Source organism: Diplotaxodon limnothrissa, linkage group LG15, assembly GCF_057381915.1.
Source record: "Diplotaxodon limnothrissa isolate DT_005_m linkage group LG15, D_limnothrissa_male_GT1.1, whole genome shotgun sequence".
Taxonomy (NCBI): domain Eukaryota; kingdom Metazoa; phylum Chordata; class Actinopteri; order Cichliformes; family Cichlidae; genus Diplotaxodon; species Diplotaxodon limnothrissa.
In genome coordinates, this window is record NC_140610.1 from 11966989 (window position 1) to 12221301 (window position 254313).

Consider the following 254313-nt stretch of genomic DNA (forward strand, 5'->3'; position numbering starts at 1 on the left):
ACCCCAAGATGAATATATAAATAAATTAACCCTCCTTGTCTGCATCACAAGTGAGCACATGTGGGAATCTGCTGTGTTCAGTACAGGACAATGATGTTTGAGGAAATGGAGCCTTGGAGTATAAATAAAAAACTAATAAACAAGGAAAACTACTATATAACTTCATTACTACTATGTAGCTTTGGCAGTTTTCTGCTTCACTGATGAATATATGTATTTATTTTTGTAAAAACTAATCTTTTATTTGCAAGTTGTCAAACATTAAACCTGCTAATAATAACTAGTAGGATCGCCCTTTCACTGTTTGCATTTTTCCTATTTATTCAGTATTGCTTGTTGAGGCAACCATGTGTATTTACTGCCATCTAATGTTGGGATAAAATTGTGATGAAACCAGTTTTCCATGATCTAACTGTATTTCACTGAATATGCAGTGTGCCTGCATGTCGTTGAGATACTCCAACATTTTATTCCTCTTTCTGCTAAACAGAAACCGTTTAATAACCGAAGACAAAAATCCATTTTCGACTTTTATTTTCCATTGCACAGTAATCTCTATCTACAGAATTTCTAAATTTTTGTGGCAGCAGATAAAGTCATAAACATCCATGTGAAAGTTGCATAAAACTGTACAAGAAAATTGGCTACAATGAGAAAAATACTGCAACCCACTGATAACTGTTGAATCGAGGACAGAAGATGGCATATGGCAGATAGACAGGACTCCCTCTTATTGAGTGTGGATCATATCAGGTAGGAATACTGCATACTGTAGTACATGGGCTGAAAAATCAAATTCACTCAAAGATGGGAAAACAAGTATAACATTCAAAGAAATAACAGCTGGATTAAAGGGAAAGACATCAAACGGATATTGGTGGGGGGCTGACTTGTAGCTAAAACAGCTATTTTTCCTGAAGTACTTCGTTTTGTCTCTCTTTTTAAGCTTAGGGGCGAAAGATAGACCAACCAGCCAACATTCACACCACAATGCTTACTGGAAACACAGGAGGCCACACCTGTAGCTGCGCAACCAACGGAGAGGACAAGTGAAGGACTTTTAAATTAAACCAAAATTTAGAGGTCGTCCTCACATATTATCACACATTATCTTACCCTTGTCCTCTTTTTTTTCCTTTTTTACTTAATTGGTGGTTTGAGTTTGTCCACACTTACCTGAACTAGGACATCACCAGCAATGAGTAAACAACCGGAACAAAATATAATAAATCATATCACTTCATTTACATGAACATAACCTTACATACAGACAGAGAAGATGTACAAATACACCCATTCACACAGATGAATACCATAAACATCATTTGAGGTGTGGTGGAATGATAGTGATTTTTATGATCCATCGTGTTATAAATGGCTGAGTTCCTTTGCGACTTTCCATTTCCTGAACCCTGAAAAGTGACAAGGGTGATATATCTAAACTGGATAACACATATTCACATGTACCGTGTGGTTTCCAGACTCGCGGCCAAATGCTATGGGACAACGCAATGGGAAAGGTAAAGCAATTCTTTGGCGTCAGAAAAAAATATGGCCTGTCTCCTCTTTTGTTGCCTGAGCAACTTCAGCATTTACTTTCCACTTAGATTGTCAAACTATTTACTTATATACAAATAAAGGTTAAAAGCCCGGCAGACAGATACATCACATTTGAGTTCGACTGCAAACATGGAAAATAGAAACAGGATAATAATGAAGATAACACCAAACACAGCTGTCTCCTCCACCTCAGTAAGTAAATATTAAAAGGAATCACACGTACAGACAAGTGTGAGCAAAATACAGAAAATTTTTTAAAAAAAATACACGAAAAAAGTTTCAAATATGTCCCTTTGAAAGATTACTCAGCCATTTTCTTGTTTTTATCCCACCTGTATGATTACTGTTAGGATTTATGCTTGCAATGTATGTAATCCAATACTGATACTTGGCTATTTGTGTATTTAACGCTGATTTCATCAAACCACCGAGCTCGTGACATCGGAGACAGAGCGAGCAAGTGGGAGGCAGCTCACATTGCATCTGCTAAGTGATTAAATTACATTTTCAGTAAAGGAATAAATGTGTGTGGCTCATACATTCTCTCTTTTAGAATAATAAAAAAAAAAAAAAGCTGATGTCACCATGTTACTGAGTCCCAAATATGCCTTTTATATCCTTGCCCTCCTTATAGATTCCAGCCCTTTTCATAAGGAGAAATTAATTTCAGTTGTTAGACAAAAGTCACAAAATGTATTTTCTTTTTCAACAAATTAAATATCATCCACTTTCACAACAATAGAAAAATAAGAGTTTTTCCAATAATATTACTACTAACAATAATGATCATAATACAGACGGAGCAAATAACCCAACAAATAACAAATAGAGGAATGGCGAGAAAAGAAATTCACGCACGCACATACGTTCTCACGCACGCACCCACACACACGGTAACGATTTGAAAGTTTGTCAAATACAGAGGTGAGTCTAGAGATTGAGCAAGATGATGAAATATCCAGTGTACTTCCGAATGAGTTATCCCTGCGACCCTCTGCATAGAGGAGACATCGCTATCGCAGCACTTCTTATACCTCTCCAACGGTGCCTCCTTCGGCCCTCGCGCCCCGCTTCCATCTCCCCGATGAGTTATCCCTTTGTTTTGTACTTGTCACTTGGAAGTGGATACAGCATTGCACATTTATTAGATCTATGTATATATAATGATGTATTTACTTTTTTTTTTTGTACATTTTAATAACTTTTTGAAGTCTTTGCTTCTTCATTACACATTTGTCTTTTTTTTTTTTTTAGCCAGTTTGAATATTGGCCACGAGGGTACAGAGTAGAGACAACAGTAAAGAACATTTTGGCAAATGAGAGTGAAGAATCTTCAGGTGCATGGGCCAGTCAGCTACCTCAGAGGAGAGGCTGAACAGAGATAAACAATGAGACAAGAACATAAAAAGAAGACACCATTTATTAAGTTATTCCCTCTGAGGTCGTCTTCCTCTCCTGTCTACCCCTCAGTTCCACCCCAAGACTGAGGTAAGTACAGTGTTTCATCGTTGTGCTAGGGAAGAAAATCCCCAAGTGTCTCAGTGAAGGAGGCTTGGAGGGACGGATGAAGGGACAGACAGATGGGTAGGGGTCACGGTGAGTCCAGATGAGCCAGATGAGGGAGGTCAATCAGACAATGGTGTCCACAGAGCTCTACTCCACCCCTTCCACCAATCAGAACTGGTACCACTTTTTGTCTTTGCACTTCAGCATCATCTGGAAACAAAGAACACGTAGTCATGGGAACATGGTCCAAATGATCGGGCAGTACCACAAAACCATCACGTCTCTCTCTAAAACCACTTCCATTTGCTGTTGATAAAGTTAATTTTATGTAAGAATGTATATGAATTTGCTTTGATTTTGAATTTTGTTTACTTGGTCAGTCAAACACTGTAAAGAACAGGGGCCCTCACATAATTTTAGAAACCGTTTCCATTCTGAAAGAAATCTACAATTTGAGTAAGTTTCTTGGTTACATACTGCCCTCTACTGGTTAAATAGTGTCAGGTATTACATGTAATATTTCACAGTAACTGCTTTGCTGTGTAAAATATTTTATGGAGGGTCAAGACTGGTCACAAGCATTTAATTTCATTGTTTATTGTTTGTTAGTAGCACTAATGTACAGTGAGCATTCATGATGTCACATCGTGGCTCTGTTAATTGTGGGTATGAATTTTCAAGCTCGACGTCCTTCTTGACACTTTTGCTCACCTCGTGGGCGTGTTTGGAAAAAGAGTCTGCACTGGCCATCATGGCGGCCGTCCTCTCCTCCAGTTCACCCAGTTTCTGGCCTCTTTCATCTAGTGCTATCCGGGCACGTGCCAGATCACCAACCACACCAGAGGCAGCTCCCTTCATCCCCTCAATGCCACCTGGGCCAGGGATGTGCTGGGCCAGACTTCGCGATGCCCTTCCAGCTGTTACTTCACCAACTGATCGAAGGAAGAAAAGACAGATAAGCATGAAGTGATGGTACATATAGGACAGAAATATACTGTATGTATATCATCAGATACATATTCGGCATACATAGTTCCTCTCTGTCCAGCGACTGTGCACCGCCACCAAACAGGCCTTTGAAGAACCCTCTGTTGGGGGCCTCCGGTGTCTCCACTGGTGTGAAAAGTTCACCCAGCATCTCCTGAAATATTAACACATTTTATAAATACATATATAAAATGTATAAATATAGATAAAGATATATATATACTAGACATATAGAATAGAATAGAATAGAATTCAACTTTATTGTCATTGCACATGCACAGGTACAGGGCAACGAAATGCAGTTTGCATCCATCCAGAAGTGCTTTAGTGATATAGATATATTACAATATATATTAGCAATAGTATAGATATGTAAGTATATTACAGAAATGGGTCTATTATGGTATGTTATAATGTACACGGTATGAAGTATGTTGTGAATATGCTATAACTATAAGTATGTACAGGCTGTAGTGAGTACAAGCTATGTACAGGCTATGAACAGGATATAAATATGAAAAACTATACAGAATATGAAATAAATAACTTTACAGAAATCTGAGATATACAGCTATACAGAAATGTGAACTATGGAAGTTGTAAACAGTTGTAGAATTAAAGATTATCGAATGTACAGAATGATTATTTACACAGAGCTATACAGTAGTGCAGTTAAGATAAGTGAGGTTGTAGATAGTTTCTACAGAGGCTATATAAAGTGCTAGTGGTTGTGAGTGGTGGTTCAGTCCATGTTATTATTGTGTGTTTGAGGGTACAGTTGTCCATTGTGGGTGTGTGTATGTTCAGTCCATATGTTAACGTGGGTCAGATGTCAGGAGGCAGAGTTCAGGAGTCTGACAGCTGTGGGGAAGAAGCTGTTCCGGTACCTGGTGGTCTTAGTCCAGAGGCTCCTGTAGCGCCTCCCAGAGGGAGGGCTATCCCCCAATAATACAAGTCCCTAGCTTGTGAGACACACTGCAGTAAAATCTGGACACGGTTATAAATAGAATAGTTCTCACCATGGATGACTCAGTTCCCCATAGTTATTTCAGGCCAAGCAACTTATGTGAGACAAGTTTCAAACTACTTAGGCTACTTTGGATTAACTCCATTCCTTGCATTCATTTATTGATGTTTTGTGTTCATTAGCTATGACACAGGCAGTAAGTGAGTGTATGACAATATAAAGGTTTCTCCTGGTCCAGGCTTAGGCGTCAGAGCTTTGTGTGCCCGCTGGATATTCAGAGCAGGGTCTGGTGGGAGAAAGAGCTCAGCTCTCAACAAGTGTTCCACAAACTGCAGCACAGAGTTTCCTTCAGAACCTTCTATTAGGCCTATTGATCCATTGATAATATACATTACTGGACAATATACATTTTTCTAGGGCAGCCAGTTTTGTTACAGTGACTGAATTAATGCATCTTTTGTGGCCATGTTCCAACTTTCCATCTCTTCCAAGTGTTTTGCAGCTTCTTTGAGTCTTGTCTTATAGCTAGCTACCTCACCTATTGTTTCTGTCAGTTTTATATTAATGTCTGGAATTCTACCTTCATTTCTTGTTTAATGTCTTTGTTCAGTGGGACAAAATCAGTTCTGAACTTTGCCTTAAGTGAGTGAATTTCTTTAATGATGTCCTGGAAGCCTGAGTGGAGGTGGCTAGCCCCTTCTCCTTCCACATGCTCACCTTGCATGCTGTTTTCCGGCTGTCTCCTCTAGCCGGCTCCCCTGTCTTCTTGACCTTCTCCCACCGTTCATGACATTTATTCCACAGTTTAATGATTAAAAATACTTCAGCACTTTTATTTGTGAGTTTTTACCAGGAGCTGCAAACTTATGCTGCCATCCTCTCAGCATCCCCCTTGTGAATTTTGATTAGATAGAGGGAGTTTGGCGGGAGTTTTTCAAAATCTCATTCTGGCATGACAATAGGAATATAGGGTTATGGTATTTCAAAATTCTTCCTGTCTGTTACCCATAGAGACAAGGTTAATTTTAATACGTGAATATTTCTTATAGGTATAAACAAACCAAAACAAAATAGCCTAGGTACTTAGTTGGCTAATGTGTGTCTCCAAGCCATGCAGAGATTTTAAACTGTTTTGCAATAGTAACACGTAGTAGTGCTGTATATAGAAGGCTAATTCACCTGTAGGTTTTCACAAGTGTCCTGACTGTAAGTGATCCTCTGGATCTCAGTGGGGGAGCAGAGGTACATGGCCTGACCCAGGTTAGTAAAGCAGAAAGTCCTGGCTATCCGCATGTCTGTCAAAGGTAGGTAGTTCACATCCATGAGCGGTCTCAATCCTGGCACACTGTATGGGAGGCACAGAAACAATATCAATAAAGTTTCTGACCTACTCTGAACTCTAATTATTTAAACTCAACGTCCATTTTGTTAGGTATACTATTTTGTTAAGGCAAATAACTCATCAGCCAAGATGTGCAGCAAATCCATAGACAGTCAGACCTGCTGAAATACAATCTGAGCATCAGAATGGGAAAAAAGGTGTCAGATTGTCTGGTCTGAATATTTCAGAAACTGCTGATCTAGTGAGATTTTGCCGGACAGACGAAACTAGACAATAACCCAAGATCAGCAGTCGTCTGAGTTGACAGGAAGGAAAGAGTAACTTGCAAAAACAAAAAAAAACAAACTCTGGTTATAAACAAGTTATGCAGAGAAAGATCTCTGAATGTACAACACGCTGAACTTGAAGCAGATGGGTTACAGTAGCAGAAGACCACACTGGATGTCAATCCTGTCAGCTGAGAACAAGAAACCAAGGCTATATTTTGTAGCCCAAAACTGAACAATAAAAGACTGGAAATTGTTGCCTGGTCTGACGAGTCATGATTTCTGCTGCGACATTCGGATGGTAGGATCAGGTGTTGGCATAAACAACATGAATGCACGGATCCATCGTGCTTTATATCAATGTTTCAGACTGATGGTGGGGGCGTAATAGTGTGGGGATAATTTTTGGCACACTTTTGACCCCTAAGTACCAACTGAGCATTACTGAAATGCTACAGCCTGCCTGACCATTGCTGCTGACCATGTTCATCTCTTTATGAACACAGTGTAACCATCTTCTGTTGTTTCCTTCCAGCAGAATTACACACCCTGTCACAAAGCTCAAGTCATCAGACTAGTTTCTTGAACATGACAATGAGCGGTGTAATGAGAGATTCACGTCATAAATGTGTAGCCGACAAATCTGGTCAAACTGTGTGATGCCAATTCCAATATGGACCAAAACCAAAAGCTCTTAAGATGGAATGTTTCCAGCATCTTGCTGAATCTAGGACATGAATAATTAAGGAAGTTCTAAAGGCAAACACTTTTCCAAACCAGTAAAAGCAAAGTGTACCTAATAAAATGTCCAGCATTGCCTGGTGTTTGGCACTTTATCCTTGCTTTTAACATAGTCCAGAAAGAGCCTGTATTATGACACAAAGTCTGAATTCTAAAAATGAAGTCCAAAGTGTGAAAAAAAGTGAGAATGTTGAGATTAAAGTTCGAATTCTGAAAATTCAGTCTGGAAAAAAATTTTATTTCTAAAATCAAAGTCCAGATTCTAAGTAAAAAATCTGAACTTAAGATCTGAACTAATTAAAGTCTGTATACTATAAAAAAAACACCTCTGGATTTCGATGAACAGGTGCAAATTATGACCAAATTAAATTATGACCCCAATTTTTGTATGTACCTGTCCTCTTTCTTACCATATGGCAGCTTTCGCTGTACACAGTTTACAGATTTTGTGTGGAAAGTCTTTGCAACAAGCACAAATATGAGCAAAATTATTTGCTCTCCTGCTTCTTTTGTTAAGTCAATTCCAGTTCATGTATATAAATATATAGACATGCCATGCATGATAGAGGGGAGAGCAAACATTCTTAATTCTAACTGCATGTATTGGTTGAAACATTGCCTGACTTTAGATGTAGCCTTACCTGAGGGTCATGATGTGGCCGTTGGCACAGAAACAAGCCACGCACATGCCTTGGTTCATCTGCACCACATCTGCCCGTAAGATGAAGGAGGTCTCTGTGATACTGTGTTTATAGATGCAGGACTGGGAAGGAAGGGCAATGACTTTGGCCTGTTTCTCTGAACACACTACAGCATACTGGCTCTCATTGAGGTCCTGGGAGGTGGAAGGGGACACTGAGACGGGCCGGCGCTTACGGACTTTTTCTCTTTCTTCGCCGTCTGCTGTAACGTTGGGTTCATACCAAGGCTCATATGCAGATGGCAGCTGAGAACCCGTGGAGTCTATAAAGGCCATCCGCAAGATGCTTCCCTTCAGCCGTACCAACATACCTGGTGAACAGGAGGAAAAAAAATCTATTGGAACATTATATTTCCAGAGGACTGCTGCATTTTGGAAATGCTTAGTGTGTTCTGGTGAAAAATGACTCCAAAGTTCAGTGATGGACGCCGAGATAATGCCATTCAAAATAAGTATCAGGCTAGACACTGGCTGCCTCAGATTTTTAAATACAAAAACTAAAGTTTTGACTGAATATATCGATAGGAAATTACAAGTTATCAAGGCCTTCATATCCTTTATATCTTTAAGACACTCCTGCAGTTTAGTAGAGGACAAGTAGAGGACAAAAGAAGAAGAAGAGGCAGGCCTAAAAACTTACACACAGAAGTAGAACAATATATGAAATTCGTTTCTTTGAGAAACAGGAAAAATCTAAAATATACACATGATAAACAGTATAATCCAATGATCTGCATATGATCACACCGTATATTTAAAACAACTATTTTAAGAACTTTTGGAATTAGTCATAAGGTCAGTAATTAGTAAATAAATGACTAAAGTGCCTACTTTAAAGTAATGGTTTGATTAAAGCCACCTTAAAAGCCTCTGGTATGTAGCCTATTAGCAGAGATAAATTGGTCATACTGTATTTATGTGTACCATTTTTGGTCCATTTTCACTTAAACATTTAAAAATCATTGTGTACTGTTTTTCCTTAAAATTTACAGAGTGGGTTGCCAAGTTTGGTCTTTATTGCCGTTAAAAAAAACAAAAAAAACCTCTCACACTCTAATTTCCCTCCCTCCCTCCCATCTGAGATTGCTTTACCCACCGGCAGGTGAAAGGATAACTGGCTGCAGTTGCCGTTGCTCTCCAGCAGGTGGCAATGTGAGAGCCAGAACCAGGACAGTTCCCAGGGAGGTGCCCACATACAGGCAGGGTGTCAAAATGCTGTCCCCCTTCCGAGCGAAAGTCTCACAGAAGTGGAATGAGCTGATGGCCTCTCGTGCTTCCTTATCGATGCTGGTGACACTGGACGAGCGTGAGCGGCTGAAAGAGTTGTCCCGGTGGTCTAATGGGTTGGCACCCCGCGGCGGGCATACAGACAGGAGGACAGTAAGGAGAAAAAACAGAGAGGTAAAGCACCTGCAAAAAAGTATTATTGCAAGACAGACAATGGAGAAGTTGGCACAAAATATGCTAAAAAAAATAAATAAATAATGAAAAAAATAGAAACATAACAATCACTAGCTTCTTACTGCCTTAAAAGAAAGAGTTTGGAAGTTAAATGCAAATGGATTTACACTTTTCAAAGCAAATTCAAGGCATACCAGTAATAGCATTTTTATTTGTTTATAAATGATTGATTTTAGTACTGATAATGTAGATACTGGAAATTGAGAGAAAGAAAGTCGACTCGCACTTTTAACAGCTAGTGGCAAAATAAAAGTAAATAGTTAGTGGTCTTGTCTTTCTAGGAAAAACAGATCTCATAAGTTGAATTGCCTTTTTTAACAGAGCAGCATCATTTAAGACCTATTTGTTGATGATTTAACATCACTGCAGTTCCCTTACATTATACAAGAGCCATCAATTTAACACAATTTTATTACTATAAAATAAACCAGCTGTTTGGCACATTACGAAAGTTAAATGTGCATAACACTGAGATCATTAAACAAGCATACAGGTGAATATCTTATTTTAAACCCATGAAACCTAACAATATTCCATGTTTGGGAAGAAGGTTGTACAGAAAAAAAGTTGTATTGATATTATTTTATTTTATTTTTTTTGAAGGACCAATCAGACAGAGAAAAGAAAGCCATGAAAAACACACAAGAGAAAAGAAAAGCTGCAAAAGTTACACAAAGCTTTAGAGTGAGATGGGGTGTAAAAAGTTTAGCTTAGCACCACTGACCTCTGCTTTAACCCCCACCATGGTCAAAAGAAGTGTGAGCAAGGGTTCATTTCCAACAATTTGATTGAGTTCAATCATTTTAATTCAGTTCAGATCAGTGCTACTTTTGATGCATGCAAACTAAAGAGAACAGTTGCACAGCTTGCCAATTTTGAGACTAATAACCAGAAAAAAAACTGGACTAATGTAAAGTGATGGAGTCCAGTCAGAGCGAGAAAAGTATATTGCATTTCATACAAATTGTTTGGAGACACGAAGTCAAGGCTTACCCAAGTCTGGCTTTAGCTCAGTAGGCAAGCTTAATTTCCGTGACATCTTTGCTGGAAAAAAGAGAACATCCCTCTTTACAAACACATGTCTAAGCTAACACACGATGCCATGCAAAGCTAGTTAATCTAGCATTGGACTAGGACTGTGCACACACCTGAAATACACCAAAATGGCAGAAGACTGTTGAACAAGTGCCAAGGGATTGTTTTATAGAATAGGAGAGCCAAAATGCTTTAGACAGGAGGAGACACTGCATAAGGATTAAGAGACGACCCTCTGTATCACAGAGGCATGCTGTTACAGACTAAACAAAAGAGGTGACGTCTGTTTGCACAATGCCCTGAAAGACAGGACAGGTAAGACACACGTCAAAACTGCACGGCCATTCAGGACCTTCATGCCAAAGGAGCATGCAGCAAGAAGAAGGAAGTAACAAGAAACAAAAAATGAACCAGAGATGGAAGAAAACATAGTGAAAAGGATGGTTAAACCTGCTGCTGGTTATATACTTTCAGTACTAGTTTGTAAAGCATTCCATCTTTCAGAAGAGTGAATATAAATAGCAGTGAATGAAAGTCCTAAATATTATTTTCTCTGTCTGTAGGAAAAAGAAGAAGGACGATAAAATGAGACATTCAGGTAATAGAGTTATGACTGTCTTGCAATTTAAACTGCCAGAAACAATACATAAAGAAATCCATACAAGTTCCTTTAAAAAAAACTGCAACATTCGTAATACCTTCAAGTATTTGAGTTGAATTTGATTATTTTGGCTTTTTATCATTAGCGTTTTATTTTTTAAGCTAAGTGGAGAACATAAAATCTTGCTGTTGCCCGTCTACGGTACTTATGAAGGTGTAGACCAACTTTTAGAGCCCAAAACGTGCATATGCTATCCATACATGCATGATTTATCCAGATGATTTGATTTCTGTTCTCTAGTATGCTGGAAATTGGGGGAATTTTATTGACTTTATCAAGATTTTTTTAAGCTAAACTAAAATACTGAACTCACATATGTGGGTTTTGGGGATATTGTAAAAATATTGCACTGTGAATAATCAGGTGTTAAAAGGACTCAGGAGGACAACATCAGTTTCCGGACCAGGCTAAGCAAAGACAAATAATCCAGCACAAACAAAGCAGCCACAACATTAAAACTATTTACGAGACGTTGTTAACAACAATTATCTTGTACTCTGAAAAGCTGGCTCTCAACAGTCACGTGAACGTTACTTTGGCATGGTTCACCCACCTTCACATTGCTAGAGACCAAGTATATCGGACATGACGACAGCAATCCCCAAACTTTGCCTCCTGATGTTCACGTGGACGTTACTTTGGCATGTTTCACCCACCCTACACTTTGCTGGAAATCAAGCGTATTGGACATGGCAACAGCGATCCTGAAAGGCAGAGGCCTCCCCAGAAGTGCAGAAAGTGATCAGCAATAGCTCAAGCAGCATGTCAATGAGCCCAAGATGTTGAACTCCCAATACGCATGGGATGTGCCTTAGTAAGCCTGATCAACAGAGGGCTCCACTGTCAAAATGTGAGACACTAAAGAGTCAGGGCTGCTATGTCATCACAATGACCAAAAGAAATTTGTGCAGGTGGTTTTAATGCTGTCGCTGATTGGTGTGGATATTGTACTTACTCACTGTCACTTGTATGAGATACCGAATCCTTCCTTTGCTAATCCTCTTTTTTGACTTGCTCACTTAGTTTAAATGTACTTTTACAAAGTTTTATCAACACACACTGAAGTTGGACAAAGACAAAATCAGACAGACGAATTGCTCTCTGTTCAATGGTATCATCAAACTTCGTACAATTAGTTGGGACAAGTATCAGATGCAGGCACATTTACAATATGACACTCGTGCTACATACATGTAGCATGCAATATGTACAGTATATTTGACAAGTAAGGTGTCTCAAGAAAACTGCAGTCCCACCGTCCTTCCAGGTAAGCTTTTGCTTCACAAGCTCTGAATCCTTAGAATATAGTTTTCGTATATTACTCTTCTGTGCTCAAATATCAAATATGAGCATCTTGTCATTTCAAATGAAGAATACTCATTTATGTTAAAATACAAAGTGGCTTCAAAGATAGTTGAATAGAAGCTAACCCAGGAGTATAGAGGAACGTCAGCTCTCTGTTCCCTACTTTAGTTCTTCCCACTGTGGTGAGTATGGACAAAGGAAGACAGAGACACTTTCTCCACAAAAAGAAAAAAAGGGAAACAAAACAGGGGCACCAAATCTAGACCACGTTTTTTCCTGCCTAAACAGCCTCTGATAGACATTTTTGCCCAATCTTACCTCCTCTACCACCTCCATTGTAGAATTGGTGTAGATTGCTGTTTGACATCAAGACTTTTGAGGGTGTTGGGGAGGAGGGAGGAGTAAAATAGAGTAAATGCGCAGTTAGAAAAACACCCATTTTTACCCCATTACCCCAGTGCGTGTGTGTATTAGCACAAAAACTGAGTAAATATTTATTTGGTCAACTATTTCTTTGTTGTAACAATGCTTCTTGGCAAAAAATCTTGGAGAGGCAGTTTTTTTACCCTTAAGTGATGCCACATTTGTAAGGAAAATGCATTTGGAAATCCCCCATTATATGGATGTTGGCCCTCAATTTGGAGATTGAACTAAGGCTCACTTAAAATGGTTTTATGGAACACCAGCTTAAAGTTGCCCTGTGGCTCTATCCAGATCAGTCAAATGTGGCACAACCCATACTCTGCTGCTCAACCCACAAATGCATTTTCCTTACAAATGTGGCACCAATTAAGGGGAAATAAACAGGCTTTCCAAGATTTACTGCCAAGCATAGTTAAAACAAAGAAATAATCAACCAAACACAGATGTGCTTACTTGTTCTGAGCAGAAATTGGCTTGTAATGTCAATGGCACCTTTCTTTTTGAAGGAACACTGATTTCACTAAGACATCCTGTCTTCTGATGTAAATTATTCTCGTACAATGTAAAGAACTGGGAAATAAATCAAGCCAGGCCATCCACATTTACACTGTATTTAAGTCTAAAACAAGCCATCCTACAAACGTTACATTATTCCTCTGCAGAATTCATACCACAAATACTCAAAGAGAGACAGAGAGAGGAAATAAACAAAAATCTAAAACAAACTGGCTCACACTTAAAACCTAGATTACAAAGAGAGTTTTGTAGGAAAGCACTCTTTTTCTCTCCCTGTCCCATGAGTATAGCAAAGCAGACAGATGTATCACATCACAGTCTGGTGGCACCAGACACAGAGACTGGGACAGCCATCATACCTGGAAACAGCAGCAAGCAGACTCTGTGATTTGTTTTCTGTCTGACCTTTTTAAAAAGCTCCTTATTTTCATCGTGGTAATGCCAAGTTACCCATAATGAGATAAACCTAGGCTGTTCTCTCTTCAAGCGCCTTCAGATGAAATACTAATGACGCAGATTAAGATGGAAGCAAGTAAAAGAGCAACGGGGAATCTTGTTCCTGCATATCACAAAGCAGTAGATCATCAAAAGGCTGAATATTTAAAATCAGAGGTGGGATAGTGCAGCATAAAGTGGATTGTGTTTTTGTTCTAGTACATTCTATTGAGTTTGCTGTCTAAATGTCATATACACACAAAAACTGCTTAATTTGGCAATACATTTAGACGAATCTGCTTCAATACACTGCATCCGGACACAGGGAGATGTTGAAAGACGCACCCTTATCGAAATCCAAGTTAAAAATAATCAAGAATCTTGGCATGCAATATATTTGTGAGTATCAAAAAGCATGGAATTTCAGTGCTACGGAATATGTGAAGCCCCTTTTCCTACTAATATTCATGTAAATGAATAGGTTTCTCTACCAGAATGCAGAGTTTGGTTTTCCCATAATTTCGAGCAGCCTCAGTGAATTACCATCAGTCCCCGGATGCATTTACAGCCTATGTAACCCAGTTTTTCAGAATACAGAGTGAGATTATAAATGACGTATTCCCCTTTTTTCAACTCTGCAAAGTGGTAAAAAAAAAAAGAAAAAAGCATGGACATATGGCAAAACTATTATAAATCCATAAATGTGCAATATTTAACTGAAACAGTGCATTTTTAAAGAAAGAGGTTGAATGAAGCCAAACACGTGAATGACTCAAAAAAGAAGAAACTTCTAGAGTTCAAGTTTGATGAGCAACAACTTCATTACAACATTAATAACCGTAAAGGCTATTTTGAAACATTAATCTTCCTCCCAGCACACGTAAGTGGTTTTCTAGGTATATTTCTGACTGCTTTACTGTTTGGTTGTTATTTCTGCTATATTCGCCACTCCTCTCTTTCAATGACAAGCTGAAAGATATGTTACCTGAAGTAGGCGACTTGCAGCGGTCCTCCGATGTAGCCGAGCCTTCATTGATGTCACAAAGACCTGTATGAGAGATGACATAATCAAAACAAAAATCAGGTGGATTTTCAAAAAAAAAAAAATATTGGCTGTTCGCTCTGCGTATGCATAAAAAATATGTTTCTTTAACTTTATATTTTAGTGTCGCCTTGGCTAGGATCTATGTGCAGTCTCATCCGCCATCTGTCAGAGACTATCAAGGTCTCTAGTTTTCTTTATCCAGTTTTAAATGCTACTTCCTCCCTTTCCCGCATGCATGTTTGAGTATAAGTGTGTTTATTTGTGTGTGACATTGTTCTGTGAGGCAGAAAGCCAAGCAGACAGAAGTCCCTATTGGCAGAGCAACACAGCTGGATGCCTGATTACTGCTCACACTTGCCAACCACTGACAAGTGCCAGCCCACTGCTCACCAGTTAGTGACACCAGATGCTCTGCGAGTATTTAATGTGAGCCTTTTTGTGAACATTCGGATGTTTACACATACAGTACTTTGAGTCTTTACTTGCATGTGTGGTTGCTTTGCATACAGCATAAAAATCTCTCAACCCACGTGGACACACTTTGCTAAATTCATTAATCAAACTTTTGCTCAAGTATGGACAGGAAACTGTCGTGACGTTGCGGCAGTATCAAAACATGCACTGCTGTTTTCTGACACGTGGTGGCAGTGTGTCCTTACTGGAAAGGATACCGTTCGCTGTCCGTGGTAGACAATAGTAAAAAGGAAGGGATGCGTGGAAAAGGGATGGGCTGCGAGAGAGTGGGTATGTGAATGAGAGGCAAAGAGAAAGAGAGAGGCGGATAAACAAAGAGAGAAAGTCAATCGAAGCACAAAGAGAGAGCGAGTATTTGGTCGTCATCGCTCAATCATGCGTCAGCATTGTAGACTAAGCAAGAAAGAGAGCATCATTGTGCATTCAAAGCGTGTCGTCACTTTATTCATTCTCATATTTGCATCAGTTTACAGTTTAGAACGGGAACTAAAGAACTGTGGGGTGAGCTGTTCTGGCAAAAAAAAAAAAAAAAAAAAGCTGTCATGCTCAGAAAAATGAATAAAATGTTTTTCTTTCTGGCTTCAATCTTCTCTCTTTTTATTACCTCCAGAAGGCTGTCGCGTCTTTCTTGGCGACCGGGGCTGTCTCTGGTAGGGGTCATTAGAGCCATAAAGCTCGACCGTCCCCAAGTTGAGGACTACTGTCTTCTGGATGTAGTCCACCACTGCCAGACCGTTACTGTTGCCAAATACCACTCTGGGGATTGGCAACAAAGTAAAGAAGAAGTGGGAAGAAAAGGAGGGGTGAAAGTTTTTAAAACAAGAATAACGGAAAGTTACAGTTAGGAGATTTGATTTTGTTTTGGAATACGTAAACATTGTAGTTGAAGCCCAAAATCAGGTGGAATCTCTTAAATTCCCGTAGCTGCTGAACTGTGTCGACAGGACTTGAGCAGTAACTTCTTGAACAGCACCGGTATCTGTGACGATTTTGCCTGCAATTTGATTTGCGCTAACTTTGCTAATGTTGCTTTTTACCTTCAGATTAAGCGTCTTAACATAAATAGCATAAATCCCAGCAAAGTCCCAGAAAATGCTTCTAGTTTCAGTTAAGGCTTGCGTGTACTTACAGGCCGTAGGAGGAATTGACGGCCAGACTTGTGATCTGCTGAGGAGGCTCTCCACTCACCCACACTAACTGGACCACCAAATCTACCTGGTAACCTGGAGACTGCTTCAATGGAGTACTGCGCACTCTGTGGATGAAAGGAGGCCATAGACAAAAAAAAAGGTTTCATAAAAAGAATGACGAGGGGCGCAGCTGCGGTTGTGAAGCTGTTGTGTATTGAGTGGCTGCAGGGGAATGTTGGGGAGGCTGTGGCTGAGAATGCTTCGAGTGTGCTTGAGGCAAAAGGCAAGACTCTTGTGTGCATGAGTATGTGTGCAAGTGCTCCTGCAGCTTATGAGCGTTTATGCGAGTGCTTCTCTCTCCCTCTCCTTAAAGTTATATATGTGTGTATGTGTTTCATACTTGAGGCAGGGTATGTTGCCTCCATCAGAGTTGTTGCTGCTGGTGGAAGGGTGTGAAGGTGGGCCGCTTGTCTGAGGAGAGGCACCGGGCGTCGGGAGCGCCGATGTCTGTTCACCCCCGCCATCTGGAGACTCTATGTCATTCAGCTCGTACTGCATTCGCACCTCTAGCAACTGGATGAGAGGACATACACACAGGTGCACATATTAACATGCACATTATAAACGAGGAACATCATGAAACTTCCTCTTCTACATTATTGTAAATAATAATTCCTCAGGACATGATGACTGTGTCGCTAAATGGCTTTCATATGCGATCGCAGAGTCACTTTGATGATAAGGAGGTGTTTGATGTTTGTGTGGGAAGATTGAGAGTCTTAGAGGTCCTCCAATACTGCGATGTTTCATTCCTTCTGAGTCCTCCTTCAGGCTACCCCTTTGCAACCCGCGCCTTCGCAGAGACACGCGTGTACGATTCACACACACCGATACACACGCAAACTCATCAGCTCCTCTCTTTTGCATTCTGTCAGTCTCATTAGCCCCACTGACATGTGGGAGTGAAGAGTGATCAGTGCCCTTGTTCAGAGACTACCTTCATTTCTGCAAGGTTATTTAGAGGTGTTTGACCTTGTTCTAACACGGGCTGTTTCGCCTAATTACTGCTCGCCATTGCTGCATGTAGCGTTCTGATCCACATTACAGCATGTGGCGTTTAGGACTAAGGGCTCTAACATTTCTCTTCTGCGTGCATCAATGCTTACTGTCATTTACCCACAGAAAACTGCAAAGCTTTCAAACATGAACGTAGCTGATTTTTAATCTCTTCCAACAGCTACTAAGAGGCTCCTAAGCAAGGCACTTGAAGTCTATAAATTCATAATTGCTTCTCGCTGTTTGTTTGAAAGAACAAAACATTTGGGCATTTAGGACAAACAGTGCTGAACACAAAAAGGGCATCAGCTAAACGCGCCACAGTGCCACCCACATGCTTTGATTGACAAGTGAACACTGCGAAGTCTGCTGCAACAACACCTCAGCAATGACTGTTCACAAGAAATATGTTGCCAGGACTAGAAAGATAATCTCATGCTAGACACTATTTTATTGCTTTGCTACCACAACCAACAGCAAAGCATATATGCACAGTTTCACGCTAATACAGAAGCTGTGAGCATACGCGGAGATAATAACGGCATTTCTCTTTATTTCATTAAGCACCCGCTCGCATCACACCACCATTAGCATTTACATCGCTATCAAAGCAGGTCGTAATGATGGTCTAGCTTTGCTTGTTCACTGCCCTGTCTGTTGGCATGGTAACCATACTGCCTTTGACTAGGCAGATCTTTGAGTTCATGTGGTTGTGCATATGCCTCAACATCTGATGCTTAATTTATAATACCGCAGTTGTGTCCGTTTGCTTACGGAGAGGGGTTTTGGAGCGACGAAAACCAACCACTGCCAGACGAATGTGGATGACACTGTGCATCGGTCAAATGCAGATTGGTTGACGAGTGGGCTGATGTCATGCCAGAAAGTGATTGCCTTCATTTGCAGTGTTGTAAATGACTTTTGGCCGATAATTTGTCAGACATATTATGAACGATGAAATCATTTTGAGCCAGAAAGAACATTTCTGTCAAGCTGTAAAGACACACTTATATATCCTTTATTTATCCAGGTAAGAATAATCCTAGATATTAAAAATGTCCTTTTTAACCAAAATCTGGAGAAAAAGGCAACAGAAACTACAACAAATATGTCATGAAAGTTCTATAAAGATACACTAAGTGGTCAAAAAGGACAAGATAGATTATAATGTAAAAAACTGAGTAGGTACAATAACGCAGAGTTATAAAAATAATCGCAAAACAGGTAATTTCTTAATTTTATCTCCAGTGCTTTGTAAATCCTGTTGACTACGGCCTATTTACCAATTTTAAGAAATAATATGAAACATAAAAAACATCTACAATCACTTTTTTGCAGATAATCTTGTTTTTGACATAAGAACAGGGAAGGGAGTGTGAAAAGTACAAACAGTGGCTGCAGTGGACACTTCATTGTTTTTAACACTGTTTCACTTCAGCTCTTTGTATCTCATAACTTAGTTCTCCTCCGAGGCAAACCGATGGACCAAAAACAAAACAAATAGTAGCCCACAGCTCTACAACATATTTCTGACAATGCACCCAGTGAACAACAGGCATTTATTGCAGGCAGGCATTAGGAAGCCACGTATTACAAAAGATGATTAAGAAAAACATGAAATTCCTGGAAGTTGAGGCTAAAGGTAAAACTGAAGACTGATACCCACCTGAACCACCTCAGTAGTTACTTCCAGCTTACTGAAGCGGTAGATGATAACATTGGCTGACACACCGGCCACACACAGCATCCGGCTCTCAGGGCACCAGGCCATGATCTGAATGGCAAAGGGGTCTTCATCTGACACCTCAGTGCTGCCCTTGTCCTCCTTAGACCTGTTCCTGTCAAATATCTTGGCTGTTTTGAGTTTATAGAGCACCTGGAGCATTACTAGAAAGAAAGGAGGAAAGAAATAACATCAGGAGGAGCAGCTATATTGAAGCCTATGCTAAAGGAGACGCTCTTACAGGCTTAAATGAATGAGTAAAAAACAAAGTGTCATTTAAATTTTCAAAGTCATTCTGTTTTCTTTCTTTCTTGACTTCCCTCCTTTTTCTTCCAAGTTAAATTGAAACTCAAAGTGTCCTTTGACTTTTTCTGTTTAAAAGCTAATAAAATAGTCAATAAAATAAACTATATTTGTAATTTATGAGCTTAACCTACTTGCAGAGGCATCCCAGAACTTCACAGTTCCATCAGCGTGCCTGGAAATGCATGGGAGTGACACGAGACACAAATGAAGGACCATGTCAGTTATAACTTTTGACTTTTTATGTGAGCAAACAACACCAGCCAATTTGTAACATTTGCAGGGAAAGAAAACAATATCAGCCCTGGTAACAAAAATGTGTCAGAATTTGCCATAGTAAAGCTTTTACAATCAAATCTCATGAGAAGTGAGAAAATCAAAATACACTTAGAGGGTAAAATGACTGAAAGGGAAGTTATTTATCCCTTAAAAAATCCTTTACATCAGCCACACGTCTCTTCTTTGAAACCAACAAGCTGATTCCCAAAGAGCTATTACCCGAAAACTTGGTGTGCGGTGTGTTCTTGAAAAATCTGAGGAAACTGGACAAGTGGAGTGAAGTGGAGTGCAAATGAAGAAGTGACAAGCCTATGTCATGGTTTGATCCACCATGCAATACAGTACCATCTCCAAAGCATCAATAGATTGATGTGAAGGTCAAAGTGATAATGATGCTATATAGAGCTATTTAAAACATGTTTGTTGCTGCCATTATTTTGTATTGATAACATATAGGTATTCTTTGGGACTCTGACATCTTCTTAAAGATCAAATAAGTCAAAACGTTTATAAAATGTCTTCTACTGTTAAAAGGATGCTGACATTTCTTCTTCTTCTGTTTGTATAGTGAACATTTAGATAATGATACTGGTATCTGGGTATTCTTTCAAGTTGTTCCCAAAACGCATTATATTTTTAAAGAAGGTATTGTCAACATAAAGAGAATGAGCTATTTCTAGTTAGTTAGAAATATACTGTAATAAGCTCTCATTACTAAAGTAGTAACATTTAGAATCCCCATATGTCATTTCATATATGCCTATATGCTGTCAATACAAACAAAAAAAATAGTTCTATATTGCATTTTTATCACTCTGACCTTCAGACCAATCTTTTGACCTTCAAGGAGAGGCAAAACGTAGCATAATTTAAATCTTCATACAGCAGTTTCTATTTGTTAATAATACACACTACACTTGTTCACATGACCCCACTCTACACCCCTACAAAGCTATTCAAAACTTCTCAAGCTATCATATTTAGAGACAGAACGATACGCATGCATGTAAACACTACCAAAAACATTTTGGCAGAGGTAATTAGAGACAACTCAAGCCTTCTGCGCAGCGCTGTCATTTGTGATTTTTTTTCATAACTATAACAGTAAGAAATAAATATATAGCCAGAAGTATTCGGGCATCTGAACAGCTCCAAAGCAATATCAACATAATTCAGATCACAAGACGTCCTAATGATATAACGAGGAGATATATTCTAGACATACACGGGTTCCCAACTCACTAACAAACATTAGAAGAAGAAAACCTTCAATAATCCATTAATATCCAAGCACTTCTAGACAAACATAAAGGCGTAACATCAATATGTGTTATAAAAGAATGCTTTCGTATTGATAATTGACAGATTTTCTATTTGGTGTCACAAAAAAATGCATGTCATTTGGCTGTGTTTCTTCTTTGTTTTGTTGGCAATTCAGCTAAGTGGAGAGGGAGAGAAATACTGTGCAGGCTGTGGCACTCTTCGAAGGAAAAAAACCTGGGCAGAATAATAATGTGGCACATGGGGGAGAAGAGACAAGGAGGAAGGAGAGGAGCAAGGGCCTCCTACTGCCTAACCCATACCTCAATGTCACTCCTTTCCTGCATGTGTTCTGTAAAAAACACCCACCCCCCACCCCTGGCCCCCTTTGTTGACAGCTTTGAGAGGGATAATAAGCATCAAATGGGAGCAAAGTGCACATGATGGGAATATATAAAAACTTGGTGACCTGACAGTGCAGGAGAGGGGAAAGCAATTGTGCAGGATAATAAAGATAACACTAATGAAATTAGTGTCTTACCCAGTGATGATGATCTCTGGGTAGCTCTGTATGCCTTGACCCCAGTTTCCACCACTAATGGGCCATTCCTGGACAGACAGCAGACAACACACGCGTTACCTTAGTAAATGAGATCGTACAGGAATCACTATGTCAGTAAACAAGGTGTCAATGAACACACTGATTGTGCAAATAGATGACATGATAAACCAGCGCAAGTGTGAGTGCACGCAGGAAAACAAGCGCGAGTCCTTGGTGTACGTCTCTCAGCGTGTCTTGCGATTATGGTGTGCGTCTCCATGTGTGTTAGCGGGGGTTTGGCTATGAACACGTTGACACATACAAAGGTCAACGGGATGACTCACGGTGATCTTTATGTGAGAATACCCTCCCGCAGCTCAGTAAGGCTTGTGCTTAACAGGAAAAAAAAAAAGGAAGAAGCTAGGCTGCCAGTTTGGGTCAGTGCATGCTGACATTTCAGACAGAAAGCCAGAACAAGGCAACAGAGAAAAGAACATAAGCATACATAATGGCTGAAAAAGCAGGGGGTCTGTCTTAAATGATACAGAGATGTGAGAAGAGAATGAGAGGAGAGAGGAGGTGTACTGAGGACGGGAGTATCATTAGGTAATACGGCACTATTATATAGTCCATTTGGCTTCATGGAAACATTAAAAAATGTGTTTCCGAGGACTAAGACAAATTCACCTATTATGTAGAGCGAGGTATTAATCTACCCTTCATCCTGTGACCTTCTTGTTCTTTATGTATGTAGGCGCATTGTGGGAATTTCTGTTTCTTCGTTCATCACATCAAAAATCTGTGATGATTATTTCATGAGTTACTGCAATTCATTTTATATCAAAATATTTCAAAACGTGCCTCATTCAATAATGTGGAGCAGCATTTAGTTGTTTGTAGTCTCAGACTTCTAATTACAGTTCAGTAACTTCCTAATAATTTGTGTTTTCTGTGACGTTTCCCCAAAATACTCATTTGACACCAGTAACAGCTGTGATAGCAGCTCTCTGAGACACAGTCATGCTTTGATTTCATTTCTAACAACAGCATGCTATGCTGACAAAGCGGCAATATAAATATAGGGCTGTTTAGCATGTGGTGTCTACCCGAGGCCTGTACTCAGAAGCTGGATTTCAAACATAACCTGCTCTGGACCTTGCTGCGAAAATATTGAGGTGTCTAGTTGATCACTGAAAGCTTTTTGTGTTTCCCAAATGACCACTGATAATATAGATTTTTAGACGCAACTTTATTCCTTGTTTTTCTGCTACGAGCAATTTAAAACCCGTTATTGTTATATAAGTTTTAATACAGCAACATAAAAAAGGGCATGTGAGTCTAGTGCTTTCCGAGCTTATATAATTATATATGCAACTAAGCGTAGTTACTGGTTTGATATTGTTTTTGATATATATTTTTTTCTTTTATTGCTCTCAAACCTTTTTTACTGCCTGGTTTGCAGCTGAGGGACCTGCTAAAATTGTCTTACACACCATAGGTAGGCCTTTATTTATTCATTATTGTGCAATAAGAGCAACATATCTATGAATTTACAGTGTTTTTTCCCCCTATCATTACTTTCTTGCTTTAAAAACATTTTAAGTAGCACCTTTTTCATCTTACTTACCACTCGCACACATGCAGCACTTTTTATGACGACACTTACTTTACAGCAGTTTCCTTCTCACGCAGACTCACATACCACCTTGACTAAAGCAGCTGTATTTCATTTCATTTTAAGTATATGCTTCTTTCTTTTTATTTGTTTTATTACATCTAAAATATCGCAAAAAGCAACGAATAATGCCTCGATCTAAATAACCTCAAGAACAGATCAAAAAACAAAGTCACTGACGTCTATCAGTCTGGAAAAGGTTACAAAGATATTTCTAAAGCTTTGGGACTCCAGTAAAAAAAACGAGCTGTGAGAGCCATTATCCACAAATAAAGAAAACTTGGAACAGTGGTGAACCTTCCTAGGAGTGGCCAACTCATCCAGGAGGTCACAAAAGAACCCAGAACAACATCTAAAGAACTGCAGGCCTCAGCTAAGGTCAGAGTTCATGATTCAGCAATTAAAAAGATTTGGCAAAATAATGGTATCCATGAGAGAGACCCAAGGAGAAAATCTGTACTGACCAAAAAGAACTCAAAAGCTTGTCTCGCATCTTGATAATCTCCAAGATTTTAGGGGAAAATATTCTGTGGATTTATTAGGTTTAGGGGTAGTTACTTTTTCACACAAGGCCAGGTTTGGTTTAAAAAAAAAAACCCAGATTTTTTTATTTACTGAGGTTATCTTTGTCTAGTATTACATATTAATATTTGCTGAAACATTTAAGTGTAACAAAAACACAAACATATATGGTGGATGCACTACTTTTAGTCTCCTCAGAATAAATGAATATTTTCAACCATGTAAAACTGCAAATCTGAAAAAAAAAAAAGAGGCTTTGCCCTTTGAGTCTATGTCTTAATCCAAAGTCTCTTCTTCACCCACGATATGTTATACAAGTGATTTTCTATTAAGATGTCAGAGGAAGAAGGACACATAATGGCATCTAATGATAAAACGTGCAGTACCTTTTTGCTGTAGCCCTGTCGTTTCTGCCGTGAGCCAACAGAGTAAAGTGCAGGTATGAGGTCCACAGAGCAGTCGGCAAAGTACTCGCAGCAGGTCACAGGAGACTCGTGGATAGTCAGAGGATAGGGGTTCTCGAATATTGGATAACTGTTAAATACAGCCCGCACATACTCAAGTGACAAGTCAGTCTAAATAAAAATAATATGTCTGCCGGTGTCAGTTGCACTGGTCAAACACAGTGTTGCATACCTGCAATTCAACAAATGTTGGACATTGACTAAAAATGTTGAGTAAAGAAAGGAATAATAAACAACAGTGACAAGCTGTACTACTGGGCCAAGTAGCAGTTTACCCCATGGTTAAGAAACAAAAGTCAAGATAATGAACCATTTTTTGAACCTACCCATTTTGTGCAAGGTCGATCACAACTAAATCCTTTTCTAGAAGGACGACCACAGCATAGGGTTCCTGAAAATCTGCAAACCGCACAAAGATTCATAACATCACACTTTTATCAGTCTTGTAATTCCATGAGAAAAGAGCTCCCCTAAAATATGCAAACCACATGGGAAGAATTTCCCACTCTTTATACAGCAAATTATATCTATGCCCTTAAGATGTGAGGGCAGGAACGCTCAACGCTAGAATTTTATTATACTATGTAATTTATAACTGTAGGGGATATTGCTCAAGTTGAATATTTGTATCAGTCTGATTTGAGAGTAAAATGTCATATTCCATTTTAAGATTAGTGCCTCATAATAGATTTTAACTGTGGTAATGAATAAATTCATTTTATTTTACTTGCCACTGCATATTCTGCAGAGGCTCAGTATATATTGTAACCTGCAGTGCAAAAATTACTTCAGTTTCATACATTTGCAATAATCAACGTGTCAAGTGGAGCGTTTCCCAAATCTGGTTGTTATTAACAGCCCCTTGACAAAAGCAGACTGGAGTTATAAAGACCCACTTAATTTGTGGGAGAGGGCAAACATGCAAAACCTCCTCTGGAGCTTGCTGCCCTAAAGGTTTGTCCAGACCCGGCTGTCACAGAACACAAGGGTTGTTTCCTATCATATCGTCCACGATAATGTAAAGTAAAAATTCTAACGTGCCATAAAATGTCATATGCGATATAAAATGTTTATGTTTCCTAGTGTGTGCCACCATGAGACAAGCCCAGGCATGTCTGAGAACAAAAACTGTGTCTTAACCCTCGATGACAAGCTTCAATAAAACACCATTTCTCTTATATCGTCAGAAATATCATCATTGCAGATTTTCTTGACATATTGTTAAATTACTTTAAGTCCAAAGACATGCAGTTAGTGGGGATAGGTTATTTGGAAACTCTAAATTGCCCATAGGTTTGAATGTGAGTGTGAATGGTTGTCTGCGTCTATGGGCTAGCCCTGCTACAGACTGCAGACGTGTCCAGGGTGTACCCTGCCTCTCGCCCTAAGACAGCTGAGATAGGCTCTGGACCTTCCTATCAACGCATCTGTTGACCACTTACTCCCTATAAATGGGGACATGGCAAACCAAAACAACATCATTTCCCCTCACTGAAGTATAAAGCATTTAGGCATTTTCTTTCATTTGTCTCCTATATGTCTGTACTTTAAGTACACCTTAAAAAATTCTTCAATTTCCAACACTACCGTTTGTCAGTGTTTGGATTTTTATCATTTCCTTGTCTGTCTTAAGAAATCCTAGTTTGTCTGTTTAGTTTATCATTCATCCAAAATATTCAACTTTGTATTGACAAATATAGTTTATAAATGATATTTAGGGATACCGTCTCATCTGCTTGTGCCAGGATTATTAGACTATGTGGACAAACATTCATTGTGGAATCCAAAGACCCAGTAATGTCCAGTACCAGATGATTTCAGTGAGCAGTGACATCAGATTGTCAGTGACATAATGAAGTCGCCATTCTTACATAATTCACTAATCCGTCCTGTAGCTGTATACGTGCCAGATAACACAGCAGCAGAGATTGCATCCTGGATCACATACATACAGGCCATACTGGTAAGCTCCAGCTGTTGGCTCCTCAATACCATAAATAAAATAATAATTAAATTTAGATTGAAGGGCATTGTGCACAGCGGGATGAAATGAAAATGTAATAGCCTATGTGTCAGATAATAAAACTGAAAAGTAGCATCCTTTCCCTTGGGAAATTTCTGATTTATTACAGAAACACACTCACACACACAGACAGGCTGTCCAACATAATTAAGAACCAGAAAGTTGTGTGCATATTTCCGCAGGTGTTAGTGCAAAAGAAGAGTAAATTAACAATGTCCACAATTCTCAGACGTTCTCATTCAGACCAAAGTATGCACACTTACCATTAGGATATGGTGTCTCACATAGCGTGAGGAAGTCTACTATAGGATAGTCCATCTCCAGCACAGCAGTACTCTTCCCATGCATCACTGTTAGACAAGGCCTCCGGCCCACCGTGTCGTAGGACAGACCACCAGAAAAGATTATGAAGGGGTCTCTGGAATGAGTTGCATTCATGCAATTATTTACTTAAATGGGTTTTTAAAATATTAGGCATTTTATATGGTGGGGCTTTATTTAATAATGTGCGTTCACACTCTTAATATTTTATTTAGCCAGCAGGAAATTGTTGTGGCATTAAGAGCCTTGGCACAACTTAAAGCATGAGTCAATCTGACTACAAATGAAAAAAATCAGTACAGTGAGCTTAATTTTTCAGGAACTGTTGCATGGATATTAATGTATGTATACCATGGTATACTGTAAGTAAGATGTCATCATGCATACAAAATAACATCAGGGTTGGAGTTAAAACAAAAGACTTGGATTTAAAGAGGACTGGGCTTGTCTTGTCTTGTCTTTAGTATCCACAACTCTGAGTTTATGCTTTATATAACAAAATAGCTGATTAAGAAAAGCTGATACTACAAAATATATAGTTTTAAATGATTGGCTTAAGTTACAAACATGAGGAGTATCTGTATGTAAGTAAAATGCAACTTGAGCTGCTTTGTGGGGACTTTTGTCATGGCTCTGCCTCCATTAAACACATGCATGTCTATAAATATGCTCAAGTGAACGTGCATGGGCACAAGTGTATAACAGTATATGTGTACGCGTGTGAGACTGAGGGACCATACCCAATTCTAGTTGTTTTGTACTCCACTTTAAGAATGGGCTTACAAGACTCTGGCTTCTTCCCGTCCTTGGGCTGTTTTCCTAAAATAGAACAAACAGAAGTTACTTTGGTTTGCAGTTCACTCCTTCTTCACCCAGTCTCTTCTGTCATCTTGGGGTTTTTTCCCCCCAGAAGCAGCATTGTAAAATGCTGTGCTGAAGAGTATGCAGCAAAATAACAGAAACCTATTCATCAGAGAGAAGAAAGACAAATTCAAGGACGGGGACATGCAAAGAAAGGTGTAAAGATCCTGGATGATTTACAGAATCCATCTTTTCAAACCTCAAGGGGTGTCAGTGTGGAATAAAATTACACATCCATCACATGCATGCCTATGTGTGCGCATTTCTGTATCACAAAGTACAGTGAGCAGTTGAATTTATATGAAAAGTCTTACTGAAGAGCGGATGTGACCCCAAATGCAGGTTATGCAAGGCAGGTCTGTATAATAAAGAACACTTTTTAATAACTACCATTTAATAATGGATATCTAAAAAGACAATTAAAAGAGGACTTATAAGCCTTACTTAAACATGTCAAAGGAATTTGCATAATTGCCCATTAAATACCAAACTAATTATGCACGCAGCAGTGGGAGAAACAACTAATTAAAAAGCCCATGCGGTGAAATCTTTTCTGCAACCCCCGACACATAAAATCAGCTTGAAAAACTGATTCAAAGTTGTTGTAATTTTTGATTTAATTTCTTTTCTTGTTCCCTTTTTCTGACTCTCTTGCTTTCTCTGCCCAGTTGCCGTCGCCTATTTTTCTTCCAGGTGCTTCATCTGTGTGAACTAAGTGGGGTGAGTCAGTGTGTTGGGGGACAGAAGAGTATGGATTAAATGCATCTTCAAAAGAGCAGACTTGCTTTCTGCAGGAAGTAAACAGAGGACGCACATGCACACACAAAGTAAGGAAAACAGAGGCAGGAAATAATTGAACCGACAATAATCCTCTGCCTGAAATGAGGAAACAATGATTGAGCCATGTGTAGGCAGACACTTGAGAGATGGCTACAGCGAGAGTGGCTACAGAGGGAACAACATAATCAACACTACAAGACCGTCAAGTCATCAGACCATGGGCAATCAGTGTTTTTATGTAACAATTAAAAAATAAAGTTACAATCACACTCTATATGGATGTTTGTTCCAAAGCTATATTCGAACAGGTGGCACCCAACTTTTTTGTTTAGATCCTCTAAAGCAAAGTCTACCTGCAACCCATCCACCCATATTTTAATTCTCCAGCCTAATAAACATCTCACACCCTTTAGATTTATCTCAACACTCTCCATGGAGGTCTTGATCCCTTCACCGAAAGTTTCTTCACTGTCCTCAGTCAACTAGCTTGTGAGACAATATAAATTAACTCCATATGCACTGCATGTCAAATTTCAATAATGGTGATTGTTATACAGAAACGATGTGCGTCAAAGATTATAGAAATGTTGAATCTTGAGAGGAAAAATCAGTTAGAGTTCAACTATAGTTGATTAATGACTTATGAAGTGTAAGGGCTATTAACTTCTTATTAGTGATTGTGATTGACAACAACTGGCAGTTTCTCTTTCGATGTATAAAAATAATTGTTTTGATCTCAGAACAATGAGAAAGTCCTAAATGGTGGTCGTTTTGAGCTATTTCTAAGTAACTTAAGACACCAAGATCACTTCAAACAGTTATCTAGTTTACATCAATTTAACGTGATATATCATTTGCCACGGTCTGGAAGTAGACCCAAACTGTCATCCTCAGATCAGAGAAAACTTATTAGGACAACACAGGAACCACCAAGGCTCAAGCCTGCCATGAACTACAAACAGGTGGAACATCAATATAACTGCCCATAGTGAAATGAATTTTACATCACCATGGACTGAGAGGGTGCCAACCAAAAAAGAAGCCCCTACTCCACTGACACCTTTAAGCTTGACTGAAGGTTTCGGCTGCCCACAGAGATAACCCAAATGCCTTGTGAGGTAAAGTTTTATGGTCATATGTGACAAAGATTGAGCTATTTGGTCATAATGACAAAGGTGTGTTTAGAAGAGTAAAGGTAAAGCTTATAAAGCTAACATTATACCAACTGACAAGGTGGTAGCATTGAGCTCTGCAGCTGTTTCGCTACCAGTGGTACTGGTATATTGCACAAAGTGGATGAAATAATGAAGAAAAACTCCAAATTCCCCAGGAAACCAGCCAATTCAAATGAATTGTATCAATGAGCGGTGAAATATCCAGCAAGAATTATGCCAAAAGCTTTTTAATACCTACCAAAGGCATCTAGAAACTAGCTAAGGGACATTTAACCTATCAGTGAGTGCATGGTGTATGTAAATATTTGAGGCAGCACGTATACCTTTGACCCTGTCTGGATTAAAGGAAAGACAAAATAAAGTCAAACTTCTTCACCCAGTTCTAGTCATTAAAAATGTAGGAACCCTTGAAAAAGACCAGTTCAAGGAAATCATTACAAGCCAAAAAATTACTGTGACATTGTATGTATAAAGTGTGTGTGTGTGTGTTTTTTTACTTCCTTACCGTGTGGTGTGATTGTCTGTATGGGCTTGCCCTGGCCTCTGACGTTCCATATGGTCAGAGTTCCATCTGAGTGACTGCAGATGAACTGCTTGCCCTCGTGATGCCAGGCAACTGAGTGGATAGCCTAAGAAATGACAGGCAGGAAGGCAGGGGTTGGGGGCAGTGGTTTATTCGAATGAAACCTTATGTGCCAGCATGCAACTTGCACACTACAAGTTTGTTGCATTACCACAGCCATATGGTACATGACTTTCATACGTGGCTTAAATGGCCGCGACTTTGCACACTTGCGCAGATGGTTGAAGTGAGATAAAAGAGCTCCCTGGCTTTAGAAAATTTCCTGTGGCACAAATGCATATATTAAAAGCTTTCATAGGAACCATTTGTTGAATGTGAAATAAAGAAAAAAGAAACCCCAGCTAGATGGTTCCATTAGCAATATTATTAACTTAGGAGTCATATTTCATAAAGATACAGCATTACTCTGACAAATGTGTCCATAATATTCAATATAATTGAAAAACCGCTAATACTTCAATCAAGACCATATGGTTTAGCATGAATTACTGTGGAAATAAGAAAAAAAGTATTTCGCTTTGACTCTAGTCCATCATTGAGAGCTAGAGGAACAATAGAAGCTTTTTAAAAGGTTAAAAAAACTACTAAAAGGAAATACAGTTAATCACAAGCTTAATATCAACTACAACAGTTACAGAAAAGGTTGCAAAAGAGGAAGTTTAAGAGGTGACCTTTAGTTAGGGCTTCAAAACCGAGAAGAGGGCACAAGTGAAGAAAATAAAGACCAAATGGAGATACAGATCTGTGATTCACAGACAAGCTAACAGATAAAGAGAATAATGGGGAAAGACAGACAAGATTGAGAGAGCTGGTGCCCTCTCTGTCCTCTCATCTTTCCCATCATCTGAACAGTCCTGCTGCTGTTGTAAGCCTGGCTTGGGATGATTTATGTACTAGCAACAAAACACAAACACATCAAAACCAAAGTGTATCTGCAAAGGCCAAGCTTGCCCTTTTGTCGTCGTATTCAATGCTGATAATTAAAACCAGCAAACATTTTGACATCAAACCATATGTTGGCTGCACGATGTGTGAAGCCGACAGCCATCCACATCAGCCCTTTAATATTTAGGGCATTTTGTCTGAAAATCCCCTCGTTGTCACTGGTCCCACTCGCCTTGTGTCCTCGGCGCTGCTGCTTGTCTCACATTGCTCATCTGAAATGAATGACTGCCTCTCTGTCAGAGCTGATGTGAGTGCATGGTCAGGTTAAGTCAATCTCTTCCAATTGCAGCTGCCATTTATTTAGGTGTATATCAATTTTGCCTTGAGTGTGTCATTAATCATAAGCAGTGCTATATGTCAGGCTCACCAAATCTGCTGAGTTTTAAGAAAAAAGCTGCATGAAAGGGAATAGCATCAGTCAGCGCTCTTATGGCACGCTCTGAGCGGTGTACCTGTTTTGTGTGCTCCAAAGTGAACAGTATCATACTTTTGCTTCCTAGTTAAGTGTGTGGTGTGCTGCACAGACTCTCCTGGCACGTTTTATGAAATCATAAAGACTGAATCACCTTTATGATCACACTGCTTGGTTTTAACAAACTAAAGACCAATCAGAGACTGAGATCAGTCTGCTATAAAGCGTAAAATAAACCCCCCCCCCCCATGTGCTCTTGGTTCTGAGGTTTTCTCATGGAGATTTCGTCTTCCTGAGGATTGTTAGAAATAAATAGACATGATGACTAACGGCTTCTGTGTCTCTTTAAACTGGGGCGGCGGTGTGGAGAACATGGTGGGGATGGTTGGATGCAGCAGCCCAGAAGGAGAGACAGTTTGACAGCACTTTTTTTTCACTATACACCAGTGATTCACTGGTGTATAGTGGCAGGTGGTGTGGATGTAGTTATTTGCAGGTGTCTCGAATACAGTGCGAACACATCTCTAATTTTGTCAAATGTTTAGCATCCCACACTGTGGAAATGAAATCAATGTTCCAAGTTTTACTTTCAGTTATAAGTGCAGACTGTTCTCCTGGGGATCTAAATTCTGTTGTCAACACTAAAAGTATACTTATGGATAGATGATATCTAATAATGGATACTGGTATAAACTGTCTATGATTTTCCCTCAATGCAGTCCAGTCCACTTTTGAATATTCCTCCCTGGAAAATTCACCCATTCTGTGTTACCCTGACACTAACAGACTTCTAGAAATCTATCAGTGCATTGTTCATCACGCCAGTCCCAAGAGGCAACAATGCCCTGTGCTTAATTGGAAATGAGCAGGATAATTGAAACACATGGCACTCATCAAATCAAACAATACCAATTAAAAAGGCTAATTTCATGATTTATCACATCAGGTCAGTTTTTCACAGATTGGTCTTTGGGGGCTGAGAGGATCCTGTCTACATTCATCACAGTTACACAAGACCTCCTCACACAGACACACAAATACACACTCGCGACAAAGACGCTAACAAGCATAGAAAACAGGAGAAAACAAACACATTAGTTTTGTGTCACAGTATGACCCGAAACAGCCCTGAAATATCATTGGCTAACCCTAAATGACACTTTACCTTAGAGTAGGGCTGTGCGATATGAACAAAATCTCATATCCCAATATAAGAATTCTATCATCCTGATAACGATATAAATCACAAAAATGTAACATTTTCTGTAAATTCTGTGAATCTCGGGCAGCTCGACTTGCGGGAAGTGTTTCCAGCTGCGCGTCATGTAGCTGGAGTCGAGTGTTTTAACAGATGCATGAAACGATACATTTTTAGACATAAGTTGTAAAGGCCGCCGTTTTCTTTGTGAGTATTTATTACACGGCGTGCTGCGGGGAAAAGCCTGGGCCCTGTGCTTCGTACGTCGCTTACTACATCCAAGATCAAATGAAACATCCAAGACCAAACCATCGCGCTAACCGTGAGCGCGCTAATCCGGTTCCCCGAACACACCTGCTGTTGACGATTAGTACAGCTGGACGCAGTAATGTGACATCACTGGGTGTCGTAAAAGGGGCTACGCATCGATAGTAGAAACATTGATCGGCAACCCTCTGATTGGTCGGCGAAAATGTCGACGGAGCGCGCTCGGCTCGGTATTTTTCGGCAGCAGAGCAAGAACTCTTGAGTGAGGGATTTCAGGAGTTTCAGAGTTTAATCAGAACGCAAGGGAACACTGCAAAGGCTGCAAAAGCAAGGAGCGAGGGCTGGCAGGAAGTTGCTGACAAATTAAACTCGTAAGTAATTTAATAATAACAATAATAATGGAGTGGATTGATATAGCGCTTTTCAAGGCACCCAAAGCGCTTTACAATGCCACTATTCAGTCACTCTCACATTCACACACTGGTGGAGGCAGCTACAGTTGTAGCCACAGCTGCCCTGGGGCAGACTGACAGAAGCCAGGCTGCCATATCGCGCCATCGGCCCCTCTGGCCAACACCAGTAGGCGGTAGGGTAGATTTATTATATTACACTATATTATCCAATATTATATTACATTATATTATAATGTGTTATATTTTATCCTCTTTCACATTAGAGCCACGACAGGACCCACTAGAACATGGGAACAGGTAAAAGTGAAATATAAGAATATTCTACAGAATGGTAATATTTATCACTTATATTGCTTTTAGTCTCTTGGAAAGAGACCCTGGAATAATCTGTTTGTTTATAACAGCAACCAAGAAAAGGGCAGAGCAACAAAAGACAGGTGGTGGTCCTGCACCCCCTCGTCAACAAGTTGGTTAAGTAAATAATACCCTCACGGGAAAATCGATATCTCTCTATGAGCACACTGTCGCGCTGAGCTAAAGGATCCTGTCTGTCCCGCAATATACGCTGAATTCTGAGGACTCTCCTTATCAATCTTGCACCTTCTGCAATGGGTGGCTCGCGTATACGGACAGGACATGGCTGCGACAGACTTCCCAAATCCACCTTCGCTTTTATAGCCGTGGTCTCTCATCTTGATTACACGAAGTAATTTACAATTGCTACTCTGAAATATGAATTACATCTGTAATAATCACATACATGTAATAGAATGTTAATAGTACATTTCCCTTTTTTAGGAAATGACCTGTGTGAAATCAATAAATGGATCAGGTGCTGCATTGTCTTTAGTTACATTGATGTTATTTATTTATGGTGAAACAGTGGTGGAATATCGCTGTTGCTTTCGTATGAATGACGCGGGCATACCTGCGTGGCCGCGATCTAATCCTGTTTACATAAAGTAAACCTGCTCCCCAGCAGGTTTACGCTTACGGCTCTGTTGCTATGACAGCAAGTCCCGGATGGGCTTCGGGGAACCGAACGATCCAGGATCACGCGAAATCGTCAACAATCTCATCCAGCTAACTCACTTAGCGCGGTACGAAGAACAGGCCCCTGTTCTAACATTTGAGTCTAAGATTTATTTTTTTTAGCACCTGGCGGCTCTTTTTTACTTCTCATCCGTAAATAAGCTGCTCTTTCACGTGGTTCAGTTTATTTTGAAAAGTCTCAACAGGCTCTTGAGCTTTATTGTGAAAGGTTTATGTGGAACATAAACAAGCGGACACGTGATGGTGTTGTTACCGTCGTTGTTGCTAACCACAACACATAAAAACAGGCGCTTGTCCGTCCATAGTGTGGTTATATTAAATATAAGAGAAAGAGAGAACTTTAGGAAATTAATATAGCCACTACAGTGACCATCAAAACAATGAAAAAATATTGCTGTAAATAGTTCATTTTGCGACACCACGAAACAAACGATAGCATAAAATGAAACAATAGACGTTTTTATGTCGTCATCCGATATATATCGTTATATCGAACAGCCCTACCTTAGAGCAAGACTTTACACAGAGTACTCAACATACTGCTGTACCTGTTTTTGTACACATAAAAACACATACACACACACAAGCAGTCACATACACACAGCAAAAGTAATGCGAGTCAAGCAACACAACCAGCTTAATCTGAACAAACAAGGCATTTGGAGGCAAAACGTCAGCAGTGATTTGCAATGAGCAATCCATTTTTATTCAGTTATTTTAAATCCACATTTTCTGCTTTTGTGTTGCAAGATGCTCGTTACATAAGTCTTGAAAGAAACAAGCCCCAGTGAGCCTCTTATTTACACATTTAGATTTGTCTCTGTATTATGAAGATGATTCACCATCACTGTTTCTGACTGAATAAACAACTTTGGAAGCACAATATACTGTCAATCTCTACATAACCAGCATAATCAGACACTCCGAGTATGATGGCAAGGTGGCAGTGTGTAAATACCAGTCTGAACGAAAAGCTTTTTTTCTGTTCAGAGAATCAACAGGTTGAATTTCTTATTCTGCAAAACTCAAACTGGATCTTCTTGAGATCTTTTATAAGTTTTTAAAGAATTCTAAAAAGAGTAAACAGTCAGTATCCAACATGAAAGCGTGGATCCATCCTGCTTTGTATCAAAGGGTCAGGCTGCTGGTTGGGGTGTAATGGCTTAACTGCCACAGCCTGCCTGAATTTTGTTGCTGGCATGTCCTTTTCTTTATGACAACAGTGCACAAACAGTTAAGGCAGTTCTGAAGGCGAAAGGGGGACCAACCCAATATTTGCAAGGTGTACCTAAGGTGAGTGGTGGCCAGTTGATAACATGCTAATGTTGAAAATAAACTCCAAGTGGAGCCTCACAGAGCTGTTGGCATGGCTGTGCGGTTTACTTGTAAACAGGGTGTTGTGGTTTTTTTGTTTTAAATGAGTAAAAATGACCAAATCAGTGAGATATGTTACATGTTCTTATGTGGGGTTTTTTAATAGTCTGAGCAATTGATGACTATTCTACAGAGAGAAAGACTCATCCAAATGGTTGGGATACCACCCTGAAACCTCACAGCTGGGATGATTATGTGACTCACGTGTTATAAACAGCAGCTCGTAAACATCTCTAAAACAACTTCAGGGTGGGAATAAGCATTAGAAAACCAAATTCACCAGCAAACCAAATGCATGGGAAGTCTTGTTACGACATTACACTTATGCATTTGCATCCACTTTATCCTGATGGATGGACTCCCTAAGAGACTGACCATCATGTAAAGAGTGATACTCTCACCACTAATGGGTATTATGCAAGCCTTGCCAAATCACCCATGAGCTCTGTACAGTTAAGTTGTCTGTCTGAAATCTCAACAGGTCTTAGGGGGAAAGAAAACACTTCCTAATGAAGCCACACTTGTGTCAGATAGTTTGCAGATCATTTTGTAGCATTTGTTTTTAATCTTAAGGGATAAGCAGATGGGAGGGATTCACTGCGAGAGGACGCATTAAATTAAGATAGCGGAGCTGCCCATCACAGAGAATGCTGCAGGAAATGTGTGGAAGTCTTATCTGCCAGGTGGATTTTTTTTTTTCTTGTCGAGAATCTCACCCATCCGGTTAGAACAGTGCCGGTCTGATTCAACAGTATTAAAAATACTGGCAGGCTGTTTACAAAATGAATGTTGGAATAAAATATGTTAACAATGCAAATTTGTCCACAACTGGAGCAGGTTATTGTTATGTTTTATTTAAATTCTAATAATTAATGCTTCGTGGTTGAGGGGAATATGTTTTCCAATTTTATTGTTATTGTTGCCCTTTATTAGTAGCTGCGAGAATTATGACCTGCTCCTGCACAAATCCCTGCAAATATTTTGTCCCCCAAGTTTTTCTCTTGTGTTTGTGGACTTTTCTTCAGATCGTGGCGTAGGTGCTAAGTTTGGGTGCGCTTTGTGTTTGCGCGTCCTGGTTATCGTAGTCGCAGTCAAAGTAACCAATTTCTTATTTGTCCATTTGTGAAAAGAAATAGAAAGGAAAAGAGGAATGGGGAGAACAAAAGGAAGGGTAATAGGGAAAATAGAGTGCCTTATCTGTGCAGCTTTGGCTGGACATCTGTGACAAAAGCCTGAACAGGTCGTGCCTTTGCAGCTATAGAGACTGACTGCCAGATGCACTCCGAAGTTGAAATCAATAAAAATAAACTGCAAGCTGCAAAAGTAATGTTTTTTTTCCAGGGATACTAAAGATGTTTACTTGAATTCTACGCTAAATTCTTGTGAATAATAGCAGGTGCTGTGCTCCCTACTATATAACACTGTATGGCATCTATACACCAAAATACTACTAATTTTTTTTACTGTAAATGCACATGTATGCGTGCAGAAAGGAATGTTCATCTTTCTTAAAAGCTCCTTTCCTTCATTCCTTTCTGCACACAGTGGAAGAAGGCTGTCTAAATTAGTGCAATTAAACAATAGGCTTACTGAAGGGGAAAAAAGGATTACAAATTCCATCCATGCATTCAGTGTGCGCCACCAGGACACAAACACAGAGGGCGGAGGGAAGAACTAACTCAGATTTGGCTGCAATATTAACCATTCATCAGGTTTTGAGTCAGATGGAGAAGAGCGAGGCAGGGTCACAGTGACAGATGCTCTCTGGCTAGCACTCACTGGAAACCCATACTGCTGATCCACAGCTAATAATAGACAATCCACTGAAAGACACAGAGTTGAAGGCGTGCTCTCTCAGCTCTTTAGGAGCTTGTAAAAACAAGTTTTATTGCCTTTGTTTGCCTGAACTCTGCTGGAAAGTGTCAAAGTTTTTTCTTTGCGGTACAGGATAAGTTTGCTAATTTGCTAACTGTTCTTCAGTTTGTCAGCATCTGTAATTTCCAAATGCTGCCTTCATATATATTTTTTTAACAGAAAGAATTTCATTTCCTCTACTTGCACAAATTATACAAAAACGCTTGCAAGACATGTTAAAAAATGTGGCAGGAAAACAGGAAGTGGCATTGCTCATTATCTCGATCTTTTGAAATCAAAGACCACAGACTGCCTTTCAGCTGTTTAAACATTCGCAAATTTCCATCAAGAGTAAAATACGCTTTAAGATGTCTGTGCATTTTCTAAAGTCTGAATCCATCACCGCGCGGTCTGCTGGCTTACTCTGCTGTTGAAAAGGAGAAGACGAAAAGCTTCCTTGTTCATTTCAGTCGACAACTTTGATACTTGGCAGGAAGCTTCTAGGCAAATAGGGTTTGAATGAAAGCACGCTGGAGGAAAAAAAAGCACGCGCGGCAGGAAGACTATAGCTTGGAGAGGATGTGAGAGCTGGAAAAGAGTTACTTCACAGTATTGTTTGAAGAAGCTATGTGGAGTTTGCATAGAGTCATGATGCCAGTAAATCACAGCCAGCGAATATAACATCGCCTGCAAATCCATGCATTATCAGTGGCTTACAATTAATGTTAATAGTTTCATTTATATTGAGGTTAACAAATGGATGCTAATTCTATTTATGCTTATTATTAAGGTTACAGTGGGTGGCATTTTAAAGCATATTATAAGAAATATGCTTTAAAATATAGACAGAAAATAAAAAGAAATTAACTGCAGTGAAGTCCATTTTAAAGATACCTGACCCTGGAAAACATTTAGATTTAGTAGCCAGGGGAGTAACTTCACCACATATCAAATGAGATGAAAGAACAGTTGCATGTTGCAGGCCCTTTTTTTAAGTCAGCCAGTGAAAAATTACATTGAAGCAAGACATAACACCCCGCCCACCCTCTAGCTCAATACCCTGTCCCTCAGTTCCCACCCAATCTAACCCCCCCAGTCCCTGGGGAGGTGTATCTGCGAGGGTTTGGAGAGAGGAGATGAGCTCCTCTGGGAGATTCAATACTAGGATCTGTAATGCCCAGGAGCAGTGGGAGGATATTAGCTTATCTGAGAAAAGGATGTAGGGAGAGCAAAGGCAGAGAGGCAGACAGAGTAAGAAGGAGAGCTTCATACATACTGAACATACAAAATCTCCACCTCTTTTTTTTTTGTATTTGTATCTTACAGAGTGCCAACAAGGTGAGCATCTACGTGAGTGATACGATAATCTCATTATCTTAAACAGACTAGCCCTTTGTAAGGCCGCAGACACAGCTGCATGGCCGTGTACATGCTGAGTCAGCATGTGTGTCTATGTGTGTTCTTACAGCCATTCAGCTGGCTTAAGCCTCAGTAACAAAGTTATGAATGAGAGGTCCTATTCATAGAGATGTTTCGCTCCTACCAGGAAGTCTAAATCATGGACTGTAGGAGTTCAGACTATAATCAGATTGAAGGGGAACAGCTAGGTTTGATGTAAAAAGGCAGATATTTCTTTTACCGACTAATAGCATTAAATTAGTCAAATTTAACTCATACATTAGTAGAATTTGTGGTTTTTTTTTAATTGCAAATCAATAAATTAATAGAGTTTAGAAAGCAGAGTAAGTGATACAGTGCATGGCTAATATCAGCGTTATTAGTCATGTACTGCTTATAAGATGAAAGCAGTGAACATGAGTCTAAATCTTAGTTTAAAACAAGATTTCATTACAATGTGTCATGGTCCTGGGTCTCTTGACCCAGCGTTTTAAGTTTGAGTTTATTTTGTTCATTAGGTTATCTAAGTTCATTTGGTTATTAGACTCCTTGTGTTTTCTTCCCCTGTATTTAAGCTTCCCCTCACCCTTCGTGTTTCATGCTGCGTGTCTTATGTTATCAAGTTTGTATTATTATGCCTAAGTGTTTCTAGTTATTATTTTCCCCTCGTGTTTCCAACCATGTTAAATCTCCCCTGCTCTTCATGCGTTTCATGTCTGTGTCTTACGTTGTCAAGTTCGGGTTGTCATGTCTATGTCTCATTATGTTTCCTGTTTTATTGTGAAGAGGTCTGGTGTTCTGTGTTCATCATGTTCAGTTTTACTCTCCCACTGTGACGTCATTATGTTCATGTGTGCCAGCTGTTTCCTCATGTGTCTCCACTTCCCCTAATCACCTCCTGTGTATTTAAGTCCTCTGTTTTCAGTGTGTGATTGTCAGGTCGTCTGTTGTCCACGCCATGTTTCCTATGCCATGCTTCCAAGTTTCTTGTCTAGGTTTTTCTTATTGTTTGTTTAGATTTCCCAGTTTAGGTTTGTGTTAATTTTGCTTCAGTTTGCCTTGCCCTTTGTTTGTACCTTTTTTTCCAGCCATATTAAACGGCTCGCTTTTTGTTAACATTCAAGTTTTGTTCCCTGTTCCTTGGAGTCTGCATTTTGGGTCCTTTTTCAATTCATACAGTCTGCCCTCGCCAGACTGTGTCAGAACGACCTGACCAGAATGGACCCAGCAGACATCTTTGAGGATTTTTGGGAGTTCAGCACTCGTGTGACCATTCTCCATGGACAGTGGAAAATCTATTCTGCGTGCAGACAGGAGAGTGAGAAGGAGTCAGTTAGAGTTCAGCTGTACCGGATTCTGTCTGCATACCCGGCTTACATGGAGGGATTGTCGGAGGATTTGCACGGCTTCATCCGCACCGTGTTGCCAAAGCAGCCCCCCAGCATGCAGACTGAATTACTCCAGCCCCTCTGTGACGCAGCCCTCCCTATGCCAGCTATAGGAGCTAAAGTTGGCGTGTTGAGTCTCCCGCCTGTCTCCATGTCCATGTCGCCACTGCAGCAGACAAGTGCTGCGTTTTCCTCACCTCAACCGGTGGCTGCTTCCAGCGCTACATTCATCTCAGCCGTAGCGGCGCTGGTCTCCACGACCATGGCTTCCAGGAGGAGGCGGCGTCCAGGTCGTCACCACGGCTCACAGCAACATGAGGTGGGTGATTGTATTCTGAATCCACGCGTTTTTTCTAAGGACAATATTGGAACAAACACTGCCTTAAAGGTTCATGGGCATGTTTATGAAATGACTAAGACTGAAAAATCACCAGCCAAGTCTTCCACGGAATATCTTATCCCTCTGCACAATTACCTAGCATCCCAGTGTATTGATCATGCTATGAACTTTGCTTCCAAGAAGCCAAATTATAAGACTGTTTGCACTGGAAGTGCTAGCCATGAGGCTCAGCTAAGCTACTGTGGGACCGAGATCCAGGCCAGGTTGGAGCCAGGGGCTAAGTTGGAGTTTGTGCAGCCTTTTCCTGTGTCTGCTGGAGGGCCCGAGGAGCCCGTCCAGCACCATGCCGCGTCGGCTGGGGGGCCCGAGGAGCCCGTCCAGCCTCACGCCTCGTCAGCTGGAGGGCCCGAGGAGCCCGTCCAGCCTCACGCCTCGTCAGCTGGCGGGCCCGAGGAGCCCGTCCAGCCTCACGCTTTGTCAGCTGGCGGGCCCGAGGAGCCCGTCCAGCCTCACGCTTCGTCAGCTGGAGGGCCCGAGGAGCCCGTCCAGCCTCACGCCTCGTCAGCTGGCGGGCCCGAGGAGCCCGTCCAGCCTCATGCTTCGTCAGCTGGAGGGCCCGAGGAGCCCATTCAGCCTCATGCTTCGTCAGCTGGAGGGCCTGAGGAGCCCGTCTGGCCACCTTCTGCTTCACCACCTGTGGCTGCAGCGCCACCTCCTGCGGCTCCCGTGCCGCCGCCTGCAGGACCACCACCTGCTGCGCTACTGCTTGCTGCTTCTACGCCTCAGCCTGAGGACGACGCCTCACCTGGTTCTGCCACACCTCAGTCTGAGAACTCATACGAACTCATTTCACCCACTATAGACTGTGTGTTGCTGCAACTTGAAAAGCAACCTGCCTCGTCAGCTGGAGGGCCCGAGGAGCCCGTCCAGCCTCATGCCTCGTCAGCTGGAGGGTCCGAGGGGACCGTTCAGCCGCCACCTGCGGCCGCCTCGTCGTCACCTGGTCCAGCTTCGTCAGAGTCTTCAGCCTCGTCTGGTCCAGCTTCGTCAGAGTCTTCAGCCTCGTCTGGTCCAGCTTCGTCAGAGTCTTCAGCCTTGCCTGGTCCGGCCTCTGCTGCGTCTGGCCCTGCCTCGCCTGGTCCTGTTGTGCCAGCTGGAGGTTCAGCCAAGCGCGCCCAGCATCCTTCCACGCCATCGCCTGCAGCGCCGCCACCTGCGGCTTCCACGCCGTCGCCTGCAGCGCCATTATCTGTGCCTGCCACGCCTCAGCCTTGTCTCCTTCCACCTGCCAAGCCACGTCCAGGTCCAGCACGGCTGTTTCCGGAGCCTGTCAGGACAGCCTGTCGACGGAAACCAACCAAACCATCCAAGGATTATCGTCCACGCCGTCGACCACCCGCCAAGCCGCCCGACAGGTCTCGTCCACGTCACCGCCGGCCGCGAGCCAAGCCACCCGAGTGTCGCCAGCCATGCTTGCTTCTCCACTGCCGCCTTCCACATGGCCGGCCCCCTGAACCCTTGAACTATGGACTACTGTGCCATCGGCCTCCAGGTCGGCCACCTGAACTACTGTGCCATGAACTCCTTTTCTGCCGAGATCATGGTCGCCCTCCTGAAACAGGGTCTCGGACTCTTAAGCCCTTGTGTTTGGACTGAGTGCTTCAGATTCTTTGTTTTTGTGGTTTTGTTTCAGGCCCTCCGTCCTGGACCCCCGCCGCCCGCCCTGGGTGGGTTGTTTTGGTTTTGTTTCATGTTTGTTTTCTTGTTGCTGCATTTCTTTGTTCATGGTTTTGGGCGTCTGGAATCCGCCCTTGAAGGGGGGGCTCTGTCATGGTCCTGGGTCTCTTGACCCAGCGTTTTAAGTTTGAGTTTATTTTGTTCATTAGGTTATCTAAGTTCATTTGGTTATTAGACTCCTTGTGTTTTCTTCCCCTGTATTTAAGCTTCCCCTCACCCTTCGTGTTTCATGCTGCGTGTCTTATGTTATCAAGTTTGTATTATTATGCCTAAGTGTTTCTAGTTATTATTTTCCCCTCGTGTTTCCAACCATGTTAAATCTCCCCTGCTCTTCATGCGTTTCATGTCTGTGTCTTACGTTGTCAAGTTCGGGTTGTCATGTCTATGTCTCATTATGTTTCCTGTTTTATTGTGAAGAGGTCTGGTGTTCTGTGTTCATCATGTTCAGTTTTACTCTCCCACTGTGACGTCATTATGTTCATGTGTGCCAGCTGTTTCCTCATGTGTCTCCACTTCCCCTAATCACCTCCTGTGTATTTAAGTCCTCTGTTTTCAGTGTGTGATTGTCAGGTCGTCTGTTGTCCACGCCATGTTTCCTATGCCATGCTTCCAAGTTTCTTGTCTAGGTTTTTCTTATTGTTTGTTTAGATTTCCCAGTTTAGGTTTGTGTTAATTTTGCTTCAGTTTGCCTTGCCCTTTGTTTGTACCTTTTTTTCCAGCCATATTAAACGGCTCGCTTTTTGTTAACATTCAAGTTTTGTTCCCTGTTCCTTGGAGTCTGCATTTTGGGTCCTTTTTCAATTCATACAGTCTGCCCTCGCCAGACTGTGACACAATGCTGTTTAACTTGCAAGACCCAATCTCAGTCAGATAAATGCTAGGTCCAGAGAGAGTCGAAGCAGCTCTGACACCATCTCTATTTAACTGTCATGTTTTCTGTTATTTACAGAAATACACTGTTACCTTATAAAGCCAAATAATCCATTATTTAAAAAAAAGTGTATCTGTTTTTATACAAGAAAACCACTGTGCTGCTTTACAATCAGACATGAGCACATGGCACTCTACTGTGTGAATCATAACCGTGGTAAAATATGTATTTAACAAAGTCTTCTTCTTTGTAAATGACACAACACATCTTCTGCAGTGCTACCCAGAAATGCTTTTAAAGCTTTTAGAAACTACTAAAGTTTTACATACTTAAAATTCCTAAATATCAGCCCGTGCCAGCACTTCATTTGTAATTTTACACCCTCTCATACTGTTTGGGTGAAATTTGGCCCGTTTTGATATTTGACAACAGCAAAAAATATCCTAAATTGACCCAGAATACAAATGAAAAGTGAAAATATTTTAACATTTTGTACTGTTACCTTGTACATTTAGGCTGTTCTGGGTCAAACTGAACCTGTATCTATTTTAAATGGATTTTAGAGCCACCAGTGTGAGTAATACCAAGGGAAATGGTGGTTTTAGGAAATCTTGAAATTGTATTTTCTTACGGGACAGTGGTGACAGAATCTAAGGGGGATTTTGACACTGTAACAAGAACTGTCTGTGTTAGCCTGAGCTCCTGCTGAGACGGGCACCTGCTGGTCTTTGAAGGATAATGGGCAAACCTTGAAACAGCGAAACAGAACAGAATACGGTGTACATAAGGGGTCAGGCAGAGGTTAGAGAATTTCTTGAGAGATGGTTCCTGGACACTTGAGATCTATAACAGAGTGTTGCAGTGGTTATCACTCTCACCTCACAGCAAGAAGGTTCAGTTTGAAGTTAGAGCTGGGCGATATGAGATTTTTTCATATCACGATATGTTTTTTTCATTTCAGGCGATAACGATATCTATCACGATATAAGCCAAATAACTATATTTGTAAGATTTAAATGTGCCGTTGCTCACAAGTAAAATGTGAAATAATCAGCAGCTTGTTTTTATTTAAATATTTATTTCCCATAATAAGTTCAACAGGGTAGATGTACTTAAGGAACATGAGACTTTTTCAGATAAATAAAGGCAAATATTGCAAACTACACAAAAGGCAGCCGCTAAAGCGTTTAAGTTTCAAAATAGAACAAACAAAACAGACTAAATTGTCAATTCCACTTAGAAACAAAATATTAATTCTAAAAATAAATCTTAGTTTGTTTTACAGAAGAACAGACAAAACTGACTAACTTTTGTCAATATCAAACTGAGAACTAAAAGGAAATTCTCAATCTCTCCTTGTTGTATAGCTGAGCTTTTCAAACAGTTTTAACAGTTACTTTAGTCTGACAAAAGCCGAATGACGAATTAGCGCTTCCAGTCAGAGACTGAGGCTACGTCCACACGTACACGGGTATTTTTGAAAACGGAGATTTTCCGTTTCCGTTTTAAAAAATAATCCCGTCCACACATAAAGGCAGAAATGAAGGAAAACACTGCTATGAACATGCCAAAGCAGCAGGTGGCGCTAGATTCCTAACCGTACCGAAATGTTGGCCAATCAGAAGTCTAGAAGCCTCGGTGGGGAAAAAGTAAACAAAGCTGGGGCATAGAAGCAGAACCGAGTCGTATGTGTGGACGGACAGTAACTGTGTGTATATGTAAGCATTTAAACACTGCAGAGAGTAGAATTAACAGTAACAGTATTGTAGAAATTCATTTCACCGAAACAATAATGTGGCGCACAGTGTGACGCATGCACCAGTTTATTGTATTTCCAGACTTGCTTTCGGCACAATTTACAGTGCACGCTACTCTGTTTTTTGTCAGACTTGAAATAGCCGAAATACCTTCACACTACGGAACTTCTATGGCTCTTCCGTTTGACAATCTCTCCGCCATTGGAACCATCATCTGTTTTCTCTTCGGTCACGCTCGGTTGATTTTTCTAGTCGGCACACTCATTTCCTCCATTACGCGCCGGCTCCATTACCCGCTGGCTGCTTCCCAAACAAACACACGTGCGGCTTGGCACTTGTGCTGTACGTAACAAGTCACGCGACGTGACGCTGCGGCTGTGATTGGTTTGGCTCTGCGCTACTTAATTTGGATTGGCTGACTTTTTTTTTTTTTTGAGGACAAGAGCGGCAAGGTCTATCGCGATAGCTTGATTTCTCTATCGAGTAAAAGTTATATCGCGATACATATCGTTATCGTTCTATCGCCCAGCTCTACTTGAAGTATATGGACTAAAGTGCTGCATGGATGCATATCTCAGGTGGTTAGTAAAACTATAAAAGCTCTACGTGAATGTGAGTACATTACATTTGCATCTAGGAGCTCCCACAACGTAACAAAATAATCTGAGATTAAAACAGAAATCAAAAGAGGGACTGGGTGTTTTGTTTATGATACAGCAGTGAGAACAGAGTTTAACATTTACAGAGGTTACACGTGTTTTCCATGATTTATGTAAAGCAGGACATAGTACTGCATAAGAGTAGATATTTTCTCAAAAAACAGTAGTAATTAAGGTTTAATTATCCATTAATTGTCCATTTTTAAGTCTAAATTTCCAAATAAACCTGTAGATCAAAACTTGATTTAGACACTTATAATGAGAGAATTCTTGGCCTGTGTCAAAATGGACCCAGACCATGCTGTGAAGACATAAAATATGAACAGTGTGTGAGGGATAAAGAGGAAATATTTTGTCTTTAGCTTGACAACACAAATCTAGTTAGTGATGGCTTATTTAAAAGTTATTCTCTTATTAAGCAAATTCTGGCTTCATCCTACTATGAAGTCAAACCTGACAGCCCCCCTTTCTTATTGAGGTGAAGCAGAGACTAGAAAGTTTTATCTTTCTTATTTTATCACCCTGCCAGCACTCTTTTTGTCCTCCATTGTGTGGTTTAAAGCACAGACAAGAGAAAGGAAACACAGCTGTAGTAAAGTATTTCAAACTCAGGTAGACACACACACACACAGACCAATACACACATTCACAAAAATGTATGCAATTCAGTTCAGAATATGTGATTTCACTTCCAGTCCTCGTATTACATTTTCTTAAAATGGAAGTCAAATGAATGCTGGAAATCTATTAGAGAAGAAAAGAAATCTGGGATATTTGCCTACCTCATCATATGTGTAGCGATAGTCTGCCTTCTTTGATTTGAGATCCCACAGGACCACGATCCCAGACTCAAATCCAATTATAAGCTGGAGAGGAAGAGCGACAGGCAGTCAGTGAGATAGGTAGGAGAGATGACAGACAGGGGGATAGAAAAGACCCCATGATGGGCAGAAAGAGAAGTAATACGTTTGACATTCAAGCACAGCGTGAAAGGAAGTCAGGTGTAAGAAGACTACAGCGGCTTAGGAAAAAAAACCTGCCCACCCTACTTCACAAAAAATGATATCAGATAATACAAAAAGAGCTGTAGAAAAAGAACATGATGCTTTAAAAAAAATCTGAGCTTATTCACAGAAAAATACTTCCCGCACTCAGTCTCAAAAATCATCAAAAATCATCTGCATTTGTGTCAAATTCCTCTCATCAATTAAAATAACCAAAACAAATATATACAGTAGTTGTCCTCCAGCACCTCATGGGTGCTGTCTTGTCAACTTATATCCTTATATACTTATCACACGCTGTTTAAAAGGCATGCTGATACATATCTGAAGAGTGGTCAAAGTGGTCAGCACAACCTGCATTCAAATTAAACTATACTCTAAATGGGGCTACACTAAAAAACTAAGTAATGCTTTCTCTTGACTCACCCCTTGTTTCTTCATATTTTGCATCCGAGGTGCCAGACTTCCTGTAAATTATTTTTAAAAGTGGGCTTAAGCTGTAATTTTCCTGGCTTTCTGAAGCTCTTTCAAAGTTTTTCATTGTGCACTGACTGCTTTTTCACTCATTGGCTTTCAATGAGGCATTCTTAAGGATAGGAAACAGGAAGAAAGGGCCGAGATGTGCCAGTTTACACAAGAACTGGCCTGAAAATTAGAGGCAATAGGTCTTATGGTGAGATCAATACCAATTTAAAAACTCTGGTGCAAATTATCATCAGTACGCTGAAAAGTACCCTCAGATGTTGATCCACCATGCAATATCATCTGGAAAGTGTCTGATTGGCAAATTTCAACATGGCAATGATCCCAAACGCACTGCCAATGTAGTAAAAACATACCTGGACAGATTAAATCCAGGTGGAATCAACCACGGAACATTATCAGTCATGGCCTCAACAAAGTCTGGACCTGGACATTGTTAAAGTACTGTGGGATCATGTTAACGGAGTCCTTTAGGAAGCCTGGAGAACTATTCCTAAAAGTTACTCAAATAAATTACAAGAAGTGTTGCCTAATAGAGTTCAGGTAGTGTTAAAGAATAAAGGTAGTCACATTAAATATTGACTTTCAAGCTTGTTAAAATTTTATAATCTGTTTGCTTTATATACTTTATATACTGTGCAATCCCTGTATGTTTCCATGTTTTAATAACTCGCTGCACATTTATCCAATTTCTTAGAAAAATATAAAGAATTGTGGGGTAATTCAAGACTTTTGCACAGACTTTTGACCAATGTAAGCTTTGCAAGATATTGCGATTGGGTGCAGAAAGCCGCTGATTCTTACCTTTCCTTCATCCATGGGGTTATCACTTATGTGAACAACTGGTCCAGGATGAGCCTTAGAGGACCTTGTAAGAAAGATCAAAAAGACAGACAGTTTTTTTTCCCCTTTAAGCCAGGATGGAGAAGACAGGCATCATGTAAGATTTACTAATATGACATGGTCATAGCCCTCATCTTAACCCCTAGTGAGGGTTAAGATGAAGACCGAGTGTCTTTGGACTTGTCGAAGAGGTCTGCTGGGAGGACAGAGCTGTCAATCATTCCAAGGCTCTAAAAGGCCGTACAAAGAAATAAGCTTCCTGAAGGTTGTGATGGATGACTCTGTCAGGCCAGGAAGTCCCCAGTGGCTATGTGTATGTGCATCCACGTGCTGATATGTGTGTCCATTTGCATGTCAGTGGAGATGATAGAGCAAAAAGTGCTCGACAGCCTCTCCTCTCCCCCTGCTGTCTGTGCTTTACCCTCCAGACAGTCTTATGTCAAAACTCCTCTTTCTGTGAGCCACATGGGAGCCAAATGTACCTAACCTGCCCTGCCTTAAAGAGATGATGTGGACAGAGGATTGCCAGGCAAGGTCACTGCTGAAAAAAGTGGTGACTCTTGGAGCCTGAAACATATCCCCAGCACCGTGAAGCAAGGGCAGGGATGCCTGACAAAGAGAAGGAGAGGAAGGAGCTGCAGCCAAATGTAAGTAATGCAAAAATGAGGCAAGGCTAAGTCGTTGTTTTGACCTATGCCTTTGCATATTTGTGACAGCGGAGGACACGCTGATGACAATATCAAAAATGTAAAAAAGATGTACATATTTCACTGGAAACATATTTTGGATGGAAATCAATTAGCAAGGGATGAATGTTAACTCTGCTCATTCGATTTAGCTTAGCATATTTCCATGAATCTATGAATATAACCAAAGGGCAATAGAAGGGAAGAAGAATAGACAACAATGTGTGTGTGTGTGTGTGTGTGTGTGTGTGTGTGTGTGTGTGTGTGTGTGTGTGTGTGTGTGTGTGTGTGTTAGAAGGTAGCAGTTAGTGGGCAGGCAAGCAGTCATTCAGTCATCTCTATATTTAGCCCGTTAGTGCTGGAGCCTTATTACCTAAGCTCTGCTGCAGCCAGAGTTGTTGATTTATCTAATCCCCCCTTCACTGCCTGTGTCTCAGCGAACAGCAGTCCACACCCGCGCACACATTTGTGTGTCAGTGCAATTAAGACACATCTTAACATCTACCCCATCTGTAAACAATCCCCCTCAATGCCACAGCAAAATAGTACTCTGTTGCCAAACTACAAACTGCAAGTTCCCCTCCGTCCCACATGGTTTACTTGGGGTTTTAGGGTTTTTATATATAATGTTCTCTGTGCTTCCCTTGAGACTTCACAGCAAATCTATTTTGTTAAAACCTGTTGTCGTACAGTAAATAAACCAGAAGTGAACATATTTACAAAGTTCACAAAAAACCCCAACACATTCAGGTTTGGAGATAAAGGAATCACCATAGCAACAGAGGCAGGATGGGCAGAGCGCGAGCAGGCTCCCAAAAATCATCCACAAGCAAACACACACATGCACACACACACACACACACACACAGATACACGGAATGGTGAGATGCTATACTGTGCATGTATGCCACTGTATTTGTCTCAATATATGCTTGTGTGCGCAGAGTATGCTTGTATTCTCATAGTATGTTCGCATTTATCACATTCTTGTCTTTCAAAAACTAAGTGAAGGTTTTATATGTCACACAGACAGACACGCACACACACACACACACACGCAGAACCAACAGCAAGAGTAAAACTAAATACCCCGTGGCAAATATAATGCTTGTTCAGAACGTCATAAAATCTTGCAATCCCCCCCACCCCGATACCTTCAGCCAGTCATCTGTTATAAAGCCTTACTGCACCAAATCCTTCTCTGTATATCAAACATTCTCCCTACCCAGCAATGCCTTTAGCGCATTAAAGAAAATGGCCTATTACAATACATATGTTGCATGCATGCGCATGTGCACTGTAAAGCAATTGTCTTTGCGTGTATAATGAACACAGGAGTGAGGGGGTATTTAAGCACTTGTAAAGGTAACACCTCATTGAATTTAAAAGCATCTCCTCGGCGCTGACACACCCACATTTCCTCATTCACACGCAGAGAATATAGCAGTAACTGAACTCATAGGACGGTATAATTTCAGATATTATGCATTTAGAAATGAAAGCACAAAAAAATCATCGAGCATACCTATTCAACAGCTTAACTCCAACACTGACACATGCCCACACAGTGAAGTCCTGAACATCTGGTGTCATCATGGGTGACAATCTCTCAGGCTGCAGAGGCGCAGTCAGCATGGCAGTGCCTCTGCGGCAACATGGCTTGAATAGCCTATTCGCAGCCTGCTGATTTCTTATGTGGCCTGATGTGACCTCAACAGACCACGCGTGTTGTATGTGTGTATGTGTGTGTCTACTATAGCGTCATTTTGTGTGATTCTTTATGTAAGCATTCATGACAGCTACATATTTTTCCAGCATAGGATCACGTTCCAGACATCAGTCCTGGCTTAGCTATACTAATTCTGCATAGAGAGCTGCTTCCTCATCAAAACTGTAGCCTCCTGAAAGAGACCAAAATCAGCAGAGGCAGCCATGAAATGGTAATTGTTATATTATTGGAACAGATTTACTTTTTTTGGAGACGTGCTCTCATTCATCTTCTTGCCACAGGTTAGAAAATAGGTGACACATCTCGGATCCGTTTCTTAAAAATGAAGCTACCACTAGACATCGATTGGCTTAGCTGAGCACAGCTACACAATATCTGCCAGAACTCGCTCATAATCCCAACATCCGATGGCATAAACCCCTATAAAAAGGTAACATGTTTTTTTTTTAGAGAAAGAATAAATTAAATTTTAATTAGTGACATTTAGCGTTACTGCTAGGCTTGGTTTAAGACAGGGTAGCTGTTTTCTGCTGCTTTCTGTCTCTATGTTAAGCAAGCATTTTCAGTCATATTTAATGTACAGAAATAGTCTTCACCTTCTTCATCTTTCCTAATGTCTTCACCCTCTAGCAGGCCACAAGGCCACGAGTTCCCTCCATTTAAGTTGTCCCCTGAGCTTGCCCTCAGGTGTAGCTCTGACACAACAGTTCTCTTCCAGATAATTCAGGGTCTGCCTGGTTTGTTTTGGGGGGGTTTTCCCCTGGTGAAGTCCAATTAATGACCCAACCATTTAAAACATTCCAGTTTTACTTTACTGCAACGAGAGTCTTCCACTCTAACTTTCCGAAAAACACCAAATACAGGTATTTAAAAAAAAAATCTTGATGTTTTACGACCAAAAATCTATTTCTTTGGTATTGAAAAAAGATTAGAACAAGAACCAGACTATAAATATGTGTAGGAACCAAACAAAATTAACCTGTGAAGTGACTTATTTCTACCCTTAATTAAACAGAATATCAAAAGGATATGTATAACAACAAAAGATCACTGTACCGGGTCTACAAGCGGTAGCACAGCATTCCTGAAGTCCCAGTACATGGCTAGGGGGATACTCCCAGCCATAAATCTTCTCTAATCTATTTTAGTACCAGCTGAGGATTTCACACATGCATATAAACAAAGTGTGCAGGAAGTATTCATGTAAGAAATTTTTTTTTAAGATTCAACCAAGTATTTATACTAGCTGCAGGGTTCGAGTGGGGGAGCAGGAGGAAATGAAAGTGGACAGAACAGGAGATGCCTCGGGTCAACATGTTCACGTGAACTATGTGTCATAGTAAGCTCTTAACATTTGCTCCAGTCCCACTTCTCCTTGTCTCTCTGCACCCAGTGACTGTTTAGCTGATTTAACACACACCAGCGCACACATAGTCACTGCTAGATACATACAAAACAGCTTCAAACTGTATATTCAAGTTAGATGAAAGGATACGTTGAACACTTAAACATTCAATAACTGCATACCCTCCTACACAACTAGACAAGAAAAAGGAGCTGTGTTAATATCAGAACAGTTAACAGCCACTGAAAAGGATATAATAACTCAATCTGAAATCATGGAGAGATGTATTACAAGTACGGGGTACTTAAAGAATATGCCTTTTTTCAGAAATTGTTAACTTGGTTATTTATTTATTTTTCTTGTCTTTTTCATAATTCACTTTTTGGGGGAGGGAATGTAATGCCACTGGGAACGCAGCAGTGGAGTGATGAGAATGTAGGGGATCCTAATGGAGTTAAGTCTTTGATAGGGATGCTTAGTAGAGCACAGTGGTACACATTTTGCATGTATAAAGTTTGTGTATGCTAATTTATGATTAATATACTGCAGTCAAGTATATCATATATGAAGGATTAGCCTAATTCTATTTAACCTCCTAAGATCCTGACTCTTTAATAGCATGCATTTTTAATTTCTCTTTGCTATTTGGGCTGATCAGGACCTGATGAATGCGAAAACAAAGAATTACATGATTTTTGATTTTTTACCTCATTTTTGTTTCTGAGAAAAAATGAGATCTGTATATGAGGACATTTGCTTTAAATTTCGATAGAACAGTGGCAGTATAACGTCCTCGTAAGTGGATATCAGGCCGTTGTAGAGCAAAATTTAGCATTTTGGTCTAGACAACCCAAAATGTGATGTCGACATATGTGGACGCCAGGTCCTAGGAGGTTAATTTGCTTTCTAGTAATGTTGTAAGAAGAGCTTTAACCAATACAGAATTATTTAAGACCAATACTAATACTGATATTCCAATACACTGGCTATTTTCTTTCCTTTCAGACACACCCAAAAAAAAGATTTCCCTGATATTTATTATATTTGCTTGTTTAAGCTCTTCTCGGATCAGCTGGATATTGTGTTTTTGGGGCATTCAAAAACACGTGTGTGGCTAACAAGGAAGTTGGAGAGTGCCTTCCAATGACTAAGGCTACGTCCACACGTACACAGGTATTTTTGAAAACGGAGATTTTCCGTTTTAGTTTTTAAAAAAAAATCCCGTCCACACGTAAAAGCCAAAATGAAGGAAAACGCTGCAAGGAACATACCAAAGCAGCAGATAGCGATATATTCCTAACCGTGTAGAAATGTTGGCCAATCAGAAGTCTAGAAGCCTGGGTGGGAAAGAGTAAACAAAGATGGTGCATAGAAGCAGAACTGAGTCTTATGTGTGGAGAAAATCTCCACCCTGGCAGGAGTTTTTAAAACACAGTTTACGTGTGTACGAAAGCTGCAAACGCACAGAAAAATCTGCGTTTTCAAATATAACCGGGTACGTGTGGATGTAGCCCTAAGTCTGTAACGTCAACAATCATAACATGATTAAAGGGTTTTCTTGTAGTTTTCTTTAGTTTTCATTTAAAAGGCTCTTATAAATGCTAATACCAAGAAAAATGGCTGACATCGGCTGACAATATCGGCCCGCACATAAATCGGTCAAGTTCTAACAGTAAGTTTGTTGTGTTGTTATTTAAAGTATATAATATACCAACTCATTTAGAATCAGAATCCTTTTGTTGTCATTAAACATCAGATGTTCAACGATATTAAAGGCAGTTTCCTGGTAGCAGCATTTAGACTAAATAAAAAAGTAATAAAAGCTAGCAATAAAACACACCTAATAATGTCAGCTGTACAAACTAATGTGCAAGTTTGCTCTGAAGTATTGCACTTTTCTTGGGGTGTGGTGATGTGTATGAGATATCATGTCTATTGAGATATCTAAATTATTTCTATGATTGTTTTAAAAAAGAAAAAACGTGCATGTTAACAAACTCAGATTCATATGTTGACGTAGCAGCCTTCATGCCTGTAGCACTCAGTCAACAACAGGGCTGTGCAGACGGCGTAGGATGTTAGTTGGTCTAATAGTCCAGTACAATTTCTAACACAGTAGCTTGGGAACAGAGGTGTGAGTCATCCAAATACTCGGAGCACTCGGCCTGGGGCTACTGGCACAGCAACTGCACAATTTGTCTCCAAATAGCAGGGCCCAAAGGATGATGACCCCTGTACACACTGCATCTTATCCTCATTAGAGCAGTCACAGCTGCACTGAGGTGTACTAGGCAGGGCTTGAAATACAATGTTTAGGTTATATTTTCCATAATACAGCATGCAGATAACAGCAAGAACATTTTGGATATTTATGTCTAATGGAGATTTGTTTCATCAGAAAGCTGCCCAAGGTGACACCTTCCTTTTTTCACTCTTAAAAAAAGGCAAATTTTAGAATTTCATACTTGACACCAGCAGGTGTTGTTTGATAAACGAGACAAACAATTAATCACTTTGCTGATTGGATATCTATCACACAACCAGTCACTGCAGATGTAAGTGGAGTGACTGTGATTTTGACAGAGCACTATCTTGGTCTGATGAGAACAACAGAAGACGCTTTTGTATCTGGAAAGTGACGCTACTAACGCCACAGCTGGCTGAGGCTCAAGAGACAACAAGAGAATCACCTCACACCTCTCTGATCTTCATCAAAGCAAACAACCACCACACACTCATACATTTAAACAGATATGCAAACTGAATGCATCCGCATCAAGTCTGAGAACTGATTCCTGACGATGCTGACATCTTATGCCGTCGATCGAGGCTTGAACCGGAGATATGTCCTCCGACTCACACCGCAGCTTGGGACAAAAACAGCAATACGTGAAATAATATTTTGCAACTTTATTTTCTACAAACCTGAATGACTTAATGTCGTGTGAGATGATGCCTGATAGGGAACAAGATTCATCTTCAGCTCGAGGTAATGAAATGAAAGGTGAAAGCAGATATACTGTAGAGATTTAGATGTGAATGTGATCTTGAGAAAAAGTGGAAATCTGAGGAAGGTATGGAAGCCACACAGGTCAATACATATCAAGAATGTTTAAAGAGATCTAGCATGAGCAAAAAGACAAGTATGGCACGCTTTTGTAATAATATTTGGTTTTAATACTAGAAATCCGGTCGTTAAGTGATGACGTGACGAATCCTACTTCCGGGCCTAAAGTAGTCTGCGTTTAATATGGCTTTTGTGTTGTTAACATGTTTAATGTTATGTATTTTCTTCTATTTAATCTCAAAAAACTCCTAAAACAGTCAGTGATCACTGTTGACCTCCCTCGGCTTTTATTACCACTAATCATTTATTTAAGCTCAGTTTTTAAAACCTTAGGATGTAACTACAGCCCAGCCCATGCAGCAGTATATGAATGACTAATCTCGTATTGTGGATGGATTATCTCAGTTGTTCTCCTGGCTGAAGTTTGGTCCTTTTACAGCATCCTGCCATGCGATTACATTTGTTCCTGACCACCGAGAACACTCACGTTAACTTTTATCGAGTGGAAAAAAAGTTAGCTTGTTTATATTATGCTAACATAGCTGTGTCGCTAGCGGTCACGTAGCACATCATTATATACCAGCTAGCCAAACTTCAGTAACCCTACAAACGTCACTTCTGTTTAGTTTTCTGTCTTCATTTATGCTGGAAGTGATAACAGAGCTGTACGTTTTAATTTGTTTCCAAAACCCCGCAGTCAGGACATGCTATATTGTATTTAGATAGAAGCTAGCGAGCTAACTTCCTGCTAACTTCTAACTCCGTTAAATGTCATAAATTCCGTTTTCATGGATGTGTGGATGTTAAACTCAATTGTTACACCTGGTAGAGCAGAACGCTGATCATTTTATTAAAGATGAAAGACTTTAGACAGTTTTTCAACTCTCAGTAATGCCATAGTGATCGTTTGATATATGGACCTGCAGCGGAGTTTAGGCCCAGACACGGCTAGGGTTGCCAACCGTCCCTTAAAAAACGGAATCGTCCCGTATTTCGAAACAAAAGTACACGTCCCGTATTGAGCTAATAAGGGACGCACTTTGTCCCGTAATACAGTGAGAATCAAAAGTAGTCTATAAATGTTAATGGAATTAACGCGTTGTTTGAAAACATAATTCCCAGCCCCTCTCCTGATTTGTGACCAATGAGCTGACAGCACACTTATGACAATTCGAGTATGACAATTCAGATTACCGCTCATCTCATTGGTCGAGGAAAGGTCGCTTACGGAGAAAATACCGGAAGACAACAGATGACCACAACAAGAAGCATGGCCAACAGGGAAACAAACGCCGACACTGCGGTGCAAGTCTCGGACGACAGTACACCTAAAGCTGGGCAGACACTGTGCGATTTTTTCAGTCGCGTTATTCAGCTCCTGCTCAAACTGCACAATTGACTCGCAGGGGTTAAAAGTTGGTAGGTCACGATGCAGGTCTCACACTATACGGCCCGATGCTCTGATGCGACCTGAGTGCTCACACTGTGCCTCCATAAAATGAAGGTTATAACAGAAAATCTGTCGCGCTCTCTCTCTCCGTCTTTCACTCACACAGACACACCACCACCACCATCAACTTTGCTAAATTGCTAATGAAAAACATTGATCAGGCAGCTGTGATTGAGCAGCAATGTAAATCCAACTATTTTCATGGTTGTTGTGGTCGTGATAATTTTGTGAGGCCACATCGAAAAGGCTCGGATGAGCTTTCCAAAGTTCTACAAGTTGTGCCTCCATCGCTTGTGTCCAGATCACACGCTGCACAGCCGTGCTGCTCCGTCTTTTTCGCTGACATTTGTGTTTGCGCGTGCGCAGTGTGACAAACTGCGGTGACACCCTCACGACCAAGCGATTGATGATCGGGAGCTGGTCGTGAGGTGTTAATCGCGTCTCGTTACCCCACGTATACTACACGATACACGACGCACGATGAAGGCCAAAATCGGGCCGATCGCCAAAACGGTCGCACGACTCAAAAATCGGCTCAAAATGGGCCAAAAATCGCAAAGTGTAAGCCCAGCATTACACTCACACAGACACACACACCACCACCATCAACTTTGCTAAATTGCTAATGAAAAACATTGATCAGGCAGCTGTGATTGAGCAGCAGTGTAAATCCCACTATTTTCACGGTTGTTGTGGTCGTGATAATTTTGTGATGCCACATCGAAAAGGCTCGGATGAGCTTTGAAAAGTTCTACAAGTTGTGCCTCCATCGCTTGTGTCCAGATCACACGCTGCACAGCCGTGCTGCTCCATCTTTTACACCAACGTTTACGTGTTTGCGCGCGAGCAGTGTGAGCGGCTGTGATGAGACCCTCACGAGCGATTGATGATCGGGAGCTGGTCGTGAGGTGTTAATCGCTTCTCGTTACCCCACGTATACTACACGATGCACGATGAAGATCACTCAAAAATCGGCTCAAAATGGGCCTAAAACCGCACAGTGTAAGCCCAGCATTAGAGCAGCAATGTTTGTTCCCCTCAGAGAAAGGGAAGAATGGGAAAAGGAAAACACCTGGCTGGAAAAAGTTAATATGGGCATGTGCAGTGAATATCAGCGCTATGTGGCCAGAAGTGTGATAATATAATTTATTTTGTGTAATAAACAACTGCAAGGATAGATGATTACAAATAGATGACTAATACATAAAAGTAATACATAGATGAATAATGATGATGAGTTAAGATGCGTAATCATGGGAACAAGCGGGTTTACAAACAGGAGCAGCTGATTAGCATTAGAAAAGCTGAAATAATACCTCAACTGAAGCCAATTGTACTAAATGCACTAAATGTGCACTGTTACAAGAATGTTTTTCTTTCTATTGTTTTCTATTATTTTAAGTTAAGCAGGACAGAGTTCTTTTAAAGAAAGATTTACTTATATTCTCAAAAGTTAAGCATGACAGGCTTCTGTTTAAGAAGGAGACCTGTTTTATTGTGTTAATGTTGTCATTTTGAGCTAAAAATAAATGGCTAAATGATCATTTGTTTCACATGTGTTCATATCACAAAGAATAAACATCTACTTAAATCAAATTCAAGTCAAATGGTTAAAAAAATAATTTCACACACAAAAAAAGAGCTAGAAAATTCACCACACTGGGAAGGGTGAAGACAACTGGGTCGCCCGGCCCTGGCCACGAGGTGTCCCTTATTTATTTTTCAGGGAGTTGGCAACCCTAGACACGGCTAGTGACGTCAGACTTAACGACCGGATGGAAGGACTAGATTTTTATTATTTCCAACATGGACGTTTTTGCAATTTGTGATATCAAAATGGGAAATTGAGTAATTTTTGAGATTACTACTTTGAAGAAGGTAGAAGAGTAGGGTGAGCTTTTACTTTAAACTTTCACAATTTCACATTTTCTGGAGAATATCACAAATATTTTGAAACTCAACAAACAAAAGTGTAACTTTTGGTGAAGCAGCCATATTTAAATCAGCTAAAACGTCACATTTCAAATCAGATATTGTTCCTACGGTAGTTGTTATGGCGAGTGCACTGGTAGCATACCACAAGCTGTGTGTGAGAGTCTTAATGAATTTGGGAGTAAAAGAGAAAGCGCTATTTCCATGAAGTCAATGTTAACATGTACATATGCAGTATTAACTCAACTGGCTGTACATGCAGCTGATGCCCAATAAACTGCTATTTAAATATTCTTCCAGAGATGAATACATTTCTCATAGTGCAAAAGTCTTTACTCTTTCATTTCCCACCAGACAAACATTGAAATAGAAGTCACTGAAACAATTTATGGGTGGCAGGGGATGCCAAGGGAAGGTGAACAGACATTATGAAGGTGAAGGGGAACAGCGTGGAAGGTTTTGTTTGTCCTTTAGTCAAAAGGCACCCCGGTATCTACCTCACCATCATCCATATCTACTCTCCATCACACATTATTACTCCTTGCTTTCCCCCTTTGCCCTTTTTTCTTTAATTGGAAAACTTTTTCATCTGCCTCTCTGACTTATCCGTGCAACTTTATTCTTCTGGGCGATCATTCCCTGCCCTCTCTTACCTGCATTTATCCTTCTGTCCTACTCCATTCCTATATCACTCTTCATCTCTACATGTCCTTTCCCTCAGGCAAAAGCCCTGTGTCATCCTTTCCACTCTTCTCCCCTCCCCTTCTTTCTCTCCCTCTCTCTCTCTCCCAACGCTCACTCTCGCCTTTTCCTCCCTGCAGCCCTGTCGACGAGACGAGACGTCTGTGTGTACCATACACTGATCTCGGCAGACACCTGTTCCACCCCCTCTCTCCCTCCTACTCTTTTCACTCCGTCTCCACACACACACACACACGCAGACACACATGCACAGTTGGAGATGAGGGGAAAGCATGAAGCAAAATGCTCCAGTGAATAATTTAAGTCTATACAGCAGGGAACCAAAATGGAGCCTGTCAAGCTGACAGATCCATTCAAACAGCAAAGAGACAGGTCCCTTACTAGCTTGAATCTGATACTGGGAGTGGAAATGATACAGTGACTAATGATTCTTTCTTATCTCCTTACATTTGGAATACAATAACCTTTTGACCGGTAAAACGTCAAACGGCGTTCTTCTGTTTTCAAGGTGAGTCACAAGACCCCAAGGTCCTCATTGGAGTGTCGCTGATATGAGTTCAACTCTAACAAAATCTATATATTGATCCACTTATCGGTGATTCTCTTTGGATAAGATACCCCGCCATGTGAGACAAAACCTATGAAGGTTTTTAAGTATAAGACAAAAGCAAAGCTTTCAGGACACAATCTGGAAGAGAGCATCAGAGGGTAAAAAAAAAAAATCACGAGGGCCACTCACAGTTCAATGGCTTTGTTCCACATGATGACGTAGCCTGAGAGCATAAAGGACTCCACGTTGACAATGTGGATGTTCCCTCGTTCTGTGCCGATGTACAACCATTTACTCTGGAAGGGCAGGTGGCAGAAAGTTATTCTGTGGACAGAAGGAGAGGAGTGTTAGAAACAGAGGAAAGGGAGGAAAAGAAAATGTGGACAAAACCTCAGAGGAAGACAGAAAGCCAAAAGTAAGAAGCTTCTTGAAAATCACTCAGTCTTATTCTAACACGACAAATTATGCAAAACTATGAGAGGATTATTTACCACTCCACCAGGTCGAAGCAGTCAAGATGAGAGTGGCAAACCACAGATTTCTGAGTCATTCAATCAGACCCTTTTCCTCTACACCCACAAGATACATGAGGGCAAAGAGGCAGCCATCATTTTCTTCGGTTTTTTTTTCATTATCACCCACATCTCCTCCTTTTATCCATCAATCAGACTCAAGTTTAATGAGAGGTTATAAACCCTTCCCTCCTTATCCATTCATCTTCTCATCCCTTTTTCATCATTTTGTTCTTTCATCCATTCTCCAATTCAACTTTCAATCCATCTGAGGAATAGTAATGTACAACCTTGCTAATCCGGCTTGCTAATATTTCAAGGTTATTCGGCTCCTCCAGCGATCCTTTTGATTCTGCACGGTGGTTTGAGCCACACCTGTGGTGCTGAGAAGCTTGTATCTATAGGACAAAGCCCATAAGTTTCATCAGCTGAGAAAGCCATCCATGCAGGAGGAGAAATAAAGCTGCACTTCTTGTTCAGTATTTCTAACAATGGTACAGCGACGTACTTCCTCCTCAGCGCTGACGGGTTTGCTCAAGTTTAACAGCAAAGTCACTTGGCACAATTGCTGGCAATTTGCTGCTATCAAAGACAGATTAAGTGGAGGCAGTGTGTCAACAAAATGCTTTGAGATAAAACAGAATATAGTTTACATTTATCTTGGTACCTTGGCAGGGATGAATTAAAAAAAACTGAACTTAAAATCAGGCTCTGTACTATATCATGAAGGATTAAATTAACCATACGCAACTAGGGCTGCCACGATTAGCCGACCAGTCACAATTATGTCGACTATCAAAATCGTCGACGGCGTTTAAAGCCTTGTAAAATCCTGAAAGACGCAGGAATACGTAGTAGGATTTAAGTGTGTAATAACGGACTGAAACAGAAGATGCATGTACAAGGATGCCAGCTGCTGTTAAACCCCGACGAAGAAGAAAAGTTATATCGTAGCTGTGTTCAGGGGCCGCATCCTTCGGAGGCCGCATTTGAAGGCCGATTACGTTACAGCGACGTGACGAAGGCTTTCCAAATTCGAAGCCTTCTGCAAATGCAGCCGACAAATGCGTCCTACTTTTCCCCAGATTTGAAGGATGGGTCGGGCGTATCCTTTGTGGCCCAACCTATCCCAGAATTCATAGCTCAGCCAATTCGAGTTTCAAACAATGGTGAATGTAGCTGTGTAAACTTCAAATATCTGCTCGGTTTATCAAGACATCACATATTTGCAAAAGTGCTTCGACGTTTTCAGAGACATCTGTTACCCACCAGCTCGATAGCTAGCCGGGGTTCAAGGCTCACTAGAGCCCGTGAGAACACCGGACTCCCGGCAAATTGTTTTCAAACCCACCGCGGTCTTTCGCTACTCAGGTTAAACATGATATATAAGTCACTTAGATAACTTAAAACTTTTACTGTTTGGCTTTTTTCAGTGTTTTATTTGTTCCTGAGTAAATCGGTTTGGCTGATATTAAAGTTACAGTTTTCACACAGCTGAATAAATGTCAAACAGAAAACTGATTATCAGAAGCGTGAGATGGTCGAGAATTTACTCCAGTGTCCTGTCATATTTTAGATAGCAAGAAGTTTATTAAACTTCACCGAGACAATCTGCAAATTTTATTAAAAGTTTAATAAACTATCATCTTGTCTTTATTTTTAGTTAGCACATACCGTAAATACTTAAAGCTGTAAGCTAATGATAGTTATATAAGTGCAGATGCATGCTGATGCAATAAGCTGTACGTTTTACGTCCAATGGATGCATGATCTGATTAGTCGACTAATCGCAAAAATAATCGGTGACTAGTCGACAATCAAAATAATCGTGTGCGGCAGCCCTATACGCAATATTAAAACAATTCCTTATAATTAGAAAAATATGCAATCCCATTTTCTGCATGATTCAATGATGATTCAATTGAGCATAACTAATGTGCAAAAGCATTTTAGAGATTAGGGATGGGTATCGTTTAGGTTTTATCCGATATCGGTGCCAAACCGGTACTTTTGAAACGGTGCCCGTGCTTAAACGGTGCTCAAACTGGTGCTTAAAGAATGGAGAACACAAAATTGGTCCAAAAACCTCTCATGTTCAGCTGTTTTTTTGTAAAAAGATAACAATGTTAGCCTTTTTTATGGCATCACTCTTGGCTGGAAGCAGTGCTTAATCAATGGAAAAAACACAAACTTTGTCCAAAAACCTCTCATGTTTAACTGTTCCCCACTTTTTCTTTGGTCATTTTAGCCTTTTTGGCCAGGGTGAAGGGAGTATCTGCCATCAAACAAGAAGACAGCCGCATGTAGCTATGATGATGTTTGCTAGTTCACCTTACATGCATTAATTTGATAATGCGGTTAGCCTACTCAGCGTAAATTACACACGAACAACATTAAGCTACTCACTCAGAGAAGAACAGCTGCTGCTGCTGCCGTCATCATCCGTCATCATTTCTGCTACACTGGCAGGGCTAGGGGCCAGGACTCTCCTCTTCGGGTTTTTGGGGGATGTTGCTAACTCCGGGTCCGATAACAGGCACCACACCCGCAGTAGATGCGCTCGGTGTGAGGTCTCGCAGCAAGCTATCAAATACGGCGCATTTCTCAGCTTTTAAAAAAAACGCTATGCGTCGCCAGGTGTTTCATGGGATTCGAGGTGTTACCTCCTTTGACAGTATCACAGTATCAGCTTAAAGCACTTGTTGCAGGCTGCTGAGTTTGCATATTTTGCTGTGAAGTACAGCCAGACTTTGACCGCTTCGCCTTGGGCATTTTTAATCTGTAGCTCTGCTCTAAAAGAACGTACGTACCTGGACCCGCCTGCTATCCTCGGAAACGTAAAATGATTGGCTAGAATCTAAAGTGTATGACATCTCAGGAAAAAAAGCACCGAAATAAAGCACCGAAATGTGCGCTGCTTTTCGGTCTGGTTACTACCGTTTATGTCAGAACCGGTACCCATCCCTATTAGAGATACAACTAAATAATAGAAACTGTGATCTTGGTTATACATATGCAAAAAAAAATACCCTGTTGAAGCATGACGGGTAACTCGATCTCTAGTTATCAGGATTTGTGTCTCCATGTGCAGCATACGGATGTTGCCAGTGAACATTAGTAATTGCATCTCCTCCAAAACTTACTTCGCAAAGCTGTTCGGTAGCTTAAAGCATTTTAAAACTTTTCATTCACTCTGGGAGTCGATCTCACACTGTTGCTCCGGGGCTGTACTGAGATCAGCAGCAGCTCTTACTATAACACATGCTCTTCCCCTCTCTGCCTCCATGCTCTGCTTTAACAAATAAATATATTCATACTTTTGGAGAGGCAGCAGGCTGCATCACATACCAAGCCTCCAAAATAACACATGCAAAGAGACATAAAACAACATTTAACTCATATTTTGTATGACCACGTTTATTCTTCAACAGAGGCTGAACCTTCTTGAGCGATTTGTCTTGTGATTTCTTTAAGTAGTCTTCAGGAATAGTTCTCTAGGCTTCTTAAAGGACATTTAAAACTCTTTTTGGATGTTGACTGCTTTTTGTTTTGCTCTTAATGTTCCCAATGTGTTTGGGATCACTGTCATGCTGACAAATGAAACTGTTGCCAATCCAGTGATTTCCACATGGTATTGCATGGTGAATCAAAATCTGATGGTACTTTTTGGTGTTCTTTATTTCATCATATTTTGTGAAGACCCCCACCACCACTGGCTGAAATTCACCCTAAACCATGACAGAGCCTCCACCATGTTATACAGATGGCTGTGGACATACATTCTTGTACCTCTTTCTTTCCCTAACCCTAACTTAACGGCTACCCTGAGGTACCCCTGAGCAAGGTACCGTCCCTACACACTGCTCCCCGGGCGCCTGCTTAGTGGGCTGCCCACTGCTTCACTGAGTGAATGGGTCAAATGCAGAGAAAAACAAGTAATTTCCCCATGGGGATCAATAAAGTATCCATTATTATTATTATTATTATTATTATTATTATTATACTGTTGATGATTTGAACCACAACTTTCATAGATTTATCAATCCATAAGACCTGTTGCCACTGATTTTCAGTCCAGTTCTTGTGTAATTTGGCATTTTGCCACCTTTTCCCCTTCTTAACAGTCACCTGAGATCATTTTTCACGAGCTTTCGGCAAAGTGTAGATAAATCAACCTGCAAAGACCTGAAACAGATCCTGTGTCAGAACCCAAGGACATGATTTTCAGATGCCGTTCATCTGCCTTGCCACTTCTTCCAAAGAAATGTTCGCAAATTCTTTAGAGACACATGCATCATGCCTAGATACACCAGGTTTCCAGCCAATAGCTCTTTGGGAATCACTTTTTTGGTGCAAAAATGATATTTTATGCTTGTCAAAATGTGTTATGTTTAGCATTTTTTGTAAATTCAGCTAAAGAAATGGAACAACTTTGTGGTTTTGCAACAAAATGCTAGTAACATTGTGTCTACAATTAAAAATTGGTTATCTGTTATGTGTAGACGTAACAGTGGTTCATCCCTTGGGCTAGATGGCTCTTTTGCGCTTGAATGGTTCATAACTCAAAGGTTCACAAAGATAAGGACATTTTAAAAACTGAAGAATGAATGGTTCCCCAGAAGCAAAGTGTAGAGGAGTGAGGTGTGGATCAAGGCCTTTGGACAGTCTTGTACTATTATAAAGTGGAAGAGCTTAGCTTTCATCATACTAGGTTCATGACAAAATCAAAATCAAGTTTTAGCATATTGTAGAAAGTACTTTGCAGTGACTGACCTTTTGAAATCTTCAAAAAATAAATGTAACCCAGATTTTTCACGTCCATGTGTAAGATGCATCTACGCAAAGCAGGGACATGATAAGGCTTAAAGGTTATTTGATTTTGTGTGTTTACCAATCTCAACAGTTTCCATATATCTCTTTCTTCAAGAATAGTGTTATATACACACTTCAAAATCTCTTAGGGAAAAAACGAACCAGATACCAGAAACCATAGTTGAAACCACTAAAAACGTGATTTTTAGTGGCTAACTCGCATGTGGACAGATTATCAGAGAGATGCACATGTTTGTACAGATGCACTTAACCAGAGGAAATGTAACAGCAACACGGATATTCATGATAACTTGTGGGATCCTTTTATCTAGCAGACGGTCCACTGCACAAGCAGATGTGCCTCGTCTATGCATATGAGGGCTTGCATGTAAATAAAATAAATAAATTCAAATTTTATTTGTCACGTACACAGTCATACACAGTACGATATGTAGTGAAATGCTTGGACAACTGCTCGTGACCTAAAGAGAACAAAAAAGGAAAAGGCTATGAATAAGATAGGAAATAAATATGAAAAATTAAAAAGGGTAAATTTAACTAGGAAGGAATAAAATATAAATTAAGGTTAAAAATGAAATAACTGTACAACACAAATTAGAATGAAGGGTAAATTTAACTGGGAAGAATAAGATAAAGATAAATATATAAATTAAAGTTGAAAATAAAATAACTGTACAACAAAATACACAATACACAATATAGAACTATATAAGAATGTATGAAGAAATCTAAATATAAATAAATATATACACAATAACAGCAGCTGTACAAGTATTAACCGGAAATGAAGAATATAGTGACCAGTGTTGTGCAAAACCAAAGTCCAGAAAGTCCAGTGTGTGTGTAAGAACCATATGTGTGGGTCAGTACTGTGTGGTGGTGTGATTGAGAGACCGTATCGCCTGCGGGAAGAAGCTCCTCCTCAGTCTCTCTGTGTTGGTCTTCAGGGAGCGGAATCGCTTTCCTGACCTCAGCAGAGAGAACAGTCTGTTGTTGGGATGGCTGAGGTCCTTCACGATCTTCCTGGCCTTGGTCCAGCACCGCCTGCTGTAGATTGAGTGCAGGTCAGGGAGCTCGGAGCGGATGGTGCGCTCAGCTGACCGCACAACCCTCTGTAGAGCTCGTCTGTCCTGCATGGTGCTGTTCCCGAACCAGGTTAAGATGTTTCCCGCCAGGATGCTCTCTATGGTGCACGAGTAAAAGTTCCTGAGCACCTTGGAGGGCAGTTGGAAGTCTCTCAAGCGTCTGAGGTGGTAGAGACGCTGTCGGGCCTTTTTCACCACGGTGTTGATGTGACAGGACCATGACAGGTCCTGCGTGATGTGAACTCCGAGGTATTTGAAGCTGTCCACTCTCTCCACTGGGCACTCGTTGATGACGGGGGTCTGGTAGTTCCTCTCCTGCTTAGTGCTGAAGTCCACTATCAGCTCCTTTGTCTTACTGACGTTTAGAAGGAGGTTGTTCCTCTGGCACCAGTTCTCCAGATTCCTAATCTCCTTCAGGTAGGCCGTCTCGTTGTTATCAGAGATCAGGCCCATGCGTCGATTTCATGAGCGATGGTTTTGTAAAATGCAAACATATTGTAGTTGTTACTGCATTTATGCTCACTGTCTGTCTGTATATGTGAGTGCAAATGGGTGTGTGTGTGGTTATTACGTGCTCCCCAGCTGTTGATATGAATTAATGTAATTGCACATGTATTGTGTGCAAATGTATGTTGTGTATAAATAGGTTTGATCCATGAGCATATACAAGTCAACTGCCAGAATATAAGGGCCAACTGTGAAGCATAATTATACAAATTATCCTTGCAGTTTGTTAGTGTGTTACTGTGTATGTGTGTGTCCATTTCTCTGTGCGTGTGTGCAAACACGCACTCAGTTGTTTGTGCAGTTGTCATTACGTGTGTGTCACTGTGTTCACACTTGTTGTGCATGCACGCGTCTCCTGGTGAAACCTCCAGCTTCAAGTGGTCACCACACAGCTGCTGGTTGCAGGCTCGGAGCCAAGCACACTGCCTTAGAAATGACAGACACCTGCTGCACAACACAACTCTGACACTAACTGCAATGTGAGCTAGACGTATGACAGTACGGTTCGCTGTGAATTAATTGTGAAGAGGGGACACTCCAGAAAGTCATCTTTTATAAAGCATGGTTTTATGTGGCATTCCTATCAGTGAGGATCATCCAGTAATCTGCTCGCGCCTGTAATTAGAAATCACCAGTTACAATACTTTGATCTACGCTGCCTTGATCTTGTGACACTTTCCTTTTTTCTGAACAACAAATTTGTTTCCAGTGAAGCTGTCCTGTGTGGTTTTATATTAATTCACATTCCTGTTTGCAAATACACTCACTGGCCACTTCACTGGTTACACTTTTTCAACTGCTCCTTAATGCAAATACCTTATCAGCCAATCACATGGCAGCGATTCAAAACATTTACAAATGCAGACAAGTCAACCTGCTGAATTTTTCCCTGCATAAACATCTATAAGGTTTACAGAGAATGATAAAAGGAAGAAAAAGAAAATATGCAGTGAGCAGCAGTTTTGTGGGTGAAAATTCTTTGTTGACACCAGAGGTCCAAAGACACTGTTTCAGGCTGATAGGAGGCCAACAGTAATTCAAATAACCACTTGTTACAGCCAGTGTATACAGAAGGGCACATAATACATATAATCGAAACTGCAGCAGATGGGCTACAACAGCAGAAGACCACACTAGGTGCTGGATTAGTCCACAATTCACCTGCACTAATCAAAATCTGATAACAGAAGACTAGAAAAACGTTGCCTGGTCTGACAGGTGTCAAATTCTGTTGCAACATTCAAATGGGAGGGTTAGAATTTGGTGTAATCAACAGGAAAGCATGAATCCATCCTGCTTTATATCAACGAGTCAGGCTGCTATTGGTGTTATGGTGTGTGGGGGAAATTTTAGTACCTTCGTGCCAACTGAGCATCATTTAAACACCACAGCCTACTTGAGTATTATCCATCTTCTGATGGATGCTTCCAGCAGGATACTGCACCATGTCACAAAGCTCAAATCATCTCAAAGTGGTTTCTTGAACATAACAATTAGTTGACTATACACAAATGGTATCCACAGTCAGATCTCGATCCAAAAGAGCACTTTAGGGATTTGATGGAACAGGAGATTTGCATCATGGATGTGAAGCTTTGCAGCAACTGTGTAATGCTATCATTTCAATATAGAGCAAAATCTCTGAGGAATGTTTCTAGCGCATTGTTGAATCAATGCCATGAAGAATTAAGGCCATTCTGAAGGCAGAAGAAGGTCCAACACGAGCAAGCTGCAACTAATGAAGGGGTGAGTGTATATTAACAGGGGTGATCATGAACATAAATGTATATTGTTTATAAATATGTTTGATCTGTAAACAATGGGAGGAGAGGATGAAGACAAAGTTAATCATTGTTTCATTTTACTCACTGTGTTTCTTGCCAATATTCTCTTTCAAAAGCTATTCAAAGTCTGAAATTTTACAATAGTTTGGATTTCTTTGGTATTATTTGGATTAAATTGGATTATTTGGATTAGAGTGATTCAGACACAGACAGCGAACAAAAAGAAATCTCCATAAAAATGACATCACCATTGTCAAGCAGTTACAGCAGCCAAAAAAAGTCGTGTAAGAGTTGAACAGTCTTTAAACATAGCAAATTATCCATGAGAATGAAAGCTTCTAATACCCCAAAGCGGTTAGGGGATTTTAATCTAAGGTGCCAATGCTCAAAGACATGCACGTACTTTTTCACCTTTGCATGTTTCAATGCATGTGTGCAAGGTTAGAAGCTGGGGAGAAAGTTGTGGAGTGAATCAAATCGAAATCATCAGCCCTGCAGCAGCTTTAATCAGCCAAATATCTCTGAGCAAAGTCTGCTGAACTGAATAATTCATTTTTCAAGCATTTTTAAGACATTTGATTGATGCACTCCCAATGTCAGCAAACTCCTAAGTACAAAAAAAATCTGTGATAGCAGGCTGTGACTTTAGGCTTATTATTAAGTCACCTTGATTGACTGTCAGACAGCTTCACTGAAGTATAAGAGGAATACAATGAGGTAGTATTTATAAAACAGACTTTCCTTAATCTTACCACAGAGAACATAAAATATTAGGTGTCACTTTTTTGCAAGCACACACTCCCACCTCTCCCACCATTATCTCGTATCATATCACCCTATTTTGACGATAACATCCACATCTGCAATGCATTCCTGTGAGGCCAGGAGGTGACGAGAGCATCCTACGCCAGAATGACTCGGCAGGATTTCTTTTTCCCCCCACACTCCTTCCCACAGACTGACTCACTGCTCTCTGGCTGAGGCCCAGTGTGTCTCAGCTCATCCTCTCTTCCTTTCTCTCATCTCCCTGTTGCCTAATGTGTATGGATACTGATGCTCGAGGGGCTTTCTGCAACACTGCTCTCAATCATCAACTCAAATTCTGATCAGGGCTCAATTAGGGAGGAATGAAAGATCTGTTTAGAGCACTTGAACGGGCCTAAAGATGATAGGAAGTGGGCTGTGGTGGCTCAACAGTGATATTTCTATCATGGAAGAGCCCACACTCTGACCCCAGGTATCAAGCAACTTGGCATACACGGAGAAACAAAATTTCCCAGCATGCCTACTAACCAAACTACATTTTTTGGCCATTAATCACCAAATATAGTTCGCTTTCTTTAGCTTCTCCACATTTTACAGCCTTATCAATAGTAAAAGTGAAGTTACCGTTTTAAAGATAGCAGTCATCAGAGGTGTGGACTCGAGTCACATGACTTGGACTCGAGTCAGACTCGAGTCATTAATTTTATGACTTTAGACTTGACTTGAAAAAATGTTCTAAGACTTGTGACTTGACTTGGACTTTTACACCAATGACCTGGGACTTGAATTGGACTTGAACCGGTTTACTTGAAAAGACTTGATATTTCACCCCAAATATAAAATTTAACACGCATATTATATAGAGATTGAAAATGTGACGTCATTCACGGGTAGAACCGCAAAGGATTCTGGGAACTCGTGGCAAGAAGTACTAGCGCACGCAGGCTTTCAATTAAAATCAGTTACACAGCGATAAAAAGAAACACAAAAATGTCAAGAAGCTGTTGTATTATTAACTGCAATAGCCGGTCGCATGACAGCCACGGGAAGCCGACGGGTAAAGAGATCGGTTGTTATCGGATTACGACGTTTAAGAGAAATTGTTCAGCCATGTTTCCGAAGTGACAAACAGGCGACGGATGGCCTGGATTGCAGCCATTCAAAGATCAAATATAACGTCCCAGAACACTCCAGCTCACAGGTTAGTCTGCTCCAAGCATTTCCACAAAGGTCAGTCTGCTGTTGTAGTTAATGCGTCATTTTCATAACATAATTGGTGATATAGGTTACAAGCAAGTCTGGCGCTGAACAGAAATTGTCGTGCTATGCTCCTTTGTTTATTGTGCATAAATAGTGAATTGTCCTGACACAATATTGCGTTTCGCTTCTGTTATTATGGTACATTGACAAAAACATATACTTTTATTCACAGGATAAAACAGGTTTTTTGTATCACTAATTGCCCAGTACGATTACAGCATACAGTATTATTGTCACTGCTACATTTCTGTGATGCGTACCAGAAATTATTTCCACTACTAATTAATTACCGTTGAGCTCAAAGGTCCTATTAATAAACGGTTAAGGAATGTGTATTTATGAAGACGATTTGTGAGACTGGTAAACTTATGATACGTACGATGGTCTTTACTTTCTACACGGTGCATTTCAAGGTCCTGTACCCATCCGTCGGTAAACTGTACCTGGGCTTGTTGCAGTGACCGGAAGTTACTAAACTTCATGAGTGTGTGCACTCACTCCAAGAACCGTATGCTTATAAATATGCTTATAAATATGCTACGATGAGATAGCTGACTTCATCTAACTAGCAAATGTTTTCCAGGCTACGTTGGTGATGCAGTTTTTTTTTAATGTGTATGATATTTTTGTCATGCGATTTTAAAGCCGGTCCTACAACCGCATCCAAGAATAACATGCAGCTTATCTCAGAACTGTCGGTGAAAATTATTCTTGGAGCTAGGTTTAATTGAGCTGCATTCTAAAGAGGTGCAATTTCACAATTTGTGTATATTTTCTAAGTTCACTATTTTGTCATGTGTTGAGAAAAACACAGATTTAAAAATTACATGGTCTAATATTTACATTTAGCATAACTGCAACATGCTTTTTTTCGTTTTTTTTAATGACTCGAAAGGACTTGAAATTCAAAATTTCAGACTTGTGACTTGACTCGGACTTTTACACCAGTGACTTGAGACTCGACTCTGACTTGCCTGACATTACTTGAGACTTGACTTGAGACTTGAGGATAAAGACTTGAGACTTACTTGAGACTTGCAAAACAATGACTTGGTCCCACCTCTGGCAGTCATAAAGACTGATCTGCTGGCGAGAAAGCTGTCGAAAGCGAGTGCCGTCCAAAACCAAAACATCCATTAAAGGAATAGTGCAACATTTTGGGCGACACGTTTGCAGTAATTGCTTTCTTACTGAGAGATACTGCAGCTGGCTAAATCAATAGCACCCTCATGTCTGTGCATTAAATACAGAGCCTGAGCCAAGAGGCATTTAGCTTAGCAGGAAGAAACAGCAAGCCCAGCTCTCTCCAAAGTTAAATAATCTGTCTACTGGCACCTCTATCCCTCTCATTAATTAACGCGCTTTATCGTGTTTCGATAATCACGGAAAGAAAGAAACAATTTGTGGCTTTGTGGTAAACGCTGGAACTTTCCAGACGTGTCACAGATTTGTCATCACCAAGAGATTAAGCAATAACCACTGACTGCAGTGAAGCGCAGAGCCAAAGGAATTTTGTTCATTACGCCAAGTTAAGTCCATCTACAACCACAAGCTGTCATAATATTTGTTTTGAATGTTGTCTTAACTTTACTATGACTTAACATTATTATTATAATTTTTATTACTATAGTGGAGTATTTTTCACCCTGTTAAGAAGCTGCTGTCACAGTTCTGGATGGGTGAGTCAGTGCTTTTCTTGATGGAGTTCACAGCTGCTCTGTCCTCTGGCAAGTTCAATTCAAGCTTTGAACAAAGTGTCAGAGAGGGCAAGAAGGAAAAAAAGATGGGATTGGATTGCAGTGGGTGACCGACATCTTGGCCTTACAAATAATTGAAAGTTTTCTGGCTTTACTAGAACACTCACTCTTAACTTCAGATGACACTTCAAGGTGTGATATCTATTGGGAAACATGACCTCATGGTATTTCTTTCTTTTGACAGCTACAGAAAGTATGATCGGGGTGCACACTTAAAAAAACGCACACACACAAACATAAACAAAGCAAGGATTACAGATATCTGTAGCTTCTTTTTAACGGTGTGACAGAAAAGCTGAGTGTGCATGAGGTCCTACAAAATCTAAGTAATTCCAAAGATCAGTTGTTTTAATAAAAATACCTATGGGAGGTATCAGCATATAATAGTAAGCTGATTTCTAATACTGTTAAAGTTTAAACCCATTAGCTTCTACACACCTATCATTGTATGTTTAGTCCAAAGAAGTCATCCAAAAAGCCTTATCAACTTCACCTTATCTGGTATTTTATATGTAAGACCAAATCAACTGATGCACATTTCTATCCGATTGTTCAGTCAGACGTCACTAGCCGTGTCTGGGTTTAAACTCCGCTGCAGGTCCATATATCAAACTATCACTATGGCATTACTGAGAGTTGAAAAACTGTCTAAAGTCTTTCATCTTTAATAAAATAATCAGCGTTCTGCTCTACCAGGTGTAACAATTGAGTTTAACATCCAGGCATCCATGAAAACGGAATTTATGACATTTAACAGAGTTAGAAGTTAGCAGGGAGTTAGCTCGCTAGCTTCTATCTAAATACAATATAGCATGTCCTGACTGCGGGGTTTTGGAAACAAATTAAAACGTACAGCTCTGTTATCACTTCCAGCATAAATGAAGACGGAAAACTAAACAGCAGTGACGTTTGTAAGGTTACTGAAGTTGGGCTAGCTGGTATATAATTATGTGCTACGTGACCGCTAGCGACACAGCTATGTTAGCATAATATAAACAAGCTAACTTTTTTTCCACTCGATAAAAGTTAACGTGAGTGTTCTCGGTGGTCAGGAACAAATGTAATTGCATGGCAGGATGCTGTAAAAGGACCAAACTTCAGCCAGGAGAACAACTGAGATAATCCATCCACAATACGAGGTTAGTCATTCATATACTGCTGCATGGGCTGGGCTGTAGTTACATCCTAAGGTTTTAAAAACTGAGCTGAACTGAATAAATGATTAGTGGTAATAAAAGCTGAGGGAGGTCAACAGGGATCACTGACTGTTTTAGGAGTTTTTTGAGATCAAATAGAAGAAAATACATAACATTAAACATGTTAACAACACAAAAGCCATATTAAACGCAGACTACTTTAGACCCGGAAGTAGGATTCGTCGCGTCATCACTGAACAACCGGATAGGCCTGTAATGTACACAGCTACACTAAGGTTTCTATAGTATTACCACTTGTCTATAGAGAAGCACCAATTTTTATCTACAGTATAAGTTGGATGAGTATAGCCCAGCTAAAGACAGCTGACTCAATTTGTTTCAGTTTTATTTATATAGCGCCAAATCACAATAACAGTGAAGTAACGTCAAGACCCCACAATAGTATGAGAAAACCCCGACATTCAGATAACCCCCAATGAGCAAGGTGACAGTGGGAAGCGAAAATTTACTTTTAACAGGAAGAAACCTCCAGCAGAACCAGGGTCAATCCCTCACTGCAAAATAGTTGGGGGTGAGGATACTGTCTGCTGTGTCAGATGACACAGTGGACTTTAACACCTACAACCAACCATTTTCTTCTGTTCATTTAATTCAGAATCAAGGTGCAGTTGAAGCCTATCCTAGCGGTTGACAGGCGATGTACATCCTGAGCAGGTCAGCAGTCTGCCGCAGGGTTTTACCATCATTAACACCTCAGCTAAGTTGTATGTCTTTAGAAAGTAAAAAAAATCTATTCATACCTGAGAAAAAATGCAAACTCATATTGTGGATACACAGGGCAAATAAAAAGTTAATTCAAACCTCAAGCAAGATTGTGCCTGTGAAGGGCAGAAGAGATAGTCAGTCTGATTTTCCCAATGAGTCTGACTGGAAAGACTTCTTCATGAAGCTCAGTTATCTGAATTTTCTCCAACTTGTTACATGTTGTGTATTGATTTCAACTGAATGGGGCTGAGAACATGAATGAATTAAATGGATGCTCCATTCTCCTGCTCCTACCTTATAACCTTCTTTGGTAATCTCTAGCTTTCTTTTCTTATTCTATTTCCATCTCAAATTCGTTAACTGTTCTAAGCTTCTTCCTAAGATTTTTTCAGTTGCTTCCATTGCATTAGTTTAACGGTCTTCTCTTATTTTCCCATTTCAAACGTGTCAAGTGACTTTGCAGCTTCTTATTCCCGTCTTGACGTCTCTTAGCAGTAACTCTGCTCTTCTTTGATGCTGTGTCTTGAGGTCATTCGGCTGGGCGGCAATGTTTACTAAATGTCAGAGGCAGTCAAGCGCCTCCACAAGAACACAATCCGCCCTAAAAGGTGCTGCTGGCCACCTGTCCATCACATCATCGCCATCTCAGATCATTTGTTCTGAGGTTTAACCCTTTCACCGCTTTCCACAGTGACAGATCGTGGGCCAGTGATATGATTGGCTCTGATGGGTGTACACTAACTTCCTGGAGGTGAGGTGATTCTGTACTTGTGTCTCAGAACTTAAACTGCATAAAAAAAAAATGCAGTATTCAGACAGTATGACTTAGAATTTTGCCAGTATGTGCACCATTCCCTCTGTCCTTTAGATGCAACCCTGAGAAGATGTCTATCCTGGCACCTTAATTATCATAACACAATACAATTATAGGCAAAAAACAGTGTTGATTCTTCAGAAATTTACATCACAATCTAATGTTAGGAAGTGGTATACTAGCGAGCAATAATATGGTCCACATATCCATATGTGGATTTGGGACCTGAAGAAGACTGAGTTTTGGACCCAGATTACTCGTTGAGGCTCCTGACTACGGTAGCTGTAATGCTCAGACAATCCATTAAGCGGTGCAGCTTCGTCGCTTACCAAAGTCGTACTAAAGCATTTTTGATTTTTGAGCACCGTGTAGCACATAAAATCAGTTCGAGGTCAGTAAGCACAACCAGAATTCAAACATAAGGCGCCCTGGATTATAAGGGGAACTGTGGATTTTTGAGAAAATTTGTATTTTAAGTGCGCCTTATAGTGTGGAAAATACGGTAATAACTTAAAGTCGATTGAAACATGCAAAGTGGCCGAACAAATATGTATAGACTGCTTTTCTTCTTCAGGGTAACAATAGGGTAGATTTGTCCAGTGGAGAAAAGGTTTACATCACCATACCTGATCAACTACTTGAAAAAAAAAATCACTCACATTACTTCTGTTTTTATTCATGACATGTTTGTGTCTCTGCGTGGTGTAAACTGGTATAAACCTTCAGGTGTTTGGGTAGGTTTCACACCTGTGCCCCAGTGATGGGAAAAACCTCAAAGGCAAAGCAAGTGACCCAAATACCAAGTGTTTAGTTGGAGACCAGCAGAGAGAGAAATCGAGAGTATCAGACTCTCTGTCACTTCCAGTGCTCTGTGCACAGTTTTGCAAGCGCACAGACAAATGTGCCAAATGAAATACCATCTGTTTGCACACTGTATGACTGCAAAAACTAACAGCTGAAACAGGCGGCAAACTGACACTAACCCTACTCAGAAAATCACGGTTCATGTTGCACCAGACCAGGTGTGGGGTCTAACTGAGCATGCAGAGAAACAACTGAGAGAAAAACTGGAAAGCAAGTGGACTCAATTAAGTATGCGGTGTTTCTGACCAGCTGCAGCTTTTATGCGCGACCCACTTACCTCTCTCTGTTGAACTTGAGGGAGTGGAGGATGGCTGGTCTCTTCTGTCTCAGGTTCCATAGGTGGACGCTGTCATCTGCCAAAGCGCTCACCAGCGCCCCCTGTCATAACAGAGGCATTGAGTTTCCTTTTTTGAAGGTGACAAAAGAAAAGCATTCACACAAACATGGTAGTGTCATTAACTACATACTACTGAAGCTTCCATGAACACGTCTGCACATTTTGTCTGCGAGCATGACATGTATTAGTCAGACTGCATTCCCTAGAAACTCAGGGAACTGAGTTTAAATCAGGCAGCTTTCTCCCAGGTAACGATGATGATTCATAAGATGTATATAAGTGTATGTCTGTGTGTGTGTGTGGGAGGCACAAAAAAATCATCTCGATCTCCCTAAGGGTTCGTTTGAGCTGCTGAGTCACAGCCACACAGATGCTAACACACACAAGCACACATACCGGAAACACTAAGTATGAAATACTGCACTGGTCGTAAGTGATAAAAGTCTGAAAAGATAGTCAAAAATGTTTGTGTCTGGCCTGTACAGTACTGTGCAAAAGTCTTGAGCTGCTCCTTCATTTCTTTATATTTTGCTTCCAAGGAGCCAGCCTTTCAGTCCAGGCTGGCTGACAACTCTGAAAAAAAAAAAAAACTCATAATTTCTAATTTCTTTAGCTTATTCTTTAAAAAATAGCTAGGATAGCACAGTTAGTCAGGCATAAATAGTATTTTTTAATCAAAGAACCGTTGACATATCTCAGCATGCTGTGCAATGATTTGAGAAAACTGAACAACAACAAGAAAAGTGCCGTAAAATTTTGAACCATCGTGCAAAATATGATCTCAAACACACTGTCAATGCAGTAAAAATGTACCTTTATAGAAAAGACATCAGAGACCAGACATCAACATTGTTGAAGCACTGTACAATGATTTTAACTGAGCTACTTTTGCACAGTATTGTAGCTTAAAATTATATAAGAGGTTTTCTGGTGCAGAATAATGTTTGGGTAAGTTGTGCTGTGACTGTGTTATTACAAGGAACAAGCCAAAAAACAGTTAAACTGCCACAAGATGTAAAACAACTTCATGTTATATTGTTTTTTAAATCAATTCGGCACAATAAACTTTCAACGCATCAGTATAGTTCAAACACAAGCAGCCATATTGTTCTAAACTGGAAAAAGCTCAATATTACCTGATAAGATCAATGACGAAACAAAGAAGGTTGGAGAAAATCGTGACATGGCTGTTGATTGCTAAATTTCAAGACTAAACAGCAGTTGTTTGAAATAGCAAAATCAGCCTAGTAGCTGCAATCAGTCATCAAGCGTGTATTAGAAGTAACCACAAGTAAAAATGGGAGTCATTTCTCTGTTTTTGTAACCTACCTCATTGATGAGAAACTGTAGCTGGATGACAGCCGCTCCACTCTCATGCTGACAGTAACACTCCACACCAGGACGCCCGAACCTGAAAGGCTCTCAGTCAAGGAACGTACAGTTCCAGCAAAGAGATCATCAAAGCAATAGCGCATGTTTCTGTTTGTGCAGAGAAAGCTGGTGTGTTCTGTGTCTGCATGAGAGAAGAAAAAAAAAATGGCAAAAAAGAACAAGTGCCTCAGCATTTGAAAGCTCGAGGGTCACGACACCTGATTTAAATGTCATGACATGTGTTCCTGGGTAATTGTTAGGAAGGAAAAGGAAACATCCACAGTGACGTAAATTTTATGGTCTGGTAACAGAGATTCAGCCCATTCCTCCCCTCCAACAAAACTCTTTACAGTGCAAGACTTCCTCCTTACACACATTTCATTTAAAATATTAGCTCATTATGTACCCTACAGATAAAAATCACAGGGATCAGTTTCACTAAGGAGCATTTAATTTTAACCGTACGCTCTCAGTATGTATGCACTGCAAATGTAACTCAGGAAACAGTAAGCCACTTACAGTAGATGACTGCAGTTCTGTAGAAATAGCAATAAATATACAGAATCAACACAAAACAGAGCTACAGTAAGGAACAGACACAGACAGATTGACAGCGAGAAAATGGAAATGTGGGGTCATGAATTCAAGTATAGAGAATATGAATCAGCAGAGAGGAGGTGGATATTATGTGACCAGCTGAGCAAATAAGAGCAGGAAGAAGAAAAAAAAAGAAGAAGAAGAGAAAGGGCACATTTGGATATACTGTACACTGACAATTCTAACAACAGATGCAGAGAGAGAAAATAGACACAACGATGGAAGTTTTTTCCTTTCTTTAAAATAAATAAATAAATAAAGGGGGAAAAGGAAGGAAAGAGCACAAGTCTAGCAAAGAATAGCAAGTTTCCTTTCTCGAGGAGAGTGAGTGGGTGAGCTTACTGATTATTTTTATTCTTCCCATGAGTATCAGCACTAAGGCAGGGGGTGTCAATTTTCATATGGGGGCACATGAAGACACCGCACTCTGGGGATGACACTATCGCTCATCATTAATATGCGAGGGGAGGGGGTTGTGTGTTTTGGCATGTGGCCAGCTACAGTAAATTTCCTGAAGAGCTCGATATTTCTCTTGAATCTACATAGACACAAGAAGCAGGATGATTCAAAGGCAGAGAGAGAAATGTTGGTTCAACAGTGGTAGCGGCAGCAACAACAAACAAGAAGAAGCTTATCTCACCTGAATGCAAACACCAATAATCAAGTCCCACTCAACACAGTGCGCCATGTGCCATAAGCCCTAAACATAGGTATATCTTATCAAAGTATTTTACAGGTGATCATAACACCTACGAAGCCTTTAACGCAGCTAGCATTCACCCAGCTATGTTAGGCTTTTCGTTTCCTCCACATTTATTCTTCTTTTGGCCTCAATACACAGGAAGGTATATATAAATACACGCACTACAGTATATATTTATCTGAACTCTATTCGTATTTTTGGTCATTTAGTCCTTTGTATTTAGTCATCTGTAGCTATGTTGACAACAAGGTGTTGTCTGATAGCATGGACAAGGCTATGCCTAAACCAGCTCGAGTCAGTATGTTTTATATTGATCTTATTATTATGTGTAAATCACAAGGTTCGCTCATAGCAAAGAATCCACAGAGAACTGTTGCATCATTAACCATGGAGCTCTCATTAGGCAGCAGCAGGTAGCCAGTTTTAGCTTTTAGCAACTCAATAACCGGATATTTTCATCAAGAGCTGGTTGAATCTGTATGGGACTGTGAAGAATTTCCACTCATTTGAATCCCTGTTTTACCCTGAACAGGATTATGTCTAAGGTAATGAAAGCCCTAGGACCCCTTGACAGTTTTTCTAAATATTCTAATTTAATTCAGCGTTTATTTTGGTTGCTCATGTTGAATGGTTTTGCACACTGTCCTACTATGGACCCAGTGACACCTCTTTTTCAGTAATGTTTTTGTTGTAAAGCACTTTGTGATATTTATCTTGGACGGTGCTACAGAAAGAAAAAATATTGGGGCAAAGTCTCAACAAATACCTGACAGGGAATTTACCTGGTAAAACAGGTTGTTATAGAACAGAGTTTTAATTGCTGAAAGGGGGTTTTGTTTGGTTTTTATTTCAAATCCAGTTGTAACCTCAATATCTGTACTGAATAATTTTACTTTTACATCTAGAATTTCTTTTATACCTGGTGTTGTTACTCAACATAATCTGTAATTTAAAAACTGCATTCTTCTTCTTGAGTTTGCCAAATTGGTTTCATATGAAAAAATGACATACCAGCAGCTAGCTCTCTGTTTCTTAAGGAGTAGCAAAGTGACTGAAGACTACACACACGTAAGCTAACCTATTTATTTAGAAATACAATGTGATACAATGTTTACAATGTGGTTTATCATTTGCAGTGTTGGGAGCAACACATTCCATTTAATCACATTACATTTCTCAGTGATGTAGCAGCATACCATGCCACAGTGATTACATTACATTTACAATTATGCTATCACTTGCGTTACAAAGGTTCAAACAAACAATCTTTTTCTTCTTTTTGTGCAATTGTGCTGCAATCGGCTGATTTTACAAAATAGTGGGGCAATCTACCGCTTTTCAGAAGTGGACACATGTGCACTGGGTTTATTTTTATTGCACAAAAAGACAAGACCACATGGCACAAACTGCCCCCAAGCCAGAAATAACTACATTGCACTGCTAGCACAACATTAGCTCTTTGTAAGCATCTGCACAAAAAGCCATAAGCTAGCCAAGAACCCAAAATGATGTTAAAGCTGGGTGCCAACCCCAGCCCAGGACCTAGAGCCTGAACTTCAACAGGTAGTAAAGGCAGTGATGAGCAGTCAGGCTTGTAGCACTGTAGCGTCCATTTTGACATTTACATGTTTTTACAGTAAAATGCTGTGAAATGGCACATTGCATAAAACTTTTGTGGTTTTATGGAGAAATGTGGTGCATGTCTACCACTGTGATGGCATTTGTGTGTGGTTACAAAAATGTTCATGAGAAATTTTTAAAAACCACAGACAGGACATAAAGAAGAAGTTTAGTGACTGCAAAACTCCTCAGACAGTATTGAGTTTGGGGCTACAAATGAAGAAATAAAAAAGAGAATAATGAATATAACAGAGGGCCAGAGAGCTCATCAGCATGCACCAAACCTTTTACACCCAGTGGATGAGAGTCTCAGTGCTCTCTCCACTTGACCTGTGGTGTGCCTTCTTTCCTCTAGCATACCGCTACTAGCTAACCTGTCACAGGGTAATGTAAGCCAAATGTGCAAGTAAGGGGGGAGAGAATGATTATAAATATATGAATGTTGTGTTCATATTACATAAGTGTTTTTTTCATTACACATCACCCAACTTTTTTTGGAACTGAGGCAGTACTTTGCACGGCTAATGTAGCTAATGTCACCATTAGTTTTGATCGTGTGTACAGAGTTTAGTCCAACTTGTTTTAAAGGGAAAATAATTTAGAAATTGTGCCTCAACTTTGAGAATTTCGATACGAATACGATTGCGTTGTATGGCATAGCAACTGCAGTCTCTCTACTTCTAGGTCTGATTCTGATCTAGAACATTCAAAAATACAATAAATAGTACAGTCTACAATAAACAGCACAGTTGAAATAAAAGGGGCTTATACTATGAAGTAGTGCAGGAATTTATATATCTACAACAGTGATAAAAACCAAGAAAAGTAAAAAGGAAGTTAGTTAAAAGTAGTAAAAGTAAGACTGAAGACTGACATTGTGGAAGACAGAAGTGCAAATTGCATTAATAAATATTAGATCAGAGCAGACTAGGCTTAGAAAAGGCTTGACAGGACAAGGGCAAAGACAGAATATTTCAGACAGAGAAAAAAAGATGTGCCGCTCAGTTTTTTTTATATTTAAGCATGTAAAACAATTCTAGCAGACCTCTAAAATAAAAAAAAGAAAATGATATTATTGGCCTGTAAATGATAACAAGGATTTTTTGTTTCAACAAAACTCAAAGTAAACGGCAATACAATTGTTCTTAACCATCAGGTCACAAAGTGGAGCTAAATCAGCCTGCATGACATCACCTTATGAAATCACTCTGGGTTTTTTTCAGAGGGGGGGGTTTAAAGAACCATTTTTGGATAATTAGTGCGAAAGTGGCCCTTGTACACATTTTGTCTTTCATCTCTTTGCAGAAAGCTGCCGAGCAAACAAGCAGAAGGGCCGGCTTGCTGTTAGTTAAGATGGTTTGGACCCAGAGACAGTGCAGACCATCTAAGTCAAAGTGGCTTAATTGAAAACTCTGTCTGAATGTTGCCTGGCAACCAAATCTTCCTCTCTGTAAAAGAGAGGAAAGGATTTAAGGTTGTGCTTTTTAAACTGCTCTTATTGCTTTCTCTCTGAAGGAAGGCAGCCATCCCACATGTACGATATCATGAAGCGAACACACAAACACGCACACACACACACAGCCTGGGGATGTGATCAGGAAAACATCCTGCCGCAAAATATGTTGAAAACACTGGCTTTTTAAAAATTGTTTCAGTGAGTGTCGCTCACTTTTGGTCATACCCTCAACAAGAGGGTATGACCAAAAGAAACTGGTCATAGACTGAATTTCCTCATGTGTAGTTCAGTTTGAGTTTACCTCTGCTCTGTGTTTCTCAATTGGCATGCACCAATTCCCTCGGCATCCAATCAAGAGTAACCAAAACTGTCAAAAGTGCCCTGTTTCCTCTTTTTATGTGTTATATTGTTGTTGTGTCTCTTCAGGCAAATAGAGGAACTGCAGGACAAAAATCAACATTTTCTTTTTACCATTTGCTGACATTTCAAAGAACTAATGATTAATTAAGGAACAACAAGAGTCAATAAATCACTAAACAGGCCAACAAGCAATTCATTAAACAAAAGCAGCTATATAAAAATGTTTTGTACAGGTTATTATTGAATGCCCTTTCTGCTGATCTCAATATCTGATTAAATCTTTATCCAGTAAAAGAAAGCTTCTACTTGTGTTTTTGTAAACCTCTGGGCCGAGTAAATGTTTTCTTATGCTTTGTCAAAATGACTTTCCTATAAAAATACAAATTCCCTCTGGCAGTGTGTTTGTGCTGCAATTTCATGGCAGGGTGGGAAAAAAACAACAACACAGCTTTCAATTCCTGTGAATTGTTTTCACATCACTGACTTTTAACGTGTTATAACAACACTGACCGAATATTTTAGCAGATGAAGAATGAGGAAGACAAATTAGAGACAAAGACAAAGTTTCTATAATGACCATGCTTTTCTGTATCGCTTGATGTACAACCACGATTCCAAAAAAGTGCAAACACTGTAAAAAGAAAATAAAAGCAATAGAACATAGAAAACGCATCAAGTGCTTGAGCTGATGTGAAGATGGCACAGGTTCACCAATTGGGGGAAAGAACTGCATCTACAAACTGTGAAACGATTTCTGAACAATGTTCCTCAACATAAAATTGCGAAGACTTTGAATATGACTGTGCCTTCCACAAATGCAGGTTAACATTTATCATCCAAAGAAGAAACCATATGTGAATATGATTTAGAAATAGTGGCATCTTCTGCTGGCTGAAGTTCATTAACATGGACTAGCCCAGGACTGTTGAGCAGCTAGAGTCCTGTATCAGACAGCGAGGGAGCAACGTTACCGTCCCAAAAGTCCAGCAGCTGATCTCCACAATCCCTGCCCATTTATGGACTGTTGTTAAAAGAAAAGCTACACAGTGGCAAATAAAAAGTCCGGGACAAGTCAGTTGTATTTTTTTCATTAAACAAACATGCTTCAAGCTGTCTCAGCTCGATGCACATGGGACAGGCTCAGTAGGAGCCGTGTCGCAGTTGTCGACAAGAGCGGTCCTCATTCATTTTTACTCGAGCGAGCTCTATCTCAGTTTACGTCCCACCCACTGCACCGACTCTAAAAGTGGACCTCAGGCAGCGATAGCAGCGAGACAAGTCAGGAAGACAGAGAGCAAAAGCAGAAAGTGGGTCAGCGTCCCGTCTTGTTAAGCCTAATGAAAGTTTCCTGAGCTATTCTCGAAGTCAAAGATGACTGACAATTCGCTTTTTTATTGCTCTTCTTATATTTATCTTTGTCAAAGCCACAGGCAATTTTTCTGACAAATAAAGGTGAGTCAGTGGGAATTTGGTAAAGGAAAAACGGTCATAAGGAGGACTGGCTGTGGGAAACAGACTATGGTATGGAGCTCAGCTTATCTTGATAAGTGGAACTGAACAGGGATGAGCCTGTGTGTCATACAAGACAGTAATCTTTGTTAGCCTTTCTGCTCACATCAAACATGAACTCACTGTGCATGGTATGTTTTTGAGAGGAATAGCAAGCCACATCAAGGGGGTGCAGCTTCTGACGAGAACAGAATAAAGAGGGTGGACAAAGAGAGAGCGAGAGACTATAACATGAATCGGAGTGATGCAAAATAATGAAAAGGCATGATAAAGAAATGAATTTGCAAAACGTGAAACATTAAGAAAAGTGACCATATCAGAGGAGTATACAGTGAAAGCGAAAGATGGGGGGGGGGAAAAAAGGTGATTAATGGAGGATACAGAGGAAAAGGAATGAGGGAGAGGCAGTGAAAGAAAGCACCAGAAAGAGCAAGCCTGGGAGCACTGAGTTGCTGTGACGTTGGGCCTGAAGTGACGTCAAAGCTAGCCACTCGTACATCACCCTGCCAAAGAAGAGGCGGGGCCACGGGGCACAGCACTGCTCTGCACTGGACCCAGTGACAGGGATGAGGTGATGGAAGTTGGGAGGCAGAAAATGCAAGGAACAGAGTGAAGGCGAAGCGAAAACAGTGGGGGGAAAAAAATGAAAGACAAACAGAAATAAAAGAATAAGAAGGATAGATGCAGGGGAAATAATACCATAGCAACAGCAAACCAAAGAAACAAACTGAAACAGACAAAAATGTTGCAGAGAAACCCGCCCTGCGGACAAAGGACTCGGCTGCCTCTCCTCACATCATCGGCTCTCATTTAAAGGCAAAATCCTACTGATCGTACATAACGTCGCAGCAGACCTTCACCTCAGTCTGCTAGGTCCCGTGTCACTTATCTCTTGCCCTTCCTCTGGCTGCCCACTGTTGTTAACATCCAATTTAAAAGCTGCTAAAGGAAGCTGTATCTCCTTTTTCTCCATCATGAACAAGCCCTGCGCTGCTATTACCAGACACCTTTGTTAAGTCAACCCATATTGCTTCATGCTGATTTGGCACATCTACAGATATCCTCATGCATTTTTGATAAAGATTATGATTGCATTTAATGGGCACTAAATGCATTTCAATGTATGACTTAATCAATTAATTCTTTTGGTATATTCTAGAGTCCACAGTATATCTCTCAGGGTTAACACATTTTCATGTGCCTTTATAGCACTGTAACACATTCTGTGTGTTCACAAGGAGCCTGCTTTATAGTGTTGACATGGTTTTATTAATTTAGGTTTAAAAAAAAAAAAAAACATGCAATGGGTAGAGAGAGCAGGGCTGGATTTTATTTATTTGCGGAGCAGCACAATGCTCAGTAGAACTTAATAGCATCTCAGCTGTAGCGCACACTGCAAGCTACAACAAGCTTCTGGGCACAGGTCTTCACACTGAGCTTTAGAGGTAGAATATTTTAGTACCAAAGAGCCCCCAATGACTTATTTGTGTTCATTTGTTTTCCTTCCGCCTTCCTCTGACACGGCAATCAGGCACAGGACACACCAGTGACAGAGAAAGTGCAAAGATGCTCCAGAAATCACTCTTTTTCCCGACTTTCAGTGTCACGCATGCAAAACAGACAGTTTTGATAGTTAGATAGTTATACCGAAACACAAAAAGCACAAATGCAAAAATCGTATGCAAGCAGCATGCATGTAAAAAATAAATAAATATGCAGAGTTGAGAAAACTGGTGATTTATTTGTTTAACACGCTCCTTGTATAAATAATCCCCCCTGACACATTTGATTTATTATGTAGTCAAACAATTAAACTGTGTTGAGCCACAGTATTTTCCGCTGCCTCAGCTCCCACACACACACGTGCATATATATAACACCCCCTATGTCTATAGATGACATTCCTGTCAATGGCTATTTGCTGAAGAGCACAGCAACATGGCAGTAATCGCCCTCCAGGTTAAAAAAAGAGGCCCGTTTTAGGAATTTAAAGATAGGTAGCTTATTAGGAGCAGTAAGCTGCAGAATGAGTGGTGCACTGGCAGGTCCATTGTGTTTAGAAAAATCATAATTTACCAAGAGTTGCAAAACAATGGGCAAAGAAGAATTACCAGCATTCCAGAAAAGATCACTCTTGACTTGTTCTTTTTTTTAGGACTTGTGTATTGTGTGTTGCACTGAATTAATCTGGCCACCATGCTACTATGCTCATGTGAGCCTTTGGTCTCCTTGAGTGACTTATGAATGCAATGCAATGATGCAGAGGCAAAAATGTTTGTGGCCAATTGTACCAGAATCTCTGTTCCGTTAAGAAATATTAGTCTGGGTCTGAGCCAGTAGGCGATGCAGCCACAGTTATGATTCACAGTAAAAATGCTGTAGGGATAATAGGGATTGTTGGGCTCTGGAGTATGGCCAGTATTAGGGTGTTAATAACCAAGAGTCTCATCTATACCAAGACAAGTCAGCGGTTAGCTACTGTGCATCCACTCAAGAGAAGCAAGAGAAAGAGAGTGAAGAAGAAGAGAAGGAATGAAATTAATCCACTGGCTGTAGAGATTGAAGGTGGGAAAGCGTAAGGGAGGGTGGGAGCGGAGAATCGGCAAGGCCAGAAAGGAAGCAGAGAGCGAAGGGGGTAAACTATGAGAGAATAAACGTTGAGTCAGCGGAACAGGTTGTGGCCGATTGCTGCTGCAAGAACATGCAAAGCAAAAGGGAGAAAACGAGAGATGTGAATGAAGGAGGAAGAGGTGAGATCGAAAGAGACAGGAGAGGAGAAGGGAAATAAAAGAGTGCGACAGAAGAAAGAGGTAAGTGGATGAACAGGAATAGAAATACAGGGATATTTAGTTGTATGACAAGATCAGCTTTTCCTATTCCCTGAGCATTTTGGAAAGAAAGGAAAGATTTTTTAGGTATGCTACTGCAACCGCCAAAAAATTCAAATTCAAATTCAAATTTTTATTTGTCACGTACACAGTCATACACAGTACGATATGTAGTGAAATGCTTGGACAACTGCTCGTGACCTAAAGAGAACAAAAAAGGAAAGGCTATGAATAAGATAGGAAATAAATATGAAAAATTAAAAAGGGTAAATTTAACTAGGAAGGAATAAAATATAAATTAAGGTTAAAAATGAAATAACTGTACAACACAAATTAGAATGAAGGGTAAATTTAACTGGGAAGAATAAGATAAAGATAAATATATAAATTAAAGTTGAAAATAAAATAACTGTACAACAAAATACACAATACACAATATAGAACTATATAAGAATGTATGAAGAAATCTAAATATAAATAAATATATACACAATAACAGCAGCTGTACAAGTATTAACCGGAAATGAAGAATATAGTGACCAGTGTTGTGCAAAAACAAAGTCCAGAAAGTCCAGTGTGTGTGTAAGAACCATATGTGTGGGTCAGTACTGTGTGGTGGTGTGATTGAGAGACCGTATCGCCTGCGGGAAGAAGCTCCTCCTCAGTCTCTCTGTGTTGGTCTTCAGGGAGCGGAATCGCTTTCCTGACCTCAACAGAGAGAACAGTCTGTTGTTGGGATGGCTGAGGTCCTTCACGATCTTCCTGGCCTTGGTCCAGCACCGCCTGCTGTAGATTGAGTGCAGGTCAGGGAGCTCGGAGCGGATGGTGCGCTCAGCTGACCGCACAACCCTCTGTAGAGCTCGTCTGTCCTGCATGGTGCTGTTCCCGAACCAGGTTAAGATGTTTCCCGCCAGGATGCTCTCTATGGTGCACGAGTAAAAGTTCCTGAGCACCTTGGAGGGCAGTTGGAAGTCTCTCAAGCGTCTGAGGTGGTAGAGACGCTGTCGGGCCTTTTTCACCACGGTGTTGATGTGACAGGACCATGACAGGTCCTGCGTGATGTGAACTCCGAGGTATTTGAAGTCTAAAAGTCTCATTTAGATGACTCTGACAGCCTGCAGCTTAACAGAAGTCATGAGTTCTGCTGTTGTGATTGCAATGCAAAGCCAGTTAAAGGATTACGCTCCAACAGGCAATGGAGCTCAACACAACAGGGAGTGTGTGTGGATATTGGCACTGATTCCTTCTGATTTGGAGCCCCTTAGTGCTAAATTGATTACATTTAACTAGATCTGGTTTTTAATTTGATTCATTTACATTTTTGGTGTTTTCAGTTATGCCACACAAAGTGGGATAACGCAGTTTTACCATGCATGAACTGTCAGAACCAGATGTTTCTGAATATTCGCTTTAAGGACAAATATGCCAGAAACTGAAGGGCTGAGGACTCGTCCACCTGCAATGTCTGTGCTGCCTATATAACGGTGGGGTTTAAAATGTAATAGTAATGCCAGCGAGTAACATCAGAATAGAAAGAGTCATATTTTCAGTGTATTTAATAGCAATCAGACAATCCCACATAGTAGATTATCCTAATTTTCCATATGATCGGATTTCACAGGAAATCCAATCGCATCATAAAGTAAATAACACCATTGTATAACCCTTCCAGCGCAACATGAACCGTGTGATTAGTTGTAACAACATCAAAATGCATTTTTAAGGTCACAGACGTTTGTAATCAGAAAACAGGATGGCGGACTGACATCCCGAAAGAACCATCAAAGTCGTCAAGCAAGCACCTTCACAGCTAATGTCATGTGACCACGTGGGGAGCTTGATCATTCGTGATTATAGCCCAAAGGATGGTCCCATCTTTCGGCCAGATTGCGCACTGCTAGCAACAAGCAGTGGACAAGAAAAATTAAGTTTAGTGTACAATTTAAATCAGATGGAGATCACCAAGAATTCACAGGCCTCCTATGAGATCCCTCCCTGAGCCTGGTTCTGCCGGAGGTTTCTTCCTGTTAAAAGGGAGTTTTTCCTTCCCACTGTCGCCAAATTGCTTGCTCATAGGGGTCATACGATTGTTGTTTTTTTCCTCTGTATCTATTATTGTACAATCTACTGTGCAATATAAAGCGCCTTGGGGCGACTGCTGTTGTGATTTGGCGCTATATAAATAAAACTGAATTGAATTGAATATGAGATGTATTATTTACTATATGACATTCTGGAACTTACGATAACCACACTGTAATGCCTCGATTTCCAAGAAAAGGACATTTTGCATATTCCACATCATTTAGCTCTAAATGAACCATTTACAAATATTCAGTGGGTACACAAGGCTAGTATTTCATGCAAATACATGTTCACTCAAAAAGGTGCTGAGACTGAAAAGATTTGTATTTTTAAAATAAAAATTGTAATAATTAAAAATGTATTATTTTTGTTTAGACCTAAAGAAATGCAGCCAGATTGCTGTGCAGAATAAAGAGGTTCCTGCAAAAAGAACCTTTTAGATTCTTGTTCAGTTCTGGTTCACGTTCTGTAAAATATTTAAGAGAGATCATTGGCTTTGGCAGAGGATTGTGCTCTTCAGATGCCCTTCTTATTTCATATGTGACAAGAGAAATATTTGATAAAAATTAAAAATGAATCACACAACCCCCTTATCGCCAAAGGGATACTTGCAATTCCTTTGCACACAGAGCTTATTTCTATTTCTTCTGCCACACATTTGGTATACCGTGGTCAATGAATTGCACAAAATGAGCATTATCAATATGAAAACTGTGTTCAATTCATAAGCTCATATCAGATAGGCCACCCAATTGGGTATTGAATTCAGGAAGGGCTGTGGAGAGGAAGAATAAAAAATCTCCTTAACATCTGGGCAATTTTACCCAGTAAACATAAGGTTTCACAATAAAACACGACTGTTATTGAATATAGTGAATGAAGAGAGTGAGGAGGCATCTAAAAGGCAGATCCAGTTGAAATGCTTAAAGTGTGTGAATAAGATACACGTGTAATAATTTTCTCTCTGTCACACAACTGAGAGATTGAAGACTGGGGAAAAAAGACAGCGGGGAAATAAAAGTGGCTTTTAAAGACAAAACCTCGAGTGGAGATTGAGAAAGGCACCGGGGAGAATTATTGAAGGAAAAAACATGGCTGGAACGTATAAAGATAGAAAGGAAGGAGAAAGAGAGGGAAAGGGAGAAGAGGAGGAAGACACAAACATCTGCAGGACTAACTCGGTGACTGGTTTTTCCTGCTGTCTATGAATAATGGATGTGGCGAAAAGGAGCCAGTATATGCATTTAGATAGCCTCATGTATTATCCTTTCAGAGTAGTTGGGAAGAAAATGTTTTATTAGAATTTAAATCAATGCCAAATTAACCTTAAACACATTCACGTGGCAACATCGGGATACAAGTTTCAACAGCAATAAAATGCACCTGGAGACCTCGTTTATTCTGCTCTGAACGGGACTGCGTGGAGGGGAAAGTGTGCTGTTTTCTGCTGTATTAACTCGAATAAAAACTAGCCACTAATTTCAAGCCAGGTTTGGGTGTGGGTGGTTGTCACGAACAAATACAGATAAGCTAAGGAAGAAATATAATATATAATGCAAGCCCTTTTACAAAATACAGTATTTCTGTCCACTGAAATTTTTAAAAAAATGCTTACGTTTCTTACTTCCACCCAATGTTTTTTCTTAGCTGCTTTTCGAGCTATGGTATGTGAAGTTCCTTGGACGTTTCAAAACTAATGTGTTCAAAGATGGTGCTTAGTTTTCAACTAATCACAGATAGCTAGGAGACACTGGAGAGCTTAGTACTCGAGAGTTAAGGTGAGAGGCAAGACAGCTTGTCGCAGTGAGAGTCTCACATCCACAACTACAGTTAATTTAGATTTTTGTGTAACAACCACATTTTTGGACTGTGGGAAAAAATCACTGCAACTGCACCAAACACAGCACGCCCCTGCAATAACCTTACAGGGCAAATGATGCCTCTGATATCATCCTGCTTCAAATAAAGGTCTGTTACATGCTGCGGTTGAGGCATGCACTCCCCCCAGCACTGATATCAAGAAAATCTTTCAAAGGTAGGATCATGGGAGATTAGTAAAGATTGGCCACTAATGTGTTTCTGTGTGCCAACCGATGCAGAGCCAGATTGTGCTCTCAAGGTCATGGACCTGTGAGCTGCAAGTAAAGCAAAAATCACTGTATTGCTAGACACGCAGCAGTATCTGATTGATAATATATACACATATACATGCACACCTCAGCAATTATATATGTAAAGAATTGATCATTAAAAAGAAAAATATGAAGAAGAAATGATGTTATCATCATCGGTTTGATGACTGAAATGACGAGAATGGAATCCATAGATTTACTCGGGCTGATGAATCGAGGTATTCGTACCACACTCCCTGCTGGCAATAATTCTGTTGTGTCTGGTTTAGGACTAATTAGGCATCGTTGGTACACTGTATGGTTGTCAGTTTGCCCGTAGCACAGCGGAGAAGGGCATCTTGCCAAGTGTCACGCAGCATATAAAATATTAATCTGAGTGCTGTCCTTTGCTCTTTGATTAATGCGAGACAGAAGGCCAAGTATTCGCAGCACTTAACCGGAGTCTACCGGTGAACTTGCACGCATGCACGCATACACTGAGGCAGCAGGGTGCCACAGCCGGTAATGAAGGTGTCCTTCAACTTGAGGACAAAGGTTTAAGGTTTCCGATGTGAGCAGCCACCTGCCCTGCTGAAGTATCGTTGAGCAAAAAGCTGAATTCTTCACTTCTCTGCGGTACTATTCAGCAAAGACCTGGCTCCCTCCCCACAAAGACAAAGACATGCAAAGGAGGTGAAATGGTGATTGTAGTTTGGATCTAGGTGTGAACGTGAGTACGATTGTCTATGTCTGTGTTAGCCCTGGCAATCTGACCAAGCGTCCCCTGCTTCTCGCCCTGTTTCAGCTAGGACACCGCTTAAGGAGACTGCTGTTGTGATCTCAGAAAGGCAACCCACTCTCTCTCTCTCTGGGTGTCCATGCTGCCTCGGTAGTGCCGGGGATGTGCTGGTTTTGTTTCCGGGTCTTCCGGTGGTGCATTCTTTTTAACCATTTGTTATTTACTTCATTTCTGATTAGTCATTCAAGGCATTTTCTAAGGAAACAAAATGTATTTCCAAGGTTGGTCCACCACATTTGGTATAGCAACTAATATAATAGAGAGGTTCACTGGTATCATGATGATTTCTGGGCACCTTTATCAATGTCAATAAGATCAACTATATTTGTATAAAATTTAAAAAATCAATAAAGTTTCAATTTAAGTTTCAATTTAAGATTTAATTCACACTGCTAGCTGACCAAAACAGCCTAAATACCATCGTTCCCTCGAAGCTGGACAGGAAACTGCAGGATCTAGGACTGAGCAGCTCCCTCTGCAGCTGGATCCTTAGCTTCCTGTCTGACAGACGCCAGGTGGTCAGACTGGGCAGCATCACCTCATCCCCCATCACACTGAACACTGGTGCTCCACAGGGGTGTGTACTGAGCCCTCTCCTGTACTCACTCTACACCTACGACTGCACAGCCACTAACAGCTCCAACATCATTGTGAAGTTTGCGGACGACACTACAGTGGTGGGTCTTATCACCAACGGTGATGAGACGGCTTACAGGGAGGAGGTCAGCGCCCTGACCCACTGGTGTCAAGACAACCATCTCACCCTCAACGTCGCAAAGACAAAGGAGTTGATAGTGGACTTCCGGAGGTGCAGAGAAGTACACACCCCCATCACCATCAACGGCGCTGCTGTGGAGAGAGTGAGCAGCTTCCGGTTCCTTGGCGTACACCTGGCTGAGGATCTTACGTGGTCAGTACACACAAACAAAACAGTGAAGAAGGCGCAGCAGCGCCTCTTCTTTCTCAGGAGACTGAAAAGATTCGGCATGAGCCCCCGCATCCTCAGGACCTTCTATCACTGTGCCATTGAGAGCATCCTCACTGGATGCATCACCACCTGGTATGGCAACAGCACCGCCTACAACTGCAAAGCTCTCCAGCGAGTAGTGCGGTGCTCTGAACGGATAATTGGAGGTGAGCTTCCCTCCCTCCAAGACATCTACAGGAAGCGGTGCCTGAGGAAAGCGGGGAGGATCATCAAGGACTCCAGTCACCCCAGCCATAAACTGTTCAGACTGCTTCCATCAGGAAGGAGGTTCTGCAGCATCCGGTCCCGTACCAGCAGACTGAGAGACAGCTTTTTCCATCAGGCCATCAGACTGCTGAACACGTCATAGACACCTCAGCTTACCTACTGGAACTTCAACATTATGCACTCCACACTGTATATAAATGCCACTTGTTTTGCACATATTCAACTCTGTATATTTTATATATTTTATTATTATTATTATTTTATTTTTTTACTATTTAATTTGTAAAAATGTGTATATACACACACACACACACACACACACACACACACACACACAGGAAAATATTTAGTATACACATCCAGAAATGCATACACTATTATATATTGTACATATATTTATTAGTTTCAGGTTGGCCATTCTTGTATTTTGCTCGTTTGTGTTGTTGTGTTTGCACATCTCTGATTTGATTTGATTTGATTTAAACGCTTTAAAATCCCTGACCAGGCAAAGCTGTTATAAAATGCACTGATGGATGGATGAGTGTACATTTTAATACCTGTAAGTGCAGCTGTGGATTAATTCAGGAGATGCATTCAATTGGATTAAGCAATTCGGGGCACCGAAAAGGAAGATATTCTCACTGAATGACCGGATTAAAAAGAGAAGAATGCATATTCACACAGGCAAATGCGCCATGCACTTAATTAAACAGCAGCGCTTTGATGACTCACATGTCCATCTGTGCAATATAAAAATATGTGCCTCCGACTGCAGCACAAACACTACAGTACATGTTTGTATGCCATCTCCTTCATGCAGCGCAGTTATAGTCTCCCTGAGCTTCTTCCAGGGATTATAACAGGCAGGTTAGGGGGAAAAAAACGGAGAGAGTCAGGCGAACACAGTCACATCACACAGCACATACAGGCTTTCAGGGATGGATTTGAAGTGAGTGCATGGTACAACAAAGACAGCAGCATAAGTCGACAGAATCGTTGCTGTTTATGAATGTGCGCGTGTCGGTGGGTGTTTATAGACATGTGCCGCGCTTTGTGGAGGGCGCCCAGGCCGTGACATTTCCCGTTTTGCCACTGAGTTTTGGGCAAAGTGTATACAGCGTGGGAAAGACAGGAAAAAGAGCAACAGAGTGAGAGCACAAAAAAAGAAAGCACGTCTTCCTCGCTCTGCTGCTAATCCCCTCTGTCGCCTCTCCGCCTCTCTTGCTCGTACCATTGCTGTCATTTTTATCTCTATCGCCTTTCCGTCTGATGTGTCTTTCAACTTACTCCCCCCCTCTCTGCTATTCCAATACTCCTCCAAGTTGCCCATAGCCCAACTAAAACATGCATTTGCACACACACAAGCTGTGATGTGTAGTGTTTTGAAACTAGGACAATGGATGTCTGTGTGAATGTGTAATGCATGCGTGTCTGTTTGCACATATTTTACCAGAGCGTCTGTCTCTCTCTCTTATGCAGTTTTTCAAACTCGAAGTATGGCTGTAGATGCACCAACCAGGCAAAGCATGTTACAAATAAATAAACAACCTTTTATGAAGTCTAGTATAATCCGTTATTTGAACAGATTTTTGTTCTTCGGGTTCCTCATCTTACTATTTATGTTTGAAACTAAATTAATCTCAAGTAGGTGCTTTTTTAGACTTTGAGTCAAGATTGGGTTTCAACACACACACACACACACACACACACACGTTGCATTGTATACAATAGGCATCGGTACAAAATACTGCAAGTGCAAGAATACTACCATCATCGCCTGCTTGTGGTTTCTCCCTGCATTTAGTAACATCTTTACAAAGCCAAACGCTGCTGTTTGGATCAAGGTCAAATAACTGACTCAGCTAGTCAAGGATTCCCTGCTTATTCACCTTGAAAAGCTCTTTGGTTGCTTTGGCCTTATGATTAGGATCTTGAATAAAATGCTGTCCAAAGAGTTCTGGTGCAACTAAATGAATCCTTGCAAGCAGAATTCTCCTGCACCTCAGAGTTCATTGTCTTTTTCTTCAATAAAGGCATCATTACATTTTTATTAAGTTTTTTGAGCTGTTCCTTTTGTTTTTCCATTATACTGACAGATTTACACTCGATCTTATATTCTTCTGGTTTTGGTGATCCTTAGTTTTTAAGGATCATTTGTGTCTAGCTGCTTTGTATATTAACATGGCCGTAGGTTTCTATTGGCATTTATTATACTCTATTTGTAGTTAGTTTATATTCTAGTTAATCTTTTAGGTGATATGTAGTTATTGTTTGTGGTCCCTGTCTGTCTACACTCTCTGTGCCTTGTCTCTGTAGTTGTCTGGTTTTCCTGTTGTGTAAAGTGAGTCTTGTTCTCTTTTAGTAACGTCTCTGCGTTTACTTCTTCCCTGCGTCAGGTTTGTATGTCTTAAGTCTAGGTCACCGTCTCACCGTTTCCTGTTTTACTTTGATAGTCCCTTGTCTTACGTGTGTTATGTTCAGTTTTGCTTCCCTAGGTTCAGTAATTGGATTCAGCTTCCTGGGTGTTTTGTATTTTTTTTTTGTTTGTGAGTATTAGGAACAAAGCTACCCTTTATGTTTATGTTTAGTCATGTCTGAACAGTGCAGATTTAATACTAAACTGGAGTAAATCTTCTTTATTCAGAATAGCTGGTGGAAAATATAAGACACAAGGGGAAAAAATGGTGGTTTGAATGTTTGTGAGAAAGTTAATGTACAGACAATATAAAGTCAAACTAAATATATGAGTCGAGGCATCATCGTACGTCTAAGTAGTGTTTGACTGTGATTTCAGCACAGTCCAGGTGTGGTACCGGCATTTCATGAAACAAGATCTCAGGTCTCATTTTGTGTGTATTCTAACGGTTCTAGCGAACATTAAAATAAAATGATTTAAAAAAAAAGGGAAATTCTTTGTAAAATATCCGGTTGCAGGTTGTTTGTTTCCACTTTTATTTTGGATCGTCATTTTAAAGGCTTGCCAAATCCTCAAATTAATTTTGGAAGAAGCGCAGGCATGATGAAAGCATTATTGGAGAGACCTCTGGGAATCTGAGCCCAATAGAGCTTATTCAAAAATGATTCAGGGACTCTGTCTGAAGCCCAGAGCTGCTGCATCACATTAGTCCCACTGTTAGCTGGTACACAAGCAGAAATGCAGACACTCATATACTAACTCACACATGCTATATGCTGATAGACCCTTACACACACACACTGAACCAGCAGTTCTCCTTATAATGGCAGTAAAGACACCTCATGCATGCAGAATGCACCAGCTGTACACACACCCATGAACTCTCATAAAGGACAGCCATTTACATACATTAAATGCATATACTTAAAGAGCACAGTCTAATACAATGGCCTCAGCCATTAAAAATGCATTATACTGCAGCAACAGTTTCTAAAAATGACCACCTGGGCAAGCTGCTGCAACAAGGATCAGCCTGAGAGTGAGATGAAACCTAACAATACTCTTCTTTAAAGGATTCAGTTTTGTTTGCATTTAAACCGGTGATGCAACCGTCAGTGAAGTAGTTAACTGCATTCATTATCTGTCTGGATGCTAATATTTTGAGGTCTGCCTCAAAGGTTAATGCACTCACCATTGTTACCCCCCGCCTCATCGTGTTATTGGCAATCATCAACGCCCACTTTTAATGTGAAAGCAAAAGCACTGCCAAGCGCCAGACAGGAGGAGAAATAAGACCAATAGACCCCAGTCGAGGCTTAATGGGGGCCTAGCGGCGTGGCTTACTGAGACCTCTCCTACCGCTTGTTCATCGCTCACACCTCCTGGTCGCCTGAGAGACGGAGGGGGCTTCTGGCTTATCAAACAAATTAGCTGCTTCATCACAGGGATGAAAGTGGCGATACACAAGCTGTGAAGCTGTCCTTTTCTTTCACGGGCAGTCCTTGCTCGAATACAGTCAAACAGAGAAACGATGCTCTGTTTGACGGAGGCCGGCGGATCTACAGTGCACTGTGTGGTGAGTAAGAAGCAATGGGTCTCCCAGCCCTCTAGGGGTCTGACACTTCAACCTGCTGTCACAGCAGACAAATGGCCAAAGTGCGGTGGCTTCTGCTTGGACAGAGGTCTGATTACAGTTAGATCAGAAGCCAATTTTTTGCCCTTCCAATCTCTGCAAACCCCACCCACACAGCACCACAGTTCTGAGTCACAGAGCTGAATGGCTGCAACCACTATGGCTAGCGTCCATATGCATACACTCCTACAGTACACTTTATCTCCCTCTAATTTCTCATCCTCCTCTTCACTTTTCTAAACTTAGATGCAACTTCGTCAGTCTGCAGTGAGATCATCCCTCTGCTCTTCCTGTTGATTGTCATCTTGTCTCCTATAGCTGTAGGGCTTGCAGCCTGCTTGTGCTGCAATGAATGACAATCCAAGGACACATCTGCACCACTTTTAGGTATTTATGTCTTGACAGCTTTGCGTCATGTTGATGTTATCCCAGAAGTCTCCATGCTTGTGAAAAACAAAAAGAATCCCAGTATACGTCCCCTCATATGGAGTCTGCCAACTCCCAGCTGGATGATGCTACAGCAGACAGACACATAGACATATAGCTCTTTGTCTCTGGACAAACACGTCTAGAATTTTGTCCTTATTTTCCCCCGTCAGCCCTCCTCCACATACATCCCCTCGGGTCCTGAGATGTGCATCTCAACATCCTTGCCCAACCACCCCCCACCATTTCCACATTTTATAGGACAATATCTTCCACGCTGTGCACATATCAGACAAAAGTGCAGCCCGATGGCCAGTCACGTGCCACAGAGAGACAAACATCTTGGTCGTTAGCATACTCTTATGGACTTAAATATAGGCCTGTCACACTTAGCAACAGGCTGAGAGCTGAGTGGGGAGGGGGGCCTGTGCACATGCCAGCCATGTGGCAGAGCATTAAAGCCTGAGTCATCGCGTCATGTGACATGCGTGTCTTGCCTGCAGGCACTCGGCAGGACTGCATACTAAAGAGCAGCCTAGAGAAGCAACAGGGGGATAAATACCATTGCAGCTACCAGCGGAGGAAGGCGAACGTCGGGATTTGCGGAGCTCTTATTGACAGACAAAGACTGTGCCAAGTCCAGGCTCGCAGTCTCAGTCGGCTAAAGTTTAGGACATTGGCTTTACTCAAGCAAACTCCATTACAAAATGCCATTTATTTAGGCTGGCAGCAGTGAGGCTTAAGTCACTGATCGGACATTTAGAGCCTTTTCTCTCGAGCTGGGGAAAATTTCAAACATTTGTTTGCAATGTCACTGTCAGCATAAGGAAGAGACACAGAAGCCATCCAGTGCTCTCAGTCGAGGGAGGTGAAATAAATCAATGTCCCAGTGCATGAATCTGTGATCAAACTAAGTTTGGCCAGTTCGTATGGAATAGATTATAATGTAAATGTAGGGCAAGTACAGAAAAATAAAACACAGAGCTCACTTCAGCAGGGCATGGGGACCGACAATAATATCTTCCTCCCAAATAAGAAAGCTAGACTCAGGGGTAAAAGGTGGATTTAAATTCAGGGTGGGGCTTTTGAAATGTTAGCAACAGCAATGACAGGCACTCCAAGCACTGTGAAAGGCCTATACCAGTCAAATTACCTAAAAGTGAGAGGCCACATATATCACAGCCTCCTACACTCAACTGCAATTTCCACTGTTGCAAAAGCAGCCGTGGAAATCAGAAAGATTTGAAATTCATATTGTTTAAATTGAGAGTAAATAGGATTTGTTTGTCTACTTGGATGCTTTCAGACAGACTGAAGACCTTGGTGACACATAACTGAAGTCAGCGGCAACAGCAAGCTGTAAGAGTGCACTTTCTGCTTTTATAAATGTACATGGTTATGTTTTAACTTTTCCATCGCTGCCCCCTTTGTGACCATGGAAACCACAGAAGCTGCAGGACAATACAGGGACTCATTTTGCAGATGGGCTAATGAAGCCTTTTCTCATATAAAAGTAAAACATCTGAGGGTTTTTTTTTTTAAATTTATTTCCTTTTTTCCCCCTTTTTTGTAGATGCTATTACACTCTGTCCTATCAGGAGATATTAACAACATTAAGTCTTACCAAAGCAAAGCATTTTGTACATGATTCAGCAAAAAAAAAAAGGAAGTAAAACACAACCTGTTTGTTTGTTCTAACATCATCTTTCCCCAGACACTGCCCACCAGCTACACTTTATTTTATGTCAAATACTTTCTCTTTGACAAATAATGCACAGTGACAGCCATACAAGTGCTGCTATTTTGTTATTGTGGCACAGCTGCCCCTAGTGTGTTTCTTTACTAAGTTTCTAACATGTTACATATACACAAAACATACAATTTCAATTTATGTGTGTAAGGCCAGTGCAGGAGCAGAGCTCTTAAAAAAAAGAACATCTGAGAGGTCGTTCCAGCGTGGTGAGAAATTTTTCTGTTGGACATAGCCATGAGCAGCTTCAGATGACTGTGCAAAGTATTATCTTAAGGTAAGTGTCATACACACTTTGTTCAGCTGGTGTACACTGCTTAACACTGACTGTGCAACGCGGAGCATGTGCTACAAGTAGGACCAGATTTATCCTGCTCGAAGGTTTTTGCGGCAGTTAAACGACAAACATCTTAGTTGCAGTTAGTTATATCTTCCATAATATGCTTATGAGCAACATAACCCACATGTCCACACTGGCAGTCTAGGTTTGTTAGCTAGAGCTGACAGAGACGCTAATATTCTACAGCTGGAGCTGATTTAGTTGACTATGTAGAAATTAGCCTTTAGCAAAGAAGATAAAAAGCATGACATAGAAGACTCAGACTCAAATTGCATAATCGTACGTCTTGGACCTAAGCTGTGAAGCAATAAAACTATAGGAAACTTTGTGTGTCTGTCACAACAGATGGTTCATTTGTGTGAACGTTAAGGCCTTGCTGAGGTTAACTACACATAAATATAGAAAAGGCAAGGCAAGGACACCTACCTACTGTACGCATGCAGCTCCGTCTCTGTCTACAAGAGTCTTTATCACACACATACACCCACATCTCAGCGCATAAAAACGCAGTGACAGGCAATTCCTCAAGTTCTGGCGCCTTGGGAACCTTTCTGTCTTTCCTCCTTTGCACACTCGCAAAAGGTTCAAATCTGGTTTTAGCCCTCAGGTTTTGGCTGATTTGCAGCTTTACATGTTTTATGTATTCATGCTTACAGAATCATCAGCTGGCCTCACATTATCTGCAAGTGCCCTTTTGATATCAGGATTTATTTTTAGTCAGTGACTCGAGCTGCCCGTTCTCTGAGGCAGCAAGGCAACCTCAAACCATAACTTTCCCAACACCATGATTTGCACTTAAAAACTGCCTTCAGTCCATGCCAAACATTTCTACCGTTTATGTCGCCAATTCTGTATCTATCTTTGACGTGTCACTCCAAAACACTTTATTCCAAAAGACCTGATTAATCATTTTCATTGGCAAACTGTAGTTTTGTTCTTTCTGGACAACAAAAACTCTTCTTGCCACGCTTCCCATTCAGATCAAATGTGTGATATTTCCTGATTTTTTGAACAACAACAGTTGCAAGAGTTACTTTAAGATCCTCTGACTACATGTTAGGTTGTTTTAGACTTCTTTTAAAGCAAGTGACGTGCTATTAGAATGACTTTGCTGGAACAGTCGGTCCTGGACACATCGGTAGTGATTTGAAATCTATACCACTTGTTTGAGTGATTTTCCTTACAGGGGAACGATTACTCTCAAGTCATTTGGAAACCTTTTCAAAAATCTTTTCCCTGGCTCACAGCCATCCAGAAGCCTTTTTGTCAGGGCCTTGGAGAGCTCTTGAAGACGTGAGGGTAAAAGAAAGCAAAGCAAACACCCTAGAAGGAAAAGGTTTAAACAAGACTGGGGTTACCTGCCACTCCTAATGGAGATTTTAATCCCTGATATCTAATCTGGAATTTGTGATTCTAATTTTATGATTTTGAAGAGGTGATAAATGTAGCTATGTACTACAAAATGTCATTATGTTTACTTTACCTGTAGGCTGTATTTTAAAGATCAATTTTTTTAAACGTGTGAAAGACACTGGTAATTTTCATGTAATTTAATTAGATTTACATAATAAAACATCATTAACTAACAATCTATCTGTTTCTGGAGCTTGGCATAATGGCCTTTTTACATTTTGCTTTTAATTAATTGGTCATAACCGTTGTGTTGGGGAAACAAAGCACATGTGGCGAACATTAACATGCGCGTCACCTCTCGCAAGATAAGCTCCTGGATGTCTGGGTAAAGCGATTGGAAGAGGAGAGTGTTCCGAAGCCAAATCATAAGGAAACATATGAAACATTAATGCGGAGGCAGCAGCGGCCCTTGAGACAGAGTGGAAGACTGCCTACAGTGGTTGAGAAGAAATAATTGGATGCAGAGAATAAGTAGCAAAATCAGGAGCTTAGATAAAATAAAATACATTTTAAAAGCACAATGCATAACAGAAGAAAATGTAGAAAAGAGTGAGACAAATACTTCACAGTCATTTCAGAGTCGTGGCCCTACGGAGACCCGGAGGTCACGTCAAAGGCAGGGGGAAAAGCAAGATGACAAAATCTTTGTGCTTCACAGCGTTCTGTAAGCCAGTCCCCCTACAAGCACCACAGGGACTGTGCCAACCTGACAGCATAAGTTTGACTCACCCCCACCACAGTTCCACACATTAACAACAATGTCAAGCAAAACCACCGAGTCTCAACCGCTCACGTCATATTGAAACAAGCACCTGAACAAACACTCGGGTTTTTTTTTGCTTATTTTTAGCTCATCAAATGAAGCGTTTTTATCCACTCAAGGAGAAGCCTTTAATTCAGTCCAGTCATTTTGACAGCAAAGCATGTGCGGGACAGTTATGCAGTTACGATTTCTTGCACAAGCTGCTTCTTGCTTTGTGTTATCAGTTCTTTACCGTAGAGAGCAGGCCACAAAGCCATGCTCAGGACACATGTTCACCCTCCCAGACGTGAGGATAAACATGTGTTTACAGACCAGAACAATCCCCTGGCACACACTGTGTGTACTGACGGTAATCGAAGGACATAGCATTCTCATTCAACCTCAAAAATGCCTTTAAATGAATCCCATACTGCGTGTTCTCTGTTGACGTCATGTATGATTTGTTAGATGACAGTGATATTTCAGCGAGACGCCGGATTTCCAGCATGTATGATGAAGTGATATTTATATCCCTTGACAGGGGAGCGCTATCAGCACGCGCCAAAACCTTCTCTTGGAAAGTTGCAAACAACAGCTTGTACTTAACCTACCAAATAATCGGCTATTTATAGGCAAAGGGCAATCTGGAGCTTTTTTTTTTTAGCTTTGAAAGGAAAGAAACGAACGGTTTACATGATTTCTGAAGCACCAGCATTTAGTCCTCTGGGAGTCAACCAAAGTGCTACGATAATGAAAGCGACAGACTCACAAATGAAATCAATAGGAAGCATAGGGTTACCACAAGTATCATCACTTAATCGGAAGCCATTCACAATGACACCAAACAATCTATTAGAGTGTGCAGGGTATTTACCTTTAATGCTTGACTCTTGATGACAAGGGACCTGCTGTTGTACAGCAACCGGACAGTGGTCAAAGCTCTTGGTTGCAAGGATGCCGTTACATTAAGAGAAGAATATTGACCAGGACTTACACGAGTGCAAATCAATACAATAGGAACATGATCCTCACAAGTGGCCCAGCCAATGCTGAAAATGCAGCTGTGCGAAATAGATCCTGCCGTAAATCACAACATTCCGACAGAGCTGCGGGCTCTGACTGTCACTCACTCGCTAGGCCGAACAGCACAGCGGCGAGTATGTTATCAAGAGTGGCGTGGTTAAAATGATTATCAAAGATTATCAGTATGTTACAAAATGGGTGATATTTTCACAGTTTTGGCCACTGCTTTGGTTATAATAGAACTACAATCACTGAGAATATTGCTAAGACATGGGATGAAAGCAACAATGAAGTTAAATGAAGCGATAAATGAGCAGCAAATTGATTAGACAGCTAAAAAGGGAAAGTGTGAGGGCCTGAAATGCCTTTCTTAATATCTCACTGAACATGGAAACTGTAACTGTTGGTAAATACCGACATGCTTCCACGCCCTTAAAATTCCTACATACATCTCTAATTTATACAGCAACTCATATGGACTGGTACTTATATAGTTCTTTTCTACTCCAACAGTCCATCGACTGAGCACTCAAAGCACTTTTTAGGAAAACCCATATTCGTCCATCCTCAATTAGATGTCTGTGAAGGTTCTCAGTCATTCAGGTCATCGTAGTCTAAGGAGCTTGGAAAGAAAAGCGTCTTTAAGTTGCTTGAAGACGTTTCGACTCTCATCCAAGAAGCTTCTTCAGTTCTAAAGTCAAATGGTGGGGAGTCCCAGATTTAAGCCCTGTGGGAGGGACCAAACAGCCACTTCATAAACGCACGGCACAACATAGAAGAGCCACCTCCACGGGACAAGACTCGGCTGTCTATCTGCATCTAAAGGACAAAGGTCACTCTTTTGAGGATACCAGTGTTCACATTTCGGACAGATAAGACAGATGGTTTGAAAGAGAAGTGAAAGAGTCCATCTATGTCCACTGTGAACGGCCATTTTTGCACAGAGGCGGTGGCTTACGACACCAACTGTCTGCCATCAATAATCCAGTTTTTGGTTTCCCTTCCCAGACGCCTTAACACCCACTCACATCCTGGGCCATTGACTTCAGGAAATCACATGATAGGGTGGGGCTAGGTTTAACAATGAGCTCACCCGAAACCTCGGCTGATTGTGACCTACACCCGTTGTCACACCTTGGCTCGTGTGATTAGGTAGAGGATCAATAGGGGATCCATTGTACCTCTTGGGGGGACACTCCCACAGGGCTTAAATCTGAGACACCATTTGACCTTAGAACTGAAGAAGCTTCTCGGATGAGAGGTGAAACATCTTCAAGCAACTTAAAGAAGTCCAGACGCTTTTCTTTCCAAGCTCCTTAGACCACATCAATTAAAGTTTTGCAGGCAGGATTAAAAATGTCAATCCAAACTTCCTACTGCGTTTGCTCCACTGTCCTGGAAAATGTTAGCTAACCTTATACGGTAACTAAGGTTCCTTCAGGCTAACATAGGGATTTGCTTAGTACCACTAAGCTCACCTTAGTATGACTTTCTACCCATGTTAAAGTGGTCCGAGAGAAAATCAATCTTTTCATGGTTACTTACAGTTAATAATTACAGCTAACACAGACAGTGTAGCTTCACCTGTCCACAAGCAGTCAGAATAAAGCCGGTCAACATCCAGTACAATAGGTACACTCTCCGAGTGCGTGTGTTCAAATATAAACCTATTTATTCTCTCCAGCCCACGTGACACTGTGTATTTTCATTGAGCCACTCAAGCGTTGTCTCCCGTCTGTTGGGAATAATTAGTGCACAGGTTGGTGACCTCTCAGGCATTGCTACTCTGCATCAAACAGTCAGTACATGTGCATTACTTATAGCTTGGTTTCTTTTCATGCAGTGTACAGACAAAAGAATGAAAAAGTGCACATGCATTAACAACCAGCAGATGTAAAATGTGCCTTTGGTCAAAAGCTTCTAGACAGCACTTATTAAGCAGTCCTTCAAGTTCCCACCTTAAATGTGATGAGTCATGGTAAGTAGGAAGGCCTGTGTGTCTGGATGAACTTTACTTTTAGATGTGCACTTTTCCATTAGTTAACTGGTCAAACGGTTTAAACCATCAAAGCCACATGCCTCTCTTTAATGCGCAGACATACACACACTCATCATCCCTGACAAGGCAGGAGTTAACAGAGCAGAGAGACAAGGAGCAAGAGGAGTAAGAGCTGGAGATAAATGTACACTAAATTATTGAGGAGAAGCAACATGGCAGCACAACTTTAATCACCCTAAACCCGGATCCCATTTGGTGCCTGTCAAGGCTAAAGGACTTAAGCAGAACACGCTGTCAGGATATTGGACAGGGGGAAGCAGCAAAAACACTGTTGCGGTACTGATGCAGCAAAATTTGTTTTCCATTTCTAAGAACCGATAGAACAGAGGACGCTGAGTGCTTTGGGAGGGCATGAAAGATTCAAACCTGGTACATAAGGGGTCTTTGATTAACAGCACTTCAATACAGCGCACAGCCACAAACACATGCCCTCTTTGTTCCGGTAATAGTGTAAAGTTGATGTGCACAGAACTGACATGAAAGCCACATCTTGGAAGTTCCCTTGTGACCTTACCACGGGCTAAACTTTCAAGACTTTTTTTTTTTGACTATATCACACGGTTATATCGACTGGCAGTTTTAAGACTTAATTTCAACAGATTTTCTCTTCTTTCTCTCCCCCAGTCCTTGTTCTACTTGTGTGAAAAGTAAAATGAGGTCCGCTGGGATGAGATACTAATCCCTCTTTATATTCTGTGATACCAAACCACAATCCTTCATCCCCCATATGCTACTGCCAGCTCTCCAGCTAGCCACTGAGAAGGAAACAAACTATACACTTGTAAATTTAGTAACCTTTCCACCAGAGCAGATTATATGAAATGTGAAGAAATACGTACACTGATGTTTAAGTCACCAATATATAAAATATGCATTTCCCTTCTACACTCAGTTGCTTGCAATTAAGAACCTAAATCACACCACAAAAAAGCAAAGAAAAGAAAGTTTTAACAAAACAGATAAAAGACCAAACAACTGAATAAATGGTCTGTGACCTGAAAACAAGCTTTAGCTTTCCCTCCATCTCTAAAGATAGTGCAGCTATGCAGAGAAAAGTAGCCAGAGGATCACTGTAATTATTTGTTAAAGTCGAACTGTACTATGAAAGCAATAATAATAATAACCCAGAACTTATATCACTGGAATCCTCCAAGAGAGTCTCACATATATTGAAATACACGGAAATATTAATAACGTTTCATCGCGAGTTTAATCAAAATAAGAACTTCCCTCGCATACATATGATGAAGCGCTGTAGAGATTGTGAGCTACAACTGAACACTTCCTTTGGTGCATATTATACCAATTAAATTCACGCTTGTATTGCTAAGTAAAAACAATCTGTGTCATTAAGATCACGTCTCAGCAAGATTTTCAAGTGACTGTGGGCAAACGTTGAAGGGTAGCACACTCACTCATTGAATCAGAATCTGCATGCGTGCATGCATGCACGTGCCGTTTCTGCATCCACCAGAGTCTGCTCGCATATACAAATGTTTGCCCTTTTGTGCACGTCACACATTATTTGCATCCGCATCCATTAACATCTGTACAAATCATCTATCATCGTGCGTGTGCATATGTGCAGAGGCACAACTGCATGTTACCTCAGCCACCTCCGGACAGCTATTCTGAAATAATAATTCTGGGGATGAGCGCACGCGCTTCTGTGTGTGTGCCTGTGTGCCTCCATTTGGACGTGTGAGGCCTATGATGTCCTGCGTTTGTCGATGAGATAATCTGGCGGAGCATGGACTGACAATTTGATCTATTGATCTGCGTCTTGCTGGCTCACAGGGAGTCTCTGAGTTATAGCGCTGCCATTTCTCCTGGCCACCATTAGTAAAGAGCGATCTCTCTGGGGAGGTGATGCTGCCACAGTGTTAAACACATTTGCTGCAGACCACCCAGAAATTGAAATACATACAGATGACTCTGGTTCCAGTGTTATCACATTCCAAAACTGTAAATGTTTTCTGTCAGCCGGACACTCAGTTTCTATATACTGTTGCTTTGATGCGCAAAAACAATGTCTGATTAAAATCGTGTTCAGTATTACACGTTCTTGCTGACACAGCATAGAAAATATCTGACCAAAAATGAGCAAAAGATTTTCACAGTTGTTGACAGTTTGACACATTTTAGATTGTACTTGATTACTCCAATATACTGAAGTTGGAGATCCTAAACTACGGGTAACTGATCCATGTGTTGATGTCACTTGTCCCATGCTTATCATACGCCTGCAATCTCATATATCGACTACTTCTCTCACCCCAACCAGTCGGAGCAGATGGCCCCGCCCCTCCCTGAGCCTGGTTCTGCTGGAGGTTTCTTCCTGTTAAAAGGGAGTTTTTCCTTCCCACTGTCGCCAAAGTGCTTGCTCATAGGAGGTCATATGATTGTTGTGTTTTTTCTCTGTATGTATTTTTGTAGGGTCTACATTACAATATAAAGCACCTTGAGGCGACTGTTGTTGTGATTTGGCGCTATATAAATAAAATTGAATTGGAACTGAATTATTATGCAGGATATAGCACTTTTTAATGTAAAGACTTTAATGGGTTAAGCACTGCGTTTGAATCCGCTCCAAAGCCCTACCCCTGGTCCTTCTCCCAGTTTTCCTGTCTACAACTGGTCTATTACAATAAAGGCTAACAGCTTCTAAGAGAAGTATAGCAGGTATTAACTGCACGCTTGGTTAGTGTTAGTTTTGTCTTTGGTATGCCAAAGTATCCTGATGATAGTGAACAAGTTACTGAAGCCCAAGTTGCTCCTGAGTGTGAATGTTATACGGAGAGCACTTAGACATATAAAAAAGTGCTTGTGCGAATGTGTGTGTGGATGGCTGAATGAGACATGCTGTATAAAGTGCTTTGAGTATTCAAGTAGAGCAGAAAAGCGCTATACAAGACTCGTATGATGGAGCTCGGCTGGCACATGCGGTTTAATTAAGGCAAAAACTAGCATTACTCTCAGTACTGACACTACTATTATTTAACACAATCCTCTTTTTACTTTTACCCTTCATGTTGATCCACAGCATCACATTAAAAAGAGGTGTGGAGGAAGAAGCAAGAGCATCATTGCAGAATGGTTTCAAGTAGGGCTGCTCAATTAATCGAATTTTAATCACGATTACGATCTGGGCTTTCAACGATCATTAAAAATGACTGAGCCGATTATTAGCCCCTCCCTCATGCTTTACTCTCGCGCTGCTCCGTGTGGTAAGTCAAGCGCACCGCTCTCCATTTCGAACACGCGTCACAACAATTAAGAGGACCCGAGGGAAGCTCGGAAAGCTAAGCAGAAGTTATTTGGAGAGGAGAGTGACTGCCGTTGGTTGAAAAGAGGTTAAAAAAAAAAAACTTCAGTGGTGTGGAAACATTATGGGTTGGCGGAGTTAGACGTGGATCAAGTAGACAGTGTGTAAACTTTGCTACGATGTAGTAGCTGCACCACAGAGCAACACTGCAAAGTTGACTAAACATAGATGTTTACATTTTTCATTTATTTCTTATATTGCAAACATTTGCACTGTTATCAGTATTTGCACACTATTTTATATTATTTTTTAAAGTCATTATTCAATACATTGTTATTGTTAACCCTTTAAAGCCGGTCAGAGCAGCACACTCCGTTTTGCGTAACTATTTTTAAATCCCTGTAGAACCTGAACCGCTAAGCTAGCGCAATAATTTGTTTTGCATATGAAACCGGAGGAGTTGTACTTACATCTTATGCCAATCGGCTTGTCCTCGGTCACGGTTTCCTTCCACATAAAGCTTTGCAAAAATTGCATAAAAAGCGCTTGCAGGAACAAAAACATAATATTCCAGAAACACGCTTTGCCGATCCATCAGCTGTTCCTAACACTTCCCACTTTGAAAAAGACGTCAACTCGAACTATCGCATTTCCTGCCCGAAACCGGAAGTGATGTCATTTTTGCGGAAAATGTAGTTTTTTACTTGTAGGCCTTAAGTAAAAAACTATACTATACTATACTTATACTAGTGTTTTTATAAGTCATGTTTGACTCTATACTTTTCTGAATAGTTGCTGGGATGCTTAGAACTCGAATTGCACAGCTGGAAATAGTTTATTTTGATGCACGTGCTGTTTTCTTTGCAAATTTGCATCATAGGATTGTTTTTTTTGTTTTTCCTGCAGTATATAAAAATTGCTGTATCTCCAAAATAAAACTATGAAGACACTCAAAATAAATTTCCTGTTGTTGTAAACTATTTTTTGCAACTTTTTTGTATTTAAAGTTTTGAGGGATAAACCTCTTAAATTTCTCCAAGTAGAAATATATGTAAACAAAACAAAAACGATTTTCAATTTTTTTGTAGTTTATTGCACTTGTTTGCAATTAATGTAGTTACTATGGACTTAATGCATACATATTATTAAAATATGGGCTATAACAGTTGTATTGATGTATAGCAACTTGAAATGCTCCCACAAATGGCACTACAGCATGTACAAAAAAAATAATATAAGCTCTGGCGGACTTGGTTCTATGGTAGGTCTTAAAGGGTTAAATAAATATCGTCAAATAATCGTGATCTCAATTTCAGTGAAAATAATCGTGATTATCATTTTTGCCATAATCGAGCAGCCCTAGTTTCAAGCTAAATGCTCGTTTTATCTTTTAACCTTTTCATTTTTATGAATGCTGGAAGCCAAGATTGCAACAGTGTTTTTTTTAGTCCGGTGAAAAGCTAATCTTCTCATCTTTTTGTCTTATGTTGATGGCCTTGTGGTTAACCTCCTGGTAAACACTAAAAGGGCCTCTGCAGTGTTCATTGAAAAGTAGCGTCATCAGAAAGTATTTGGCCAAGAAATAAAGGGCATAGGAAACAAGGGAAGCTTTCTTTTTTTTTTTGCTCCTCCACCTTCATCAGAAACACTGTCTCATCACTAAAACCACTAAAAAAACTGCTTTATTAATTCAGCATTTTGCAATCTTGCTTATTTTTGAAAATACACAGCTAATCCAAAGGATAGCTAATGTGGGGTGACTGCTTGCACAGCAAATTCCGTTGTTTTTTTTAAATGCTTATGACTTCTTTTTGCTGTTGATACTGTGCAGAAAACAATTGAGTGTGTGTCTCTGTGTGTGCACTTGGGCATATCTGTCTCACTGCATTACCACACACAGATCAATAAGGATTCTATTCTTGGCCATTAGATCTTGAAAAAAAGGGATAGCCTGCCTCTCTCACTCTTCCCTAGCTATTCCCCCTCTCTCTCTGCTCTTCCTGGTTTATTGGCCTGTTCTTTCCACGGGCTCACCAGCCAAGCTCTTTCTCTATTTCCCGTCTTTCCCTCCTCCAGATAACACCAAAGGGACATTGTCATCTTCCCAAGTGGACGCTGAAGCCAGAGGCAGAGTGAGTGGTGAGCAGCCAATACGAGGCAGTTTTGGGGGACCACAGAAATGATTGGCTTTATGTCTACAGGGATGAGACATATCCTCAGAGAACACAAACACCGACATGTATCGCACATGTGTACACATCAGTGCACGCCTCCCGTTTGTGCTGTAATTTTCAGTGCTTTGCCACGTTGCCAGGCTGAGGCCCTTGATCTTCCTGTAATCCTTCATGGAAGAGGGGTGCAGCCAAATGTCCTGGCAGGCCAACCAGGCAAACAAACACACATATACACACACTCACACAGACGTCGATATCCATGAGAAGCCTCTCATGGCCCGCCAGGGCTTAGATGTGACCATGTGTATCAGCACAGGGAATCCCTGGATGCCTTTCCAAAACCTGCAACCAGCCAAAACTTCAACGAAATCACAACCTGCCACAAGACCCACATCCGGCAGCTCAGCACTGCACAATTTATGAATCGCGAAAGCTCGAACTACCCCGCCTGCATCTGCGCCACAGTGGTGTCGCTGTCATCAGATAAAGAGACAGGGCTGACTAAACAGTAAAATAACGGGGGAGGAGAACCAACACCAAGGAGCAGATAGATGACTTCTAATTCACCTTCCACTGACTCTGATAAGACTCTATCTGATCCACATCACTCAAACACAAAAGAGATCCCTCAGTTCATTCAGTTTCAAAGTGACCAATTACAGCCAGCAGGAAACATCTGACAAGATCATTCGACCAAAGTCGGTATAGTCTGAGTATAGGCTGACTCGCTATAAACTTCTTCTTCCTACTTTGGAAGTAATGGGTAATGTACCAGAAAGCAAGACACAAGCCCTATTGAGCTTATCCCCCTTAACATAGTTCACCTACCAAAGCAGGAATTTCTACTTGTATCTACTAATACAAGTGATCGAATCTGCTCTAGTCCAGTTAAGGTTTATTTTGAATCTGTAAAGCTTTAGGAACATACAGTTATCGCTTTAAAATGTGGTGTGCCTACCATCTCACTCAGTCTGTCTTAAAACATTTAAAAGGTACACAGGCTGCCCATCTTTTAAAAAAAAAAATCTGGCAAACACGGTTCAGTAGACTCTCATGCTCATCATCATCCTCCCTTTTTTCCAGTGCAAGGTGAACGAGACTGAGTCACAACCATACCTGCCAGCAGGTGGGAAAGAAGGACAGCCAGGCGGACCGCTCTTAATCACACCGTAATGAGCTGGCAAAGGTTGTCGGACAGGCAGGAGAACACACAGAGGACCTGTAAAAGCGGCCTCACACAGGCAAGTTCGCGGGCGTTCTCTGAAGTTATATGACTCCCCGTGGTGCCATTTCATCGCAAGCTGTTGTCCCTGTTTGTGTTAACGTCCTCATATTGCAAGAAAGCCGATGCGAGCTAACACACGTGCCGAACGGCAACACGTATTTCAATATGTGGGGTCTGTGCGGGCTTTGCTTTGATTTAGCATTCGGCACAAGGGTGCAAGAATGTAGCACGGTCAAGGTCTAAAAAACAGCTAAACTGTGAAATTCAGTGAAGGTAAATGTGGTCTATATTTTATGCATTGTCTCGCCTTGGGATAATATCTGGACTTTAAGTTGAAGAGAAATCAAACACTGAAGCTCGCAAACCCAAGAAACCCACCTTTCCAAAATCCCTCTAAGATACTGAAAACCAGCCAACATACAGGAGCGTCTGACAACAGCAGCTGAGGGGACTGTTCACTTACCTGCTGCTGCCTCACAGGGATGCACCTACCCAAAGGAGCTGCCACGGGCCACAGCAGCTCATAGAGGCTCAGCGGCAAGTAAAAGGATACAATCTGAGAGCTCCACTCTGGGTGCCAACGGCCAATATCTTCTGCACAGGGTCAAAAGCCATGGACGACGGCTGATAGGGGAAGCCATGACGGACAGTCTGGTGCGATACGTAGAAAAATGAAGAAGAAGAAAGAAGGGAAAGAAAAAGAAAATGTGTTAGAGAATATCAATTTGCATTTCACAGCAGGGGTGTTGTTTTGTCAGTGGATGCCACACACCTGACTTTGATAAACAAATAGCCCAGACGGATGCGAAGAGTGTTATGAAAGAAATATAAAAACTGAAATTGTGCAGACAAGGGAATATTAAAAAAAAAAAAAAAAAGATAGAACAAATGCTCTTTCTGTGCACAGATATCCTTTTCTTAATGATAGGTATGATATTTGGACTCGCTTTTTTGGTTCCGTTTATAATCACTGGCCTAATTTGAGATTTCATCTCTCTCTCATTTCCCTCTTTTTATGTTCTTTTCCTTCTCTCGCTGCCTCCCACGTGCAGTCGTGATAACACTTAAAGTCTGGAAATAAAATACATGGAGAAAAAAAAACATTGATAAGGAGGAATCAGGTTATGATTAGCTTTTGTTTCTTCTTTACGGTATGCGACGCATTATAAGGTGTTCCTGGTTCACTCTGTGCATTTCTGTGAGGGTAGTTTTATGGCATCAGTCAGCCGGCGGTGGGCTGTTGGATTTGTTTGCTTAGTGACAGAAGGCTAAAGTACATTACATAAGAAGCACTCGGTGCAGCAGAGACACCTGCCTTCCTCGTAGAGAGACATTACAGAGAGATCCTGTCCAGACAGACAGCAAAGGTGCAAGAGTGAGCCTGAAGTCTTGTTCAAAGGCACTTCAATCAGACGTCTTGCTGTTGACAGACATATTTAGGCTGCCGTGGCTATAAAACCTGCAGTCTTTAAGCTGGTCTGTCTAGTCACCAAACCCCAACGTCCCCAAAGCCCTCGGGTATGTTGACATGATTCTAGATTATTTTCCCGTGTTTACTTCACGCGCTCTCAACGTAACACTTCTTACTGATGTTAATCTCCCTGGATTTGCACCTCTGTTATGTGACTACTAAAATACACGAGGACAAAAAGTCTTTTAACACACAAGAAAAGACTTCATCGTGCAAATATGCTAAAGCAAATCAATGGCAGTGTCATGTTTTTCCAGCAACCAGACATAACGAAGGATATCACACATAGATGATTTCAAATATATCAAAAACATTAGGTGGAATAAGCAAAAAAGCTTCACAAGCACACAATTTAAATATGTTGGGAAATCAATGAGAAGCACACAGTGGGGTCTATTAAAAGGGCAATTAGAAAAGCTGCTGAGGAAACTCTGAATTGACTTAACAGTAGCATGCACGTCATGTAAACTGGACGGGTATTATCCCAATTATCCCATCTACTACTGTGGTCAATACAGACAGAGGAGGGAGAGCCTTTTTTAATCTCCCAAGCAGGCCTGTACTCACTTCAGGCGCCATCAGTCCCCAATGATCTGGGGATAAAGTGGTCTGTGTTTAGGTGTGGATGAGGGAGACCGAACGGAGGGGGGGTGCAGGGATGTGTGAAAGAGAAAAGACGAGGGAGAAGAAGGGAATGGAGAGACACTGCGTGGAAAAGACAACACGCACAGTGCCACACGTTCGCTTACACACGCACATCAATCACAAACCAATGTTTTACTAATCCAAACCAACAGATTATGCAAGAGGGGATCAGTTCAGCCCAACCCCTCGATATGACAGTTCATGCCATGCGCACATGCAGAAAAGTCCGGGATTTTCACAGAGTACACTGGCGCAACCCTAACCCTACCATACCCCGTGTTGCTCGATGATTTTAAAAAAGCTCGAAGTACATTACTTAACAAAAACATAAACAATCGAATAGAAACTTGCAGCTGGTCGGTGCAGCGCACTCGCCAAACAGCATGCGCATCGTAGCTGCCTATGTTGCACTGTTTATGCGCATAGGATGTGATCTTTCTGAAATGGACAGGCTGCTCGCCAAATGTTCATTAAATCTTTAATGAGCACGTGCTTGTTGTAGTTTAGAAGAAGACTGCAGTGTAAAACGCTTTGCGGCTAATAAATAATTCCGTGGAGCTCCACTTGCACCATCCGTGTTCTGAGATGGGATAAGTGCAAAACATTGCCTGCAATAAATATCATTAGCGCTAAAAGCCAATACGCAAACAGCTGTATGATTGGAAAAAAAAGAAGAAAAATCTCCAGTCTCGCCCACCTTGCAGAGCTGGAAATGCTCGGACTGGAGGGTCTCCTGGATGAGATGGTTCTCTTGTGGCCCCACTTGGACAGACGGCGTGGAGGAGGACACCTCTTTTAAACCGTCCAGCACCTTCCTGATGTTGAACTTCTTCATTTTCAGACTGCAGAACACAGAATTGAAATCACCCGCAATAATAATGATTTTAAAAAAAGATAAAGGGAATGGCCACTTTATTTCTCTCACACACACGCGTGCGCTCTGTTCCCCCCTGTGGCTCTTACATTTTAGTGCTTATTATTTATCGCAGTCTCCATGCTGGAAAGCTCAACGCGCGCACCGCACAGGTCAGGTCGCCGCTTGAGGTGTTTCTGGAGAGGGGGCGGTGGGGGTGCTGGTGCGTCGGTGTAATTTGCTCCTTGGAGTCCGTGCTGTGCCCCACTGCGTCTCCGTTCTTCCTCTCGGCGTCCCTCCCCTCCCCTCTCGACTGTGTGCGCCGCTCAGCCAAGGCGGAAACGCAGCGCGGCGGCGGTGGTGGTGATGCTGCTGCTGCTGCTGCTGACGTTCTTGCGCATGTCTGACAGAACAGGCTTCAACACAAATCCCGCCACCTTGCCAACCCCCTCTCTCTCTCTCTCTCTCTCTCTCTCTCGCTCTCTCCCTCTTGTTTCATCGGCCCCAGCGACAACGCCCCCTCCCTCCCCTCCCTGTCACGCACGTATAGTAGGTTTTGCTCCACTGCACCTGGTGATGCTGGTGAGCCTGGGATGCAGCAGCGTTGAGAGAGTCTGTGTGGAGACAGACGAGCAAACAAACCGGGGCTCAGTGCCATTATTTCCAATACACCCTTGCCTTAACCTCTCCGCCTCTTTTTATGTGCTTGCGTGGAAGATTCGCCATATTAAGGGTCACGCACAACAGATGATGGATGTGGAAATCAGTTGTTTTTTTTAAGCGAAAGAAATGGTTGTGCCAGGCTCAGCAATAAAAGACAGTCACAACAATATTAGAGCTGCATTTTGAACAGTTTTTGGAGGGCTTGGAGAAAAATGATAACATGAAGGACAAAATCATCCACTTTCAATCTATATTTAATTTTTTAGGATTTCTTTTTCCTGCTTTTTAAAGACGTTATTGCGCTCCCTGTGCTGTTTGATTTCATTATTTATTTATTTTTTGGCGAATGCTGCAAGGAGCGTTTGCAGAGAGGGAGCCACGTTAAGTAGCCCAACAGCTGAGCAAGCAAATGCGTCTATCAGTATCCATAGCAATGACTGTGTCCATCCTAGTGGAAGTTTACGCGCTCAACCGAGTTCCACGGCTACAACGCAAGAGCAAGACTTCATAGTCCAAAGCTGATGAAAAGGAAGGAGTTTGGAAATGTCTGGAACCGTATGGCATGTATGTCTCTCAACACAATAGATCTAATCTTTATCATTCTGTTTAAGATTAGATGTTGAACACATACAAATGTTTAATCCTACTTATTTTAAAGGAATTAACACTCTAATGTGTGTTTGCTGTCTTTATAGATTTGAGACTAACATTCACATGAGTCAGCAACAAAAGAGGGGCTCTGACTTTAGCTGTTCCACATACTTTTTCTGAAAGAACTTTCATATTTGCCATCTAGTGGATATATTGAGGGATAGCATGCCAGACGGTTGAAAGCTTTGAACTATGGAGGGTGTATGTCCCACCACCAAAGCATGGAGATCCTCCAAAGATTTAAGATATGCAGAGTCCGTGACATATGATTGTTAATACCTTGTGTGTATCAGACTTAGAATAGACTGGTGAGTATTGAAGAGCTGGACTCTGACCCTTCAAATCTACCAGTACAAGGGCACCAAAGATTTGAGATGTGTGCAAACAGTATTTAGATAGTCAATCCAATTCAGTTTTATTTCAATAGCACCAAATCAAAACATAAGTCACCTCAAAGTGCTTTATGTTGTAAGATAAAGACCCTACAGTAATACAGAGAAAACAGCAACAATCAAGTGCCCCCCCTTTGAGCAAGCAGTTGGTGACGGTGGGAAGGGAAAACTCCCTTTTAACAGGAAGAAACTTCTAGCAGAACAAAGCAAAGGGAAGGGCAGCTATCTGTTGTGACCAGCTGGGGGTGAAGGGAGGAAGACAGGATAAAAAAATACTGTTTTTATACACTTCTGTAAACCTTTTTCACCTCACACCTAGATTAGCCAAGGCTTGATTCATGAGCTCACAGTTGCCCTTAAAGAGTAATAACATATAAAATATGTCTCCACATAAACACAGTCACTTCACAGAGTCCCGTGATCATACCTATTCGGTACCTTGCGCAGTCTGTAGTCTACCAGGAGCAGCTGCTATCGAGATCTAACGCTCACACAACTTTAGCACCAGGTACAATTCTCCTGAGCACTGAAGTGAGTTGAGTGCAGCACCCTGGTACAGCTGTGTATGTAAGGTCACAGATGAAGCACGAGCCTTGACAAGCTCATGCTTGAGTGACACAAATGTTGCCACCTGTTTGGGTTGTTTGCTAACACTCTCATCTTAGACAGGTGCCCTCGAGCAGCATGTGTGCAGCAGTGGAAGTAATAGCTGTGTGTCTGCGCTCGCTAGCACCTGATGCCATTTCTGTCCTAAAGTGGAGAAAGTGAGGGGGGGGGGGGATGCATTTCTGCGACTCCTGCAACAGCATATTGTAATCAAAGCTGATATAATGAGCTGGTCTATATGTGCTTTTACGTAAGCAGTCCTTTGAGTGAGCTTGGTTTGATGTAAAGGATGCATCGAGGAAATGAAGGCGCTGCTGAACAAAACGAATCAAAAACATCTGAAGAGGACCAAAGGGAGAGGGAGCAAATTATGAAATCAGCAATCATATCAAGTTGGCTCGAGAACAATTGTTGCCACGCTGATTTGCATAATGAACTGAAATTGACCGTGCAGACCTTCCAACCCCAACCGATATCTCCTGATCCAGAATACATTATGCCGCCAAACAAAGAGGTCCTTATTAGGTGATGCTTGCATGCGTGTGAGTGTGTGTTGTTGGGCTCACATGGTGACACTGACATCAGTGATTTAATTTGGCACCATTGTGTTGTAGCCTGGCCATTCATCTGGCTACGCCATGTGTGTTTGTGTGCGTGTTGTATTTAAAGTGCTTTGTGCTCTTTGTTAAGGTTACCGAGGCAGCGCAGTGTGCGAGGACTTTTTAGGAGTCAAAATGTAAATAAAGCAGGATTCACGGGATTTATAATCCCATGTAACATTTAAGATATACAGTAATAGTTGCTAATATGGTTTTTCTTGATGATTTCTTTTGATTTCTGCAAAGTCTGAAACAGGTTTTCCTACTATGTCCATTCTTTTGGGCCATTAAGGACTTCTTACCTTAAGAACTTCCTGTAAGACCGGAGGTGAATAGGGTACACAGTCATTAATTTGCAGGAAAAGAATGTTTCAAAGTTTATTTAACCTCCTAGGATCTGGCGTCCACATATGTGGACATCACATTTTGGGTTATTTAGACCAAAATACTCAATTTTGCTCTCCTAGGACCTGACATCCACTTACGAGGACGTTGTACTGCTACTGTTCTATCAAAATTTTAAACAAATATCCTCATATGTGGCTCTTATTTTTTTTAAAAACCAAAATAAGGTAAAAAAAAAATAAAAATCTGGTAATTCTTTGTTTTTACATTCATCAGGCCCCAATATGCCCAAATATCAAAGAGAAATAAAAAATGCATGCCGTGGAAGAGTTCGGGTCTTAGGAGGTTAATGTAAATTAAAAAGAATTAAAAAATAAGTGTACATGTCACATTTTTGTTTTAGACATGCATGTACCAGCCAATCATGGTTCTCTACTAGGCACTTGCCACTACTTGTTATCAATGTATTGAAATGTCCCCATATTTGAAATATTTTCTCCTAGAACTGTATCATGAAGAAACATAGAGGCGGAGGCACTGGATCTGTCAGCTTAAGTCAAGAAACTCACCCCAGTTTCTGGACAAACATGCATTAGTGGGGAACGTGATGACATCCATACAACGGGCATACTTTTTATGGCCGTTTCATGTATTTGGCTGCACGTACACTGATTAAGCCTAAATTTGTATCTATGCGCTCTTCATGAACGATACCCAGGAAGAGAACTGCACGTGGGCCAATTACAGCAGAGCACAGCTTCTTGCTTCAGTGGTCCCTCCATTATCTGCGAAAAACCATCTAATGCTGCTGACCCAGCTATATATATGCAAACTGAGCTGTTATACACACACAGACTCTGAGCCTATTCGCTGCTCATTCCAGATCAGAGATGATCAGCACTGATATCTATTTTCAGCAGTTCTGAAGAAACAAATCTTAGACTCAAAATACATATTTTATGCCTCTAATTTACACATACCCAGTTGTAAAACATGTTGCTGGACAGCAGATTACAAAGAAAATTGGAAAAAAATCCACCTCAGCATGCAAATTTGCATATATTACACAGATGTTTGGATAAAGATGATAAATACGCATTTTTATCCTACATACATACATCTATCTGCATAATGCTGCTGCGATCCTGTAAAAAAAGGCTTAACCATTCTGATTATGTATCAATATGTGTACTTTATCCTCAAATAATACACATATGCCCTAAAAGTAAGTCTCTTTACACATAGAATACCTCAAGTGGATTTCAGCCCCTTATAATTGTACTGACCTAACAGGGATGCACCTTGTCACATGAGCAAGGATGAGCCTTCCCTAGCACCACAATATGCCGTTTCAGAGCTCAGCATCACAGTAAGCCCTATATGACCCTTATACCAACAAAGTCCCTGTGCTGTCTGGCAAAAGTGAAAAACCCAGAGGGAGGCAGGGGACAATATCAGGTTGCAGAGAGTTGAGGTGTCTGCCTGTCATGCAGAAGGACTGGAGGGACAGCACCCTCTGCCCTCACTGACAGCTGTAGTTAATCAAGCGAATCATAGCACACCTGAGTTTAATGCTTATGACCCAAACCCTCCCTGCAGCATTCAACCACTGTTTCCTTATACAAGCACTCTGACAAATGACAAGACGTACAACATCATTACACAAAGCCTTTACGTAACTCACACACACATAACGCTGGGAGCTTGTGACTGAAAGGAACCAGCAGACAAAGCTCACAACAGTTTTTGGCAATGAGAATGCCAAACTCACCGCTCAGTAGTCAGGAAAGCTAAGAGGGAAGCTATCTAGCTAACAAAGCCACGCGTGATACACACATACACTAGAGCAGTCCCAGAAGGATTGACTTTAATGAGCAAATGCCCTTGAGAAAACATTTGATTGTTTCTGCCTGGCTAAATGGGAGGATGTTTCAGCGACAAATGTTCAGCGCACAAACGCACGTGTTGGCGCATTACATGAGGAAGGTAACAAAATGTACACACTTCATTCCAACCAATAACACTTATAAATAGGGATGAGAGGATAAAAGACGGGAGATGGGAGGTGGAGAGATTGAAAACACTATAAAGCCTCCATCATGTTCATAGTTCTTGTGATCAAAAGCAAGAGAAGAGAAGTCTCCTGCAGGCGAACACAACAAGACGTGTTTTACAGTTTTCTCTTCAAGGTCATGAGATTATGTGTCTTCAATGAGTCAGACATGTCTCATACTGCTGATTGTGGTTTGTGTGATTGTACGTGTGCGCGCGCAGTCATGTTTGTGCTAACAGCTCAGAGGATAGACGTAACACATTAGCCTGTCTCCACTCGGGGCAGCACAGCTGGTATCAACTCCGATAATCAGGCAAAGTGATAGGTTGACCGTTAACACACACACACGCACACAGGCACAGGGTATGGCATACACTGGGTGTTGCCAGTGTTACCAGTGCAGTGACACAGAATATCTGAGAGAATAGATTTTTGAGTAACCGCAGTTGGCCCAATTCGGCCAAAATTGAGTTTACTTGAGCCAGTCGTCTGGAGGTTGAAGAGACACGAGAGGTGAACAGCTCTTTATCCTCACATCCATGTCCCTGACTCACTGAGTCGGTGTGTGTGACCAACTACTAATGCTGGTCACAGTCCAGTGAAGTCAGTCAACAGAAGGCAAACATGACTTTACAGCTATTACATCAGACAAGGACTTGAATGTAGCCATTGCTACCATCTTCCCTTACATATACCCTATGTAGAGATAAATATAAGGGGGGGGGGGGGGAAGAGGCGCCAAGAGTTTGTGTGCCTCTCTGTTTGAGAGGGAGAGAGACAGAAGTCTTCTGTCCTGTTATCTGAGATAGCAATAATCAATGTGAAGCACAGGCAGGTTATCGATGACTCCCTTGCACAGCTGGCCCCAATTGGTCCAGCTCTAATCAATTCACACTTTATCATTTACACTTTATCATGACCGTGGCTGTGTCGCTGAGGTGCTGTGTCCTCTTTATCCACACATTAATAAAGAGAGTGTATGTCAGGAGGGAATTATAACTTGATGTGTTCAAATAAATTAAAAAAATCCAACGCTCAGAAGAGCTAATAAGTGCCAAAAGCGGATTCTGAAGAAAGTTACATTTCCTTTCCTTGAGGAGTACAGTTGTGTGGCGGTGAGCCGTCTTAACGGGGGGAGTCCTCTCATCTTGTAGCCTCCGATGGTAAATTAAGCTGCGCAATTATCCACCGTGATTGGCAAAGGGTATTGCATAATCCAATAAAGTGGGATGAAACTCAGACTCCTGTTTTATTGGCAACCTGACACCTCTCGGCTTTACTGTGTAAACTGCGTGCGCCTTGCTGAATTAATGAAAACTTCTCAGACACGAGGCAATTAGGTGGCGATTCAAGCAGTCACTGCTATGCTATTTAAGGAAATTGTGTGTATCCTTTCATCACACTGTCTATAGATTATGTCTCATCAACACTTTAACTAAGGCAGCGCTTTGAAATGTCGAACATGATCAGTGCTGCACTACGCAGATGTGTAGCTCCAGACCATGCGTGTATGTGGCACGCAAACAAAGAACCGCATCTTGGCCGAATGTTTGAAATAAACGCTAGGTAAACAGATCAGCTGCACTCTCACAATCACACCGACCTCTCTATAATAACTATAGACATGTACAACTTTGAAACACAACAGTGCCCAAAGGAGTTCCCACATATCAGCAGTAGTTAGTATAACTGTCAGGAAATATAGTTGGGACCTAAATCGCAGAGGGCAGCTAAGATACCAAAGCAAACCTTGACGAAAAGTAGGTGTGGACATTCGCATGTACACCTACACACCTAATCCTTTCATTCGCTCTACTGTAACCTGTCAACACAAGCCATTGCTTTGAATGGTGACTAGTCTATCTCTGCTGTCACTGTCAAATCTTCAAGTATACACAGATGGACCACGGACAGTTTATCCAATCTGCCTCAACCTGCAGTTCCACAGCCTTGATTAAATATTGACTTGGTGTGACCTCCAAAAAACAATAGACTAATCTTTACAAAGTATTAACTGGGAGTGCAGGGAGGACCTTCCAGACATTGATAAGTGAGGACCACAGGGAAATAACGAGGATACAATTAGAAAGCTAATCTGTGTCATTTACAATAGAACACATTATTACCTAGGATTTCCCTCCACAGGTCTCTTGTCACCTAAATCTGATGACGGCTACTGTTTTTCTCCAGTGATGATGACCTTGTGTCCCCTACACCTAAAAAAGAATATTGAAGTGAAGTGTTGCAGTTTCTTTTTTTTTTCTAAGAAATTCTAGCAACCAGTTATTTGATTTTCACATTCTCCCTTGGCAGAAAAGAAAGACATCATTGTTGGCGAGTTGGCCACAGAAGAGTGAAAAGAGAGTGAAGCCAAAGCAAGGTGAGAAGAATGAGGCTGCAAACAGGTCAGCAGTCTGTGGTTCCATCCAGCCTCCAGCACTGGCTATAGATTGTGAACAGTGTGTGTGTGGAGTGCAGGTTGTATTCCTGCTGTGGGGACCTAAATCTGTTTACACACTCACATTATAGATGTATATCCCCAATGGAGTCCAAAACAGCAAATTCTGTTAATATAAATTGTCAAATTTTTATGTTATTTAAGGTTTAAAAAGGTGGACGTTATTGATGATCTTGGAGTAAGTGAAAAGTAAATGACTGTAATGATCTAATGTCAAGGATTCAGAGCTACCCTTGTGTGTGCATTAGCGAGAATTACAAGGGGGGAGTGAGGCTACTGCAGTAATACATTGGCACTAATCTGTGAGCCCTAACCTTTTGCCCTTCAGTGATATCTTTCTGTCAACATAAGGCTTGGCCCGATGCTCTTTGTCATCTGAAATGTGGCTTAGCCATAACAGCACAAGCTTCTCCTTGTGAAGCCTTGCTCCTCTGACTTTTATCAGCAAGGCAGGCTCTGAGTGTGAAACTCTAGAGATGTTCAATCCCACAGGAGGAGGGCAACAACAACTAAACAATGCTCCAGCAAGTTGGGTCAATAAGCTAAAAGGACCCTGTGTGCACCCCTGTGTAAGCTGGAAGTGTATATTTGTGTCTGGGTACCTTTACTCCTCCCAACACATTTTCTCGTTGTGAACAAAAAGCTCAATCTTTGTCTTGTATCGCCATAAAGCTTTTCCCCAGAAGGCACTTGGCTTGTCCATGTGGGTAGCTCTAGCTTTCAGTTGAGCTTGAAGGTGCTGATTTTGGAGCAGGGTCTTCTTTATTGTTCTGCAGCCTCTGGTCAATGGTGATCTAAAAGTCTCTACACTGTGGACAGTGATGCTCGTAGAAATGCCTTCATAAGACCTTCCCAACTTGTGTAAATCTTTAATTCTCCCCTATAACTTCTCCTCTCAAACAAATCCTTTTTATTCTGGCAAAGAGAAACTACCAGTCGTAGTAAATCACCTATCTCCCCCCACCACACTCCCTGCTGGTGGTTGATGCCCTCAGCTGCCAGTGCATTGGTGTTCTGGGCTGGACGCTCAGGTATGCACCGGCTCATTCTCAGTGGCTGCTTGGCAGATCCAGGCGCCCGTGGCTCAGTCGGGCCCCTTCCGGGTGTTGGGGGCCCTCGGGCCTCTGGGCCCAGGGCTTGGACCACTCTGGCGCGGGTGGCTGCCAGCGGAGCCTGCAGGCTCGTCACTGCAGCCCCCTCTGGCTTCTGCACTGTGGCTCCTGGGTGATCCCACATCTGGGGCTCTCTTCAGCTCGTTCCAGGAGGGTGGCACGGTTGCCCCTCCAATGGTTCTCCTTGGGCTCTTGTGATCTGGGGGCCTCTGGATGTCTGGGGCCTGGATCTCCTCCATGCATGCTTCATGCCCTGGGGGCGGGGCTATGTCTTCTCTCACTGTCCCTCTTCCCCTCTGTTTTTCTTTTCCTCCCTTTCCTATCCCCCAGTTATGTCTGTCCTGTCAGTAATAAATAAAATAAAATAAAATAACAAAGGTCAATAAAATGGACCAATACGGCAAAGCCGTGATGATCCACGGTGTAAGCGCCAGACGTCTGCTTTATATTTTTATTTACGATTGAGTTCATGTTTGTTTTATTATTCATAGATTCATTACATAAGTCATCTTTTTAGGATTAATAAATGTGAAAATATATGTGTTTACATAAAGTAATTGTAAGTCACTGTTTGGGATTGGAACCTAAAAGGGGGTACCTCTCACTTTAAGTATGTAAGTGCAATAGTAGCATGAAACCCTGTGTGAGAGGGAAGGGGAGGAGCATGGACAGAGAGGTTAGGAGTCTCACGGTTTTCTGACCGTGTGCACAGCTAGTTCTGGATAACTGCTATTTTTTGGAACTTTCATGCTTTTTTTTTAGGAAGGAGTTCATTGTTACATCCTCAGTTTGTAATAAATAAACAGACTTCAAATCATAATGCAACTGGAAGCATTTCTTTTGGAAACCAGGAACACGCGTCAGCCATAGACTCTCCTTTTTTGAACTTGGTTTATTGGAAATTACCCTACATTTAGTCAGAAAACCCTCTTGCTCCTTTTTTGGGAAAAGGAATACTGAAAAGGATCATGTTTAGCAACGCCGTGCACTGTGGATTGAAGGTATAGCCTACTTGGAGGAAGAATCACGGTAAGCAGTGAAAACAAGCTTTGCTACTGTGGAAATTTGTCATAATGCATGAGAGTGATGAAGAACTAGTGTGTGGAAAAAGAGAACCAAAAATGACAGAAAAGGCTGTCGAGGAAAAGCTGCACAGGTTGACCCAGTCTAGAAAGGCTAAGCTAGGCCACCTAACTAGCCAAGCTAATCAGCTCGAACGGCTAATGGAAGATGATGCTAACGTGAATGCTGTTAAGCAGAAATTGCGTTTAGACTACCAAGATTCATTTGGAGAACTGTGTAAGATAAATGATAGTTTGAGAGTATTAATGCATGAGGAAGAATTTGAAAAGGACCAAAGTTCTTGGTATGAACCTAATGCTAGTCGTATTCGTGGATTTATGCAACATGTGGAAACGTGGGTTAAAGCAGCTGAGGAGCGCACAGAACAAGCTAGACAGTGTGATGCAGACATCCAGCCTTCCGACAGTGTTTCTGTGATGTCCGCTGCATTAAGCAGTAAAAGCAGGAGGCGCAGGTCAGCCGTTGGGAGCCAAGTGTCCACTGCTTCCTCAGTACGCCTCAAAGCTGAAATGGAGAGAGCCACATTGCTTGCACAAGCAACTGCTCTCAAACAAAAACAAGAGCTTGAACGACAGGAAACTGAGTTGAAAGCAAAAAGAGAGCAGCTAGATCTGCAAACTGCTATTGCTGCCTCTGATGCTAAATTAAAGGTATTAGAGAATTTTGAAAATGAGCGCTCGTCACATGTGAGTCCTGCATACCCAACGACTATTGATTCTGGATTCATACCATTACCTGTAAGTCAAACTCCAGTCACCAACACAGAAAATGGATATGGGGAATTCATGCCTTTACAAAATCACCCTATTGGTACGCAGCAGTCTAGAGTGGATTTTGTAGCAGATGAGCAAGCAGTTGAAACACTCTGTACTGTTATGACACGTCAGAATAATATAACGGAGCTGATGGTGAAACAACAAAAAATGATGACATTGCCACCTTTAGACATCCCTACCTTCAGTGGTGATCCTCTAGATTACAATACATTTGTAAGTGCCTTTGAGCACGGAGTAGAGTCTCGCACTGAAAGTCCTAAGGATCGCCTCTACTTCTTAGAGCAGTTCACTAATGGACAGCCGAAAGAGCTAATAAAGAGCTGCCTTCATATGAAGCCAGATGTAGGCTATCACAAGGCTAAACAGCTCCTTAAAGAGCATTTTGGAAATGACTACAAAGTTGCTGTAGCCTACATGAACAAGGTCTCAAACTGGGCACCTATCAAGCCAGAAGATGCAGAAGCTTTAAATGCGTTTTCACTCTTTCTGACAGCTTGCTGTAACACCATGGCTGAAGTGAGTTACATGGAGGAACTTGATAACGTCGCAAGCTTGAAAGCCATTGTAGCAAAACTTCCATACAAGTTACGTGAAAGGTGGAGATCTGTTGTGTGTGGTATGCAAGAGCGAGGCGACAGAAGAGTCAAGTTCAAGGATTTGGTGGAGTTTATTAATAAACAAGCCAAAATTGCACTTCACCCTGTTTTTGGTGACATAAAGGATAGCACCACTGCTAAACCATTCACCATTAAACAAAACAGTAACAAGGATCAGAAAAGGGTTGTAATGAAGAAGTCATTCACCACCAGTGCCATACCATTGGACATTCAGGAGAAAGACACAAAGCCAATGGAAAACACAAATTATGTGAAACCCACTCCACAGGCATGTCTGTTCTGTAACGGTGGGCACATCATAGACCTGTGTGGTAAGTTTAAGGGCAAGCCACACAACGAAAAGTTGGAATTTTTGAAAGGCAAAGGACTGTGTTTTAGCTGTTTGAAGCAAGGTCACATGAGCAAACTTTGTAAGAGAAAGGTGAGCTGTGAGGTATGTTCTCTTGCTCATCATACATTGTTGCATATCAAGAAAAGGGACACAGACGCTGACACAGAGAAGAAAACTAAGAACAGTGAAAGTCAAACAATCTTAAGTGCCTTTGTCTGTGCAGAGTCTGAGGATTGTGGGCCAACTGGGGCCGGGGAAGATGACTGCACACTTGCAATAGTTCCTGTACAGGTCAAGGCCAAAAAGGGAAGTGTAGTAGTGCAGACTTACGCCTTCTTGGACCCAGGAAGCTCTGCCACATTCTGTACAGAGACATTAATGGACAAATTGAAGATCACTGGAAGGAAAACTGACATACTACTGAAAGCTATGAATGAAGAGAAACCTGTCTGTACTCATGTAGTGTCAGGCTTGGAGGTCAGTAGTTTATCTGGTGACGACTTTATTGATCTGCCAGATGTCTTCACACAAAGGACAATACCTGTAGGAAAAGAAAACATACCCCTACAGAAAGATCTCGAAAAGTGGCCTTACCTTAAAGAAGTAAAACTGCCTCGAATTGAGACTGACATTGGATTGCTTATCGGAGCAAATGTACCTAAAGCAATGGAGCCATGGGAGGTTGTAAGCAGTGTAGGTAATGGACCGTATGCTGTAAGAACCAAGCTAGGTTGGACTGTGAATGGACCTTTGAGAGAAACTGGCTGTCATGCAGACAAGAGAAACCCAGCCAAGGCTAATGCAAACCGCATATCAGTGAGCCGTTTAGAGAACCTGTGGCTTCAACAGTTCATGGTGGATTTTCCAGAGGGAAGAAAACATGATGAAGTGGAAATGTCAAGAGAGGACCATCAGTTTATGGACATGGCCATGGAATCTGCAAAACTGATGGATGGCCACTATACAATATGTCTACCTCTGAAGAACAGATTGGTCAACATGCCAAATAATCGCTCAGTCGCTGAACAACGAGCACGTAACTTGAGGCTTAAATTTCTCAGGAATGACTGCTTCCGACAAGAGTACACAGACTTCATGGAAGACCTTCTTAAAAAGGGCTATGCAGTACAACTGTCAAATGATGAACTGGCGCACAAAGAAGGAAAAGTGTGGTATATACCCCATTACGCCGTGTACCACCCTGTGAAGCAGAAATTAAGAGTCGTGTTCGACTGTGCAGCATCCTATCAGGGCACATCCCTGAATGATCAACTTCTTCAGGGTCCAGATTTGACCAGCAGTCTCATTGGTGTTGTAATACGATTTAGACAGGAACCTGTTGCAATTATGGCAGACGTTGAAGCAATGTTTCACCAGGTGAAGGTGCCCAACGGTGACTCTGACTTACTTAGGTTCCTCTGGTGGACAGGTGGCGACTGCAATCAAGCTTTGACTGAGCACAAGATGACTGTGCATTTGTTTGGGGCCACATCCTCACCCAGTTGTGCCAATTTCGCTTTGAGGAAGTGTGCTGAAGACCAGAGTAGGCAGTTCAGAGCTGAAGTTGTTCAAACAGTATTGCAGAACTTTTACGTTGATGACTGTCTCAAGTCTGTCGCTACGGAGGAGGCAGCTATATCAATGTGTCAAGATCTAATGAAAATCTGTGCCAACGGAGGCTTCCGTCTCAACAAATGGGTGAGCAACCGAAGGAAGGTGCTTGACTCCATCCCAAAGTCTGAACTGGCAGCAGAAATGAAAAGCCTGGACCTGGATCATGGCAAACTTCCACTTGAGAGGGCCCTTGGTCTCAATTGGTGTGTTGAGTCAGACACATTCAGATTTAAGATCAACATCAAGGATCGCCCATTCACAAGAAGAGGACTTCTTTCTGTCATTGGATCAGTGTATGACCCATTAGGCATTTTGGCGCCAGCAGTCTTGCCAGCAAAGATTATCCTGCAGGAATTGTGCAGATTGAAGATCGGGTGGGATGACGACTTACCTGAGCACATAAAGAGGCGGTGGACTGACTGGTTAACCAGCCTTCCTGCTTTGGAACACTTCTCAGTTGCAAGATGTTTCAAGCCCAAAGATTTTGGAAATGATGTATTTGCACAACTACATCACTTTGCAGACGCAAGTGAGGATGCATATGGCTCAGTCAGCTACCTACTCATGCGTAACACGAGCAATGAGACACAATGTGCATTTATGATGGGCAAGTCCAGAGTGGCGCCTCTCAGGCCTCCTACCATACCCCGCCTGGAATTGACTGCTGCTACAGTAGCCATTAGGATGGATAGTGTCCTGAGAAGAGAGCTACAACTGAACCTTGCAGAATCAGTTTTTTGGACAGACAGTACGGTGGTGCTCCAGTATCTCCGGAATGAGACCACGCGTTTTCGTACGTTTGTGGCAAACAGAGTTGCAGCTATTCTGAAAGGCTCTGATGTGGAACAGTGGAAACACATCAGCACAGACAAGAATCCTGCTGACTGCGCCTCAAGAGGGCAAAGAGTAGATGAATTTATGAAGAACAGAACGTGGGTGTCTGGGCCAGATTTTCTTCGCAGTCCAGTAGAGTTTTGGCCTAACACTCCACTGAATTGTTCGGAGATCGCTTCTGGTGATCCTGAGATCAAGAGAGCCACAGTAAACAAAATAGAGGTGGAAGAAAATGTTGCTCCATTCAAGAGACTGATAAATTACTTCTCATCATGGACAAAGTTGAAAAGAGCGGTGGCGTGGTTCCTGAAACTTAAAGCCTTACTTTGGAGTCTCTGTCAAAAACGTAAAGAGCTATGCGTAACCAGTGTGGAGAATAGCTTTGACAATGATCGACAGCTGAGGCAAAGTCAGATTGACAGTTTCAGGACAAGCTTTAAGCCTACACAAATTTCAGTGGAAGACCTGAATCAAGCAGAGCTCGATATAATCAGATTTTGCCAAAAGGAGAAATTCTCGGAAGAGGTTTCGGCTCTTCACAAGGGACAAAGTGTGAAGCGCAATAGCCACTTATACAAACTGAACCCTGTACTACAGGAAGATCTGTTGAGAGTTGGTGGAAGATTGAGCTGGGCAGCTATGCCGGAAATCGCTAAGCAGCCTATTATCCTGTCTAGAGACTTTCACATTTCTGACTTAGTCCTCCAACAGATACATGAAGAAACTGGGCATGGAGGGCGCAATCACATGCTCTCTGAATTGCGACAGAAGTTTTGGATCCCAAGTGCCAACACAGCCATTAGAAAGATCATCGCAAAGTGTGTGACATGTCGTCGCTTGCATGGGAGAATTGGGAAACAACTGATGGCTGATCTTCCACAAGAGCGAGTGTTGCCAGATGATCCACCCTTCACACTGGCGTGCACAGATAGAGACGAGGTGGTGCTGAAGCACTTGCCCTTTTGCCCTCAGTCCAAAAAAGTGCCCTTTTGAAAGACGTGATTTTTTTTTTTTTAAAGCTGCGCGATTTAAAAAGGTGTGAAAATAATGGCTTGATTTGTGCCCCTTCTTCAAAGACACCCGAACCCTGTCGCTTTTTCACTGTCACCGTGTCACGTGAACACGCTTGCAGTTCATTTGTTGTGAGGCGTGTAGCAGCGGCATGACACAGGACTACTTGGAGTAGGCATAGTAGGCTGACTATAGCGACTGGGAGCCACGGCGGACAACACGGCAGCTCTTTCCCTTCCCAACCAGTCAGGTAACCCATGAATCGAGTGAAATTATTCTGTTTGCCCTCTAAGACCAACCTGCAATTGTTTTGTTGTGAAGTAGCCTGTCAGAAACTGCACATGACAAACTTTGCCAGCTTACCCCTCCATCCATCCATATGGATAAACAAAAAAACGACACATTTAAAATGTAACCTAAACCATTTAGGCAACCCCACTCTCCATCAATTCCGACCTTTTTGCATACACTATTGAAAATATCACGTTATGCTATAGGCTAAGGCTACATGCCGTTAGGCAGAGGGCTCTTTTGAGCCCATTTTTCGTTACAAATTTTAGGATGATCTCACGGAAATCTGTGAATAAATACAAAGTTTTCAAACTGAAGTCAGTGACGGGAAGACATCACACTTTTTAGAGATGGAACTGCAGAAAAACCTAAAACCTTGACATGATTATGAATAATAGAATTATGGACGTTTCTCCGTTTTTGTGGATTAGCCTTTCCATAACTAACGTCAACTACTGTCCTACTTTGGTAAGATTGAAATTAATGTCTTTGACTGTCTTTAGTAGGTGTCTCCTGTGAGAAAGTTAGAACACCGTCCAACTGTCTAAAGATGCAGTCTTTAGCCTAACTGGTTGTTACTGACTCAGCGATGCTCGCAGACATTTACGCACTGTGTTGTGACCTGATTGTGACAGAACAGTGACGTTGTTATTGGTAGTTTGAAGGGTACGGTGTTGGGGGTGGTGCATGTTAAAAGTTTTGAGAAGCACTGGTTAGACATGTTAATTTTTTTTTGGTGTAACATATTGGCAACATTAACACATTAATTTGCTAAAGGAAAAATAGGCAGTTCCCAATTGCCTGTGAAAACGACCATTCTGCCCTGTTCTTGTAATGACCACAGTCAGTCTTATTCGTTCTCATACATTTTGGTCTATTTATTTACTAATTTCAGCAAGCATAATGCCTAGGAAAGAGAGGCTGAGAAAGGAGAAAATAAAAGTCAAATTGCATTTAACCTGTGCGATTTTTTTATTATACAAAGAAAAGGTTTTCCACATATGCAAAAAGTGCCCTTTTTTCCCCCTGGAGCACTTGCCCCCCAAAATGTCTGTGCACGCCACTGACCCTTCACCAGGGTTGGTGTAGACTACTTCGGCCCATTCGAAGTAAGACGTGGAAGAACCATCTTAAAAAGATACGGTGTTATATTCACTTGTTTAGCGGTTCGTGCAGTACACATAGAGCTGGCCTCATCATTAGACACAGATTCATGCATAAATGCAATCCGGCGCTTCATAGCACGGAGAGGACAAGTGAAGGCGATTCGCTCAGATAATGGGACAAATTTTGTTGCTGCCAATCGTGAGCTGAAGGAAGCAATCGCTGACTGGAACACTTCACCGTTTCAGCATCTATTTCAACAGCATGGAATTAAGTGGACATTTAACCCTCCCACTGCTTCACATCATGGCGGAGCATGGGAGAGGTTGATAAGATCAATACGAAAAGTGCTGAATTCTACTGTGAGAGAACAAGTTCTGGAAGAAGAATGCCTTCATACAGTCTTATGCGAGGCAGAGTCGATCATCAACAGCCGACCAATCACCAGGGCATCAAGCGACCCAAATGATTTGGAGGCTCTGACACCTAATCATCTTTTGTTGTTGAAAACAAAACCTTCATTGCCTCCAGGATTGTTTGACCCGAATGACCTCTACTCACGACGTAGATGGAAACAGGTGCAATATATGTCCAATCTATTTTGGAAGAGATGGACTAAAGAATACCTACCTCAACTTCAGGAACGTCAGCGGTGGGCCACAGCATCAAGAAACTTTGCAGAAGGAGATGTCGTTCTTCTTGTGGACGACTGTGCACCACGAAACTCATGGATTATGGGAAAGATCATCAAAACAGTTCCAGACAAGAAGGGTCTCGTTCGCCGAGTACGGATAAAGACAAAGACTAATGTTTTGGACAGACCCATCACCAAGATTTGTCTGCTTGTGGAATCTGAATGGGCTAGTGGTAAAGACTAAGCCCCTACGATGAGCCATGTGCTAGCAACCTCTGGCTCTTTCCTTCTTTCTCTCTTTCCTTCTTTTCTTTCTTATTCTTTTTCATCTGTTCTTTTGAAAATGGACAGAATCCAGCCCTAATATACTTTGCAAAGCTGATTGGCAAAGTATTGGACAATTCATTTGTCTATAAATAATATTTTGTCATGTGTTTAAACATTGGATATGTCTAAACGTGGTTCATATTAAGTTTGTAAAGTTAAAAAATGTGGTAATTGTTCTAAGGCAATACATTATTAGAACAATTAGGGGCCGGTAATGTAAGCGCCAGACGTCTGCTTTATATTTTTATTTACGATTGAGTTCATGTTTGTTTTATTATTCATAGATTCATTACATAAGTCATCTTTTTAGGATTAATAAATGTGAAAATATATGTGTTTACATAAAGTAATTGTAAGTCACTGTTTGGGATTGGAACCTAAAAGGGGGTACCTCTCACTTTAAGTATGTAAGTGCAATAGTAGCATGAAACCCTGTGTGAGAGGGAAGGGGAGGAGCATGGACAGAGAGGTTAGGAGTCTCACGGTTTTCTGACCGTGTGCACAGCTAGTTCTGGATAACTGCTATTTTTTGGAACTTTCATGCTTTTTTTTTAGGAAGGAGTTCATTGTTACATCCTCAGTTTGTAATAAATAAACAGACTTCAAATCATAATGCAACTGAAAGCATTTCTTTTGGAAACCAGGAACACGCGTCAGCCATAGACTCTCCTTTTTTGAACTTGGTTTATTGGAAATTACCCTACACACGGTAAAGTAAATCTGTTGGGTATCTTACTTGGCCTTCAGACAAAAATTCTGATTGCTGAAGAACCAAACGGGACAGGCAAAAAACAAACAAACAAACAAAAAAACAAAGCAATAGACCACGTAGAACCTTCAGTGCCACTTATTATTATGACATTCATACCCATGATGAGTCTACATTAACTTTAGGTAGGCCATATTTTGTCATTTGAAGACTGTGAATTGGATTTACTGCTCTACAAGATGTTGATAAAAACAGATTAGTAGTTTTTCCATTGTGGGCTATGGTCACTAGAAATAATAAGTTTGGTAAAGATTTTTCTTCTAAAGGAAAAAAAAGAGAGAGCGAGAGGGCAACCAAGTAAAGACAGGATATCCTGCAAGTGCAAAATGCCCTTTTTGTCATTCATAAAACAACAGCAAAGAAATTGATTAAGGTATTCTTGAATTATTACCTCTGAAATGTAAAGTGAATTAAAATACCATCACCTCCACATCACTCGGGAATGTGTATTTAGTTCATTTCAACACCGCTCAATATGGGTCCATTTAAGAATCAAATATTTTCTTATTACTTGTGGAAGTCACACACCCATTCTCTCTCTCCCTCTCTCTCTCTCTCTCTCTCACACACACACACACACACACACACACACACACACACACACAGACTCATATACAGTGGCCAGTGGCTGTCTGTCCCCTTGGTTTCAAGGTTACTTTAGAGTTCCCCTGTTGCTCACAACACATTTGCATCAAACCACCAGCTGCCAATTAACAAACCACCTCTCTGTTAATACACACACGTCACTGTCAATTAGAGTCATGGCTGATCTCTCTAACAACAGAATAATACAACACACATACACTGACAGACAACCACTGTATCACAAGCACCCTGCAGGGAGAGCGAGGTCGGCTTTAGATGTATGGAAACTGTCCCACACGCCATCAGACTGTTTAACTCCTCTCTGGAGGGGAGAGGGAGGGGAAACAGGAGGACAAAGGAGGGGGGAACAACTAAGCTGTAGTGCCTCTTCACCTCACTGTGCAATACCTTTTGTGCAATACTTTTGTAAATAGTCAACGGTGCAATAGACTCAATACTTGAAATGTGCAATTCACTTGTATTTTTATTTTTATTCCTATTTATTCTATTTATCCCCTTCGTATATTTTATTTATATTGTCTCTGTATTTATATATATGTGTGTGTGTATAACTCTGTAACTTCTGTCGGTGCTGTGCTTTTTTGGAAATCGAATTTCCCAGAGGAACCCACCCGAGGGATTAATAAAGTTCTATCTAATTCTAATCTAAAAATAACAGCTAATGCTTTAGAAGGGAAAAAATGAATCGGGCAAGTGAGAATGGTGCAACAGTGCAAGAGGAAATGTTCTGTTCCAGTATTGAGGCTTTCAGGATTAGCTTTGTCATGCTGTTGCGAGAGTAGAAACAGTCATTGGTTAAATGAACCCTGACAGAGTGAACAGACACACAAAACACGGCATGAGTTGTACACATAAAATAGCATGGCAATAACACTGTGCTCAAGGCATATTTGTGGAATATTAGATAGATTTGTAGTCTGTATGCATGTTTGACTACACACACAAATGAATTCAACTAAAGTGTTATGCGTATGCTGAATGTGCCTAATTTAGCTCCATAACAGGGACTCATTTTTTGCAAAGAGGAATTTTATGCTATAGGTTTTCAGCAGCAAAGTACAAAAGCCTCAGAAGAGGAGCAAATTGCTGCAGGACACACATACTACACAAGCAGGCACATATAATTCTTCTCCTCCTGCTATCTGGTCCACAAACATGCACGCAGTCTAGAATGTGCACATATACACGCGTAGCATAATGATAATTTCCTCCATGCAGCAGCTAAAAAATTGAACTATTTATTATTGTCAATCTTGAGACAGCACAGTGCAGGCATGGTAATGAGAATTTATTAATGTCCACTAGATGGCACCCTCTTCCTTTTCATTTCCAATTTAACTTCTCATTTTTCAGCTGATCAGCCGACTCTGAGGTACACAGAACTACATGCATGCTAAATACTAAACTAAGATAAAGGGCACTTTACCATATTAGATATATTTGACCACAGAAAAGCAAAACAAAACACCAGCAGCATTCTGAGTCTGTGCATTCACTTAGCTTTGATGTTAATCAATCGTTGCCATGTGGCAGTAAAGATCTGCCACCTACCTGTGTTACATTTTGTTATGTGCTTGGCTTTGTCTTGCACAATGTGACTGTATCAGCAAGAATATATCAATCAAGCGATCAATCAGTACCACTCAGCTTGTGGGAGGTTGACTGTACCCACTATGCATCGAGTCGTACGGTCAATATAGTGACCTTCAAGAAAACTAAAGATTGGGGGAATATAATCAAAGATATTGGGCACCAGAAGGTCCCAGCCATACATTGCAAGTGAGACTGGCTTCTCCGTGAAGCCAAAGGAGGCAAAAGGAAGATCCTTGCAAGCTTGTTTGTTTGACATATTATGTTTGACATATTAAGTGGTTAAATAGTTTTTTATTTAAATTCAAAATTAAGTTAAATACAGAAACTATCACTCAAAAAGAATCCTCAATGTGACCTTCAAGTTTTTCTAATTTTTAATTTATACGATATCAATACGATACTCCCGGATAGACTAATAGTTAAACTGCAGGAAATCGGACTTCCTTCTTACCACCTGCCGCCTGGATCAGTGACTTCCTCTCAGACCGTGTACAAAGAGTTAGAGTGGGGCCTCATCTTAGCTCAGCCCTCAGCCTTAACACCAGCTCTCCACAAGGCTGTGTACTGAGTCCCCTACTGTACACACTGTACACACATGACTGTGTTAGAACCCACCCAGACAACGCAGTCATTAAGTTTGCAGATGATACCACTGTATCATCTCTGGGGGCTCATCTCTGGGGGAGATGGGACGGCGTACAGAGCTGAAGTTCACAGGCTGTCAGATTGGTGTGTGGACAACAACCTGGACCTCAATACCACCAAGACAAAATAACTGGTAGTCGACTTCAGAAGGAGGAAGTCCGAGCTGTAGCCTGTCAGCATCAACGGGGAGTGTGTGGAAAGGGTGTCCAGTTTCAAGTTTCTGGGTGTGCACATAGACACAGACCTCCAATGGAGCTCTAAAATCTCTGCGGTTTTAAAAAAAGGCCCAACAGCGTCTCCACTTTCTGAGAATCCTCAGAAAAATGGACCTGAAGGACCTGTACAGCACTCGCTGTCTCAAGAGGGCACGCAGCATCCTACAGGACTGTACACACCCAGGACACCAGGTGTTTAAGCTGCTGCCGTCTGGCAGGAGGTTCAGGCTGCTGAGGTCCCAGACAAACAGACTCAAGGACAGCTTTTACAAGCCTTATTCTTCATTTTTTATTACTAAGTTAAGTTACTGTGTTGTGTTGTTTGTGTTGCATTGTGATGTGTCGTATCGTGTCGTTGTATGTATGACTGTGCAATGACAATAAAGAGTTATCTTATCTTAACTTAAACTAAAAACTAGCTTTGCCATTAAAAAAAAATCCTTCAGACCTCCAATTCAGTTTTAAGGTTAGCTCAGCAATATTTTTACAGTTTCAGCAAGAGAATTTGAAACGTGTTTTATTCTTGTGTAGAGCAAAGAGAAAACATGGACAGTGAACATTCACTTTAGATTCAAATGAATAAAAACTACAAATCCTGCTTTCATAGCTATTAATGAACAGTATAGGTAAAGAACACATTAAATATCTCATGGGATATGATCTAAATATTATAATTGTGTGAACATCTTTGTTAAACTACTATCAAACTAGAACATTTAATAAACACTATAGTTAGAGCAACTAGTTGTTTCAAAGTTAAAGGTGTAGTGAAAAGGCGAACGCACTGAATCGTGAACAAATAAACTTCCCATCTGATGTTGTTTCGTAAGGCGCACGTAAACAATGCTGGGACACAATGACGATAATTCAGTGTGACTACTTCTGAGATGTCTACTGAGGAGAATTGAGACTGGATGTTGGTGCTAAAGACTATCATTTCTTCTTGCCAGCTTTCTTGTCTTGCTTGTTGGGTGGCTGTGCGGAAGCAGAGGTGAAGGCTGCTTGTTTTTCCAGAGCTGCGGACTGGGCCTCCTCCAGAGCCTCCTTCTCTTCTTGTTCCTTTTTGATGCTTGCGCGATGACGGCTATTAAATGCTTCGCACGTATTGTGAAAGTTCTTACAGCGCTGCTCAAAGGCTGCCTGGAGACAAGAGAAATGGCAGCGAGAAAGTAGTTAAAGAATTAGAGGGAAAGGCAGCTGACTCCTTTTAACTTTGATAGCCACAGTGGCTCATTTCTTTCTGTTTCATTACATTCTTCTCCCTCTCTGTCCCTTACCTGCATGTTTTGAGACATCTCCAGCTGACATTTCATTAGCTCCTTCCTTTTGAACGCCTCCTGTTTTCTGCACTCCAACACATGCTCTCGGACCAACCGGTAAGTCTGGATCTTTTCAGTGCGCTCCCTCTGCTGGGCCTCTTCTATGTATGAGTCCATCACCACTGGAGAATCCTTTTGGTGTCTACATGTATGCACAAGAACTAAATGTATACGGTGTGCACAGCATTTTTCTGTCACATGAATGTATACCCATCTAATGAGAATGAATAGAAATCTGAAGATATGTTCAAGTACTTTGTACTATAGCACAGTGTCATTACATGCACTGTAGCTACTGTGTCAGGATCAGGTGTTAAACAAATTTTTGGAGAGGGAAACTGAGGATATAGACACGCCTGTGTGTACACAAGTGTGAATCTTGATGTGCCTGACACCCTTTAATAAACTTAACACATCTCTTTCTCTGCTCATATTGCAGGCCAGTGTCGACAGCCACCATTAGCTGGACACACGTGTTGGCACGCACATGCGCACGCTCACAGCAGGAGAGGATGGAGAGGTGATGGGAGAGGGGCACATCTCATTGGAGTAACGAGCTCATAGTGTCCCTGAAATAGCTCTCTAATTAAAAGACCCAAATATCATCTCATTTATCCTGGAGAGGGATGGACAGAGGGAGAGATGGAGGGAGGGAACAAGAGATGGTGTCAGGGAGAGTAATGGGAAACCCAGGGGGGACTGTGGAGGGAGATTCTTCCCTTTAAAACTCTTACTCTGACAATACAGTCACACACAGGACATAGACCAATTTGGAAAGCCATTGGCTAGTCTGTTGGCTTAACCTTTGGTGCTCAACGTGGAATTTGGGGGGGATTATGGTGAAACTGTTTCCTAACTATACTCGATCAGTTTACACTGTACAGTATATCTATATGCAACCAAGGTTAAGTGAAATGTGATTGGTCAATTGCTAAGCGACTTATACGAAAACCAAAAAGCCCTTTCCCTATTGATGCTCAAAATTAAGTGCAAATAGTTGTTTACGATGGGTACACATAGATGGGCAGAAAACTCATAGTTGCTTGTAATCCTAGATGTGCATTGATATCAAAGATATTTAAAAATTAATCTCTTGGTAATCGTCATGAATTGCAGGTTAAAGGACCCAAATGTATACTCTGGAGGCAGAGGGATAAAACAGAAGGTAAGCCTTTGTTTCACAGTTCAAACTAACAATGAAAACTAGAAACCCAAACTCTAAATTAGCCCAGCAGATCACAGAAAGAAAACACACGGGGAAGTTAACACGAAGACAGAATTATTTATACACATGGGGAGAGCAGGCAAGGAAAGACAGCTGAGGAAAGCTAGACACAGTTGTACACAATCAAGACAATGAGGTTGGGGGAAAAGTAAAACGGGAAATAACTAAGAGTCACTAATCACAAACAGACTCCATAAACAGTAACTAGAACTCAAATGCAACAAGAACAAGGCACAAAAAGCACAAATCAACCAAACATAAAACCCCTGAAGATGACGAAGAACTCGAAATTCTAAGTTAAGGACACAGGGAAGGTTAAATAACACAGAATATAAGGAGGAAAAATATGCTAACTAGCCTTTAAAGGAAACCAGAGTAACATTAAAGTAGAAATCAGAACCAAAGATTAACCCACACAATAATGCCAGCCTCAAAATATAGAAATCAGAACCTAAAATATAAACAACAACAAAAATGTAGCTGCAGTAAAAACTCTCGGTGACTGTTACTGTCAGTCCTTCAGTAACTGATGTCAGTAGTGGAGCTGCTGTATTGTCATTCTGAGGGCTGAGGCACATTTAGCTGTGCTGTTAGAAACTGAAGTCAGCTATATAAGAGGAGGAATGGCAGGCTCACAAATGTTACATTTGTGTATATTTTTAATGCATGAATAGCCTGTAAATCCAAATGTTTAGAGATTTCAAAACAATAAACTACTTACTGTTTTTGCTGTGTCATGTACTAATCACCCTGATGTTCAGAGTACCCACTCAAATCAAGTTACTATCAAACACTAGAATATGAATGATTAAGTGCAAAGCTATCAATTCATCCATATTCCTAACTATTTATCCTATTTAGGGCTGCGGGTTAGAATTTAGAATCACCAGTTAACCTGAGATGCATGTCTTTGGTCTATGGGGGGAAGTCCAAGTACCCAGAATAAACCCAGACAGAGAAGGGAGAGTTTAAAAGGATAAAGAAGAAATAAACAGCAAAATAATATAATGCTTATTATGTAAATAATTTCATTACATTCTTAAAAATGAAAGGTACAGCTTAAAAAACATTATGCCAGTAGCCGTACTAAATAGCATCCACCTTATCTCCATAAATTACACACACTGCTGTAGCTTGAAGTCCTTGCATTGCCCTTTCAGGCCCTGTTAAGTATACAATGTAACACTGCTGTTCACACTGGACCAATGAGAGCAAAGGTCATAAAGACAGGAAATTACTAATAATGTTCTGCAGATATTGTATGAACCAATCTGTTCCTGAGAACAAGAACACCGACATATTCACCAACCTTCCAGCTCTTAATTCAGGTCCACAAATCTACATTAGGTAACTAGACTGCATCCTGCATATTAGCCACAGGACCTCAACAGGGGGAGGAAAATGCAAGCATCTGTTTTAAAATACAATGAGATGATGTAACTTTCTTTGTTGGCTGTGTGTCATTTCCCATCTATATCGTCTAAGCTTGCATGCTGGGACAAGCTGAACAATCAAATAGATAGTGAAAGAGTGAAAAGGGACAGAGACGGAAAAGTATAGCAATGGAGAACCTGGTAAAGTGACTGTAGTCCATGTGAGGAAAGGAGCAGGGGGTGTCAGTCAACTTCTGATTGGATGCACTCTGAGAGATGTCTTGACCAGGTCTTGAAGCATCTATAGAAGTACCAATAGGACAAGCTCACATTACCATAAACCATATGAGTTCACATAAATATGTTTCCATTTTTAAAGATTCATACCATTGTTTTCCTCTGTAGCAGCATCACCACACTCTTTTTGCTGCACTTGTTTAAGAAAATGGAGACGAGACTGAAAAGCCTAAAAGCAAGACATAGTAAATCATTCTGTCTGAAGCGTATGTTTCAGTGTAGCCCACTTAAATAAATACATAAAAATAAATAAATTAGAGTACATTATATATTCTAAAAGAAGACAGAATATATTAAATTAAAAGGGTTACCTTGGCAGAGCGTCCCGGCTCGGCCATTTCCCATGCTTTTTTAATGGTTTTAATCTGGTCTATTCTTTCTGTGTCTCTCTTAACGTCGATGCCTTTTGCTTTGCTGTTGTCCGTGACAACACGTAGCATCCAGTTTGGTTTAGTTAGGTCAAGGCTCTGCACAGACATTTGCACACAGAGTGCAAAGAACCCACAGAAAAAAAATAACACATGCTGAGACACACAAACACTAGAGCGGAAGGTCGGTTTGCTAAAGTGCGCATGTCTACTTCAAACTTAGTTTTTTTGCCTTTGTTTTACACAACAGATAACTTTTAGTTTATTTGGAGATCGCTTAGTGTCTTTTCTCCATTAAAGTTGCACTTACCATCAAATTTTAAATGAAAAACGAAGGAGGTCAGTATTAGAAAAACGTTTAAATGTCACCGTGCTTAATGTGTGAATTTAATGTGTGGCACAGCTTTGATCAAAATGCTGCTATTATGTGGATCATAGGTTTATTGAGTGGTTCTGACTGATGAACCAAGTTCTTATCTGAGACTATTATTCACACTCACCATGCAGATTATGTTATCATGAATGGTGAATGTGTTTCAGACATCCTGTATACAGGCAGGCCAGAGATTTGGTTCACCCTGATATGCATTGCCTAGCATTTCATAGCTGGATGAACATCTTTGGAGAGACGTGAACTACACTGTCAAAACAAATGCCTCCATCCTGTACTCCTCAAGCTACAACAAGACCTCTGTGACATATCTTAGCACCTTCTCTTAACTTAAAAGTCGCTGTGAAAAATACATTTAGGTAAACATGGCCTTCAATCTGAGTGGGTGACTGTATAAACATGGGTATATACATGTGAATGCATGCATATACCTTTCTATAAGCGCTTTTATATTTCTACTCCTTATGTGCAGTTGACAGACTTGCAGAGTTGCGGTGTTTTGTCTTTCCTGTACCATACTGTTGTAATACATTACCGTTTCATTAGCGACAGCTGGCTTCCCCTTGTCTCCTTTGGTTTTGCGCTGGGTTTTGGTTGCATCAGACTTGAGGCCATCACGATTTGGTGTGCTAGTGGTAGATGAACGCTTTACATCCTCAAGCTTATTTACTGCATTATGAAGCAGAGATTAAGAACATTAACATTTTCTGTTGTCTTCAGAAAACCTGCTGTGCATTTAGCTTCATAAATACTTTAACTACGGTGTTCACTTTACATTAGATCTAGATTTAAGTTATTTAATGTCCTTATTGGGAAATGCTAAAATTTTAGATTTTTAAAAAAAAATTCTAATGTGAAATGTTAGAATGCTTCAGTTTTGAATGCATGCCATGTCTATAGACATTCAACAGTATCAGATATTCACATTCTACTTAAACAATTAAAGATGGGGACTGCCACACAAACAGCAAAGGTGCTGTGCGGCTGAATGTATGCTAGATGGCACTGTTGCACTTTAAAAACTGAGTCAGATTCAATCCCCAGCTTAGATGAAGTATTAACTATGAGTCTCACTTCTCTGATATAAAGGCGTAATAATCCATCATTTAGCTGACACCCTGCCATTCTGCCTGAAGAGCTTTGGTGAATACTCAATGACTTACTCCTATCTCAAGACATAAAAAAAAAAAAAATCAATGCTAAAACTGGATGTAAATATCAATCTGTGCTGTTGGAATTTATCCCAAAAGGATCCTGAAAACTGATTTAAGTTGGACATGCTTGAAGAAATTGTAAGAAAAGACTGTTGTGTGTTCTCATGGTAACGGTGCAAAGAACTGAGGCTGACTCCTCCAACAGTAGGACTTTAGGCAAATATGTGAAAATGTGCATGCATTCAAAAACATAAGCAGTGCAGTTTTTGTGTTAACTACAGATTGTTAAACAGCTTGTTAAAGAGGTTTTGAGGCTTGGCGTGCCATGTAGTGCGTGCGTATCCATGTAGCATGCAGGGAGCATGATCAAGGGCAGAGGCTCACCACAGTTAAACTGGATGAAATTAATTCACTTTCCTGCTGAGATATTTCCCAGGACACCAGGGGGCAAGAGCCTGCTTCATTTGACATCTCACTGACCCATTTTCATAAGCTTAGGGAAAACATAGACGGTTTTGTATGGACACTGGCATATAGATAGATATGTGGGCTAATGTGAGCATAAACTGGCAAAAAAAATCTTAACATGCAGGAAAAACGACATTTAAAAAGACAGAAAAACACTGTCTATTTATGGCAGTCTCAAATGACAGTGTTCATTTTACACACTGACACGCACACACACCCAAACACACATGTCACCTGTAGATTTCATATCATGCAAATGGAATAACTGAATGGTTAAGTACGGGGAACCTTGGCATCAGCTCTGGTGAAAACACAACAGAAATTCAGTGATAGCAAGCTTGCTTTCCTCTCCAGGCATTCATGCACGCTCTCCCCATGCAGCAACCCGTTCAAATCAGCATCGACAGATGCTGCGATTATTTTATCCCCTTCAATTTTTTATTTTTTTTTAAGAAGCTTCAACCAATTTCAAAGACGTGATTTTTCAATTGATCCAATTTGTATAGCATGATTAAAGGCAGAGAACCAAGAGCTGGTGGCAGAGGACGGGATTACTGCCACAGCCAGCGACCACTGGGCACAAGAAATCACACTCTATGATCTGCAAAAGCAGCTGCATTCATTTGGCTTTCATTACAGTTGTGATTACAGGCCCATGGCAAGTGGAAGCAAAGAATAAACTGTGCCTGCCTTGGCCCCTGACACTGCCTACTGAGTATCACTCACATTTCAGACTGAACACAAAATAAACTGTGCGAAAACAAACATTAAGGGCTTAGTAGAAAATCCATTCAGAACCAAGTGCTTAAATGCTGACAAAGTTTTGATAGAATAATAAAAATGAACTGCTTTATGGCCCATTACAGTCCTATCTGTGAGAAGATTCATGGCACTATAGTGAACAATCCAATCATATGTGTATGTTTTCCAGGAAAAAGATGCAAACAGGGTTTCTTTCCTGGCTGCCCCCTTGGAAACTGATGTGGTAATAGTAAATGCCTTGAGTATGTACCTCTTGTCTCATTGTTCTCCAAGTCTTTGACTGAACAAGCAAAAGCCAACTGGGATTCACTCAGATTCCAAGTCTTATAAAGCACCTCTGCCTGCACCACGTACTTGTGAACCTGTGAAACATGGATGAACAATGTAAAACACCTGCATCAGAGTACAATATAACGCATTACACACATACAAAAAAAGGCATATACGACATGATTTATGCAGGAATCAAAACTATGAACTAAAGCCAACACAACCTGACAATATACTATAAACATCTGCATCAGTGTTCATGACACAGGGAGACAAAAAAGACCTAGAACCCACTTTGCTGCTGTGGTAAACAATTAAAGTGCATGTTCACCACAAAAACTAAGTGAAGGCAGAGGGCTGGTTAGCCAAGGTTATCTCACGTAACACCCACGTCCATCACACTGAACAGAAAGGACAGAATTCAGACAAAATTCCAAGAAGTAAATCAAGCGTATAAAGAAACAGAAAAAGCACTACAAAAAATAAAAGTGGCATATATTTAATTTTTTTCCCATTCGCTTACATATATCTTTGAGTCCCCCCCCAACTCACCCTACACAAGTCTTTACAATTATTCCACCATTACGATGCATCATTGTGTGTGTTGTGAGTCCCTGTGGCAAACAACGCCACTCTATTCACTCACCCTCTGCTTTAAGTCTTTATCTGCTCTAAGCTCTAATCAATAGCTGCTATCAGTGTCATCCGACATTATCTGTCTTAGTGCTACTGACTCACTGTGTTCCCAAAAAAAGATTTAAAAACACACATGGCGTATCCGAAGCGAACGTCTTAACAGGTCTGTAAAAATACATGTTTTTGTAGCCTTAATTCACTGCTTTAACTGCGGCATTAACTGTGTGTATTTGTAAAAATTTGCTGTGTGTATTTGTGAGTATTTGCTGAGGAAAAGCAACTATTATTCACCAGATGCATCACTGTAAAAAAAATCACCACAGAAAAGAATGAATAATAATAATAATAATGAATGACAATAACTATTTTTCATTTTCCACTGTATGCCTGTGCATGTGAATATGTGATGATACACACCTACAGAGCATAACATATGCTTTTGCAACCCTTAAACTAAGACAACAGGTGTGTTAGATGGGGGGTCTTCAGACATTACAGTGAGTCATAAATCATGCACAAATCATGGCTCCCTGACAAGCACTGATAAGTCAGACAGTAAAAAAACAACACCCCTCCAGTTTCTGCTACTCTCCTCTTCTTGTCAAATTGTGTCTCTGAGAATGTGAGTGTGGGTGAGACTAAATTTGCGTGTGTGTGTGTGTGTGTGTGTGTGTGTGTGTGTGTGTGTGTGTGCTTACAGGCGTAATCTGGCAGAAAAAAATGATATCAACAGGCAGCAAGCACGTGGGTGAGAGAGACAGAGAGGGAAAGTGAGATGCCCATGAAAGTGAGAATAGTTAAGTGTTTGAGCAATAGCAGATACCACGCAGACAGTTGTCAGTGATACCATAGTCTCTGTGGGAGGCTGGTACTGGTCAGATGAGGAGATAGATTTTTTAACTGCGCTGTCTTCCCCTTCATTTTGCTGGAAAGTGTTCTCCGAAGGAGACTGCTCCTGTTTATTTTCTTCGGTGTCTGTAACAGAAAGAGAAATCTATTAATGCTGATAAAAGACAAGAATAATAAATATACTAGGAAACATTTTATAAACACTCTAGCATCTGGTCCAAATAAGTGCAAAATTCTAAAGCTCTTCTCCTATTATTTTAACATTTAAAATTAACTCTGAATAACAGGTAGAGTTCCAGCACATTAAGAACGCTTGCTCGTGCTTTCCGAAGTGGTTCAAGGGCGGTTTTGTGTACAATTTGGTTTTAAAATGAGCATACAACAGCAGAGCTTTCTCTCAGCATATGAGAGAACAAAAAGTGCCACATTTAAAATGTTTTCTGCAAAACGAAAATCATACTCAAAAGGTCGGGAGGAACATGGAACTCTTTTAAGAAGGATTTTGTAGAAATTGCTGGCCAGCTGTGGATTGTTGGACAGCTAGAAGATGAAAAGAAAAACGAAATAAAAGAGTAGGAGGAAAGATAATCCTCTTTTTTTTTTTAAGTGCAGCATATGTTTAAAACCCCCCAAACCCTAATATTAGCAGTGTTGACTGCTGAATCCGTTTTAACATTAGTAGCATACCACCTTCCTCATAAATTTGACGTGTCTTGTGTGTGATTGTCTTACACTACACTACAAATGTTACTGTAAGCAGAATAAAGATTCAGGTTTGCTGTTGGCAGACTGCAGTAGCTCTCACCAATTAAAACTGCAAGGTGGAATTTCAAGAACTACTGAACAACTACGGTCACAAAAATTTACTGAAAGAAACAGTAAAACTGTGAGACAGTTAAATTGGTTTCATATGTCGAGTGTTAAATTATGAAACACAGATCATCACAAGCTTTGGTTACTGCACCCAATGACACCTCACCTTTGTTCACCAGGAAGAAAAAAACAGGAATCACCACATGGCCCTTCCCGGTTTTGCCAGCTACTTGTTTCTCATGGTCCAGAATGGATAGACGTATCAATACATCTGGGTGGGAAGTCTGAAGCTGAACGGTTGCTACAGTGTCTGTTGTTACATGTACTCTGTAACTATAAAACATTTCACATTATAGCATTAAATTCTCAGAGCATCCCTGCTTTTTCCATTTTATTAACATTAAAAAACAACACTGTATGCCATATAATTCTCTTACCAACAAATGAGATTTTTGTTATTTGGAATGTAATAATCCCGTAATTCCTCTACTGAGAATTCACTAACTGGGGTGTCGCGGGACAGCTTTGGAAGTGGTTCCTTTGAGCCGATCAAGCACATCCTCCACTTTGCACCAGAAGGGGGTAATTCAGGTGTGATAGCTTCCGCTACAAAGGTATAACCAAGCTGGGTCAGGGGATAGAAAGTTCATCATAAAATTATAATTTTATTTTAGAAGGGAGGTATATTGGAAAGAAAATATCAATACCAAATACTATAATAAAGAGTTTTAAAAGGATTTTTCTATATATAATACTAGAAAAGTTCAAAAAAAGCACCACGCAAAAAATTCATGTTATATCCACACACCTTATTGGGTTGATAGACATGGGGTGCTACTCTGTTGAAGACCGTGTTTACCTCCTCTCCTGTGTCATTATTTATGACGTGCAGGAGACAATTAGGGATTGGAGAGTAGACCTTTGGTATCACCAGCACCTCCTCAGAAACCAGGAAAATCTCTCTGTGAACCAGTAAAAAGATCAAGCCGATAATATATCAATATATATAATATATCTAGCACGGCTAGGTAGCAAGGTTATAAGAGGACATCATGCATTTCCACCAGGGTTTTCCAAGACAGCCTAGGAATTCTCTTTCACTGAGTTTATAATGTTCTCTGACCTAAAGACCAAGACCCATGAGTTGGCTGTGTCTGGAAGAGAGACAGTGTAATCAGCAAAGGCGATTTTAGTCGATTCATCTCGTAGACATGGGTAGAGGTCCGCTTTCCTCTTAGAATTGTTGATGATATGCCTGTGCAAGAAACAGAAAGTTCAGAGCACATTTAGAAATTTCAGCTTAAGCAAAAACTATGTCATGAATACAGTTTTAATTTAAGTAGTTAATTTAAGTATTCATTACAAAGTCCCAGAAAACAATCTATGCCTCTTTCATAAGAAAGAACCAGGATGTACTTTGCTTTTCAGTGTGATCTTTGACTTAAGTGATTATTTATGTCAGCTAAGAAAACCACCTCTTCATCCGCCGTACACACATTGACCGAGCTTTTATTGCTCATGCACACACACATGCATCCCCAGGCAGCAGGTCATTCGGCAGACGCTGGTAGCTGATTGGAACGGGGAGAGTATAAACAGCAGATGGTACCACTGGGAAAAGATGGAACACAATGTGGAAAATGCTCCCTGCATGTCCCCCACAGGCTGCCACAACCAGGAGAGGGAGCAGATTCTGGACATGCAGTGCAACAGAGAGGCTAAACGCATGCCATGCAATATACACAGCATTGGCACTGGAACGCATTTGCAGCGCTTTCATATACTTTCAAATATTTGTGTTGACAAAAAAACCCACTACGATTGCTAGACTCACCATGTAAGCGCACACAGTCAGTACATTTTTATTACTTAGTCACCTCTGTCATACACTTTGATAGACCTCAGTTGTTCATTTACCTCAGCAAGAAAGCTGCATGTTTGTGTGCATCACATTCAATTGTCGACCACACGGATGAAAGGATCCTGGACGCATTGAGGTTCTCCTTCGTTCCTGAACGACATGAGCACACGCACAGAAAAGTAGCCTCCATTAAAGATGAAAGAAAAACCCATGTTGCTGTCAAACGCATGAAAAAATCATTGAAGTTGACCTAGTTCAGAGTGGGAAGCAGATATTGCAAAGTGCATTTTTACTTCATCCAGCGATAGGCTGATAGGAGAAGATTATTCTCACCTTGACACTTAATTTTCACACTCATCTCACCTGAGAGGTAAGCCCTCTGACAGAACGCAATTTTTGACAAGAAATCCTGCATACTTGCAAGTATGCATGTATTAGTAAATGTGTGCGTGTGCACAGAAATGCTCAGAAGAGATTGTTTAATGCTGTATTTTTTTTTCACATATTCACATGTGGCAAAAGGTATCCCCAGTTTTTCCCGCCACACATCCTTGCCCTCAGCTCTCTTTTCTAAGTGGCACTTCAAACTGACCAGCATAATGTAAGACTGGCAAATGAGATTTACAAATGGAGCTAACAGAGTGGAAGAAAATAAAGCAAAAGCAGTGCGCATAAATACCGGGGAACTACTGAGGTGCTTGAAGGGGACCATGTCATTAACAAGTACTATCCTGGGCAATGTGGACATTGTGGCATGTTTTGAGTGAATGGTTTTTTAAAGTGCTGTTAGACAGTCAGTATCACTCTGAGTGGAACTCTAAAGGCTGCACTTTGTGCTTTGATTTGAAAGAACTTAACTATGTTAGGCCAATTTCATAAAAAAGTCAAGCTGTTCAGTGTGTGCATGTACATGTGCTCATACTAATGTCACACGACCACCAGCATAATAATTTCGAGATGCCGGCAGACTGACTCTAATGATGTGGGTATTTTAGATGTCTGAGATGCTCAAGCTACATTTTCAAGCCATGGGAAATTAGGCACTCTCTCATTTCTGGTGTATTACAGTGCTGCTTTAGGCAAACCCCACACTAATGAAACTGTCCATACCCCCATATGTACAAGTTACTCAGAGGGGTCACAGTGTCATGTGTTGTTGCCTGGAGAAGGCACAGCAATAAACAGAGGATGGCTGTGCAGTACATCGCCTTCAGCGATTCCTTGGGAATCAACAAACAGTGATGGACCTTCACATTAAGACGATTACTGTTACATTATCTCTAAAAACACATCCAAATATTTTCACTAAAACTGAGGGAAATTTCTAATTTACCAGAAAACTGTTCAAAAGCAACACTGATACTAAAACAGTATATTATTCCAAAGCCAGACTGGAATAGCTGCACAACACTGTCTCTATGTAATCTCTCATTTTTCCTAGAAAGTGTCCACTGCTTCCCCGTCTTCTCTTCCCTATCTTTCTGTTGATGTCACTAATGAACATCAGTCAGTGATGCAGGAACGCTGTTTGCACATGTATATGATGCGCATGTTTCCTCTCGTCTGTGTATCCCCGATGTGGTTAGCCTCCATCGGTCAGGATTTATTAGTAAGAGTGGCAGTCTCATCAATACATATTTGCGTTGCTGCTCAGGAGCTCGATGTACGCCAGCAGGCTAAATTATACAGTGAATGCAGAACTAACAGGTGTTTTGTGTGTGAGGGGTTTTTTGGATAATAAATCTAGGAATGAAAAACAGGCCATCCTGTGTTTTTGTGGGTCTTTTTGCACATTTTCTATTTTTACTTAAATTGCTGTAGTTGCTGTGTCTCTCTTCTCCTTCACAGAGCACAGAAAATAAAGTATTCACTGGCGCTGTCTACTCAAAAGCCAGTATTTTTTATTATTGATTTGAAAGATGAGCTTTGAATCACACCACTTTCCTTGAAATATTATATTCTCTGTGTGTGCGCGTGTACATTCAGTTGTTTACCAGGTTTTGAGGCATCAAGGATCTCGCGCACTAAGTGCCCTCTGAATCCAGCCTGCAGAACGGTCACTGCCTTGACCTCTCTGTCTGTTGGCTCCCTGTCTCTCCACATTTCTGGGGGCTCCAAATCTGCATTTACTTAACAAACAGAATGAGGGCATAAAACAGCAAATTGTGGGTGAATATGAATTAATGAAAAGAGCGACACTGCATGTAAACAAAGACACATTTATTAATATTCTTTTGATTTAATGTGTAGTTGCAATCTTATGATATTTCTAATGTGAACAATTACTTAGGATGAGTCAGTGCCCTAAAGTGTTTAAAGCTACTGAGTTTAGTACACATATATAAATATATATATATATATGTATATATATTTAGTATATATATTTAGGTATACAGACTTTTATAAGCTTAGCACAACTGATTACATCTATGAGCTTCTAATGTTATGTATATAACATGATAGCATACAATATCTCCAAACAAATAAGTGGCACCTACATATAGGGGGGTATTCTTCAGGGAACAGTGAAGGGTCAGCAGTGAGAGCTTGTACAGCAAACTGCTCGTCTGCTTTCAGCTTCCTCCCCAGAGCCTCACGCAGCATGTGGTAAACTGCCAAGTTAAACACCTACAAACACCAGAACACATGCAGTCATGGTAAAAAGAAAACACACCTTCTGTCAATTCTAAGGTTTTACATACCAGGACATAACAAGCAAGCAAGCCTGAGCAGGTCTTAAAATCACCTAAATACAACCTGAGATGAACACCAATATATGGCATATTACAATGTGTCATTACAATGTGTCATTTATTTAAAATATAGGAGTGTGTGAAAAACCAAGTACACCTTTACTGCTTCCATTTGAATTAGGAGGGTAGGTAGCAGCCAGGACCTGCTAATCAAATAGACTTAATTAATTGATCATCAGCAAATGTGACCATTTGGGTGTGTGTAACACAAGGCCAAGGAGGAAAGACAGCAGCAATGACCAAATTAAAGAGGATGTACGGTCATTTTGTTGTGGTTGCACATTTTGCAAAATTGTAACTATGTGAATCCATAGCTCCTATGACCAATAGCCTTTCATGTGTAGGAGGGTTGTTAGACCCCACATCAGTCATTACCACTACCTAAATTCTTTAAATGAAAACCTTTTCTTCCATTGGTATCTTTGTAAGGCTTGTGAAAAATGCATTCGGTTCCAAGTAAAAGACACCACAGTCGCATAAATATGGACTCCATTGAGGCAATTCAGAAATTCTGACCAGTCAGAAATGATTATTCCTCAGAGCTATTGTAAATCAATGTCAATTAAGCAACACTAATTTTCTATAACAGCCAAACATATTTGTTCAATAATAAATTAAGTTTCTGGTCATTCAAAGTCATAAATCAATGTAATTTATCTAATCTAAATTAAAGACATGGCCTAACAACTGTAAAACGAATTTTTCAACATATAGATTTAGCAGCTGTCAACTGTCAATGACTTGCCAAAGGTATAAAGGATGCTGAGCTATGCACTCTACATAGAATCTGTGTGTACCTATGAGCAAACTACCTTGCAGTGCTCCCATTTTTCCTGGGTGGTGCTGATGTTTCTGGGACAGTGAGTTTCTTCCAGACCCTTTCTTAGTGCTGGCTGCTGCTGCTTATCACTAAAAGAAGCCACCAATCTGGACAGGGCCCTAAAGATGGAAGAGGCCTGCTCAGTGAAATGGGCACTTTCCTATTAAAAGAGAAGAACAGTTGGGAGGCATCTCAGTTTTATTTAGTGTTGGGAGTTTACACAGACAGAAAGTAAACAAGGACAGTGTATCATGCTACAATCTCGTGCACTTCCATGGTGATCAAATCAGAATTGCTTATAGAACATTTGCTATATGCACATAAACAGTGATGGGCTAAGGCTACACAATCGACAAAAGAAAGATGAAAAATATAAATTCAGCTATACAAAGGTAAGAGAAAATGTGTGAGAGCAGAGTCACTAACATGATGTGATTTTTTAAATTGAAGCTGGAGTAAGCCCAGTTTCAAAATGCCACAGTGAGGAGATTGCAACAAGGGCAATGTTATCCTCTTTGTCACTATGTTCCAAAAAGCTCTGCTTTTAAAAAAAAAAAAAATGTCATGAGGTAGGATAAAAAGCACATATTCTCTTTAGTTTCCCGTTATTTTATTCTGTTCCAGTGATTTCACCACAAAATATCATGACAGATGTGCTTAAATTGAACACCATGAGGGCTAGTTTCTCCATGTGTTTAACCACCCCTTATATTTCTTAGTCAGTATGCGCCCCTTTGACCCTTTCTATTTACATATACTGTATCATCAAAGCGATCACTTCTATTTTTGTGAAAATTTTCCTGGAGATAAAAAAGAAAGAAAGAAAGAAAGAAAGAAAGAAAGAAAGAAAGAAAGAAAGAAAGAAAGAAAGAAAGCCATTTACATGTCAAATCTTATATCAGAAATGTGAATGTGCATCTATTTAGTAGCAGCATGTGGCAGAATACGGCTGCACGATAATATTCTGAAAGGAGCGCCACCGCTCAGAAAGCCACCCATTTACTACAATGGAATTACCATCATTGTCATAAATAAAGGCACCTTTGTAAGGTGTGGCATGATGGTTTCTTCTTCTCCAAAGATAAATGGTGTCTTGCTGCAGAGGTGGACATGGTAACCCAATGCTGCATTTATGTGGATGCACAGCACATGCCGCCTGATGGGAAGAGCACAAAAAAAAATTTGCATTCTGAAAGCAATCACTCATTCATTGCACTTTCCTAAAACCTGTGGTTTCCAGCCTATTTGGCTTGTGACCTTCAGTCTGTCCACACCGGGCCTGACGTGTTGCCATTAGTTCAACCACAGAGTGACGTTTCCTTCTTAGATTCAACTATAAAACTATCTAGGATAAAGAAATCAAAAGAAAATCAAACTATTTGTGTAGAATCACCAACTATTTTTGTCCTACAACCACATTTCAAAAAAAATGTGTTTCTGCATTTTGTTTTTATTTACATTTTGCTGTATTTAACAATTAAAGCTACTGACAGAGAACGTGAATAGCACTCATTAACTAGTTACAATGTGATGGTCTGGTGCAAAAACGTGGGTCCTGTAATTCATGCAGTTGTTAACAGAAGCTACAAAATCAAAGAGAAATTCCTTTTCTTTTTTTTGCATTAGAGGAGCTATGTTCCTGTCAAATAATACTGACTAGGTCAGACAGTCAGATGTGCAGTAGCCTAATGTCCTCTCCACCAAATACCAAACTGAGTTCACAAGGCCTGGTCAGGCATGAGAGAGTGGAGCTCCACTTTCTTGGCCCCATTAGCTTTACATAATTTAGCCATTACAGCCCTAACTAGATGGATGAGCACTGAGGCAGAGCTGGGCTAGTACTGTGGAAACATTCAAAAGGGAAATAAATGCGAGCGAGACAAAAGAAGATAAGGCGTATGGGAGAGAAGACAGTGAGAAGAAACTAAAACAGAAACTGAGACAAAAGAGACTTAAAAACAAGATTATAATGGAAAAAAACCTCTTTAACATTAACAGATCAGCATGTGAATGGCGAGACCATAAAGTTTAACATATGAAAATGGGCATACAAAGAGAGCTTTAAAATGATTGCTGCCCAGAAGCAAGATCAGATATTATGTCTTGGAGAGCTAATACTATGAGGTTTATGGGCATGGTTAGTTGAGTGCTATGTGTGTGATTATGGCTCAGTGGTAATTGCACTCCTCCATACCTGCACCTGACCCCAGAAACTAGGCCCTCTGCTTCTAGGCCAAGTCACACCCAATAATAGAGACTAGGACAGATGCTTTTTACTGCTTTTCAGAGCATCTGAGGTAGGCAAGATATCCTCTGCAGGGTACCCTCTGCAGCATGCTCTACAGCTATGCAGAACAGATCTTTGCTCAGCTGTATAAATCCCAACAAGTGTGAAACATGAACATTTTCTTTTCTTTGTCAAAAGATCTCACAGGTGCTGTACAAAAAAGGAAAAATTCACCATTATTAGAACAAGTTCCCGTGATGACAATTACATACCGCTTAGGGTAATTTAGGATTATGAGAGTAAATGTGAAGGAGGAGAATTGAAGTGTTAAGAAATGCTAAAACAGCTGATTTTTTGTTTCAATACATAACTTGACAATGAAGTCAGAAGATAAGGTTTAAAGCTACATAAGGATGAGATTAGAATGGATACAATTGTAATGCTTTTACTTAGTATTGTGTGTTGAGTGTAATGTGTTATTAGGAAATCATAGCATCACCAAAATCCTAGGCAAAAGAAACAATGGAGCATAATAAGTACAGTACGATGATACTACAAAGGCATTGCTGCAAATTTAATCTAAGACTATCATTTTGATCAAAATACTCTACAGTTCTTAATATAAATCAGTGCTGTCCTACCCCGAGGGCAAGTTTAACACAGCTGCCTTTGTGGAGGTGGTCTTGATGGAGAGAACTGGCAGCTGAGACTGCAGACTTGTCCAGGAGTGTGGCACGGCGATGAGAACTGCAGACCTACGTGCTGCTGACATTTCCTGTTCTGTGAAAGTGGAGTAAAAAAATAAATGCACTGGTGGCACTCTGCAGGGAACAAAATTACAGTGGTTTCACAAAATAAAAATAAAAATAACCCAAAATGTAGATTAAATATGTCTTTGATGCACGGTTTGTACCTGCGAGGAAAGTTAGTGTTTGTGTTTCCATGTATGTGTGTCTGTGTCTGTGCACTGATAAGCCCTTACTCTCCTCAGCTGCATGTCCCCAGAGAAGAAGAGAAGAGAAGCTGATGAGGATCTGGGAAGGTTGCAGGCTGTCCACACACAGGTAATAAGTGCCTCTCACCTCTGGACACTGCTGGAAGAAACACAAACACGGAGAAGGACAAGTGGAAGAGAGAAAGAGCAGAAAGCCGTCGGGAGACATGGAAGATAAACTAATAGAACGGTGGCTTAGTGGAGGAGCAGTTGGAGGAAAATTCAGAGAAGAGAAGGGAGCATGGTTGCAGTGGGGGATTCAAATAAACAGAAGTAAAAACAAAAAACAGGTGGAGGCTTCATAGTTGGCACCTAAATGAGAGATACAGAGACAAAGACTTAAGTAATGTCAGAAAAAGCAGCTGCTGAGAAAGGCAAAGCAGGAGACAAAGAGAGGGGAAGACTGACAGAGACCAAAAGGGTCAGAAAGTATGAATTTCAGAATAACAAGTCGAGACAATTCTTAGTATGCATATTGGAGTGTTGCTGTTGTTTACATGCTTACTTCAGGGCTTGCTACAGCAAGGGATCCGGAGCTAAGTGTCTGTGTGGATGATCCACTGCATTTGACGGCTACTGTTGTTTTGGAGAGGACAGTATTCTGCAGATAAAACCAGCTTAGTTAATCACAATATGTCCCGTACAATTACTAATTGTATGTCAAAGCACATTCAGTTACGTGGGAAAATAAAACCAAAGTTTAGTCCCGTAGATAGAACTTGCACAGTCTGTACCTTAAAATGTGATTTCTGAATATGATGCTGGTAAGTCTGTGGCTTATGAAACACCAAGAGAGTCCTGAAATTAGAATACAAATAACCCCGCTTACTTTATTTTATTTTTTAGCATGAGCGATTATGATATTAATCAGAACCTATTTCTGCATGTATGTATATGTGTCTCACTGAAAGCATTTATCAAAGTCCTCCAGGTCAACCCAGGTCTTCTGTAGGACTGGCTTGTTAGTCGCATAGTAGGATTCCTCAGTTACAGGCTCTTTGATTTCAGTTTGGGGCCTATCTGCAAATAAAGTTTAAATTGAACATAAGGTGGCACCGTTCCTGAGTAATAATACATTTATATACATGCATTTTCTTGTGTTAGTCATTTGGTATAACGTAGTATGCATGTAGAATATAGACACCTAGCTGAAAGTGGAGCCACTGGGTAAAATTCTTGATATCCTCTTTGTCAAAATTCAGTAACTAAACGCTTTTCCTTTTGTGACTCATAGCAAGTTATCCTAGACTCAAATCATTATCTTAAACACAGCGAGCCGAATTGGCCAAACTCCCACATAATGGCACAGTGTAAGCGCACATGCACATCCTCACTCCCACTCACCGACTCCCACTATCTCAATGCATCTCATAGACATATGCACATATCCCCAAAAAACACACACATGCACACCCATACACATACAAACAGTCTGCCCCCGAGCTCTACTTAAAGCGAGAGTCTGATCAGAAAGCTGAGGTGGCGAGGGCCACCGTCTCTGCTGTTGAGCAATGGTGGTCCGTTAACTCAAACTGCAGGTGTTACTAAGCAACTAAACGGGGGCAGAGAGGAGGCAGGGAATTGGCCGGTTGTCACAAAGCATAATTTCAGTCCTATCTTTTTCAAAACGTCTTGACCAACCGCTACAAGCACGGAGAGGACGATGGTTGGATTGGAGGCAAGAGATAAAAATACGTCTAATTACATTAATTGGGACTATGATGCACGGATGCCGTTCGAGTCAAACAGTAATGAAGACCTCCATAACATATGTCAACTGCATAAAAAATCCAGAAAAAACTGAAAATAAGGGGCATTTGTTATTTGTGGCAGTCTAATATTTGACCTCGGGTAAAGCCATCTTATGTTGGGATTCAAAGACAGCTCGCATTAGGGGCCTGGTGTTGCAAAGGAACAGCTTTTACCATTGGAGATGTCATCACTGTTCTTCTTGTCCTCTGCAGTAACCTAAAGGGACAACGAGAGAGTGAAAAAAGAGAAAGTGAGAGAGGCATGAACTGCGTGTTGCTGACAGAGTAGCACTGGCAGAGATACGCCTCCACCCTCTAGTGATTCCATGCCAGCTGTGGTGTTGGGCCATTCTCACCCAACACTGAGACACGGTTTAATGTGACAGGGTCTGCCCCTCCCCCTGCTAAAAACACCAACAGGGAATACCAGCTCTAATTTACCCCGACTGTCAGTGACAGATGAGGAGTTATAATGTTGTTTAGTGTGTTGCTTCTCTGAGAGGGGATTTACTAAACAGTCCTGATGTCATGCTTATCTGGCCAGCACAATAAAGAAACATAGCTAATTAGTTATTATCATATGCTTCAAGTAGCATTATGTTTGGTGTGAGCAAGAAGGAAGATGCTGCGGTCTTTAAAAGAGCATTAGAGCTATCAAAGAGAAGTGCAAGAATTAGTACACCAATATCAGCTGGCTCCAACTTTCCTCCAGCCTCCCCACCTCCTTAAAAGATTTTTTTTTTTTTAAATGTATTTCAAACAATGCTCCCCTCTGGGAAAATTCTGGTGAACGTCCAACAGTTTACTCAGCTCCGAAGAAGAATTATATATCTTCATGTCGTGTAACTTCAAAGCAACCCCTGCCAAGACTCTCTGATGAGTCAGAGTGAGTGTGTGTGTCTCTGTATGTGAGTCACCGCATATTTGAATAAGTACCCAGAGACCCAGACAGACGGAAAGAGGCATTGTGATTGGGAGGCACACTTGACCTCCTCTTCATCACTGTATAGCAACACTTTCCTGCTGCAAAAATGTCAGCGCGTATGTCAACGTGTCTTGTGTGCATAAAACTTTAAGCTTTCAAGCTCCAGTCTGTGGTAGGTCCTGTTCACTGACAGCACGGCACTTTGGTGCGCTGCTTGTTTTACCTGTGTAGACTAAGGAGATATTGAGACAGACACAATTTACACACAGGGCTCCTAGGAGTTTAGCTGCTGCTTTTGGCTTTTCAGCAATTTTCCACAAAAGAAATCACAGTCATGATGGGAGAAAGATGGCATTATCAAAAGCCACCCCACCGTTTTATTTTTGCACAGACAAATTAAAGCATTTCCAATGTACTCTTAACTAATTTAACATTCTCCCCCTGAGATAAACTGTAATTAGTGATGCAAACTGAAACTATGCAGGTGCTTGGTTGTTTAATGACTACCATACTCATATTAGAAGTTGAAACATAATGCTCTAACCCACACTACGGTTGAGAGAGTGGGGCATTTAGGGTATTACGCACATCATGTGAAGGCACCTTCTTCTCTCATAGAAATATAGAGCTGGATCAAAAAAAAAAACAAAAGAAAAAACCCCTCTCATGTCATTTATAGTCTGTCAACACGTGACCCTGCCATGTGCTTGTCAAGAGCAGGAACACACACTTTAGATAAATGTGGCCCATGTGACACACACACACACACGCCTGCACACACATCAAACGACACATCAAATTAGCATGTCCACACTGCCCTAACCTAACCGCTCTATAACTGGTCACAGTTACACAAGAGGGCGATTAATATGAACTCTATTTTTTCCCCTATGCTAGGAGTGAAGTGTAATAATGAAGCCCCCAGGAGACGCAGACACTGATGGCTCATCATCTAATTGCGCTGCTTTTTTCATCAGCACAGTACATGACCTCTCCCTGCATGAAACCCACGCATTCAGCTCACCACCACCACACACCAGAGATTCTCTCTTCCCCGCTTCCCAGTTTCTTGCCCCGCTTTCATCTATTTCAGTGCAAATGTGACTCTGTTTATATTTTCTTATTTTTTTTAGTTCCCCTAAAAAAATTTTAATTGAACAATAGAGTTGTCCACCCTTTTTTTTAGTCTTTGTTATCTTTGTTTCTGCCCTCTTCTCTTTGTCTGCATGTGTCTGCTACAATGAATCCCCACCCCCTGTTATTTCCCTTTTCTAGCTGGTTCTCTCTTTAGTGCAGATGTGCCCCTGGTCAGTAGTGGCCTGGCTGGGAGACAACAGAAGTGACTTTGAGACTGGGGGATGGCAGCCGTGTTGTCACTGACACACAGAACTACTCTGAATAGCCTTTGACCGCATATATGCAGGGCAGAGAGACGAGTGAGGCAACAGGAAAGCAATGAAATGAAGACATGACAAAGGGCAACAAATCTTTTTGCAGAAATAAAATAATGTCTTCATTCATTCCTTTTTTGGCATTCCAACAGGTCACAGATGCTTAAATTCTATTTGAGGGATAACAGCGGTTCTACAACGATGCTTTGTTTGCAAATATTTGTGAAATCTGAAAATATTTCGCCCTCGTGGACCATAATGCTATATACCTCCATTTTGTCAGTGCAGTTTGGTGAGTTAGTGGTGCATTCAGCCGCGTCAAGCTCAAGGCCTTCTTGACATTCAGTCTCCTCTTCCTCAGTAATGGAGACCAGAGGGGATCTGTGGGAACACTTCCTGGGAGTGTTTTGCTTGGTCTCTCTGACACATAAAGACACGTATTCAAGCACCAAGTTGTGTGCAAATGTAACATATCATAATCATACCATGCACAGATCTCATTGCATTCTATAATCTGCCATTTTTCTTTGTTGATACAAAAATATATAGTATTACGGTAGCAAAAGGAGCAAATCTCTAATCTTTACTCCACTGTGGGTTGTAAAACACAAAAGCAAAATTCCCATAGTTCACATTTCTCAATTACTACGAATGCATTCATAACAGAGAGTCGAGATGGTGGTTAAGTAAGATCGTAAAAAAAAACAGGTGATAATGGTGTATTATGATAATGGTGATGTACTTTATTGACCTCCATATGGAAGCTGTTATCATGCTTTCCTTTTTCTATAAAGAGGTCAGGCTCAGGTTACCTATAGACTACTGAAAGACATCAGAAAGGAGAGAAGAAAATGTTATTTATAAATGTATCAGTTTCAGTGTACGCACGGCTCTGGAACTGAGCCCCCGCTGCTCCTGGTACGGTAGGAGAGAAAAGGGCTGGCAACCTCAATGAACTGCTCTGGTTTTGACAAAGGGATCTCTACAAAAAAAGGGAGAGAAAAAAAACCTTTACATATCATGCCAGCACCGATTTTTCACACTCGGACTCTTTTTACTTCATTTTCTGTTTTTCACTCAGAGATCAGCTGATGTCAGATATACCTGAGCCAGCAGCTATTTTCAAAACTGAAATAATGTAGCTGCCCTACTCCTATTTTCATTTCAGCATGCGGTGCTGCATGCCCTCTCTAGTGCAGGTTCTAAATCTCCTGCATTAACACTCACTTTTCGTTGGAGTCATATTTATTTATGACATTCACCTACACGCTATCGCATAATTTGTGCTTTTCTATTTGTTTGATATCCTCCCCTGCATACTCCTCCTGATTCTCCTTCACCGCCTTTTTTCCAAACTTAATTTTAACATCTTTCATTTCCTGTTTCAATCTTCCTCTAACTTACTCTTTGGTTCAGCAGTGACCAAGATCTCCTTGGGCTGACGGATGAGTTTCCAACGGGGCACAGGTGGAGGTTTGGGTGGTGACTCTAGCGGGCATGCGCGGGTACGAGTCAACAGGACAGCATGGCTGTGTAGCAAGGAGAGGCCATAACGACGTAGAAATTCAGAGGAATTAGCCTGCATAACCGACACACATACACAGAAATCATGCATGCAGGAGTCAACCATTAATATTTAAAAAATACTCTGGCAGATAATTAGAAACTGTTCTCCAATCAGGTTTAGGGGTGTATATAGTAAACATTTTTTTAATCTTTAACACCCACTGCATTTTAACAATATTGTGTGATTATCTAAGGTGTTAGTTTAAAAACATAGCGACATATTAGCATGGAGGACAGAATCATTCAGGCAATAAGTTCAGACACATCTGCCAAAATACATGAAAATACAGTATGTAAGGCAAAAACAGCAATTGCACAATTCTAATGAGCTTTAAAGTCAATATTTGGTATGATCACTTTTTTAAACATCATAGCCTGAACTCTCTTGGGAAAAATTTCTTTTCAGGAATAGTTCTCCAGGCTTCTTGAAGGACGTTTAAAGCTCTTCTTTGCATGTGTTTTGCTCCTTTCTCTGTCAAGATGATCCCACACTGCTTCAATAATGTGGAGGTACAGGCTCTGGGGAGGCCAATCCCTGACTGAGTTTCATTGTGTGTTTTTCCACCCAGGTATAATTACTGCAGTGGCAGTGTGCTTGTGATTACTGTCCTGTTGACAATTGGAACCCCTGCCAATGAGCTATATAAGCACCAGTCCATTTACCATCAATTTTGAAAAGATCTCCGACACAACTGGCCCAAACCATGACAGAGACTCCAGTGTGTCAGTATGTTTTACAGATAACTGTAGACACTCACTGTCATGAACCCCACCATACATACTGGTGGCATTTTAAATCAAAAATGTAAAACTTGGAAATTTTCCATCAGACCTGTTGCTACTGAATTTCAGTCCAGTTCTTGTGTAATTTGGCATACCTCAGCCCTTTGTGCTGTTTCCCTTTCTAGAGAATGGCTTCTTGACAGCCAGCTTTCCACCGAGACCATTTCTGATGAGCTTTCAACGAACAGTAGATGGCTCAAGTAAAGGGTCTAGAGTGTGTCTCTCAGGTCCTGTGCCAGATCTTTGCTGGATATTACTTAAGCACAAGACTTTCAGATACTGTTCATTTGCTATAAACATTTTTCAGGCCTCAGATTTTTTAAGGATAAACTGCTAATTATGCTGAAATATGTCAGATTTTTTATTTATTTGTTTTATGCCTGTCAAACTCTGTTATCATTCACATTTTTCAAAGATTAAGCTCAGGAAATGGGAACAAATTATGTGTTTTTGTAACAGACCACTTGTAACAAAGTGCCTAAAGATACCATTTGAAACTGGTTCTTTGCTAAGTTGTGTGGATACAACACTGGTTCATTCTGTGAATTAGGTGATTTTATTAATGCTTGGATGATTCATAGTTACATGTTAAGTGGGTTAACATACAAAAAACCTTTGGAGAGCCTGCAGAACTATTTCTCAGGAGCCTTTAGAAAATTACAGTTAAATAAATATAAAGAAATGAGTCTTGACTCAAGACACAGTACAGTATATGAAATCATTACATAAAATTTGTGTATATATACTTTAAACCTGTCACGATGTGCATGTTACAGTTACATCAAAATGTGAATTTGTATCCTCGCAAATTTGCACTAAATACCTAACTACAATCTCTAGCAAGTGAAATCGAAATTTCATAGTTCCAAAAGTCTGAAGACTAAAAATTGCACATTATGAGTCAACATATATACGTGGTCAACATTTTAGGAGGAATATTAAAAAGACATACCATTTGGCGAAACCCAAAGGAACCGTTATGTAGTTGAAAAGGGTAGCAGGCAGCACAAACCACTATGTCAGGGTCTGCTGAGAAACACACGCAATGAAGAATAACAGGTACAGTTAAACTGCATTGTCATAAGTGTTAATATACAACTAATTTTAGACTAAATGTGATTGATTCTAAATAGTAACATCAATATAGTGAAAGCGCCACACAACAATTAAATTAAATCCAACAAAAGAGAAAGCAGAGCTGACAAAAAATACCATACACAAAATAGCTTCCTACAACCTGTTTCACACCCCCTGCCTGGAATGGGGGTCGTACAGGCAGTTTGTGGTACGCTTTGGCTTTGTCCCAGTTTGCTGCTGGTTCGCGGCAGCACCTGCTCGCCAACACCTCTAAGGGGAGGGGGTCAATATGTGTACATGTGTCTTTATGTCTTTCTATGTGTCATTAGTGGGTCGGTGAGTGTAGGGCTGGTTATCGTCACTGATTTCTATAATCGATTCGATTCCGATTCACAAGGTCCCGATTCGATTCAATTTTGATTCAGACTGTTAGAAATATTATAATTCTGATCATTTATCAGTACATATCCATATTTTTATATCTATGTATAAAAACAAAGCTGACACGTGTGAGACTTCATCACAGCAGATGCCTTTGTGTCAAAGTAACTGAGGATAAAACACAGAAAAACATGAAGGAAATTTCCCTGGTCTGGCTTTTTATAGCAGATAACCCCCTTAAAAATATTCTGCAGTGCATCAAAAACAGAAGAAAACCATGAATCAACATATGAACATTACCTGATGCTGCTGAAGTGAAGCAGAGCGAAGTTACAGAGGTTTTATTAGAGACACAGCCAAGCGTTTTGCAATTTGCCATGATTTTACAAAGTTTAAATTTCTTTGGTATTAAACAGTCAAAATTAGGCTTTCTTGTTGGAAAAAGAAAAAAAAACAACAGGCCGATAGCACTGTACACAACACTAGACTGATGTTTAATAAGCAAGTGAATAATGAAGAAAACAGAGATTTGAGATGGCAAACTATTCTATTCAGTACAATGAGAGAGAGAAAGAGCTGTGCAGGAAGTGTGATTTTATCGTGTGTTTAAACAGCAAAAGCAAGAGGGAATTAATGACAATGTTTATTAAATGTGAAGTGTAGCTTTGATCTTCTTTTGCTGCTGGTGACGTGAATTTTGGTCAGAGAGTGACGAAACCTGTCGGCATCAGAATCTCTGAGATGTCAGCTTTCACCACCCGATGGCGTGTCTGTTTATGTGCTGTTGGGTGCACGATCCGTGTTTACATCTTTGTGCCGAATGTGTTTACCTGCTCTCAAATAGTTTTGTGAGCTTTAACCTGAGATTCTGGCGTTTCTGGCAAAATACATTTATATTTAAAAATCGATTCAGGATTTAATTAATCAATATCACGTTATTCAAGCTAAAATCGATTTGAATCGGAAAATAATTTTTTAAACCTACTGCTAGGTGAGAGTGAGTGAGCGAACGGCCTGTATGAGTGTGTGTGTGCATGGCTGGAGCTCGCTGAGCCTTTGCCCCTGTGGGACATGGTCAACGCTCCCCACTGGAGGCTTCTCTGTTTGTTGGTTCCACGGTGCATGGCTGGATGTTCTGGTGTGGTCGTTGGCCGACTTCCTGGCTTGGACCTCCTCCTTGGGACCTGGATCTCAACTCGTGCAAGGGTGGCCCGCCTCTAGCAGGGTCAACTTCCCGTTGCCTCTGGTCCTCTCACCCTTTGGTCGTGTGGCCTTCCTCCGGGGATGTCGCAGAGAAGTGTGACCTTAAGTCTACGGTACTCTTGGGAGCTGTGGATTGCACGGTTGTCCTGGTATCAAGCCAGTCTGCCTCTGGCTCCTGGGGGCGTTATTGCGGCTTTACACCTTCACTATCAAGTACATCTGAGACAAAGACACAGATACTCCCACCCTCTCTCTCTCACATTCACACTATAAGAAGATTGTTGACCTATATATCTGTGTATTTTCTAATTTTTGTGTTCCACGTGCTGTATGTTTGTTTTTTCTTAGAGGTGCAGCAGTTGGCGATACATTGTGTATTTCTATTTGCACTCTATCCTTTTATTACATTTACCCCTATTTTCCCAGACTAGAAAGATTACATTAAAAAACACTATTGTCCTCCACGGGTATAAACAATGAGGCTATATTTAGGTTCTTTAGGGAGTTCTTCCCCCTTTAGTGCATCTTAAAAGTATATCATATAAGAGCACATGGGCCAGGAGACATGGAAAATCAATTTGGCCGACCATGGTGAAGAGTGATGGGAACACCGCCAGGCTAATATAAAGGCTACACATTAAAAATTGAAAAGAGAAGTTGTTGTCACATTGACTACTAATTTCTGCATTTCACTGGAATTTCACAGTAAGCACCAAAACAGCGAAATAGAAGAAACGTGTAGGGTCTTTTAGTGTTTGCATACGTAGAAAAGGACAATGCAGCAGATTTCCCTCAAGCAGAAAATGTTTTGTGAAGTAATACCACCTTCACATGCATGACATTACATTATGTTAATATGCAACACTTGAGTTATTCCAAACAAGTGAGACTGTAGCAGAGCACAGGGAACAGTCTACTGTCAGAAAGAGCAGGTGGGTGAATGTGAGAGCAAAACAAAGATAGATTTTAATTTATATAGAAGTTGAAAATAGCAAAACATCACAAAAGGATTTCTGAATTCAATACTCTGAATATTACATATGCAGGTTTTAATACAAGAGGAAGCTTTTCTTCCACATAATTACCTCATAATTACCTGTTTTGCCCCTTCACCTTTAATATGCAACACCAAGACCTTAGCTAATTTATCCACGCAATTAGCATTTTGAGCAAAGCATTTAAATGAACTGTACAGCCTTAAAAAGCATTGTATTTCTGCTATGGCCTGAAACAACTCCAAGCAACAAATACATTTGTGAGGACGTTTCACTTTTATCTTCCCACAGTTGACCGGGGAAGCTCTCCTGCCCTGCGGGAGCACCAAATAATTTACCCTTCTAAAGCTCCCTCTGCTGGTTTATTCATGGTCCACCATACACACATTAACCCTCTGCACTCCATAATATATGGGCGGCAGACCTCACAAAAGACAGGAAGTTATTCTTGATGTAACATGAAAGAGGCCCCAGGGCTGACAACGGAGTTCAGAAAGTTTGGCATTTTGAAGTACAGCAAAGTAGTGACTTTAGGTCTTAAGCCTGTCCTGTCCTAAAGTAAATCCCTAGACCAAAACTGTGATTGCTACAAGTTGGATTTCTTTAGCTCTATAAGCATTAACTCTATACTTGTGAACTTTTAAGCAGGACCTCCGTATTTAAATTAAGCAGACCTTCCTCTACCTCTCTACCAAGTTTCACGTAATTCAGTTTTGTCCTTTTTATGTCATTGTGGTGAGAAACAGACTGGCTTCTGGTGTGCCTTGGGAAAGGAAATATATATTGCATATAGCTGTTAATTCACCAAAGGAAATGTAGACATGACATATAAATCCATTAATACAGCACAGTTACAAAGACACAGGACACAGAAATGATTCTAAAACCTTCTGCTGATAAATTAATTAACTGAGCAGCAAAGCAATTCTGTGCATACAAATTATGACAGTAATGGCTGACTGCATTGACTTACTCACTCAATTAAATGTGCAAGCAGAGTGTGTAATTGAGACAAAAGTTTGCAAGTATGTATAATTGCATAATTATTTGCCTCTTTGTGACTTTGTGTCTTACTTGTTGTGTCTAACTGAGGCACAGTATCTACCTTTACATTGCTCTGACTCCAGTAGCTGATTCTTGCTGCTACTTAGGGTGGAATCCTTCACTTGAGCTGCATCTGTGGGCTCAGGCTTCGTCACTGGCAAACTGTCATCCAGGTGTTTAAATGTAGGAATGGAGTGTTGTAAGAAATCCCAAATTTCTCTCAAGTACACTGACCTGAAAGAGAGATAAAGACAACATTATCAGGCTACAGCAGGTTATATTAGTTTCACTGTAATCACTTGTTAACTATCTGCCCCAAATAGAAAACATTTCACAATGTCACCAGTACCCTTGATGATGAGTTTTGACACCAGAGTATATATCAATAAAGATGTTGTTTGACAACCATTATACCATGCTCCCGCGTTTTTCCAAGGTTATCCTTTGTAAGGTCTATAGGTATAGATCATTTTCACTAATTACTGTCCCTTTGTTTGCAATACAATAGGCTGTTGTATACACAGTCATGTGAAAAAGCAAGCATGCATCCAAAGGAAATTATTGACTTTTTCACTGATTCGGGGGTGGAGGTGGACGGGTGGGGGAGGTGGACTTGATACTACAGCCAGTACATGCAAGAAACCCCCTGAACATCTCACAAAGAAATGAATGAGCAAAAATAAAAGTCTGTAGTGTCGTTCAGGTATACCAGCTTCACCAGTCTGCACTTTCAAAGGTTTGGAAACAGGTGATGACTGGACAGAGCATCCAGGAGATGAACATGTGTCACCAACTCATTTCATTTGACTTCTCCATGCAATCAATTTCTCTATTCTTGCATGAGCTCAATCGGACATTACATCGACTTTGTACTGTGGAGCTTAAAGGAAAAGCCAAGTCCTTTAATGTCCGGTCCGAACGATTCTGAAGTTCTCATGCATAACTCAGTATGGTAATGTCTAGAAAGGTTAGGGCTGCAGTGCATGAATAAAAACAACTTGAGCTAATATTGCTAAGTGGCAGTATTAGCTGCACTAATATACAGTTACTTGTTATTAGTACAGGCAGAGAGGATGTAAATGTGTTATTTATTTTAGCGTTTTTGACCGTCTTTGTGTTTAGCAGTCTAATTGAATATTACAAGCAAAAGAAAGAAGCATCCTAAGGGTACTTTACAGTGTCACATAATATTTAACATAATGATATATTTATTTACTATGTTTATATTGTCAGAACTTCTACCTTGCAGTAACTGAGGTATATTAGATCCTGCGTATTCTGTGTGGGCAAGTGCATAAGTAACTACAACTTCATGTTTCATTAATCAGTCTGAAACACAAACAAATGTCATGCTCATTTATTGCACGTGCTGATAAGATTCCCCAGGCGACCCACTAACAACAGCTAACCTGCTGAGCTACAGAGAATAACACTCCCTGGGTCCACCAACAAATACTGTTGCCCCATTAAAGCTCTATCACTGATGAGCTGCAGTTCTACACTGATATTACTCTCCCTCCAGTATACAACATATCTCCTTCCATCTCTGAGGACAGATGCAATTTTCTGCATTATTTTTGCCACAGACCTTAAACTATATAAAAAAATTAAAAATATCAGCCCTGTTAACAAAGACACACAGTAAACGGAACATATATTCCATGTATATCCACTGGATACCTTATTAGTACACTTTGCCAGTACTGGATTCCCCGATTGCCTTCAAACATTCCTCTGAGATTTTGGTATTTACATCACAGCATCACACAGTTGCTACAGATTTACTGGCTGCTCATCCATGATCTGAATCTCCAGTTCCACCACACTCCCAAAGGTGCTCTATTGGATCTATTGACATCTGGTGACTGTGGAGGCCATTTGAGTGAAGTGAACTAACTGTCATGTTCACAAAACCAGTTTGAGATGATGCGAGGTTTGAGTCATGGCACATTACATAAAGTCATCGATGTAGTCAACAGCAATACTCAGGTGGCTGTTGTGCTTGAATGTCTAGGGGGCTTAAAGTTTGCCAAGACAATATCCTCCACACTGGATAGTTTCTCTTTTTTGGAGCACATGGTTGTGTGGGAAAATTCCAGTAGATCAGCAGTTTTTGAAATACTTAGACCAGCTCATTTGGCACCAACAAATACACCACGTTCAAAGTCATTTAAATAACCTTTCTTCCTCATTCTGATGCTCATTTTGAGCTAAATCAGGTCATCATGACCATATTGACATCCTTAAATGCAATGAGTGGCTGCCATGTGATTGGCTGACATACCTGTGTTAATGAGCAGTTGAACAGGTGTACTAATGAAGCATCCCGTCAGTGTATAATTTATTGAACAGAAAGTGACATAGAACATACAAAGCACATATCATACAATAGATCAAAAAGTATGGTCAACCATTAAAATCCTTACTTTATAGGACGAGTTTCTGGAATCCAGCTGGTGAGGGTGTGGATAAAAGTGAACTGGTCCATCCCCCCGCAGACATCTGACAAACTGAGAAACAAACACATAAGAACTTTTTTTTTTCTTTTGTTCAAAATATGCAACATACCAGATACAGCACTCAAACTACCGTTTTTAGCACTGGCACTGTTCTCAAACAGATCATGTGAGGTGACGGTTTCAACGCGGGAAATAAGTGTTTAATGTGATTGGTGACAGGGTGGTTAAATCATGAGAATGCTGTTAACTGAGAAGAAATATTGAATGTGTCTTTCTGTTTTCAAACATAGTAAAGAACTGTGTGTTTAGATTGTGTCATTAATTTCCGGTCATGCTTTTGAATTACAGCTAATAGGACAACAAAGGTCATTGATACCTAGTAGTATTCTAAGAGTCACATTATCCTGACTTGGGCATTTTTATAGTATAGTTTTTTTTTAATACATATCAAGAACACCAAAAATTTAGGTTCAGGCTACATTCAGCATTGTTGAATTTGCATTAGTTGGTAAACCTTGTAACTGCTCAAATAATTCTGAGGAGTGTGTGTGCAAGAATGTCTATATTAGGTATCCTTCTCACACAATTTTCGCTTGAAAGAGACAGCTGCCCTTGCTTTAATTGGTCCTTTTGGGAGTCCAGTCCACGTTCATGCTATGTTCGAGTAAGTGAAATTCATAAAACTTACATGGTAATGCCATAGTCTTTAATCCTGCCAAAAATCCTGCTCAGCACCAAAGTGAACGAGACCTCATATTCAGCTTTCACAAAAAAATGACAAAAAGTTTTTCTGAAAAGCAGTAGCGAACACCTGAACAGGTAAATTAGACATTTATTATATTAAAACGTATGTCTTATAAATTATTATTATTATTATGAGGAAGACTCTTTATTTTCTGCCCTAGCTGAAACATCTATGTCTCAACCTTCAAGCGACAACAGAACAGCCCCATCAGAGGCATGAACATTGTCTATCTGCCACCAAATTACACTGTCAAATTACACCCATGGCAAATACACAGGATAAGTCCTGGGAAGGTACAGCCAAGTCAGCAAATGGCACTCCGCAGGGGTTCTTGTGCATGTGTGTAAGCTTCAAATTTTTTCAACAAATGTGGGCAACACACATATGTTTGCCAGCTTAGAGATTAACGTCCTGAAACTAAGTTTCACGGTGAAAATTGGAAACATGAAAACATCTACAATGCACTTAGACGGGGAGGAAATAACAAAAAACAAAGTGAGCAGATTTAATGACTTGCTCCGTTTTTCACGCATATATAGTTTATCCCCATATATATTTATTGAAATAAATTAAAATTTAACACTGTACAGTAACCCTGCTGAAATTAGGTTTAGTGTACAGTCTTGGGGTGCATACTGTGTGATGTATTTTTACTGTGGCCTTATTCGCTGCTACTTACAAAAAACTCGAGGTCTGTTCTAAAGCAGCATTACATTAGGATTATAAATTATTTCCCCAGCTCCTTGGGGTAGTGCTAAAATACTTATAAAGTTTCTGTCTGAACATATGTTAACTCACTTTGTGTTTGCCACTTTAATTAGAGCTTTAGCCAGCAGCATTGGCCATAACTCTGACTGACAGGTAGAGGCAGGGAGAAGCAGGTTATTGTCCTCATCAAATGGCATAAAATCATCCACTAATATCTTCCTCCAACAACCCTGAAAAAAAGAAAGGAAGGAAAGAAAAGACAGTGAAAAATAAAACGACGTAAAAAAATGAGTGCTCCACAAAAAAGAGGGCTAAACAATTGATTTGTGTTGTTTAGATGATTATCTGGCAGATTATTTTGTTATTTTATACAATAAACAACTTTTTTGGAGTTCCAACTTTTTTGGAACTGGGGTTGCATCTTCAGGATAGGACAGCCTTTTGGTATTGCTGTCCCACATTTCTCCTTAGCATTTGCCATGATTATGCTTGTGTCTTAAGCCATTATCTGTGTTGTGGTCTATCTGGAGGCCATCTGAGGGAGTTTCACGCTGCTTAAGGAAACGCAGCAAAGCAGGTAATAATCACATCCGCAGTTCTCCTTATCTATCAGAACAGTGTACCCAAGTAATGCAAACCCACACAGAGGTCGAACGAATATTCCATTTCTCACTTGCTCTACCCTTTTCTCGTCAAACCACTGCCCAGATAAGGACCGGTGGATGAAAATACAGTGCAATTGGGGAAATTATAGGACAGATCAAGAAAAGCAGGAATGGGAACACAGTGTTGACAGGATCCATACGGAAAAATATAGGCACGGAACCACAAAGAATCAAGTGACTGAGAGAAAAGGAGCAGCCTTTAAGGAAAAACAGAGAAGGAAATGGGAAGAGGGTGATGGGGGCTGGGTGCTTAATGCCATCTCAACAACCATCTGCTAGCGTGCTAAGGTTGGCACGGGGACGGCTGCCTACAACCATGTCAGTCTTGTTTGTCAAGGCAAGAGTCACAGTGTCACAGTCACAGAACAATATCACTCTGTCTTTTTCACTCTCTTGTTGACCCAAATTGTCTCTCCCTCTGAAAAGACACAAAGATGCAAGGTCTGCCATACAGAGATTCTAATGCAAGCCCTCAGACTGTGTTCCTGTGCGATGTTTTTAAACCTGTGAAGTCTTTACACTTACACATAATCAAACTGAACGACGCTATCATCCTCATAGGCTGTGCCTGCTCTCAGGGTTTTACTAAGTGTAGTTATAAAACTTGAGCTTTGCTCTGTGAGAAGCAGCTGACTCCTGTTAAGCCTTATCTATTCATCAGGCAATGTATGAAGCCCAGCCACTTTTGGCACAGCAGCGAGACTGATTGATTTGAGCTCTGAGAGGATAAGGCTTTCTCATCCCTTCCCCCCCTACATCCCCCATCAGTCCGCTACCACTCCCTACTCATGTGCTACATCCTGCAGTCTGTTGAAGAATGTATGACAATGTTTTGCAATCCAGCTATGCCTATTTTTAAAAGATTCATTAATAAACAGTTGCTGTAAAGCTGCGACTTCCTAAGCAGCGATAAGAGAATTTTCTAGTTCTGCATAAACGTCAAACCAAAGCAATTCTCACTAGTAAAAAGGGCTTCTTCCGAACCATACTCATGTCTGAGTATGTGTTTGCATTCTGTCTGGATCCTTACCATCCAGTAAAGTCTGATGATGTATTTGCCATAGCTGTTGAAAAGTGGCACATGACCATTCACCACCTTACACATAGAGTAGATGTGCCCCCAAGGTCTCCATCCCTCGTGCTCTGTAGATGGGCAGTTAAACTGCATCCAAAGAATGTGGATCTCGCTGACAATCCACCTCATCAGCTTCATGGAGCATGGAGCAGAGACAGGATGGAGAAGAGAGAGGAAAATCGGTCTGCATCCGTTAGCGAAACCCTCAATCATCTGATTTTTAATTCACAAAGGGCATTACATTTTCCCCCATATAATTTGTTTCTGTCAGTCAGACATCACTCTGCTGACATTGGAATTAGACTATCTGAGCACTGATGGATGACAGCTAACAACAAGTCAGTGTAAAGTAGAAAACAAATATTGAATACTAACCTCACTACAAAGCAGATGACAATTAGGGGAGACTAGGTCAAATGTCATTTGATTGTCAACGACAGTGGGAGTCTGAAATAAAGCAAAAGAGTTTTCACTGTAGGTAAATTATAAAAGACATTTATTCGCTTGAGAATCGTCACAGAAAACTCACAGAAAAAGCTGCAGTCAGTATAAAGTGTATAGTAGCATGTGTGCATAGCATTCATTATAATAACATATCAGCATTACAATACTGCTGTCAAAGGTCACCAATTTAAAGTACACAAGAATGAGGGACCTACACAGTCAGCTCAACCCAGGGCCTAAACTGGTGTAACCTTACTATGACACTCCCAGAACTGTGTCTGCACTGAATATTTGACAACCAAGTTCATAGCTTCTACCATGTTACTAATTAAATATGGATAAATGGGTCAGCTGACTATGAGGCAGGCTGCAAGATTAAAAAAAAAACGTTTTGTACAATTGCAAGCAACTCTAAACAAGAACCAAATTTAAACCATATCCAAAAACAACGTTGCTAATCTAGTAATACTTTCTGTGGAAACAGACTGAAGACAGAATGCTGTAGAAGAGCTGCTGCCTCCATCTGCATGGCTGATGGCTTTTGTGATTCGGCTCTGCTCCTCTTTTATGAAATTAATTAAATGATTTTGACATCTTGAGTGAAAAGGCAGCATGTGACCTGGCAAGGACTAATACAAAAAACAGGAAGCCTGCAGTAATTGCTCAATACTGCACTAAGAAGGGGGTAACAGAAAAGTGGAGTGATGCAATTAAAACTTCATTGGAGGTGACTAGAGAGCATGTTTCCATAACTATATTTCACACTGTGTGGCAAAGAAACACAGAAAGTTAAAACAGGTTTAGCCTGCCTTTTTTATTAGTAGATCTATCCTGTAGTCTAGAAAGTATCCAATAATGACAAATGGCCGAAAAGGCTAAAGGAAGTAGGAATTGTCTTAAAATTTCATGTGTAAACCTATTGCACGCATATTCTGGACCCTGTATATCATTGTTAACCTTGCAAGGTATATAAACATGAAATGAACTGCCGATGTCTAGGTGGAAAGCCCTTTTGTATAACAGCAGTCTTCAGTGCAAAATCGAGGCGGGCAGGTAACAGAAGCATGAAGGTTACCTTGTCAACAATAAACTCTGCTGGGCGCTTCCAGGTGTGAACTTTCAAACACGGAGGCAGAAGAAGCTTTCCTTCGGGATCCTCAAAAAATGGCTGCATACAAAAGGGAACAAAGTGAATGTGAAGTACAGAAACCATAAATTAACACAACTTTACAATTTACGTAACCCTAGCTACACATATTACATATATTCTTTACAGGGTAGTTTGGGTAATGATAAATTAACTGATTATTTTAAAAAAGTAAATATTGTCCTCTTCATATTTACAGCACTAGGACTCTTGGTTGGCTTGCCATCCTCAGGACCTCTGTTTGAGTCCCATTTCTCCCTGTTGACGTCTGCATCATTCCACTCGGGCCAAATGGGGACCCTGTATTTCCCCACACCTCCTAGGCTCTCAGAGGAAGTGGCTGCTAGAGACGCTGCTCTGAAATTATGACATACTTCATTTGTTCTGTGCGAGTTTTTAACAACACAGTTAACCAGCTCCACGATTTATTACATAAACCCAACCAGTTCCCTTTTACCCTCAGACAGCGAAAGAAATACTGTAAATACTAAAGTACATCTCTTCTTAAGTGGCTTAATGGTAGCTAACGCTAAAGCTAACTATGTCTCTCCTTTCATTACACTGAACTCACTCCGTCTGCCGGTCGGATAAAGACACTTTGCTGGAAGATGACTCCTTTTTCTTTGGATGTGCCTTGGACATTATTGTGGCAAAGACGCGGGCAACTCACACAGTAAGAGAAGGAACCTCTAGAGGCGGCCTTTGTTTATCATCGTCTCTCTGTCCTTGTCAAACTGCTCTTGAAAGTTTATGCGTTGCTACGCAACCGAGCTGTAACGCGGGAGGGAGAGGCCTTGAACAGTTGCGTCTCTTGTTGCTATAGTGAAGGATGGACATATTTAAATTTTAAGCATCTTCCCATCTACCACAAGAAAGCGGTGTATATTTGATATATTAGAAGAATTCCTTAACATAAAATGAAATTAAAAGCATTACTACCTAAAACTACAGAATATGCCGCAGAGTTTCATAAGAGGAAGCAGACTGGAGTACCAACAATGAAAAAAGTTACACTAGTGCTTGTAGGCTTAACAGCTGGCAGATCTCTGTGCTAGGTGTGTGGAAGAGCACAAGCTCTAGTAGTGAGAGAACCCTGTCTGATGACTATCACACACTGTTTCGTGAGAGGAGTCACATGGAGCACCCTGCACACACACACACACACACACACACTGTAGTTTTCACAAATACAGCTGTCGTCAGTGCTTTGAATTACTTAAAGGTAAGTTTAACACAATGGGTATAGTGTTTTCTAAAATGTGGTATATATAGTTTTCAAAATTAGTGTTAATAAAGCACTTCTGATCAACAATTGCAGTGTGTATTTCCTATGAAGAGATCCAAGTCCTCACAAGCATTAGTGCTTGTGCTCATAATGCTAATATGAAATTTGTTACTAGGAGAATATTCCCAGCTCAGCCATGCTTGAATTTCTACATGCCAATAAAAGCAGGGTATTAATATAATAAGGAATAGTTATACTGCTATGATCTTTTAGGTATACGGATCGGCATACGTTTACTAATTCATACAATCTACCAGCAGATTATGCAACATGATTGATTGATTGGTTATAAAAGATTGGTAATGTACACTGTCCTTTTCTTGTTACATATGTATAGAGTTCCGATAAACACATTTAATCAATTCATACAGTTGAGCAGACAAGTTAATCACAAGTGGACAGCACAAACCTGTTCGAATGTTTATTCTAGTTTTGGTCTTGAGTTTTTTTTTTGTTTTTTTGTTTAAGTATTTCTACATGTAAACGTGTTTAAAAAAAAATCCTTTGCATTTCATCTGAACAGTTCAACAGATTGAGCGTAGTCCTTGTAGTCCGTTTCTGCTTTTCACAAATTCCAAAGTTATACAATACATAATCCAACACAATTTAAAAATGCATACTGAAACATACATGAACATACTATCATACCAGTGGAGAGACAATCAAAGAAAGGTTTCCTATTGTCTCATTTAGTATCATCATTAAAGTTTTTATTATTACTCATATTACTGAAATACTTCATTGTCCGGCTGTATACTTCTGTGTAAAGTAAATGCGCGATCCATTGCCTCACTAAAATATGAATCAATTAAGGCACTTTTAGAGAAAATATGGCATTAAGACAACACATTTCTAATAAGATAATACTTAACTAAGATGCCCATTTACTTGCTTTTTTACACGGTACTCTAAAAAAAGAGAAAAGCTACAGACACAAACATGATTTGCTGCTGTAAGATGAAAAATTAAGGGCCATTAAAGTCCACCTGCGTTGGTTCTGAGACACTTTTTTGTTGCTGGGTGACAAAAATAAACAGAAGGAGGCTGAGAGAAAGTACAGCAAAGAAAACACACAGACTTTGAAAGGCTACAGGTTATTTTAGAGCTTGGGTTTCTCAGCCTTTTGCTTAGATTGAACCCTTCTTCAGTGTGATACAGTCTCGAGCCTTCAGAGGCTGTCAGAACAACAAGGGGTGAGTGAGTGAGGCGAGGTTTGCTGGTGGTGGTGAAATGCACCCTAACATGAAGACAGCACCGAAGATCCTGAAAGAGTCGTGTAGATACAAGAAGGGGAACGGTTAAGGCAAATCTAAATAAAATGTATCTGTGTAAAAACTACGGATACAGAGGTCAAATGGGCATCAGTGAAGAGAGAAGTTCCTGGAGCTTTGAAGACACAAAAAAAATAAAACAACCCCAAAAAATATATTCCTCTCCAAGGCTGCAATAGAGAGCAGAAGCCACAGGCTGGATGGGTGCCAAAGGGAGGCTAATGTGAATGGATTGAGTGTTAGCAGCAGCCTGACTTGCTCTCAGCAGCCACAGTCTCCTGGTCCAGTTTGATCCTGTCTCCATTGCTCTCCTCATATGGCAAACCTTTGTCGTTAGCCAAGATGTTCTCTACCAGGAATCGAGCAGCTTCATCCACATTGATGTTGTCCTATAGAAAGGTCAAAGCATATATTAGAGAGGTGATAAAAAAAAAATCATAATTAAAACAAAAAGTCATTTGCAGCACAGTATGTATGGAGACTGGAAATTTCCTCTGCCTTGGCCTGCACTATGGTCCTCAGAGCAGTTTCAGAAGTTCACGAAAGCCCTTTATGTGAACCAGCCTGTTTAGCTGGGTAACAGAAGGCAAAAGTGAGACCAGCAGAGACAGGCTGAAAATCACTGTTTGCCTTTGTCCTTCACACTGTGGCCCAAAAGCTGTCATAGCATGGGTTGAAGAGGTAATGAATATTTATGGATTTTGCTCAGACTCTACAGTAGCAAAGATGTTTTCAAAAAAGGCAAACAGAAATAAAATAAAGATTTAAAATATAATGAAATAAACTGGTTTGTAGTATTTACTCTATTAAAGACTACTGAGCTAAAAACAGTACTTACTGGTATGCTAGCTCAATCAAGCCAGTCTTAAAGTAATTTCTTTTAATAAATTGTAATGGCATGTGGTTGTTGACGACATTATAACTCATAGTTCACCGTGACATTGCATTTTCCCCTTGTACTGTATTAGGGAAAATATGCTCTTCGTCATTTAAATCAGCATGAAAGTTTGGCACTTATTAACAGAATCCCAGTCGCAGGTTGTTGTGGGTTGAGTTTAGTGCAAGTGTGACAGGCACACAAAACATTAACCCACAGAAAGGAACTGGCTCTGCACTCATCACACGCCTACATAGACACGTCACATGACTCGGTACGTAGCACAGCTCCAGGAACAACAGTTATTTAGAATGAGCTAAATGGGAACAGCTGATTCCAGAGTCATCAAAGCATTCCACAACATGGAAACATAATGGATGTTTGTTATTTGAAATGTACATGTGCGTGACTGTAGGCATTTCCCGGTTTATCGGCTTGTCATTTTGAAGTTTCCAAGAAGGAAGCGGCTCACTGAGGGGGAAAAAAAAAGAGGTCTCCCTGGAGTCTTAAAATGTAGAATATTCATGATCACAAAACAAAGTTCTACAACATGTACTAACAACTGAAGCACAGAACTTTTAGCACAACTAAGTTTAGCACTACACTTTATTTCAGATGGAAATATTATACCTATCGGAACATTTTATAAGTTAATTAATTACCTTTTAAAGGCCCTATTTCCAATCCACTCTCAAAGAGTAATAAGATTTTTCTAAACTTTGTAAAGTACGAGCATATCTGAATTTCCTTCTTTCTACGTGGATAACAGTCCCTTAAAAGGGCGTAGAGAACAAACAACATTAACATATTTCCAAGCAGTAGGATGTGGGACCTTTAAATTAAAGTGTGTGGAAGAGAGAGATGAGAATTAGCTTACAAAGCAAGTGCAAGAGGGCAGCAATCTCAAGATAGTAATAGCAAACCAGTGACATCATGGCGCAAGTTGAAAAGAAACACTACAAAACATTATCATTCAAACCTTTATCCCTCTAATCCTTGCAGCTCTGGGCTGTAACATCCATCACTGTCATGTGATACCTTATCACACCAGCTGTCCAACAAATTTTTTTTACCAGATATTGTGCATGCATGCATGCATGCCAAAGACAGCTGGATTGATGCTTGTCTTTTTGAAAAGAAATTTCATTATTCCAATGTATTTGGTAATTTTTAAGTCATTAAACAGATTGCAGCCCTTTAATCTAATGCAAATTACTTACAAGCCTCCATATGTAACACTGAATTCTGAATCAAAAATGCTAACATGAACAACTGCTGAATCGGCTTCTGACTAAAAAAAAAAACAAGAACGTGTAACAATTTCACAATAACTACAGTCAACCTAACGTGATTATGCCACACAGAAGATGTCTCACTTCTCTTTGGATTAACTTTTGAGGATTTCCTGTCTTTAAAAATCTGTTCAGTAAAAGAATAAGTATCTCCTTTTATTCTGACTTTGCTACATGAGCACTGAGCACAAAGCTGTTATTGAACACAAGTCACATTCACGTGTAAAACGTGATTTGAATCCAGCACTAATCATGTTTAACAATGACTCGGCTGACTTTAAAGGAAATATTTCAGCCTGCCTTAACTTTTCATTTCATGCTGCTGTAGGATGTTTTAAAGTGCAGAATAAATATGAGAGGACACAAGTTTAAAAAGAAGAGCGTCACCCAGCTCTAAAGAGGAATGCATATAAAATTAAACGGCTTTTGTCCACTGGCACTTTCTCACCTTAGCCGAGGTTTCAAACCAGCCCAGAAAGCCAGTTTCTTTGCAGAAATTGTCCATTAGAGCTGTGCTGTTGGAGTTCTCTTTCTTCTGGTCACATTTATTGGCGAGCAGCACTGAGGGGATGGGGTTGCCGTTAGCCAGCTTCACCTTACTGTCTAGGTCATGCTTCCACTTAGACACGGCGTCAAATGTGGAGCCCCTTGTTACATCGAACACCACAAATGCCCCCACGGCTTCTTTGTAGTACACCCGCGTCATGTTCCCAAATCGCTCTTGACCTGAGGGGTGGGAAAAGGATGCAGCGGTAAATGCACAGTTTTTACAAAACAGCTAAAAGCAACTAAAAGATAAATAATATGATTTGGAGTTTGTGAGAGAGGAAAAAAATTAAATAAAAAATCATGGACCCTGCAAAGACATGTGATAATTCACCTGAAATGAACAGAACAGTATCTGAAGAAATAAATATTTAGTACTCGGACTTGTCATTTCTTACTCCAATTTGTAACAACTTGGTGAGAAATGAAATAATTTCGCCTCTAAATGTGGCCAAAAATGACGAGGATAGAGATGGTTACTATTTGACCTATTTTTCTCATTTGCCACGGGTTTAATCCACACACACTATGAATGACGGGAGTAATCTGCCACTATAATAAGCCTACTCTCTGAAGTTATTCTCTAAGAAAATCTGAGGTGATATTTCACCAAGCCAAAGCAAGGGAAATTATCAGCAGTATAAGGTGTGTCACTTTCAATCTGAATCACTTTAAGGCAGTTTTTCACCCCAGTTCATTAAGAGTTTTACAACCAGTGAAGACCAATTGCTTCCTTTGGTTTTGTTACATATGGATCCTTAAATCAACCAACTATTAAGAATACAGATTTTATACTCAGTGCAGTAAATGCTTTTTAAATGCCAAAACATCATGGAAATGCTTACAGTTTCATAGAATAACTGTAATTATAACTGAAACCTCAGTACTTGAGTACTTCCATTTTCTTATTTGCACTTTTAAAATGAAACTTTAAAGAGGAAATACTCCCTGGGGGTAAGTAAATAATACTAGGAACTGAATTACATGCTTTAACCTTCCTGTGTTATTTCACTTTAGTCCAGGTGTGCAGGGAGTTCAGCACATGCAATGCACTTGTACACTCTAAAATGTGCTTAAACCACATCTCCAAAGGTGTACAAAGGAAAAGGCTTTTTCCAGGGAACATGCAAGTGTTACACATCCATAGTGTGCAGATTTATCAGGCAGCTGAAATACCAAAACTGTCTTAGGAACTAGATAACCTTAGGTCTTAATTACTTTCCCAAAATGTCTCTGTAAGAATTAAGGGGTTGCCGCATCATTAATGGTTCATCTTTATGGTCTTTGATGGGAAGTCAAGCAGTTGATACTTTGATGCAAGTGATGGATGAAGGGCACCCATTTTTTTTTTTAAAAATACTGCAAGCTTGTAAGCAAAGCAACATCCAGAAGGTAGCAGTAGCAACAGCTTTGGAACTTGTGATACTTCATATCTCTGGACAGTCCCGATAGGCCAGGAATATACCGATTGCAGTGAACTGTATCAGGTGCTGGGTTGTTAGTAGGCTCAGACAATTGTTGGCAACAATAAAAGAAATGAAAGTAGGACACAGCTCTATTTGAATTGTTTATGCATGGAAGCCACTGATGTTTCAGCAGGCAAGTATCCTTGTTCAGCAGAGCAATAGAGCAGAGATGAGTTAAATACCAGCATCACTACATCACATTCAAAATAAAACTTACTCTGTCAATTTATATATGCATATATTTGACTTATTAGGTTACTTGATTACACTTTTTTATAATGTTACAAGGCTTTAGCTCGCACTCATTAAATGGGCCAGTCTAAATATTTCAGTGCAGTGTGTCAGTACTGCGCCAACCTAAAACCACTAGTAGCTAGTAGGACTGAGCACAAGCATGAGCTCCTTTTTAGACATACAGCTTTGGAGATTCCTCCACAGATTTAATCTTTTTCCTGTCAAGAGCCAGTGGTTTAAATTGACCAGATATAACAAAAGCACTTTAACGTCAAAACTTAGATAAGGATGTTTGCTTTTCTACTTTTTAAATCATATCCATCTTATCTCTATGGGAACAGTTTCTCGGACATATGCTCTCTTGCATATGGTTCCTAGTTGTAAGGCAACATCAGCTCCTCTAAGAGGTCCTGGCTCTTAAATGCCCTTGCATGTAAGAAAAACATGGGTCTTTTAATTTTCTAATGGGGACAAATTTACAACAGCATCCAGTTTGAACTTGCCTTTGTAATCACATGATTAAGACTGCTGCTGGTGCTGCTGAGGACATTTTAGTCCATATGCTATGCTTAACTAACTATTCAAATATTGGGTCACCCCCAGAGGTATAGTTACTTAGCATATTACCACAAATGAAGCCTTTAAAGCACCTGCTCATTTATCATATTTAGATCGAGTGTCTGCAATTACAGCAGGCCACGATAAGCTTGAGATAACATGTGATGGATTTAGCACATATTTATGCTACACTGCTCCAGGGAAAGTTCCAAGTATTCAGCGTGTTAGATAATTTGCAGTCTTTACTATTATTGAGTCACAAACAAATAATGAAGCAAAAATGAGATTGAGGAAGTGCGAGCAAAGCTTTACCCAGCGCACTTTCACTTTACTGTACTTACCCAGTCACGCAATAAACTGGAGTGGCGTGGCACAGTGCGGGTGTGAGCAAGAGAGTGAATACACTGTGGGGCCCACAGGCCTGACGGTAATTGCTCATAATTGAGAGTCTAATTTTAGCTGATATAACCCCAGGTGAATTCACCAGAGACACGACACAGTGGGATAAAGAGCCGATAGACTGAAATAAGGCTTTCATTTCCAAGCCTTGTAAAGCTCATACATCCAGGATAGCGAAGGCAAGGGCAGAATATAGATGGAAGTACTGTCTTAATAATTTTTAAGGCCTCTTTTCTTTTCATTCATTGCAAGGTATTATAGGACGACATATGATTTTGCCCAAATGGAGTGACAGAACAATGCTGACCACTGATTAGTTTTGATATTTACAAATATTTTCACTTGTATTAGTTGATTTAAAATATAGTAGAGCATGTTTTATTCAGATTAGTAAAAAAAAATTTTGGATTAGGGAACAGTATAACAACAGCATATTTAAAATCAATCCAATCTTCTCCAAAAGGTCCAAAAACAGACAAGATCTGGAAAAACAAATCCTGAAAACATTCTTTGTGCCTGCTTGCTGGCGAGAATTGTAACACTGTCCTGAAGAATTTATGTTTTATGATTCTATCTTGAATTTGGGGGGAAAAAAACATTGCACAATAAGCAATAAGTTGCTGAACTGTCAAAAACTGGATTAGAAGTTTTTCGGGTATTCGCAAGGTTTCCATATATCACTCACTAACCTTTCAGATACTCCGACTGCTGTGGTTGCTCCACATACCTGGCTGCTATACGATTGTCTAAGGGTTTGTTTGGGTTTTTTTTTGTTTGCTTTTCAGGGCATTCCCAAGTTGCTGTGGTTTTTCCCATGTGAGTCACTGACCTTAGGTAACCTTAGGTAGTTTCAGCTGCTCCACGTATTTGATTTGGCAGATTTCTACATCAGATGCCCTTCATGATTCAAGAGGTTTGTGTCTCCTTCCAGGCTCTTTCCCATCTTTTCTTTCCACTTGTCTGGCAAATGTGTAAACCACTACACTGTGGAACCACTAAAAGTCACAAACCTTAAGTTAAATGCAAATCCTGCGATGCCTGGCCTTTGTTGTGTTGCAGTTCTTTTAAATTATTCTGCTTCACGCGTTTACAGCTTAAAAAAAGTTTTCACTGTATGGATTTTCATAGGAAATAAAATTCTAAATGGATACAGACTACAGATTTTCTATCTGAGATCCATCTATCAAGCTGCTTTACTTTCCTGTAAAAGCAATTTTCAAGGACATTTTACTATTTAAAAAAAAAAAAGAACAAATTTAATTACATTAAAAGCAGTAACGAGTGTCATATGCTCCTAACCCAATCAGCAGAAAAACATGGGAATGGATTGAGCAAGAATTGCGTATTTACTCAGAGCATGCCACAGAGAAGCATGAGATATCAGGAAAGTACAAAGGTGTGTGCTTCTGCATTAAAAGCACAATATTAGGCAACAGCATCGAAAACTAAAGAAGTGGAAAACTAAATCTACCCAGAGAGAAAACCAACTTTGTTGAATTTCAAGGGCTTTAAACAGGGTTGTTCTAATTCAGTCGACCACACTGATAAACACGGATGCATGACCTCAAGTGCAGTTAGACACTCTGCTTATGAAATCTTCATAAATTTTCAGTTACAGAAGTACTTGATGAAATTGAAATGGTTTAGTTAGATTCACTGTATCATCTCTGTTTGCTGTGTGGGAGAGACTGAAATAAAGCGAAGTCTCATCATTAGGGCTATCCTGTGGGTGGGTTACCATAGAAACTGTCCAAGCCAGACATGGCAGTAACAACAGCAGCAGTCACCGTCTGCTGTTAGGAAGCAACTGGCTGAAAAACTTCCCCGCACACTCCCCCCATCAACACTAAAGTAGCAACATTGGGCCCAGTCACGAAGGTAGTCTTCAGCATGAGTTTCAAAAGAGCGTAACACATGACTGGCACGTTCAAATTCCTCAGAGCAGCATGTGAGACATGACTTACTACAGCTTACTACAGCCTTTACCGCTGAACAGTCTGAACTGAATCCACAGCCTTTTTTCCCTCCTCACTTTGTGCTAAGAGGTTTTTGTGTGCACCTTAATTTAGAAATTTAATTCATAATTACAGTGCTACTGCCGCTGACAGCCCAGTGGGAATCTGTGCAACTTTATAGAACGGGTAGGGAGAGGTTTCTTGGTCTTAACCTCTATTGTTGGTGGTAAGAATACACCAAAAAGTGACCAAAATGTCAGTAACTACTACTACTACTACAACTGCCGATAACAGCCAAAAGAACACAACCACTCTACCATTAAATCAGGTAACTTATGAGGTAATACGGCAACCGGATGACCTTCCTGACACAACGCCAAAGGGGACTGGTTACAAAGAGGGTGCTGTATTAAAAATCTCCTTGTGATTCCTTTGGTTGTTAGCACATTAGCACAGTTCCCTGTAGTTTGAATAAAAGACACTGACTTGCCTGAGTTTAGTCTACGAGTTTTCCTGAAACTTGAAAAAGTGCTGGAAACAGAGAACTTTCACCTTTTAGGTAAAAGTTGTGCCCTACTGCTGCAACCAAATACTTCAAAAGGCTCATTTTATACTTTGAAGGTTAATGGTCTTTGTTTCCGTTTGGGTTGTACGTCACAAATTAAGTCACTTCCACTTGGCAAGTGGTTAGGAAGTCTTTCTCTGATCCCGGAGCACGCACTGTTCCCTATCAACCAGCGATTGCCTGGGTGTCAATGACTGGCCTCTAGGCCCAGGTGACTGAATCCTTAATCAATCTAAGGACTGATGATCTACTTAAGATATACATTTGATGACAAGCATCAGATTTATTCCCGTTATATACAAACAGATAAGTGGCATATTAAAGGACAACCTGGGCAAACAACAACAAATCCAGATGTCCGAAAGCAGAGAGGCAAAGAGTGTGAAAATAAAGGTGAATCACACATTACAGGATTTGCATCTGGACGCCCAATTGGAAACGAAAAGCTTTAGGTGTGAGGCACTGGTCTTCATCATCACCAAATGAGAGAATTGGAAGAATGGTGCTCAGCTTGTCCAAGAGAGTTTAGACTTCAGATGTGTGAATATATGCCGAAAACCACCAAAGCTGTTCTGGCACCTTGAGGTTGTCCAACACCTTACAAAGATACTTACATTTGGTATTTCCTTTCATTTCGCACCGACTGGTACATTGTGTTTTCTGCCTTCGCTTCCATTTCCGTCGATGGCTGCACTGCTTGCCACACTGTGCGCTTGAAAACGTCTCAGTGTCACATTTAGTATGCACTGTCATACTTGGCAAAAGGAGCTAAATTGCTTGGCAGTGATTTGGCTTCATTCGGTCGTTTACGAGTAGAGCACAAACAGCAAGAAGATGAATCTTTCAGACCACTGACAGAAAATTAATCAGCAACTGTTTTGATAGCAAATGAATCAGTTGTGTAAATGTTTGAGAACATTACATATTTTGATCACGGGTATATGTTTTTCTCAATATGCTTAATGTCATACCATTAAGTTTTTAGAGTGTCAAATCAAACACAATGGGCGACTGAAAAAAATCCCTTCTAGTAACGGAAAACTGATTTGTTTTCCCTGTTTTCTTGTTATTTGTAATCGAAATGAGTGACTGTTTCTTCAGATTACTGATAACATAAACATTCGGCATCAAATCATCAAATCGGTTACAGCTCCTCGCCAGCCTTTTTGGCTCTTGTGCAAACAAATAGATAAGAGCCTCTTTGTACAGAACACTTCAGTTTTGGGGTATTTTTGCAAAAGTAATTAAAAATTAGACTTCTCCTTCCTCCTTAGTTTACCTGTGTTGGAAACCTCGTCCTGGGTAGCATCTACTTTTTCAAACCCTGTTAGAAAGCGGCAGCGCTATGAGATAAAGAGAAGTTTATCATTGAGGTATAATAAGTTCAGGTGAAATGAGGGATCCTAATGGGACAAAAAGTTTGGACCGCAATAGGAGTCACTGCACACATCCCATTAATGTGAAACCGTTCATCACTTCTATGTTTGAGCCCAAAAGGTGCAGGCCTTTTCACTCTATGCCATAGCGGTAATCATTGTGTCCACTGGCTTGAGTAAATCCAGGAGAGAGTAATTGTGAGTGGAAAAGGGGTGGGAAACCTGCATGCTTCACACTGACTTCCCCGATGTTGTACAGTCCTCTGATTACTGTTATTCCTCCTAGACTGTAATCACTGGTGAGGTCGGTAAAAGACAAAGAAGCTCTGAAGTTGCTTTCAGTGTTGCCAAGATGATTATTCCTCCTCCTTTTCTGTACATTAAATGGCTTAATGGCCATTCATTAATGGTCTTAATGACTTGGCAACTACACCTCGAGCTTTTAGCCTTTACACCCACGTGTCGTTACTTATTTTATCCTCAAAGTGTCCTCAAGGCAGGCCTTGATGTAGGTGTGAATAACGCAGTTTAATAACAGAGTCGTCCTACCTGGTGAGACCATCCAGATCCACACAACTTCCCTAATCTATACTAGCATGTTCCCCTGTCTTAATTAATGATATCAGCCTATCAAAGTGTGTGTGTGTGTGTGTGTGTGTGTGTGTGTGTGTGTGTGTGTGTGTGTGTGTGTGTGTGTGTGTGTGTGTGTGTGTCAGGCTTTTATTTACCCTCGCAGATCCTCTAATCAAGTGCTGTCGGTCTGTGACAGGCAGACAGCACTTCCTGGCGCTCAGTCACAGATGCTCCTGCACACTGAGCTTGTGCTGCCAGGGCCAAAGTGATGGTGGGGAACTTGAGCCCGCACTGCCACTCACTCTGTGACAGACATGCAAGTTGTTGTGATGACTCCCCCCCCGACACCCAAATGTTCGCCCCCTTTCTGTCACTGCTGTAAGCGGTGGAATAAATAAAAGAAAAACAGCAGTCTTCTAACCATCTGTCCTGATCTGTCTCAGCATATGAGCTTTGTTTGATTGAGGGAGAGGAAGGACCTGCTCAACCCCGCCAAAAAGTAAGAATAGAACATATCTAGAGGCAGGGATTGTTTTTGTTGGGTTTTTTTTAAATCATGAAAAATTTATATAATAGCCAGACAGACATTTTTAAAACCCTTGAAACCCTGTTTGGTCTCTAAAATTATGATTGTAGTTTTGTCTTATTGTTCACTATAACTTGACTAATCCAACAATGTGATACTAATCCAGCACTTAAGATCACCAAAGCGGTACGACAGGCTGTGAACCAAGAACCAAGATGAGGAACAAACACAGTGACCAAAAATTCCTTTGAGGTATAGGTTATAGAAGTCCTGTTTTTCACTTCTTTAAACATCTGTAATCAAACCACAATGGCTTTAACCCATTGCATCTAACTTCAGACTGACAACAACAGTAAAAACACAGTTAGATGAGAAGCCAACAACCTTTTTTATCCAAGACTATCAGAATAGTAGTAGAAAGACTTACGCCCAGAATTTGTCCCACTTCAAACCTCCTGGCATATAGACTTTTCTCATTGAAAATTCTCTGCTTTACCCACAGCACATGGAATTTTTGTCTCTTTAGGCTACTTTATAGAGCTCACCTTATTCTAGTCTTTAAAAGCTCTGTTATTAGCCTTAAGAAAACAACAACTTTGAAACGGCATTTTAGCAACAAGACTGTCAGAAATGCCAAAAGCTGCAATCTTATCTAACTTAAAAATGTCAGGAACACAATTTGCCACTTTGATGGATACTGAAATTATTTCTCAGGCAGCAGCGGCTCAGGCTGTTAAGTACTTGTTTGCTTTTTTAAACCTTTCTGGTGATGATTTGGGCTTAAAATTTAATAAAACCTAATTTTGTCGCATTCTTTGGACAGTTTTTTAATCAAGTATTTATTTTTCCCAATAAATAGTCAATTCATTTGAATAAAGAAAAGAAAACACACAAAATAACTGCAGTCCTATTCACCTTGCCATTTTTGAAAAGCGTAATATATGTTTCACTACTGATACAAAAAAAGAGACAAATTATTATTTTTCCGTTTTGTAAACTGCCTCAGTTTATACTTTGCCTTTTATAAATACTGTAAAATTTCTAAAATATGCCCTAAAATTTGACAGTTCCACAACGATTTCCACGAGGTCACACTCCTAATGGCCCTTAAGTCACATGATCTCATTATGTTCAACACAAAGATAACCATCACAAATTAGAGCTGGGAGTTGCAACGCAGTCAGCACAGTTCTGAATTTCAAAAGCCCCAGTGTCAGATGGATTTTTGGCACTGGGATCAAACATGAAAAGATAGAGGCTAATGGGACAGTGCAGAGACCCCTCACCCACGTCACATCACACCCTCATTCCCTCTGACTGAAGAGCAGCGTAGACCGTGTCTGGCAGCCTGGCTCCTGCTTGCGTTTTGAAGGTCGGTCTTTTTTGCTCACTTCTCATCTTTGCTCACTTCCTCTCTCTCACCTGTCCTCTCAAGCGCGTCATTCTCAGACTCTTTTGTTTACAGTGTGATATTTCTGGGCCTGGAGATGACAAACACTGGGAGTCTGAGCAGTGCCGCCTGCATGCAGGAAACTTGTATTTACACTGCTCTGATTCCTCTCAGCTTGCTTACTCAAGCTGCTGGAATGCACAGGTTGGCCTGTGTGCCAAGTTACTTAAGTTTACTGAAATCTTCTCGGAAACAGAGCCAGGCCGTTTGAATCACAGGACGGTAACAGTGATAGGATATCGTGACCAGTTTAACAAAAGATACTTGTAAGCCGTGGTGAGAATTACACCACAATATGACGGCGAGTTTAGCGAGGCGGGGCTTAGTCGATAATAACAACGTGACCTACATTCCACTGACAATTATGAGCTGCTGTGATCATAAAGTGGGCAAGAGAACAGCAGACGTGATCAACTGGTCTTTTGTACTGGAAATTCCCCCCGTGCGCCGTTGAATTCGTGGCCATCTGCGGGTTTAAAAATTTACTCTTTGCAAAATAGATAAATAAAATCTGCCTTTCTGGTTGATTATTATTATCATCATCATCTTAAATCATTTTTCTGATAAAACATATCTCTGAAGTCTCGATGTGGCGTGCTCAAGTGAAACTTCCCCAATGTGACACGTGACGCACGGAAAAGTTAGATTTGGTATCTCGTGGCTCCAAAATCACCGGATCCATTATTGAAACGTAATTATAATGACGTCAGCGAGCGTGTCCTTACCTGCGATGTCCCACAGCTGTAACCTGACCAGCGTTTTGCTGTCCCAGTTGATAACTTTGAGTGCAAAGTCGACCCCGATCGTCGCCCTGTAGTGTTGCGAGAAAAGTTGGTGAACGTAGCGTTTGATGATGCTGGTCTTGCCCACACCTAGTTCTCCGATCACCAGCACTTTAAACAAGTACTCCTTGCACTCGGACACCGAGCCCCCGGCCATGCTGAGACTGACAGCTGTTCTCAAACTCAGGCAACCTCTGCTTTCTCGCTCATATAGATGTCCTGCGAGGAGCGACGGAGGACTAGGCCGGTGTTACAGCTGAAGACCAGATGCGATAGAAAGTACTCGAGTTTCCCCCCAACTTTCTAATTCTCCTTTTTACTCCTCCTTCCCCTCCTCCTCCTGACGCTCAACAACCACCTGATAAGTCACAGGACTCAGGCGGAAATGCAAATCTTGATACAGTATGCTTCTCCCTCTAGTGCGAGTACATAAAGCTTTTCATGCGGAAATCATGGTTTCTGGTTTCGTATTCGAAAAAAAATAAAAAATAAAAAAAATATTTTGCGTGCTAAATTCAGGAAATTGCCGGGGCGGGGGTCATTTTAGCACATCTAAGTGAAAGAACAAAACAAACAGTGAAAAAAAATCCTCAGGAATCCTCAGTGGAACCAAACCTCTAATTTGAAAAACATGGCTCTCTAGTAAAGGTGCTCTGCACATCCCATACTATCTCAGTTGAGCCAAAAATAATAAAACCATTGCACAATAGCTCAAAAAACACCTCAAAATTCTTGTTTTCTTGTGATGTAAAGAAGTTCAAGGATATTCCATTTCAAATCAAGTTAATAGACATAGAAATCTTTAAAAAAAAAAAAAAAAAGATCTCGGTTTTTCCACTTTAACTACATGGAAAAAACGTACAGTTTACACCTACAGGAGATACTAGGTTGTAGAAACCCATACCATGAAGCTCTCAGTGCACAGGTTTGTGCTGATGTTAATGCCAGAGGAGCAAGCATGATCCCAGGTTTTTTAAATGCAGTGGTACAGGTCAGGAAATTGTGTTGGATAAATGTTTTGCATGTAGGATTTTTACACAAGTGAAAGTTATCATCCTATTCAAGCAACTTAATAGTGCACTCGTTTCATAATCAAAATATATTTTGGAAAAAAAACAACCCTAAAGTAAGGGTACACATTATATAGAATCGGATTAGAATTTCTGAATGTGTTTAGCCCAAACAACTACAATAACTATAGATTACAATTACTGGTCCATTGATGTATGTTCCAGCTGTTGATGTATTTAATTTCTTCCATATTTTTTGTTTGCTTGACCTATAGCACAGGTGTCAAACTCCAGGCCTCGAGGGCCGGTGTCCTGCAGGTTTTAGATGTGTCCTTGATCCATCACAGCTTATTAAATGGCTAAAATGACCTCCTCAATATGTCTTGAAGTTCTCCAAAGGCCTGGGAATGAACTAATCATTTGATTCAGGTGTGTAGACCCAGGGTGAGATCTAAAACCTGCAGGACACCGGCCCTCGAGGCCTGGAGTTTGACACCCCTGACCTATAGGTTTAATAATAGAAATTATCTTCAAAAAATAAAAAAACTAAAGATATAACATTTGCATCTAAAATATAGTGGCATATAAGCAGGAAAAAGGATAACACAGAAATACGTACATTAAGTACAAGTATATTAAACCTGAAGTTCAGTAAAGTATTCAAGAAAATATCAATGGGGGTATGGTGCCACCCCATGACCCCCGTCTAGACATGCCCCTGGCATCTAGGTAGAACGAAATTTAACAGACTTGTTGCATTGATAGCATTCTATTACAGTACCAAAGTCAAACAAGGGAGCTCTTTAGAATGACAAGTGTTTGTAAAAGCAGACTGCATGGCTAATATATCATGCAACTTACTATATAATATAACTTATGACACACTGGCTCAAACATATTATTTGTGTGATATGAAAGGGCAGTCAATAAGAGGCTTGTAAAAGTGATGACAATTGAAATCTTTGGCCAATTTGAATAATTATTTTCTTCATGCAATTATTAACATCTTACAACACAGTGCATTATGCGGTGCAATTATGAGGTCCAAAATGCATGCCCTCTTTCCCTACAGTGTTCACATTTTGCAGGCCGGCCAGATTGGAACATTTTAAAGAATCATTTGGGGGGTGTCAGGATATATGTTTGACTCACTAATATAACTTTAGTTTTAGTTTGTTTGGTTTTTTCAGCTAATATAGGCAGTAATCAGTCTTTTTAATATAAGTTTTGTTTTTATTTTACAGCATCTTTCATGTTCAGCTCACCCAAAACATAAAGGCCTATTTCGTTCTAGATTTGACAGTGTTTTTCAGGTGGCACCTGATATATTTTACACTGGTTAAGATCATTTAACAACTTACACTATAATAGACTAAAAACATTTGGAAATACAATACAATTGCACTACGTACTGTGTAGTCTCGTACTTTGAAATTATTTGCATTCTTATAGATAAAAGAACTAAGAAACTTAACCTCAATTAAATTACTTAACTTTATAATGCAAGATTTAAACAAAATTGAAACATGTATCATCTCGTTACAAGAAGCAATCAATCATTGGTTACTTTTACAACCAAATGTGTTCAAGAGGATACAACTGGCTCAACTTAAAATTTACCCCAAAAAAACAAACACACTGCTTTTTGACGAGTATCCGAGGACAGTTGCAAAATGTATAAACTTTGTTTTTCTGTCGACATTCTAAATATAGAAACATTTATTAGTATTACAAACATACCACCTGCGTGAAAAACAAGAGATGGCTTAACAGTATTACAAACTTTGATAACTTGTACAACTTACTGTGTTTTTCCATTACAATGACACAGCAAACTCAGAAAATGTGGGAAATATCCACACAGCATGGAAAGCAAAATCTTTTTCTGTTGTCATTTCCCACGCGCGTAAAAATTCTCAGGGTTATGGTTTTAGTGTAAACGAAATAAACAGCATTGCCATCATCTACAATCACCCTATTTACCTGTTTACCAGCTACGTCATAAAAATAAATAAATAAATAAATAAAACAGAAAGCGGGGGCTGTAGGCTGATAACAACTTTGCTTGGCACATTGTAACCATAGTCACATATCATACAGCGCGAGTCTTCAGCAGGATCTGAGTTCGTTGATACTACTTTTGTGATGAGCACACCTTGCGGCACATAAATGTAATACTCAAACAACATACTTCACTTTTCTTGTTAATTTGTAATATATAAACTGCAATGAGGTTTGATTAGAGAAAGAGTGCAGTTACTTAATGAATACTCAATGAAAAGTTGATTTTCTTGAATGAAGCTTTGACTGCTATACACATGAACAGACCTGTGCATGTGCTGCAGCAGAAGAGCAGAGCTAATCAAAACTGGCATGAAATGCACTTAAGCTATTGCAGTCTTTAGAGAAAGTTTGGTCTGTGATGTGTAAGCGCGCTGCGCAAACACTACTGTGTTTCTCTTGACGTGTTTTCTTTTTTGCAGACTCTACAATTGCACTGTCTCTATTAAAACAAAAAAACAAAAAAAAACACAGCTACATCTTCTATTATGACTCTCTGTGTTACTTCATTCATTAAAAAATTTGGCGTGAGAGCTGACTAGTTTTGGCACGCGTCCCAGTTTTACATTTTTCAGGAAGGCTTTGTGCACTCACGGCCCCTCAGAAACGTAAGCACTCGTAGATAATTTGTGGTCTACCTGTATTTTCGATTAACCACTTACTGATAACAGCAGAGTAATAAATACAGTTAAGCAAGCAAATGTCAGAGCAAATAAACAAATGTTAAAAACTCGAAATGTTAAATCGTATCGTTGCACGTGTTGTGTGTCGGTGTGTGTCGGTGTAATGCACTCTGTGTGATGCTCAAGTCTGCTGACAGCCGCTGTGCCAGCGTTGGTTTTTGCTCTCACAGTGTTGAGGAGCTGTGTGCGTAGTCTCGGAGGATGTCGGCGGTGTAGACCGAGGGGCTACCGAGCATCGAATCGATGATGGGGGAGCCGGTGACAGAGTCCCCTGAATACACAGAGTCTCTGAAAGGGGAGGGGGGAGACAGAGCTAGGGAATCCTCCAGTGTTGCCTTGTTTTGAATTAAATCCTCACCTTCCCCATCCTCCCTCTCCCCTTCCTCCTTGGCGTCATAAATGTAGCCGTGTAAGAGGTCCAGTTCCTCATCCTCAAGCCCCTCTTCTGCAAATGCCCCGTGTTGTGGAGCTGAAGGAAGGTGAGAGGGTGTCAAGCTCAAAGGCTCGTTGGCAGGCATTGCCTCCTTGGCAGTGCGGTCATTCAGTGCAGGTGCATGGGAGCTGTGCGTGTCCACCACATCCCTGTGCAAGCGATCTGTGGTGTGGCCTGTCAAGTGGGAGGGCAAAAGAGAAGCCGGCTCATCCAAATCCGACTCCCGCCCTCGCAGCCGATCAGTGCTAGTTGGAGTCCAAAGGGGGCGCTGCGCGTCGCCCTCGTCGTCTTCCTCCGTCAGGTTGTACAGAGGTTTAGTGCCAGGTGGTTCTGGGGGAGGATCTTGGGAGGCGGTGCCAGTGTTGCAGGTGGAGGGCTCACAGCTGTGGGGGTCGGGGGTGTTAGTTAGGGGCCTGATGACCGCCGTCTGATTCAAGCCGGCTTCCTGTTTCCTCACATGCACAGACAGTCTGTGCCACACATTCCCCCCCCTCGGAGGGTGTCTTGGACCTGATTCAGACCATGACACAGACTTGCCATTAGAACTATGAACGAGATAAAAACCCAAGTTACTATCACAGGAAACCAGGAGGTGAAGGCAGAAAAACAACATCAACATAGCAGCAACGTAAGACAACAGAGCAGCAGCATTTCAACATTTCATTGCATGTTAAAATACTTTTGAAGTACGTGACTTGACATTAAGAGCTTGGCTAAAGTGTTCACTCATGACCTCTAAAGAGCGTCACATTTATCAGCCTCACAAACAGTGATTCATAATGTGCTGCAGACAGCATTATGATCATACATTTTTGTCAGACATTGAAATAACAGATTTAAGAGCCATCCATCTCATTTATTTTTGTCTTCTTCCTGACTGTCTAATTTTATTGTTAAAGAGGGGTGCATGCATTTGCAAAGTATTTCGGGTTTTGCCGGGACTGGCCTGATGACGACACAGTGTTTAGCGGAGAATGAGCTAGGACTGGCTCTAATGTGATTAGTCGGGGAGGTGGTGAGGGGAGGGTGTTCATGCTGAGAAAAGTTAAATGTGAGGTTAATTCAGGATAAACCGAAAGCAGCAGGGTGGCAGATCACCCTCTTGGAGGGCTGCATAGTCAAAAATATTTTTGCCACTGCCAGCTCAGGAGTGCCAGGATCACACTATCAAATGATGTCTTTAAATGAGATCTAGAATCCAGGCAGGTTGGCAACAAATGATCCAAAAGATGAGAACCAATCAATAAAAAAACAATTACTTTCAGCACATCTTTTTGACCTAAAGATTTTTTTAGTGTCATAGTGTATTGGGGAAAAAGCTTGTAGAAAAAATTGATTTCAGCTTTAACACTTTTCAGCTGTCTTGTTGCTGTGATTATCTGAATGGTGGATACTTTAATTATTCCCCAGACTGTATTATAAAATAGACAAACTGGCAGTGCAGCTCTCCAAGAAAGAGGTTGAATGACTCCAAAACATTTGCCAGCCTTGACACTTGACAGTGCGCTCCTCAGTATAGAAGGTTGAAGGGTTAGAAGATTAGATAGGCTGCATAGCAAGGGTAAGAGACAACACTTAAACATATTGGGATCACTCTCCTTCTCTGCCCCGCTCCTTACTTTAGTCACTTGTCCATGTGCCACTGCTGTGGATCTCAAAAAAGTTATATGCAAGTCTTACATCTAGAATCGCCACATGAAATCTCTACTTTCATTATCCCTGACACGTTTGAATGGCCTTTCAGCTTTAAATCAATAACAGCAAACGTCCCATCTTGACTTTCCTATTAAATTTCGCTGATGATATTTCATTCTCAGGGGGAGGGGGATGTGCCTAAAAACCAGTTTTTACTACATAAATACAAACACTCATTGGGGTACTGGAAAGATGAAAACAGACCACTGACATGCAAACACATCATAAAAAAGTGATAGCTTGATATGATTTTTTTTTTTCCAATTTGAGAGTTTAGTCACCTTTTTGGTCTCTAACCAGTGACCCCAGAAATGAAATCCAAACAGAAAGATGAAAAAGCACAAAAGGTTACTCACTTGGCATTGCCTGTTACAGTCTTCTTCCGGCGGAACATATTCAGGAAGCTGTTGCTTGTTGATTGAGCCGCAGACTTCCCATCTCCGACGTGCATTCGCACCACGTCAGATGTGGTGAAGGCGCTTCGGACGTTCCTCTCTGGTTTGGCGATGATTATGTACATCTTGGGTGTGAACATGCAGCCCAGTGCCACTGTTACACTCAGGCTGACGGAGAAGGATGTGGTTATGATCTTGTAATTAGAGCCAAAGTAGATTGGCACGAAGGCCAACCAGATGATGCAGGTAGTGTACATGGTAAAGGCAATGTATTTAGCCTCATTAAAATTGGCGGGCACGTTCCGCGTCTTGAAGGCATAGTATGTGCAGCTCATGATTAGGAGGCCATTGTAGCCCAGCGGCGCTACCATGCCTACGTTGCTGGTGTTACAGATGAGGTAGACCTCACGTATGCTGGGGTATGACTTGATGGGCTCGGGGGGCTCTAGAATGATGAGTGTAATCTCCAGAGTTAGCTGCACACTAATAAGCATAAAGGCAATGATCACTTGGGCCCAGGCGCTCATGAAACGGGGTTTCCTGGTGCAGATCTTTTTCTTGCTGCCAGCCAGAATGCGTGCAATGCGGTTAGTTTTGGTCACCAGGGCAGAGTAGCACATGGCAGATGAAAGGCCCACTAGGAGCCGCTGCAAATAGCAGGAGGCCACTGTGGGACGGGCGATTAATGTGAATGGACAGATGTAGCCTAGGAAAATGCCTGCCAAGATGATGTAACAGAGTTCTCTGCTGGAGGATTTAACCACAGGTGTATCACGGTACTGGATGAACACAAAGGTAACAAAGGAGGTGATCAGGATGCCCACGCAGGAGAAAACCACAGCAACTATAGATTCCACATCTGCCCAGTCAAGATACTTCAACGGCAGGGGCTGGCAACCTGGAAACAGTAGAGGAAACAGTGTTCGGTCAATTTTTTAATTCATCCTGCGGTTAGTTTTACTGAATGAAAGGTGCATTAAAAGATGGTGGGAAGCAGTTAGTCAAGGAGAATGAAAGAGTGGGCAAAGCAAATCAGAGTGTTGGCAATGGCCTGATTTTAGTGCCTTCCACATGCACATATTATTGTGTATATATATATATATATATATATGTATATATATATATATACATATATATACTGCAGTATTTTAATTGTTGCATTCGGTCTTTTTGGGTAACAGTTAATGGTTGTACACTGAAAATAGACTTCACTGGTAAGGCAATTTTTTAAATACATTTTGGTTTTCGGAATTTTATTTTAACACTTACAGTATTAAACTACACTCAGTGAATAATTTGACATGATGACATCATTTTCTATATGATAATAAAAATGAACTTTCAGCAGCATCAGAAAAGTTTAATAACCTTGATATATGTTAAATACTTCTTATGGTAAGTCTTTGTGTTATGTTCAAGGTATAAAGAGAACCAAAAATCTGTGTTGGAAATAATGTTGTATAACCTCAGAGCCAAAGCCTCACACAGCAATAACAACACGCTGGAAAAAAAGGTTTGAAATTTTTAGATTCTGGATTTCTTAGACTGTCCTAAATGTATTTGACAATATTTAAATGCTGATGACCATATTAATAGATGTGTTTTTTCTTATTTATGTAGTTCCTTGTACACCTATAGCTGCCCATACATGTGCCCCCAACATTTGCGCTATGGCACTGATAGGAACTCATTTGCATTTTTCATCCTACACACCCCAAAGCTCTATTTCTCTTCTGTCATGATGCCCTGCATACTCATCATCCAACACAGAGAAGAAGTCTGGAGAGCTTAATTGGAGAAAAATGACATCCCTAGACTTCCCCAGCTTAACACTTCATAAATTACATGCTTCTGCTAATAGCATTACAGTGACTTCACGGAGGAACCCAGTTCTGGTCTGCATGCTAAATCCTAATATGCCAAATCATAAGACATATGAAATTTTAAAATAAACAAAATTGTCGTCCTCTGGGGATTCTAATCAGAAAGGTAGTAATGAGCATCTCAAGGTGTAAACCAGCTCTTATAGCATGGTTTCATTTAAATGCAGGGGGAAGTGGGGACAGAGAACTGTTGCTTGTTTTCTTTTGGCCACACACCCAGCTCAGCTTGCAGATGATTTTGCCCTTATGCATGCAAACAGACACGGGTGGCAAAGATGAAATGTATCTGCATTCACTTATCTAACACAATCCTCAAATCGCTTATTTGTGTTTCTAAGCTCTGGGAAGACCTTTGAAATTTACTCTTCTGCTGCATATTTTCAAAAATACACATTCACAATTGTAAACCCTTGTTCAGTGAATAGCATATTACCTCTCTCTATTAGTATTTTTCAAATGTAATGAGACTGAAGGAAACTTTTCTTTCTTGACAGACTGCTGAAATGTATCCTCAAGCCTCTCATGGCAGTAATAGGATTTTACACCTGGGAATTGAGGGCTCCTCTCAACTTTATAAATCGCTGTCAGAACAAGCACCGGGTCACAACAAGAGCAGAGAGGAAGGAAATGAGCAGCAGCATTTTTTTGAGGGAGTGGTGTTAAGGTTTGAGGAAATGAAGAAAGCAAGGGCATAGGACCTGCATGGTGAAAAAGGTGTTGTTACACTGAGGTGCTGTGTGAATAGCCTTACGGTGGGGGAAGATGACTATTGAGAGAACAGGGGAGTCAGCCCCACTAAAAGTACTGTGGTTGAGCTAAGGGTAAACGCATGAAATGGGCAAAATAATAAGTGTGAACCGTTTCAGGGGTAATGGACAAGGAGTGTGGATGAACGATGTAATAAAAACAAACACAGTTTCTGTTTTTGTTTCTCCTACCTGCCAGGTCATCATCCGGCCACCATCCCAGCTCACACGCCTTGCAGGTAAATTCATCCTGGACATATTCGTTATCCTTGCATGTGGTGCAAATCCAGCAGCAGCTCACCTCACCCTTCCTAATCACCTGCACGCAGAGAAACAACACACAGTCAACAACATGCCAAAGAAAGCTCGGTAGCAAGTCACTACACTGAGCCGTGGAAAAAAAGCACATCTCACCTTAAGCAACCTAAATAATTAATCAGCACAGAGGGGATATCAAAATGAGGATTTGTTTGTGCGTTTTTTGAGCCCCAGACAGAGTGTTTAGAAAACAAGGCCGGCTGCTTTTACATTCTGCTCCCAAAGAAGCTGTTACCAGCACTGTGATATGTAAAGCAGGGTGATAAGTGGGGCACGAAACAAAGCAGATAGAGGGGGGAAGCATGAGCAGCTAGGAGAGAGGATGCACCCTCCCTCGAGGCAACTTGGTGCATAGCCAGTCTGAAAACAATTGTCCCCAAATGAAGGAAATGAGGGCATTTATTCAGCCTTTGCTCAAAACCAGTTTTATTGCTTACTGTCCCAAACGGTCCATCTCCTCGCTCAGGTAGAGCGCAAGTCCCGTGAGTTTATGGTGCAAACCTAAACTTTTTATGTGACATCAGAACTTATCCGTGTTTGTCATATTTACATAGACTTCTCTTTTCCTTCATTATCCCTTCTTTAAATCATTTGTAATGGGAGGAGGATTTAAAAATGTAGGACAGTGTAGCATCAGCAGCCTTCTTGCCAGCATGTGATTTAAGCAAATAAAGGATTAAGATTCACTGCAAGAAAAATCAATGACATATTTACTGGGAACAGATGTACAGTAAGGGCACCGGTTCAGCTCTTAAAACATTTCTCTTTTTAATTACAGTAGAGATTAATTGGAAAGTTAGACATTTGTGGTTCCCCCAATGCTTAATCCTAATGATTATATTGATGTCTTTACTTGACCTCCCCCATTTCCATCCGCAACCTTCATGCACATGAACACATACGAAGTAGGTGGAGTGCTGAAGTCCACGCAAAGTTTTTCACACTTTGTCCTAGTATTGATCTGATGAGGCAAATCATTTTTAAGATGGGTTTGTAGGGAGTGCTGATCCCGATGGGACATTGCATGCCCACATGATTAATCCTAATTTGCGATAGAAAAAAAAGATTATCACGGTAGATTACATTCTGCTTGTAAATCTCAAAATTCCATTAAACACAGAGACCTTTCTTTCAAACTCAAACATCACTTCCCCATAACTGTACTGCAGAAACAACAAAGAAAACATACTGCATTTGGAATTTAGAAAATGGCAAATGGTTGTGCCCTTTAAGATCTGCATGCACTTTTTTTTGTTACCAGTATAGCAAGTAGCAAAAGAAATTTAATTACACCTTCCAAATTTAATTACTAGGTCCTGCAATCTGTGAGGCAGCAAAATATTCCATATTATTCATCTCCAAGAGACGGAAGGAGCATAATCAAACCAAGAGAGAGAACTAGAAGTGCATACTAAAATTTGGAAATAGCCAGAAGAAGCAAAAGGGATCATAAAAGAGTAAATATCGACCCAAGTGAGTATGTCCATTTTAAATATTGATATAAAAGCGTTGAGTTAGTGTGGGAAATTACATTAGGTTTCAAATGTGCCTGTATTTACCTTGACAATTTTGTGTTACAGTGGATGACGTACAAGAGGACACGTCAACGTGAAGATTCTGGTATACGGGAGGGCAGAATGCTTTTAATTGCTGTCCATTTGATTTTATATTCACATAATAAGCGGAACAACTCAAAAGTGGAAACATGTGGTAAAGAGGAAACTGCACTACCTACACAAAGAAGGGTATTATCAGCATACAATGATAATCTCTGATTTTCTGATCCAGTGTTTTGAGGAAGAGAAAGAATAGGATTGTTAAAAGGGGTCAACTCTAGTTGATCCCTATACACAGAGAATAACTATTTCCTGTGCTGAACACTGACAATTTGTCTATAAGTGCTTTATCATAATGATGAATCGTATTCTCCAGCCAGCCTGTATCTGTACCAATATTGTCCCAGTCTAACAAGCAGGAATATTCACCCTCTGCCACAAAATGATGTGTGATAGATTAACACGTTTTAATAAAATTGATTTAATCAGTGTGGATCACCTTCATTCGGTGTACCTCTAATAAAGTAGCAAGCAAGTAGACTGACTCGGATTCATTATCAGACAGAGAAGGCAGATTGAGTTCTTGAAGAAAATGCAAACATTTTGAATGCTGCACTGTGTATTACAAGAGTCTATAAAACTAAGAAGTGTTTAAAAAGCAATGATACTGGAGTATTCTTTACAGTTTTTCAGCCTTCAAGCTGATAGAGGACTGTGTCTGGGTCTTTTAAAGCTTTACGTTCTTCCGGCTTTGTGAAATAAGAACACCTTTATGCATCGCAACAAAGAGTTAAGTTATTCTTTCCTGTAAAGCCTCAGAGAATCCGACTTCTTGTTGTGCCTGAAGCTGGATCAAAGTATTTTCCAGCTCAGTTATCCTGCTAAGTCTATTTTTATTAAGGCGAGGTAAAAACAAGATTGAGAAATCCATAGGACAGCCCTTTACGTCATCGCATAAAGCTCTGGTTGTCAACTAAACCTCAGCTAAATTCTATAAAGGCTTCTTAATTGTTCTTTGTCTTCTAAAACGTGAAAAATTTTGCATTTTTCTCAAACATTAAATGATTATTAGGTCGCTCTGGAAGAGTGTGAAATGTGCCGAGGTGATATCTCAGAGAAGGATACGGATGAGTTCGTATGGGAATTTACTTTAAGGAGGATCTGAATCCCTACCTTTATCTGTCCTTTGGAACAGGGCTCACTACAGACTGAGCGAACCATGTCGCTGCTGTTCATCCACAGTTTGTTGTCATCGATGCTCAAGATGCCCTCGCTCCACGACCCCACGTTTATGTAGTCATAGCGATCATCACCCACGCTCTGTAAATTCATGATGTCATACCTGGATGTTTGAGGAGAGACGGAGGACTGCGTATTAACACACTTATTAAGTGAGAAAGGGAAGGATTTGAGAGGGAGTGGGAAAGGAGAGAATCAGAGTGAAAGGTAATTTAATGATAACAACTCCACAGCTTAAGCCTTTCCTCTTATCTGAAGCCGCAAACTGCTTACAACTCTGTTATGTGACATCAAGCGCTCATACCAGTGCACAGTGTGCCCTCATTTTTATACTGAACCAGGATGCGCTGCACCTAACCTCCAGCTGACAGAGGAATGACACGGCTGTGTTTTCTGACTGTCAAATGTTGTCCGTTGGACTGTAAAGACATGAAAGTGACTGCCGCAGTGGACAATCCACTAAATCTGTTCCAGTCCAGACTAATTACATCCTCTCATGCTCAAGACTGGGACACACATGTGTGCTAATGAGTTGGAGAGTGGGAGAAGGGGAAATGCACTTTGTGACCCAGATGGTGATATCAAATCTCTATGTTCATTTCTTGGCTTTTCTTAATTTTTTATTAGCTTCTTCTTCCTCTTACCTTCCTGGGGTGTCTCCATTTTCGTCAAAGTAAATCTCCTCTCCCGAGACTCCTCTGAAGGATGTTTTGAGCAGGTAGTCCAGAAGCTTGCTGCCATCAATGGGCTCCATCGCCTCACAGAGCCCTGTCTGTCCCGGACATAGCTCCTTGTGCATATCATGAAGGCCATGAGCCATGGCGTAGATGGCATTGATGACAAAGCCCATCTTACTATCCTGCACATAGTTCTCTTGCAGACTTTCATTTCCTGTTAGAGATGAAAGAAGAGGTCGTCAAACAGTCGAAAGAATTCCAAACTGCAAGTGTAGAAAATCTGCTTCAAGGCAGAAAGAGAGATAGAGAAATTAACTGTACAACTCAAATCACCGTGTTAACCTCAATTCATTTTTTTTTAGTTCTGTCAATCTCTTCCCCTCTTCTTAACCTTGATCACAAAGGGCAGAAGATTAAAAAAACATTCATAAGGAAGAGTTTTAAATGCAACTATTCCTTAAACTATTTTTTTGTGCTGCTGTATTAAAAGATTTATTACTCTGTGTGAATGACAGCATTAGAAGTATGATGAAATTCGAAGAACACATGAAGAATATAGAAACAAAGACAACTCTTTTTTTGTGCAGCAACAAAATATATTAGCATTGATGCCCAAAAGCTCAATAGGAAACAGATGAGGAGAACAGCCAGTGCCTGGGAAAATCCTCACTGTTTGTGCAAGCGGTACTTCAGTCATCTAAAGGCACTGTCCCACAGTCACAGTGTTTGGCAGAAGGAGGGGGGAATGATCTCTTCAAAACTACATTTATTGTTGCCTCCTTTGACAGTGCATTTAAAATACTGATATGTTTTGCTTGTGATATCAACATGCACACGCAGTGGGGGGGGAAAGGGATGCAACTTCTCACCATACAACATATTTTTCAGGTGTTTGTGTCAGCAGCGTGTGCTGAGTGAGCCATTCATTTGTGCAGCTTTCCAACGTATATGTCAACTTTTGTTTTCTTTCCTTTTCCTCGTACAGACCAAACAAGCAAGTGCTTTGCATCAGAGTTTGACTGATGAATTTCGCACTCAAAGCCTGCCAGGATGAAGACATCTACCCATCTACTTTATTTGACTAAATCGCAGATATTACAGAGAGCGCTGGGTTTAAAAAAGCATCAGTCAAACTCATCCTGTCTTGGAGGAGTCAAATGCAAACAAAGTGCAGATGAAATTCAGACAGTTGTTGTAATAATCGTGTCTAGAAAGATACACTTACCACCTCGAAGATCTATGGAACATAAGAGGTTTGTAAACGTGTGATACAAAGTAGAAAAGCGTCCATAACCTTACAGCTCTGAGTGTCATCACAAACCACTTGTTGATTTTTATTGATCGTTTGAATTTAGAAGCATGCAATTCGTCTTAATGCCATTCTGCAGGGTGGATTTGTTTGGAGCAGTTTTTGAATTGTGGTTGAAAAGCTATCAACAAGTCAAGAACACAATTTACCGTGATCACCTTTTGCGAGCAAATGGAGAGAATATTCATGGAGGAAAACACAGGGGGGAAAAAATAAATCACAGGTTTTATTAATATTCACGAGTTCTGTTCTTATATTCATGATCATATTTAACCCTATGGTCAGAAGAAAAGAAGACAGTGCCTGAAAAACTAAACTCTGTGACTAGTCATTTGTTTGAAAAATATCCACTCCTACTTATGAACGTCAAAAATTTTGTTATGTCCTACCGGAGCAGACTTTTTTGTAGTTCTTCTTTTCCTGGGGATGGCCTGGGAGGCGGCACTGAAAACGATACTGCCAGAACTCTGGAAACCAAGGGTTCCTGGTATTGCTGTCCAGACGTAGCTTTAGGTAATAGTCGTCAAAGGACCTGACCATCGCTGATTGGAGCTTCATTGTGATGCCTCCCTCTGCTTCCTGCTCATAACCCTCCACAACTTCGTAACGGTCTGCCCATCCATCGCTACAGACAGACAGAAGAAAAAGAGGAGACTATGATCTTATGGTCAAAGGGTGGACAATAAAAGACTAGAAGATAAAGAAGATTTGAGGAAGGACAAAACATCATAGTAATAAGAGGTACTGTTAGACACTGATGATATTCTGTGCATAGTTGTTTTATAAAGGATTGTTGAATATTGTAATTAGTACTCAACTATTAATTCAGACTGACAAACCCAAAAAGCTGTTAACAAAAGCTGCTTTGTTCATTCATTCAACACGATGTAAACAACGAGGGTTTGAGACACTTGCTGAATGGATGGATGTCAGAGACCAAGTAGTAAAAAAAGTTACATTTAATTTGATTTAATTAAAAAAATGAACTATTATTAATAATATTATCGTAAGGTAAACTTTAGTGTCCTGTTTCTTTCAACTGACATGAACTACATGAACTTAGTAGAAGGTTTCACATTAAGGCTATAAAATAAATCATCAAACTCATACATCATCAATCAACCATAGGGTTAGTTCAGGTAGGCCACAAGGTCAAAGGGCATAGCAGATCAGCTGATCTTAATGTCAGCCCCTATCAGCTGATGGCTCAGCTGATTCCTTTGCACGTGCTCCATGAATACCCAGCTAGGAAATCTCATAAAAGCATTTAAATTGCTTTAACCTGCCTACAGTTGCTGGATATCTTGCAACCTTCACTCCAGCTTCTTCTTCTTCTCCGATCACATGTATCACGCTGTATCTTTTGCTACTGTTGCCTGCTATGTCTTTTTATGAAAAGCCGTGTTGCTGCTCAAGCTTTATATGTATGTGTCTGCGAAGGTGGTGGGGTCCCAAAACAGAGCCTTAACTCCAAATATAGTGAGGAAATATTTTACTGTGATCAAAGGCTGTACATGCATTTTAGTTGCAGATGTGTCTGACTGTGTTTTAAAATGAATTAGAAAGTGGTTGACAGGCCAGCTGTCATCCTGTGGTGGGACTCATTTGTCTTACAGGCTGTAAATTGAGTATCACTGTACGAGAGGACAGATTGTTCGCTTTGATCATAATCACATTAGTCAGGAGAGGATAGGTGTTTAGCACAAGCACAAAGATATTAGTTACACCAAATCTTTAAACTGAAGCACTGTGCTAAATCACTGTTATCCCTGTAACTTTTAACAATGAAACTTCTCTCAGAGCCAAAGTAGGGGAGACCGGGGATAGTTGTAACATTTTTGACATTTCTGTCTGTAAATTGGAGCTCTTTTAAGGTAGTGGATTCAAAATGTAATGCAAAGTATTTACATGTCTCGGCTATTAAATAGTGCAGCTATTTTCTCTGCAGCACAATTACCCATTGCATGGTATGGCCTCAAACACAAAGAGTGAAATGTTACAATTGACCCCATAGTCTGGGTTAGTTGTAACATATCCTGGGGTGAAATGTAACACAATGAAATAAGGGTACTAACAAAACATTAACATGTAATCTTTGTTTATTCAACACATGAATGCACTTAGAGCCATTTATGTAGCTCTGTGTGTGTGTGTGTGTGTGTGTGTGTGTGTGTGTGTGTGTGTGTGTGTGACAGAATGCAGAAATCTAGCTTTTGAACTTATTCCAACCCTCCAAAAAGACAAATTATGGAATTTTCTGCAACTGAATATTTCATTAATTTTGGTTGGTCTTCCTTGAGTTTGGCCTCATTGGCTCAGTGGGCATTATAACCTACAACTCTTGCACCAATTTTGAACATAACAATGAAGCTGAAAAAATGTAGTTGTTCACCAGCATCGCAATAACATTACTTTTTATCATGGCTTACCTTGGTGTGGTTTGCAAAGTGCTTCAGAAAGATGAGGAAATCTGTTTCTTGCACCCATCCTGATTTATTTCCACTACCAGTACTTCCTACTGGTCCATCTCTGATACAGTGGTCTGCATAATGTATGTGTGGGAACACAAACAGTGGAGGAATTGTGTTGCCAATGGCATTAACCGCATATACAAAAGCGACCAGTGAACCTCTCTCTGCTGATGTCGTTGCCCCAACTTGTTTAATATAAGTTAAAGTAATAGTGCGGTAAGTTGTAACGTACATTATTATTACAACTGACCCAGACTCCTATAGCCATGAACTAGCTAACATTACAGCTAACGGCTAAAACATTAGCACTAAAGACCTACACAGAATATATCCCCATAGACATACAAATAACATAATTTAAGCTTGATGACTTTAACTGCAAAGCAGATAATGCTATTATAAATTGAAATAAAGTAGAAAAACTTACTTTTTGGCATACAAATTACTTTTTTTGGTGTTAAATTGTCTGTTTTTGACAAAATGTGCTGATTTTTCACATGTGATAGCAGAACTGAATTGGGCATGCACAGGATGAGTCACATCATTTGAAACTTAGCCCTGATTGGAGAAATTGGAAGTGTTACAACTGACCCACGTTACAACTATCCCCAGTCTCCCCAACATTTTTATTACCTTAATAAAAGTGTTTTTAAAGACACAGAAAAATAATGAGGCTTATGGTGGCTGGTATGCTATTAATACTGGAGGCCTAACTAGCAACAAAGCAGTGTTAAACTTCAGCAGTGGTCCAAATCTTATGGATTTCTCTGCTTGGGCTGTAGAATAAGTATCCTTTAACAAAGCAAAAACGATGACAGAAGAGTATCATAGCACAAGTCAAAACTTTAAGTCAGGCGTTGCTTTTATTTAAATAATATTCCATCACAAGTAGGTAGACTGCAGCCTCGGCTCTTGTGCAGCGCTAAATTAGCATGGCGGCTTGGGGACTTATCTCACGTCCCCTGCAGCAAGCCTCAATTTAAGAAGACCGTAATCATCTCAGCAATAGTGCCTCAACAATAAATGCAGACTTTACACAATCAAGTCAGCTTGCCTGTTTGTTTACTTTTGTAACCCTGTGCGCAAGAATTTCTAACCTACTGAGCTAATTTGATTTGGGCTCTAAGAGAGATGGAAAACACCAGTGATGGGGACACTGAAAAAACAAATTAACAGATAAATAACACCACAATGAACTTGCTCTTTCTCTCTGTCCCATTGAAAGCTTCCAGCAGCACTGCTCTTCAGCTTTTACTCTCTTTTACACTCTTCTACACTTTTATGTGGGATTCAGTCTACTGATTCAACGTACCTTCGCTATAGACAGCTACACGCCAATTAGATATGATTCACCGCGGAACCAATTAGGCACCTCACACACAGGATGCGCTGAATGATGGATAAGGACGTGTGCCTGTTCATGTAGGTGCAGGTCGAAGTCTCTGACCTTTTCCTCAACAATTACTGCCAGTCAAGAAAAAGGAGACATTGAAACTAATTTGTGAGAATTTATGGTTGAGCTATTCCACCCTTCTCGTGGTAAAATCCACGTGGGTTCCTTCAGCCAGCAGGGAACTAAAAAAACATCCTAAAAATAAACCCCATGTAATCCAGACGTTGTTAAAGTAGCTCCAGCTGACCCTAATGTCCAACCTTTCGATCCCATCACCTCTCTACAGGCTTTGTGTCCTAAAAGAAAACCACACCATGATCAACTTACTGACCAGGAGCTGGAAACTCAAAGAATTATGATGGAATGATAATCGATTGATTAATCAATCCTATGAATACTCAACTGGCACATTCAGCACCAGGTGATGTGTAACCATACTGATAAAAATAAAAGGCATTTTATATGCACAGTATGATGAAGCATTGTGCAATGGGTGTATGCTCTTGAATTACAAAATTCATAGTCCAGGGGATAAAAAAACAATTAAAACTTAATGAATAAATAACTAACTGTTGTTGTTGCTTGCGCAAGATAAGTTCCCAAGTTTCACAGCCTAAGGGAAAATAGCGTGTTGAAGTCTGATACTAATTCTTTTCTTACAACACAATCCAAACAGTTCTGAGAGTTCTGGGTTGGATAAATGGTCCCGTCCAAAAACCTGCCCAGTCTTGGGCAAGAAGGCTCAAATAAGAAAAGGGCATAATAGCGCCAGTCTATATAAGAGGTGAAATGAGAAGATAAATAAGGTATATTAAATACTTTAAAATGATAGTTAATAATTTAATATTATGCTAATATTCCTCAGTACCATCTTTGCAATAATGTGCATGCTGTAGGTTACTTTAATTGTTTATTTTTAGGCAAGAAACCTCCAGAAGTACTGTACATTACAGCACTCCATTCCAAAGCCTGATGTTGAAACACAACAAAAAGGTCTTTGTGGACTTTTCTCCCCGTGACTGCGTGCGTTCCCTCCTTTTACTCTGGCTTCCTCCCACAGTCCAAAAACATGCATGTCAGGTTAAGTGTCAATTCTAAATTGGCTGTAGGTGTGAATATGAGCGTGAATGGTTGGCTGTCTCCATGTGTGAGCCCCGTGATAGACTGACAACCTGTCCAAGGTGTACTCCCACCTCTCACCCCAAGACAGCTTGGCTAGTCTCCAGCACCACGACCCTGAAACTGATGAACATAAGAAGATGGATGGATGGATTCCAATTCAGCAGCTTTGGAAAATGTAAATGTAAAAAAAAAAAAAAGTTAGAAAAGCTTTTCTCATCTTGTTTGGCTCCCTGACTTTAATCGCTGGTCATTTTTCTTTTTGTTTAAGAACAGCTCAGTCAGTGCCATTCAAGTATGCTTTAGTCAGAGTGGTGTATCTAGGAAGAACAGGTTTGCATATTTGCATAATTAATTAATCAATTTGATATCAATTGTATTGACATATTGCAATGCATGATAGGTTGACAAAGGTATGCTTTATGTAGCATTTTTTTGATAGCTTCTAATGAATGTTGTTCTCCAAGGCTCCAAAATTCATTAAAAATCCTCTGCTGCATGCAGCTAATATTGCTAAAGACAGCAACAGTGTTAGGTAATTGTGAGTGGGCAAAATAACACAACATAACATCTGTTTTATGTGGGTAACTACTGCAGTATATATTTGCCTAACATGTTTCAACATGTTTACAGTATTTTCTGTCGTATATTTGGAGATCATAATTCAGCCGACTCATTATTTTCTTCCTTGTAATTAAGTCAAGAGTTGGAGAAATGTGAACTGCATTAGTCCTGGTCACGTTTACTTCATTTAGTCTAAGTGAATACAGTCCTTGTCCTTTACCCTCCATTTCAGTACATGTAGTACAGGGAGAGGCACAAAGACTCATACACTAGCCTGCAGATTTCCATTTCGATGTTCCGAGTCACACATACGTTGGAGGCTAACTGCATTTAACGCGTCCTAATGTGGTCAGTACACTTCAGGTTTTATGTGAGAGAAAAGCCGACTGTTCGCGGATAAAAAGACAGGAGGGGCGTAGAAGAAGAGATAGATGGAGAGACAGAAGTGCTGTTCAACACGCGACATGAATAATGCACAACGCGCAGAAGACGTGCTCGACTGTTTCTCACAGTGGAGTTTGTGATGAGGTAAAATGACATTCTCTTTTCTCGCTCGCCTCTCTCAGGATGGCGTCGTCTGGCAGGGCTCCAAACAGCTCATCAAAACTCTCGGGCCACCAGAGGGATGCCTAATGGGATCAAATCTGATTTAATGTCACCTCAATGTTCACACCGCATATCGGAAGGCCCATTATTACATAACCTGGGTTAGATATACTACAGGAACACCTGTTTAAGCAGATTAAGGAGTCGCTGTTGTTCAAGAGTGTTAGTTTTGTAGTTTTCCCACTAAGCGCCAGTAAGAACGAACACAGACTAACACGTTTATAAAGTATTGCAAAAATAATTCTTGGCTGATGAAATAATATTATTAATAATACCTGAAAAGCGTCTATTTCACCATCCATAAATGATCCATGTGACTCTTTCAGAGGTGATCATATGGGCGAATTCTGAAGATGAACCATGGACAACATTGTAAATAGCATTATGGTGATATTAAGCAGTTATGATGTGAGTCTTTATTCATGTATCTCTTTTTGTCTCTTTACAAAGCAGCCACCGGAAACCTGTCCAAGAAATATTAATCCACATCCATGATTTGTTAAAGAATTAGAACAAACTGGGAAGGCACTGGGCTTAATATTTGAGTTCAAAGTCAGTGATTATGGCAAAATAAGCTGCCGATTTTCTATATTGGATCAGTTATGATGTTATGTAAAAGTAATTAAAAGAATTTGGAACTAAATTCCAAATCTGACAGGAAGCCAGACTCGAAAAAAAAATCGAGATAATGATTTGAAAAAAGCTGTAGGATCTAAGATTAAGATGCTTAGAGGTTTCACAGTGTTATAGTGATATAAGATTACACTGATGCTCATCTTATAGGCAGGACTTGATAAACACCGCTCTATCGTGTGGTCCATGAGTGTATGCCTACGTTCACAGATCAATAAAAGCTTTTAGAATAAAATAATAAAATTTCACTTCCCCTTTATTCCATACTTTCCCCAAAAAATCTACTGAAATCTAATAAATCTAAGTCAGTATTTATCTCGGCGAGTAAAGTCAGCAAGCTGCTATCCCTTCAACGGCATATGCTTAGCATTAAGACGAGCGCATTTTGATAACATACTAAGGCTCGATGATGTGTGGCATTGTTTAGAGGAGCACAGTGTGTCGACAGCTGTATAATTAATAGAAGTGTACACAACAGAGAGCAGACCGAGAGCTCTGTTCGCTCTGCCGGATGATCTAGTTCCAGTTTGATAGCACATTTGTATATTTATGAAGGCATGAATTAATTGGCAGGGCAGAGATTTAATCACATGCACTGTTTCCCCTGGAGGATGAATGAGAAGAGTTACTTTAAAAAGAAGAAGGGGGGATAGGGGAGTCAAGAGTTTCCTAATTGCTCTGTACAAAAAGTTCAGTTAGTTAATAGAAAAAAAAACTTTTAATCTGTCTGCTTCACACAAATTTAAAATGCCAACGTTTATTTGTTCTAAAAGTAATAAAAGTCAATAAAATTGTCTTTTTAATGTTTCATCGTCATGTTAAACCCACATGTTTGAACATTTGTGTTTATGGGCATATTGCATTTCCAAGCTAATCTAAATGCTTGCCTTACACTAACCCTAATTTCTCCACCCTAATAGCCCTTTAGGGTGTAGCAGAGGATGATGGACAAAAGTTCTCCCTTTCAAGGTTTAAACCTCATACTGTTTCTCTTTTATATCTTATTTTGGTGTCATTTATCTTTTTGCACATTCTCCAGTTAAATTTAGTGATCTACATACAAGTGAATGCAATTTTTGTGCTTAGCATTGGAAATAGTGTAATTACAATGCCTCATTTCTTTTGGTTTGAAAATGGGAAATGGGTACAAAGTTGTATTGAATCAGAAAAACACGGAAAGGCAAAAATATACTTTTTCATATTTATCTAATTTTAACGAGCTTGTGAGTAAGTAGTTGGTATGACCACCTTTGTTCTTCAGCACAGCCTGAACTCTCCTAGGCAAATGTTCTTGTCATTTCTTTGAATAGTTTTCAGGAATTGTACTTTAGGCTTCTTGAAGGACATTCAAAGCATTTTGAAGTCATAAAGAAGTCAACATCCCAAAAAAACAACAACTTTAAAAGCCCTTCAGGAGTGCTGGAGAACTTACTGGAGAACTAGTATATACTGCAGTATACTACTACTGCAACCAAAAACCTCAAGACCCCTAAATGAAATGAAAACTGATGAAATAAACTGCACCCAAGCGCCTCAGCCTGTAAATAACAGCTATTCATGAAACTCTTTACAATTTCTAAACTCAAGGACAACCAAGCCGATGGACATACAGGCTAGTAACATACCTCCGCACCATACCATAAAAACGCATGCTGAGATGTTACAAATAACCCAGCAGCTTATTATCCTTACAAGGACTTTTGTTATGGTGACTGATAGCATAGTACAGCATCACATGTTATAAGGTGAACATATGACTTGTAGGAAAGTAGTGAACACACTGAGTCAAAACATAATGAATTTAAATATTCCAATAAATAAAAAAAGAGTCTCATATATTTTCTTAAGAGCAGTATTTAAGTAAATGTTTTATACATTTTCAATGCTGCTATCTTTGTTTTTTTTTTCAGGTCTCAGTTCTCCATCTTCATCCCGATCCCACAACACTCTTAATTCATTTGAAACTGTTCAGGCGGATGAAGATCTCATCACACCAACGCTAGTCTTCTCAGTTAAGCACTACTCCTCTGTCTACCAAATTCTGTCTCCCCGCTCTTCCATTCTCCTCATTTTCTCTTATTTCTCTCAATCTGCGTTCTTCTGAGTTAAAACAGAAGTGGTGGCTTGTTAGCTACTTGGCGGTATAACAGCGAGACGCAGAGGCCCTGGGTTTGCTGGGAAGCCTTTAAAGCCTATCCAGGCTGCTTTTATTTATTCATCATGCTCCAGTTTGAGTTGGGAGATCACTGTCCTCCACAATGACAGGAAACACTGCTGGGAAAAAATAGCGTTTGCTTTTTACTGCCAAGAGACGTCAGTTCAATAAAAAATCTCATCACAAAAATCTCAATGATATTTTATGAATACTTGATAAAGTTAATGCAGAATTTCTATTAAAGTGCGAGGAGAATGCTCTTTTAGATGTTTTTCTTTCCATTCTCAGCATATTTTGTTACATTATTACTATATAACTATAGGACTTATTAACCAGTATCATTTTGATTAAGGTGTATGTTTGACTTACTTGGGCTTCCTCCCACCGTCCAAAGACATGCAGGTTAATTGATTAATCCAAATTGCCCATAGGTGTAAATGTGGGAGTGAATGTGAGCGCAAATGGTTGTCTGTCCCTGTGTGTTAGCCCTGCGACATACTGGCGACCTGTCCAGGGTGTACCCCGCCGCTCGCCCTATGAAAGCTGGGATAGGCTCCGGCGCCCCCTGCGACCCTGAAAAGGATAAGCGGAAGCGACTGGATGGATGGATGGTGTAAGTTTGAGATTTTTCTTGTACAACTGTACAAGTAACATGTTAGAAAACTATCATTATGCCACATGTACCCCAAAAATCTAATAATGCAATATTTTTGCTTTAAATGTTAACAGAAAGGGCAAAAAGCCTCATTCTCTCCTAAAGACAAACTGTAGCCTTACGTAATATTTATTTACATAATACACTATTTTATGGGGATGGTTTTGTACCATATTAACTGCCCATGAGAAAAGAAATACTGTAAAAGTAATAAATATTTATAGGTTATGGGAAACTAAGCCAGCGAGGTAGGTCTGGATCCATTTGCTTCACAAAGGCCTTTTAGGTAAAAGACTTTTTTTTCTTCTACTCTTTTTTCAATTCACTGCCGATTGCCTCTCCTTTTACTCAGCCCGCTGCTTTACCCAGCCGGGGTTGGGGCGAGCACTATCCGGCGTTACGTGAGAATAACTCAGAGCCCAGGATGATGAATTCCAGTCGCTTATTTCATCTGAGAAACCGTCCAACACTTGAGGCAGTCCGACTGGCAGCGATTCTAAAAAGCTGGAAAAACAATGTTTGCTATTTAAATTGCAAACCGTTGTAAAAAACATTGCTATTGATTGCTTTTCTTTTTTCTGTGATGTTTTGAGTGGAGGTTCAGATTTTCTGTGGCATCTTTCGCTACTCTGTTGGTCCACTGTTAGCTGTCTGCAGCAGAAAGCTTCTCAGCTTCTACTAATCTGGATCTGACAACTGTGTCCAGATGCAAAGCCCGAGTGCTATTTTTGATCGCTCCAATGTCATTCACCCGTCGCTGTGCACTTTGGGAGCACCGGGCTTCAATTGCAGAGAGGGAGATGTCCTTGGCAAAGTGTGGCTGCTTTCAATTAACATCAGAGGCGTGTTATAAATATTCAAATGGAGCTCATTGTGCTCCCTTGCACAGTGGAACACAAACAGATGTAATCGTGAATTCTGACTCAACTTGAATATACTTTCGGAGCCACAAGTGTTCGCGAGCCAGGCTCCATTACTGAATGATCATCGCCAATGTTTTCTTATCTTATAATTACCATCTTTGTTACTGTTGTTGCTGGGATGAATTTTTCAGATGTCAGCCATATTTTCTGAGAAGGGACTATTGTGCTGTATTCTGTGGAGCCCCCGCTGACAGACTGAGTGACAGATCTGCAGCGAGACGATCATACCAACTCCATCTCGAGGCCAAACAAAATCTCCATGGTGACTAGCAGCAGCACACGAGCCTTTTGTTCCAGCGGTACTGTAAGCCCTGTTCTCCTAACAAACAAACATACTGCCCTTAATTCATGAAACTCTAAACTTTCCTTAGAGCAGGGGGGTCAGAAAATAGAGGGTCACATCACAGACTGAGGATAATGTGAGAAGGAGGTTTCTCTCCCAGGCCTCGTGTTGCCTTCCACACCTTCTCTCTCTATCTCGAATCTTTGCATTCAGAACTGATTCATCAGTCACGACTTTGCTGGAAACTGGAAGTCTAACAAAAGGAAGCCGTTGCTTGAAAGCAAACATGAAGCACATCACCAATAAAGAGGAGAATCTAAGATGGTGAAAACACGAATGCAGTACATGAAACGCACTCTTCTGAAGTGTTGGATTTCAGTTTGAAACCATCACCAAATTGGAAAAAAAGATTTTAACTCCTTAAACTTGATATCCAAAGAGTTTCCTTTACCTTAAACATATTTTTTTTAAAGATTTGACTCAGTGAGAGCTACTATGGGTTACACCCAAGCAGAATAAATCAGAAATTTAGCCCTAACCCTTTCTGGATCTACAGTTCTGGATGGCAAATATACCCGTTTATTTTGGCGGTGTTTTCAGTGCTATATTGCCAGAGATAACATCGCTCTTCGCTGAAACCCTGCAATTTGCCAAATTACTCGCAAGGAGAAGTCAATAGGCAAAATTCCACATCCTCCACGCTTTCCTTCCTGAGATGTGGAGGAGATGAGAGCCTTAGAGATGATGGAAAAAACACTTTAAATGTGTCCCACCACAACCCTTCTCTCTCAGTCTCTCTGTCTCTCATTCCTGCCTTAAACATTTCATTTATTCCGGCTCAGCGTCCCCTTAAAATGGAACAGGACAGGCAAATGCAGAAATGCATGTGACGCACACAATACGGGCTTGCAGCTTTCTTCGCACCTCAGTGCCGTCTTAAAAGATGCAGTCATACTGCGTTAATGACCGGTGCCAAGCTATTACAGAGGCAGAACATCCGCATTCCTGTGTCAGTGTCCATTTTGTCAGGAATAAAACACAAACAAGAACTGAGCAGTCAAAATGGGACCCGGACCGAAACTGTGTTTGTAAGACAGGGACAGAAATGAGCGTTACATGTGGAAAAGCAGCTTATGCAAATGATGTTTAGTAATAACAGCATTCAAGCAGCATTAGCGGGAGAGAGAAAACGAATGATGCTAATTGCAAGAGAGCAAGCAGGCAAGCAAATGAGTAGGTGGATGCGCTCCATGCTGCCATTCAGAAACCAAGCACGGTAGGCCTACTGGGGAAGAGACTTTAGAGGCAACGATAATGACACCGTACAGTAAATGTGCATCCAGCTTTCGAACATTTCAGGAACTACAGCTCAGCAGACAGAGCTGAACTGAAATTAACATTCCAGATTCAGAGGTTTCCTGAGACTGTGAGAGAGTCTAATGGTCCCCGAGGAGCCCTCAGTTAAACACACACGGCACACAAACACACACACGCTCACTACACTGTCAGATTCGTTAATGATGCATTTCTGTCACATCTGCAATCTGCAACAAATACTGCGAAACATGCTGCTGTGTTATACGGAATATAAGCTTTACAGTAGAATACTGTCAGCTGTTTGGCTGCCATTATGCTGATCCGACTGTAAAATATAACTCAATATATTATATATCGCTCTGTGTAAACTGTAGCAGTATCTGAAAAAGACGAGGATGTCTTTTTCAACTTGTCACATTTTGAGAATAAAGTTGAAATTTGAGGAAAAACGTTGTACTTGTGAGAGTAAAATCCACCTTTAAGATCAAGGCTGGCATGCTTTCTAAAGAATAAAGTGAAGTCAGCTTCAGTTTGCAAAACGCAGACGCTAAAACCAGTGAAGTCAGTGTTACATGGCTGCAGTTTATTGGACTAATCTGTGTGTCGAGGCAACGCCTTCATCCCAGATGCCTCACCTACCTAAACTCTACACCTTCACGGCTAAACAACTTGAACAAGTGTCCTATTGTGCATTATGATGCAACCTAGCCTGTACTACACAAAGATTTAAACATCGATGAGGCCACTCAGGCCACTAATGTCCTGGAAAAGGAGCAATTTGCTTGTTAATAAAAGCAGTTTTAAAGTATAAAATATGATGAACCCACCAGCACAAGGCTTTTTATAAAGGAGTGTCATCTTTATTCTGTAATTAGTATTAGATTATTCTGTTATTATATGTTACCTTATATATGTAATCAAAGTAGTTGAATTAGAATACTGCTGTAGATCACATTATACCCTTTAATATAGAGTGTGTGAGCTGTATGTAGTGTAGTTCTCATTATACTTTTGAGTTAACAGAACATATTCACATATTAGTTCATTAGATAAATGTGCATCACTCTGTATCCTTGATCTGCTGGGAATGTGTTACACTGTTTTCTTGACATGCTTAATTGTTGAATCATGAAGAGAAGGTTGTAAGCAGGAGACTCTGTGTCTAAAGACAGGGGAGATAGATAGACCACATTCCACACCCCCACCTTACAGAAAGCAGAGAAACAACTGCCGAGGTCATAACTTAGGCGCTGTAACAGAGAAAAAATGTGATGTTTTGGCTTTTACGACTAGCTGGGGGCCACTAGAGACTATAAAAAGCTGAGCAACCCGTCACCATTTTGAGACATGTGCCTGACCCTCTGGTAGCATCTCTCCCGTCCGGACGTTGTAATGCTCTGACTGTTGAATTGTATGGAAATAAATGATTGTTGATTGAGCATTTATACACCGAGTATTGTCCTTCCTTCAGCCCAAAGATTCAAAGAATTGGGAGATTTCAACAACTTGGTGCCGTGTGACCCGGATCTTTGGTGTGCTGAGGAGGTGTAGATTTGGCCTTTGGTGAGATCGTGGGGCAAAGTGAACAGAAGGCCGGCCTAAAACAGAAAGGTAAGCACAGCCTGTTGTATTATAAATACCAAATGTGCATATTGGGCTTTCCAAATTAATCTGTTCGCTGAGTCACATGTATTTTCACAGTAAATTTGTCGGTGTCTGGTTTTTGGCGCAAGATACTAACAACATAAGTTGAGGCTGAATTCCAGTGTGTTAAATAAACTGCTTCTACCGAGATACTAATAACATACTACGTTGGACTAGTTGCAGCCACTTTACCTTCCACATTTAATTTTGTCTAATACTGGCTTCTGTAGCAATAATACGTTAGAATTTCTTCTGAAGACGCGGCCATTAGTCCAGTACATTGAAGTCGAGGTTTGTTTATTTTGTTTATGGTGTCAGTGACGTCCTGGCTTTTGCCGGCTATGAAATAGAAGTTGATTTAAGGAAAAGCAGATGCTGGCTTCACGGTGCAGTTGAACGCTGGCAACGCGAGAGCGAAACACGTCCGTAGGTTTGGTTTATGATACGGCGTGTTCCGGTGGTGCGGCCGTGAAGTGCAGTAGTGGTTGGTGCTAGTTTTAGTACATTGGATAGAGGTTTGACGGTGGTTTGTGGCGTCAGTCGAGTTTTAAGGGCTGCGGTCATAATACAAAGTAAAATTTTAAGTACATAGAGCAACACCTGGTTTATGATGTCAGGTATAACTTCGGGGATGCAAGCATCACTTTTATGATGCGACTTTGCCCCGTTGTGGCGGTCATAAGCGCAGAGAAAGGGGTATTTTGGTCTATGGTGCAGTGTGCTTTAAGAAGATCTAATAGTTGAGCTCAGAGGTTTCTGTGCAAATTTCTGCTGATGAGAGGCGCTCTCTGTGTGTCACACTGATGGTGTAACGCGCTGTGTGTGTAAGGCGCGCTCTGGCCGTGGGTGAGGCGCGCTCTGAGTGTGCTTTTTGTGTGTGTGAAGTCTGAACACAGTGACAGTGACGGTTGATGTGTTTGATTAGGAGGACATTAGAGCAAATACACATTTTAGGATCAAAGGTTGATGCCTAGTGTACCTGTGGAACATTTTGCCCTAGGAGTGGCGACCCTCCTGTCCGTGGACGCATGGCCAGGACCGGCGTCGTCCGGGTGCCGAGGTGGTGACTTGGGGAGGTGAGGGCCCCCGCATAGCTACGGAAATAACACTGGAACGGCCGTGTAATCACGGGTTCACATTTATTCCGGACTAGAACAAGACACATTTTGCGAACAAAGGTTGAGTCTAGATTAGTAAAGAAATATAAAAAGGTTGAATTCCTCGTTTCAGTGGTTGAAATTGTTGTGTGCCTGTCCCCTGACGAGTGTGAAATTAAAATAAAGAGGGAATTTGGAGCCACATAGAGATAGACGGGCATAATTGGGTGTATTACTCTGTGGTGTAATAAAAATAAAAAAGAGAGATAGTAAGAGGTGTGCAGTGGAGAATTATGGAGGAGTACAGAGAGGAATGTGTTGGGAGACTGGCGTACAGTTTACGCTGTCAAGGTAGGCGTGTTGCCTGCTTATCTGTTTAACAGTGATGAAAATGAAATTAAATAAATCTCTTAGTGTGTTAATACAGGAAGCTGCGGACCTGGACCAACTGCCCCCACAAGCACAGCGGCCGAAGCAAAATTATAGGTAATGGGAACCACACCCAGCACGAATCAGCAGCTGTGAAAAAGACAGCAGCGAGGAGAGAATTAGAGGAGAAATTAAGAGAAGTTTTAACACATAAAATTGGGGCCAACGGACTTGTGGAGGTTGGGAAGGCGTCCGGAGCATCACAACAAAAAGGTGAAACAAAAACACACACAAGCAGAGAAATCTGAGAGAAAGGCTCCTTTTAAGGTAACGCCTAGTTTGAGAAAAGATAAAATTAACCTGCTTTTATACAAATGCACACACACGCAATGAAGAAACAGCTTACACTCATGAACACGTGAAGATTTTCCAGCAAGGTTAAAGAAAAATTAACATACTTAAATGATGAAGTCTATACATTACTGACAAAGAAACCCTCTGGGTTGCAGGACAACAATTTAACTAAAAAAAAAAAAAAAAAAGGAACACTGGTCTAACCAACCAGGCAAGACGCAACAAATTTAGTGGTAAAAAGAGTCAAATTGTGACATGTTTTCTGTTGATTGATTAATAAAAGTGATTACTGAATGAAAGAAAATTCCTTTTTTGGGTTTTTAAACATGATCTTAAGAATTTTAATATGTACTTGTGTTGTCCTGTCAACTTGGTGGGTTAGGAGTTGATTATATCGGGAGAGAAAAAACAAAAAAAAAGGGGGAGAGAAGGCTGACACAGGGCCTGGCCCCATTGTCTCCCCTCTGAATAACACAGCCAACACAACATCATTTTCCTGTTCGTTTGTTTTTGTTTTGTTTTGTTTTTGTTTTTTCTATACATATTTAATTACAGGCTGCTTTGCCGGCCCTGAAAGCCGAGGCTGACTGGACTCCTGCTCTCCCCCATACGTGACACTGACCAAATGCTGCAACAGCTGGACCCACAACAACGACCTGAGAATGTCAACAGACCTGCAGGAATGTGATCTCATGCAGCCGAGACGGAGAGCACTAAACCTAAGGCCCGTTTCACTACACGGGGGAAAAATTCCCAGACTGCGTCAGCTGACAGAGCTGTGACGAGACGCCCGCCAAGCCCGAATGAAAAGTAAGGCCGAGCGAAAGAATGCTGACCTTGATAACTTTGCATTCACACTGTGCAGGACAGTGATGGACCAACACGGATGATCGGGTGGCGAAAAAGGGCGTGACCGAGACAAGAGGAGTAACTGAGGACAGAAGGCACCTCAGAATGGACAAAAACACAGAAGAAGATGCAGGTTTCACCTGCGGTGAACATCGACACTGGAGAAAGGACTGCCCCAATTGGGGTCAGAACCAGGACGGACTGAATTTTGAGCAGCAGCAGCAGCAATGGTCGCAAACAAACTGAAAAAGAGGGGGGCAGGACCCCAGGGCATGCTTCAGGCCGTGGTTTACCCAGAACACCAGAACAGGAAAGTGATGAACACAAACACCCACACAAACACACACATCTACATGCACTGACTCAGAATGAAGAGAAACAAACACACACACACACACACACACACACACACACACACACACACACACACACACACACACACACACACACACACACACACACACACACACGTCTCCAAACACACAGATTCAGAATGAAGTGAAATACACACATGAACACGTGCACTCGTTGAGTGAGTGAGAAATGACACACACACACATATACACACACACACACACACATACACACACACACACACACACACACGCTGATGCAATGAAGAATGCTTTGCTTATGCTGATATGCAAAATGCTGCACACAAACATCCCAATGCATAATTTTTATGAGGAGCCATTGATTACTTAGAATGTGTTATATGTCACCCAGAGGGCATTTATGTAGATTTTAGGAATAAGCTCTAAAACGGTTTGGTTATGAAAACAATGTCTGTGCGTGATGTCTGTTTATGGCTCAAGGCCTTGACTGAATTCTTTGCTGTGCTTCACACAGCCCTGATGAGGAACAGTGGCACAGAGTGAAAATGATGAATTAATAGTGTAAGTTTTAGGTCGGAGTACGGCATTTTCTGTGATTGAGTTTTAATTCAAGGAGGAACAAAAGGTGTTACGGCACCTGAGGTTCTCATTCCCACACAATATTGTCCCGGCAGGAAGCAAAATGTTCCTGTGAATTTCTGGTTGATTGTTTGGTTTTGTTTAGCACTAGTTTGATGTTATCAGTGAGCTTTGGCTTGTGTTCTTTCTCGTAAGCGAGAGAGGGATAGTTTTATGCTTGGACATGTCTGCAACGGGCCCTAGTTTGTGTTATTTTAGTAGTATTTTGTTGGTTATGTCTGTTTTCGTTTTTGTTACAGTGCACTGAGATAAGAAAATCTGAGAGGTGTGATCCACCGGTGGTGATATGTTGATATTTTGTGAGTTTATGATTTAACAATCAGCTCTTTAAACCAGGCCTGAAAGATTGAAATTTAAAGCGCTATGAAATATTCTTACAAAAACAGTTGCAAAGTGTGCTTCTCCATGATTGTAATTGGCTTGGGAGAAATTCACTTATAGGGAACACTGAGAAGTTCTGAGTCTAAAAGGATTGCACCGAGTCAATCCGGCCCAAAAAACAACAAGGAATTGTTTTCCTTTAAAATGATGACGTCATCTTGCTGGTGATGGATGCTCGAATAGGTTGCGCGTGAGACTCCATTATCAGCAACATCTGGTATGAATGTGTATGGAGGTATGCATGTGAATGGACTGTGATGGACTGACGACTAAAAGCTTTGACTGACTTGATACTGAGACAATGACTGCACCCACTTTAGGATTAGTAAATGCCAATAAACAATTCACCCAGCCGACAAGAGAAGGGTGGATGCTTCGCTTTGTTTTGTTTTGTTTTTTCAGGAGCAGGAGGATAAGAGAGACTGGAGGAGGAGACTCTAGCTTCACATAAGTATGAACTCCAGACTTAACACTGTGGTTGCTGATTTTGAGTTACTGATGTTTGCATTAAGAAAACTGTGCTATATTAGCTGTGTTTTGATTAAGGTATCATGTTATATTATTGGGAATGCCAAATGCTACAGTGGAGATAACTATTGATATCACTCATGACTGGAATATGTTACTATTAACCACAGCAGGCCACTGTAAAAAAGTCAATTAAATTTTATAGAGGAAAATCGCCAAAATTGAACAATACCTATGAATGACTGGCCACATTCAGAATAGAGATATGCAATAATAAACATTGGTCCACGTGATTTAGGTTCTCACTTGAAATAGTAAGTTATTAAATGTAGAATATAATCGACAGGGACATTTGATAGGATGTGGTACTGAAAAAGAACAAGAGCAAAGTAAATAAAGAAAATATTGTGTTTAGTTTGGATAAATTCAAATTAAAATGTACCATTACACTCAGAGGATCAATATGGAATAAAACATATGCAAAATTTGTAGGAAGTACATGACTGATAACTGTTCTGTCCTGAGCGTTTGTTTCCAGAGCACCCACTTGACAACACCAACAGTTTCTCGCCACCGAGGAGGGGTACTTGCAAAAAGAATAAAATAAAAATCTGAGTTTAACAAAACATTTTAAATGTAAATATCAAGCTTACCTTTCTTTTTCCATGAAATGTGCTTGTGGGCACGCCAGCCATTTTGAAAAGGTGGGCAAAACAATTGGCAAGGCCACACCCCCACACATGTGATATAATTTTAAAGGTACTGTTGCCCTCTCTAAGAAACATCAGGACTTAGAGGAGTGGCAAGTAGAGTATGCGAGCTACAAGCAAAAACTAAAATGTGTACTACAGTGTGCAAAAATGAAATACTGGGTCATCAGGGGGTCATGAGGGACATTTATAAAACTAAAAGTCCCACTAACCTTAAAGTGCACTTGAAAAGCTCACACAAGAAGGTTAACCTAGCTTACCTAGAAGACCTCATCAGGGGGAGCACACTCCCCCTCCTTGAAGAGCTCACCCACTCAACCCGCATCCCCAGAAAACAGCTAACCCCAGATAAGGCAGCGTGATGTATCCCGAGACAACAGGACTGGGACATCTAAATAAAGGTGTGAAACAATCGCCTTCAAAAGGTTATCAATTCACTTGAACCAAAATTAGGACCACTCGGTGCGGCAAGAGTTAATAGTTATTAGTCTCAACACCCAAGGATAACCAGAAGAGCATGACTGATATGATGGAACTGGGATTTTGTTACACTTAATTTTTGCAAAACACAAATAAAACTAAATTGAAACTAAGGATTTTCAGAAAATAAAAACTAAACTAAACTAGCAAACAATTGGTAAAAACTGATTAAAACTGATGAAAATTGCAAAACTATTACAACCCTGGTCCAGACTAAGATGGTGTTGGACATCTTCAGGGCAGAAAAGGGTTGGTGTGACCAAGGTGTGGTTTGGCTTGTTGTATGTACATTTCAAAATGTTACAGCTCTGGATGGACCAGTTACCAGGGCATGGAAGGATGACAGACTTTATTACATGAGGAGAAGGGACATTTTCGGGATCGAAGATCCTCAGGGATGACAAGGCTGGAGCAACGGTACTCGAGAGAAGAATTTCTGATACTTTCTGAGATATGATGTCACCAACCTTCTCTTTTAATTGTCTAGCTCCAATGAATTGACACATGGGAGTGTGTCAAAAAGGGGGAAGTTGAGTCCGAACATCAAACAATGGTTTTATGAACATCTTATGACGTTATTTCTGTGTTTAATAATTTAGCTATGGTAAAACTTAAGCTTATAATGTGTTAGACTTAGAAAGGGTTCACTAATTTTTGATTTCTTTTACACACACATAGATTATGATTAGAATAGGTCCTGAACATAATATTTTAAACCAAATTTGAATCATTAGAAGAACAATGGATAACAATATTAGATTATCAAGGCTAGGGAGAGAGGTGTTTTGGTTTTCTGTCTCTTGCAGAGAAAGGAAGAGACACCAGACGGGGACACGGAGATGTGAGGACCCTTCACAGCAGAGACAGATGTAGGGACAGCCGAGACAGCAACTGGGGTCAAGTGTCATGACGTTTGGGCTCCTGGAGAAGATGGATCCCACAAACACAGCAATAACCATGAAGGGGTTGGCGAAAACCAGGAACACCAGACCAACGAGGTTCGAGAGGCTCTTGGCAAAAAGGGGGACACGCCGGTGAACCCAAAACACACAGATCCTTGTTTGAAATCGGGGCAGAATAATCCCCAGAACTGTGCAATGACTAAAGGGTGGTCTAACCCCGGAGGTCGAAGAAAGAAGCTGAGAATCACCCAACTGGAAGACACTGGTAGCTGCAGCAATAAAAATAAAGGTTAAAAGCTCCTTAGACAGAGGTTCTAGTCTAAGTACATTTGAAAGGTATAAGGTGGCATTAAAATGGGAGTGGAAAACTGGAGCACCAAAATAAAGCTGTGGGAGAATTGGGGAGTGATGGGAGAGTCATCTGTAACTGCTGTTATGGTTGTAAATCTAACTTTGCTTGCATCTGAACTGCGTGAACACAGAGGTCATCCCACATATGGTCCACCCGTTAAAGGGGGACAGAGGGCCTCAGGATCAAGAAAACCTGGACCTTGCGACCCTGGAGGGTATGTTGTAAGTGATCTCTTTCAGAGATCAAAAGGGGGAATTATTAGATTATTCTGTTATTATATGTTACCTTATATATGTAATCAAAGTAGTTGAATTAGAATACTGCTGTAGATCACATTATACCCTTTAATATAGAGTGTGTGAGCTGTATGTAGTGTAGTTCTCATTATACTTTTGAGTTAACAGAACATATTCACATATTAGTTCATTAGATAAATGTGCATCACTCTGTATCCTTGATCTGCTGGGAATGTGTTACACTGTTTTCTTGACATGCTTAATTGTTGAATCATGAAGAGAAGGTTGTAAGCAGGAGACTCTGTGTCTAAAGACAGGGGAGATAGATAGACCACATTCCACACCCCCACCTTACAGAAAGCAGAGAAACAACTGCCGAGGTCATAACTTAGGCGCTGTAACAGAGAAAAAATGTGATGTTTTGGCTTTTACGACTAGCTGGGGGCCACTAGAGACTATAAAAAGCTGAGCAACCCGTCACCATTTTGAGACATGTGCCTGACCCTCTGGTAGCATCTCTCCCGTCCGGACGTTGTAATGCTCTGACTGTTGAATTGTATGGAAATAAATGATTGTTGATTGAGCATTTATACACCGAGTATTGTCCCTCCTTCAGCCCAAAGATTCAAAGAATTGGGAGATTTCAACATTAGATATTACTCTGAAATTGGTACTTCAACTTTATTTTGAATATATTAACTTTAATCCCTTACTCAATTATTTTACTTCTAATATTTCCCCCGTTTTCCCCTGTTATACCTTTGTAATCCTACTTAATTCAGCTCTATTGTCAAAAAGCAATTTCCAGTATTTTTACAGCAAATTCCTGACTAACTAATTTAATTAAATGTATATTTTCCATGTAATTTTGTTATGTATGGACAATGTAAAACGTTACATAATACAACTTGGTCAAATCAAATTTACTTGCTTTGATATCCATTCCGACCATACCAAGCACATTTTCCTTGATGAGTTTTTAAATAAATTAAACTTTGATTTGATGTTTTTCAGGTGCATTTAATAAAAGTTATGACTTCATGTTTATTGAGGGTGCAGAATCATGTTTTTGATTGTGGAAGTTACCACTACAGCTTACATAAAAGTCTACATTTTCAGATGTACTGATGAGAGTTTCCATTACATGATGCTTCACTTTTTCTGTGTTTTTGAAAGCGGGCACTGTGCACATTAAAAGTTAAGAGAGCCTGTTCTCGAGTTAGACAAGAGGTGTAAGCGACTCAGCTGCAGACTTGCAGTTCCATCAGAATTTGCAGCTTTTAAATATATGGGACTGGATAGAAAGGTTCAGTGTACAATGATACGTCCAAATTAGATTAATTCATTTGTCATTTTGTTAATTTACTTGCCATCCTCCAAGGAGTCCTTTGTTTAACATAGATTTGAGTAAATGATGCTGCTGTTTTCCCTGTGAGATCAAAAATGAGAGGAATTACTCAAACTATTGAGAAGCAACAAAAAACTGGACCAGTTGCAGTATTATGATAATAAACTAACGAAGCCTGTTCCCTCTTACATTTAAGTTTGTTACCTCTTCTTCTTCTCCTCCCTTATGTGTCTCCATAAACGTCTGACTAAGCTGCACTTACTCTTATGCTTTTATATTTCACTCTGTCTCATCTTCTGCGGAACATATTATTACCTAATAGAAGAGAAGAAATTTGAAATGTACTTGAAACACAACAAGAAGATGGACATCAGTGTTTTCTTGATTGGAATGAAGTAGATAATCTATGTTGCCACTGTGCCTCGGCAGCTCCCTGACAGAATATATGGATGGAATAAATATTGTCCCTTTATGCAATGTGTGTGTGTAACATATGCCTGCAGCAACAAAGTAATGGAAGCAAATGATTGGCAAAATCATGATTGACAACAGAGAGAGAAAAACAAGAGGCCCTCTGACTGACAATACGAGAGTGGAGTGGATGTAAAGTGTGGAAGTAATGCAGAGCAGCGACCGCAGATAAGGGATGAAGTGGGTCGAGCACGTCGCCACACCTGGCCCTCGTCTGAAGAGCAGGTTAGCTGCACAGAACAACAAAGGCTCTCAGATTCAAACATCCCCGAATGCCCACTTGTAGTTTATGCAGCCACTGCGGTATTGTGTTTGTGTCTGCTTCTGTGCTGCTCTGTGATCACTGTAAAATACGAGACAAGGAAAAGAAAACCGCAGCGTTCCCTGCTTTTGAACACTGCAAACATTTAGGTCTGGTGCACCACTTACGCTCCTTTATTATTTTTAATGCCAAGTAAAATGAAATGAGGACGTGCATAAAGCTTCAAAAGAAATTGGCCGCAGTATCTGCCTCACTGGTTTTGCTTCATTATCCTTAAAAAAATACACCAACTATGTTAAATTGGTGTCATATTTTAAACTCAAATATTCTCAGTTGTACCCTTACCACAAAAACAATGGGATAATTGTGATGAAGTGTAATGCTTTTTACTCGCACTTACATTTTAATTAGTACACTGATTGGCCTGATGAGGACAGTATTTGGAAGTTTTATTATTTTGGTGAAAAAAGCAGTGAAAGCCTCAAGTGTGCCTGTGTGATTTTTAAAGAACATTATGCTCCTATTCCATCCTGACTGTTGCTGATATTATTCCTGTATATTTCCTGTTTTAACTTATCTGATATTAAGCATTTTGTGGTGATTTTGGGGGCGATTGTGGCTCAAGAGTTGGGAGTTTGCCTCGTAATCGGAAGGTTGCCGGTTCGAGCCCCGGCTCGGACAGTCTCGGTCGTTGTGTCCTTGGGCAAGACACTTCACCTACCGCCTACTGGTGTTGGCCAGAAGGGCCGATGGCGCGATATGGCAGCCTCGCTTCTGTCAGTCTGCCCCAGGGCAGCTGTGGCTGCAACTGTAGCTTGCCTCCACCAGTGTGTGAATGGGTGGATGACTGGGTGTGTAAAGCGCTTTGGGGTCCCTGGGGGGACTAGTAAAAGCGCTATACAAATACAGGCCATTTACCATCTATATAGTTGAACTTGAGACCTTGAATGAACTTCCCTGGTGTAGACCATTGGACGGACATTTTTGCGGTAATACAGAGAAGCTTTTTTGACTGGTTACTGAAGTTAATGAGGAAGTTCAATAAGGAAGGATTACAATCTGCCTGCTTTCCTGGGTGTTCGGTCGTTGGTCTATTATTTACACCACTTCCACTTTCCCATGCTGTTGAACTCAGCGTTGACACCAATGCTGACACTAGTCGAATCATCTTTTTGTCCACCTTCTTCGAACCAATCAGCCACCACTCCACGTGCTTTAAATCTCACAGCTCAACAGTTTTCATGCTCTTGTCCGCTCAGCCCACTTCCTCCCACCGTGGTCACTCAGATCTGTCCTAATTTCTATCACCAGGATTATGTTCTGCTGTGTGGAGTGGATGTAAAGTGTGTAATCGCCAAATAGATTAATTGAATTCTGTATCTCAATAATCGTGTTCGGTTCTTCTTGAACTGGTGTCTCAGTATATAAGGCAGAAAGAAGATTATTACCATATTACCAGGTTTAACTTGATATTATGAGATGTTTATTTACACACCCAGCAGGCATGGAGCAACATTTGTCATGTTTTTGTGCTCAGTTATGTTCAAAAGCCACTTGTTAACTTTGTCTGCCTACCATTTGGTGCTGGTACTGGGTTTTTTGTGGCTCTTTCCACTGAAATCAGCTACCTGCTGCCACTACAAACAATGCGGGGCTGTAAGACTAAAACAGTTATTGTCAGCTCTTCATTACAAGTGACCTACTTTCCCAAATATTGCATAGTGCCAAAAAATTGATCACGGCATGCAAAGTCATCTAAAAATGTGCAGAGGACTTCTTTATTTCTTTTCTTTTCTTTTTACTGGCCCTTTTTTTGCTTTCTGTGGTAGATTACCACTTTTATTAGAACTCGCACACATGCACACACAAATAAAGCACGAACATAAACAGACGCACACGCAAATTGTAAAAGCTTCCTCAGAGGTGAAAGCATAAACTACGAAAACAAGCTTCTCTTTGATAAGCTAATACCTGTGTGCCAGCTTCATTCATTCACACACATGGCTTTGCATGTGTTGGCCCTCACTCTCTCCATCTCTCTCTGTCTCTCTTTGACCCAGAAGCATTTCTTCTGCCCATCGAGACTTTCACAGAAGCTAAAAAAAGACACACTTTTCCCGTCTCCTATGGAGGAAAGAGAAAAGTAAAGATATGGGAAGCAATGCAGCCGGCCCAGAGTGTCATTATAATAGATAATTTAAAAGCCTTGTGAAAAAAGAAAGAGTGCCATCCTCTGCTATGAACCTAAATATGCATGTGTGCATTGAACATGGCATATTCAATCAAAAGAGATGCTCGTGATGAGAGCACCACTTGTCTTCTCTTCATATACCGACGCAAAACATGGAACAGGAAGTCAGAAAGGCGTCTAAGGGCAATGACAGGAAACAAATGCTCTAATCACACCAGCAAATCTTTAAGTGTGTGCAAGAGAATTCGATTCGGCAAACAGTCACTGACAGGTTTTATCTAACGCAATAGCAGTTTTTTATTCACAACCTAAAGACAACTTAAAGTTTAAAGTTTAAGCATTTTTCTTGGTGACAACTTGTAATAGAGATGGTTAGTGATCATACCACATGAGTGCAAATGCCATCAACAGTTTGCCCCAAATTCATTTGCAAGTCAATCAGAGCTTTACTTTATATCATTCTCCTGCTACTTGTCACCTTTTTCTTTAGGTTTCTACATACTGCTAAGTAATGAAGGGAAAATGTCCAAATCTCATGACAAGACCAGCAGAAGTATAGAATGTGTCTTAAATATTTTTAACTTCCCTCCCTTGTAAAGTGGTTCTCAGCACCAGAACAAACAGTGTCTATGGAAATCCACTAACACAGTGTTTCAATTCAATTGAAGCAGCTGGGGTCTAAAGCAATGATAGGTGAGGCTTTGGCTACACAAATAAAACTTATATTAGATTGATATGTGTACGATAAACAGCATTATTATAATTTGTCGACAGAAAAAACGTATGCTAATGCACCTTATCGGCTTCAGTTGAGACTGATGCAACACTTGAACATCAATGGTAACAAAGAGGAAGTGATTCTGTCTAAACACACTACTCTGTAATGAAAACCACAATCTAGTTAAGAGGAACAGTTAACTGATGTCAACAAATATAACGGAACACACAAGATTTTTAAACTTCAGCTGCTGACTGACACGTGTGAGGTAAGCACTGAAATGCACCTTCAGTCCTCCTTTAAAACATGTTTCATGCACAGAGCTTTGATTCCAGATTAAATGTGCGTTGCAGAGTTTGTGACAAGAGCGTGCAACACGCAAAGAGCCAATGGCTGTTAACTGCAAAAGGATTTTCACGTGCAATTAACCCATTTAACATCCAGTGTTGAATTGGTTCGTACATTTTTGTAAGTGTAGAACAATAACGGTTTTAGTCTGTGAGAACTACCTTTTGATATGAGTGAACATACAAAAATGAAGGAAGTCACTGTACTGTATTGTTTTTCTAGGCTTATGAGTTTGATTTGCATTCATTCAGGATTCAGCAGTCTAATCATCATCAGTAAGGACTCTGTGAGCACAGGCTTCCTTAGCCAGCCATTTAGCCATTTAAGTAACTTAACAGTATATGTAAAATATTACATTTAATGTGGATATGTTTTGCCATATGTATCAAAATACATATTAACAGTACTGTGCATATGGCTGAAATAGTCTACAATAGAGAAGTGCCAAAAAACCTCTTCCTTCTCTGAAATGAAGAGTGAAAGATGCTGCAGGAATGAACTGAAAATTAGCATTAAATACGCTGTGACTTTTATTGACAACTGTGAATGTTCCTTGAGGATGATTTCATGGTGTAATGTGACACTATAAGTGTGTGAGACAACTCTACTTGCCCTTTTCCAGTGACTAAGCCACCACCAGAAATGACAGGGACAGTAAGGAAGAGAAGAAATATGGAAAAGAAAGGACTGGGTGAATATCTGAGAAGGATGTTTAATAATAAAAGGGATTGATTCTTATAAAGAAGGTGGATTCAGTATGATCTTCGTGTATAATCACATTTGAATATAAGAAATGACTGCTACTGCCTTAAAATAAAGACAAATATGACGAAGCATGGACACAGAGAGTATGGACTTGAGGCATTGTTTGCAGCTTTTTTGGCAACACAAATGCCAATTATTCATTGTTGGAGAACATTTCTATTCAGTGCTATTGGTATGTGGTCTAATTCTTCTCAGTTGCCTTGGCGACATGCACATCAGGAGGACAACGCAGCATCTCGCAGCCTTCCAAAGGCAGGCTCTAAATTGTTCAATAAAAGGCAAAAAAATGTAAAATACCCACACACCTGCCAACAAGGAGGAACTCTCCATAAACCCCGAGCCGCCTCATGGCCATCAGCAGACCTCGGACAGTCATGCCCTCGCAGAAACACACCACCACACGAGCTTTGGGTAGTCGCTCCCGTAATTTCCTCAAAAGGCGGTCGTAATGTTTCTCCCCTGCGTTACTGTAGATCTTGTCCGAGTGAGCAATGCACAAGCCTTCTTGAGAGGCCAGCTCCTTGAAAGCCTCCATGCCACTCTCCCCATAGTTTCCTGCAGGTGACGCAACAAAAGAGACAGTGAGAATAGCGAAATTTTAAATGGCGTCCCATAAAATGTATCTTCAGCGTCTTGGAATCCCATTTCTTAATGATGGGTCCATTTTCAGTCATTGAGAGCTTAAAAGATGAAGCTTTCATCTGTGATTGGAATACAATCCACATCTTGGTGTTTTGCATTACATGCCTTTTTATATGCAATAACACACTGGCATCATTAAATATGAGTAATTGCTTTTAACCACACATCTCTAATTATTGTGCTGATGGACAACAAGTGTTTAAAGCACCCCACCCCCCACCCTTCCCACCAGTTGTTCACTGTAACAAGCCCTGACCGAGTTGAAGCTCTGATCCACTGATAATGAGTGTGAGAGTTGGCCGGCTAGTGATTGCAATCAAAGCCAAGAGGGGTAAAGATCGTTGTCCTTGCTTAACAGCATGCTATCCCAATCAAGAGCCCGGCAAAGCTGTTGAGCCTAAATCTTCTATTTTCATGTGAACTACTTTTCTTGACTAATGTGTGAAGAGCTGGATTTCGGATGAAGCCAACGGATCTTTAGCAAGATACCTGGATTGTACAGACAAGTCAATCAGCTGTGCATGCAGGAACACGAACTTGCATTTGATTGTGCTTGTTATCAAAAGGGAATTAAAAGCACCTTTAAATAAAAATGTGTAAACATTGGGCTGTGTGATTGGCTTCACTGCCCCCACCCCCCTCCCTCCCAAACATGGGTGATGGAGAAAAAGTATTCTCTCTGTGCATGGCATGGCTTTACAGAGCGAGGAAGACAGCAGCTGACACAGGCATCACACTAAAGCATTTATTCTGACACAATGTGGCCATGTGTTGGTTTTCCGATAGCCCTTTGATGATATTTTCAATTGCCTCGTTTCATTCTTCCACTGGTAAATGGAAATAATGATATCCAATTATTTTACTCTTTCCATCTCAGCTGTGAGACAGGTGGGCGGTGGTGCATTAGTTGACAGGCCTTTTGACAATGACCACCAAAAACCCACTCGGAGCATTGCAACCAGACGGATGATAATCGGGACAGGTAATTTATGCAATTTCACAGCCCTAGCTGTTGCTACTGGCAACAAGCTGCAATTATAACTTGAATAAGGTGGCAGGGAATAGGAACTCGTGGGCTTAAGACAGTCGTGACCACAGTTTCAGAGATAAATAAAGATAGCTCAAAACAAATTAGTGGATTTACACTGGACTTCTCAAAGGTCGAGTAAGGTCGCCATATGGCAAAATATATTAAGTCTGAATAGACTAAAAAATAGAATGCCTACAGTTAATTAAATCTTAAAAGTTTATATTGTGCAAAAGTATATTACTGTAATAATAACTGTACGCAATGAAATTCACCCTCCCCTGACTGTGCTCTCATCACTCTTAAATTATGACTTCAGTCCCACAGGATCCTGCTGTAGGTATATTGAAGGTCAGACAGCTGACGCCACCTAGATGTGCCTCCAGGTACTACACCTCCCTAGCTCCCTATCTTCATCTATCTGAAAGCAACCTGTGTCAAAGCCCATCTGCAACACCTGACTATAATAGGACTTTCCAAAGATGTTTTACACTCCCCATGAGTATGCAGTTCCTCAGGGGGGGATCCTGGGTAATGTAGCCTGTCACTCATAATTTGGGCACACAGTCGATGACTGTGTGTTCACCAAGACTTTAATGAAAACCCATGGACATAATTCATGTCATAGTAATTACTTTGTCTTCCCAACCTGTCTCTCCTTTTTACCTCCCGTCTCCACCATAATGCACTGGCAAGACTTCTTGAGACAAAAGTGAGCCCCGCTGTGTGAGACATGATATTCATTTTAATTTATATGCACTGAGAGGAATTTTAAGAACTAACGTCATTTTTCAGTGCAGTCTCACCCTTCACACTTAACAGTTTGAAAATTTCCACAAGAACACCTACAGTTTTAATGTTAATAAAGGGCCTGCTAGATTTCTACTTTTTCAACTTGTAATGATGACTTTAATAACACTGATGAGAAAGTCCAGCTTTGGATCCCAATACTGTAACATCATGCCAATATGAAGAAAAAAGAACATCAGACGACCTGATGTGTAGTCACCTTACACAGTTGCGCATGTTTGTTTGTTTATTTTTTGCGAGCAAGGCACCCATAACTCTGTTTTAGTGTATATGAGATGTTTTGCTGTACATGAGGCCAATACAACCCTCCAAACTAATGAGGGTCTACACTTAATACAGAGATGTGGATGCATTTGCCAAAAAAGCAAGAGACTGACAGGAAGGTGCAACGTGATATTCAAAGAGAAGTAAAATAGTAATCAAATGTCTTAGACCAGCTACCTTGAATTTTAAAAAAACATACACGTGAAGCTATTTTTATATATAAATATAAAAATATATGTAGTAGCCCTTCACACTTGGACAATCAAACACCCAGGATTGGCACAACATCTTATATAAAAGCTGGACATGTGTCACTGTCAAGCTCCAAACTCTGTGATCAATTACAGCCTTGCTGTGATGCTTCACTATGTTGTCCACTAATAGGCTGCAAGACTAGGGGTGAATTATTCTACTGTTGTGGTGGTGTTAGAGACAAGCAGTAATGGGCTCTCACCCTCAGTGTGCACTGCAGACACATAGGTCCAATTGTAATGCTTGACAATGTCCAGCATGGCCCGAGCCTGAAGAGTGTCTGAAGGAACGACCCTCAGGAAGTACTTGAACAAAGTCTTGTCACTCAGGTCGATGCTGGTGGCAGAGTAGGCAATCTGGGGGATGTTGAAAAGCTGCAACAGGTTTTGCACCTGAATAGCTACAGAGCTGGATCCAGGTCCGATCACACCAGCGATAGGTTTCTTGGAAGGTGGTGGCTGGTTGGATGGGGTACCGTCAATGCACCATTTGGACCCGTCCTTATCATCCCGGATGGAGATGAGGGAGTCCCGGATGAACTCGATGCTCTGCTCCAGGGCGACAGACGAGTGCCAGCAGGAGTCCCGGATCTCACAGCCAAGACTGATGTTGGGGAGCAGGTTGGGATCGGCGTTAATTCGGTCCAAAGTGTGGAACATGGCCTCGACCCTCTGTATGCCGTACTGCTCGCGCACGTCCCCGCACTTCCGCTCGGCCACCTTCTCAGCAGACGGCTGGTGGTGGACAGAGAAGAGTGCGCCGATGATCACGTCTCCGTCCATGCGAGCCACGGAGCGGGAAACAGCACGTGGGACCACCGACCGCTCATAGATGCTGCTGCTGTGGGAGAGCACGAGAACCCGAAAGAGACACGCGGGGAGACACAGGAGAGCTAAGAGACCCATCTTTACGCATGCCATGTTGCGCCACATCGCGTGAGCCGTGCCAACTGTGCAGGCATATCATCTGCTGTCTGCCAGTACTTCCACGCTTATCCCATCCATGACCTGCGAGCACGACACCTGGGAGGCATCCACGCACACCTGCTAAGAAACAAGACAAACTGCTGTGACGTGCAAGCTAGGAGAAACGAGGACAGATGTGCCAAACGTTTATGTATAAAGAGTTGACTAAGCACGCATGCTCCTTTACATCAACGCCCTGCTTCACATTCCTACAGCTGGCAGCCCTCCTTATCCCGCTATTATCAACCACCAGACGCGAGATGCCATTGAGTAAGGCATTCAAAACGGACACCCAGCTGGTCTATGGCCAACAGTGGTTCAACAGTACTACTGTCTGGTCCGCCAAGCCTCTACGTCTATTTAACACGTGCGGAGACAGTCCGTTACTTCAAAACCTCTCAGACAATACGGTGTTTTCATTGCAAATGATCGCTTGCTATTTTGTGCGGATGCTGGCTCAGCCATCCACAAGATCAGGCAGGCTGCCGATTTCAGGACCGTGGACAGCGCGTTTTCCAAACACGGTACAAGGACGTCTTTGGGACTACTGGCTGCACTCGTCATCCCCTCACAGACGCATTCTTCACGATTTTACTCATCAATAGAAACTATTATACGAATCTATGTGAGTTTAATACGAGGAAGCCTACAAGATAGACGATATACATATAAACATATTATTACTATCCGTCGTGCAGCCTAAGGTACCTCTAGGTTTAAATGAATAATAATAATAATAATAATAATAATAATAATAATAATAATAATAATAATAATAATAATAATAATAATAATAAACAAACTAAGCTGTTACCTTTATAATAGGAAGCATGACATGACATGTTCTTATTGTCACCTTTAATCAGTCCATGTTTCCCATTCTGCTACAAACACCATGCACATTCAAACATGTTTTTTTCCTGGTGTGTTAAAACTTACCTGAATCCTTGAGACATGTCGCGTGCCTTCATCCGTCTTCTGTAGCGCGTGGTCTTCGGCGGTATTAGACTTGAGTCTCTCTCTTCCCCCTCTCTCTCTTTCTCTCCGTCTCTCTCTCTCTCTCTCGTATTTCTTGCTTGCTCTCTCGACTCCAAACATGAAAATGAACATCCCCTCTGCAAGTGTCACCCCTTCCCCCTCCCCCTCCCCGTGTCTAAGCCCATAAATCTTGCAATGTTTTATGAGAGATAAGAATACGAGCATATGAGCAAAATCTGTATTTAAACACAACGCACAAAAAAATTTCATATTCTGAGCATTTTGTGACGTCAGGTGAGCAGGGCACTAAAAATCTATTCTGTAGTTGTTCATGTGTGTGTGGATGTTTATGTTGGATACAGGCTTTTGTATATCATTATTTCAATTAACTTGTATTTTGTCACTTGCTTTATTTTGAAAGGGAGAAAGAACATCAGATTAGTCTGAAGTCTGGCGTTACACACCATTTTGAGTCATTTGACAGCTGAAGAGAGTTTTAGGACGTTGAGCTGAGAAGTGCAAACAACAAACAGAGAGGAGCCTGCTTCTCATATCTCCACTCACTTGAGTTTACTTGAGGCCTCTGGCTCCAGCACGAAAAATAAGCCCTGGATGTTTTTAGCACGGAGTAGAGTCTGTTGCGCCACCTAGCGTTCGGTTGAAGGAGCTCGATGACTTATCAGTCATTAGGTCAACAAAACCGGCCACGGATCTCAGCTTTTCGACCCTTAAGCAGATTCAAAGAGCTGCCATTAGGACGTAAGATCGATTTTTTATGTATTTTTAAATAATTATTCCCTGTGAGTTATGATTACAGAGAGGAATCTGAAATAATTTCGCTCAAATCTGGCGAAATTGCGAGTGAATTTAGTAATTGTTTCATCTTTACCCATCCATTATGATAAGCAAAGGTTTCCCTCCCGAGAGGCATGTATTCTCAAGTAGTGGGCCCTTGTCGTGACTCACGCCAGGCGGTATGAATCAAAAATAAACTTATACAAAGGCGTCACTACTGCCATTCCTGGTGCCCGGGGCTCCGGGAGCGAGCATCTGATATTGAACCTGAATAGAAGTGACATGTTTAAGAAGGAGACACTGCTGGATACTACGGCCAGCTGTGGGCGGGGACTTCAGCCTGAGTGGGTGGACCGCAAGGCTTTGTAGCAACCACTTAAGAGTGATATTATTTAGATTATGCAATATTAGTGAAAACAGATAAGAAAAAAAAACCCTTAAATTTATTTTATAAACTGGGTATTATATGTTTGATGTCCATTTAGATCAGGGGTGTCATACATAAGGCCAAAATCGGCAAGGCCAAGACAGGACAGCTTTAGAAAATGTGAACTTTTAATTGTATTTTACAGCTTTTCAAATTATATCCTTTCCCTTTAGTTGGATTCATACCACAGATATACGTCGCTTCTTACACTGAGTCCAAAAAAAGGACATTTTCTGTGAAAATGAAAACTTTATAGTTTATAATTATAAGACAGTCTGGGAAAAATATTTGCTGGAACCTTTTCTGTAATTTTACACATTTATCATGTTTTTTATGGGTCCGGCCCACTTAAGATTAAAGTCACCTATGATGCAAAATGAGTTTGACATTCCTGATTTAGAGTTTGCATTGTTTCCACCTTCTGCTATTAATACAGTGGCTGCTTATGCTTGCAAAAAGAGACATTACAAAAAAAATAGATAAATCACCCACAAAACACTCTTACATAGCTATTTTACATCTTCAAAACCTTACTGTCATCAATCAACGTTTTGAAAAGTCTTATGTTACTAGTCCTTATTTTGTTCCGCTTGCAGCAATGTCTGCCCTTCTCATCCAGAGCAGACGATTGATAGCCTCTCTTAAAGACAGAAAATAAGAACTGCTTAATAAGCAACGGTGAAAAGATGATACATAAATATCTGTTTTCTTGTTGAAATATTTTACATTAACCCCCTCGTGAATGTGCACAGATAGACATGGTTTTCAGGTTGGTGGGGGTGGGTGAAGTGAGAATTAAAAATAATCTACAAAGACCAAGAAAGTTTTCACAGTTCTGTGAAAAACTACGTAGTATAGACTACAACCCTCTATAAAATTAAAATTAAATGGACTCAATTAATCGATCATCAATAAGTGTGAGGACTTTTATAAAAGCCAACATTTTGGCAGTTTGCTGGTCTAGAGCATTAAGGTGCAAAAACCCATGAGCTACATCTCAGAATCTACAAGCGTCAGTTAGTATGTTTAATGTTAAAGGTCACAATTAGAAAAAGACAGGACAAGTGTCGCTTGTTTGGAAGTGAAAAGAAGATCGCAGTACAGCCTTGGTTTGTCAAGTTGCATCTGAACAACCCACAAGACTTCTGGAATAAAATCCTTTGGACAGAAAAGATCAAAATGGAGATGTTTGTCTTTAATGCACAGAACCACATTTGGAGAAAATCAGACAAGGCATATCAGCACAAACACCTCAACTCATCCCTTAAGCATGGTGGCAGACTGGCAATGATTTGGGCTTGTTTTGCAGTCAAAGGGCTTGTGCACCTTGCAGTCACTGAGTCAACCATAAACTCCTCTAGAGTCAGATGCGAGGCCATCTGTCCAACAGCTAGATCTTGGCCTAAACTGGATTATGCAACTGGACAATGATCCCAAATACAGCAGTAAATCTGCAACAGAATAGTTAAAAAAAACAAAAGAAACAAGATGTTGCAATAACCCAGTCAAAGTCCAGACCTCAACCTGAGTGGACCTGAATGCATTTTGTTTGTTTTATTTAGTTCTTTAAATTAAATGACAGTGAGACTTCGGTTGATATGATGTTGATATGATGTAAAACAGCAATATTCCCACTGCATGGGTTTGTTTCAGCACCTCGTGACAGGTGTATTCAGTTCTGCTCAGCTTTGATGTGTCCGTGAGTCAGCTCCCCCGGGTCCTGTGGTGCTGTTATGTAGGTGGCCTCGACCTCTAAACGTGGCACGTCCTTCTGTTAACAGCAATAAAGTGAGGCACAGTCCATCTTTTTCCACCTAGGAGGAGGCTTAACAAAAACAACGGTGCAACAGTGACCTCTCCTGTTTGTTAGCAATTACTGCATGTTAGTTGAAAAATGTTTGTAAAGCTGCATTCTCTTGGACATATTAGACTCAAAAGTTTATATTACTTCTGTTTTTAAAGAGGAGCAATTTTCAGTTTAGCAGGTTATTCATTTTCTTACTTTTTCGAAAAAGTTAGAATCACCAGCACATGGGAAAATCAGTAATCTTCTTTCTAATGATCGTTTAAGTCATATTTGTAATGTTTTGTGGACTTAAGGCCAGCAAATTTATTTGTAAGCTATTTTTTTGCACGCAGACATAATAAAATGAACAAATAAAATAAATATCCGGTACACATTAAGGAGCTTCCGTCATCAGTTCATACACAGCATTGTAAGGTATCCAGAAATTGCTGAACAGAAGCAAACAAGGAATACAAGTTATTATTGGAAAAAAATCTTTTTTACTAATGGTTTAATCTATATAAAATAATCAGGTTTGTATGATGTAATATGCCAGTTTTGTTAGTTAGACTTGCAGTTTATAATGAATTGAAGCTGAACTTAACTTAATTATTGGACCCTCTTGTCCATCCTTATCCACTGGTGTTGGACGAAAATCCTGTTAATCTTACAGAACCCAACATCATTGGATGGCAGCACGTATAGAATCAGCAGTGGGATGTAACTCAGTACATTCCATCAGAAACTTTACTAAAGTATTGTTTCAGTGTAATTGTATGTTGTTACTTTCTCCTTCTATTTACAATTGTTGTAAATATTGTACTCCAAACAATTTATCTCTCTCTCTCTCTCTAATCACATTATTAAACACATCATTAAAGTGATATACACACATTACTGAAGTAACATTTGTGTGTTCCTATGATATATGTTTGTGCTTCCAAATATATTTTTATAGGTTTTACAAATTTTAATGCTACAATGTCAAAATAACCCATGACATAACAGTACAGGTTTATCCTGTCATAGTTATTATAGATGTCATGATGTATAAGTGGAACTAAACAATGACCATAATGTGTCCTTTTTTAAAAAGTTTAGATTAATTGTTCAGTTAAAAACACCAGTTTTTCAGTATTGTTTGCTTTTAACATCGTTGCAAAACTCCATGTCTTCGCCTATGTAGGCAACTCCCGTGATTATTCTCAGCTTTTTTTTTTCTTTTACCCCGTATAAAACAGATGTGCGCTTTGGTCAATAAAGTTTTGAACACAAAAAAAGAGAAAGGCTGAGAGGATATGTAGCTAGCTACTGGCTATCATTAGCACTTTCTCTATAGCCGTAACTGCAGTTAACAGCTGGGTTTGTTGTAATTTTTTTAAATACTTTTGATCGGACTTTTTGCTGCCAACATTACGATCAGGTAAGAAGTGCCCTGCATGCTAGCCCGGGTTTATACCGCTGTTGTTTTGAACCGTTCAACTTCCGAGCTAGCTAGCTGTTGTTAGCTAACAGTATGAGCCTGCCTGCCATTGTTACAAAAACAAGTTGATTTGATGGTGAAGGAGCTGATGACAACAAACAAGCTTGCAGCACTGGACTCGTAATATACTACTGTACACGGTAGTGAAAGCTTCTCGTCTTTTTTTGCTCTTGTTTTAAGTAAACGTAGCGAGGAACATTAATCTAGCCACGCTGTGTTTTTGTGTTACGTTTGTTGTCAGTGAATGCGCTTTATTTGGGTCAGACATCTGAAAAGAGATGCTGGTTAAAAAAAAAAAAAGTAACTAGTATTGTTTTGTTAAAATATTGTGGATGTTAGTCGCGTGTTTGGTTATGTATTTATACATACTGCAAGGTTTAGAAGTGACGGGGTAGCGTTTAACTTTCCAATGGATTTGTTTGCATTCACTCGTTTGCCTGAAGTGGTTACAGAAACAGATGCTCTGAGTAACTTGCCACTGGCATCAGGGGTTTTTTTTTTGTTTTGTTTTGCTTTTAATCTTTTTACACGTGAGATTTAAAAATGGCTGCACAGTAAGTGTCCTTTCTACATGTCCAGCTTCGTTGGATACATTTTAGACGTGTTTCCTACTCTTAAAGATGTCACTAGCTGATCTCTGGCTACAAAATAACTTTATTTAATGTGTTCTGTTCACAACTTCTGTTAAAATCTTTAATATAATCTAGAATCATTCATTATGAGCCAACACACTTTTGCATTTTATGCCCGTAGGAAGTTAAACTTTAAGTGCACTATCAAATGCTAGTGCAACAGTGGAATTACACTGGCTATGTAGATTCTTAAAGATGAAGATTTATTTTGCTCCTAAATTTGCTTTAATACAATTTATTTGTTTTGTAAGATTTTTTTGGAGCCTTGCCAGTGAATGACATAATAGATACAGCAATGTGTTTATTATACTCAAAACGAGTATGCTGTTTTTCAGTATAAGTTCATTTGTAACATGTTATAAACAGAACACACTGCCGACTCAAATCATGCACAAAATTAGGGAGATATGTTATTCTCCTGTCCAAAATGTGAAAAAGAAAACGTTTTAGCGTCCTGCACTGACCAGGGAATTTTCCTAATAAGGTACTGTATGAGACAGCCTTTTAGGTGTGTCACGTGACTGCAGCTGAGTTTGTTATTCTTTAGCAGAGAGGGCACTGTTTCACAGTTGCCATGCAGGCTTCATTCATGGAAAGAAGAAAACTGCAGAATATTTAGGTTTGCTTTGTAACTACTGATTTTTTTCCCCAGTGCATTCATATGAGGCATGTTATGTTGTATGCAGAGGGGGCAAGTATAATGCGCCGCTCTTTCATGAAATAATATGTGACAATAAATTAAAACGGTTCGTACACTTCTTTTGAAATATACTGCAATGAACTACAGTAAAAGTCTCTTTTAAATGCAGTTTCTGCTACCTAGAAATATCATTTCTGTTGTATTACCTACTTTTCTTGTTGCACTTTTAAGAAGCTTTGATGCTTTGCTTACATGCTATTTGGTTGAAATAAAGATCTTTAGTACTGAGGCATGGCTCTCATGTGTGACATCTACTGGTTTGTTGTAGTTGTAACAACCTTTCAAGACTTGACTAAAACTCTAGGACAGCATAATACTGATTTTATAGTTTCCTTTATTTTATGTGTACAAGGAAGGGCTCAGACGGCTACTTTTTTTTTTTTTTTAATTCTTTTATCTTTAATATTTCTCATTTAGAAAGAACAGCTGTAGTAAATGCAGATATGCAATGTGCAACATACTTCATGTGGTGCCGAGATGGCGTACGTCAGTTATTGTTGTTAGCAGGTATATTCCCAGTGACCATTGTGAACTGTCTTTTCAAGATGATGCTATTTATTCTAATTGTAAAACGCAAAATATAGCAAAAAATAAAAAAAATCTTGGTTTCGTCATTTACTGTATTGTAATAATATCACACTGCATTCTGTTGCTTTTTAACTCGAGCTCCGATACTGTATTAAAGCAGTCTGCTCCACAGATGTGGAGCAGACTTTGTTGCTAATGTGTCGTCGCCCTACACTTACTGCATTTGATCTTTTGGCAGGACTGTGGACTGTCTTCTTCCAGAGTCACTCCCCATCACTCTGGTCTGAAGATGGAAGAGGACCATGTTCACTGTATTTCCTGTTTTAACCAGAGGTGCACGGTCAAAGCTGAAACAGGAGTTTCTTGCGAGCTTATAACGTGTCCTTTGGTTTGTGGGGCTGTTTTTCACTCCTGCAAAGTGGATGAACATCAACTTATGTGCCCACTGATGAGGATTCCTTGCCTAAACAGTGGATATGGTTGCCCCGCCACCCTGGTGCGCAACCAGATGTATGCTCACCTGGAAGTGTGTCCAGCTGGACTTGTGTGCTGTACTATGGAGTGGAACAGATGGCCTGTTAGCTGCCTGGATTATACTTCCTATGAAAGCCTGAGCCGTGGTGTGGAAGAGGTGGAGCAGCTGGACATGGCACTTGCCCTTCAGGACCAGCGTACACTGCTGGAGTCCCTCAAGGTGATTGCCATGGCACCTACTGCACAAGGAGAGCCACTTGTCAGTGTTAGTAAAGAGAACAGAGCGACACACTCCACTTTACAAACATGTGCTCCTAAGGCCTCCTCATTTATTCAGTCACCTTCCCCGCTGCCAGCCACTCATCAAGCACAGCCACACCCACCAGGCTCAGCAAAGGAGAAAATTTTCAGTGGAATTAATGGCTTGAATGAAGAGCACTTTGGTAAACTGTATGAGGCCACAGTTGAGACTGCAAGAAGCTTAGCTGCTGCTTTAGACTTTGTTAGCAGTGCCAGCTCTGGTGAAACCAGCGCAGAGCATGTGAACAAAGAAGCTGCTGTACAGAAAAGTAGATTGAGCAACAATGGAGACTTTCAGAATGGACTGGAAGACGAAACACCTGCAGCTTCAGATAGTTTGCATAAAAGCGGCATTGAGGAGGAAAGTGTTTGTTCAAGCTGCTTGAGTGGAAATGGGTCTCTAAACGAAACAGACGTAATGATTGTGAATACAGCCAATGGACCATTTTTAGGGGCACCTGAGGCTTGTCTTGAGACGGCCTGTCCCATTGAGGTTCAAGATAACTTGCATGCTGATGACTCTCAAGAATTACTTGCCCGTCAAATGGCACCTCCACTCCATGTCAGAAAGCCTGTGGCACAGAGGGCTGGTCATATCGTTCTAGAAGATAGAGGGCTCTTTCTTTCAGAAAACCATGGGGTCAAGAGGAACTACCAGACCTTTAGGGGCCCAAGCCAATCTTCATTTTCTAATGGTCAGATGGGTATCACTCCAGGCAGGTCATTGTCTAGGTTCCAACCCGTAATGGAGGACAAGGCAGTGGATACTTCAGAGCTAGAGCAGGATGACGACCCCATGGGTCTAGGAGAGATCGATCTGATCACAGCAGCCCTGCTCTTCTGTTTAGAGGAGTCTAGAGAGTGCAGAAGGATCTCTGATACAGTCTATATTGATGGTTACCATGTTAACTTTGGCACACAGACTTTCACCTTTCCTGCTGCAATCTTAGTAACTAACACCAGAGTGGGTGACATGGCCTCTGCTTCTGCCTGCGACCATGCTGCCCCACAGATCTCCTACCCCAGCCCTTTCCGTACCCTCCGCTTAGGTCTCGTCCTGGAAGCTCTGGAGGTCGAGGCAGTCCCCCATAACCGTTACCTCCCCCCTAACCCCCGCTACCAGCATATGTTCCCCTTTATCTGTGGTCAGTCATTCCGCCGGGACCAGTTTTCATCCCATTTCACAAATGTCCACGGTGACATTCACGCTGGTCTCAATGGTTGGATGGAGCAACGCTGCCCCCTGGCATATTATGGCTGCACGTTTTCCCAAAGAAGATTTTACCCATCTGTCCAGGGGGCAAAGGTGATTCATGACAGGCACCTCAAATCCTTTGGAGTCCAGCCTTGCCCTAAAGCAAAACTTCCAGGTGACTCCCAGTCAGACCAGTTTAGTGGGCTTCCTATTGAGATACTGTGGCACATAGCTGGATTCCTGGACAGTTTCAGCTTGTGCCAGCTGTCATTGGTATCAAGGACTATGAGGGAAGTGTGTGCCAGCCTCCTTCAGACCAGGGGTGTAGTGGACCTGCAGTGGGAGCGAAGACAAAGCCCTGGTCCTCATGGCACTGTGTCATGGCAGACGAAAAATAAAGTAAGCAGAAATCCAGTGTACTGTACTGTATACTGGTGTTTAACTATTTCTCTAAAATAGTTATTAAAATTTCTTGTTAGCACCAATGTATATAGCTATCGTACTACCTATATTAAATGCAAAGTAATATATAAAAGGCCAGATTTTAAAGATAATAAATCAAAAACTACTTTTTTTATTTACTACCCCAGGTTTGGCGATTCAGCACTGCCTTCAGCCCGGTGTTAGCGTGGGGCTTCACTGATGTCCCCAGCATGTCGAACCACCTTAAGAAGTGCCACTTCAACAATGTGGAGCACAAGACCGAGCCTGTACCCCTTCCTGCCATGTGCACCGCACGGGATGGACACTCACTCCGTCGCGTCCTACGCCATGTTAACATCTGACCAAACACAACCGACCAGTCAAAGCTGCATGAGATTCACTGCCGTAATCTGTGAATGCTGCAACTAAAAAAAAATCTCTTCCTGCATCACACTAGATTATGAAGAAGCCTTAATGAAAACACTTCACTTGCCAGGTTTGTTGTGTGTGTGTGTTTGAGGTCCCTGTGGAGAGAGAGAAATAAAACAAACATTTCACTTCGCATGGATATGATCTGAAAATACGCACTTATTCTGATAAGATGAACTATATTTTCTTGAGTACAGATATGCACAGTGGATTTATGTTATTCTATGTGATATGATATCTATATTAACAGGAATTTAAATGTTTTCACACTCTTGCCTTTCAGTAGTAGCCATGGGGAAAAGCAGATTGTTGTTTTTGTTTGTTTGCATAATTTCTGTCTGTCAGAAGGTATGCTAGCACTTTATATAATATTTGCTATTCCCTCTTCAGTGACCCTAAATGATATAGCTCTGATCTCTTTAAGTGTCAGCCAAGTGCAAACTTGTTATCTGGGTGTGTAGGATGTCCGAATGTGAGTGTAAACAGATGGATAACACAGAAATGCATGTGCTTTAATACAGTTTAATAAAGTCTTTACAATTTTTGTAAAGTTATTTCTTATTTTTGGAGGGTTTGTTTAATTTATTTATTTCTACTACTGTAACTAGGCTAGTATAGTTAAATCACAGTTAAATTATGTCTTTCTAAAACTAGTATTTCAGAAACTGTTGATCTACTGGTATTTCCTGCAGAACCATCTCTTGAGTTTAAAGAGAATGGTCTTCAAAATATCAAGTGAGCATCAGTTCCCTGGACATGTGTTTGCCATGTGTTCCCTAAACACATGGCAAATTTTGAAAGAGATGAACTATAGTATGCAGAGGCTCACCAAAATTGGACATTATAATATTTGAAAAACGTCTCATGAGTCTCCATTTCTGCTGCAATACATGTCTGTAAACATGAAAGCATGATTCATCCTGACTTGTATCAACAACTCAGACCACTGCTAGTGGTGTGATAGTGTGTGGGACAGTTTCTTGGGACACTTTTGGCCTCTTGGTACGGATTGAGCATTATTTAAATAGTGTACCCATCTTCCGATGGCTGCTTCCGGCAGGATAACGCCAATGTCGCAAAGCCGATTTCATCCCAAACTGGTGTCTTGAACGTGGAAATGAGGTCGTTGTACTCAAATGTCCTTCACAGTCACCAGACCTCAACCCAGTACAGCAGCTTTGGCATGTGGTGGAACAGGAGGTTTCATCCTGGCTGTGCTGCCAATAAATCGGCAGCAGTTTGCAGATTTTTTTGGCCATTATTGCAATCTATGAAAACACTGCATTTAAAAACTATAGCTACATCTATTATTGTCATCAACTCTAGAATAACATTTACGGTATAATTTAGATTAACCTCAGCTAAATTAATTATAAAACATTTTCACCACTTCTTTTTCTAGTCAAATATCAGCATTAAAATATTCATAAACAAATACAACAGTATTTATATTCTCCTGGTGAAAATACAGGAAAACTGTGGTATTTACTCAGTGATAAAAATCATCTACATTTTATAATTGTGTGAAAATATTTCTATTGCGTCTAGTACTAGATTTAGCATCAGTGTATTTATATTTTACATTTGCATTTAGATTATTCTTAATTCAAAAAGTACATCTACCACTAATGTTTTTGATTATTAATTATATTTAACTAATAATAATTATTCTCTTTTGGGTCTGACAGGATCAGACGGTTCATGAAAAACATGTTTCCTCAGAGTCTGTACAGCTGTTCATCCTACCTACTTGCAGGTATGGGAAAGAAGTCTGACTAAAATGAGCTACAGCTCCATCTGTTGGCCAGATAACATCACTGCAAAGTCTGGACTCAATCCCCAACTTCTACTACAGAGATATAATATACTAAATGCTGCTTCCTTATTCACAAGAGGTTGTCACAGTGGGTAGCTTTACATGTTTAATTTAGCAGGGTTTTTTTTTTTTTTTTTTGCTGGATGCACTTCCTAATGCAACCCCAAAGGGATTTGTTTCTCCTCCCGGGATCATATAGTGAAACATCATTAGCAAGTGAAGATTAAATTAACAGAATAAGCAGAACAAGCCAACCAATCATCTAGCTGGTCCAGCCAGCAGCCCACAGCCAGGCTCCACCATCAGCTAGCTGGTCCAGCCAGCAGCCCACAACCAGGCTCCACCATCACCGATGTGTGCAAGGACACCGAGCTGCAGGAATGGATCAATGAGATATTTACACACGGCGTCTTAGGAAACAAACTCTCTGGTAAATAATAAATACCCTTAATTATATTTGTCACATAAAGCCTAGGTTATAATGAAAAATATAGTGACTGACAGTGAGCGTTCTGTTAACAGGGTTTCCGGCATCCTTTAATACTGTTGAGGAGGTGATCAAGTTTATCACCATGGTGATCTTCACAGTGTCAGTTCAACATGCTGCACTCAATAATGGACAGGTATGACAGCACGCTATGTAATTATGTTTGATCAAGTACAGTGAGTCTTTGCATCTCCATTAAGGAATTGATTCAACTGCCTTTTGGCCACAGAGAAGTGTCTCTATTCTATTCCATGTTTCCCTGGTTTGCATTTTTGTAAAGGATACATACTGCAGCAGATCCAGAGAAACACCTCATAATTTAACAAGAAATTTAGGAGCATTTGGCTGAGTCAAGTCATTCCAAGTTACTGCACCCAGTTCTTTGGATCATTGTCCCATCATGCTGCGATAAGCTGAGTTATCAGATTTTATGCAAACATGTGAATGTTGTCAAATTCTGACATTCTGAAACCAACTACATTTTCCAGATATTCAACTTTCACCTAATGTTATCATAAGGTGAAGCAAAAATCAAAAAACACACATTATGGCACGCAAAATCTTGGACCACATTTATCATTTATATAACTATATAAAACATTTAGTAAAATCTGCTTTGTCAGTTATTCTCTCCGACTATAATTCCCTTTGCTTTATGTATCAGAAAAACATAATAGAAGAATAATAGAATTTGCTGTAGCTCTGAAGATATTGGTGGATAATGTTTAACATGAGAACAGATATCTACCCTTATTTACATAGATACAATAGCTATGTCCTTTGTTTGAAAAATAAAGCAAGTCATTTATAAAAACTTGTTTCATTCTAGTTTGACTACAGCTCCTGGATGCCCTATGGCTCAGGCTTGCTTCACAAACCTGCTCCAACCACAAAGGGGCAGTCAAGCATGACGACATTATTGGAGACTCTTCCAAATATTGGGGAGACAGTAAAGTTTGCAGGAATGCTTTGGGTACTTTCCCACAAGTATACAGATGTGGTATGTATCTTTTTTGCTTTTCATGCTTTATTTATATTCCTTTAAAAAAAAAAAGAGTATCACAAATAAAATATTTTTAGTCTGACTAACTAACTTTGCTTCTGCAGGTTCTGTTGGGTCAGTACCCTGAAGAACGATTCGATGAACCTACCCCGAAACAAATGATTAAAGAGTTTCAAGCAGAGCTGTCCTACCTCAGTGAAGAAATTACAGCAAGAAATTCTCGGCTTGAAGTACCCTACACACATCTGAACCCGACTGAAATAGAGAACAATGTAACCATTTAGTCAACAATACATGGTATCCTGCTTTCTTTGTCTATAATTCTGGTACATATAGTACCAAGTGAGGTGACGCTGGCAGCTTCTCAGGTTTTATATGTTAGTTGTATCATGATAAATAGGCATGTTCATTTTTTGTATCTACTGTGTATTACATAGATTAAGAGATTAGTTTGGGGACATTGGGGGACTTTTTTTTTTTACAATAAAATGATAAAATGGTTTTTAATTTGTTAGAATTTCATGCTTTTTAAAGAATATACATACAATTAAAATAGTTTGTTCCTATACGCCTAAAAGTAGCATGCACATCTGAGACTATCACTCCTTTTTTTTTGGTTGTAGGAGGCACATGATTGACACATAGTGTGTGCATAGCTAATGTTACCAAGGATATGTAAAGGTTAGTTCTTCTTTTACAATGCTGAAGATTTAGACTGTGAGCCAATGTAAGGTTTATAGCACAGTTGTCTAAAATAAAAAGCACTGGTAATTACCAAAATCATTTTTTATGTTTCTGTAATGGTTAGTGCAGCAGTATGCACGAGCTGCATTGTAAGTATTGTTATCCATTAATTTTCAAATTTACTGTTTTATAAAAAAAGAAGAAGAAATAGTAAAGCTCATTATTTTTTAATTAAGATACCAAATTTTATTATTTACTTGCATTCCTGAACAGAAAAAAATATATGCTTGGTTCAAGTCCAACGTGTTGGCTAAAATTTGGGTATAAAAATGTGAACTCACTTTATTTCCCTAATAACAATATAATTCTTAATTTTAAACAACTTTTTGGGAAATTTCTAAAATATTTATTTTGTGTTTTCATGACAGATGGCCTAACAAATATGTTAAGCAATGTACAATATACATTTTTTTCACTTTCTTTTGAAAGGAGGAAATTTATTCATGACAGAACGGTGGGAACAATCACTCTTTGTGTAAAGCTGTATGTTTTAATTTTCATCTTGCTGTGACATTAAATACCAATAAAGAAATACTAATGAGGCGCAGCAAATTCAAGCATTAAAAATCTCTTTGCATCTCTGATTTCTTTTTCTGTAGTTTCCACAATGCAATCATGGGTAAATAAAAGCTAAAGGTGACAACAGCTCGCACACATTACGCATGTGAGCTGTTGTCACTAGACCACATATACAGTACATCACTTTATGTGGAACAGAAAGGGGAGTGGACAATTTCAGCCGAACATTCAGACAGTGATTCTCAAAATAAATCTTGGAAAATAAACTTTTATATGTAAATGTTATTCTTTGTAAATAAGGACTGTGACTTTAAAGCCTGTAGATTTTTAAGATGTTAATCATTATCTGACTTTTATCACGAATCAGATTATTTTCCTGGTGATGCCTGAGGGAGGTGGATATCTTGGAAGAGAAGAAAAACACACCCGAAACAAACATCTTGCCTGACCAGTACTGTTTTCCAGTAATGAGAAACAGATTTTATGTTCCAATACCAAACTTACATTTAAACTTTGACAACACTTTCAAGTTAAATCATCTGAACTCATGTTAAATAAGTCACGGTTATCTATTGTACACTGTATCATACATTTGTTTAATATCATTTTAGGAATTGTAGGAATGGCTGTCACTATGTGTACTTTGATTTTTTTTCCCCTATATTTTAACTTGACTTTGTAGATATTAACATACATACATACAGACACACGCACACACACACACACACATATATATATATGTGTGTATATATATATATATATATATATATATATATATATATATATATATATATATATATATATATATATATATATATATATATCCCTCATATCCCTTTGAGGCAGTCAAAGGGCTAAAGTGACATCCCAGGTTGGCTCAAATGGCTGTTGCCACAAAGGCAAAGACTAGTGAGCTTCCTGAATAGCCTGCCACAGGTATGCGTTTATTTATACCTTACTAGGTGTGGCCAATTAGCAACAGCTGAACACATTGAGGAGATTAGGGGCTGCAGAGGGGCGTAACACCACCTCACTCAAAAGGGTTCCTCTAGGACCCCTAAATTTGTTAAGCCAAAGCCAAAACTTGAGCAGTTTATTACCTGCTCTCCTGACACAAAACTAAATACTCAAATTCAAATTCAAATTTTATTTGTCACGTACACAGTCATACACAGTACGATATGTAGTGAAATGCTCGCATTTCTTAACTTGGCATCTTTAAGCAAGGATGCACCTGCATTAGGATTTAAAGTTGCCACACTGAATGCACAAAGACTAACATGTGCACTGTAACAAAAAAATAATTTCCCCCAGGGATCAATAAAGTATTCTGATTCTGATTCTGATACTGAAGGAACAACATTTGTCTCCTATATATGATACACCTATATATGCACTGTCAAAGATACTTGTCTTTGAGTGAAGATTTAAGGTGATAAGACATATAAATAACTGCAACTTGAATCTGTACTGAGGCTCAGTATTTGACACAGTTCATGTTCACTGCTGTAATAGCTAATAATGATTAATATAATAACTATAATATTGGCCATATTATATGAAGGAAAAAATGTCCATCCCGGTTTTCCCTCCAAGGCACGAGCGATAAGCAGAGTTCTGTCCTTTCCTTCTAAGATTCCTAATTATTTAAAGTAACACTCAGGTATGCCATTCAGCTGGGTTAGTTACGACGTCGGGAGCAGCTTGGGAGAACAAGGAAACACAGACTGCTTCTGGTTGTCTTCCCAAATCGACTCAAAGGTTTATTTAGTACATAACAGCTTATATAGAGGAAAAAAAGGTTCGTGTGTCAGCAAGTTCTCAGTTCAAACCGGTACAGACCAAATAAGGAAACGTCTTCCTGCCTTGTGAGCAAAGAAGTATCCTGTGTGTAGTTTATCAGTTCAGCTACAATTTATGATCATCCCAGCAAAATACACTCCTAGACATAGAATACAGAGTTCTTTCATTAGTGAATTCTGAAACAAACCACCTGGCCTTTAACGAGCCTTTTTCTAAGAGATAAGGAAGGGAGGATGGGAGTAAGGAAGTGGTCTCGTCTCTGTGGTGTTTTCGACCTTGGGGTACCAGCCTGTGAGTCTTACACATTAATTCTTGGGTCACAGAGAAAGAGAAAAACAACTATTAAATGGGCCTTATTGAGTAACTCTTTTCTGTATAATATCACAATAAAACAATATCCTGTAAATGCTACCATGGTATCAAAATATCACAACAGTTCTCTCCTTTTATCATGAAATGATAACATAGTATAAAGACAGAATGTAATAACATAATATAAAGACAAATCATAACTGTAACTGGTCCTTCGAGCAAGCTTAATATCAAAAATTCTGAGAGCGTATACATGGTATCACACAACAGACAATAATCATCAAAAACATGCTGCAACGGTTACAAAGGCTACAATTAGTTCCCTCCATTTTCCAGACGTTTCCTGCAGCCACTTGTCTAGCCACTGACCGTGGCCTGTATCGGCAATTAGTTCTATCTTCAATGCTTCAAGTCTATTCATAGCTTGTGTGAATGAACCGTTAGGAGCGGTATTATTGGGAATGAAAGTACAGCATACATCAACGGTTACTAGACCACAGGTACCGGTCCAATTAACAGGTAAAGCTAATCTAAGGGTATTATTGCACAACCAATAAGCATGTGGGATTGGTCTGGTCAGGCGCGTGACCATGTGTGATTTAACTAACTCCCCCCAGTCAGTATCATTTAATACACCGTCTGGGGGAACAATGATCGAGTCTCTGCTCGAACTTGAACTGTGTGTGTGTTCCTCCAGATATGATACAACTTCAGCCACAGAGACAGCTAGCCATGTCTCATTACAGCGTGCACCTGGGGAGTCAGAGAAGAATGTGTAGTTATCCTTTGTATAATCTATGTGTGTGTCTGGGCCAGTTAACTTTAGTCTGCGCAGACATATCATACTAGTATTAAAATGGAGAGGGATCTGTCCTAAGGGCAGTGAGGGCTTTAACCTATTCTTGGGGCGTTTCATTGGGGCTCAGGTCCCTGCGGTGTCATTAGATAACTTCAATAATTCGCCTAATGGAGTCTCAGGGTTAGTTGGTGTGTGTGTGTGTCTAAGTAGGCAGTCGAGAGGGCTCAGAGTCAACTGTAAAGCGTCTTTAAAGAGAGCATTATCTCCGCCGATTTTCTCTAGTCCCTCAGTGAGGGGGAAACCGGATATGGGGTATCCTACTATTACCTGTTCCGGATTACCTTTTGAACAGACATAACAGTTACTGTTTCCTAAATCACGAGCGGCTGTTCTGGCATTTTCATACCAGGAGTTGACTCCTATTCTAGAGGGCGCATAAGATGGTTTATTAGTGGCGTCTATGTTGCTATTTACTGATTTTAGGGAACGTAATGAGTGCATTAAGTAGGTGTCTTGCAAAATGGAGCATGAGGTATCGTCAGCAAAATATGACCTGCAGAAATGTGAACATGGTTGCAGTCTACAATACAAAATAGCAAAGAGAAATCCTAAGGTTAATGCGATAGATATGATAAATAACCTAAATATATAAGAAAAACAGTTCTTCAGTCGTCTCCTGGCCTGGTCCCAGGTTCGAGAGACACAGAATAAGCGTCGTGTGATGACAATGGGCATTTCATTTTCTCCATTATCAGGATGGAATGAGTCTAGCTTTATCAGGTTAGACATCATGTGGTACTTTTGGCTTTCTGTTCCTGCTGGATGTTTGAGTACCTTGTTGTTGTTCTTTCAGACGTTGTGTGTTAATCAGTGATTGCGTGTGTGTATGTACATTGGATCCTGGCGCTGGCTCGCCGGAGATGTCGTCTACCCGTGTGTTTATTTGTTCTGGTTCCGGGCGTTGGCCCGCCGGAGATGTCATCTGCTTGATCCGACGCCTGAGATGGTCCGATTGGGCTGGTCTTAACCCTGCTGGCATGAATCCACTGAGGTTGTCCGTCTGTGAGGATGCTGGTTCTTCGTCACTGCCAGTACAGTCTGGGGCTGGAACACGCGCGGCCTCCCAGAGTGTCCTTGGTTTTAGTGACTTCTCCAACACGCATCTCCTTGTCTCCACTGGTGGAACTGTGGAGGGGAAAGGCTGAGAGAGACAAACTTTCTGATAGTTATTATTCAGTGTTTCTACCAGGTTGTGAACATCAGTGGACAATGCAATATACATCACCTTCTACTAGCGGTGCCCCTCTGGAAGCTGACCATGGTGTTGGAAATAATCTTATTTCAAATGGAGATAATTTGGTTACTGCAGATGGAGTCATTCTAATCTCACAGAGGACTTGAGGAAGTAATTTGACCCAGGTCATTAAAGTTTTAGCACACTTTTGAATTACTTCTAATGTGAATGAAGATCCTCTATCACTGTTAATCTGGTGAGGTATTCCGAATCTGGGTATTATTTCATTGCTCAACTTTTGACAGACTACTTCTGCAGTTTCTTTTGATGTTGGATAAGCTTCTACTCATTTACTAAATTGATCCACTATTACCAGTAAGTACTTGATGCTTCCTTGCGCTGGCATATGTGTAAAATCAATTTGTAATGTATGAAATGGAAAATCTGGTTGTGGTAAATGCTGATGTTTTGCTTTTGATTTTCCTACATTAGTTCGTGCACATGTTAGACAGGTTGCTAATATGCTTTTACTGCATGTGATGTTTTCTCAATTACAAATCTTGATTTTATTGCCCCTATTACCCCTCTTTGTCCGACATGACTCACACAGTGAAAATGTCGGGCAAGGACTGGCATCAGGGAATATGGGAGGGCAATCAAACCCTTAAGATTTTGTATAGGCCATCTCTGTCATCTAAGGTACAGTCATTATTCTCCCAATAGGTGTAATCACATGCAGAGGCTTGCTCTTGTATAAATTTTAAATCAACATTTGTTTCTAAATAGTCTGGGAGTGTAACAAGTGGCAGCTGTAGGGGCACAGATAATACTTCCTGCGGAGGTGGGAGCTGTGATGCAGCTGCAGCCTTGGCTGTCACGTCTGCTAAAGCATTACCTGTTGCTTCGTCTGTGTCAGCTGTACTGTGTCCTTTCGTTTTTACAACTGCAACGGCCGATGGCAGCTGTATAGCCTGAAAAAGTCTTTGAACAAAATCACAATTTAGCAATTTATTTTCCATCAGCAGATCTAAATCCTCTCTGTCTCCACAATGTGCCAAAGTCATGCACAACGCCAAATGCATAGCGGCTGTCTGTGTAAATCGTCACATGCTTATCCAAATGTAGCTCACAGGCGCGTATTAAAGCCATGAGCTCTGCTTTTTGTGCTGAGTGAAATGGTAATGAGTGAGCCTCTAGTATGATGTCAGGCACTGTTACCACTGAATAGCCACAAAGAAATGAGTTGTCACTCGGCCTTGAACAGGACCCGTCCACATAAACCGTGGCTGAGTCTGGGATAGGTGTTTGCTCTAAATCTGGACGTGGTGCTGTGGATTCCTGTATACGTGTCATGCAGTCACGAACGTCAAGCCTGTCTGAGCCATCCTGTCGGTCAGAAGAACACAGCATAGGATCAATAAATGTGAGATTTGCATATGTTGTTTAGTTATGTTTGCTAGAATGGTCGTGACCTGGTGATTGGTGTGTAGAATAGTGTCATGTGAGAGTGTGAGCTTCTCGCAGTCCCTTATCATGATAGAGCAAGCTGCTACTGCCCTCAGGCAGGCCGGCATTCCTGAACAATTCAGGCAGCACCTTTGAGTGGCGGAGGTCAGCACTCCCTGTAATGCATTGAAAGAGGCAGTCATTTCTGTGGACCACAGTATTCGAGGAGGCTTGTCTTTTTTTACAACAGTCACGCAGAATGTGGTCATGAAAAGAACAGTCTGGTATCCACTGTCTGCAATAGTTCACCATGCCCAGGAAGGACAACATTTCCTTCTGTGTAGTGGGCCGAGGGACAGAGGTCACAGCTTTGACCCTGTCTGCAGTCATGGAACGTTTTCCGTGAGACAGTGTGAATCCCAAATATTGAACAGAAGTCTGACAGTACTGCATTTTCTTTGCTGATGCTTTGTGGCCAGTCTTTTGGAGGTGCTGGAGAAGCATGTGTGTAGCAGTTTGACATAGTTTTTCACTTTCAGCACAGAGGAGGAGGTCATCCACATGTGGATCAGGGTGCAGCCCTGGAGGAGTGCAGCACCATTGAGAAAGCAGCAGAGCCGTCTATCATGCCTTGGGGCAAACGAGTCCAAGTGTACTGCTTATTTCTATGTGTGAATACAAATAACGGCTGTGTGTCTTCATGAGAAAAAGGAGCGGAGCATAAATCCACCACGGTAAAGTGTGTATGCAATGCATGTCAATATGCTGTGAACATCTGAAACGAGAGGTGGCAGAGGAATGTTGACTGCATTAATTTGCCTTAAGTCTTGTATGAAACGCCATACGCCAGGTTTGTTAGGCTTTGGCACAGGATTGACAGGAGTGTGGGCTTTATTACTCCTGTAGTCAATAAATCTCCTATGATGACATCTAGAGCTGCGGCTTTTTCCGTGGAAAGGGGACATTGCTTGACATATACTGGCTTGTTGTTTTTTTTTGTTTTTTGTTTTTTTTTTTTGTTTTTTTTAGCTGTGCGTGATAAGGTATGCAGTCAATAAATCCTATATCATTCTCACTTTTAGACCATAATGTCATATTCTGGTATTCAGCTGGCAATGTAACTGCAGAAATAGTACAGTGGATAGGGTAGGTTAGATCTATGTGTCGACATATTTCGTAACCTATGTCTGAGTTATGTAACAAAATCACTGTTTGACCTTCACTTGTGTGAGCAGTTATCATGTTGTTGAACAGTGTGAGAGAAACAAAAGTGTGGCTCCCAGTCATGGGATTACCTGTTAGTGGCGTCTGTACACGTTTTTTTTTTGGCACAGTGTGTGACATAGAGTACCGGACAAAAGGATGTTGAGTTCATTCTCTGCTGAGGGTCCAGCTGACACAGAGGATGTTCCTTCTCCATCATGTCGGTACATAGGGCAGAGAAAACATAAGCTGTTATCAGTGTCAGCAAACATTTCACCCTTTATG

At 40.6% G+C, this 254313-nt stretch overlaps 5 protein-coding genes and 1 pseudogene across 7 annotated transcripts; 2 read left to right on the forward strand and 4 right to left on the reverse strand.

Moving 5' to 3' along the window:
• Positions 1-3234: 3234 nt before the first annotated feature.
• On the reverse strand, positions 3235-114068 carry stxbp5a (syntaxin binding protein 5a (tomosyn)). 2 transcript variants are annotated; one of them, XM_085372136.1, is made up of 27 exons: positions 113931-114068; positions 111671-111768; positions 77347-77428; positions 75958-76058; positions 59767-59901; positions 48078-48141; positions 46569-46652; positions 30043-30166; positions 27462-27540; positions 26664-26818; positions 24704-24776; positions 24300-24447; positions 21717-21784; positions 19771-19811; positions 19277-19497; positions 16955-17127; positions 16554-16679; positions 16029-16180; positions 14891-14953; positions 12850-12903; positions 10525-10574; positions 9166-9448; positions 8011-8380; positions 6200-6365; positions 4096-4207; positions 3778-3998; positions 3235-3276 (listed from the first exon to the last, which is right to left on the reverse strand). In XM_085372136.1, the coding sequence occupies exons 1-27, from the start codon at positions 114066-114068 to the stop codon at positions 3235-3237; spliced, it is 3423 nt and encodes a 1140-aa protein (XP_085228262.1). The 2 variants fall into 2 exon arrangements, with proteins under 2 accessions (XP_085228262.1, XP_085228263.1); XM_085372137.1 differs by having other exon boundaries at positions 9166-9405; positions 10524-10574.
• Positions 114069-136348: 22280 nt separating this feature from the next.
• On the reverse strand, positions 136349-172996 carry adgb (androglobin). Its single transcript, XM_085373254.1, has 35 exons — positions 172926-172996; positions 172552-172711; positions 172283-172375; positions 171139-171210; positions 170719-170895; positions 169114-169253; positions 167538-167621; positions 165173-165345; positions 161364-161440; positions 159467-159641; positions 158951-159044; positions 158332-158482; positions 155921-155963; positions 154901-155015; positions 154730-154793; positions 154501-154596; positions 153984-154095; positions 153643-153781; positions 151816-151930; positions 150767-150934; positions 149700-149829; positions 149196-149330; positions 147258-147351; positions 146464-146595; positions 146149-146302; positions 145778-145965; positions 145507-145673; positions 144502-144653; positions 143023-143134; positions 140924-141057; positions 139941-140096; positions 139720-139798; positions 139531-139633; positions 136693-136876; positions 136349-136555 (listed from the first exon to the last, which is right to left on the reverse strand). Exons 1-35 carry the CDS (start codon positions 172994-172996, stop codon positions 136349-136351), a joined length of 4446 nt encoding a protein of 1481 aa, XP_085229380.1.
• Positions 172997-174056: 1060 nt separating this feature from the next.
• Positions 174057-187799, reverse strand: rab32a (RAB32a, member RAS oncogene family). The gene is made up of 3 exons (XM_085372592.1): positions 187453-187799; positions 177528-177805; positions 174057-175299 (listed from the first exon to the last, which is right to left on the reverse strand). Exons 1-3 carry the CDS (start codon positions 187664-187666, stop codon positions 175150-175152), a joined length of 642 nt encoding a protein of 213 aa, XP_085228718.1. The 5' UTR covers positions 187667-187799; the 3' UTR covers positions 174057-175149.
• Positions 187800-191427: 3628 nt separating this feature from the next.
• On the reverse strand, positions 191428-232479 carry grm1a (glutamate receptor, metabotropic 1a). Of its 2 annotated transcripts, XM_085371914.1 has the most exons (10): positions 231750-232479; positions 228858-229107; positions 201904-202139; positions 201664-201672; positions 201431-201442; positions 200173-200419; positions 199463-199631; positions 196608-196734; positions 193748-194684; positions 191428-192241 (listed from the first exon to the last, which is right to left on the reverse strand). In XM_085371914.1, the coding sequence occupies exons 1-10, from the start codon at positions 232477-232479 to the stop codon at positions 191428-191430; spliced, it is 3531 nt and encodes a 1176-aa protein (XP_085228040.1). The 2 variants fall into 2 exon arrangements, with proteins under 2 accessions (XP_085228040.1, XP_085228039.1); XM_085371913.1 differs by lacking the exons at positions 201431-201442; positions 201664-201672.
• A 5387-nt stretch (positions 232480-237866) lies between these two features.
• LOC146617152 (F-box only protein 30-like) lies at positions 237867-242813 on the forward strand. The gene is made up of 3 exons (XM_085372512.1): positions 237867-237921; positions 240080-242209; positions 242401-242813. The coding sequence occupies exons 2-3, from the start codon at positions 240131-240133 to the stop codon at positions 242593-242595; spliced, it is 2274 nt and encodes a 757-aa protein (XP_085228638.1). The 5' UTR covers positions 237867-237921; positions 240080-240130; the 3' UTR covers positions 242596-242813.
• Positions 242814-243798: 985 nt separating this feature from the next.
• On the forward strand, positions 243799-246252 carry LOC146617153 (polyunsaturated fatty acid lipoxygenase ALOX8-like; annotated as a pseudogene).
• Positions 246253-254313: the final 8061 nt, after the last annotated feature.

Coding starts and splice junctions, on each gene's coding strand:
- grm1a (XM_085371914.1), bottom strand. CDS start 232,479: ATGTGGCGCAACATGGCATGCGTAAAGATGGGTCTCTTAGCTCTCCTG. Junction 229,108..231,749: donor GTCTGCAGTGCACACTGAGG/GTGAGAGCCCAT, acceptor CGTCACCTGCAG/GAAACTATGGGGAGAGTGGC. Junction 202,140..228,857: donor GAGTTCCTCCTTGTTGGCAG/GTGTGTGGGTAT, acceptor GTCTGTCTGTAG/CGATGGATGGGCAGACCGTT.
- rab32a (XM_085372592.1), bottom strand. CDS start 187,666: ATGGCCGGGGGCTCGGTGTCCGAGTGCAAGGAGTACTTGTTTAAAGTG. Junction 177,806..187,452: donor ACAGCTGTGGGACATCGCAG/GTAAGGACACGC, acceptor CCCACCCCTCAG/GTCAAGAGCGATTTGGGAAC. Junction 175,300..177,527: donor GGTTTGAAACCTCGGCTAAG/GTGAGAAAGTGC, acceptor ACCTTTCTATAG/GACAACATCAATGTGGATGA.
- stxbp5a (XM_085372136.1), bottom strand. CDS start 114,068: ATGAAGAAGTTCAACATCAGGAAGGTGCTGGACGGTTTAAAAGAGGTG. Junction 46,653..48,077: donor ACCCCATGGATGAAGGAAAG/GTAAGAATCAGC, acceptor CTTCCTCTCCAG/CTTATAATTGGATTTGAGTC. Junction 21,785..24,299: donor GACAGGGCTACAGCAAAAAG/GTACTGCACGTT, acceptor CTGTCTGTCCAG/GAATGGCCCATTAGTGGTGG.
- LOC146617152 (XM_085372512.1), top strand. CDS start 240,131: ATGGAAGAGGACCATGTTCACTGTATTTCCTGTTTTAACCAGAGGTGC. Junction 242,210..242,400: donor CATGGCAGACGAAAAATAAA/GTAAGCAGAAAT, acceptor TTACTACCCCAG/GTTTGGCGATTCAGCACTGC.
- adgb (XM_085373254.1), bottom strand. CDS start 172,996: ATGTCCAAGGCACATCCAAAGAAAAAGGAGTCATCTTCCAGCAAAGTG. Junction 158,483..158,950: donor GGGGGCTCAGTTCCAGAGCC/GTGCGTACACTG, acceptor TTTATGTGTCAG/AGAGACCAAGCAAAACACTC. Junction 155,964..158,331: donor ACTGCACTGACAAAATGGAG/GTATATAGCATT, acceptor TTGTCCCTTTAG/GTTACTGCAGAGGACAAGAA.